At 41.1% G+C, this 245,445-nt stretch overlaps 5 protein-coding genes across 12 annotated transcripts; 3 read left to right on the forward strand and 2 right to left on the reverse strand.

Moving 5' to 3' along the window:
* Window positions 1-21,874: 21,874 nt before the first annotated feature.
* On the forward strand, window positions 21,875-28,606 carry lgi3 (leucine-rich repeat LGI family, member 3). The gene is given in 12 exon segments (XM_055050829.1): window positions 21,875-21,942; window positions 21,944-21,977; window positions 21,979-22,025; window positions 22,027-22,308; window positions 23,204-23,275; window positions 24,051-24,122; window positions 25,456-25,527; window positions 26,196-26,267; window positions 26,469-26,638; window positions 26,756-26,920; window positions 27,013-27,103; window positions 27,454-28,606. Coding segments are annotated over 12 exon segments (1,875 nt in total). The 3' UTR covers window positions 28,184-28,606.
* A 1,305-nt stretch (window positions 28,607-29,911) lies between these two features.
* Window positions 29,912-34,223, forward strand: chmp7 (charged multivesicular body protein 7). 3 transcript variants are annotated; one of them, XM_055050832.1, is made up of 10 exons: window positions 29,912-30,619; window positions 30,695-30,866; window positions 31,242-31,427; window positions 31,891-32,024; window positions 32,161-32,209; window positions 32,286-32,405; window positions 32,496-32,594; window positions 32,690-32,747; window positions 33,438-33,554; window positions 33,742-34,223. In XM_055050832.1, exons 1-10 carry the CDS (start codon window positions 30,357-30,359, stop codon window positions 33,795-33,797), a joined length of 1,254 nt encoding a protein of 417 aa, XP_054906807.1. In that variant the 5' UTR covers window positions 29,912-30,356; the 3' UTR covers window positions 33,798-34,223. The 3 variants fall into 3 exon arrangements, with proteins under 3 accessions (XP_054906807.1, XP_054906805.1, XP_054906806.1); XM_055050830.1 differs by having other exon boundaries at window positions 29,914-30,619; window positions 33,438-33,659; XM_055050831.1 differs by having other exon boundaries at window positions 30,071-30,619; window positions 33,441-33,659.
* Window positions 34,224-35,918: 1,695 nt separating this feature from the next.
* ccdc92 (coiled-coil domain containing 92) lies at window positions 35,919-44,261 on the reverse strand. 3 transcript variants are annotated; one of them, XM_055050834.1, is made up of 5 exons: window positions 44,189-44,261; window positions 43,873-44,012; window positions 40,162-40,333; window positions 39,902-39,943; window positions 35,919-37,719 (listed from the first exon to the last, which is right to left on the reverse strand). In XM_055050834.1, the coding sequence occupies exons 3-5, from the start codon at window positions 40,295-40,297 to the stop codon at window positions 36,896-36,898; spliced, it is 1,002 nt and encodes a 333-aa protein (XP_054906809.1). In that variant the 5' UTR covers window positions 40,298-40,333; window positions 43,873-44,012; window positions 44,189-44,261; the 3' UTR covers window positions 35,919-36,895. The 3 variants fall into 3 exon arrangements, with proteins under 3 accessions (XP_054906809.1, XP_054906810.1, XP_054906811.1); XM_055050835.1 differs by having other exon boundaries at window positions 43,873-44,015; window positions 44,189-44,258; XM_055050836.1 differs by lacking the exon at window positions 43,873-44,012 and having other exon boundaries at window positions 44,189-44,237.
* Window positions 44,262-95,484: 51,223 nt separating this feature from the next.
* rflna (refilin A) lies at window positions 95,485-106,416 on the forward strand. Of its 2 annotated transcripts, XM_055050868.1 has the most exons (4): window positions 95,485-95,741; window positions 95,828-96,179; window positions 103,728-103,837; window positions 103,917-106,416. In XM_055050868.1, the coding sequence occupies exons 2-4, from the start codon at window positions 95,979-95,981 to the stop codon at window positions 104,248-104,250; spliced, it is 645 nt and encodes a 214-aa protein (XP_054906843.1). In that variant the 5' UTR covers window positions 95,485-95,741; window positions 95,828-95,978; the 3' UTR covers window positions 104,251-106,416. The 2 variants fall into 2 exon arrangements, with proteins under 2 accessions (XP_054906843.1, XP_054906844.1); XM_055050869.1 differs by lacking the exons at window positions 95,485-95,741; window positions 95,828-96,179 and adding an exon at window positions 96,191-96,325.
* A 1,275-nt stretch (window positions 106,417-107,691) lies between these two features.
* Window positions 107,692-211,128, reverse strand: ncor2 (nuclear receptor corepressor 2). 3 transcript variants are annotated; one of them, XM_055050864.1, is made up of 46 exons: window positions 211,044-211,128; window positions 183,619-183,742; window positions 182,800-182,915; window positions 175,398-175,575; window positions 172,145-172,327; window positions 166,649-166,762; window positions 162,922-162,978; window positions 162,612-162,664; window positions 156,809-156,875; window positions 155,382-155,554; window positions 155,179-155,272; window positions 152,778-152,956; window positions 152,188-152,242; window positions 152,006-152,101; window positions 149,205-149,398; window positions 146,703-146,863; window positions 145,531-145,593; window positions 137,943-138,085; window positions 137,709-137,847; window positions 135,299-135,725; window positions 131,226-131,343; window positions 130,530-130,782; window positions 127,860-128,024; window positions 127,647-127,783; window positions 126,955-127,051; window positions 126,722-126,829; window positions 125,896-125,987; window positions 122,838-122,988; window positions 122,588-122,731; window positions 122,083-122,172; window positions 121,781-121,998; window positions 119,950-120,295; window positions 118,844-119,044; window positions 118,205-118,462; window positions 117,191-117,343; window positions 116,830-117,085; window positions 115,834-116,004; window positions 115,359-115,729; window positions 114,046-114,161; window positions 113,748-113,962; window positions 113,532-113,666; window positions 112,699-112,841; window positions 112,566-112,619; window positions 112,230-112,421; window positions 111,045-111,224; window positions 107,692-110,286 (listed from the first exon to the last, which is right to left on the reverse strand). In XM_055050864.1, the coding sequence occupies exons 1-46, from the start codon at window positions 211,067-211,069 to the stop codon at window positions 110,096-110,098; spliced, it is 7,197 nt and encodes a 2,398-aa protein (XP_054906839.1). In that variant the 5' UTR covers window positions 211,070-211,128; the 3' UTR covers window positions 107,692-110,095. The 3 variants fall into 3 exon arrangements, with proteins under 3 accessions (XP_054906839.1, XP_054906840.1, XP_054906841.1); XM_055050865.1 differs by having other exon boundaries at window positions 117,173-117,343; window positions 183,619-183,814; XM_055050866.1 differs by having other exon boundaries at window positions 117,173-117,343; window positions 183,619-183,765; window positions 211,044-211,104.
* Between the last annotated feature and the right edge of the window lie 34,317 nt (window positions 211,129-245,445).

The following is a 245,445-nucleotide window of genomic DNA, read 5'->3' on the forward strand; positions in this document are numbered from 1 at the left end:
GGTCATTGCATTCACCCTTCAGTACATTTCGTATTGCTTCAAATACTCTGGTTTTGTTTATTTAATGACTAACACATTGAAGCTTCTTTAATACCAACAAGCTTTAAAGCTTTTGAGATGCGTGAATAAAACTAGAATACTGTGTGCTCAAATCAGGTCACTGCTCTTTAAGGTTTGGCAAAAGTAGTCATCAAATCTGAAAGGCAAACTTGAATGCATTTTGTTAGGATATTAAGCGATAGACCGACGCGCATAGCTGCAAAACAGAAAAGAAAAGTGAACAGAATCGAGTATCTCTCCGGTGCGTCGCGATTAGATTTGCACATCGGGAGTTTTGACTTTTTCCCTTGTTCTTTGCCAGATGACCTGAAAATAAATTCTGAAGACCTTCCATGGATTTTAAATTGGAGTTTGGACTTTGATTAGGCCGTTCTGGCACATGAACACCATTTTCAATCTAAACCATTTTATAGTTCTAGAGATTTAATGGGGTCCATCCTGCTCATCTACATGCTTTGCTTTGCTTCTGTGTTTAGAGAATAGACTGCATTGGATTCTGTTTAGGTGCTGCAAATTTGGAAAAAAAAACCCTGAAACTTTTCACTTTTTTTAGTTGCAATAAAATATGAAAGTAACTTACTTGACATTAAATCTCCCAAAAATACGCCGATATTTGTAGTTGTAACATGATCAAAATTAGAGTGCGATTTCTTTTTTGCACATAAATTAATTTTCATATACAGCCCCAAGACTCGAGAATAGAAATGATCTCATTGTTTATTGGACAAATAACAGGATCTCCTGGAGACGGGCAGCAATAAAGGACGATCTGTGTGCTGTGGTTGAGGTGACGATGGAGAGTCCTGCTCAAGAATAGAAGACCTCGCTTTACAGCCTGCTAATGGCACCGAGGTGCCATTAGGTGAAGGGTGTTATCACTTTTGACAGATGGCACAGGAAGAGTTTGGTTGTCTTGAGTTTTCATTGTCTGCTGCTCTAGCCGGGCCGAGAGTTGGTGGTTCATGGAGTCGGCCTGAGGATCGGCTCGGCGTCTAATTGAGAAGCTCCCAAAGGCGGCATCAGGAGGGGGCAAACATACACTTAGTAAATGTGGAATCCAAATTAATTTGGGAATACTGGCATTTCGGAGAACTCTATATCAGCTTATCTAGAATCATGGTTTTCCTTTCAGACGGTAAAACAAGTTTGTATCGACATCTTTTTTAGGATTGCTCCTCTATTCGCTTCTCCCCCCCCTCAGATGTCTTGTGTTTATGGCTAATCAGTGCAGGAATTCAAAACACACTTAACTCACAGGGACTCCAGTAAACATCCCTGTGGTACGACCATTTGATTGCTGTTCTGTTGTACATATTTGCTGCATTAGAGCCGCTTCTCGGCTTCTGGCCAGTTTCACCCGCAGAAGACAACAGACCTTTTTTGTTTTGCCTTATTAGATATTTAGCAGGAGGCAAGATTTTCACTTCTATCCGTTAGTCTGCATCAAGCAAGAAATGGTTTAATGCTAGGCTAGGCTAAGGGAGCCTGTTGTCTCAAGAAACCTCATTTCTGCTTTCAAATGTAGGTAAACGGTCTTATGCGAGGGCACTCTTACACTTGGACTTTTCATATCTTACTTTGCCACCAAATGAATTTAATTGGTTTATTGACCCACACAAAGTAGTGGATAATATTTGCGTTTAAGAAAAGAGATACATAGATTGTCTTTTTCTTTACAATAAGAATATCAAAAGTGTGACTCGTTTTTTTAATTCAGCTTCCTTTAGTCGATGGCTCAACCTCGGTCACTTGGGAGCAGTCAATTGAACTTCATTTTTTAATTCTTTCCCTGGATTATTGATTGGCTTAGACCTTGGACTTTGACTACACCATGGAACCTTAACCGACGTCTCCATAACTACATTTGGTTGACGATTTATTCTCTTGTAAAATCTCTGAAAATAGAAATATCTTATCTCTCTTTGAACTGAAAGGGATACAAACAGGGATTTCTGTTTGTAAGTGCGTCAACTTAGAGAATCAGGAAAGGATCAAATATTTTCTCCTCGCACTGTATCCATTTTTGTTCCGGTTCACTTCGAACCTGTTGCATAAATGTGCTGTACAGATAATCTTGATAGATTGAAAAAAAATAACATAAAATAAAATTCAAAGGAAAATTAAAAGTTTTCCAAGCAAACTTTAAAGATTCAGTGGATGTGCTTTCTTTTGGGGGAGTGGCCCTAAATTGTACTTGAGTAAGAAGAGTAGCACAGCTTCAACATATTTTTTACTCAAGGAAAAGTAAAAAGTAGCCGTGCAAGAAATTAGTCAAGAGCAAAGTATTTGGTACAAAGTCTACTCAAGTATTGAGAAATGATTTTATGTTTAAAAATTACATCAGATGGACCAAAACATGGCTAAGCTAAGAGGAAATTTAGGTATTGTAAGGACAAAAATGACAATAATTCACATAAGCACCAAAAATAACCAGCAAAATCAGGCAGAAGAAAATCAATTTCCTTCACTATATAACTTATAAAACTGACAAAGATTGCAGGCGTGTGTCTTTAATATTTGGTTACAACATGTTTGTGAAATTGTACTCAAGTAAGAGTAACTATACACTTCATTGTAAAATTACTCAAGTACAACATAATAAAAATACTTCTAAAAGTACATTAAAAAAAATAAAAATTTAAAGCAAATGCAGCTGACTAGATTAGTCACTGCCCAACTCGGACAAAGGTGTTAGTTCATTAGCGGGTGAACAGAGAAACCTGATGAATGTCCACCTCGTGTTCTCTGGCAGGCGACACGCTCTTTATCTCCGTCTCCTCTCTAAGAGGCGACCTGCCGTCAATAATGGATGATGCTCGTAGATGCGATTGCACTGTTTTGTTGTTGTTGTTGTTTCTTCTGCTTTCTCAAAGCTCACAGGAAGTTAAGGACAACAAATGTTGTGCAACGCCACACACTCAACTGAAGCGATCATTTGCCGTATGCAGGAGGAAGACCTTGCAGCTCTTAAATTCATGGACATCATTTTGGCCAGCTTCCATCTTCAAGGTGAAGGAGATGCGTCTCCTGCTCTGGCGGAGATGCAGAGCCAAGCACAGGGGAAAAAAAAGAAGAAAAAAAAAGAGCTCAGGCTGTTTAGACATTAAGTGTGTGGCTAACCGCAGCAGACAGTCTTAGCTCCAGCGCGCCACAGATCGGCAATTTCAGATCAGAGACGGAATTTTAATTTTCTGTTTGCTCTCTCCACCCTAGTTAACTATAGTTGGGAGGAAGCACAGCTGTTCTGGCTCTGAACGTGGCTGATGTGGCTGCAACTTTATCTAATACTCTCAAAGATTTTGAAAGTGTTTATCCCATAAATGCCAAAGTGCTGGTTCCGGTCTTGTGCGAAATTCGGTTCCCCTGTGAAAATCTGTTCCCCCTGCGTCGGGAGCGCGCATTACAGCCAGAGAGGCGAAAGAGGCGGATCTGATCATTTTCACGTCGCTTCTGATCGATTTCTCGGTAAAAAAACAACTAATACAACCATGTCAATGTTGTAACACTCAGTTTAATTTGCAGCTGTTGTTTAAAAAAAATTGTAAAATAAATAAATAAACGAGGTCTTCTGACGCTGTTTTGTGTTATTGTAAACACCAAGAGAATCGCTCTTTTCTCACGTAAGTCTGGCAGAAATAAAAGTCAGTCACCAAACACAGTTTTCCCAACACGTAGTGTGTATGTAAAGGTTTTTGTGAATTTGGAAACAGTTGTTCTTTATTCCCCAAGGTTATGGAGTAAGGAGAGGAAATAATGGATGATTCAGCAGCCTGAAATATTCTGTTCCCCCTCCATAAAATGGGAACAAATTATTTTACCTGCAAATGCTTAACTTTGCCTATTCCTCTCATCATCAACAATAAATACTGTGATTTTGGTATCATTTGCTCTTATTTTGCCAGAGTTATGAGGGGGGAACCATATATTTCTGCTGGCTAAAATATTCTGTTCCCCTCCATAAAATGGGAACAACTGCACTTACCAGCAAGATTTATATTTATGAAGAAATTCACCATAATTAAACAGTTGACCATTCTCATTAAACAAGTGTTTTAAAGTTAGAATATCATTATCCACCCAGTTCTTAAGAAATATAGATTTATGCTTGAAGCAAATATTTTGGTTATTCCAAATAAAACATTTATGAGAAATATGTTTACAATTTGTCACGCTTCCTGCTCCTCCAGAGACATCACACATTCTAGAACAACAAACAGTCTAACTGTTCATAAGGACAATGATTAGTGTTAATGCAAGTTAATTCAAACCTATCACTCATGTTTCAACCGTGCTGCTCAAACTCACTGAAATCGATCCTTGTCCTCCCCCTGACAGGAATGTGGTCCAATATTTGGTGTGTGTGGCCCAATTCCTCCACAACACACCCAAGAATATCCTTAAAAATCATCCACAAGCCACGATTTATCCAAGAATTATGAAACTTGGCACACATTTGAAAGAGGAGTTTGATTTAAGTCAAAATCCTAGTGGCCAAAGCTACTTTAAGCAAACGAGAGGGGAGAAGACTTGGGAATAAGGTCAACTAGAAAAGCCAAGTAAACCAACGGTCATCTTTTGGGACCGAACCGGAGAGAATCCACTGATTGGAGAACATGCAAACCATGAAGGCAGAAAATAAATGTTTTAATCACACTAGACAGAATTTAGAGCCAAATTAACTAACAGTCGTAATGTCAGACTGTGGCAGGAAGCCGGAGCGCCCGGAGAGAAACCTGCAAACAGGAAACCTGTCTAATCTTTTTAGTTCATAAATTTAGATAAGACCCGGTCAGATTTCTCCAGCTCCAAATGGTCACTAATTGTATCTTTTGGAATTTCCTCATAATCCAAATCAGTTAAGTTTGGCTCCTCTCCAAACGCGCCTTGGTCGCCTTGGAGAGGAGGGGCTGGAGAACTTGAGACATCAGTGACTAGCTGATGTCTCCTTACCTTTTCGTATACGTACAAAACTCCCGTTTGATTCATGTCTTCACTGCAGAGGTCATCTGCAGAGAAGACATGATCATTTTCTGCCTTCAGAATTTGATGTTCTCCCATCAAATACGTATAAAACTGGGTCGACAATGGACCCTGACAGATCACAGAGGACAGACAGAACCGCTCCGTCCCGCAGGCAGACTGTGCGGGCACATCCATAGTCTGGTTGGCCGTCACTGGATGGATCCTGGTCCGCCTCTGGAGAAAAAACACCAGAACGTTGTTACCCGCCAACTGGTGCTTCTTCTCAAGGCAGACTTGCAGCCTGAGCAATGGCGCCTGCCTCCCAATGCCAACCAATCGTCAAAAAGAGTAACTAAATCAGTTGGAAAAGTTGCCGCTGGCAGGGCAACCACGGGGCCATCGCTCAGGAGCTCCAGGCAGCTGGTATGACAGACAGAGCAATTGTTGGAGCAGTACAAGTCTCTGTCTGTCTCCCACCAAGTGAGTCCAACCATATTAACAAGGACTCCAGCAAACATTTTACAGCGTAATCCCTACACATGTCCAAAAACAGATTTCTCTCCATCAGCTCTACCAGAGCTGGGGAGAGGTCTGTTGCTGTAAAATGTCTGCCCGGATGGCGGACGGCTGCAAGGATTAGACTTGCGCAGCACGGAATGGATGAAGCCTCCAGAAACACCCGTTCCCGGGCAAGACACCGTCTGGTGACACCCAGGTTCAGGAGGCTCTGGAAAGTGGCATTCATCCAGCTACTGTTCAGTTCATTGGAGAACTGACAGTAGCGTTCCATGCCCGCTTGTCCGGATCCTGCAGCCTCTGTCTTCCCTCCATCTGTCATGTCTAAGCCGACCCTCTCTTCCGAATTAAGATCCTCCTCCGGTAAACAGTTAATTTCGAAAGAAATCGTGACCCTACCATTTAAAGACCTCTTTTTGCCTCTGAGGTACCAAGTTCCCCAGCTGGGGAACTTGGTACCTCAAAGGCACTGGTAATGGTGCCTTTCAGAGACTTCGTTGATGACCTAAGAGCTGGGACCACTGAAGCCAAGGCTTCTGCTGTGAATTCAGCAAAAGCCTTGGCTGCAAGGTCGGCCGCAGATACATCTTCCTCAGCCGGGGCAGATGCTTCTGCGGCTCGTCTCTGGCACGCAAAATACTTTGAGCAAACCTCCCCAGCCGGGTTGGTTTGCTCAAATTTAGTACCGTCAAACTCGGTACTGTCTCCTGTCGTCAGGTCTCCGTCTGCTGTCTCACACTCCTGCCCAGCCGGGTCAGTTTGTCTGGAGACAGTACCGTTGTCTGCGGTACTCTCTGGTAGGGTCACGATCGGGTCTAGTTCTACAGTCCCTAAGATGTCGCTGGTTTGGAACAAACCTCCCCAGCCGGGCTGGTTTGTTTCTCCTGAAAATCCTCAAAGTCCGCGAGTCCTTAGAATCCGGCAAGTCCTGACAACCTCCTTTGTCCTCCTCAGGAAGGCAATAATCTAATAACTTTTTCATGCCGGTGGTAACGGCGTATCCCAAGCCCCAACCCAGTGGGATAAACAAAGGTATGAGTCCGTTCAAACTAGACATCTTCACAAATTCTTCGCAAATCTTCTTCACTGAAAGCTGTCTGAATCCTGACTGAAGCACTGAGATTCCTACTTGAGAATTTCTTGTCATTGATGACATCATCAGTGACCTCACTGGACTTCAAGGGCAAGGTATTGCCTCTGGTCATCGCTATGGAAACGATATCAGTTCTGGAAAACTCAAGCTGAAATAATGACTGAATATTTTAAAAATAAGTAATATTTATTTATTCAACAATAGATTTCTATATGATTTAATTATTGCATTTGTGGTTTCCAAACCTGCTGTGGCATTAACAGCCTTAAGCCATTTATCCACTGATATTTTTAAACGCAATCCTATGGTAAGCTAATTGTAGCTTCGCACTCTGAGCTCAAGTCACATTATAAATATTTACATGCAAAAATTGACATATATTAAATATTTACAATATTTTGCAAGCAATATATCTACACTTTAATTACTCATCTGCTTTTATTTGACACAGTGCAGTGTGAAAGTGAATTAAGATCTCTTCCGAATTAAGATCCTCCTCGGTAAACAGTTAATTTCGAAAGAAATTGTGACCCTACCATTTAAAGACCTCTTTTTTGCCTCTGAGGCAAAAAAGAGGTCATCATCAACAATAAATACTGTGAATTTGGTAGCATTTGCTCCTACTTTGCCAGAGTTATGAGGGGGAACCATATATTTCGGCTGGCTAAAATATTCCGTTCCCCTTCATAAAATGGGAACAAATTATTTTACCTGCAAATGCTTAACTTTGCCTATTCCTCTCATCAACAATAAATACTGTGATTTTGGTAGCATTTGCTCCTACTTTGCCAGAATTATGGGGGGAACCAAATATTTTAGCTGTTTTACCTGACTGAAATTATCCGTTCCCCCTCAAAAACATGGAAACAAATGTATTTATCAACAGTAAACATCAACAGCAAGTTTGAAAACATTTCATCACTATTTGCTCCATCACCATCTCCACCTGCTGCAGCACCTCCCCCTGCTCCAGTCCCTCCACCGACTCCATCCCCACCTCCTGCTCCATCACCGTCTTCCTCTGCTCTGCCATTGACTCCTGTCCAGTCCAGAAAAAAACTCAAGCTGAGAAATGTAAATTTGATTTCCAATTCTTATAAATATATATCAATGCACATGCATTTCAGTTTTTATTATCATACATATATGTCTCACAAAGACTTTATGTCTTTGTACTGATATGCTTTCATCTTATTTTAATAAAAGGAATAATTTCAGTATCATTTTGTTTTAATAATATACTGAAATTATTCCTTTTATTAAAATAAGATGAAAGCATATCAGTACAAAGACATAAAGTCTTTGTGAGACATATATGTATGATAATAAAAACTGAAATGCATGTGCATTGATATATATTTATAAGAATTGGAAATCAAATTTACATTTCTCAGCTTGAGTTTTTTTCTGGACTGGACAGGAGTCAATGGCAGAGCAGAGGAAGACGGTGATGGAGCAGGAGGTGGGGATGGAGTCGGTGGAGGGACTGGAGCAGGGGGAGGTGCTGCAGCAGGTGGAGATGGTGATGGAGCAAATAGTGATGAAATGTTTTCAAACTTGCTGTTTGCCAACAGCCAGTTTGCTGTTGATGATTACTGTTGATAAATACATTTGTTTCCATGTTTTTGAGGGGGAACGGATAATTTCAGTCAGGTAAAACAGCTAAAATATTTGGTTCCCCCCCATAATTCTGGCAAAGTAGGAGCAAATGCTACCAAAATCACAGTATTTATTGTTGATGATGAGAGGAATAGGCAAAGTTAAGCATTTGCAGGTAAAATAATTTGTTCCCATTTTATGAAGGGGGAACGGAATATTTTAGCCAGCTGAAATATATGGTTCCCCCCTCATAACTCTGGCAAAGTAGGAGCAAATGCTACCAAATTCACAGTATTTATTGTTGATGATGACCTCTTTTTTGCCTCAGAGGCAAAAAAGAGGTCTTTAAATGGTAGGGTCACAATTTCTTTCGAAATTAACTGTTTACCGGAGGAGGATCTTAATTCGGAAGAGATCTTAATTCACTTTCACACTGCACTGTGTCAAAATAAAAGCAGATGAGTAATTAAAGTGTAGATATATTGCTTGCAAAATATTGTAAATATTTAATATATGTCAATTTATTGCATGTAAATATTTATAATGTGACTTGAGCTCAGAGTGCGAAGCTACAATTAGCTTACCATAGGATTGCGTTTAAAAATATCAGTGGATAAATGGCTTAAGGCTGTTAATGCCACAGCAGGTTTGGAAAACCACAAATGCAATAATTAAATCATATAGAAATCTATTGTTGAATAAATAAAATATTACTTATTTTTAAAATATTCAGTCATTATTTCAGCTTGAGTTTTCCAGAACTGATATCGTTTCCATAGCGATGACCAGAGGCAATACCTTGCCCTTGAAGTCCAGTGAGGTCACTGATGATGTCATCAATGACAAAGAAATTCTCAAGTAGGAATCTCAGTGCTTCAGTCAGGATTCAGACAGCTTTCAGTGAAGAAGATTTGCGAAGAATTTGTGAAGATGTCTAGTTTGAACGGACTCATACCTTTGTTTATCCCACTGGGTTGGGGCTTGGGATACGCCGTTACCACCGGCATGAAAAAGTTATTAGATTATTGCCTTCCTGAGGAGGACAAAGGAGGTTGTCAGGACTTGCCGGATTCTAAGGACTCGCGGGACTTTGAGGATTTTCAGGAGAAACAAACCAGCCCGGCTGGGGAGGTTTGTTCCAAACCAGCGGACATCTTAGGGACTGTAGAACTAGACCCGATCGTGACCCTACGAGAGTACCGCAGACAACGGTACTGTCTCCAGACAAACTGACCCGGCTGGGCAGGAGTGTGAGACAGCAGACGGAGACCTGACGACAGGAGACAGTACCGAGTTTGACGGTACTAAATTTGAGCAAACCAACCCGGCTGGGGAGGTTTGCTCAAAGTATTTTGCGTGCCAGAGACGAGCCGCAGAAGCATCTGCCCCGGCTGAGGAAGATGTATCTGCGGCCGACCTTGCAGCCAAGGCTTTTGCTGAATTCACAGCAGAAGCCTTGGCTTCAGTGGTCCCAGCTCTTAGGTCATCAACGAAGTCTCTGAAAGGCACCATTACCAGTGCCTTTGAGGTACCAAGTTCCCCAGCTGGGGAACTTGGTACCTCAGAGGCAAAAAAGAGGTCTTTAAATGGTAGGGTCACGATTTCTTTCGAAATTAACTGTTTACCGGAGGAGGATCTTAATTCGGAAGAGAGGGTCGGCTTAGACATGACAGATGGAGGGAAGACAGAGGCTGCAGGATCCGGACAAGCGGGCATGGAACGCTACTGTCAGTTCTCCAATGAACTGAACAGTAGCTGGATGAATGCCACTTTCCAGAGCCTCCTGAACCTGGGTGTCACCAGACGGTGTCTTGCCCGGGAACGGGTGTTTCTGGAGGCTTCATCCATTCCGTGCTGCGCAAGTCTAATCCTTGCAGCCGTCCGCCATCCGGGCAGACATTTTACAGCAACAGACCTCTCCCCAGCTCTGGTAGAGCTGATGGAGAGAAATCTGTTTTTGGACATGTGTAGGGATTACGCTGTAAAATGTTTGCTGGAGTCCTTGTTAATATGGTTGGACTCACTTGGTGGGGAGACAGACAGAGACTTGTACTGCTCCAACAATTGCTCTGTCTGTCATACCAGCTGCCTGGAGCTCCTGAGCGATGGCCCCGTGGTTGCCCTGCCAGCGGCAACTTTTCCAACTGATTTAGTTACTCTTTTTGACGATTGGTTGGCATTGGGAGGCAGGCGCCATTGCTCAGGCTGCAAGTCTGCCTTGGAGAAGAAGCACCAGTTGGCGGGTAACAACGTTCTGGTGTTTTTTCTCCCGAGGCGGACCAGGATCCATCCAGTGACGGCCAACCAGACTATGGATGTGCCCGCACAGTCTGCCTGCGGGACGGAGCGGTTCTGTCTGTCCTCTGTGATCTGTCAGGGTCCATTGTCGACCCAGTTTTATACGTATTTGATGGGAGAACATCAAATTCTGAAGGCAGAAAATGATCATGTCTTCTCTGCAGATGACCTCTGCAGTGAAGACATGAATCAAACGGGAGTTTTGTACGTATACGAAAAGGTAAGGAGACATCAGTTAGTCACTGATGTCTCAAGTTCTCCAGCCCCTCCTCTCCAAGGCGACCAAGGCGCGTTTGGAGAGGAGCCAAACTTAACTGATTTGGATTATGAGGAAATTCCAAAAGATACAATTAGTGACCATTTGGAGGCTGGAGAAATCTGACCGGGTCTTATCTAAATTTATGAACTAAAAAGATTAGACAGGTTTCCTGTTTGCAGGTTTCTCTCCGGGCGCTCCGGCTTCCTGCCACAGTCTGACATTACGACTGTTAGTTAATTTGGCTCTAAATTCTGTCTAGTGTGATTAAAACATTTATTTTCTGCCTTCATGGTTTGCATGTTCTCCAATCAGTGGATTCTCTCCGGTTCGGTCCCAAAAGATGACCGTTGGTTTACTTGGCTTTTCTAGTTGACCTTATTCCCAAGTCTTCTCCCCTCTCGTTTGCTTAAAGTAGCTTTGGCCACTAGGATTTTGACTTAAATCAAACTCCTCTTTCAAATGTGTGCCAAGTTTCATAATTCTTGGATAAATCGTGGCTTGTGGATGATTTTTAAGGATATTCTTGGGTGTGTTGTGGAGGAATTGGGCCACACACCAAATATTGGACCACATTCCTGTCAGGGGGAGGACAAGGATCGATTTCAGTGAGTTTGATGCAGCACGGTTGAAACATGAGTGATAGGTTTGAATTAACTTGCATTAACACTAATCATTGTCCTTATGAACAGTTAGACTGTTTAGTTCTAGAATGTGTGATGTCTCTGGAGGAGCAGGAAGCGTGACAAATTGTAAACATATTTCTCATAAATGTTTTATTTGGAATAACCAAAATATTTGCTTCAAGCATAAATCTATATTTCTTAAGAACTGGGTGGATAATGATATTCTAACTTTAAAACACTTGTTTAATGAGAATGGTCAACTGTTTAATTATGGTGAATTTCTTCATAAATATAAATCTTGCTGGTAAGTGCAGTTGTTCCCATTTTATGGAGGGGGAACAGAATATTTTAGCCAGCAGAAATATATGGTTCCCCCTCATAACTCTGGCAAAATAAGAGCAAATGATACCAAAATCACAGTATTTATTGTTGATGATGAGAGGAATAGGCAAAGTTAAGCATTTGCAGGTAAAATAATTTGTTCCCATTTTATGGAGGGGGAACAGAATATTTCAGGCTGCTGAATCATCCATTATTTCCTCTCCTTACTCCATAACCTTGGGGAATAAAGAACAACTGTTTCCAAATTCACAAAAACCTTTACATACACACTACGTGTTGGGAAAACTGTGTTTGGTGACTGACTTTTATTTCTGTCTGTCTCACTTTCGTGAGAAAAGAGCGATTCTCTTGGTGTTTACAATAACACAAAACAGCGTCAGAAGACCTCGTTTATTTATTTATTTTGCAATTTTTGTAAACAACAGCTGCAAATTAAACTGAGTGTTACAACATTGACATGGTTGTATTAGTTGTTTTTTTTTTACCGAGAAATCAATCAGAAGCGACGTGAAAATGATCAGATCCGCCTCTTTCGCCTCTCTGGCTGTAATGCGCGCTCCCGACGCAGGGGGAACAGATTTTCACAGGGGAACCGAATTTCGCACAAGACCGGCCTTCCTCTCAGCCTCTCGAAGCAGCTTTTGACAGGCCTGCGGAGACGCTTGGCGTCCCCGTGTCAGCTGCGCTCTTTGGCTGTTGATGAGTTTTAGTTTTTTTCTGTTTTTTAGTCCCCACAGAGACCCTCCGGACCCTGTTTGTGGGACGGCTGTCGGTATGACAGGTCCCCGGTGCCCGAGTTGCTCCGTGGGACAGACATGACAGAAGGGGTGAGCCACGGGGCATGCCCTGTCACTCACTGCTGCCTTTGCTTCCCACCACTAAAAACATAAACAAGCACGCTCTTCCAGAAGTAGCTGATTGCCCAAACTGCAGTCTGTTGACGCTACACCCTTAATCTCAGTTAATTGCAGTGTGACATTATGCTTTAATCACGGTATCTGTGAAGACAATTGATGCTAACATTACTACGTAGCATAGAGGTCAAATTAAGCAAGATTTCTTGTTCCTGTTTCAGGGAGCAGTCATAACTATGGCTCATGTGCGCTGCAGCAATAAAAACTGGCAATTTACAACTGGTTTTTGTTGCACTTTTAAGTGTTTTTGTAAATACTGAATGATTTCATTGGCGCTTGGCAGCATGTCGGCCCTCTAGAATTTGTCGGTTTGGACACAAATATGACTTTGCGCTTGAGCACGCACTCAGAGTTATGCACGAAAAGAGGAAATTCAAAAGGGTTGCTAGCCTCCCCAGGAGTGGATGACCAACAAAGATCGCTCCAGGAGAAAAAGTGTGGCCTGTGAGGTCACAAGGCATCCTGAAGCAGCCTCAACGCAAATAAAGGCCTCTCACATCTGGGTTAATGTTTCTGAGTTTGTCGTCAGAGGAAAGGCGAACCAGCCTTGAAAGGACTGCAGGGGAACAACGTCATCAACACTTTACTTAAGAATACAAATTAAAGTCATGGGGAAGAATTATTGAATGGGGACAATACTACACTACACCATACTATACTACTGTAGTACTCTATACTACACTATACTACACAGCTCTATACTACACTAAACTATACCACTGTACTATTCTAAGCCACATTTTACCTTACAGCACTGTACAATACTATACTATGCTATACTACTGTAATATTCTATACTACACTATACCTTACAGCACTATACTATACTACACTAAACTATACCACTGTACTACTCTATACCATGATTACTGCGCTATACTACACTATACTATGCTATGCTATACCACTGTCAATTACAACATTAATCATGTAGTGTTTTTAAAATTATTTTAGCAGGAAAAATTAAAGGTTACCCCTCCCAGACCAAAAAGTAGACATCCACATTTGCACTGAACACCCCCTGGATCTGCATGAAATGGTTCGTTCCTGTTCTTGGCATTGACAGTGTTCAACAGCAAGTAGAAGAAGACGTTAAGAGACTGTGGCAGTGACTGTGCTTCCTAGAAAAATAATAGTCAGGTTTACAGAAGGAGAGAGAGAGAGAGGGAGAGAGAGAGAGAGAGAGAGAGAGAGAGAAAGAGAAATAAAAGACAAGAGTGTCAATTTATAGCTCAGTATTTCACAAGAAAGGTGGATAGACCATTTAGCATAGTTAGCTTAGCAACAGACTGTTTGCCTCCATTTCAATAGCATTTAATGAATGAAGGAAAGAATTTAACAACCTATACTTGTCCCTGTACTTTTTACCACACTTAACAGATGAATCAGTCAGTAACAGCTCTAACCCGATTCTAACAGAACCTCTCCCCCATGGCCCAGTGAAAAAGGTGAGCAACACTGTATTCAATGAAAAGCTGATTAGCATCATTCCAGTGAATCTATGTGGATTTTTTCTGTCTCTCAACTCTTTTTACAGTTACACACCCCCAAAAAAACAATTTCTTTATTACTCACAGAAATTCAAGCAATCTTTATAAAATCTTCCATTAGCACACTTAGCAGTGAGTGGATGAGGTTGATTGACAGCACTGAGACCCTCCTCCTGGATCTGATTGGTTGTTTTTGGTCAGAACAGTGCATTACTTTACTAAGTAATAGCAGCTCAGGGAGGAGGTGGAAGAAATTGATCTTTTCACAGATTATCTGTGTCATAGCAAACTGCCATGACATGGTGAGAGCTTTAACAAATATGGAAAAAGCATATTTTTTCTTAAAGTTATATACTGCAGAAGTCTAAGAAGTCTGGATTGCTTCATGTATATTATGAACGTTGTCTGTGACCGTTTCTGTTGGAGAGAGACATTGCAATAAGGTAAAAAATAAATTATAATTAAGCCATCTATTTGTATACAGTATGTGAACTGTTGCATGTAAAATTCACTGGCAGTGAATATTGTGTTAGTTATCAGGATTGGACCAAAAAAGCAAGTCAGCTGCAAGCCTTTAAAATTGTGACGCTTTTGATGGGTCAGACAGACTCAAGAAATTGGCTCAGAAATTGGCAGCTGCAAACAGGGGGGCCCCAAGATTCCTGGTGGCGCCCCTGTATGGACATATTAAACCTGGGCCAGGAGAGGGGTGGTAAGGGAGATGATGTGTTCACATACATCTCAAAAAGTATGTAATTGCGCCCCTGGCTGTGCTTATTCTATACTATACTGTACTACACTATACTACACCTATACTGTACTATACTTTATTATATTTACCATAAAGTTGAGAAATTGTCGAGCTTTCTCTGTATGTGATGCTTCAGGTGTGCGAGTCTCTGCAATATTTCGCAGAAGTGTCTTGATTTTCCTAAAGATTATTTACAGTGTCTGAAAGGGCGGGCGTGGTTGGCTAAATGAGACGGATGAAGGTGTTTGTTTGCTGGGGAGCCAGCGGAGGGGTGGTGAGGGGTTAGCCGTGGCTGGGCTGTCTGCCTAGCGGGCGTCACACAAAAACTGACGCCCGTGGGCATGGCCCCGCCCCTTTCCCACCAGATCGACTTTCTTCAGCAGAGGAATGAGACCCGGACACCTCCTCCAGGCTGAGACATGTAATCTGGGCCTGTCAGGCCCTTTATCATGGAGGATCAACTGGTGTGCTTGGCCTTTCTCCACAGTCCCTACAGGCAGTAGGATACCTGCGCACGCATTCCTTCGACTCATCCCTGTCCCAGGAGGCGTATCGCTTGTCTTTTTATGGCAGCTCACCTTGTTGGTGGGGGTGTGGGGGCTGGAGGAGTATAGCTGGAGAACAGTTGCTCCTTAGCATTGTGCAGACTGAAAACCATAAGACAGCGACGACGTGACTGTTACCTTAGAGGACTTTCCATCATCGCCTTGGCTTATGAATGTCCGATTCTTTATCAACAGCGACCGCCTCGCGACTTTCTTTCTCAGGTTGTCTTTGCAAAGACAGTGACAGTACGATATGCTGATTGTAAGCAAATGCTCAGTAAGCTGTTCATAGCCTGTGAGAGCCCTGCAGTCCAGCTCAGGGAGCCCTTTCCTGGGTTGGCTGTTTCAGCTTTCAGTCCCGGTGCTGTGAGTGCCCATCCGAGAGAGGGCATGAATCTAAAACAGCAATGTCGTTGTGCTCAGGACTCTAATCATATCATTTGTCCCTGAGCCATATGTCTTTGTACTCTCTGTAATTGAATTGAGCTGTGGGATGGGGTTGGCTGGCATGCCTTCTTCTGACTGAGCTGCACTTAAAGAGCGTGGCAAGGAACTAGAATTTCCTTAAGCATAGAAAACTGAAAGCTACCCTGCTGCCTCACTTTACCTAACAGATTCTACGCACATCCAGATCAAAGTGACTGCTGAGCTTACTTGCCACATGGTCGTACGCTATCGCCAGATGATAGATGTGTTGAGACAAACACTTACCTTTATTGAATTCACCGTCACATGTGAGTGCATTTGATGCTCTTGACTCACCAGGCCTGACGTCAGCGCGTGCTCAGATTTTGCCAACTGATTTATGAAGTTCTTTCTCGATTTGTGCTCCCGCAGATGCGTGAAAATTAAGTTTTGGATTTACAGCCTCAGGATCACCTGAGAATCTGAGCTTTATTTTCTTATTTATTTTACCTCTGTTCAATACTGCAGTGAGGCTGCAGATGTAAGACATTACTGTTTGCAGCTGCGCTGCATCTAGCTGCGCTGCATCTAGAGTGCAGATGTGCCATAACTTGTATGTACATGTCTTTAAAATCAACGGCAAGAATCTCCGGGGAATTTCCCTGAAAGGAGCAGAGGTACAACTTTTCTTTTTTTCCTCCCGATTCTATTTTCCTGGATCCTGTGCTGCCCGAGGGGTAAACCATGAAAACCAAACACAAATGAAAACAGACTGACAAAGAAGACTTTTGAGGCCGCTTGGCTTCTAATCCGAATGGGATGTGGGTTTGAAACTGAAGGGAGTTGCAGTTATATAAAGTTTAAAGGCATCCACACAGAAACGACTCCCAATTTGGGCGGAGTGGTCTACGAGAAGGAAGGAATCTGTAGGATGAATGCCGTCTTTTTCAAACTGCAGAGGATGTGAGCACGACGAGAGGCAGACAGAAAATCCTGTAATATTTGGCGGTTAATTTTGGCCAAGTATTACACAGTCATATGTTCCTGTTGATGAAGAGTTTTACACAGTAACTTGGTTGAACTTTCCACTTTAATTTTTTTCAAGGAATGCTATGGAAAAACATACATTTAATGGAGTAGCATTATGTGTTTTCCAGGAACATGGTGCCATTTTATAGCACAATTAAGGAACTATGTTACTTTCATTTGTTATCAAAATGCTATTTATTTCAAATATGACTTTACAAACATTTACTTTGTAATTTAACACCTTGAAATTGGGTCTCAGGAAGTCATTGGATCGCTCCACTAGTAACCTGTTAACAATACGTTTACCAGCGTTGCACTGAAAAGTAGCTTGTATAATGAGTTCAGCATGTGCTAATTGCTTCTGGCTAGTCTGAAGGAGCTGATTCTTGGAGTCGCAGGGAGGCGAAAGCTTGGAAATACCGAGGCATAATGCACAGCTAAATGGTTGCTTTGGGAGACTTAATCATGTCTCAAACATACATAAAATAATCCACATTCCAGGTATGTTTTTGATGAGGGAATAACATTCTAACATGATGTAGAGCTAAAAAATGTAGATTTTTTAAATATGATACTTTCCTTTTTGGAGGCACAAATCAAGCCTGATTTCTTAAATGTTGATTATTGGAATTCAAAAAGGATCTTCTCAGGACCAAAATCTTCATAAACATTTCTAGATGTTGCTAAAAAAGTTGTACCTAAGCAAAGAAATCAACTAGTTCAAATAAGCCACTCAGCCTGCCAAGAAGATAATTATTCATCAGAAGCTTGCTGATGGGTTTGAAAAGCATACGGTGAAAAGGAAACTTGCTAAGGGGATATTTAACAAAATGTTAATGTGAGTTTATGTTAACATTTATGTCTGTGCTGATTGCAAAAAGTTCAAAGTGGAGTAAATCTGGTGAACAGATGATTAAAGTTGAGTTTTTTATAATCCCCTTTTCCACCAAAGACAAATAACTTTTTAAGTATAACATCAAAAGCCATTGACACAACATTAAAGTGCATAGTGAATATGTAAACACAGGAGAAATCTGTTACTATTTTGTTCTTTTTCCCTGCTCATCTACAATGCTCACCATAAAAGAGTACACCCTCTTTGAAAAGGAAGATTTGGCTCTAAACAAACGCAGGAACAATTTCCCAATTTTACCCAAAACACTTTAATTTTTTTAAACTCCATAACATGGAATCAACTTGGATCACAAGATATTCTGTTTTACTCAAATAAGGTAAAGAACAAATGAATGCACCCCACAACAAAAACGACCAAATTTAGTATTTTAGGACTACTGTGGTTTTTAAGGACACCACCAACTCTTCCAGGCACGGAGTGAACAATTTGTCGACATATTGCAACATCTTTTTATATTCTTTGAGAACAACCTCTTCCAATGTCTGGGCTTTAAAAAAACCTGGATGTTGGATAATAATTTGCTGGAATTCTTGTTATGTGAAATTGTTCAGTCTTATAAGTTGGGCTTTTCTCCATAGATTTCAACTCTGTTGTTGTCATTCCTGCAACATGGGCTTGAATTAATTCGTTAGGAAAATGTTTGCAATTGATGGTCAACATTTGTGGAAGTATTTTACAGTTTAATGCTCTTTAGAAACCATTGATTCTGAAAGTAAAGTAAAGGTTTTCTGCCAAATCTGGTGGCGTGTCACTGCTTCAAAAAAAAAAAAAAAAAAACGCTCCAAGACCTTCTGCAAAGACACAGGGTTTCATATAGACGCCAGCAAAAAGGTCATGAGTTACGGATGGAGCTGCTGCAGAAGCAAAGGTGGACATAAATATGAGTCTAAATACGTTTTTATGTTCCTTGATAACAGCTCCACATAAATAATAATGTGAAGCTGCCATAAAATATTGGCAAAATGTAAAAGTCGGGTCGGAACATTCCTCTAATTCATTCTGACGGGTTAATGTCGGAGAGGACCCAACGACGGGCAGACCGGAGGCAGACCTGATGCAAAAAATTTCAAGCGTCCAAAATCAAGAGACTAAAATCCAAGCAGTGGTAGCGATCCAAGAGAAACGAGAGAGTGGGAACATAGAGGGATGACAACAGGATGAACCAGCAGAAAGAGAGTGAAACAAAGGAGAAAATGTACCAAGGAAAGGGGATCAGCAGGACAAGGGCAGTTTTAAATAGATGACTCGTTACTGAAAAAAAGTGATCCGACGTCAGTAACGCGTTACTGACATCACTGGTCTTCACCAGATTTGCCCACCTTTAAACTGAATAATTTCTTGTTTTTGCAAAAAAGTTCTAACTCGGTAAGTTTGGCTTGAGAGGATTTGTGAGCAGAAATGTCCGACTACAGATCCTCAGTTTGATTTAGGTCTCAACCTTTGAAACCTCTTCCATGTTTTCTCATAGGATTGCATTGTGTTTATCTCTCTGCGACTCTGACCAGTTTCCTTGTGTCTGATGAAGAGAAGTATGATGCTGCCACCACCATGTTTGGATCTGTGCAGCTCCTCCAGAGATACCATCAGCTTCATGGCTGCCTCTCCAATTCACTCTCTGCTTGTCCAGCCTACTATAAGATTTTGAATATTGGAGTTGTTGAGTTGTTTTTCCTAAACCAACTAGTTCTTAATATTATAACTATGCTTTGTTTCATTAATGTGAAGAGTTACCTGGTATGTGTAACATAAAGTCTACTCGTAACCTCTCATCAGAACCCCACTTAATAATTTAAACAGATTCCATATCTAGGAATTGAAAACAACAAAAAATCTGCACACGAAGGAGCTTTCCGAGACAATGAAATCATTCATATCTTAATGCCGCAAACTATTTATTTCACAAAGCAAAGTCGACCCAAAACGGTATTTAACGCTAAAGACTGTCATTTAGGAAACATGCCTGCACAGTCAAGATTTCGTGGTTTTATCTCAGCAGCATTTCAGATTCCTTCTGCCTCACACAGGGCAACACTGTGCTTTCCAGCTGCTGCTTCATGCTCCTCTCTCTGTGCCATGCAATTATACTGGTTCCCACCGGAGGTTTGCTTGGGTGGAGCTTTGCAACGAGTAATCTCAGGCATTAACTGCTTCTCACTGAGCACAAGTCACAGAAATCCAGCAATACAGTGAGCACAATGGAAGCCGGGTACGTGTATGAGCACGCTGCACGGGAGGACAAAGAGAAAATGAACCATTAAAAGACAATGAAAACAGGAAACTGATGCATGAATGAGACACACAGGGATACCACCCACAACACAATAAGCGCATTCTCATTTAAATATGTAAAGGTGTTGATGTGAGAGGAAAAGCTTGTTTGAGGAAGGGCAAAACTGTCCAGCAAGTTGGCTTGAGAGACAGCGAGCACTCTGTTTCTGCTCGTTTTCAGTCAACAAAGCCCAGTTGCTTTGGATCATTTGTTTCAGGACACATGTTGTTCCTATGAGAGCAGCAGAGACAGCACGTTGCAGGGATCCTCTGCTGCTCACAACAGAGTCGTTGTGCAGGAGCACTGGTAATGCCTGGCACCGCTCACTTGCTCCTTGTACAATGGAGCCGATTCCCTGGCTGAGTTTATCTTAGGGGCAACAGCGCCCTCTGGTGTCGGCATTCGGAACGCTTGACGCACCTGTCTTCTGTCGCCCGGACTCTTCAAATGCTGCGTTCCGGTTCTTCTCGGAACTGGGAAATTCGGGCTCCCCGGTCGTGTAAATCAACTGAGGCGCCCTTCAGAGTCGCATTTCTAAGAGCGACTCGAACCCGGACACAAGGTGGGCTTCCGGCTTCAATATGGCCGCTACTCGCGTCAACAATCGTGACACGCGACAGTGGAAACGTTTCTTCTACAAGACAGTCATAAATAAGTGCGTCCAACACCAAATGTTACATGTGGCGCCTGCAACTCTAAAGTGAAAAATAAAATAAAAGTAGTGTTTGCTTGCGGAGAGGGAGCTTAAAGTTATGTTTGTTTTGCGACTGACGTCAGTCCCTGCTCGGTTCCCACTTACCAAGTAACTGGAAGCATACGGACAAAAGTACCAGCTCTAATGACGTCACCAGAGCCGGCCCAAGTCAGAGACGAACTGTGCCTCTTCTTGGGACAACCCGACCAGCGGTGGAGCACAAAACCTGTTTGAGTTCTCCTACAGAGGATGCATTCATCGTCCACTTTATTAGGTACGCCTGACCAGGGGCGAGGAAAAGGGAAGCTGAGGAAATATTACATAACGCAGTGCATGCTTTGGCTAGGAAAGAAAGCTTGACTAGGAAGAAACAGCACCTTAGGGAACACAGCTGCTCTTTTAGGAAGACAGTCGCTTGAGGAAATTTTTTTGTTTTACGGCATTTTAAAAATCTTTCCATGTCTTCTGCTTTCACTAACAGAAGACTGTGTTGAACCAACAAATGCTCGCTCTTGGCCGCATGTTTAGCCCTTCATCATCACAACAGTTTAACATCCTCATCAGTATGGAGTAGCTTAAACCTCACAACTGATGAAGCAGTAAAAACAGAATACAATGCAGCCACAGCAAGGCTCACTAAAATGAAGTGAAACATCAGATGAAGACACTTGCAGGTCTCCTGAAATTTGGATGCTCTGAAGTAAAATATCATCAGGATCTTAAAATAATGACTGGTGTCTTTTTTTTTCTCTGCTTTTATTGTTTGCTTTTTTGCCAGAAAGATGATTTACGGAAAAAAACACACAAAAAAAAATAAATCTTTTTTGGCAAAAATGACTTTGGCCATTATTTTCGGAAGGCAATGATATATATAAAAAAGAGAGTGGTCAGATTTTAATTTGTTTTCAAATTCGACCACAGATTTACACATCCAGCACCGGACATGCCGCGCATTTCATTTCCTCTGCAACCTCAGGTTTCAATCAAGATGTGCAGAGAGGTGCAGAATCTCTGAGGTTTGCACCCTCTTTCTGCATCTGTGAAAGTGAATAATTGATCAGGTTTAGGCAGCCAGGCTCGTCACCCTGTCAGAGTACACTGTGGCAGTGATGCAGAAGCAGAACCAGGGGAAGCTGCAGAGCACCCACACCCACCGAGGAGATACAGAAGTACCCTTCCTCCTCCTCTCCTCCTCCTCCTTCGCTCCCTCTCACACCGTCTCTCTGCGTTCAGTTTTCACAGAGCTGCACGCAGACAGGCACGCGCTGTGTGTGTGTGTCGCCTCTCCACCGACTTCAAGAAGCTCACGCACCCAGCCTCCGTTCCCCAGCGCCGGGATGCTGCCAGAGCTCGGCTCGAGATGGCTGAGGCTGATGTTCGTGTCGGTGGTGTGTCTGTGCCTCTGCCTGCCGGGGGAATCGTACACCAAGAAAGCCCCGAAGGTGCCTCGCTGCCCCGCGACCTGCTCCTGCACCAAAGACAGCGCCTTCTGCGTGGACACCAAGGCCATCCCCAAGAGCTTCCCCCCTGGAATCATCTCTCTGTGAGTCCACAATCCTACCAGAAAAGCATCCCTTTAACGACCAGCTGCGGCAGCATGTAGGCTGGTACAGATGGCTACTCCACTGATGTCACCCACGGTTATGTAATGATGCGTGGACGTCTCGGTTGGGTTTTAATGACATATAATGTGCACATAGATGAGTTTCAAGCTGTAGGGTGCTTGCCAGAAAAAACTGTGACAATAGCAATTGTCATAAAAATAAAACAAAATTGAAAAGAAAGACGATTTTGTTCCTTTAATGTTCCAAATATAGATGAGGGAGAATGATCCAGAGAGGGATACTAACAATAGAGTCCCACGCTCACTGCAGGAGACTTATTTCCTCTGAGAGATCCAGTCTCGGCGCACAGAGATGCTTTCGGCGAATTAAAGTGTAAAGTGATGAAGACACAGAGTTTTGCTGATGTGGGGCATCTTATCCTCAAACACCTGTGGATTGGATGGAATAGCGCAGGCTGAGGATGTCCTGATTTAATAACAGGGGAGAAAGTGGTGATGGGAAAAGTGTGTCCTAGTTTGGAAAAGTTGCTTTGAAATTGACACTGGCAGCTTTTCAAAGGTCAGGCCGCAGGTCAGGGGTGTGTAACCTGCGGCTCCGGAGCCCAGAGTGGCTCTTTGGACCCTCCACAATGGGTCGTAATAACTTTTTCAAGAAAAATTTTACTTGTGAAGCCAGTAACACACATTACATTTTGTTCAGTTATTTAGGGAAGCTGGGGGGCAAAAAAACTCCTGCCTTAGATGGAATGAAAATAGTTGGGCTGCCAGTGAGAGGAAGATGTTTTCCCCTGTTATGAACCTGCTGTCACGTTTTATCACTGCTCACCTAAAACCCACCTGGACGGGATCTGATGACGGTTTCCTGTCTGAACAGGACGATGGTGAACACGGCCTTCACGACGATCCCAGAGGGAGCTTTCTCGCACCTTCACCTGCTGCAGTTCCTGTGAGCCGCCGAACACGACACTGTTACACAAACAGACACCACACACTCAGTTTAGCCAGGCCCGTCGCTCAAAAGCGCCTTCGTGTCACAGGTATGCCCAGAGACAGACGCGATGTTGTTGAGCGGCAACAATGAGGCGACTTGAGCCACTCTACTCCAGATGAATGCTTATTGAAAGCACTGGTGACATAGCAGTAATAAGGGTAAAGTGGCTCAGTATCAGTGTCTTTGCCAATGACTGACTCCCTTCAGTGCAGCTTCGCCACACAAAGGCGTGTTTGTCTCCTCAGATGCAATCAGCAGTGTGTGTTTATATGCGGCGGCGTGCGGATCTCTGTGTTTATGGGAGATCCTGAACGTATCAAAAATGATTCATACTTTTCCCTCTTTGTGTCATTTTGCAAGTCCAAACTTTACTGGTTTTGATTAGGATTTTAAATAACAGACCTGCGTAATTTAAAGTAAAGAAGAAATTCATTTTTTTTCTTTTTAATTCTTTATTTTTTTTTTTTTACAAATGAACTAAAAAATATCATCATTATTATTATTTTTACAAATATTTGTAGTGCAATAGAGATTCAGTCTGGTTTGCAGTCACTCGCCATCTAATTTGAGTCACCTTTATCTGTTTTCCACTTCACATTTATACACTACTTTGTGCTGGTCTGTTACGTAAGATAAAGTGTTTCGTAGTCAAATTGTGGCAAAGTTAAAAAACTCAACAAATACTTTCAAGAAGTGCAGCAAATTTTACTGGCTGTTTCACTTTCAACAGGCTCTTGAACTCCAACACCTTCACCATGATTGCCGACGATGCTTTTGCTGGTCTGTCCCACCTGCAGTACTTGTGAGTGTCACTGAATTCACCCAATGTGAAAGTGTTTTTCATCTTTAGCTAATATGAAGCATTAATAGTGACATTACATTTCCTTTATACCTATAAATGAAAATATCTTTGATATTGACTTTTTGGGCGATTTCCCTGGGTGGCATTAGAAATTGGGGCAGTTTACAAAGGTGTGACTTCACCGTTGGTTGTGGTGGCTTGACATGTTCTTTTTTGAATTGCTTCCAAATATGGAAGCTGGAACTCCATGTTTGCTGCTGAGCACAGGCTGACTTACTTTTTATGGCACCACACTATGCTCCATCCAGCTCCAAAACACTAATTTACTGTATTATAATTACTTGGGTGCTTCCCCAGAGTGCCATTTATGTGCAAACAACCAAGGATATATTCAGCAAATTCTCCTGGTTGACCTCGGCAACTTGCAGTATCTTGATCAAGGGTTATTACTGGGCGAGGTGGTCAAACAAAAAGCCGGGCATTCCTCAGCTAAAATGCAGAGTAATTTCAGTATGCGCCATTCTTGTGTTGTGTTTTCGTTAACAACTCTGCTCTATATTTAGACCATCTCTATACTGTGAACGTTACATAAGGTTGCACAGACCGATCTTGTGTTATCGCCATGGAGTTCTGCAGTGCTGTTATTTTTTGCAGAGTTCATCGCTGTGTCTTTGCCACGGACTGTAAATTTAACATCCACAGTCAGATCTAAGCAGAGAAGCTCTGCAGTGCTGAACAACAGGGCCAGAAGTTGAATTAAAAATAAATCCTCCTCTGACAGCTACCACTTAGCCTCTGCAGTGTGAAAAAGAAAAAAAACAAAAAAAAAAAAAGCTGAATATGCCATCCAGTGAATTGATGTGCTTCACAAAGTCGTTAGTTGATGGCTTGGAGTGGGCAGGCTGCTAGCTGAGTGGGCTTGACTGCAGCCCAGCTTTCAGACCTCATCCTCACTGCGGCCTGCCTGCTATGGATGTTAATAAAGTCATAGAGTCATTTCCAGACACCTCCAAAGAGTTTGGCCCTTAACTCTGCATCGACAAAGCAAAGACAGGACGGGATCAAGTGACGCTGACAATCCATTTGCAGAACTTGAATGACTTTGTGTTTTTTTAGACTCGAAGTGAGATTCTCATCTGTCAAAAGTATTAACATTGGACTCTAAATCGGATTTTCAAGCAGAAGCAATCGTAGCTGACACCCTTAAATTGTTTCTGATAGATTTGTGCTGTACTGAACACAGACATTGACCCCGACAAGAAGGGTGACTTTCTGCAATGCAGACAAGATGACAGGAGGTTATCTTAATGTGATTGATTTGTTCCCATCACAGATTCATTGAGAATAATGACATCCAGGACCTGTCCAAGTATACCTTCAGAGGACTCAAGTCTCTCACTCATCTGTGAGTATTTCAGGGTGTGGAGGCAAATCTTTTACTTTGAAATGTCTGAACCGAAGTTTGCTTTTGAGATGCACTGATGAAATATTTCATCAGTCGTCAATTAGAAAGGAGTTACTTTGAAATAAGCTTTGACTCATCTAATTTAGCATCTTTTGTTAGCATTTAGCAGAAATAGGAAGGTTAGCATGACCAAGAAACATCAGTGCATTTTCCCAACATAAAATGTAGAACCTCCCCTCAATACTAAGATTTTCAAAAGTCTGCCAACGTATCCAAATCCAGACTGAAAAGTTCTGAGATAAAAAGAGGTGATTCATGTAATATTCTCAGCTTTCTTGTTTCCTGAAAGACTTGCTCTGTCTTGCATTCAGAGTAAACCACAGACATTCCTTGACTCTTTGTAGAAAACACTGCACTCTTAAATCTCTGCCTTTCCTTTAACTTCACGTTTCACACCTTGCTCATAGTGAAAATAACCAATTCAGTGCCTTTCTCCTTCAGTAACAGCATGTCATTCGTGCAACATGTTAGCACTTAGCTGAGGATCTTTTCAGATTCCTGTCGCCAGTTGATTGTTTTATATATATATATATTTTGCATCTCTGATGCACATTGATGCATTTTGAACCGGACAGATGATCAGTACAGATCCATCTCTCATTTTGCAGATCCCTCTCAAACAATAACTTGCAGCAGCTGCCCAGAGATCTCTTCAAACACCTCGACATCCTCACGGATTTGTAAGTTTGCAATATTGTCCTGAACTCTTTAAGCAGAACAGTCAGTGGCTCAGTTTCTCTGAAGTTTAACATTTCACAGCTGGAGTGTGTGAGTTACTGTTGAAGGTAAGGATGATCACTGAAAAAGGGTGTTCGGGTGATTTGTGTCTGAGATCTAAAAAGATGTATAGATGTAGATGTTTTTTCATCTTTATGATTCAGAGACCTGCGTGGGAACTCGTTCCGCTGCGACTGTAAGATCAAGTGGCTGGTCGACTGGATGGAGAAGACCAACACTTCAGTCCCGGCCATCTACTGCGCCAGCCCCTTTGAGTTTCAGGGCCGCAGAATCCGAGATCTCACTCCACGAGATTTCAACTGCATCACAGCAGGTTCTTTTCTTTTCTTTGTTTTTTATTTTTTATTTTTAGTCGGTCTGACTGCATCAGTTTGCTGAAGGTCATGCTGTGGTTTCATTGGTGTTCTCTCTCTGATTTCTCATCCAACAGACTTTGCTGTGTATGAAACCTTCCCTTTCCACTCGGTGTCGGTGGAGTCCTATGAGTTCGGTGGAGATCAGTTCGTGGCCTTTGCTCAGCCCGATTCTGGTTTCTGTACCCTGTACATATGGGATCATGTGGAGATGATCTTCAGAAGATTTCACAACATCACTTGTAAGTTTTTGGTTGTGATGATAAAAACCGATACATTGTACTCCGTAAAAAATGAAAACTTTATTCCTTCGGCTTCCCTCTTTCTCCTGAAGCTCGCTCGGCCGTGTACTGCAAACCTGTTGTGATAAACAACACTCTTTACATGGTTGTGGCTCAACTTTTTGGTGGATCTCACATATACAAGTAAGGCCTGCAGTTCAGCTTCATATTTAGCTAGTGAGTGCAACCGAAAGGAACAACTCAGTGGCAAATATGTAATGGTTTTCTTCTTTAAAAAATTTAAAATCACACATACTTTTTTTTAATCTACTTTGCACTAGTTGATTCCATTCAATTCCAATAATACAACTTGAAGTTTGTGGTTGTAACGTGATTAAATTTGTCGAGAAGAATTTGAAAAAAGGTCCTCTTGTAAAAACTGTTAAGTTGATATCTTTGGAAAGACAGTGGAGCAGATATTAATTGTTTTCCCATTAGAGCTAAAAGTGTCTCTGAACTTTGGGAGTCCCCTGACAGCCTTTGTGTGAACGCAGGTGGGAGGAGGGACCGCAGCGCTTTATAAAGATCCAAGACATCGACACCAACCGGGTGAGAAAACCAAACTTTGTGGACACTTTCCTGCTGGACGATGAGTGGTATTTCGTCGTGGCAGACAGCTCCAAGGCAGGCTCCACCAGTATCTATCGCTGGAACAGCAATGGGTTCTACTCCCATCAGTCCCTCCATCCGTGGCACCGGGACACTCACGTGGAGTTCATAGACGTTGGCGGGAAGCCTCACCTCATCCTGTCCAGCGCCTCCCAGCCGCCCGTGGTCTACCAGTGGAACCGGAACCAGAAGCAGTTTGCTTTCCATTCCATAATCACGGAGCTCGCGGACGTACAAATGGTCAAGCACTTCTGGGTGAGGAAGGTCCTCTACCTCTGCCTCACGCGCTTCATCGGTGACTCCAAGATCCTGCGCTGGGAGGGGCAGCGCTTCGTGGAGATCCAGACTCTGCCCTCTCGGGGCTCGATGGCGGTGTATCCCTTCACGGTGGGGGCTCGCCAGTACCTCATCCTGGGCAGTGACTTCTCCTTCTCCAGAGTGTACCTGTGGGACGACCTCACCCAGCGCTTCCAGCCCTTCCAGGAGCTCAACATGAGGGCCCCAAGGGGCTTCAGCCTGGTGTCCGTCGACAACAAGGACATTCTACTGGCCGCTAGCTTCAAAGGCAACACCCTGGCCTACCAGCACCTGGTGGTGGATCTCAGTGCCAAATGAGCAACAGGAGGTGTTCATCCACCTTCAATTTAAAACGTGCCAATAAGACTGCAGAAATGTTAAAGCCATGTAACTGAATATCTGCTGTTTCCTCTGAGGTTTTGAGTAAGTCAACCAATTACATGATTGTTTATGATATTTTGCACTAGTGTTTAAAATCTAACTGCGATATTAGAGTTGTGGAACTGTTGGATCACTGTTCTATTTCAAGAAGCAAAGGCTAGGCCGTTGTTTTTATTTCCTGTGTTGTATTTAACTAACATCTAAATAACATGCATGTATACATTTTCAGAATTGTTTGAAAGATCACACTAGAAGCTGAATAACTGAGAGGAAAACTATGTTTTGTACTATACATGAACCGGAAACCCTTTTGCACGACACTGTGTATAAAACAAGCTAACCTTAAAACACTTTGTTTCATATCCACATATATATATATATATATATATATATATATATATATATATATATATATATATATATATATATATATATATATATATATATATATATATATATATATATATATATATATACATAATCTTGTTTTTGACTAAATGCTTGTTCGAATCAAATCAACATTTTGTCACCATTCATTGTAATGCCGATGCAAATGTCCACAATAAAATGAGATTGGTGTAAGAATTTTAGCAAGGTGTAAAATCTTGTCAGTCATTAAGCATTTTAACAGTTTACACTGCTGCCTTCAATGCTGCTGTCGCAAAATTTCACGTAGAGAGTGAGAGGAGCCCATAATGTAGCAGCTCTGGTTAAGATTTTGTGCAGAGGGTAAGGAGACAGTCTGTACTGTAGCTGGACTTGTTCTGCCGTAATCAAGGACTAGTAGGATACAATAATGGGGACACAAATTAAAAAATAAAAGTTAAATTAATTGAATGTTTCTTGGTATAACAGTACCATAATGTAGAATTCAAAAGATATTTTACGTGTTATGGTAGAAACAATTGTTTCTCCCTTTTCAGTCAGAAGCTTCTTCAAATTCACTGTAATACAGACTGTTACACAAAATGGGATGCATTTTTGAATTTAAATTATTTTTGAACTTATGAATGGTATTCTTTTTGATCAAATATTATAATTTATAATTATATATTATGATTTAAATAAATGAATAATCTTAGGTCTGTTGCTTACAATGCAACTGCATTCTAGAAAATAAAGGTCAATAAATGCTTGACAATCAGAGGCTTCTTTCAGACTGCTCTGATACAGACTGCTACCGGAGATCGATCCTGCCCACAGCCATCAATATGCACAACTCATCAAAGAAAAATGCATCAACGTTCAATTGCCTTCTGGTATTATTTTAGTATTTCTGAATCTAAATGTATTTGATTAACGAATATATTTTTATGGAATAGCAGCAAAAGAAAACAGTGCCATATTGTGGTAGAATGGGGCAAATACAGAGAAATTGTACTAAAGTTATAAGGTCCCAGAGTCAGAACATTAGTACTCAAGTAAAGTATTGAGTAATTGGTCAGAACATGTATTTTGATATTAAAAAAATATGCACAACTCATCAAAGATGTTTCATGCATGAAACATCTTGGGTGCAAACAAGATGTTTCATTTTAACATAAACTGGTGTGTCTCTATGTCTGGTACAGGTCTGGCTAAACCGTCACAAAAAACAATGTTATCATGTAACATAACTGTATTATTATTCTTTTGTTTTGGTTGCTTCCACATTTTTCAGTTTTTATTGACCTCTTGCGTACAAACGTTGCAACTGTGACGTTCCTTAGCAGAAAATGCTGGGTGCGTTTTCTTTATGCTCCAGCGCGTCTCCGGCTGGGCGGGAACCCGTTGTCACGAGCAGAGGGACAGCCGCCGCCTCCCCGTCTAGGTGTGAATAATAAACACACACAATCATTTTTTTTTTGTTATTGTTGATGTATAAAAGCTAGCTCGGTGTTAGCATACAACACCGCGGCGAAGTGAAAGTCTCTAACAGTTGATTTTGAACACCGGAGCTGTAATTTTCTTCGACAAAAAGATGTGTGAAGCTACATGCTATCTGGCAGTAGCTGCTAGCTTTAGCTTTCTCTGTCGCCGGTGGTAAACCGAGCTCTCCTCGCGACCGGGCCACCGCGACGGGCTGCTTGAAGCGGCGAACCAGAACCGTTTCAGTGTGGGCTTCATAAAAATGTCCACCGCTCCGGATATGGGCCTGCCGCCCGAGTGGAGCGACGACGAGCGGATGAACGTCATGTTCTCCGAGTTCAAGGAGAACCGGGACGTGAACGTCACGGACTGGGACAGCAGGATGGACTTCTGGACGGCTCTCATCATGCGGGGCTGCAGGCGGCGCGGCTCCGTGACTGTCAACCTGCAGGACCTCAACAAATCCTTCCAGAGGAAAGAGAAAACACCGCTGGGCCTGTCCACTGTGATCCAGAGCATGGCCAGGTAACCGTGGGCCAGTCTGTGCTCGTCAGTACTCCAGTCAGTCATGTTCACTGTTCTCTCTCTTTCTCGGGTCAGGTGTGGGAAGATCCAAAGAGAGTCCGAGTTCGCCGCCAGCGTGGACTGTGGGTGGGTGTCCTGGAGTGTGGGGATGCTGCTGGTGAAGCCACTCAAGTGGACCTTCTCCACGCTTCTGGGCAGCAACAGAGTTCCTCTGGAGGAGTCTTTCGTTGTCATCGAGCTCGTAAAGGTTTGCCACGCTCCTGTTGTTTCCACAGCTTGGATTTCAGCAACGCTTTGACACGTTGCAACCACAAACTAGAAACAAAAAGAACTCTGAAAAGTGTGGCATGCATGTGTAGTCTGTCCCCATCTCCCATTGGATTTTATTTGGGTCATCAGTAAATGAGCCGGATACAAATGCATGACATTTTTTGTTGTGTGTTGAGCTCTCGCATAAATTGCTAATAAAACCGAGTTGTTTTAGTACTTTTTAAAGAAATACTCTCATGAGGACACTGCATCTCCTGCACAGTCAGATTCGTTGTAAGACGCAGCTGCACCGGACGGTCTCCTATTTCGACGTGAGGCGTGGCGATGCAACTTCGTTCTTCTTCTTTTTCAGGAGAAGGCCGCGGAACTGCTGAAGGTCTACCGAAGCAGTGACTTTTCCAGCTGCTCCATCATCTCTTTTCAAGAGCTGTGCACGCTCTCCTCCAACATCTGCGCTGATGAAAGCACCCTGTGCATGGCTCTGCTGCAGCTGCAGAAGGACAAGCAGGTCATAGTTTCCTTGCACGAGGGAGAGAAGGTAAAACAGAATATAATCACTGTTGGGAGCTGCGCGATGTTGGGAAAACATGATTCAAGAATGTCGCCACAGTGACGCGATTATTATCTTTCCGTTTTAGGTCGATAGCAGAACACAGACGGTCAATATTTCTGGTTTTATTGTTACTCTGCTAAACAAATTAGTTAATAGTTTCTTGCTGATTTAAAATGGAACTATTTACGTCCAGGAACTCTTTACAGCAGATAATTAACAAAAACAAACAGTCTGAATGAGCAGCATTCAATGATGAGCTAACACTTACTACAATCTAGCCAGTTCCTCATCGTATGAGGAACATGTTGCCGCATGCTCTATGCGGGAACAGAACATTGTTTTTCATATGTTGTGCAGCTCTAATCAAAGGCAATTAAAAAGTTTTAAAATACAACACAGGTAGTTTGTACGATTCATGAAGACGTACCTGGTTTCCTCTGTTTTCCAGATTGTGAAGTTTTGCCAGCCGGGACAGGATCGTGTGTCTCCGGCGAGCGACGTAGACATCGGGATCTACCAGCTGCAGCGCAGTGAGAAACTACTGGAAGAGCGTGTGCAGAAACTGAGCCTGGAGGCGGACAGGTCGATGTTAGACATAAACATTCCCGTTAGACATCTAGTTCTTGTATATGAAGTGCGAATTACTTTAGTCCAAGAGAGCCATTAGTAATTTATCTCTACTTTTTTACTAACTTGCACTCTTAAAAATGATTTCTAGATGCAAAGAGGAAGCACGAATTCTGCTGCGAGACGGGAAGAAAACACAGGTCATTATGAACAGAAACTTTAAAATGCGACCTTCGAAATCACAGCCGCCACTTAAGTTGGATTTCTGTCTCCCAGGCGCTGAGGTGTTTGAGAGGCCGGAAGAGAGTGGAGAAGAGAGCAGACGGCTTGTTCGCCAAGCTGGAGAGCATCAGGGGAATCCTGGAACGAATAGCCCAGTCGCAAACCGATAAGATGGTACGAAGGGCCTGAAATCTTAGACGTCCACATGTCTCCTGCAGCTGAATTTTCCTTCACTGGTTAAAGAGTGTGTTCTGATGTGTGCAGGTTATGCAGGCCTACCAGGCCGGAGTGTCTGCTCTGAGGATGTCGCTGAAAGATGTGACTGTGGAGCGCGCCGAGAGCCTGGTGGATCAGATCCAGGACGTACGCAGTCGTCGTTAAGACAGGAATTTGTATATTTAGGTTATTTATTAGATTTTCGTGCACATTTTTTATGGGCTCCTGTTCCATATTAACAGTTATGCGACACGCAAGATGAGGTGAATCAAACCATTTCCAGTGGTGTAACTGCTGCAGGTAAGTCATTCTGTTCCTACTTGGTTTCATTTTCTTTTTTATTATTACTTATTTTTTTTATTTTTAGCATAATCGGATCATGTCACATGTAAATGTAAACAAAGGTTTCTCTCAAAAGTATATTTACTATCTATCGCATGTAAAATTAAGCACCAGTCAACCACCAATAATGATCACTGTTGCAAAACAACAAAGATTATTATTGGTGTTTTTTAAATACACAAACTAGTGTATTAAAAAAGAAAAATAACAGAAAAAGATCTTCTCCTTGTATTGACACAGCACTCTGAGTCAATGTGTCTCATTTTAGCATATTATATATTTAATATTTTCTTAAAAGACACAATTTATGTCTCTTTAGTTTCCTTAGATGTATTGTTCCATTTGTTTAGTTCTGACTTTGTTTTTTACTTCTGATCTTCCCCAAGTATAAATGCCATCGTTTTTTACGTTTTCTTTTTGTTTATGTGCCGGTAACGTACTGTTTTGTATTTTTAAGCATAACTTGCAGAATATACTAGTCCACCAAGTTGTGAAATTCCATAAATTTGAAAAATTTATGAAACAGGTGATTTTATTTTTTATGCAAAAAATAAAAACTTGCATACCTTTTGCAATCATTCCCCCAACACTTCTACACAATAAGTCTAATAATGAGTGCTGAGCTTGATATACTACGCTTCTTGTCAGTAGATGAAGACATGGACGAGTTGGAGGAGGAGCTGAAAGCGTTGCTGGACGAGTCAGAGCCAGATGTGAACACATCAGGTCTACCTGCAGTCCCAACGAACCGCCTGGGTCCCACCGGTGAGCAGATCCTCAGTTCTCTGCCTGATGTACCCCGCGGCCACTTGCATGTTCCCGCTGGGGCGCTAGAGGAAGAACTTAATCGGTTAACCTTATCAGAAACAGGTGCGCACCTTCAGAGTCCTTCAGGTCTTTTCGTCTTTCAGCCGTTCCAGACGACACGTCGGTAAACTGTCTTTGCTTTCAGGATCTCCACAGAAGAAGGCAACATCACCAGGGAGGAGAGCAGAGGCCGCTCAGTGATTTTCGTCGACATCCAAGTCAAAACAAAGCACTTTACTTCCTTTAATAAAGACAAGTACAGAGGAAGCATGCCGATCTGGACTTTCTGGAAAATAGTGCAGATCTACTTTTTAACTTGCTTGCTGTCGTAATTTGAATAATCCTTTGGCTCCAGCGGGAATGCTTTTAAACCGGTTAAGAGAACCGCACCCATGGTTTGTCCTGTGTTTATCGATTATACGTGGATGCTCGTCATAGACTGTTGTGTAAAGTGTGTGAAAGTGGCCTTCTAAGGTGTAAAGACGAAGCTGTGTAACAGAAAGTCATGCCAAATGATTTATCATAACCAAGTTTATTGTTGAGATGTAGATGGAAGGGTGGAAAAGAACGCCTAAAGTGAGTTTAACCAAATATGTTTGTCAAAAAAAATAAAATTTATTTTAATCACGTGTCTTAAGGTTTATTTGTGTTAAATCAATAAAAGATAAAAAGCCCTGTTGGTCTACACTCATCCGAGCAACACTGACCTCTTGGACAACATTGTGAATCCTCTTCTCTTCTGATTGTTTCAAAATGTCCGACAAAATAGTTTTGAGGCGACTCCTCTGCGCCATGGCAACTTCTGTTCTTTAAAAAAATATAAAAAATCCAGTCTTGGGTTATTTCTCCTTTTGATTACTAAGTTTGGTGATCCAATAATCATCTGACTGTAATAGTGTGACAAGATGTCAGTTTATGTTCTTGCTGAAGCACAAATGGTGGCCCAGAGTTCAAAATGACAACTCCTCAGATGAGTCACTATGTATTATAAATATTCAAAAATACTTAATACTTTAGTGACATTTCCCCCTGACCTCATCTCAGGGGCGCCGCTGTTGACAAACAAACCTGGCCCAGTAAAGTGACCTTTCCTCCAGCTTTTGCGACATTCACTCGAACCAAGTAACCAAACCAAAAACGAAAGCACTGCAGTAATATAATGATTTTATATCCTTTAATGGCAAGTGATTTTATTGTGAAAAGCAGGCTATTAAGAGATTTAATTACCATTATTGTGGCGGTGTTATAGGTACAGAGTGCATCAGGGTTGTTGTTTTTCTTTATTTTCCCCTGCTGGGTCATTAACAATAAATAAATAATAATAATAATAATAAAAACTCATTACAAATCGACAGCCTCTTAAAAAGTACAGTTGGTAATATCACAATATCCAGCAGTGTTTGAAAAATGCCCTTGTACGACAAAAAGCATTAATGAATATTGTTCAAACCTAAACGAAAACCTCCATCTTCCCTCAGACACGCTCGATATATATCCATATATATATATATATATATATCTATATATATATATATATATATATATATATATATATATATATATATATATCCATACAGCATTAAAATGTGTCCAGTGCTGCTTCCTTCTACGAAGCAAAGGAAACACATCGCAGCTTCTACCTACAGTCACGAGAGCATACAGATACCAAATAAAGACAGATATGTACGGAGCAGCAGTGTGATTACGTCACCTCTATCCTACGAAGCCGCTGCTGAACGTCTTGCTATATTATTGACTGCTGCTACATCCTTTGTACTCCACATATGTAAAGGTGACTTCCAGCCATGACTACGTTTCACAGCTTGAGCACGACTCGGCCGGTTAAGCAGGCACTGACGCAGATATTTGGCTGAGAATTGGTTGTTTGCACCACATAAAACAGATCCGACAGGTCGAAGCAAAAAGGTCAAGATGTGAATAGGATAAAAAAAACAAAAACAAATTGGGAGGTTAATAAAACTCATTTGGCGTGCTTTACAGTAGTCCATTTCTACCATAGAAGAAGAAAACATAAAGGTTCTCGTGGAGTAGCACAAAATGACGTTTATACTGCTGTGTTGCGTAAAAAGCGGGCTGCACAGTGGTTCAGGCTCTTCGCTGTTCTCGCAGTGTGTGTGTGTGTGTGTGTGTGTGTATACGCTAGGGTCAGATGCATAAATAATGCAAAAAGCAAACACAATGCATGTACCCTTCTCTACACATTGGATCTGCGTGTATGTGAGAACAATGTGCAGTGTGAGAGATAATAAAATAAAGTCACAAAAACAGAATTTGAGGTAAAATGAAACAAGCAGGCTCATCTGGAGGAGTTGGAAGACCTTGGTAAGACTTTAATAGAACCATTATTCGCTGCTTTAGCTTCTTGCAGAGGACGATATGTAGGCTTGTGTGCTTTAAAGCCCCACATGTGCAATACTGTTTCTATTTTTCTTCCACCGAGGTTCGTTGCTTTGAACTTAGAAAGTGGAGTTGCATATGTCACAGGTTTTAAATCAGGATTTGTTGTGTTCATGGGCTCACAGCCGAGACTAAACACACTTCCTCCACACTTTGAGCCTGAAATGGGGTTAAAGTATGGAGGAAGTGTAAAATTTCAAAATGATTTGAATGTTGTGACAGAAGCACATCCTGCAGTGCCTGATAAAGGTGTTCATATGCCTAGAACTTTTTCTCTTTTTTACATTTAACATTAAAATCACATTTTATTTTATTGAATTTTATTCAATAGGTCAACAGAAATTGTGAGGGGAAGGAAAATGATAGTCGGTTTCTAAAAACAACAAAAACGTTGCATGCATATGTATTTGGAGAGCTGTGGTGATAAGAATTTTACTCTGTCAAACGCTGCAAAGACTTAAAAATAAAGCGTAAGGTTGAGCAAAGTATAAGCATGTGCATAGTGCAAAAAAAAAAAACTCATTGGGAGTTTTTTGGGGAATGGTGAGGTTCATGGCATGAACCTCACTATTCAAATTGTTTATAAAACACTTTTAAAAAGCCATGTATCATTTTCCTTCCCTTTTTAAAGTTATGCACTGCTTTAGCAGCAGAAATTCACCTAAAACACACTGAAGTTAGCGTTTATGACGTGATCAAATCCAAAAAAGTTCAAGCAGTATGAATACCTCTGCAAGGCACTCTTTATAAATCTGGCAAACAGAATGCATAAACACATTTTTGCCTTTGTGCTCACGCTCCTTTTAGTCATAAAACCAGAGTTTTATGCATCTGGCCCTAGATGTGCATCTGTGTTAATGCGCAGGTGCAGCATTGCAGTGTTAAACTGTCCTATCGGCTTCCGAGCGCTTCTGCAGAACCTTGTCCTCGTTGACCTGGTCCACTGCCAGCGTCTCCAGCTCGGCCTGCGGCGGGGCGAGGGCCGGGGTGCCATGCGGGATGCGGTGCGCCACGCCCACGTGGGCCCTGTGCTGGCGCTCCCGAGCCGGGCTGTGTCGGGGGCTGTGTCGGGGGCTGGCCGCGGCACCCAGGGGAGGGATGGGGGAGCGGTCGGAGGCGATGGGAGGGATCACTGTGGGGCGCTCACGCACCACCTGCTGGGCGTCGGGAGACTCCCGGCCCGCCTGCAAGAACGGGGTCGGGTCGGGCATGGCGTCGACCGGCTCTCGCAGGACAACCCGCCTGCCGTCCGGGCCCAGGCGGTACACCTCCGTCAGCTCCGGGTGAAGAGGCTGGGAGAGGCTCTTCTTCATCCGGCGACGCGGCGTTTCAGGCTGCCTGTCCTTGGCGGGGGGAGGCGTCGGCTTGTAGGAGCTGATGGGACTGACGTTGGGACTCGCCTCGGAGGAACTTCCGGCCAAAAGCTTCTTCTTCGTGGCGTGAAGCTGCGAGGTGAGGTAAGCGATGGTGCTTGCCCTCTGCTCCAGCTCCCCAGACAACACGGCCAGCTTGTGGCTCTTCATCTTGAGCTCCTCCAGGTACTTCTTCTCCCGCTCTTTGATGGTGTTTTCCAGGACCGAAATCATGGCGTTCTTCTGCTCCAGGTCCCGGAGCAGCTCTGTGTTCTCCTCCTCCTTCTTTTTAAGTTGGGCCTCCAGCTCCTCACACCTCCTTTGCAGCTCCCTGCATCGTTCCTCGCTGCTGTCTGCACACACAGTAATGAGCAACATCACAGCTGTTAAATGTGTGATATAAATAATAAATAATAGAGAAGAAGAAAAAAAGAAACACACACTTTAGACTAAACACTGAGGCATTAAGCTCAGACAGTCTGTCAGCACCGAGAGAGACAGCAGGATCCTTTGGAGAGTCGTTTGCAGTGGTCAGAGAGCTCTGGTCTCACATTACAGCTTTTACTGGCTCTCATCTCCATCACTGCAGCTCCTACCTGACTCTGCAACGCCTCACTGCAGCCGACCGACATGCCGTACCGTCTGGGCAGCAAATTACAGTCAACTTCTAATGCGAATTCAGTCATCATTCGCAAATTTTGTGCCTGGCTTATTCCCAGTCTATTTTGCGTAGACTTGGATTTTATTTTATTTTATTTTTTACAAATTATCATAACGTTTCCACAAAATCTGACCAATCACCTTAAAGTTTTTTTTAAAATTTTATTTAAATTTTTCTGAAAAACATCATCACTGAAACTCGGCTGAATTTTTACAAATCCCTTCGACCCCTTCTGATTTAACCCCTTGATTCACAACTTGTAAGATAAAAGCTGTGACGCAAAAAAAAAAAAAAAAAACTACTTAAAAGTTTTTTTTTGCATAAACCATTTTGTATAAGATGTCTCCCGCTTTTCTTGAATTTGCACATGTAGAAGAAAAGTCCCCTGCACTTTTTCAGTTGTTACCACTGATTAATCGGTTGTTATGACAAAAAAAACAAAACATCACATCTTCCTACTGTTGTTTCACATTCAAAAGTTTAGAAACTTGCACCTCACTTTTCATTCCCTGGTCTCAGTCTAGCATTTAAAAAATTGAATGGCTGGAAACAAGAGTATTATATTCCCTTCACCAGGGGGGGCTGGTGCTCGTCCAGCCCAGTTGGCGCAGCTGCAGCGAGCAGGTTGGATGCTGTGCATTAGCGCTGCAGCAGATAATCTCATTTCCTGCACTCCAATCTAAGAGATGTCCCACACTAACATGACGGTGAGTCAGATTGGAGGCTTTAGCAATGCTGAGCCAACACAGCTCTGTCGAAAAGCCTACATCGTCACACCGTGATCTTCATATTCAAGACACCTTCACCAGCAGAGCGTGAATCAGACGGGGATGTGACTTTATGGTTTAGAGGGAAGCGGCAGCTGGGGGAGCTGTAATCAACAGCAGTGAGTCAGACAGGACGGAGCAGTGCTTCCTGGGTAAGACCAGAGCTGGCAGAGGAAGCTATTTCAGCAGGTGACATTCATTTGTAGCTCTCTGTGGTGCAGAGTTTACTCTGGAGCTGCTGTTGGAAAGTGGAGCACTCCCTTAGATGCCATCATAACATTTTGAAATCACACATGAATTCATCTGACTTTTTTTTTTTTTAACATGAAAGTGACTACTGAATTAATTTGAAATAGAATGTTGTTAATAGCAACATTTTCCTTCAGATTTCACAATCGCCAGTTTTTCGAAAAGCTTTGATTCACTGATTACCATCTTAGCCAGTCACACTTTCTCCTGGACTATAAGCAGCAATAACAACAACATGCAAACTTTTTTTTTCTGGTCTTCCTCATATGTATGATCATTAATGGTTCAGAGCAGTGGCAATTAAAATCTCTTTGACATCTTCATTCAGTCATTAGCACAGATGAGTATAGCTAGCATGACAACACTATTCCTTATAAAATGCTAAATCCTTAGCTAAATTTGACACTTCCAATATGTGGAATGCCTGGTTTTGGATGCTGTGCACTTTTTTGTTATTATTTTCAGACAAGTTGTGAATGTGTGTAACCATGGCAATAGGATATTGTTTTTACAACTGGGAGTAGATTATCAGCATTTTAAATTAGCATCTAAAACAACTACAAGCTCACGCCCTAAAGGAGCTTAAAGACAAAAGAGCAGTGAATCTCAGACACAGATTTAAAGAGGAGAGGCAATAGCAAATGAAGTGGATTAGGATGAAATTGTCACTTGATGGATCCTTATTGACATGATCTAAAATATAATCCATGATTAAGAATGATTTCATTTCAGCTAGTAAAGACATGCATGTTTTTCTTTACAAAATTAACCAGCGTAATTAAAAAAAAAATCCTTCCGGAGTTCTAAATCCACTTTGATTGAGCAATAACTGCATAAAGCAGGACAATAGTGGCTTACCTGATGGATCGGAGCTTCTCACGGTGAGCTCATATGTCAAATCTGTGGAAAAAAAAAGATGAGGTTGAAACATGGAACAAAGTATCTGTCTGACAAATTGCTCCCCACAAACTAAGCTTTGAGGATTGAGAACTTTGTGCTTGGTTTTGGACATTAAAGAATTGTTTGCCGCCATAATAATTCAGCTTTTATGCGTTTGAAATTCTCTGAAATATACTGACTTACCAGAGAACCAAGAAGCTGATTATGCATGCGCTCACCTGTGCATTGCTGCTGTAATCGGCGGATTTCTGCATGTAGCCCCTTTAGTGTGTTAGCATGGTCCTGCTGCAGAAAAAGCAGGTTTTTCTGAGCACTGTGCAGCTGATTCTCCAGAGTTACGTTTGCTGAGGCCATGGCGATATCTGTTTGGATCCCCACCACACCTGGAACCTTAAACCCACAAAGACAGAAAGTGTCAAGCCAGCCACCACACCCAACTTTGTCACAGTTCAGCCTACAAACCACAAGGGCATCAAGAAGCTCCACAGCTTTTTTTTTTTTTCTCTCCAGGAGTTACTTCTCCACATGCTACTACAATAAAAACTACATTTATTTCAGAATGTTTATGTACATCTTTATAAAACTGGAAGAAACTGGAATCTGTGCGCTATACTTAAAGTTTCATCCCAATATTTTGAGGCAATTTTGTAATTATGATAAAATGACAACAAGAACTTTCTAAGAAATGTATCATGATAAACGATACAATAAATGCTCACCCCTAAGAATCTGTCAGATGAGAGCATCTGCTGCACTGAGACTCCATCCGACAGGCTGAATACCATATCGGCATGCAAAGTGTGAATTTATAACAATATGCTCGCCAACAAATTCTGCATTCCAAGCAGTCTTTTGCGACTTATTTGGATGACGGTCTATTTAAGATCCATCGTGCAGCCCTATTTGGGAGAGATTTTTATAGACAAACTGAGATTCATACTCAGCATTAGATGAAATGTACCCTCCAGCGTCCATACCATGACTACCAAAGACACCGAAGCTTCACACACTGATGCATATGATGCTCAAACTGGGCGCGGCAGATCAGCCTGAAGAAAAAAAAAAACAACAACAAAAAACTCCTCTTCCTTCCCTGTCATGCCCCTCCCTTCAGGCCACAAAGAGACATAATCAATCAATCTAACAATCTCCTCCCTCTGAGAGACACCAACATCAGACTAAGAGATAACAGCACATTGATCCCTGTATTGCCCCCCACACCCTATCTCTGCATACAGGAAAGAGCTTCAATTAAATATCCCAGAGCTTCTCACTCTTACATCACCATGTCACCAACATGAATAATTCATCCTAAGACACCTGACTGAGCGGGCTCCCTCATTTCGGCGGATGCCCAAACATTTTCATTTTCATGGGGAAATGTAAGAGGCGGTGCCAACACCAAAAACCCAGACTGTTTAGAACAAACACAGCCAGCGGTGTGTCATAAAGGCTGAGGGGATAATCTATTATTGATGAGTAATGTGAAGTCCTTCCGGTAAACCCGGCGCTTCAAGCATATCTCTCATCCCAGCTCTTTCCTAGAATAGCTCAGAAAGCTTTCCGCTCGCAAAGACATGACCTCAGACAGCTTCACTATCAACGCAGCTCATGCAACACACTGCAGCATGGCGGATAAAAAAGAGGATTAAGATTAACTTCATCCTTTCAATGAAGTTAATCAAACATCATGTTTGGGTCTCTTTTGATTTTTTTTTTTTTTTTTTTTATGCACAAACACACCCATCCGGAGTTTTTTTCAAACTGAGATGAAGAACGATGAATTATACATGAGCTGCAGCAGCAGGAGACATTAGGAAGAAGATACTATCCTAAGCCAACACAAGTCTCCTACTGTAACGTTCTCAAACCAAATGCACTGTCTGTGCATAAATACGAAGCATAACAAAATCTAAGTGCTGAACATTTATCGTTAGTTTGGCTTTTACACAGATATTTGCAACAATATTGAATAAGCACTGACTAAACTTTGAAGCAGTACTAGTAAAGGGTGTTGCTTCTTTAGACTTCACAACGAGGGTAATTGTTGGAGACTTTTTTCATCCAGCTGACCAGCAGAACACAGTAACAAATTCAAGTTTATACCTGCAGCTGGTGCTGACTGTGTTAATCAATATTTTCCCAAAAAGAGATTCTAAATAATAAACTATAGATAAATCGCAGCAGCATGAAACATTAGGAAGTAACTAAGCCAATACAAGTTCTTAGGAGCAACTTCCCGTAATCAAGCTCAATGTTCGAAATACATTCTACCAGATTTCGCTGGGAAATATACTGCCTCTCCTGATCTGTTGTATCTGTAATGAGCTTTGTATTTTTGGAAAACTTACAAAGGTTTCTGTTCAAATCTGGTCCACGGCTTAAGCAAACCATTGCCTTGTTCACACTGCAAGATCTTTAAGCCAATCAGAAAGCAAGGTGATAAAACCATGGCAGGGAACCATCTTTTTGTTTTATTTTCTCTGTTTAAAAATATTTCAGAAACCGTCATGTTGTCATCTTTGTTAGCTCTGAACTCACGTGTGATCTCGAGGAGTTTAGTCAGATTTCACATCTGCATCTGAATGTTCATGAGCGAAATGTGTTCCTGTGTCATTCCTGCCGTGTGTCTGGACGTCACTCACTGTAGGACCAAACCTGCTATAACACATATTTACTTGATAGCCACATGTGGGGTTTCTCGCAGTTTGAACCAGTAAAACGCTCATTACAACTTCCAGTGTTTTGCTTCTTATGCAGTACATGGATCTCAACACATCAAATTTATAGATAAGTTTAAATGAATGTTTGATTCATATGAATTCATTTTAAATGTAAGTAATCATACACACAAATACGTTTGTATTATTAACGTTAACAATCCAATTTTTATTTGGTCAGTGTGTGCATTGGTCAATTTTATACAGAATCAACCTGCAACCTATTTATATCTACATTCAACCAACCCATCCATCCACCCATCTGTCCAACTGTCCTTCTTTCCTGGATTTGGGGTCCAGGAGGAAGGAACCCCAAATCCAAATCCAATTTAGGGCCGGCCCTGCTCATGTTCCAAACACCAGAGCATTACAACAGCAACAAAATAATTGTGCAAGAGGAGAGAGTGTGTCCCCTAACAATTACTGCTTGCATCTCTGTGATGGCACAAGTATCTGGCAGGAGGTCGGCAGGCATCCCTGACACTTTACATTTCAGCACCTGCATTGCGGACAGCACCCTGAATACAATGCCTCTGCTGCTCCAGACAGCAGCAGCCAGGGGATCGTCGCTTCCCTCAAGCAGAGTCGTAAACTTTCAATCAGCAACAGTCAGGCTATGGCATTCTCTCTTGATGTCAAACAATGCATCGGAGCCGTGCTGCTTCATAACAATACAAAGATGTCACCTCCGCATTTGGTGGGGGTCATCAGAAAGGCTGTCCTTGCAGCCGGCGTTGTGCTGGGCTGCGACTCAGGGAGGAGCTGTCCAGTTTAAGGAGCCGCAAGCAGGCTGGTCACCAGCCAGAAGCAACAAACCTTACCCTCGCAAACAATTGCTGCGCTCAAAAACGAAGGTGCCGGTCATGAGCAACGCAGACTGGCTTTCTGGATGTTTCTGAAAATGCGACGCCACCCACTAAATAGGGCACAACGTTTATTGACGCCTCGCGCCATTGCGCGTGCATAAACTGACTGAGACAAAAATATTTCAAATACTCCAAACACTCATGACGGCACAAAACTGGGACTGAAGCGTTAAATGAGCAAAGCAAGCTCACACTGACAGCACTGTCGCAGTTTAATCGTCACGTTTTAATTGCCGCAACAATTCCTCTGCTGGAGCAGGTGAATTAAGCCTTTATTGATGTAGCCTAGCTAGAAAGCTAAAGGACGCCCAACGTTAAACCGCAAACAATGAAGTCGGCTCACCTTTCAGCTGAAAGTACGTGGCCGTCGACAAGCTGCCAAAGCGCGACAAACGGCGGTCGAACAGGCTAACAGTCCACCTCGCAGGTCATGGCGGTGATGCTGCCGGCGGCTCGCCCGTCTTCCTGTCAGATCTCCCTGAGCTACTAGACAAAATAAAGCGATGCACCATGGGAAGCCGGAGGAAACACTGGCAACATGCTCAACATTTACACTCTGTTTACATCTTCCAGTTTGTAATGTTCATTACAAATACATCTACGAATTTTCAAAGGCGTCTATTAGAAAGGAAGGGGATGAAAAAACAACGATTACTAACCTTAAATAATATAAACTGCGCAAGTAGCGGATGCCCTTAGAATGCGACCGTTTTGCGTTGATAAGCGTCATCGCCATGGCAACGGAGTCCTTCCGATGTACTTTACAGCTGTGCTTACGCCCCCTAGCGATACCGTTGAGACGTTGCAATGCGATGATAAGGTTTTTATTGAGATGATGCGTCCTGCCGGCGTCAGGTGGATACAGAATGGCAAACGTAAAAAGATGCGAAAGGATGCAAGGCTGAGAAAGCTCTCAGACAGCTGGTGGACAGCAGAGGGCGCTATTGCTCTTCAGTGGGAGTCTAAGGAAAAGTTTTTTATTTTTAATTTTCTTCACTCCTATTTCTCTCTCTCCACATCCACGCTGCATACTCTTCTGAGAGGAATAAAAAGTAGGTAAAAATTGCACCATGAACAAATTTGAATGTTTAGGAAACAAAACAAAACAACAACAACAACAAAACCCCAAACAAACAAGAAACTGAGATGACGATATTCATTAATAGTCAAAAACTATTCACATATACTTTATGCTTATTTTCAATCTGATTCCACTTGAAGCTGAGACAAACTACAAAAAAAAAAAAAAAAAAAAAAAAAAGAAAAAACCCTTATGAATGACTCTACATCTAGGCCTACTACTGGCTGGACTCCAATGGGTTACACAAGTAAAGTGAGTGGTGGATAGTTTAGTGAGAGTAAAAGAAAGCTCACATGAAAATACAAGGGATTACATTTCGCTGCACTATCCCCAAGAGTCAAAATTAGAGAAATGAATGAATGTGGAAAATGACACAGAGACATACCAAAACTCTGCCTTATCTTTTCAATCATCTCAGCACTTTTCACTCCTAGCTTCACTGAGTTCCTGAGTCTGGGGTATGTAAAGGTGGAAAAACAGAGGCCTTTTCATCGCTGCCCCGGAATATCACTATAAATTATTTCTGGCCATACAAAAATCCACGGGGAAGTGGCTACTGTGTAAAATGATACAAACCAAAAACAAAAAGATTGCATTTCACGTCCAACCTCGGAGTGAACCTCACATCTCCAAATATAAACAATCTAAGTAAAGTGGAATTATTGTCCCCATCCAGAAATGTTATTTTTCTAAACAGTCTTTAATCTCTTTCTGTCTTTGTCCTGTTTGCAGTAGGGATTCAATTCTCCTGATCACTCTACTTTTAGCATTTCTGGCACACTTCCCAGCTTCCAGTGAGTTAGGAAGTAAGAAAATCCCCAACAGAAAGTCTTTTCCTCCAAATGACTTTTTTAATACAGCCAGTTCCCTCAATTTATCACAACATGCAGTGAAATAGCACATCAAGAGAAACTAAACAAATAAAAAATGAGCTCCTGTGAGTCAATGGTTTTATAGCCACTGTTTTCCTGACCTGTGCCGAAACGGGATCAGATCAGGTTAAATGAAGCCGAGGAATCTCCAGATTGCATCCACCAACCAAAACCTCTCTTCCAGCAGTAGCTGACTGTAACATTGACATTACCCATTAATAAGTCTCAATTGAGCCCAGAGCCTGTCCGAGTTTGAATTCGTCTTTCATGCAGAGACCAAAGAAATGCTTTCTCTCGAACAGCGGCATGAACTCAGAAATACGTGTTGCCATGCAGATGGTGGCGAGAGCTTTGGACATGAGCCTAAAATGTCTCTCTGATGGAAAACCAATAAGAGCGAGCAGTCAGGGTTTCTTTTTATTTTGATTTTTTATTTTTTTTGCTTGGCAGCCATCATACTCACTGAGATCAAAAGTGAATTTATGTCATTTTTTAAAATGCGTCTCATCGGTATAGTTACTGGCTTTCAGACAGAACTTTTTACAGAGGCACAAATAAAATGTGGGCACATCACAGCCTGTCCCAAAGGGCACTTTTATTATTATTTTTTTTCCTTTTTAACTCTGTCAATCTGCCAGCACAAACACTTCTCAGGTTGTAACAGTTTTACAGGTTTTATATTGAGATTGGCAAAGCCAGTGCCTCAACAACTCTGAATACCCAATTTAATTTTCCAACACCCTTAATTTTATTAGTGTCTGCCTATAGAAATACAGTCATCAATGTGTCATTGACAGTAACACGGAGTGGCAGGGTTAAGTTTTCTGCTGCTGTGAAATGATTGAGGTTGTATGGTATAAACCTGAATATGTAACGTGGCCTTGCTGTGTATCAGTTGTGGATATTGAGACACGTTTAGAATATTGTCCTGCTGCGAAGGGGAGCTTCACTTTTAGCTTTTTCCATGAAAGTTTCAAAATGCGTTTTAAAGTGCATTTATTCTTTAAATGCTTGCCAGCTTCAGCATGGAAAAGCTCCCAGAGTCTCAGCATTGTAAATCCACCTCCAGGCAAAATAGCATCAGAGACACTCCTATTGCCAAATTCTGGATACACTTCTCACTTGACGCAGCTTAAGAGTCTGCAACAAATTTTCATCAAGCCATTTAATGTACAAAATTATTAAGCAACGGGAGATATCACATAAAATCCAGGCCAATCTTGGAAGAAAACCTGTTGGAGGCTGCGGGAGAGTAAATGTCCATTCAGGGGTAAAATGTAATGGTTTAGATCAAAGCATATTCATTTAGTAAAACGGTCCAGTTAAAAACCCACATCTGGCAAGACTTGAAAGGTGTTCACATCTCGTCTTCATCCATTCCGACCGAGCTTGAGGTGTTTATGCCAAAAAAGGAAGAAAAAGAGAAAAGGAGTTGGGACACGTTTCAGTCTCCACAAAGTCAAATCTTACCATTTAACACTTTTCAGCTTTAACTGCAGCGAAAGGTACTGTAGTTTTATCAAACATGCAGATAAATGCATGCCGCAACATTCAGGTTAAGAAGTTTTGCAAAAAAAAAAAAGAACAAATCTTTTACTTCATGTAATGCAACGAGTTGTGTTGACCAATCATTAAAAAAAAAAATCCCAATAAAATGCACAGAACTACATGACTGTAACAAGATAACATACAGAAACATTTACCCAATCCTTACTGATACTTATTATTATAAATAGCTTTGCAAGATATTGTTTGGTGGCTCATTAAATTTAAAATAACTCATTCTTACTCACAAGCTGCTTCTAGCAGGACTTCAAACCACATAAATCAGGTGAAAAATAAAATGATAAAATTAGTGGAGTGACAAGGTGGTGGGTGGGTGGGGAGGGGACACTTCGATTAAATACATTTCTCTGACACAACTTCATGCCAGCTATATAAACTATAGGAAATTTACAAGCTGAGAAAGCAAAGTGAGGAAATTAGAGCCAGCGTGTTACATGTTGGGATCCTGATGGACAGCCCTGCTGTGGCGTAATTGCAAGCCTGCTGCCAAAATGTCTCTGCCTTTATTCTGCTAATGAGGCCAGACAGCAGGAACACAGGATTTTCTACGCAGCTTTCTTGACAGCCCATGGAGAGCAGTGGATTTATTACAGCTTAAAATTGACACATTAATTACAAAGCGCTAATGAAGCACTAATATCAGACTTTGATGTGGGTATAACCCAAGGTGCCACCTTCTGCCAAGAACTTTTTTTTTTTTTTTTTACCAGCGGGATCAAATGAAATCATGAGGCTTTACAGCACAAAGTCAAAACAGTTTAAGAAAGTTGAAGTCTGTCCCAGGTTTCACTATGGTGGAGACAGGATGCACACTGCAGACAGACCTTCCGAGAGCCAGCCTGGAGTTTTCTGAGCAATTAATGCTTAATGACTCTCTTTGTGTAATTCGGTAAAAACAGAATCTTCTGGTTAGTAAAGCAGGAGCCTTACATATTCGGTATTCGTTGATTCATCTGTTTGTGACACTAAATTGTGTCCATTTAATTTTGATGTTTATGTTTTTCACATTTTTGTTTTGCTTCTGTTCAAAATCAAGGAAATAAGCAGAGACTTTCACAAAAAAGCACACGGTCACAGCATGGCCTTGTGAAAAGGGAGACAAGGACTGCGAGAGAAGCACATAGATAGAGAGTAGGATGCACATAGAGAGGTAAATTTTAAGGCAATTTTCTGGCTGTGCTAAATGCACTTTGATCCAGATGGACTTTTTCTTTTTATCTCAGAAGATTACTTTCAAGATGTGAAAGTAATGTTCTTTTTACAGCCAATTATTTTTGACAATATTAAAAAGAAACAGAGCTTCAAATCAAAATAATAATAATAATAATAAAAGAATCAACTGGAAAAGTTCTCTGGGACTTTCTAGAATTGTACTAAACTGGTTCAGATATTTGACAGACAGAATGAGTTTGTGCTATTAAGTTACCGAATTGGTAGAAAATAAAGGCAAAGATCACATCTGATCTTTGCTGTAGCTCAGATCACTGAATACTACAACATATCATTCTGTATCTGAGCCTTTGACATACAACTTTTTTAAAAACTGGCACTTAACCAGACCTGAAGAATCAAAAGACTCCCATGCATCCCCAAAAAATATTTAGATGTGATTATAGACATTTTAGCAAAGTCTCATGGAAAATATAAAGTACAATAGAGCATAAATTTGCTTTGCTTAAATTCGGACGAGTTCCGAAGTTTTTTTTTGTGAAACTCAAAGAGAAAGAGCAATTAGTGGAGGTATATTTGTGTGTGATTCCTGCCTTCACATCGCACAATTAATGTGTCGTTTCAGAGCGTGAAGCTCTAAGCACGAGGCTCCTGCTGCAGGGGTTAAACACTCGCTGCTGTTTATGCACCCGCCACATGGATTGCAGCGCCTGTGTGATCTCCTGCAGCCTTGGGCCCACTCCAGCCAAGATGGCCTGCTCATCCTTTAGAGGTGGACTCCAAATAAAACAGTGCAGCTCGGCCAAGCAAAACCCACTACAGAGCTATTTTCCACCGTCTGTGTGGCCAGGCAAAACAGGAGGAGACCGTTTTACCCCGCTCCTTCCCCAGATCAAGAAACACTAGATCAGTGAGACTGACGAAAAGGTCCAATCAACACACTGTCAGGGCCTTTCCTAAAGCCTCCCACTTCCTCCGTGGCTGTAGGTGAGGGGTTTTACCCAGCCCTGCTCCTCTCTGAATGGGACCGCCGCTTCACAGGCTCAGTGCCGACAAGGTGTGTCGGAGTGAGCCGCTCCAATTGAAAACATTTGCTTTTCAGCTCATGTATTTTATTTCTTCCCACCGTCTCAGTCGGACACATTTCCTCCATATTGACAACGTCTTGTGCTCCCACATGGTGTCAAGACGTTCTGAGAGATTTGCCAGACGTTCTCCTTCGCTCTGGCGCTGCACTGACCTTTTGCCAACATCGCACAGGATGCCTGCGCTGCTCATCCAGGCTGACTTTTGAAACGAGGACATCTCCCTCCAGGATGGCTGCAGTAGCGGGGTCCTCGGGGCCTCATGGAGGGTCTCGACTTGACTATCTTCTTTCATTGAGGACTGAAGGAGACGGCAGATGACCCTCGCCCAGCTGCTGAGACTGGAAACCCCACACCAGCTGGTTACTGTGAGAGCACAGGAAAGCCGTGGATTAAAACACCGGCAGCGCAGAGTTCTCTGTGACTTTCAGGCCACCTATGCTGAAGGAAAAAACTCCTCTGCAAACAAGTAACATGATGATGAACATTTTTAAATATAAAGAACACGCTGTATTAATCAATACAACCAGAAACAAATGAATCCAGAATTAAACAGTAAATTATTATGTGAAAGAAAAAATATAACATAGTATATCTAAGCTTATGTGGGGAATGACAAGTAGCAAAATTATTCAGATTTACCTCAAAATCAAAATCACACTTTATATGAAGACATTAGAGCAGGTTCAGTTCACTAACAGAATTGCTGCTTGAAAGCTGCAGTTTGTAACTTTTATAAAACAAAATGTTTTTTCATTTACACATTTTTGAAACTATCATGATGTTGTTGCAGTATGAGACAAATGGTTTGCGATCAAAATCAAGCTCCTTTCCCTCCGGTCCTGCAGTCGTATGGACAAATACACTACTCTGTCAGAAACAACTAATCAGAGCCAGGAGGAGGATCTTATCGCTATCAATCAAGCTTGCGTATGTGCTGTTCACTCCCACCCCTTTGCGCTTTGGTACCCCACAGCTGGTCCACTACAAACGAACTTGTCATGAATGCTCAGGCAAGTTAGCATGGCCGCCGATGATAAATCCCAAGTTATTTCTCCGCCGTCAGCACATTGAGCATTTAGCCACATTGAGCTTCATGCCATTTACATGCTCTCAGGAGCACTAAGACCCTCCTCGTGGCTCTGGTTGGTTGTTTTTGACCCGGAATGATGCATTTCTGCAGAAAGCAATAGTAGCCCAGGAAGGATGCTGAGGAGCTTGGTTGTTGTCTCATATTATACTATCAGGGACATGGTGACTTTTTAACAAATATGTAAAAAAACCAACAACATATTTTTGTAAAAGTTGCATGCTACAGCTTTAAATACTATTTCTTGAAGGCAAACTAAACAAAAATAGTTTACTCATCATCTTCTGGACCTAATTTAAAAATCAGTTTTAGACGTGTAAACAGAAAGCTTGAACACCCTGTTTCAGAGCAAAGCATATTTACGTGCCAAAACAGCCCAGTCAAAGTTCAGACTTAGATCTCATTGAAAATCTGAGGCGAGTCTTGAAAATGCTCGCAGTTGCTGAGAATTTAATCTGGATTAACTTGAGCTATTCAGAAAAGAAGAATGGAAAACACCTTCAGCCTGGATGCGTCCGGCTGGTAGAGACACGCCTTTAAAGTCTTTTAGCTGCAGTCGCAAATGATCGGCAATAAATGCAACACATCTCCGGTTGTTTTTAATACCTGCTTTTTAATAGCAATATTCCACAATTGTGGTGTTTATTAATCACATAAAATCCCAATTAAAATGCATACTGTTTAATGAATTGTTGACTTGCTTTGTGCTTGCGCATGTAAGACTCAGACTTTCATTTTTTGCTTGGATTTCAAAACAGCCACACAAACCCAAGACTGAGCAAAGGAGTCTTTTAGAGGATACTCTGCTGTTCAGTGGCAAATGTTATTCAGTTTCATTCTGGAAATTCTTTCCGTGCTGTATTTTCATTCAGGCATGGCGGGTACGGCTCTGCCTTAAAAGCTCATGCAGGCCCAGCTCCACTGCCCCAGTGTGTGCAATGAAAAGAGTCTTTATGTACCACTGACGCTGACTCATTCTTGAGAATGTCAGCAACACCCAAACAAACAAACAATTTTAAATGTGTGTGCACATTGAACGCCACAAAAGATGCCTTTTTTTCATTTCTTGTTTTTTCTTTTTCTTTGGTTTTCCATCTTTCTGTCACTCTGGTGGAGCATGCAGCAAATTCCACGGAGGCAGTAATTTGCTTTGGAGATTCCATTCAATTTTCCTCACTAATAAACACACCTTGAACATAAATCACTTCTCTGCTTTTCTTCCTGAAGGAACGGAGCGCTTAATGAATCAAGGGCCTGGCAACATCTCTTGGGGTTTGATAGCAGTACGGTGAAATGATGCATTGTTCTGACTTGCACCTCGAAATGCCTGACATTCATTTATTAATCCAAATGCATGAACTTTGGGGTATTCAGTGGGGGGGGCATTAAAGCAGGAGTTGGCACACGGTGCAACCGCAGCGGGGTGCATAATTTGGTTGCAAAGCGAGTCCAGCTATGGAGTGAAACAGTACAAATCGCTCCACAAAGTCCAGAACTGTGACTCTCTGTGACCGCACATCTGCTAGCTGAGGTGTTTGATGAGGGAAATTACGCTGACAAACGTGGCATGCATGAAATATACTGCAAACAGTTGATGGAGGGAGAAACTGCAGTAGGGGGGGGCTGTGTAAACTAAACTGGTGTTGGCTCTGCAGTTAGCGAGAGGGTGACAAGCCTTCTGAGAGAATAGTAAGGGGCAAAAATAACAATATATACTGACACAGAGTCCACTGCAAGAACAGAATCTAGAGAAGGAGCAGAAGTCTGAGTCAACGTTTAACAACACCACTCCAAAAACTATTCAGATAAAATCATTCCTCAGAAATTGGCACAACGAAAGGATATCAAAATTTACAACTCTTGAGATGTTTTAATCGTTTAAGATATTTATTTGTTTATTTTCAACTGTGTCTTTTAAAGGGGAAGAATCATGTATTTTCCTGGCTCATAGTGCCACTGGCTCATAGTGCCACTTTAAAGCAGCTGTGTTATTGCCAGTTGTTATAAAAATGCTCTATATATCAAATATGATGTAAAAAATAATTTGACTTCATAATTTAACACCTGGAAATTTGGCATCTGTCTCCTTCAGAAAGTCCGGCTATTTCTGACATTCCACCTCCAGGAAGACGTCACAGCCATGGCATTAACCCTTTAACATTTTTACCTGCATTAGTAGTAGCTCCTGAAGTAATGAGCTCAGCAGTTATGCAGTTCCACCAGGTGTTTGCTAATTGCTGCTGGCTAGTCTGAAGGAGCTGAGTGGGGGAGTCATGGGATATGGTTTCTTGTGAGGTGGAGGCTTGGAATCTGCAGCTCCCAGGAGGAGCTGTCCCTTGAAGGCGGATGGTTACCGTGGACATTAAAAGATTTCTCTAACATGAATAAAAGAATCAAGGCAACACTCCAGGTATGTTTTATAAAATGATGTAATGCTCAAAAGATTCAACTTTGCCCCATTAGAACAAGTTAAGGAGAAATTTTAAAGAGAAATGTTAACATTTTGCGGTAATTTTTGCCCTAAATGTTGGAAGTTTAAAAAACCCCCAACAATTTAAGGCACAGATTTTACACGGGGTTACCCGCACTACATCTTTCAACTGCAATCTCCAGATTTTTCTAGAAACAGGATGTCTAGAAAAATCTGACAGCAGAAATTAGTAGAGAATTAGTAAACATTAATGCTGAAATAAATAACTAGCTATATTGTTTTGTGCAAATCTTTGTTCTCTTGTTCTTGTTATTGTTTATCTTGTCACGTCATCAGATTGTACAAACCACAGGTCAACATCTCATGGTTTTGCGTACATGAATGCAATGACATTGACAAATGAAATTGACAAATTGGTAAAAAAAAAAAAAAAAAAAAAAAAAACAAAAAACAAAAAACAAAAAAAAAAAAAAAAAAAAAATATATATATATATATATATATATATATATATATATATATATATATATATATATATATATATATAAAATTTACCCTTGAGGAGAATTTGAAAGTTGACTGAAAGGTCGCTCCCTCATTTTCCACTCTGCTCTTTGTGTGAGCCTGCCGCAGTTAACATTGAATTAGCTGAGAAAGTTAATCAGACGCAGTAGTGAAAGTAACATTTGTTTCTCATTTCATAATCTATCTCAAACAAGGAGATAGGTTGTTTTTGCACGCTGCGCCAGAAACGTCTGTGAGCATCTGCTTTGTGGATGTTATGGACCGAAGCTGACAGACCGACTCCTTGTCTTTCCACTCTATATGCCAAATTATGCAAACCAAAAGCTTGATTCAGCAAACAGATTTTACAGGGTAGCTCTCTTCAAATAAATCTCCGCACAATGTAATTATATGTATTCTTCCCAGTGTCTATCACCACCTCTTTGGGACTTGGAGTCAAGCATCTTAGCCTAAAAGTAACATAGAGCATAAAGAATATTTGACCTTTCTTTCAAATGCACTTGTTAGATGAGATGCGTTTATTGTCTTGGATTTCTCTCCTTCTCCCTCCCCGTCCAAAACGTTTTTTTGATGCCACCAAAAGAGTTTGTCAATGTTTGTAAAAGCAGTGGAGCGCTCGTACTCAATGAGCAAGATCTCTATTTTCTGCCTCCGGCGGATACATCACGCTCAGTCGATCGTTTCCCGGCTTCTAATACTACCAGTAATCACTAAGGTCTCTGGGAGATTCACTCGTGGCGGTTTAATGTTACGCATGCCTCTCAGAACAGCATGAAGGCTTATAAATGACGTTGCTAATTTAAAACCGCTCCGTGACTAATTGCTTTGAGAAACAGGGGCTTAGTGTAAATTAGCGTTCACCTGCAGGTGGGCTTGAACTTTCAAACAATTCAAGCAATTGAGTTTTCTGTGTTTAGGAAACACAGAAAATTTCTGTTTTCAAACAGAAAATTCAGTCACTCAGACGGGGCAGCAAAGGTGTGAAGTGTGTAATCTCAGAGTCGTGAAAAGCCCACACAGAAGCCCAGGATGCCTCTCAATTCAAACTCGGTACGGTTTCTGAGTGGGAGAAGTAACCGGAGAAAGGCAACCACGGGGCATGATGCCGTCATCGCCATGCTGGTCTTTTGAAAATGTTCGGCGTTGCTTTTGTGCGTGACTTTCCCCAAAGGATTAAGCTTTGGTTTCATCAGACGAAAACACATTCTCCCATTAAGGTTTTCAAAGATTCAAAGATAAATGTTTTGCTTGGAAGAAAAGAGTTTCGTCTCGTAAATCTTACCCGTCCGTGGAGAAGTAAACACGACTGTCAAGTTAAAATGCAACCAGCATTTTACTGACACGGCCAGAAATTCCTGCAGCCTTTTTAGTGTTATTCTCAGCCTCTTGGCAGCAGGCCTGACCAACTTCCATCATCAAAGATGAAGCATTTTCCAGTTCTTTATTGCTCTGCCCTAATCTCTCCACTCATTTTCTGTGACGGTCTTCATTGTGCCATACAGATTACAGTCTCCTTCTGTTTTTTTTTTCTGCGACTGGAACGGTCCAAACCTTTCTCCAGGTCAGCATGTTGATTGTACTTTACGGAAGAAAAATAAGCGTGACGGGACACAACTGGCACTTTGGGTCTAAGTCTGAAAATTTAACAAGTTTCACTTTTCGGTGAACTTCTTTTTGACCAATAAAAAGGAAAAGGTGTCTGTCCTAGAGAGTTTCAAACTAAGCCAACCTCTTCAAATGAGGTATTTATCTTTCACTCTAAAAACTGGTGGGAAAAAAACTGAAAAAAATAAATAAAAAGCCAGACACCCGCCTGTTTGCTCTGCAGCTGTTTAGTCAGGTGAATAAGCTCTAATTAGGTATTTTTCTGCTTAGTCTGTGTGTTATTTGTACTATAATAGAGCTATAAACTGTTTAAAGCTGTAAGAATATCACACTGCCTGTGCTCCCAACAAGAAAAAGATGTGACTTCAAATTGGATGCCAACTAATTTGCAAAGCTGACTGGTGGTCTGACGGATGAAAAGATGCAGAGTCAGAATCTTCACTTGATGCCGAATAATTAAAGCTCCCTAATCAACTGGTTTCCATAAAGACTTTTAATGAACCACTTTACAGTAATTTCGCTTTACAAGTTTGCCTCAATGAGCAGAGATGTCGAGACAGGCCTACCCGTCCGGTCACGGGAAAAAAATCCCACAGAAATAAAGGCACGTTTTATGAGAACAAGCTGAGTCTTAACAGGCAAGCTGTCAGGGACGTTTCCCACCCAACACACGAAGGAAAACGCACAATGAGCATCGCGACAGCTGGTAAAGTTTTTGGAGGCCGGCAGCAATTTATTCATATGTTAAAAGACAGAACATTCGACTGGAGATCAGAGAGGGGAAATGCTCTCAGTGCAGAGGGCAGACGTGGGGGAGAGACAGTCGGGAAGCCACCTATTCATATCCGAGGTCCCGGCGGATCAGAGAAGCAGTGCCAACTTGTAAAAAGAAAAAAAAAAAAAAAAAAAACATTTTACGAGCTGGCGCAAAAGTTGTTAAAAATCCCAACAAATTCATGCCAATCAAGACTGGGATACGGTCTTACCCTCGCTGAGAGTGATTCAGCCGGGGTTTTGTACTGAAAAGCACCATTAGTTCATTGACAAATCCCTTGCTGAGAGAAAAATGAAGCCAGCACAGAGACGGCCTGAGTCACAGCAAGCGGACTGGGTCACAGTCGCTCTCTTGCTCCAGGACTGACGTTCAGAGAGATGCTGCTTTCAGTGATGCTGCTGCGGACCGACCCCAGACACAAACACGACCTTCTCTCTCTCATTTGATCTTCTCCAGGCTCACAGACTTGACAGCAAGGCCCGTGTGTTTCTTGCCAAGCTCTGGAAGCCATCAAGAGCCGTTCTGTTTGGGTTACCTTCTGCTTTTCTTGTGATGCTGTATATAAAACCACGGGAAACGAAAAGTTCTATCTAATTCTGTAACGAAACTGCCCCGGGCCCCACGCATTCTGAACCAGGACAAACTTGTGCACAGACAGAAAACATGTAATCTCATTTGTCTGTCAAGTCCCTTGCAAGAGCCTAAATGGCTCTTGAATTATTTCACCACAAACTTCAACGTTTTTCAATGGGATTTTATGCGACGGACAAATACAAAGGAATTATTAACTGTGAAGTGGAAAAGAAAAATGGTTAAGTTTGTGCTTTTGTAATCAATCCCTTGCACTCTGATTCCCCCACATAAAATCCACTGACCTCATTAAAAATACGTGATTAGATTGAAGTGCCATTAAGGACACAGTTGGACTAACCTAACAGACAAATATCTGCCCTCAAAGACGTCCGACTGGGGTCAAAGTTCAACTTTCTATCAAAACAACAACTCTTAACTTCCAACCAGAGCTTCAAAAGTTGTTTTTTTCCCTTTTCAATAAATGATGGACAAGATTTGTAGATGTTCAAAAGCCACGCAGCTGACGTTGCACTGAAAGTTTTGTTTTTTTCCCCCACTTTGCATTGATAAAACCACCACAACATCAAGTTTTTGATCATAATGACACAGAGGATTTTAAAAAGTACAAAATACTGTACTGTTTGCATTGAAACAATTCTTTTCATCAACTGTGAAGGGAGATAATTTAGCTAATTTAGCACCAGCCTCCGCATTATGCAGAAACACAGCATTCCAGGGCTGAGCTCCAGCCTCACAGGGGTTTTCTGCTGCACCAGTCAGGTCGTAAGTTGCTTTCACCCACTTCACTCTGGAAGAACATACTTCTGAGCAAGTCGATTCTTGTTGGTCGAGCAAAAAAACACTTTCTTTTATTTTCGTAATTATTTTTCCTTTGTGCCCTGCCAAGCAGGCCTAATGAGTCACTCAGGAAACAACACCTGCCATTTGGCCGCAGCTTGCTTCCCTTTCATCTGAACGAGTCCCTAAATGCCTGATTCACACAAATGCCTTAATGAACCTTCAAAAGTAATGGCTGGACCTATGAACAGTTCGACACAAAGAGACCTATAAAATATCTTGCTGCAGCGTTAGCTTTAATGCAGACGAGAGAGAGACCTGGTTCAGACTCAGGCAATGGTGAACATGGACAGCTATGTACAATATAAACAAAAATGTAATAATTATATAGATTTTTTTTTACAGCTTTTATGATATGAATTGTGCCAAATGAAAGTTGCTCAGTTGGTCATATGGGAGCTTTATTCTTAAATAGGTGCTTATTTCTTTTATTTCTTTTTTGTTATGAGTGTGAATATGGATTGGGAAGGTGTTGCCTTTACTGCTCTGCAGTTTTCTCTCTCCCCTGCATGTTTGTCCAGGTGCACACGAGGTGTACGTGTTAAAGCCACTTTTATGACTGAGCGCTCAACCAGTTCTGGTTCTTGGCACACCAACGTTGCCGCCTCTGTGCCGAGCAGAAAAGGTTTGGGACAGAAAACAGAACACAAAAAACAGCAAACTGAGTCAGTGGGAAACTCAAACGATGGTGTTCAGCTCGACCGGCGCTGAAGTGTCACTAAGTAACTGTGCCACAATATGTGATTGTAGCTTGAACTATTTGACAACAAGAATAACTAATACTCACTGTATATGTTGCAACATTAAACAAGCACAGACTTTACTGTATTTTTGTGGGATTTTAAGGGATGTAACAGTTTGAGGTCTGTCAGATGAGATGGAGTGCATTTGTGAACAGCAGGTTTCAAGTCTTGACCCAGGTTAACCTGAATGTTGACTAGGCCATTCTAGTAATGACCACACATTGATGTAAACCATTTCACCCCTAATAGCACGGTGCTTTAACCACCATGTGTTACTGCGGAAACGGTATGTTCAGAGCATAAAAGAAGAATATATATTGGTTTTGCCACACATATCTCTGGATTACGGCCAGAAAGTTCAGCTTTGTTTTCATCAGAGCAGATGGTCATCTTTCACATGGTTCCTGTCTCTATGTGGCTCATGGTGAACTACAAACTGAGCTACATATGGCTTTCTTTTTGGCACCACGCAGGCTATATTTGTAAAGTGCAAGACTAATGTCTCAGCAGCAAATTCTGTCACTTGGGTTGTAGATAAAGTTATGAGCATCCTGTCTGTTTCTCAGACAGACATTTTTCCCCATATAAGGCGAGTAAACAGCCTTTTGTAAAGTGTTCAATCCTTGGGATATTGTTTTATATTTATAACCTAATACTGCTTTGTGTGTTTCTTGGTTGGTTCATTGTTGTTCTCTGCCAAGCACAGTTATACGGTTTGGGTTTGCAGTTGGATCAAAGTACAGACAGAAACTTGGAATTATCACGGAGCACATCTTTAATAGAAATGAGGAACTTGGAGCTGCAGCAAACAGGCCAAACGATGGAGGGAAATCACAGAGTAGATCACAGAATACCATGGAGAATAATCCAAACGGAAGAGTTTACATAGTGTGTGAGAGGTTGAGGTGAAGAAGAGCTAATTATAGGCGAGTAGGAGCAGCTGGGGACGATAACAGACAAAACAAAATTGGGAGATATAAAGCAGGTAAGAGAGCAGGCTGACTAAATAGAACAGAGGAGATTAATAGGCATAAAATATCTGAAACTAAAATAAACTACAACTAAAAGGAACAGCAGTAAGATAAACTTGTATAAGGATAAACCAAGAAGCAAACAAATAGAGGAAAGAACTGATCTAAGAGGATAAATGGAAATCCTGAAACTTTAGCATTATTGCACTCAGTGCTTCATAGAAAAACAAAAATTATTTCTTCCACATTTGAAGGCAGCTGGTTGCACTGTATATTTAATTTTAGAGTGTCTCTGTTAAGCAGGTTGATTGGAAATGCATATCAAACTTTTCGGATTTATCGATAACGCGCATTGATAATTTCTACCTGTAACATGACAAAAAAAAAAAAAAAAAAAAAAGTAAAACTTGAAAAAGTCTGTGTGTTTTGTCAAAACGCAAGAAATGCTGACAGAAACCATCAGGTCGGTAACTGTCTGCGTGAACGGGTCTGGTGAGAAGGTGAACAGAGGTGGCCTCTCAGGAGCGTAATAAAACCTGACCTGTGGGGCCAGCTGGGGAACCTCGGTGCCAATCCAAACATATTCATTGCTAGAAGTGTGTCAGCAGGTTTGTAGTACACCTTCGCTACGCCGCATTCCTGTTGTAAACGAGCTTAAAGCTGAGGATGTCAACTTATCTTAGAAATTTTAAGTATAATATTGTCAGCAGGTAATGATTTTATTTTAGTTGTTTGCATTTCAATAAAGTTGTAGATTGGGGATATTCGAGCATGCCAACCAAAACACCAACCAGCTGAGCTCCTGTTTTAGTAAAGGTCTACTGGAGAAGGTGGAACATGGTCTCAAGAATAAACATAATTAAATCTGAAGCCTCCGGGACTACGAGGACAGGAGGAGAGAAACGAGGAAGAGAAACTTACACTGACTCCTAGAAGTCAGAGCAACATTCAGTAGGTGCACACATCTTTTGCAAGTTTAATTCATTTCATTTCTTTGGTCTGTGGTGACTGGAGTTTAAGCGATGAATCAAAACTGGCCACTAGATGTCTCCTGTCACTGCGGACTTCCAGAGAATTGCAGAGACTTCTGCAAGATTTAAAGTGGCCCATGGTGCAGTTTGACAGACCAATGAGAGATGGAGATGCATGCAAAACTTAGAAAGGCTTGAGAAAAGGCAAAAAAAAAAAAAAAAAGAAAAAAAAGAAATTATTCTAAACTTCTGAAGTAAATTCTTTGTGGGGAAAATAAAACCTATATCAGCAAAACAACCATGGTCTTCAGAAGACTTTCCATATCTCTTTGTGCAGTTGTTTACAAAACTGCTGTGTGGTTTGAGCTGTTGTTATGTGCAGCACCACATTCATCCTTCATCTAATTACATTTTGATAGTCACATAAAATATGAAACATGGCAGAAAAACCAGAGAGCCGACAGCAAATAAAAATGCTTTTTTTTTTTTTTACTATTCTTCTGTGCAGTATTAGGCTGAGAATTTTTTTGTCAGTATATCAGTCAAAGGAGTGTTTTTGTATGACTGCATGAGTTTATATTTTAAAAAATAATTTGTTGCAGGCATATGCTGCCGATACTGAGCAGCAATGTTGGAGAAAAATACAAAAACAGTTTTTGACAAGTTCAAACAAAACTGAACTTGTCTGACAGACAACTGAAGGTTGGATAGCATTTCTATCCAGGTCTCTTATTGACAGTTTTTTAATCAGGATTGTGCTTCATGTGACTATTTAAGTTATGAATTATACGTCTTTTTCGTGTCCTCTTGTCCCGTTCGTTCTTTTAGTGCTGCTCTGCACAGCCACGTATAGTAAAAAACATATTTTTCATTGCAGCCAATCTTTCTGGTCATTCCACTGCCAGGTCTTGAACAAAGTTAAGGAAATACCAAAACCTTCGGCTCTGCCAGTTGGGATTCTGTTTTATGCTTGTCCAGTTGTTCCTGAGTACATTTCTGTGAAAATGTCACTGGCAAATACAAATCCACAGGAGTCAGTTCATATTTCGATGTCTGACCCACTCAGACACAAGCCAGGTGAGGGGACCTTCAGAAATGGGTTCGGGCCGTGATCCGCCTCCCCCCTCCTTTTGGACGGAAAACGTCAGGGCGTGGTGTGAGAACCTGTCACCCTGCCAGCCTGCAGCCGCTTCGCACCGCTCCTGCATCTTAACGGCCTAAATTACAGCTTCATGCCTGCTTTGGCAGATGAGGGCAAGGTGGCCTCAGACACCTGAAGGAGGCTGATTACTCCCGGCTGCAGTTGGAGAAACAATCCTTCCACTTTCAGGGGACTGGCTTGTTCATGAATACCAGCACCACTGTCATCTCTGGAACCAGGCCAAGCATTTAGGGTGTGGACTTCTTTTCATGGCACTAAATGGCTTTATTCTGACAATCTGGCACGTCTAACCTAAACAAAGATTGCAATGAGCTCATAAAATGGATGGTGAAGGTTGGTGGGGGGGTGCTAGGTTTTTAGTTACCTCCCTTTGGGCAACGAGTAAATTCATCAGACTTCTAGATCAGGGTGGCAGTGACATTGGCTGGTGAGTGGAGGTGATTTTTGCATTAGTGGTGCTGTGGGCAAACCGCTTCTTCTCCCACCCCCCTCACAGAAGCCCCACCCTCTGCCGACCCACGCATAACCAAACTCACACACATGCACACACACTCAGTTGACAAAGTGTGTTTTGAAATAAAGATCTATGAGTATCTATGCATCTATGAGTAACTCACCAGGGATGTTAAGAGACTAGACAGGCCGACTCACTCAATCAGTCAATCAATCAACCTGGTCCTTCCTCACCTCTGTCGGCGCCTGTCCAGTCTAAGAATCTTTGAGTTTGAAACAGAGCTGATTAAAAATACTCCAAATTAGTTAAGAAGGGTGATAATTCCCTGTTTAAGTGGATCAGATCCGAACTTCATGATCAGCTAAATGTGCTAAATGCTAAATGTGCACACATGAGATTGACATCCACTCCCTATCGACTGAAAATGCAAATAAACAATAGAAAACTCATGAACAGCACAATTTGAAAATGACGTGTTTTTTTTTTCAGAGCGCTCTTGGTACCCCACCATGCTGTGCTGCCCTTGGTGAAGAGCCAAATGATGCACCAAAAGCCTCCGATTTTGTTAATTCATTTGGTATCTGAGTCAACACATGTGGGTCACAGTCAAAGGGCTGCCTTGAGACACCATGTATTGACAAAACTACCCATTAAGAACCTGTTAAAATATGAAGAAAACGCTGTCTCTTCATTAAATTAGATATTTAACATCCTTTCATATTGAAGTAATATTAGCAGCATATAGAAAAAAAAATCCCTATTTACTTATTCAAGTTTATTTGATCGGGACAGACACACCTCGACATAGATAAACTGAACAGACCAGCAGCTCCATGTTTGGTCACAGTGCTAATAGCAACAGCTAATTGTCCTCAGACGAGCTTTTAATCTGATAAAACAATATTTAAGCACATAGATGTTACCTTGTTATGTGTTCCTCTAGAGTCTAGAGGGCCACATAAAAAGCTATTACGGGCCAGATTTGTCCCTCGAGCCTTGAGTTTGACACATCATTTAATGGGTTGGTGGAATACTGGCAGAAACCTTTAACAAAACCTCTTTCTGAATGGATCAAATAAAAGAAATGCATATTTCTCATGCCTGGTTGTGCTTTACTGGCCTCGTTCAGCATCGGCGAACATTTCCCACAAACGTCCTGGAAAAGACGACACCGCCATCCATAAGAGGACGTGGATGAAAAGAGGGTTTTTATCCACGTTTTTAGGGCCCAGACCAAATGTATGTTTAGGCTAAATCTGGACAGGACACATGTATTGCTCTCCTATCTCATCATCACCCCAGACTTCTGGTTTAGCATTTATATGGGTTCAATCTGGAAGACTGGTAACCAAATTCTTTGCCTAAATTAGGTTCTTCATGTCGCGACAGCTACTCCTTCTGTAGTCCTGCAGCTGATGGCTGTCTGCACTGTCCTCACTGAAACACATGCAAGATGCCCAGGAAAATTGGTGGCAGCTGTTCACCTCACCGATCTGGAGCGGATCTCAAACTGACTGTATTTTTTTTTGTTTTGTTTTGTTTTTTGGTGATTGAGAAGTCGTTGCTTACTGTGTCTTTAAACATGATCTGTCTCTTCGTCACCGCATCAGTTTGGAGAGGAATAGGGACGACTGGTGTGGTTTAAAGATTGCATGCTGGACCACAAGCAGGCCTTTTTCCTGTCTCTTACAGGATGTTGGGCATCCTGTGTGGAAGCAGCTGAGTTGGGTGCTGGGCTTCAAAGGCAGGGGGAAGTGGTGAGGGGATGGACAGAAGGACAGCCGGGAGGGGGCTCACCAGACTCTAGAACGAACGGCCTTCTGACATATCAAACCCTGTAAAACATATAGATGCTAATGAATCATTTTCCACAGATCTCTGCAGACAGAAGTAGAAAAAAAAACATTTGCAATTTCAGAAATTCATTGGACACACACAATGTGCAATTCTTTACTCTTCTGAATGTCGAGTGGGTTCAGTCTCCTCCCTACAGAGCCTTGTTCTGTTCACAAGGGTGGGAGCTGTCTGAGAGACACTTGCAAATCTTGACTTGAGAAGTATGTGCAGTTGGTTGTGGGAGACGTCCCCTGTTCCGCTGGCATCTGAGTCACGGCATAGTGAGCAGCAAATGTGTCGAGGGGCATGCATGCAGCACACAAGCGCTCACGCAACGAGCACCCAGACAAAGACGCCAAACAGACAGAGCCAAATAGACGGAGAGATCAAACAGCTCAAAGTCCATCATGCGTCCGCGTGAAAGTAAAAGAAAAGTTCAGAGAGGAGAAACCTGGTAATTATCACTTCAGAAGAAGAGACATCTTTGCATGTAGTGCAGGAAAGTCTTTTCCTGTCGTCCACATGTGTTTGACATTAGCCACCCTGTTGTCAACATTGGTGGAGACTTTCAGAGACCACTTTGGGGGCCTTGTTGAAAGAAGCCCGAGGCACAAGAAAGTCTATTTATAGACCCTGGATCACAGCAGGCTGCTGCTTATTAGTTGGGTTCATTATGAGAGGGATAACATGAGAGGAGGACACGGTGCTCTAAAGTAAAACCACCCACACTTTCTGTTCACGTGACACGTTCCAGTCAAACATACGCTTATGATCTACTGTTGTTTAAAAGTAACTGCATTGGACAACTTGTTTAGAAATGATTAAAGTTTTTTGCTAAGTTTTCTTTGACACTTGGCGTATTAAATTATGGTCCTAATGGAGACGTTTTAAAATTATCGGTATTGTCTCTGACTAAACTTCTCAATTTCGGTCATTTGCGATTTTGCTGTACACACCGCAAATGTAAACATTGCCTGGCTTTTGTCACCACTATGGCTTGCAAACTTGTATTGTAGTTGGTACAAATTGTTTTGTTCAACTAACAAGTCTTCTTGTGGGAGAAAAGCACAGCAGACGTGGTTTTTAGAATAATTTAGAGTTTTGAATCCTGAAAATATGTCCTGAGGCTGGAGCTGAACAGAAATATTCTATCCTGGAAACGAGAGCAGTTTATGTTCTTTGGATAACATGCAACCATACACTATACCAAGATCTGACGTGATTAAAATGTGTAAATGTTTGCGTGAATCCTTGACTGTTTTAGTATTGTTCAACTCCTTGAGACGTTTCCATAAAAAACATCCCGAATGGCTGAAAAATGATCTTGTGTCCGTATGTTCTTTAAGACTTCATGAGTAACATTGAACCAACAATCGGATTTTTTATTAGTATTTTAGAAGATTGCTGTGAATAAATCAGCATAATCTTTAAAGTCATCAAGCTCCAAAAAGCTCCAAAAGCTTTTAGTAGCAAATTTTTAAAAAATTTATTTATCAACTGGAATTGCAGAGAAATATATTTCAAGCTGAATTATCAACAAGTCATATCAAAACAGTGTACACTAGAAAATGTCTTACACTTCGATTGATTGTTAATGTGGTATTATACTTCGACTCTGAAACTGTAAACACTCCTAAAGTACTTCAGTGTCAGTATTTTGGACAAATTATTGTTCAGAAAATGTTAATGTAAACATAAACTTAAGAAATATAAATCGCTAATTTATCTCCGAGATAACATGAGAAATCTCTCAACATCGTTCTGGTATAAAAAATCCCATCTGTAATAATAATACTTGATAATAGTACTTTACATGTATGTTCAGATAGTTGAGTAAATTAATGACTGGCAGTACAGATACATTATCACAACAAACAGTATTTTCTAAATTATCCTGAACTATATGATCACAGTAATAGCTAAAAGATACCTTTCAAACATTCATTGCTCTAATAAAGCCATGACATGTCATCAGCTTGCAGCTATGTCAGCTATAAGTTGACATTTAAAATAAGCTAAAGAAAAACGTTTTGTGAGGATTAAGATCAATAGTCTGCCATGAATTGGTCTGCACCATGCCAGATTAAACTATGCAGTAATGACATGTAATACCTTCAGATCCAAAATTTACTGATGTGATGTGGTGCAGCTGAAATATTTGTCTGCACTATAATTTGTCTGTGGCTCCAACATGGAGGAATACTCTCTCCAGCAAAAACCAAAGAATAACAAAATGCTCCTGGTGTCAGAATCTCCTCGAAGTCTAGATCCTTCCAGGGTGTCAATATGGCTCGCAAAAATGTGCTGAGCCAATAAAAGTGGAGGGAGGAGGGTGGATGTGTCAATATGTGGTTAAGCATTTTCTGTGTGAACATGTTTCCATCTGTGGGAATCTCTATCTGTGTCACAGTGGGGGTTTAGGATGAGTCAGTGAGACCAGAATGTGAAGAAAGGCTGGAGACAAAACAGGAAGAGTTCAGTCTGAGAAGGCTTTCCCCAGGAAACATTTCAGTCTTATATTTTCATTCAGGGCTGCAGGATTTATCTGCCTACACATGTAGCAAAATGAGATGATTTCAAGCTGTTATATTTGCTGTGTTTTGTACAGGCCACCAATCAGTCTGCCGTAGGGTTAGGGTTGGAGTGCATGTGTAATATTTCCTCTGGATTAAGATAAATGCATTTATTTACAGAGTGTAAATCACTTCTGAGTCCTATTCCTCAGATCTGGGAATGGAGATTAATAACCTCAATTTAGTTTCATGGGTTTTACTCAGAGCAGCAGCTGTTCCTGCCCAAGGTTTTTCCAAAACCAGAGACGGACCAAAACAAATAAGGTACAACAAATGAACAAACCCCCATAAAGTCTGATTAGTGAATATGCCATACCTAGGTACAGCCAAGTTGCTATTACTGAGGAAAGAAGTCTCAAAGTACGTGGAACTAGCTGCTTAAACATTTTCAATGACGTGTCAAAACATGATTGCAATTCATCCGGCCTCTAAGAGAGTGTGAGAGAATCTGACCTTCAGAGGATAACAGGAAGGCTAAAAGTGTTACTGCAGAGCTATTACAAAGATCCTGTATTTAAGAATATTGGCAGAATCTTAAATGGAAAATGGCCTTTTCTTGAAAAACCCTCTATCAAGTCCAGAGGACTCCAAAGTACTTTACACATATATTCACACTCCAGGAGTTTGATAGCTAACTATAATCGCTAACATCAAAGACAGTTTGACATTTTGACTCTGTAATCATTTTTGCCCTTTTTCTTATGTAAGTAAAATCTTATTTGTATTTTATCTGTATTTTACTTTGTGACGTCACTTCTGTTTTACGTTGTGACGTCACTTCTGCTTCTTCTAAAAAATATTTGAATTGCTAGAGCAACATTTTACATGCTGTTCTCATTATGGACCTGCTCTGCCAGAAACAACCAATCAGAGCCAGGAGGAGAGTGTTGGCGCTCTCCCTCTCGCACTCTGCTATGCTACAGTTAGAGCTACACAATGGAGTCTGTCATGACTGCTCAGGCAAGCTGGCATGGGCAGCGATGATGGAGGATAAGCAGTTTTTCTGAAATGGTAAAAAAAAAAAAATCTGCCATTAGCACATTTTGCAGCACATACACAATGTTGATTGACAACTGCTAAGACCCTCCTCCTGGCTCTAATTGGTTGCTTCTGACCAGGAGGTGCATTTCTTCAGTCAGTAATAGTAGTACTGAAAGGAGGAGCTCAACCTTTTCACAGTTTATGTGTCTCATATTATAATGTCACGACATGGTAACAGTTTTAACAAATATGTAAAACAACTTTTTACATATTTGCTTGAAAACAGACATGGATCTCAACCAAAAACTCTACAGCCACAATGACAACAAAAACATAAAATATTGACTCTTTCAGTGAGACAAAAAAACTTGTTTGCGTGTAATTCTAACGCTCACCGATGCGTAGAGCATGTCCATCTCATTAAATGTCAAGGAGCTTTCACTCACGCGGAAATACGAGACAAGGTCAGTTTTTGTCTCAAGAGAAAAATAACAGCAACTGCAATCAGGGATGCTGTCGAAAGACACAAAGACGGATTCACGGGGCGAACGGGAACATGTGCACAACACATGGCGCAGCCTGAACAAAGTGAGAGCCACGGGCTGGAGAGGCCCACTGAGACTTGGCTACAAACAAGCACCACACATCACTTACATACAAGCACACCAGGTTCCTTGTCTTCTCGCCCCAACCCTTCGAAGATTCACGCTATAATCTTTTACAGGTGCTCCTCGATGCACGCCCCTGATCGAGTGCATGTGCCCGATGTGGTGATAAGGTACATCCGGCGCCTGCGTGTGAAAGTGCCTGCAGAACACCCAGAGAGCTCAGAGGACCCATTACAACTAATTGCCTAAGTAAAGCACAAACAACAGGAACTGCACAGCTGTCATTCAAAGACAGCAAACATGGAAACGACTCTTTCTGCGCGGCAGCCTCGCTCCGCTCCCTCTTTGCACCTCATCCTTTGTTCCTCTCTGATCGCTCACATGTTTTAAAGGCTGATTCTGGAGCTCAGGGCTCCTTGTAAGATGACAGAGAGACTGTTGGAGTTGATTTAAGCTGGCTTGAACTCAGACTGCTGAGGCTGCTTTTTTCAGCTGCAGGGTTTCCCCTCCACCCCGTCTCTTGCTGTGGTATTGATGGAATTTTAAAGATGCTTAGAGCCAGAAGGGAAGAGGGAAAGAAAGCAGAGAGGAAAAGGCAGACTGAAGGCCCACACAGGGCCTTTAACATGCTTCAGCTCTCTTCAGGCTCGCAAAGCTGGGACGCATGTGTCCCGCTTATCAGGGACCTGAAGCTGAGCTCCGGTCCGTCCAGGCAAGAAAGAAAATCTGGAAGTTGTAGAACCTTAATCTGGCATTTTTCAGTTTGGGATGCAGTGATTTAGTTAACGCGCGCACACACACACAAATACACAAATCTGTGTTTGTTTTGCTTACTTGCAGGGTTTGCAAAGGCATTTCATAAGGTACCAAAAGGCTTTTTATGTTTTCATTGGCGTTTGAATTTAGGAAATCAGCTTAAACTAGTTTGTATCTGTAAAGTGGAAGTGAAGTGGGACTTGGTTTGGATTTATTTCCCCCCAAAACCGACCAAAAAAACTTAACAAAGTGTGGTATGTAATTATTACACACCTGTCACTGATTATTTCCTGCTCACCCAAATCTTTCCCGGTATCTGAAAATGTTCAGAACACAATGTGGATATTTCAAGGCTTTAAAGGAGCAAAACCACACAGTACAAGTAAAACACAATATTTTTCTGTCGTCTTCTGAGACTGCACCTCCTGAGTCTCCTCTGATCTTTTCCTCCCTACAACAGCTTTCATTGTACAGGAAGTGCAGCTTTCTTCGGATTGGCCTAACATTAAGGTGTTTATTGTCCTAACCTCAAAAGAATCGGCAATGTAGACACTGCAGAGGACAAAGTCCAGGGCGTCGGACGGAGGGGACATGGGAAACAAAACAGAACTGGAGTGGATTGTATATTTGTTTAGTGTGGGATGTAAGGCTGCAGAACGAGACGATCAGGCAGGCTGAAGGGAAGGAGACCTATTCCAGTGGACCGATGGTCCTCCACTCTGGCCTGGGCACCTCATCATGCTTCTCCCATCACTAGACTTCCTTCCCTAATTTAGGAAATATCTGGCCGGGGTTTTTCACAGGCATTCCAATGGCTTTCACACAAAAGACAACATAAAATCTGCTCAGTGCTAAATTCTCCGAATTGCTTGGCCACATGTGTAAAATCAGTTGGCACGCAGAATGAAAAGAGCTTGCACATGGCACCTTCCTTGCCTTTGTACTGGAGCAGTAAAAAGGAAAGTTAACAGCAAATAGTGTGTGTTCCTCTTCGGTAAAATATCTTGCAGGGCCGTTAAAGTTCTCCTCCTCCGCGGCAGCGGGGAGCAGAGGGCTGCAGGAATGTGATCTGTGCACACACAAACACAGAAAGGAAAACTCAGACTCTCACAAAAATATAATAAAATAGCTCAGTATTTTAATTTTAAATTTTGTGCGCAGACAACATATTTGTACATTTATGTGCAGAAAGGAGAATGCACCTGCCAAGACACACTGTGCTGCTTTTGACCACAGTTTAAAACAGCAGTGTACATGCAGACTGTGATTGAGTTTATATTATCTCAGTAAAAGTTGCTCTTTCTTGAGCTTTTTGAGCAATAAATCTAAATTTATGAACCTAAATTCCTAGTGCCTTTTATTTTATACTCAACGCTCTTATTTCTTACACATGGACTTTCAATAATTTTAAGAAACCCACAAAAAGAACCCTGCAAATATAAACTATGAAGTTAACATTTTTGCATGCAATCACAGTTTACATAAACATCTAAATATTAATGCATACCGTTACATTTTGAGTGCATCACATGACTCAGGTTGCGCTGTTTGCACTTGCTTTGTTAAAGCTGCATCAAGTCAGATGTGCTGCATAGAAAGAGCGGACAAGTGGATGATGTTGAATGCAGTGAAGTCGAGGGGAATTGTGGTGTTGGGTGACGAAGACCCTACGGACGTCTCACGTTTCTCAGAGTGCTTTGATGCAGACTGATATTTGGTCTGTAAGGAGTTTGTTCATTTGTCTTTTGTTACTGTTTTAATTGCTGTGTCTCAGAGGCTTTTTGCAGTATGAAACAGGACAGTGTAATGCCCGTCTGCAGGCTTTCCTACAGCAAGAGGAGACAGTCAATTGGCCAAGGAAACAGAGATTTGGAAGCCATAACAATAAACTTGACTGATTGACCCTTTTCACTGACATGCTGAGGCTCATGATAGCACGGTTTCTGTGTGAACCATGCTATCAGAAGCAAAAACTTGTTAGGATCACACTTGTCTCAGACAGAACTAGTGTGTGAGCCATAGTTTTCTAAGGTGTTCCACAAGGATCTGTTCTTGAGTCACTCATATATTATTATATATTAACATTTATTTCCATTTCTATGCTGATGGCACATCATGTGCTCCATTATATCTGCACATAGTCATGCCCTTTTTCAGATCTAACAATCTTTTAACAATGTTTAAAGCCTTGAACGTTGTTAAGATAACCACTGTATTGTTTTCCAACTCAAAATTAAAGTCTTTGCGTCTTCCATCTGTGATGTTTGTCGACGACACAATAAAACAAACCTTTCATTTAACTTTGTATTTTTGTGTGTTGTATTTGTTGCTGCCTTTTGGGTAGGACTCCTTTTAATCTCAATGTGTTTTGATCCTGTTAAATAAAAAGGAACATAGATCATGTAATTAATTTTTACAAAATGGCCAAATGATAACAACGATGCATCATTTACCTAATGGTGTTGAAATCTTGACACTGAAAGAGAAACTCATGGCTTCACTTACTTTCTTAATAATACAGCTGATAATTCACTTAAAGCCTCTCACAGAATATTGAAATTTAATTCGAAGATAATTCACAGAATTTACAGAGTGGATCTTTTGATACAAAGTAAATAAATCAGCGTTGCCACAAAGCAGAACTTTGTGAGTTGAACACCTCTGACGTCAGTGTGCATGCACTACTCAGGATGAAAGTCCATCAGACGTGATGCGCACAGGACAAACATAGATGTTCTGAAATAATAGTCCTTCCATCCTCCACATCAAAGTTGTTTTTCAGAACGCCGGCATCCATGGTAGTTTGGAAAGATGCAGCGTTGCACAATCTCACATCTGTTTTGCATAAAATGATTCATTCTGAAATCAGCTCGACGTAGCCAGAACCGAGCAGGTGAAATGTCGTTACCTGAGAAGATTTTTGTGCACAAAAAAAAAGTAATGAAGGTGTTTTGTGAAGGCCACAGACCGATCCTTACTTGTTTAAACTAGGTTCCCCTTTAATTAAAATAAATGAAATTCAAAACCACTCTGTAAATAAAAGCGCTGTGCCGAGTCGCTGCAGGTGGAATTAATGGTAATTATTTTGAGACCCCATTCAGCCTGAGCCAAGGAATGATCTCTCATTAAGCGCCTGAAGGCCTCACTTAGTGACCGAGTACAGTAATGACTTGGAGCAAAAAAAAAAAAAAACAACCTCAACGGGCCGAGCTCCTGTGTCGCTCTCCTGCTTTTCTCTAAAATTAAAGCCATTTGTCTTGCTGAAGAGAACCAGAGTAAGATTGACAGAGCCGAGCGTTGGAACAACAGCCGTGCCCAGATTTGTTTCGCAGGCCGCGGCCAAAAAGAGAGTTAGACTTTTAATGGGAAAATTCTCCCTGTTAAATTGAAGTGGATTACAAGTGAAGCCAATGGGATAACGACTCTTTAATATATTTATCGTCCATGTCCAGAATAAGATGGAAAAGGGGAACATAAATAAATGGATTTATGAGGTGAATTAAAAAGTCTCAACAGTGCTCTGCTGTGAACATGTGTTTTGGTCAGCGTCGAAGGAAATAGGGCACATAAATTCCTCCGGGCTGCCGTCCAACTCAGATATAAACCGACGATTCATGCGTTTGCCTCCAAAGTTGCTCTAAACACAAGCAGGGCTACAAAACACGGGTGCAATCAAACTTCAGGAAGAGAAAGCTCGCTGTGTGGCACTGACGGAGACTCGCTGCCCGAAGATTAGAGCCGTGGCCGCTGATGAGGAGCGCAGCGAGGGGAGCCATGCATGACGAATCCTGAAAGCAAAGAAGACGGACAACCATTAGGATTTAGCTGCTCTGGAGCAAAACAGTCTGAAAGGAAAGGGTTGGTGGGGGAAAGGGGACTTCACAATCCACTCAGTTCTGTTACATTAATCAGGAAGATCTTGGATTTCAGAACTTGAGCTCAAGCCACGGCCTTTCTGATGAGGTAAGCCAAGGTGAGGCCTTAATTAGACCTGGGACTGACAGTAGAAATGACAGACTCCCCCAGATAAAGGAGCTGACTGTTGTAAACCTTTTACTCCCACTATCTGATCAATCAGTCCATGTTGCTACGTGAGCTTGTGTGAGTTTCCAGCATTTAACCCAGCTGCCCCACAGCTCTCAAGTCTCTGTTGAATTTCGGGCTCCAGATTGGACGCTTTCATGTTGGAGCTTGGAGACCGGAGTGGAAGTATTAAAGCTATTCAAAACATGACCCCAATTTATTACAAGTCATCTGTTTTCTATTAAGAGCGAGGTAATTAATGGCTGTAGCTGGGGGAAATGAGAGGCTGAGCAGATGAGAGGCAGAGAGAAAACGGGAAAGCGAAGAAGCGTTAGTGCGGCTTAGGCAATTAGAGGCTGGAAGGGAAGGAATACCTACTGGGACTTGTTTCACATGGGATTACAAAATCAGATTAGGCAGCCGCCTTCAAAACTCGTTTGCGCTTTCGCGATGTTTCGGATTTTGATCAATTTGCGGCATTTGTTTGGTGACAGGGAGCGCGGGACGAACGCAGGAAGAGAGTGGGAGTTCCCTCTGTGTTTACTTCAACCTGGGAAGAAGAGCATGTGTCTGTGTGCCTCTTATGATGGTCATTTTCCCCAATCCCTGTGAGATGCATGGAAATGATTAAAGGAAAGCAATCAGCAGGAGGAGGTCTCCGCTTTATTCGTCTGACATTTTTCTTGCACCTGGTCTATCGTCGTATATTTTGTACATACATGTTTAAGCTGAAGATGAAGACAAAGAAGGAATACAGTGGCTTTGAAAGTTCCTCTTGAGTTTCTAATTAGAGATGGAAGATGTTTTAGAAAATGTAAGTCTGAAAAGTGTGGCAGGGCCAGAAACGGTTTACAGCAACCACTGCAGCTCTAAATGATTTCATTGAAGCTTTGACTGTATGTTTACGGCTCATCCATCTTCCTTGCTGAAAAAAAGCATTCCCACACATGACACTGCCACCACCATGTTTCACCAGGGACACGGTGTTTTCAGGGTGACAGCCTATTTCTTTTTTAGTTTATTATTTGTTTGTAAAATAGTATTTTGCTTAGTTTCCTTTTTTTCCTGTAAGGTTGTTTACATACTGAAATATAATGAATCTGATGTACGAAGGCTTTCTGCCAGTTTCACATGCAGGCCAATAGCTTCAGTTTTGGTCTCATCTTGTTACGAACTACCATGTTAGTTTAACTGCGACCAAGACGTTTTGTGACTTCTTGGATTTAGAAAGTTGAACATAAATGCCTGCCACACTGTTCAGATTTTTAATGGGGAAACATTTCTAAAAACAATAAATAGTTTTCCTTCTAATTCCCTGCTTTGCATTACGTTGTGTTACTATTTCACATAAAATCCAAGGAGCGAACCTGAAAGTTTGTGCTTCCCACAGAGTTATTGAGACGTTTGCAGATCACAAGAGTTGGATGCCGTTCTGCAGGAAAAAGTGCGACATATCTGGAGATTTTGGTTCGGCGAACCATCCGCCAACTCTCTGGAGGAAGCCTTTGTTTTCTGATGATTTGTTCACCAGCTACAGTTCAGAGGAGCTCACATTCGGTAGGAAGCACCAAAGAAAAGTATCTAATCTTTGTCCACATTTGCCTCAACAGAGCTTTAAAAACCCACAAGATGCACAACTTTACACAGCAGCAGCTTTGTCAGCTTTGAACGTTGCCTGCCAGGTACTGCGGCCAGGCTTTGGTTGTGGCGAACAAGGGGGCAGAGACCCCAGACTGATTTACGGAGCGACCAGCCAAACTTCCGTTTTTACAGCTGGATCGGGCAGTGGTGGAAAACTACAATAAATTTGGATGTTTGGTGAAACTGTTTATTAAAGACGTATGAGGGTGTTCTTGCTAAAATAATACCAAGGTTCTTTTAAGTTTAGATGATTTCTTACGTCCCCCGCCAAATGATTTATTGTTCCTGAAGTCAGACTTAATAAATTTCCACTGACAAACTGAAAGTTAACGCTACTGCCTTGATGGATCATGTGGTAACATATCTGAAAGTCAGTATACTTTATTGAGAGGTGTAATTTCAATTTTTCAATTTGTTGTCAATTTTTTACTTTCTGGACACTATTTGAAATACAGCTATATTTAAAAAAAGTGTCCTCATTTGGAAAACATGCTTAGTAATCTGATAGTCTGGGCATTTTAATGGCAATTCACTATGACTGTAAATATTGTGCACTGCAAAAAGTATTCAAACCCCTCCAATATGACATAAACTATGCAGGAGACTTTGCAACTTGTGAAAGACGGTACTCTGGTACTCTTTTGGCACAGATGCAAAACACTATGTGTGGTAGTGGGAAACCAACAATAAAAATCACCCACAGTGAAACATGATGGTGGGAAAAAAAACACAGGATTTGGGAATGTTTATGGGAAGTTTTGGCCATTCTTCCAGATGCACATTTGTGAGGTCAGACACCGATGTTGGATGAGAAGACCTGGCTGTAATTTATCTGAAAATCTGTTCTGCTTGGATAACAGTCAGCCCAATTGAGTTATTTCTCTGCAAACTCTCTCATTCATGCTTCTTCCACCATTGTGCAGTCATTTTGTGTCAATGTTTGAACGCTGCTCCTCTGCCATGGAAAGCCATTCCACACCGGACAGGAAACAAGAAGCTTTGTTTGAAAGATCTGTATCTGTATCCTTTCAGGAAGAAACATTGAAATATAAAGATTTCTTCCAATTTCTGTCAGGAGCGATTACTCTCACTGAACACAGGACGCCTTATGTCAGGATTGTTGCTTTCAGTGCAACCACAGAAAACTTGAGTGTGACATATCAAATGTTTAAATGCATTTAATATTTCAACACATCCAATATGGAATGTGTGTCTGCGTGAGATGGTTTTTGTTCTCGAGTTTTACGCTGTGTGACGTAAAGTTGAACCTTTGTAAACAGGAGAATTCAGCAGTAACCACGTTCCACCTGAGGAGGGCAGCACTGAGATGTTTTTAGGCAGAACTAAACAAATTTACACTAAAATGCCAAAAATTGCACAGAAATATAAATATATAATCCCGAATAACCTGAAACACCAAATAATGGATTTTGGAGTTAGTTACAGTTTAAATACATAATTTGATGGAAATCAATAAATATGAAGGTCAATTAAAATGGGAAGCAGGAAGTAAAGCTCTGCTTTTCTAAATTCACTGGTGTATTTTTGTGGTATTGATTTATTTATTGGGCCATTCATATACTTCTGTCAGTTTTGGTCCTCCGTTTCCATATGCTTTTATGCTTCAGTGTCGACTTTTTTCATTTAAAACATTTAAAAAGCCGAAGTTGAACACTCATCTCAGTAAATCCCACGTCAGTTGCAATTCTATTTTCTAACATTTTCACATTTTTTGAACTCATCAAAAACACAAAAAAGATGTCTTAATCGATACAAATTGATATTTTGGTATCAATTGTCCTCACTAGAAATGAAAAACAGACATATATAAGTGCTGCTGAAGCTGTTAGGGTTGGGTTAGTTTGTTTATTTTGTCACACACAGATTCAAGGTCACAGTGAGATTAGGTTTCTATAACAGTCGACACTGTTGATAAGAAATCTGGGAAATGCAAACAGAGTTTCGCTCCTACCCTCACCTTTTAGTCACATATACACAGAAACCCTCACACAGCAGCAGCAGCAGCAGCACCAGTACCACCACAACCGCCATTATAGGTTTACACTGTTTCTACAAGTCAGATGAGCTGTGAAACTGTTTGATTTGATTTATCGTCTGTGTAAATGACGGATTCCCATGTTTGCTCAGAGCTCCCTCACAGAGTCTCTTATCACAGAACGGACACATCCGTACCCGTCCAAAACACAAAGTCACGCTCAAAGCAACCCGCCTCGCAGCTCCCCTCACGCTGCGTGTGTAAAGTATTTTTGGTGAGAGCTTTGGGTCTTACAGTCGATGCACATGCAGGATATTTTTTGCACAGGTTCCCTGTCGGGATTTTTGTTTTGAGCCTCTGGCACCAGCGTGTGCCAGTCAGTCTCTGGCTCTCTGCTGTCTGTTGCTTTTGGTTTGGCTGCACCCACTGACAGCCACATGGGTGTGGTAATAAAAGTCCAAAATTCACGGCAGACTGGGAGCTAATTTTAGCCCTCTTGAGTTGGCAACCAGTGGGGAGGCCCAGCAACAAACATATAGAGGGCGATGAATGTTACAAAGCAAGCCAGCAGTTGTCTCATGTGTGATAGACACTGTGTTTACAGTTCCTCGCAAAAGCATTTGTCCGTCTTTACATTTTGATCCGTTTGAACAAAACAAAGTTGCGCTTAATTGTAAAGTGTGAAGAGAAAAAGGAGATACAGTTTTTGCTATTTTTTTCCACAAATCAGAAGCTAAAAAGTGTTTTCAGACCCCTTTAAAGTGACACTCCTAAATAAATAGCACATTCATTTGCTTTTAAATGTCACAGAATTTGTAAGTAAAGTACACCTGCGAGTATAAAGTTAGCTTTTCTTCAGATTTTTAGCAACTCCGATCAACAAACTCTGGAGAAATCAACCAGGAAAACTATGAATCACGGATTCACAGAACTGGCCTTTATGGAAGACAGCAGAAAGTTTTTAGAAGCTACGTTTACCATTCGCCAAGGAGACGGTTCAGAAAACGCGACAAAAAGATGCTCTGAGGCCATGTAGAGTTGAGCTCTACATGCAAAAGATTATGTTGAGTGGAAAGTTAGCATTCCTCATCCTGAGCACACCACATCCAGGAGGAAACATAGTGGTGGTAGCATCATGCTATGGGGCATGCTGTTCCTCAGCAGGAACAGGGAATCTGTTAAAAAAAAAGCTTCCACTTGTAACTGCAGAAATGTTTGACTCACAGAGGCTGAAAACAAAATTCACACTCCACATTTCAGATTTTACTTGTTAAAAATGTTGAAAACTGTGCTATATTTTTCTTTCCACATCATGTCTCAGTGTGAATTGTTCGATCTCAAGAAATCCCAGATTCATCAGGAAGAGACATGTTACAACATACTGCAAAAATATTTCCAGTTTTATTTACATAAAAGTGCAGTTGCGATAAAGTTGCTCCACAAAGTATTAACTCTGTTTTGTGCAGCACTGTGTTATCATCAAAAATGCTGCATCGCGCAGTCTCCTAACTATGATCTAGAATTGGACAGCCCACTGTCTGTTGACCGCCATGTTGATCCCATTTCGTCTCAATGGGAGTTGCTTTAGCGATTTTAGCGGTGACTAAACTTTCACTGTCTTACATTTAGCACCCCTCTTCTGGTATTTTGACACCAGTTAAGACGGATCGCTCTGAATAAACTTTGTCCTCCTCAACATCTTTTGATAATCTGTTGCAGGTTTACAGCTTTCAGCGTTTCTGTCCGTCTTCCATTAACGCGTCAGTCGTTTGATCAAAGAAACTTGCACTGAAAGTGTAGCAATCTCTTCACGGGTCTAAGTGACTGAGTCTCATTTCTGCTGGCTTACAGGCACCAGTCCTACCACCACGTGCAAACTGTTAAAATGTTCTCCCCCCGCAGCAGCCTAGCCCAACCTTGTGCGGTGAAAAAGCTGAGAGCCAATATTTAATAACAAGTTATGTACCGAGATGGAATAAATACAATTTTGGGATTTAGCGCCAGAAACCATCATGGTCCCAAAATGAAGCATTCCTCTCACTGTTTTGGTTTGTGGGCTGTCAGCGGCGGTGGGGATCGGAGCTCTCTGGTGAAGCCCACTGATTCCCATGATGCATAGCAGCGGTGAGGATGTTTACAAAGCTGGTGTTTCTCTTTCATTACCCCTTTTCTTTTCAATATCTCTGTGTCACACTCTTTCACTTTCTTCCTATCCTCTACCACCCCCGCATTCCCTCACACACACACACACACACACACACACACACACACACACACACACACACACACACACACACACACACACACACACACACACACACACACACACACACACACACACACACACACACACACACACTCCATTTCTCTATCGTTGAGCTGACAGAATGCAAAGTCTCTGCCTCCGACTTTGCGGTTCTGCTCTGAAACCCAACACTGGCACCAGGTGTCACTTTCCACATGGCTCCAATGCCCACCAACATCTCTGAGCTGTGTAGTCACGGGGCCGGGGTGAGTGGGGAGGTCAGGGTTTGATGGCAGGGCTGTAGCTGGGGGCCATGAGGCGGACCCCCCATTCGTGATGCTTACATAACTTAAGAGATTGTAAGTACATACAGGACGGGGGGCAGGGAGGGACGTATCTCAGGGCAGGCGATCAAAAGGCGTCTCAGTCTGTTTGATCAGGGGTTGGTCTGTCAGGTGAACCCTACTGTGAACCGACCTGACCTCCTTTGAGCCCTGCTCTCCAACTCCCCGCTGCAAGGATTCGATTTCAGAGAAGCCCCTGGTGTCGATACTTGTTAAACACACAGGGGCCCATTAGAGAAGCAGTGGGGGACCCGGTGGGGGGGATGGCAGCAACGAAGGACTGCATGAGTGAGAAGAGAGGGAGTAAAACGATGTCAATAAGGGGACGAAGAGAGTGCGAAAATGCCATTCAGTCAGGTGCTGCTCCTTGTTGGCGCTCTAGTCCATAAAAAGGGATATTTTGAAAGTTAATATGTTGAAGACTGATCTTGCAACAAGATCCAGATTCATAAAAGGTAATGCACAGTGCCTTCACCTGTCAAAGAGATGCCCTTATGATAGAGCCGAGCTGCAGGTGATTAAATAAGCAAAAAAAGAAATTCATTATAGATTTGATCTTGTTGTTACCATCATAGATACAATTCATGACATGATGTTAAAATTTCTTCAGAAAATACGCAAGAAACTTTGAGTGGCGGTTTTCTGTTGCGATTCTAGCCATTTTACGCTGTAACAAAAAAGTTACTCTACCAGCAGAATTGGCTCAATCGAACATGGAAATGTGAGCTGAACAATCACTGAACAATCGCTGAACAATCACTTGTTCAGCTTGGTTTCACCAAGCTGAACAAGATCACCCAGTGAACAGACTGCAAGGACTGACATTACTCAATAGGGTTGCACAATTGCTAACACAGCCTAGGGGAAGAATACAAAGAACATCAACAGCCTGCTCAGCATTTACTTCTCAAGAATTGTTTTTGTTGGGAACAGTAATGATTAAATGATCCAACGCTACTGCAGCAGTTCATCAAACCTGACAGGTCTTTCTTCTCATGAACACATGAGAATAGAGAGAGTCTTTCTTCAAAAGAAAAGAACAATAATGTATTTCAAAAAGAAAGATAGGGATCTGATGTGTTGTCTGTTGAGCTTCCAGTCTTGCGATTACAGAACAGAACAGCTGTTTCAACCAGTAATGTTTTATCTCACTTTTCTCAGATCACAGGAGATATTTTACTTTTCCTGTGTGTTCAAAAAATTATCAAAATAAATTGAATGACTTAAGAATTTTTTCTGATCTGAGTTTTTTGTCCTTAATATGGATCAGCATGACTTGAGACAAGGCATTTGTGGATGAAAGTCTTGTTCCAATGTTTAATTGTTAATGTCAATGGACAATTGAAACCATGAATCAAAGAGGCATGAAACCTTTTTGTCTCTGTTCGATAATAAATCAGAACCAACATTTATGGTTGGTTCTGATTCTGTGTTAAGATAACCAAACTTATTTAAATTTTCTATTTGGGTCCCAGTGTTGAACAATTTCAACCCGGCGGTTTCATGTTCGCGTAAATCTGAGCCTCAGTCACTGTATTTTGTGAAACACAGACGTCGTTGCATCATCTCTCTCTACACTGTTCTGTGCCAGGTTTGTTTTGCGGTTTTGCGACGTTCTGTATTTTGGCAGAGTTACAGCGCCACCAACTGGTCCAGATTACCTTCCAAAGATCTTTAATGTGGCGCTGCATCCTGTTGCGTTGATGCACATTTTTTTCTAAATCGATTATGTCTCACCTGTTAAGCCACCTGTCCATCATTCCAGTAATCTAGCTCCCCAGCATAAATACCACTTTTCCTCAGTCACTGTCAAAGTAGCTGATAACTTTTGCTCCTCTCATGATTTCTTGTTCTAAAGACTAAAGTTTTTAGCAAGTTTTTGGTTTTCGTCTTTTCAGGGAAAACTGCCTCTTTTTCTTGGATAATCACAGATTAAAGACGACTGTGTGATTCTAACAGCGTGGCACATTCACACGTTGTGTTGAAGTGCTTTTACTGACTGATAGACATTTTTCCCTTTTTAATCTCAAGCAATTGAAAGCCACAGGCTGTTTTTCTACCTCAACGTAACATCCAGTCTTGAATCCGGGGGAATATCATGTCCAATGGTTCATTTGAGGCAACATGGCAAGACAACTGCAGCATGTGACATGTGCTATTAAACCTATGGCTTGGATCCAAATTTTCTGAATAACTATGTTTCAGAAAGGTGATAACAGTTGCGCCCCTCCGGCCCCGGGAGTAACACCCCCACCCCCACACTCAGCAGTGCTAGTTGTGTCGGCAAAGTTCACCTCCCCTCAACTCCAAACACAGCAGCCACATCAAAGCAGCCGGGCCGGGCCACTGCGGCCCCGTGCGCTGGTTTGTTATTCTCCTCCTAAGGTTAATTACAGCTGGGACTCAGGGGCTGCCCGACCATCTGCAGGGAGTTTGAAAGCTGAAGTTTAAAATTCCTGCCAGGCAAAATGAAAAAATAAACAGACCAATCAATCAGCGCGCTGCTAAATTACACATCCCTGTGGTGTGGTTTGCCGAGGCCAAAGGTGAGTTAATGTCTTCCCCAGAAACGAGCCTGACTCCGTCAAGGAGAGCCTCGGACGCACCTCCAGAACCCAACCTGTCCGCGCGTTTCTTCTTTTAACGCCATAAGGTTATGCAAGGCCAATTTCACTGTATGCCTGGAGAAATACCGCAGCATAGATCTTCGTCACCTATTATTTTGACTTTGCAGATCTGATGGATGGTGCAGAGATTTACTTTACAGGGTGGAGAAAAGCAGGAGAAGAAAAGGAGTGAGCCGTTTAGTAAAACGATTTTAAAATGCACTCAATGAGAAGGTGTGATGAAGAAGGAAAAGACAGAGAATGGAGGGGGTACGGAGGAGTGCGCTTTACATCCCAACCTGGCTTTCTATACGCTGAGCTGTGCCATTAGTCTGCAAGTGGCGATGGCGCTAGGCTAAGAATAGACTGCTATTTGTGTTTGTGGAACTGAACTGCAGACTTTATTTATTTATTTATTTTAACCATGGATGGGACTTATGGTGAGAGCATAAGTACATAATATTCGCTGCCACTGCTAGGTTGAGTTATTTCTTCAAACATGTCTTTGTCCGCTCTTCCCCTTAAATGCTACGTTAAACGAAATGCAGCTTTTCGCCGTTCTGGTGCCCCATACATACATTACTTTCACCATCTAAAATCTCCAACGTTTGCCACACTAATATCCTCTCCCGGTTTGGCGCTCAAGTACTGTATAAAACTCAAGCTGTTCTGGAGTTAAAGCAACCACAAGAAATGTGTGTATGTGTGTGTGTGTGAATCACTCTGAAGCTTGTGGGTCTGTGTGCCACTCTTCAGCGTTCCCAAACCACCTCTGTTTATTCTAATAAGGCACAGTGAACCAAAGAGAAGCATTAACAGGGTACAGCGCTGAAGTACCCCTCAGTCTGTATTTATCGTTCCAATATGGAGAACAGGCGTGTCTAATTGCTTGAACAGCTATGTGTGTGTGTGTGTGTGCTTGTGTGTGTGTGTGTTCCTGTCTTGAATACACTGGCTGAATTGAGAAGCGAGTCCCTTGCAGTGCACCAAAACCAGCCTCACATGGTTTTAATGCTTCCTGCTTGTTGTTTTATGTGTCTGCAATAAATGGAGCCACATGCTATCGCTAGACCTGTATGCATGTGAAGAAAGTATTTGTCCCCCTGATCAAGCTGGGCTCATTTGGATTGACTCACGACCAGAAAGACCAGTTAATGAATCACTGGAAACAGAGGCATCATCCCTGCAGCCGTTTGACCTCCTGGGAGCCTCGTTGGACCTAAAGGTCTCTCGGTGGCTTCAGGAGTTTGGGACCAGGATTCACTTCGAGTCTTAACGTCAGAAGTGGAGTGTTTTTTGTTTTTTTTCTGACGCAAAACGGGGTGTGCCTCGGTGACACTGGCTGCTGCAGGTGTCATGGTAGCGTCATGAGTCACAATCTGCGTCCTTTTCCAGGTAGACTCCCTAAACCCCGCGGCTCAGCGAGCTCCCGTCAAGAGGCATCAGGCTCGCCGAGTTGCCAAACTCCCTCTGTTCTTGTGCAGACATGTTTACTTTTGCACACTAAGAGTGCTTTCACACCAGCCCTGATTAGTCCGCTTTAATTGAACACTGGTTTTGTTTGTTTGGGGTGGTGTGAATGCGTGATCAAACTCTCGTACGCCTAAAAATCTAGGTCTCAGTTTGATTAACGTGAACTCTGGTTTGCGGTTTGAATGCATATGCGGATGCAAGCAGACCAGAGACAAAAAGCGGGACTCTGACACAAGGCATTCTGGGTAAATATGACCAAAACAAATGAGTGAGTCTAGCGCTAGCAGGAGAAACAACTCACGGTCTCTTACCAATGACAAAAGAGAAATCGCTACATTTTATTTCAACTCCATTTTGTTCATATTTTGTGAACAAAAATATATTCAGTGTCTTCAGAGGTTTTTATGTTGCTTCTTTCAGCCACACCAGGCGAGGGAGGAAACAGGTTTTCAAAAAGCAACAGCTGAAACTAACAAATCCAGCAACTTTGGTCCCCAATCGAATCGAGTCTACCGGACTACTTGGTGTGAAAACTCTCTAAAGTCCTATCAAATATCTGCACAGACAAACCATCTAACTGTACCGCCAGCAGTAAAGGAAATCACAAATAACTGGAAGAGACGCATTCAGAGAATAGATGTTGTGCCACTGCCTAAAACCGAAGGGATGGATTTAAATTGGTTGACGTGAATCAGATGTGTTTTCAAGATTTAACAGTAAAATATTGAGAACAAGAAGAAGTGGTTTGCTTTCAAGACTTCAAGTTGTTTGAAATCTTCCATTACACTCAACAAGAATGATTGCATAAAGTTTCCTGTTTTAAAAAAAGTCGTAGCTGTCGTGTAAAAGCTGAAAAAGTCACTCACTTGCAGTTTTAGAATGGATGAACTAGTGCAAAGAATAATTTTATCTTATCTTTGAGAGCACAAGACAGCCACTTCATCAGGCCTTTGGTCGACATCTCTTCCACAAGTCGGAGCTTTTCAAAAATAAAAAAATAACTCTTGTTCTAAAAATGATTTGTCCTGACAAGTTTATTACGGTCTGATACTTTTGCTAAATGCTTTTGGAGCCAGTCGTTTCATGCATGTAAGCGCTTCACAGTGTGGTATTCCACTGATTGCACGAGTTGTGCACCAGGAACGATAAGATAAATCTGTGGCAGACAGTCGTTCTGCTCTCTGTGGACCTTCGTCAATCATCGCGTTGCAGGCTCAGTTCAGATGAATCACCACACACGCACACAAACACACACAAAGACACACAAACACACACGCGACATCCGACTCACTCAGCTGCACCCCAAGGAGGAGACTCCAGTGTCTTGGCAACAGAAGAGTGATGGCTTTAAATATATCCATCAGTAGCATCAGTAGTAAATTCTCGTCATGTTTATTGCCTCTGAGTGTCGAAGGAGCAGACGGCTAAGAATGCATCTTTCGAAACTCCTTGACTCATCAGTTTCCCACCATGTTGCTCTCCTGCTCTGCCTCAGTCGTCCAAAAACGAGTAAAAGTTGAAGTAAAATAAAACACAGACCGGTGTCACCTGAAGGCCCCGGAGCCGATCTTCTTGCAGCTGTTTTATGTGACGATGAATTACGGCGCTTTTCATAATTTCAACCCCTTGACATTTATCACATCTGAAACTGATTGTGTTTTATTGGGACTGCGAAGGGGGAAGTAGATGGTGGTCAACACATTTTACAAACAAGAATCTGAAAGGTGTGGCATGTGCTTACCCCCCCCCCATTTACTCCGACACTCTCAAATACGATCCAGGGCAACAGCGTGTTTATAATGTCCCCATAAACAGAGCTGCTATAAAGGCTTCACACTGATGACTTTTGGCATTAATGCAGACCATTGAATGAAGCAGGCCACTTCATTATCCTTATAAAATGTTACGTCTCATAATAAAATATATGTTTCTGTTTGTCTCGAATTTATAAAACAATCAATCTGAAGAATTATTCTTTTATTTGGAATAAAACTTAAGGCTAAATTGTAAAGGGAATAGAATGAATTTTCAGTACTATCTGATTTAATTGTCCATTTCAACTTCAGTACTTGCTCTTGTCTGCCCGGAGAGATTGGAGTCTGCAGAGTCTTAACATCTTGTTGGTTCCTCTTGTTTAGAACCAGAGGATTCTGGTCTCTGCTGCAAGTGCAGAAAGGCAAAACCAACTGAGCTGCTCTGCTTGGTGAGAGTTGCAGTGATGTCACTGTTCAGCATGAGTAGAGGAAGACTCTCGCTGCTTGGCTAGAGAAACCAGTACACAGCGTCTGTGTGCGGCAGCGTCTCTTTATGGGGAATCTGTAATCCAAAGATTCTGTCTGCAGAATTTCAAAGGTAAAGGCTTATTCTTCTTCTACCGTCTGTGAATTTCCTTTGGATCCAGGGCTTCTTTAAAGATGCAGTACCTCACTTCTCCTCCAGGGGACAAAGATGGTCCCTTCTTCGTCCAATGTCATTTTGACGACTTTTGGTCTTGTTGGTCAGAAGATTAATATATATAGATATATATATAGATATATATAAGCATTTGTAGGTATAAGGTCACTTTTCTACCAGACACTGAATGTAAGAAATTATTCATGTCACATGAGTTGTTAATGTGAACTAAAAGCATGTAAGTCTTAACTGAATTATCAGAACTTTGTGTACTAGTTCCTATGAGTCGAAGCTCAGGTGCAACATCTTCCCGTTTTTAATCTTTTTTACAATCGTGAAGTACCTGGACCTAAATGGGACCACCAGTAGAGATAAGTGGTACCATATCCTTTACTTGTCTCCGCAAAAGCATATCCACAAACCTCAAATTACACCCAGGTTACAAATGAAGCGTAAAATGTCGAAAAAGCCGGCCTCGACATTTTATGATGCTAGACCTAGAAATGATGCATGAATGTAAAGAAACCCCAAGATGAGGGGAAAAAATAATAATAATAACAAAAAGTGTTGACCTTTGACCTGCTGGTGTCTGCCTCTCCATTCTGCCTCCAAGTGTCGCCCTGTAAAATGCGCTCAGTGCCTCGTAGATAATTTCTTTACACCCGACAGAAAAATTTCTCTGAGAGAAAGTTCCTGAATAGTCACAGGGAGGCAGAGTTAAGCAACAAAATGTCCGCGTATATCTCTCATCTCAAAGGCCGCGCGCTCTGCCACCATCGCTCTCAATCTGTCAGCGGTCGGCCCGCGGCTCCGGCGGCTTCAGGTTACCCGCTGAAATGCAGGATTTCACCAGCAGCGCAACAGCCGTAAATTGATGCAGATGGGAGGCAGACGAGAGAAACTAAAAATCATAATAAGATGCCCACATGACAAAACAACCCACACTCCCTCTGCAGCTATAAGTCACTTTACTTTTTAATCAGCCATAGAGAGGGGGGCGGAGGAAAAAATGAACGACCTACGCCAAAAGCTGCACATTAAATTCATTAGCTGAGCTCTTTGAGCATTTCAGTGCATTCGGAGTGGTATTTAAAAAGTCATTTCTCATTGAGTCGAGCATAAAACTTGAGGGCTGTCGTTTGAACTCCGCCCCATCCCCATTTTCCCTGCGGTATTTGGGCTTTGTGGAGGATAAAAGCGCCCTGTGAAAACGGATCGAGGAAAATGGACCACTTGGCTCGCAGCTCAGAGCAGCGAATAGCAACGCATCCCTCCGACTGCCTCCTCTCCAACTCAAACAGAGCTCCTGGTCGAGCGGCAGAGCTTCGCTTGCCAGAACATGCAGGGCTCTTTTATAGCTTACATATGCAAAATACTCACCACAAATTCCATGTCTGGATGCTCAAGGACTAACCTGAAAATATTAGTATTTGTTGAGCGAAAAAAGGCCCTTCAAGTGGCCTCTTCTCTCTCTGCCTGCGCCGCTGTACCTGTCCGGCCTCGCTAAGTGGGCTGAAGGAGGCACAATATGTTTGCTCTTCCCGTTGAAGCTTCCCCACATGTCACGCGGGGTCAAAGTGGACCGGTGGGACAATGGTCAGAGACCAACCTCAGCTCCAAGCCCACCCAGCTGAACAAACCTGCCACACAAATCCAAGCTGAAGTTTCAGTTTGGGTTCTGTTCAGCGTCTCCTTTAATCGCAGCTGGAAGGATTCTAGGAAACAAAAGTGCAGCAGCTCGCCTGCACAGAGCTCCACTGGGTAAACAGTATTTTTGGCTTTTCACATGGAGTCCAGCTGAAGGGCGTGCTACTGTGTGTGAAATTTGTTATACTTTAAAGGGATATTTCTAAAGGAAGTTCTTTTAAAACCTCATGAGAGAGAACGGATCTCCTAGCATGTCCTCTCAGTGTAAATTCAGATTCGTAGGTCCTGACAGTTCGATTTAAAGGGGACGGTGACCCCAAACCTGTGTGAAACTATTCTAATATCAAGAACTTATTATTCCTACTTTCTGCTATCACAGGTTTGACTTGGACAAAAATATAAAAAGAAACTAATTATGGTTCACATGGAAAATTAATGTAGGAGATATATACCGTATACATATAAACACCACTTTACTTTCAATTATACAATGGAGTAAATGTAGTATTTAGAGCTTGGCTAAAAAAAAAATTATGAAAATAAAGTCATAAAATTACAAGAACAAAGTCATTGCATTATGATAATAATGTAAGAGAATAGAGTCAAAATAGTACAAGAGTAAAGTAATAAAATTAGGATTTTATTCTCATAATAAGATTTTATGCTCTATGACTTTATTCTCATACTACTACAGTTGTGTTCTAATATTATTTCAACTTTATTAAAGTAATTTTGTGACTTTATTCTCAAAATGAAATGGGTAATTCAGATGGTTTGTTCCATTAAGTTACTAGAAGTATTCATACGCTTCTCTGTAAGATGACTGGGCCACAGTGGAGACATTTACTTTCTACTAATATTAGCATCTTATCCCAGTTTAATTTGCAAATTTCAAACAAAAATTGGGCAGGGTTTAAGACTTCCATCATCCTGAGGGTTTATCCACCTTCCTGTACACTTACTGCTAGACAACATATTGACTTTACTTATAATAACTTACTTATTATAAGGTAATTTTCTACTTATAATAAGTAACAACTTACTTTGGACTATTTGAACTGCCCTGATAAGTGACAGAGCGTCTTTTTCAACATATTTGTCTGGCAAAACAAGTACTTGCTTTGTGCCCAAATCAAATCAGAGTTAGGAACCGGATCATTTCTTCAGTCAGGGTGAGTCAGAGGACTCTATCACAAATGTTGTGGTTACACAGGTTGATCCGCTTTTTTGGAAATACCTTCCTGGGACGTGATGCGTGTGTGGAATAAGTTTCACCAGGTCATTGTCTTCCATCCAGAAAATCCTCAGCTATCAATAATTACCACCACAGACACCTGTTTGTCCTCTGCTGGCAGAATAAAATCAAACTGCGGTAAACAACATAATTCCAGTCAAAGTAGTGTGCAAACGTTAAAGGTGTTAACCATTAGAGCTCAATTGAGCTGTGTGTAATCATTTGGGGACTGCGCAGTTGCCTTGCAGCGAGAAGGTCCATGTCCAGCATGCAAACCCCCCTCTTTTAAAACACATGTGTCTGTGAGATTGAAAGAACTTCTTTTATTTTTCTTTTCTTGCGATCTGACTCATCCGGCACCATCATGAAACTGAACTCATGCTGAAAATCTCTTTGCGATTTCAGTTTCAGCGTCCAGCTCAACGCTGCCCGGTTCCTGCTCGTCTTTCCTCGTCGTTTTTCTTTCATGCAAAGCAGCAAATGAACGCGTTAACTTTTCATACTGGCACACAAACACACTTCCATGACTAAGCTGAAAGCTGCAGAGGCGCCTTCATGTTGTTACGCTGAATGGAAGCTCAACAGAGCAAGTTCACTCAATAGAGCAAGTCAGGGCAAGAGGGGTGTTTTTTTTTTTCTTTTTTTTGGTGTGGCACTGCTAATACACCCATTCCACACATCCCAGTTTGTTTCTTTGCTGCAAGTGTGTCCCTGTGTGTGTACAGGTTGAGACACGGGGATCTAAACACAGCCTGTTTATCCACAGCTGTGTTGAGCAACAGCTCAAAGACGCATGGCTGTGAAGGCCTGAGGCCAGACACCAGCTGCACAAAACAACAGCGTGTGTCACTGCAGACGTGTCTGACTAACAAGCCTCCGTCAACGGGAGCCCGAAAGCTCTCTTAGAGTCTCGAATCATTTTTAGAGTCGGTGTCCTGACTTATTGCAGGCACTCATTCTGAAATGAAGCGCTTTAAATGGGATGGTGGGACGAATGCTCCCCAAACCCCTCGAGGTAAACAAATGTCTGAAATGTGTTTTTGTGAATTTTACTGGGCATGTTTCTTTCTAAAATCCAATGCTGCTCTGCCGCTTGGTGGAACATTAATTAGCTTAACGGGAACCGGAGCCCACTGATTGACAACCAACAAGACCGGCTCCTGAAAGCCGAAGTTTGGTGCTAAATGAAAGCTTCCACTTGTTAAGTAGAAATTAGCTGCATGGCCAACTTTGAAACGAAGACAAAATCCATCTCTTATCTTTAAAATCCAACAGGACTTTCATTCAGAATAAACCCAGTTTGGTGGTGCACTCTCTGTTTGTTGCTTAAAACTGTCCCTGCACTTGACCCTGTTACACAGACTCCATTATTGCTCTGCGTTTTTCATGGGCAAACATTCAAGATTCTAAGAAATTCACCTAGTCAATAAGTAATTGTGTTCCTGTCCAAGGATCTGCTTTGACATGTTGACTTAAAAGATATTAACCTGCAGAAACAAGAAACAGAATTCAAAGAATTTAGTTGTTTCTGTTTTGGTTTGTCAGCTGCTGTTTCACATTTCGTAAAATCGAGCTTCGCATATTATGAGACTCTTTTCCAGTCTGATGACTTTTAACTGAAGCCCACTAATGCTGACAAAATCTTTAAAAAAAATTGTTTGCTGAGTTTAATCGGTAAGCAGGTTGGAATGCTGATTGCGCATGATGGACGTATCTTCGACACAGCGCCTAACGCTGCACTCGGTCGGTGAAGAGAATACAGCAAGGCTTTGTCTTCATGCACAGATCATACTTGCACAGTTAATCCACAACAAGTCGGGGAATTCCTCCTTAAGCAAAAGATCCAATCAGGTAAGTGATGGTTCAATAGATTAGGCAGCAGAGCTGACTCACTCAGGCAGACCTTTCAAAAGATTAAGTCGAAGGAGTAAAATAACTTTTTGACTTTTTGCCTGCGGCTTTTCCACTACATCTCTTGAATAAATATTTGTTTAAGGTAAAGCAAAAAAAAAAAAACGGAGTCAATTATCACTTATTATGATGTCAACCTTTCACAATTTGGCTCCTCGCGCTGGCAAGCATGCATTTGTAAACAAAAGCTTATAATTGAGAGTTTTTTTTTTTTCCCATCATCGTTGAAGGCAAAAGCAGGCATGGGTGGTCCACACCTGTCATTCCATCCCCAAAAGGCAAAAAGGTAAACACAAAGCACTATGGGAAATATAACCTGCGCTGATGGCAGAGCACAAGGCGGTGCTGTCTGCTTGGCAGGAGCACAAATCACTTTGGATGTGGGAGTTTTAAGCGTTTCCCGAGCAAGAGAAAAGCCTCTGCAGGGAACAAATCCCCGTGTCACTCAAGAGGAAATCCCGGTTTGCTCGATATTCTTGTAACCGGGCCCCCGTCACAGCGGTCCAGTCCCCGGGTGATAAATATTGCGTCTCTGTGGTGAGCTGCTATCATGTTGACATTCATCTCAGATTTGTTGGATCAGATTTGATGCCCTTAGCTACCTGCGCCGAGCTAACACTCACAGCCTGAGCAAACACACAGAGAGCAAACAGGCCGGGCTGCTCCCAGGAACAGAGAGCGGGGCTTGTTTACACCGCAGAAGCACAAAGGAGCGCGGTGAAAAGGTAGCGAGAGCCTCCGAAGGATGACGAATGGGACAGGAACATAAACAGCCGGTGTCTCTCTGTCCTCTGCCCCCGCTGTGACCTTTCCTCCACTCTGTGTCTGTCCGTCCGGCTTCTCAGCGTGACCACCGCACACCTCAATCCGTCAATAAATAACACAGAGGATCGACACTCTTGCACAAAGCACAGATTACATCTCCGTCCCCCGTTCCAGTTTTATGGTTTGGATACCAGCGACACTCCCCGCACACTGGCATTTGTTTGACAGGACGGTGACTCATGTGCGCCAGGCGCATATCTCAAAGCGGAGACAGACTATTGACTGTCTCTCCCCGAGTTTCCCCGCAGAGTATGGATCGGCATGCGAAACTGTATCGCTTCGCCAATCGCATGTCTCACTGTCATGCATTGAGCGGAGCAGGTGCTGTGTGTACCCATCGACCGTTTCGCAGAACATTGCATGTGAGCGCAAATGTCAGAGGAAGTGGCACGCAGGTGAATCACTCTGATTACAGCTGAGAGTCAACGAGCTGCTAGCATGCAAAGCCAGCAGCTGTGGAGCCTGAGGGGCCGGCTGCTATTAGGAGGTCTCAGTGTGCGCACCGATACACATGCGAACCGATCCCCTCAGAAAACCGAAAGGATGCGGCTCTGGAAAATGTTTCTCATTGAAAAGAATCCAAATTTCAAAGCTCAGCAAAGCCTGGGGGCTGATGAAGAAAACCCGTTGTTTTTTTCCTGAATGACGACATTTTTCTTCCACGTCACGGCGCGACGTGGTGGGCGTCCACACAGACCACTGGGTCAGTGGTCTGTGAACACCTTGGGAAGATTCTGTGATGTGAATGAACAGTTATCGGTCCAAACAATGGCAAAAAAAAAAAAAAACAACCAAAAAGTTTATAATGGCGTTCCACCAGGTCTGATACTTAGACAAGTACTCTATATATATATATATATATATACACTGGATAAATTTACAGTGCTCTGCTGATTATACTTCATCATAAATCCAAAAAGTCTTTAATATCTAATCAAGTCATCATATATATATATATATATATATATAGACAAACACTGGATAAATTTACAGTGCTCTGCTGATTATACTTCATCATAAATCCAAAAAGTCTTTAATATCTAATCAAGTCATCAAACTTCAAGCCCTCAAATCTTGAATAAAGTTTGTTTTTGGAGTAAGGCACCTTAGGAACACATTTTCAATGACCCAATTACCCTAAATGGGATTTCTAAATGACATATTACCAAAGTTTTTCTTTTTTTTTTTTAGGAAAATTGAACTCCCAACCTCAAGGTCTATTTCAACATCTTACATTTCAACTTATATAACAATGCCAGATCAAGAAAAATCCTGCTCTGACTAGTCTATTCCTATTTATAACTCCTAAAATATGATTGAGTTCATCTGATTGATTTTGAGTTCTAATTAGATTTTGTGAATTTACATTGTGAATCTCACTCCAGCAAAGCCTCAGTATTCATGGATGCTAGTGTCATGTTTTGCGGTTGTGGGATGGTGTGGTAGGCACAGTGGATCCAGGCAGTAGAGAAAATGATGGTTTAATGACAAATAATGCAAAATATCCAGGCAGCACAGGTGAGCAGAAGGCAAGTAGATCAGAACTGGTAGCAGCTGGAAAATACTGATAGAGACAATGACGTTTGACAACTGGATAGACGAGGACCCGACAAGGGACAAGAGACACGGGTGAGATTAAAGACACGGAGGGTGATCAGGGGAACAAGACACAGCTGGGATCAAAACACACAGTAAAAACAGTCCTAGCTAATATCTGCAGTCTTCCTTATCTCTGCTCACAGGGTGTCAACCAATCAGCCAATCAGTGCCACGGAAAATGAGCTGCCAGCCAATAGCATGTCAAGTTGCACTGCACTAAGGCATTTCTGCTTCCTCATCTTTTTAATTTTCTTTAGAATGCTCTAGATACCTTTTACAAAATAAAATCAGTGAATAGTCAAAGTCTCTTAGAGTCTCGTTCCACAGAAAAATCACAGGTAAATTCACACTGAATAAGCAGAGGCCCACTGAATGTCGACCAGAACTGATTATGAAAGGAGCTGCATTAGCATAACTGATTTGGATTGAACTGAACAGAGGCGTTGAAAATGTTTCTGAAGGCCCTGATGACTGGTGACGTTGTGATGGATCCGCCTTTAGATTACAACCGGCATCGACTAAAGCAGAGAAACCTTGACGCCGACTGAGAAAGCAACATGGTGCGGACTGTCTTCTCCATTTGGCGAGCGTCTCCGAACATTAAAACCAGATGTTACCAAAACCCCACAGATGTGAGGAAGATTCGAGGCTGAGATCTGGATGGCATGTTTGAAATTTGCTGCCCACCGGACCATAAGGTCTCTCTTCTACCTGCTATTCAAGCACAATAACGGGAGTGCAGCTTGTTTTTATGAGTACATTGTGTGAAAACAGCATGGAGAACAGACACCTATGTGAGACGGGGAGGATTCATGGCTCACAGAGCGAGTGTGTGTGCGGAAACCACAGCGCCGTTCCTCCGCCAGATCAAAACAACCGTCCTGCCAGGACGGGCCTCTTTCTGGTTTGTTTACATTAAGAACTTTTCCAGACAGCAGGTGCGAAACGCCTACGTGCGCCGAGAGCAACACGCCTCCACAAAGAATGTGGACTGCCTCTCGAAAACGTGGACGTGAAAAACCGAGGGCCGATCCGCTTTTCGGCTGTGGCGAGCAAACAGGCCTGGCACACCTGTGGCCTGCGTCGCAGCAGAACAGGAACAACGAGCCCGGCGCTTTTAATGTCGGTTTGATTTGCACGGCACGTTTTAAAAAGCGAAACGTCCTGGCTCCGCAAGCACGACAGGGTCTGAGGCAGGGCCGCAATGAGACGGGAGAGGATGATGGAGCGCCGCAAAATGATTCATCAGCAGACGACTTGGCTGTCCTCCCCTCGACTCCGTCTCCGTCCCGATCTCTCCTGGGATCTCAAAGCCTCGACTGAAGAAGTCTGATTGCAGAGCTCCTCAATCATCTCCCGCTAAAAGGTGTCCGCTCAAAACTGCAGTGGGCTTGGCAGCCGCGGCGGAAAGGTCACGGGTCGGAGGGACGTTTAACTGGAGGAATGAGGACAAAACAGATATCCAGGCTGTTATCCTGAAAAATGATTGATCGCGGCCTTTCAAAGAGTAATCCAGCTGCCTGATGAATGAAGGCACATGGAGAAAACATTGAGCAGGCCCTGTCGCAGAAAATACTCTTTTTTTTCTTGCTGTGACCCCTAAAGCCGACTCCTTAGTCTAACATTCAATATAAGCAAACGCATCAAAAGTTTTGTTTTTTCAAGTCACCTCGTTACAGTGAGGTCTTGAAGCAAAAGTACATTTCAAAAATACAGTCACTCTTAGTAATGTTTCAGCTTAAGGGGCACACGATGAAAATATCGGTGAACAAAGGCTTCAGTTTGAATATAAAAGCTTTGGTATTGTTCACCAGCACTTCTCCAAGAGACTGATGTTCATTTAACACCGAATCCAAACCCAGCAGAGTCACTGCAGCCTCTTCCTGAGGTTTCCCCATTTGTCATCTGCAGCCGAGCGACTCCCCGCGTCGACACGCGTTCCCCCCACAAAGGGCGCGCTCGTCGTCTGGGTCCGAGTGTGCCGGGGCTAATCTGTACCAGATCTCCGCGCTAATCCTCCAAATGCCTGAGGATCGACATGATGACCTGTTTAAGATGGAGACGATGACACAAACACGCACCTGACTTGCAGGAACGGCAGTAAAACCTCGCTGTGCCGCTTCCTGCTGAGGGTTCCCAGTCGCCGGCGCAGAGGAAACAAAGCAGTTCCCTCCATACACGATTGCAGCTGCGTGTGCTTGTAAAGGATGCCATTAGGCGAACGCACAATACGGACAAACAAAGAGGGCTAAGATTATATAAGGCACTGGAGGAAGCATCACACATGACCTCCCTGAAAGGTTGTGGTGATCACCATGCAGGCCATCAGAAAGCTCAATCAGCTGCTTCTCTGCATTTCTATGCTGCCTTTCATTTTTGTTCTGCTTTAGAGCGACGGCGGCGCAGGGAGAGCACCAGCAGGTACAAGTGGGTTGAGGCCTTTGTCCTGCAGAAACCTTGATAACATCTGTCTGCTCAGCTCTGTTTTCACTGCCCTGCCTGGTGTGTGTGAGTGAGTGAGTGACTTTCTGTGAGTGGTGTGCAGCACAACCTATTTGGTTACTGGTGGACGAAGTGTTCCCACCCATCTCCACCCAGTCCTGAAATACACCAGTCTGCATAGTCAGACACACACACACACACACACACACACACACACACACCGTTTTTCACGCGACGCTATCGGGCTTGTACAAACACAAAGTGCTGACTTGACGGTCGTCCGGCTTTGCAGAAACCCTTGTGAGGCCGGTGTGTTCACCAGAAAACCGCATCCAGGCACGCCGGGGGAAAGTTGAGTGGAAGGAAAAGTCTAGTGGAAGAAGTCATACAGTGAATGTTAATCTTAGATTTTTTATTTTTCAAAGTTTGTTTTTAATTAATAATAATGAAAAAAATCACAGTCTGACAAGATCTACTGACATAGATAGATAGATAGATAGATAGATAGATAGATAGATAGATAGATAGATAGATAGATAGATAGACAGACAGACAGACAGACAGACAGACAGACAGACAGACAGACAGACAGACAGACAGACAGACAGACAGACAGACAGACAGACAGACAGACAGATAGATAGATAGATAGATAGATAGATAGATAGATAGATAGATAGATAGATAGATAGAGATAGATAGATAGATAGATAGATAGATAGATAGATAGATAGATGAGCCATCTGGTTCATTTGTTTACAGCCTCCAAACTGCACAGCGGGAGACGCACTCCCCCCTGTCGGTGGTGCGTGGAACTGATCCAGGTCATGAGGGGCTGGACTGGATCCAGGTACGAGAGAGAGAGAGAGAGAGAGAGAGAGAGAGAGACTGAAGCTGGCAGGATGATCAAGAGGATCTCTCCTCCTGAGCTCACAGTTCGCAGAAACACTGAAGCAGCGCGCAGCGAAGGAGAGCAGCTCATCCAGATCGGTGCCAGACGCACGCTCGGATTATTTTCTTCTTCTTCTAGAGACTTTTTATTCTTTTTTTTTATTGTATGAAGAAAAGCTACATTAAAATCTGGTGCTTTATTGTCCCACGTTCGGAATATCGCTGTGGATCAAACAGGAGCAGCTCTCGACGCGCAGGTAGGCTCTATAGTTGGATGAGAAATAAATGCAACTTTAAGCGGTTGAATCTCCTCTGATGTTTGAGTTTGTCCCTCTTCCTGCAGAAATCTCGATCAGAAGTTAAAGGGGATCGTTTTTTTCCAAGCGGCTGATTTTCACAATAAGAGAAGAAGAAGAAGGAAAAAGCTGCCAGGTCGACTTTGTCTAAGAGCTTTTTTTTTTTTTTTTTTTTCCCCCAATTCTGCCGCCCCAGAAATGGTGGGGCACCTACATTTACAAGCGATGGATGAGAGCCTGAAAGGAAAGAACCGTGACGGGCTGCTCGACAGCCCGGACTCGGGTTTGCCCCCCAGCCCCAGTCCGCCCTTCTGCTCGCTGTCTCCGGCTCCCGTCGAGACGCGCTCCGTCGACAGCAGCCACGGATGTTACAGAAAGGAGAGCAGAGAGGGCAAGCTGGTGAGGAACCACTGTACTGCCTCATCTGTTGTTGTTGTTTGTTTTTGCTTGTTTTTGTTTGAAGAGTCGTCCTAGTGCAGCTTTACTGTGATTGGCTCCGTGAGAATGACGATCATGACAGAGCTGACAGGGGACAAAGTGAAAATGTGAGAGGATTTCAGCTTTGGAGCAGAAACAGACTTGAGATCAGTTCCCTCTTTCACATCTGGAATCTCTCTTTCTCTCTCTCTCTGAATTCCTCACTTGCAAACCTCTGATCTGGCTCTCAGTGCAGATGCCACCGGCCCCTCATTAGGGCCCTCAAGGTGTCCCCTCCAGATGAGGCTTTCATGGCTTTTAAAAAAAAAAATTAATATTATTAGCAGAATGACATAAAGCTCCAGTTAAAACGAAACAGAAAGGTGACTTTAACACCAACCAGTGATGACTCGAGATTCTGGGTTGGGTTTTCCTGATGAATCAAATGTAATCAGTGGGCCCCGCGCCGCTCTCCTGCATCTGTACACAACCCCCCTCAGCAGATTTCTGTTGAAACCTGTTTCCTGCACACTAATTGCTTGTAAAACAGACCCGGACCTCCCCAACCTGTTTGAAGAGAAGCAGCTGTGCGCCTCCTGACCGATCCGTTCGACCATGAATGATTTGATTCTCCTCTTTGACTTCATTAAGCAGAATAATAATAAGGAAAAAACAAAAATAGTTGTAGGAAATTACAGCTTCCAATTTTTCATCATATCCTTCCCGATGCTTGTGGTGCTTTTAACGAGAGACCAGAGAATTTGAGAGAACCCCTCCCCTACCTGTTGCTGACCGCTGCTGCTCAGCTGGCCCAGGAAAATCTGGGCCAGCTGAGGCTGTTTGAAAAACAAAGTTGGTTGCAAAAACAGAAATTAATGACAAGCATGTAAAGGAATCCACTCACCAATATGGCAACACTGTTACACAGTGGCAGCGTCTTAGAGGTGTGCTGCATATTTTGCTATCGAAACTGAGCCAGTTTTGCCGATACGATACACATCCCGATACCGATACTTTCATTTCAGTTTGCTATGTTATCAAACTTCTGACATTGAGGTGTTTTTGTGGTTTTCTCTTGGAATCATTTTGTTCTAGCAAAGGACAGAATTTGAAGGTGTCTATAAAAAATTTGAACAACAGAAACAAAAACAATAGAACAACAGGACAGATTTGTGTTTTCCTCAGTAAGAAAAATGGAAAAATTGATGAATTTTTGAGAGGAAAAAAAAAAAAAAAATATATATATATATATATATATATATATATATATATATATATATATATATATATATATATATATATGACCCATTCATATATTTTGTTTGAGGTGGAGTTGAAAAAACTGAACCTGAATGTGTGAAAGTAAAGTATCGGTTACCATGCTATCATCAATCCGATACCAATATTGACTTGGCATTGATATGATCATTATTATTTTGACAATTTATGTCAAACGTTGCTTTCTTAGTTAAGCCATGATAATCGTTTTGCACTTGTTGCAAAATAAGTTGACTTTCTGTGAAGTGAATAACGGGAATTTGGGTCATAGATTCATACTATGCAGAAATATTATGAAGAAATGATACTTTTGATCAACATATTCATATGAATCTCACGACTGCTCTGTCTGTGTTTAAAGAGCGTTACAAACATGCTCTAATCGTCTGACATCTGATATTATTATGCTCCAGATGCGCCTTATTTAGGAGTAAACTACTTGGATCAGCCAGCAACGCTTCAGACACGCAAAAAGACGCTGCTTTTGGTTTTTACTCCTAATCCTCCGAATGCTGCAGACGCTCTCTGCACCAGCAGACATTCATGTGCACAAATCGACGTTTATTCTTCCAGAGATGCTTGCTGTCTATTATCCACAGAGTCAGTGCATGTTGAAGCACTTATTCAGCTGAGGACAGTCGCCCTTCTCCGCCCCCACCAAGAAGAAACGACAGGATTTGATTAATGGCAACCGCAAGCGTTTTCTCGTCTTCCAAAGTGAGCGAGAATGAATTTTAACGAGGCATCCCGCAGTGACCCATGTGTCACACGCCGCCCCCTCGGGGCGGATCGCGAGGGAAAGTCTAATGCGTGTCAGTCCCCGGCTCCTGAAGCCTCCCGGGACGTGCCTGCGCAGGTCGAGATGACGGCTGAAGTGTGAAGGAGGGAACGGAAAAGCAGAGTCTCTGCAGTGGAGCGTCCGTCAGGACAGGAAACTCTGAATCCTCTCGGATCAGTCCGGCTCTTCCAAACGTCGGCCTCTGCTGGACTCGGCTCCCTTTTTGTGTGTGTGTGCTTTTCACGTTTTACACATTTCCTGGTGTGTTTTTGGGTTGTTTTCACATGCCGCACAAAAACAGTTCCCCTTTCTCCCCCATCAGCTCTATTTCGGGGTGCAGGGTGTTTGTCAGAGCTGTGGTGTAAGCTCGGACAGCTCATACCAGGTTAGTGTCTGTTCACTAACCTGGCTGAGGTTCAAGATGTGTAGATGCCAAACAGTTTCTGTTTTCCAACACAAAGCCGTTCTTAAGACGTATAGACAGTATGATGATCTGGTCATCTTTAAGCCAGGATGACGACACGTTTTACTGCACAGAGTCCAGGTATTTCTAGACTTCTCAGTCAGTGATGTTGATTTTACTTAAAACAAGATGAAATTCACTATGAGTATATGGGAGTTATTTCTATAGTAAGCAGAAAAGAAGGAAGGAGGGAGGGAAGATAGGACACAAAAAAGACAGTAAGAAAGGAAAGGCAGGAAGGAAAGTCACAAGGATGGAATGAAGGAAGAAAACAAAGAACAAGAAGGCTTTAGGAAATAAAAAGGAAAGACAGAAGGAAGATGCATAGGGAAGGAAGGTAGGGTGGAAGGATAGACAGAAGGAAGAAAAGGAAATGAGACAAAGTTTCAGGGAGGAATGAAGAAAGAATGAATGTCTAAGAAAGACTGAGGAAAACTTATAAACCAAAAGAAATAAAGGATGGAAGGGCTCAAGGAAGGAATGATGCAAAGATGGACAAAGACGAGAAGAAGAAAAGCCTGGAAGTAGGAAGGTTGGAGGAAGAACACAGGGAAGGAAAGAAGTAAAGGCACAAAGAAAGAACAAATGACACGAGAAAGAAAGGAGAGAACATTTAGAGAGGAGGATCAGCAACAAACCCTGGAAATACAAACGACTTTCCAAATTCCTGCTTCCCTTTTCCATTCTTCTCTGAAAACTGCAGAAATCAAACTGCAGCCTTTTCCAGACACCGTGGAAGCAGCACTGCTCTGAGTTTTGCTCCGGGCCGAAGGAGAGCCCTGAGTTAGCGTCGAGTTTCATTACTGCTCCTAAATAGTTTCACGCACTTCCATCAAACTGAGAGCAAACACAGGATGTAGAGTCAGAGGCTTTTGCCGCAAAGAACAGCCGGCAGCTGGAAATCTGTGTTTTGCTTGGCACCGCTCTGCCCTCAGCGGCCGGCTCTGCATTGTGCATTGTGGACTGTGGACTGCTCAGCTGCAGACCATTTCTTCTGGGTTTCCAGGAGGGGTTTCTGCTTTGTTGAGGTGACACGCTGCCTGTAGAGGTGACTGCCCTCCTTTCACCAGTGTTTGCAGAGCCAGAACCCTCGGCGGAGGAGGGTTCCTGTCAGAACCTACTGACAGGAAGGCCCTTTCTGCGGGAAAGCCGATCGCACACACATTCGTACAGGGTGTTCGGGTCACGTCAGAAAACGGGCCGGCCGCCTGTTGTCTCGCTCCGTTCAGGCCTCGGCGGCGAGTCCAGCAGCTGCGCCGCAGCTCAGAGAGGGAGCGCCGCCGCCCTTGGCCTGCTCTTGCTCGTCTCTGCTGGTGGCATGCGCAGCCGGGCCGTGGCATGTGACGGCCTCCTCTGCATGTAACCCGAGAGCTGCAGAGAAGCAGATCTCCACCAACCAGAGCGTCTGTACCGAGGCGACAATGTAGGACGATGTTAGGGAAAAGCTTGACTCGTACGTCGGCTCGTCGCAATGCACCGATTAATCGCGCGATAAATGAAAACTAATAATAATTTCCTTTTCTACGTTTTATTGGGGTTTTTTTCTCTTTATTCTCCTTCTACCAAAAAGTGGATGATAAAGTCTTCAGTCTGATGCTTTGGTCTCAACAAGTCCCTTGTTTTTGACAGACAGTTTTGTTTACAGAGACTTTATAGTTGATTTTATTTGTTGTTTCTGTATCTTGTTTATTTATTTTGGATATTGAAAATGTCTTCCAGTTCAAGTCTGGTTTGTTGATCTTTCACAACGTGTTCTTGCATTAAGATACCATTACCAATATATCACTTGAAAATGGTCTCAAAACAACAATATTTATCGCTTATCGCAATAACTTCTGGGACAATTTATTGTCCAGCACAAACTTGTTGTCGTGATTTCAAACTTTTCCATTCCCCTTTAACCTCTTCATGTTCCCCAAATTACAAACGCAGAGATTAAGGTAGTCGGTTGAGATCTACAGTGCTACCCCTAAATAAAGTCCAGTGTAGCCAGTCGCCTTCAGGAGTCTCTTCGCTAGTAAACAGGGAGCTCCTCCTTTGTGTGATTTAATCTCAGCATAAATGGAGCTGATCTCACGGTTCAAACGGCATCACAAAGCAGACAGGTCAGAGAGAAAAGCTAAGGGGAAATTTATGACAGGGTTAGGTTATGAAACAATATACCCAGCTTTGGCGTGGAACGCTGTTCGATCCATCACCTCAAAAACAGCAAGAGAATGGTGCAGCTGCAAAACGTTCACCTGAAGGGACGAGCTGGGCAGGGAGCGCGTTCATCAGCCGAGCAAAAGGTCATCGGTGACTCTGGTGGAGCTGCAGAGATATAAAGCTCAGGTGGGAGAACCTACTGAAAAAGAAAATACATATTTTGTCATTTCCCATGAAGCATTTCTCATAATAATTTTTGCGATTTGCTGTCATCCTGACAAATTTCAGTTGTTGATGGGAAATAAGATAAAAACTAAAACGGACAGTATGATCGGAAACGTTCAGTTTCTTCACTGTTTGTTTCATGGAAGCATCAATAAATATCAGTCAGTTTGGGAACATGATTTAATGCAGTTACTGTGTGCAGTTTAGAGATATAAATCAGACTTTCTTAAGTAGACTGCAGCCTGAAGAAGCAGATCGTAAATGCTCGTATTTTTCGAGGACATTATTTCTGTGTGGTGCTATGAATGCTGTGCCATGCAGTCACAGCCAAACTGTTACTTAAAAAATAAATAATCAATAGGGATTTTATCACAATCTTTGTCGTTATCACAATAGTACCACAAAATGTCACGCTGAGATCCTAAGTCCATGTCTCCCGCCTTCAGTCCAGTCAAAGCCCAGACCTAAATCCAGTTGAGAGTCAGGCTGCAGGACATCAAGTGGCAATGCTCACAATATACTGTGCAACTTTAACTGAGAGTCTGCAAAGACATGCAAATTGATGCACACAGACACTTCCCTCTCAATATTTTTTAAGTCCAATATTTTTGACCTCTGGAGCAAAAGCTAAATTAGTATAAAATACAACAAAGTTTGTGTCTATTGGGATGAAATCTGAGGTTATATACAAACATGTTTGGATCTGATGAAGTCTTGAGGTCGAATTGGTTCTCATCCACAGTTTGGTCAAATCTGCTGCTACCTCTATCTGCCTGGTGGCGATGCCGCTCACATTCGCCTCGTTTCCTGTCTGCCCGTTCGCCCCACATGAAATTCTGGAGAAATCCACACAGTTTACATTGTAATTTTGTGGTTTCTTCAAATGTTCCCCACTGGGTGTCACGAGGAGCAAAGAGGGCGACAGGTTTAGCCGCACGCTGAGCTGCATGCGGACAGTTTGACGTTAAACACAACCCTGCTAACAGAAGCCTTCCCTGCTTTCTTTGCACCGAGTGGATTGGAAATAAATCTTAAAAAGAGCGTCGTTGTCAGGTTGTTGAATCTGAAATGAAAAAAAAAAAAAAACAACAAAACTGGAACTTCCTCATTTTTTTCGGTCTGTGTGTGTTTGTGTGTTTTAGGAAAGAAAGACTCAGTGATCCAGTAAAGACATCTTCAATACTTTACTCCACCTTAAGCTCTGATTGTATTTAACTGTTTACGGCTCACAAGATATGTAAAGGTGGTAATTCTGACCTACTTTTTGGAAGTCATGTCCGATCAGTCTGTCATTAAAATCATTAGAGGCAGCCAGAGCAGCCATTAAAGGAAAGGCCGGGTTAAGAAAACAGAAAAATAATCTCCAAGCGAATGAGCGAAGCGAGACGGAGCAGCGCGCCGCGTCTCCACCGCCGGCGCGGTTGTTGTTTTAAACTTTGGCGTTGACCTTCCCTGCTGATCTTTGCTGTGTCACTTCTCTATCACCTCATTATCCGTTTCCTTCGCTCCGCTGGGCTCCGAGCAGCGCCACAGACACGCTCTCCCACTTTTCTTGCCATTTTTTCCCTCTGATTTTACATCAGGCAAAGGCTGGTTTGAAACTCTCAAAGTGTTACCGTCAGTGAAACCAACCGGGTTTCATGACAGTGAGAAATATCAATGTCAAATACCAATTGCTTGTGTTTCAAACAGAAAAGCAGCAATTATTCCTTCTGCAGTTACAGTCGTGCTTTGTACATCTGTGGACGAATCCATATATTAGCATTCACTGTCATAAGAAACATAACATTTTGTTTTCTCTCTGATATTAAGGTAGATATTGGATTGCTGGATGGATTGGTACTTTTCAAAATAGCATATATATCATGCATGCATGTTGGAGATTAAATTTGAGGTTCAAAATTTGATATTTTAAACATTAAGGTGCAATTAAAGGAAAACTGGGGAAATAATTCAAATCAATGAACGAACACTCTGAATATCATCACTTTACAAATATAATGGCCAAAGTAAATTTTTGACAAAAGACAATTAAGACAAGCAAGTCATGTTTTGAGGGATGTGGGGGGATCACTTATCATCTTGTTTAAGGAAGATGACGATATTCAGTAAATACATCCCATAATTCATAGAACTCATGCTGATTTACAGGAAAGGAATCCTGAAGTCCCCCACCTGTTGCTGGAAGGAAGCAACAGGTGGGGGATGGGCAGCACTTTGAGTAACCCAATAATTGTCCCTGGATTCTCACTGAAAGTCTTTAAGATGTAGAAGCACAACAGAAAATGTAATTTGTTTGGAGACTGCCAACGCTACTGCCTCCTGCTGGAGGAATGAAAAAAGTTTTGTGGCTTTTAAAAGGAAGAAATATTAACTTGAAAACATAAGATAATAAGGGCAAAGTTGCCGGATGAGTGCTATGATAGTTCTCAGCCGGGAGAGTTTGCTGAGTGGGGGTGGGCTCAACGGGGTTGTTAATCTGGGTCGTTTACTCTGTTGAAACCATCAACAAGGCTGCATTTCTCTTTCTTTCTTTTTTTAACAAGAATTTCTTGAAAGGCGACATAAAAAGTAGTTCAACTCGTCTTACATGGAGCTGTGAGAAAGTGAGTCACGTATTTCCCCCCCCTCCTTCCCACAGCTGCCCTACCTGCTGCTGAGCTGTGCAGGAACAGACCCGAAGTCTCGCATGCACCCGGTGTTCTACGGAGAGAGCATCGAGGTCAACACCAAACCGGAGCAGGAAATCAAGTTAGTCGTCATACAGTCGGTTCGCTCTCGCTCGCGTAACCACCGACATGTTCCTAAATGGGCCCCCTCTCCCTTTCAGGTGCACGTCTGCAGTCAAGTACGACTCCGACAAGCACTACCGAGACCGGGTGGTGTGCGCCCCGGTTCCCATGCCCACTTCCTTCAGCGAGACGGTGGTGGCGGTGCAGAACTGCACTTGGAGAAGCTACAAGACGCAGGTGTACCTGGAGCCGCGGCAGAAGCCCGTCAGCTACCAGAGCACCACCATCATCTACCCAAAACACGCCAAGAACACTTACCGCACCACCCTAAATTACAACCCCACGGGCGCCCGGCGCTGGTTCGTGTCCACGGTGCAGCTGGAGTCCAGCGAGGACACGAGCCCCTGCGTCATCTACACGGAGGACCTGTAGGGCTGCATGGCGCCATCAAGGGACTTCATTTGAACTCTTACCTTTTATTTTTTCAGAAAAAAACAAAAAATAGTGTGTTTTTCTCACGATAAGGAATTTGGACAGATCCACACCGAAAGAGAAGCGCCTGGAGTTTTAAACACCCGCTCTTAACCTGGGAGTCAGAGTACTTTTGATCTTCTGCTGTGGCGGTCTTGATTGGGGCCTTCGATGCTCTGCAGCTGCCCTGCAGTGGCTAATGTCTTATTTAGCACGAGAGCTAACAAGCTCAGGGCTTGTGCTCCCCCTTTTGGTGGGCCTGGAGCCTCGGTAATGGTAACCTTCAGATTCCTGGTGTCTGTATATACAGAAAAGGGGAAAAAAATAAAACATACTGACACGTGCTGTGGATTTTACCCAGTCACACCGATGCAAAGTGTTCTGAATATAGCTCTATTGCACTTGTTTTCTACATGTCGCAGTTCCCTCAGAGGACCTGGCGTAGTGGTGGGGAATTTCTGTGCTGCCTCTGAAAAGTGGACCAAAAATAGTTTATTTCCTTTGAGTAACTCCATACGCTGGAGACCAGAAAACTCCAAAAGCGACTCTGAGCAGCATCTCTTCTCATCAGCCGAGGTTTCTGAGGACACGAGCACACGGTGATCTGAAAACCATGCCAGATAATCACCGACTTAGCTTTCCATTTTGAACTCGGTAGACAGGATCCTATCTTGGTGGCGCTGAAGGGCTGCGATAAAAACGCTGGTCACAACTGAGTTCTATTCATTAAAATGTAGAAACTGGAATTACTTGGGACTGTGTGGCTGTAAGACTGCATTGTCTGAACTTAAGGGACAAGTGGAGGGAAGGGCCGTTTAGGGGAAGGTGAGTGAATTTCACACAGGAAATAAAAACTAAAGACAAGGGAGAAAATGTATTTAGTATGAATCCAGAACAGACGGGCACAGAAGCTAGCAGCTTGTTCAAGAAGAGCTGAGACCAAAGGTCGATCCGTGGAAGTGCGACACCAATAAACTTCCTGTGGAAAACAGGTCTGAATGGAACATGACTCATCTTTAGTAATAATAACACTAAATTTACGCCAACTTAAACGACAAAATGTATGATCTTGACTGCTTTATTTTTGTGCCATACAGTTATTCTGACCTGAACATGTTCTCTGCTCAGTACATGTTTCATACAGGAAGATCACTAGTGACGGACCGCCTCCAATGAGCCTCGTTGCGTAAATAACCAGTCAACGCAGGCGGGACAATGTTGCTGTTAGCTTCGGCCTTCAGGACCAACTAGTCTGAGAGTATACTAAATATATATATGGGCCAGTAAACTGAAAAAATTGAAATATTTTACAATTTCAAAGATTTTATATCAATGCTCCTTTTATGCCAGAGAAAGTGCTGTAGCTACCAGAAGGTGCTGCACACTGCCTCACAGCTGCCTGAAAGAAGGTCACTACAGTTTCCCTGACTTGCAAAAAAAAAAAAAAAAGTTTCGCTGCTTGAAAACTTGGGTGTGGAAGCAAAGGAGTGGCCCAGATCAGTCGTGTTTACACAACAACATTTAAAAGCAATCTAAAAAAGATAACGACATCGTTAGCAGATAAATCTGGATGTTATGGGCGTGTTGGTGTCGCATTTTAACTCGAGGCTGCCATCCCGGCCCATGCAGAGTTTAAAGCAACCTATGGGTCAGAGTGGAGGCGGACTGACAGGAGGACAGTGCGGTGAGATGGGTGAACAGTAAGTGTAGACAGAAAGAGGAATATTTGCAAAGAACGAATACATAAGAAAGGGGAAATGGTTCTCGCTGAGGTTTTTGGGGTTTTTTGTACCAAACAAGAAGTTCCTGGGAGGTTTGAGTTGGGCCTTGTGTTGACGGTCTGTGATACGTTTGGTTCTGATGGAAGAAAGCAGATGGATCTCATATTTAATACCTTGGAGGTTTTATGCGTGATTATTGTTTTTTTTTTGTGTGTCTTTAACACTTGACGTAAGATTTGATACTGTAAAATATTGTCCTGTTGTATATGTGGCATCGAGGCACTTCATAATTCTCTTTATATTTTTGTACGTCAATCATTGTTCCAGTTCCAATGAGAGGTATTATTTAAGAAGATGTATAACCTTTAATGAATAATTATAATAATAAAGCAAAACAATTCCCAAACGGTTCCAGCTGTTTATTTGCTTCTAGTTCTTGCTTCTTATTTTCAGCTTTTAAGCAAGACAGTCTAGGAACTGCTGACCCATCAGTTTCAATCAAAATAAATAACTTGTGTCAGTTCAGCAAGTTAATTCACAATAGTAACATTTTATTAATTTTCCACAGTCGTGGGGTTCTCCACACTGCAGAAGTGTGGACCCGGTGTCTGTAAATCGGGGCACCGGTAAATATCAAACTGCAGATAGAACAACAGCATCTCCTGCAGCAGAGCAGAGTTTTGGACCAGCGCCTCTCGTCTCCCTCTCCACAGACACTCACATCATTTTGAACAAGACTGAGGCGCCCCCTGGTGGAGCGGCGAGGAACATCCCAAAGTCGTTTGGGGTTTTTTGGGGTTTCACAAAACAAGAAACTGTTTACATACAGACACATGCACACAAACCTACTTAATAAATTCTGACAGTTTTATTTGCTGTTTTGGTTTAAGTGTAGCATTTGTTCACCTTCTTGATTGCTGATGTACCAGATGCTTTTCTTGCCTTGTAGTCATTTGCAGGCCTTCAAATACGGACGACGACAGCTGGAGGAAAACGGAGGAAGCGTGGAAACCTTAGACTGCCGTCTTAACTGGGAACATAGTGAGCGGCAAACTGGAAATAATGGCGACGTCTTGAAACATCAGCCAGCTTTAGATGGGAGAAAATGGCGGCGACAGTGAAGATAAAGATAACGTCGCTTTAAAAAGACAATAATTTAAATTTGCTGTGCCTGTCACAAAATAACACGGAGTTGAAAAGGTGCGTTTGAGCGAGGAGGTCGGTAAAAATATGTCAGGAGAAATGGGCAACAATTCAAGCCAGCTAATGTAGCCATCTTTGTGGAAACACTCAGACACGTGACCCAAGTTTTTTTAAATATACAACTTTGAAGTAAAAATAAAAACACATATTTTAGCATTTCTAACCAAGCTAAAAGTTTAGTCAGATATATTTATGCTGTATGTTTGTTTTTTCAATTTATAAAATGTTGCAATATTTATAACACGACTGGAATACAGTTGGATCATCAGTTCTACACTTTATAAACAAGAGTTTTATCTACTTCAATAAAAGAGGATCCCGTAGAATAAAGTCGCTTTCCAAATATGATGTCTGAAAGATTTGCCTGCACCGCCCCCTGCTGGCGCGTAGCCGTCATTACTCCAGACCTCAATGAAACCAAGTGGTGAGAAGAAAACAAAGAACCTAAATCCACGTAATGCAGCTCTGACACCATGAATGGCAATAAGCTTTTTATTTAAACATTAAGGCAGTGTCTTTTTTTGTGTGTTTTTCATTTTTACACTGCTATCCACAAAGCTTGCTGGTGGGCATGTAGAATTTAACCATGTGAATATTTCTTTTCATAATACCACCCTCGAAGCAAGCCACATAAATATTTACATCTCTTCAATTCTATATACAATCCTTGATATTATACAGTGGGTTATAATAAAAAAAATGCACAAAATGGTTGAACAATGTACTGTTGTCAATCATTCCCCCGCCCCCTTTCTCCTACGATTGGACAGTCCAGATTTCGTCCTTTTAGGTTTTCAATGATTCATTTAATTTCTGCGAACACAGGTGTGCAATGACAAAAAAAAAAAGAAAAAAAAAAGTACAAATAAACAATATAAATGGTTGCATGTTAAAAAGTCATTTCAGTGTACTTTTAAAAACAACACGTTAGTCATCGCTTTAGGGAACAGCTGGATATGGCTTCGTCTGGTTTTAGCGTCACATTCCAACGTTTCAGCAGTGGCAACGATGAGAACACACACACACACACACGCACACACACACACACACACACACACACACACACACACACACACACAGAGAGACAGAGAGGGAGCGACGACGTGTTTCTGCCTCTACTGGAGTCAGTAGGAGGAGCTAAAGCACGGCTTAGAGGACGGGCGAGGAAGAGGAGGCGGTCCTATAACAGTCGGGTCTGCGCTGAGATGAGTTAAAAAACAAAGAAACAAACAAAAGGAAAAAAAAAATAAAAAGACGCCAGAGAATCTTATTGAACGTCTCGCACAGAAATACTGCCTTTAAAAGGTGAGACTAATTTCAAAGAACCGTCTTCCCCTCCGCTACCTCTGACGCGTACAGAGAAGGGAGGTGCAATGAAGTACACTTAAAGTAGTTTACAGGTTGAAAAGTGAAGAAAAACTTCGGATGGAGGTCCATGTAAGCTGTGCAGGATGACTGAGTGAAACCATTAAAGCTAAGGCAGTGGGGAGTAGAGGAGATGGAGGGGAGAAAAAAAAAAAGCAAACACATTGAAAAGGATAGCGGGACGTTTGATTTAAATCCGTTTGAACCCTTGCGAAGCAGTCGGCGAGGGGGGTAAAAGAAAACTTGTGCGTCACTTAATGAACTTCAGCACTAGAATTTGTAAAATAAATGGCACTTAACACTAAGAATATTTCTTAACTGTACAAAATCTGCCCGGATGTGGAGATGTATCCACGCACCCCCACGAGGCAGTAAAAGCTCCGAGTCGGGACTCCAGCGGGCCGGCGGAGGCCGGCGTGGGGGTGGGAAGTCACAGAAAGATGGCTTTGTTTTTCTTTTCTTTTTTCAAATCACCTCTTTAATGCAAGGGAACTCCAAATTCAGAGCTTTATCTTGTTCTCCACTCTGACGTGATTTGCTTTTTTCTTTTTTATTTGTTTCTTACTGCGAGTGGAACAACAAGAAGCAGCACGACGCCTCCGCAGTGGAATTTCTGCGCCGCCTCGTTAAAAAAGAAAAAACAAAAAATGCCATCGTGATCACTTCGACAACTAAGTGCTTTATATGCAAAGAACTGTTCCGACAAACACAAACATAGTTAATATAAAAAAATAAAAAAAAAAAACAGCAAGAAAGTGTCACTTGCCTCAGTGCCAACCATCTGGCAGATCCTCCTAGTTCCCCAAACGCACAGAGTCATGACATCAGCAATGAACTGATTAGTTTACCCTGTAAACCTCTGATATGATCCCACCCCCCCAATATATCTTTGCAGATAACAGACGACAAATGACACCATCAAAAAACGTTCACCACCAAAAATGTACTAAAAAAGTCGCAGCTCACGAAACACAGGACTGGACTGACAGTTCCAGAGAGAGAAACAAAAAGAACCAAAACCAAGGAAAAACATAAAAAAAAAAGAAAAGAAAAAAGAAACCAAGATGCTGATTCTCCTCCTGTGTCCTTTTTGCTTGTGTTCTTGTAGTGGTAGCGGACCGCCGGCACACGGAGCTCGCCGAGAACAAAACAAGAGCGTCTCCCGCTGCGGGAGTCGGGTCCAACATGGCGTCGTTACAGCCGTCTGCGGAGGCGTGAGCACGGAACGGCGGCACACGCCGAGCGCACGGCTCGATGCGTCTGTGTTGATAAGGCCAGTGAGGAATAGTAGTAAAAAAAAAAAAAGAGAAGAAGTGATTTGTCCTTCAGAGTAGTACTGGAGTGAATGCATAACACGTAAGTGCGAACGGACACACAAGAGCCACAAAGATTCGTCCTCATCGTCCAGGGAGGAGGACTGCTTCACGGTGAACAGCGGTGGTGGAGGGGCGGGGGGACGAGGCGCAGCACCGTCCTCTGAGTGTGTTTCTGTGTGTGTGAAGCAGTGCGTTTTCTGGTCACTCGCTGTCAGACAGGGTTTCATACTGAGAAACAAGCAGAGGCTTGGGCTCCTCCTCCCAGGTGCGGCCCTGGCCGGGTCCGGGCCCCGCGCCGCCCTGCTGGCCAGATGAAGGGGAATGGGCTGAAACTGTCCCGCTGGGGAAACGCATGATGAGCGGGCTGTATGGAAATGGGGTTGGTGTTGAGCCTGAATGAGAGGAGACAAAATCAATTTAAAAAATGGCTTAGCATCATTGTTAAGACATCATTGTGAGTAAACCAGGATTTTAATTGTATTGTAAGACAAATCAAACACCATGCTAATAGCGGTTTTAAGCTGCCATTAGCATGGCTAGCATAATTAAGACTGCCGTCTGTGTGGTTTCCCTACATAATATAATGTAAACCATTCATTTTAACTTGAGATTTTCAAATTAGCTGATAACATTTTCAATTACATTGAGTTTAATGGAAAACAGGCTCAAAATTATAAAACGGAGCAAAGCTTTTGTTCTACGGTCAGCCTTCCTGTTACCTGCTGAAAATCAAACTCTCTCTCTCACAGACATATTTCAAGATATGTAGCAGTTTCTTTTTAAATTGGCTTTTCAAGTAAACTCAGAGAAATATATTAAAAAAAAAAAGCCAAAGTCTTCCTTGGTCAGCAACTTTTCCTGCTTAAAGACCCACTTTTGTCCCCTTTGCTACAAAATAAAACTCACCCAGAGCCACAAAATTGATTTTCTAATTATGTTCCAATTAAAATGTTTTATTAGAAAAGCTAACAAAAGTAAAATTAAGATTTATTTATATTTTCAGGTTTATTACCAATAAAAAAATCTAATTTTGATCAAAACCAAATGATATAATTGTCAGTAAAACCTCTTAGTTTAACAGCTCAATGCATTATCTTAGATTAACCATCAACGTTCCTTGACACCCATCTGGAAGCGGCCTGCATCGTACCTGCAGACAGAGGCCGGTCCTCCCACACCCGGTTGGTGAGGGGGGTCCGCCGGTTGCAGTCTCCCTCTGAGTGGACAGACGACACGGACGAGGGACGCTCGCTGCCGGACAGACCCGGGCCCGGCGACTTGGCCTTGCGCCCGTTTGAACGTCCGCTGCCCTTTGAGGACTTGGAGCCGCCTGCAAACAGAGGAGGAGAAACTGATGCTCTTTGGATGGGTTAGAATGTAAACATGAATACATATGCTACGTTGCATTATTTTTTCTTACAAAGCTGATTACCAATGTGTGTTACAGATACAAAAATAATCGTCAAGGCAAAGTGATAAATTCTAAGAAGCTCTTTGACGTCTTCAAACTAAATTATTCCATGAGGAAAAGAACTTGGCCAGTCTGGGGTAGATGGACAGAATTAGGTCATGTCTGAAAAACCCTTGTGCAAATAGAACATTTAAAGAAAGGTTTGATGTTTTCACCAAAAAGAATGAATAAATGGTTCAGTCAAGAAGTCACACATTTTAAATTATTCAATTTAAAAGTGAAATTTGTTGACTCTACATTTGAATTACACACCGATAAATTTAGGGCATTTACCTCCGTTAAATGATAGTTAAGGCTTACAGCTATTAAAACCCAAATAATCTCACATTCTCAAAAAAGATCAATAAAAAAGGATTTTTAAGGTCAGCCTCATAAAAACCATATCCAGGTGCTCTACATTATAAGCATATATATAAGTGGAGTTAAAAGGGAGTCCGCTTGTCCTTTGAAGGTCATAAAAGGTCTTAATTTCATGCATCTAAAATGATCAAATGTCTTGAATTCATTACAAAAACTTAAGTTGAACTTTAATATGTTCATCACAGGACTTAAACTTTGCCTTGACAGGATGATTCAATCTTGTATATTCTGTGTACTTTTTTTCCAGGCAAGAATTTGAGTCACACTCACAACACTTTCATTGTGACTCAAGATGGTTGCGGCTACTGCTAAATAGCTACTAACATACACTTGCTAGTGAGCAAGCTTGATTTTTTTCCATCTATCATTGGTACATTTTGTCTTAAATTCCACTCATAATGGTCTTACAAATTCGTACATTCGAGTTGGTGAAGCCAGCAGAAGCCCTGGTTTAAAAACAGCGGCCCAACGCGGGAAGCGTCGACTATAAGTGAAGACTGGCACCTTGTGAGAAGGAGTCTTCAGCCCGACCGTCTGCAGACATGGCAGAAGCTGTCGGGTTAGCAGCGCTGGACGGGGAGCGCTCCTCCGATGAGTCATCGTACTTTCCCATCAAGGCCTTTCTGATTATGGCCTCCAGGCCGATGGAGTTGCCAGATGCTTCTGGAGCCGGGTGGCTGCGCACACTCACAGGGCCTGGACGGGAACACAGGCGCGGGTTTTTAAAGTGAAGAAGCAGTTTTTAACTGAAACCAAACCGAGCTCGCCTCATTTCCGTCAGAACACAGCGGAGTCTGAAAACACTTTAATGTGAGTCAGTCGTCCTATTACACAGCGTACCTGCAGTAGTGGAGGCTGGCATATTAAAGATTTCCGTTCCTGGCTGACCGGCATCTGGAATCACAGGGGAATCAGAGGTTAAGATCGGCTGGTTCTGGTTTTTAATGGTTTTCATCCGTACGGCGAGGCTCACTGAATTCAGCGTCGTTCCCGTCGCCCGTCCTCTTCTTGATCATCTCCTGCTTCTTGGACTTCACGATAGCAGACGTGTTCTCTGTCAGCTTGCTAAAGAAAGCTGGAGGCTGGGAGGTATTGGGCGGAGAGCGGGAGCCGAGCCTGGTGGTGGAAAACCAGCAGGAAATTCAGACACACTTAGAATCACTTGGTTTAATTCCCCTATCTGTTTTTTGTGCACAAAAAAACAGCTGATGACATGAAGGCTGACTGGAATCAAAGATTTTTCTGTTTAGTGCAGGCACCACACTGAGTGCTTTTACACAAAATACTACAAATCTACTGTTTTCACATTATGACAGCACGGAATATGCAATGTGCTTCTGACTGAAGAAGACTCAAAATGACACATTTTCAATATCAGTGACATGTTGAAACACGCATTCAGCAAAAAGCAGATCTACAGAAGAAGCCATTTAAGAGGAAATTGAATTTTCTAAGAAAGACAAGACTTTCAGCAGATGAAAACAAAGGAAAACTTGCTATGTTTTTTTCCTGAGTTATCAAAAAAAATTTATAATGGAAGATGTTGCAAATGTGTGTACATAGTAGGGACAAAAAAAGAGACTTTTCAAAATCGTTTGTTTTGAAAAGTCTCACACACTCGCCCTATAAATCTGTCTGTTCGGAAAATAAAACCATTTGAACAGAAAAACCAACAAACCCAATGTCAATAACCTTATATAACATATAAAAAAATAAGACAACTTTCATTTCAATTACGCTGATCAAGAACTGTGTAATTCAACACACCTAAATAAAAATTCAAGCCTTTTCAAGGTTGTGCCTTACCCTTGTTCCCCCTGCTCGTTGGGGTAGGAAGCCCCTCCCTGGACATCGGGCTCAGAGCCGGATGCGGGAGGAGACACCGGCTCAATGCAGTCATTGGAAACGTTGACGGGGGATGACTTCTGCTGCTGCGGAGATCTACAAACAACGTGATTATTACATGTGATGGCGTGATTAGTTTTTTATTCTTATTTTCAAAGTCCGGCCCACGTTTCCTACCTGTCTCGGTTACATTCCCCACTAAAACCCTGTGAGTAGCGGGAGGTCTGAGCGGACTCCTGTGACGTGGGCGGGGCCTGTGAGGCACTGGATGGACGGGTCAGGTCCAGAACCGGAGAGCCGTGGTAGCTCTGCTGCTGCTGCTGCTGCTGCTGCTGCTGCTGCTGCTGCTGCTGCTGCTGCTGGCTGTCCCTGTAGTCTTTAACTATCACCTCCTGGACAGAAACATTAACATGGAAGACATTAACATGATGCTTTTATTTTATCTCCTGGTTACGGCTCTTCGCCGCGGCCTTACGCTGATGTGCTGCGCCAAAGTGACGACTCTCTGGCTGCCTTTGACACATGGGGACGGGGGCTGTTGGCTTGGAGACAGTCTCTCCTCTGATGGGGGTCGATAGAGTCCTTGTGGTGCTGTTGAGGAACAAATCCAGACACGTCAGGAACACACACACACATCTGAGCCTTTCAAAGCTAGCTCAGACTTTCCCTTTAAAGCAATAAGCGAATCGTTTTAATAAAAACATGCACGTTTTGAAAAGTCTTCACAGTTTCAGCGGGTTTCACTAACAGGTGACGAGCCGCAGTTTCCTCTTCTCGGGTTTTTTGCACTGAGAGCTTTGCATAAATAGCAAGTAAGCAGAACTTTTGGCCAGAAGTGACACTACAATTAACTGCTTTTGCATCAGTGACTCATACAAGTAGAGTGTGCACAAAAAAAAAAAAAAAAATTACATCGACAAATATACAAAAGACCACCAACGGGTTGAGCTGATGTGTCTGTGAAGAGGAGGATCCAAAAGTAATTCACTGATGTAATGAAAACAAACTTGAGATTCTGTCAGAATTCATTTATTCCTGGTTGGCCAAGTGGAAATAATGGTTCCAACACAGTTTTTAGAAGACGTGTACCGATCGGAGTTTTCTGGCCGATCACTGATCTGTAAAAATCCTGGCCTGCCGATTCTGAATTTTTTTTTAGTCTGAAAAGTCACTAAATATTGCACAGATGGTGAGCTTCATTGCTCACTATGTTTTTCTTTTTCTGACATTTCAGCTGGATCAACCAAATCCAAGGGATCAACATGACCTGTGCTCTCAGCTGTCTGAGTCTATGAACGCGTCCCAACATCAGTGGGATCATCTGCTTCCCTACAAACTGATGTGAATAAACAGTGACTGCTTAAAACAACTTTTTGAATTTAGCCATGAAGAGTTAAAGCCCCAAGTGGCATCCATTCAGTCCGATTGAAAGAAAACTACCAAGTGTGAAGAGTTTGAGATGTGTGGTCAAAAAAACAGGAAGATGCTGCTAAAAAAAAAGTCTAAAAAGAGGAAAAATCAAACCATTTAGTAAAAAATACTCATGAATTTAGTCGATTTGATTTTAGATCTGTTTCAATTCACCATATGATTTATATTAATTTTATACTGATACAGTTTTGCATACATTTGTAATGAAAACAAAGCTAATGATCAAATCACCACTGCATGAGTGGGACTCCTTCATATCTCCAGCGACACCAAACGTTTCATATCTTCCCATAAAACAAGAAACCTGAAGCCAAACGATCTCGTCAACGAAGCCGGCTGCAGCGGTGGCGTTCTTACCCAGCGCTCGGATGTCTTGTTCCTGAACTGACACCGGTTTGTTTTGAGTCTTTTCTCTACTCGGTGCGCCGCTGTCCTCGCGGCCGGACGGGTTCTCCGACTGGGAGGGCAGCAGACGGCCGGCGGGCGGGGGGTAGGAGCCGGGGTAAATTCCTCCAGAGCTGGGACTGCAAAGCTTGGGGTCAGATTTGCTGGAGGTGCTGTGCTGCTCCTGCAAGTGTTTGGGCAGACCGCCCCTGGATTTGCCTCCATCGCGATTCTGCTCTTTGACTATGTTTGAATCCATGGCAGATTGGTAGGCGTCAGGTGGCACACCTGATTTTTGGAAGGAGCTATGGAAACCGTGGAGGCGGGATGCTGAGGGCATGGGCCTGGTAAGAAAAAGAAAAACAAAACATACCACATATTTTTTTCTTTTTTACATTTTATTGGATGACATGTTTTTATAGTTTTAGGAAGCCCAACTCCGGCTTACCGTAACACCGACGAGTGTTCGCTGACGGAAAGACTTTTGCCTCCGGTGTTGTGCAGCACGCTTGGCCTCTGCTGCACGTTCTCCTGGGTTCGGGGAGACACCGGGGAATGCTGGTGGCTGTAGGGTTGGGACGCAGGTCTGCCGCTGCTGCTGCTGGACAGGCTGTGTTCTGTACCTGAGAAACACACACTCATGTTACTGTACAAACATCTTTTACTTATTCACATTTTGTCATGTTACAACAACTTCAGTGTCTCTTAGTGGGAATTTATCTGACGGATGTAAAAATTGCATAAGTGTGAAGCATGGAAGGAAGCAGGCATTTGTTTTTCTAAATTTTTTTCCCCTTCTTACATCATATTATTTAATTCTGCTACTGATAATGTCTTGTGATGGTTTTTGACATTCTACAGCAAGGACAAGGTAAAATAAAATATAACAAAATTTTGTTTCATAAAGTCATTTTGGTCATTTTAACCTGAAAAGAGAAGTTTAGTCTGATTTAATTTCAGACAGTGAGAAAAAAAATATGTCAATAGGTTTGTGAAAATATCTGGTTTCAGCTGTAAATAACATTTTTGGATCAAATATTAGATTGTAATTTAATTCAAAATTGTGCAGTTTGAATGTCAATCATTTTCAAGGACTTTATGCAGAAGTCAAGCATTTTCCAAACCTTGAAAACACTTTGAATTGAAATTCAAGAGTTTTCAAGGTTTTCAAGCACCAATACAATCCCTGATTCTGTATTCAGCCATATTTCCTCCGATATTCAGAGAAGCAGTTGTGGTGAAGAGACCAACATTTTACTGCCCAACACTCAACATAATCTGCAAAGGAAACCCCAAGCATTTTCCCTTTACTTCACAATTATGTACATCTGAGGTCTGATCCGCCACATAATCCCTCCTTTAAACACATTTTGTGTTTGCAAAGTGAGCGAACACAAACTACATTTTCAAACACAGACTAAGGCAGAAAAACCGAATAATTTAGGTACCTGGTCGCCAGATGGGGGCGTGCTCCACGTTTCCTAAAGAACCTCCCCGGTCTCTGTCTCTTTCCCTGTCCCGATCTCTCTCTCGTTCCCGCTCCCGGTTTTCCCGCTCCCGGTTTTCCCGCTCCCGGTTTTCCCGCTCCCGGTTTTCCCGCTCTCGCTCTCTGTCTCGCTCCCGCTCTCGGTCCCTGTCCCGTTCTCTTTCCCGCTCCGACGACGACGCGCTCTGCATTTTGCTCATGTGTGAGGTGCCGACTGGAATGCCAAAAAGAAAAAAAGAGGGGGGGAAAGTCATCTTAAACAGATAAAAACATGGTATTATTTTGTAAGGGAGATGCTCACAATAATATGGCTGCGTACCGGGAGAGATGGATGAGCTGGTGTAATTCCTGGGAGGGAACGCAGCGTTTGTCCCAGGGATGTAGGTGATGCGATCCATCGGGGAGCCGGCCGTCCCTGCAGACGGAGGGACCAGGACGGGTAAGTGTGGCACCTGAGAAAGATCAATGATCCCTGAGGAGGAGGAAGAGGAGGAGGAGACCCAAATCAAGATGCAGTTTAATTTTTCCAGTAAAGAGGCTCAGCTCTGCTTCTGACTTGAGGTACAACATGCCACTGTAACACAAATAAACTAAAGAAGATCTGTTAGAGGATGAATTATCCATAAGTGATAGCAACAAGAGAGTTATGCAAACTCTCTCCTATGCAAAGATTCTCAGTAATAGTGATGATATGTGAAAACTTTATATCCTTGCTTTGGGCTATCCTTTCATTTTCCCTCTCTGCCTTTTGTGATTTCATGACATCAGAAGTCAATAAATGTTTAAGTGAGCATAATAAACATAAAACAAAGGCAGACAAATTCAAAGGGTAGTTAACCTTGGCATAATATCCGCATTACATCAGCAGCTTTGCTCTCTTTGTAATTATTAACCACTCAAATGGTCATATTTGTTGATCATTTGCCAGTGCAAAGGAATCAGCTATTTAAACAATGAGAAAGTAAAAGAATTTACTTATGCAACCGTGCAGCTGACCAATGGAGGCTACTGTCAGGTTTCATGTAAAACAATCCTGTTTGGGTCTGATTTCTACGATTTGTTCTCTTGTCGGGCAGCAGCTCGTATTCCCCTACAACAACGAAGGGCGCCTCGTCTCTTGGTGAAGCAGGAGGATGAGCGCCAGCTTGTTTGCATACCCGACTATCAGATCAAACCCAGGCTGAACGGATATTGCCGCTGTTCAGTAAAAGGTAACCCTAACCGTTCTGTAAGCATAGGACGCCAGATTTGGGTTTCAATTTGCCAAACAACCTAAAAATAGTGCAAGTGTGAGTCAGAGTGCGGATGGGACTGGAAGCAGCGTTAGCCTTACCGCGTTGGGCACCAGCAGAGTAGGACAGAGGAAGCGCTTGGTCTCGAGGAGCGAGGCCTCTGAGCAGGTCTGAGCGCTGCGCGGCCATGGCGGCGGCCGCGGGCCACTGGTGCATCTGCTGCGAGGTGATGTAGTCATTTATCAGGGTCTGACGGTTCTCCAGGGCCGTCGTATCGGGAAAGCCGCGGATGAGGTAGGGATACGGGTGAGGGTACGCCGGGTTGGGAGCCAAGTGGGAACGAGGCAAGTAATAAGCTCCTGCAAGTAAAGAATAGGAAATGTTGAAAATCATTCATAGTCATTTAAGGACACAGATGAAATAAAACTGATCGTTTTCTCGGGTTGCAATCAAGTGTTTCTGCAGATTTCACCAAGTCAAGTTTAAGGCTTTGTAAGTCTATTATGAATTCAATTGAAGACCAGAATGTGCAAAAGAATATTGCACATTCAAAATTGTACAAAATTCAATCAAATTGGATATTTTATGTTGGAGTAGTGCCAAGGCTTTTTTGCACAGATGGTGCTTAACATCATCAAGACAATATCTCATCATGAAAACAGATTAAAATACCTTCGCAACAACTGAAAACAGATTGAGTGAGTCTTGGAAGAGGGCCAGGTTAACATTTTGTGATTTACCTGGGTCGATGGCGATTCCACGAGGCAGCGCCGCAGGGTCAAAGGACAAGGGGATGCGGTACATGTCTGAAGCTCCCAGGCCGGGCAGCAGCCGTTCGTAGGCCTGCTGATCCACAACGCCAGTGAGCGGCGACTTGGTGGCCCTCATCTCTCTGGGAGTCGGTGTGGCTTTACGCTCCTGGGAAGAATTCTTTCCGGACCCTGAATCAACAGGAAAAAGAAAAAAAAAATAAAGTTTGGAATCTGAATTTTATTAACAATAAAAAGTGACATATTTGACCGCAATGCGGTCTCAATCGCTGCCTGTTACAAATAAAACCTGCGGCAAAAACAAATAAAGTCACTGTTCCGTCTGTGTGTTGGATTTGCAGAGGTCACACACTTTCCTCATGGGAAAATTCAAACATTTTCAACTCAAGTTTCCAGCAGCACATTTTGTTAGAAAAACATAAGACAAATGGACTAAAGAGGACAATTTAAATCACTGTTATATGATGTCAATTATTACTGTTTGTAGTGTCTTGTGATAGTTTTCTAAACTCTACAGACAAGAAAAACTAACAAAATGTTATGTTTTGGAATATATCTCCTATACACCCAACATACTCGAATGCTCCAAGAATAAAATCTCTTCAGTTTCATTAACGTTGTTTAACGTGTACAGTACAGGCCAACCTTTATTTAAAACACAGATAGATAAGTAACTGAGAAATTAGGAATGATAAAAATTCATTGCACAACAACAATCCAAACAAATTGTGTTTGGGCAAATGACGTTCCAGTTCAGATCAAATGTTCGAAAACAACACACAAAGAAAGTTATTACAAAAATGTTCCTGCTACGTTCTTTGGCATTTAGGAAAAAGAAATAATTTAGTTGATTCCAACTAAACTAAAACAAGGAAAGTTTAGTCTTATTTAACTTCAGACAGTGAAAAATATCTGTCCTTTTTATTAGTTGTATGAAAATATCTGGCTTCAACTGTAAAAATCGAAGCTTTTAATCAGACATTAGATTGAACTTTATTCCAAAACTGTGCAGTTTGAATATCAAGCACTTTGAAGACACCAAATGGAAAACCAGTATGAACCCTGGATGTTCCCACCTTCGTGTTGCCTTTGACTGGCTTCCCTGGGCAGTGGGGATCCACGATGTGACGGCCCAGGGTACGGGGTCCGAATAGCACCTTTTTCCTCGTATCCCATGGGGCTGTGGTGGGCTTTGCCTCCCTGCTCAGAACCCAGGGTGAGCGGAGAAGAGCGCGGTATGGGACTGGCCGTGCTGACCACTGCACTGGGCCGACCCTTGGGCCCCTCCTCATACCGACTTCTGTCAGGACGCATCTCCAGGTGGGAGGCTGTGCCGTGGTAGGAGCGCGGCGAGCTGGCGATGATGGAGCGGACATCGTGGCGTTTCCCAGAGCCAGCAGCGTCCGGCTTTCCAGCTGCGCCCTGCAAGAAATGAACCAGCTTAGAAAAACGGGCATCTATACTGGTCTACTGTCATTTAAAAAATAAAAAAACTGAGAAACACATTTCAAACTTCTAGTTAAAGCTCATCTCTAGGCTAGCACCAACTTCAGTTTTGCTGCAATACATTAATTTTTTTATGTTCTGCATAATATTTCGGAGCAAGACAATAGCTGTTAAGATTGTTTAATCATTAATTTTCTCTGAGTTAAAGAAGGACACGCAAATATCAGTTTGACATTCATTCAATAAAACTATATGATTGCACATCACCTCATTTATATGTGCATTTGTTCCCTGGGTTCACATTACAGGTCTCATAAAGTTAGTTTGACCTACATGTGTCAGAAGCATTCCAGCAGCCATTGACTGCAGCAGATACAAGGGCCATTAAATTTCAGCTGAAGGCGTATTTTAACTACGGGTTCCTGAAAGTTGTTCTCCAGAACCTGACTTCCTGGAACCTTTTATCTATGCATACTGTTCTTTTTTTATGTGCATTTCTATTGTAGATTCTAAAACTGGGACTGTTTATGGAGATGAGGCCTTCCCGACGCTGAGCAGCGGTCCGACGGCACGGCAACATCAGAGTTCAGATCGTGATTGAAACTACTAACATTGAACTGATACGGCATTACATCTGAGATTGTTTCACAGTCATGCGTTAAATCCTGCATGTTGCCACATCAAATTGTGTGAAAATGTAGATTTTAAATAAACAATGTTTATTTCATAGGAAGAAACGATGGACTTTACAGATTAAAATATCAAACTCAAGGCTCTGACAGAAGCATAACTCTGCATTCTTGTGGAGGTTCTGAACGGATATAGAAATCTGCACTTCGTTTAAAAACAAAATCGCCACACTTAGCGAAAATACTTAATTAAATGTAAACTCTGTAAAGCCCTAATATTCAGCATGAGCATCTGGGTTTAAATGTGAATAGAGTAGTTATTTATTAATACCTCAGTGTGAAAAATTCACCTTTTACAGCAGCAACGCAAACAAAATATACCCTATTGCAATACAAGTATCTAACAACATAAGCAGCTAAAGTATCTACAGATAAAACCTAGTTAAATGTATTAGAAACCTGAAAATTTGTGATTTCTAAGTACAGAATAGGATTTGCTTGTATGATGTTATAAAATATGACTAACTGAGGAGGAGATTATTGTGATTAAAGGCAGGATATTTTGAGTCAGTGAGAACGGTTCTCTACTCAATTTTTAAACAGTTCAACATGATAGATCATTTTCTTCCTTAGTGAGAGTTAGCCATCATTTGGTCGTAACCCAGTGGGTGTGGGTAGATTTGTCAGCACTCAGAAATTGTGCGATCATAGCCTAAAGAACCCAAAGGATGTTTGGTTGGGCTGGTTCAGCTGATGAATCAGCCCCCAAAAAGAGCAACTAGCACACTCCTAACTAACAGTGGAATGATGCGTTTCACCATCAAGCGCATACCTGTGATATGATGCCCTCCTTGGATGATTGTCTTCCCTCGTCTCTTGGAATGAGGTGGATGGAGCGTCCAGGCTCCTTCACCGTGGGCACGATGCCCTCTCTGCCCTTCATTGGGTCAGAAAGGGACCCGGCGCCACGGGGCGGGGACGCCTCTCGCCTCATCTGCTTGGCTTCCCTCCTCATGTAGGCATCTTGAGGGTCGAGATGGCGGGGTATACCTGCAATCAGAAGGTTATGTTCAACCCATTTCTCCTATGAAAACAACAGGCGGTATGCTTGAAATGCATTTTAAAGCATCCTACCTTGAGAGATGGAGCCTCGGATATGAGTATCCTTGTAAGACGGGTGGTGAGGGCTTTCTCTGTCGTAAGGCATGGCACGGCCGATGAGACCTGAGGTGAAGGTGGAACAAAGCACAGCAGCAAAGGACTCAGACGCTTTTTTTCACTGTACTGTTAAAAGACTTTTTAATAAGACTCGAGAGAAAGAACCATTGTTTGGAGAGGATTTTTCCAGCTGTCTGGATCGCAGAGAGCATTGCTGCGGACAAAAACCTTTTTGAAACAAAAAGGTTTTGTTTGTGTGAGACACTTTTAGAAGTGATGAGGTGGATATATTTATTTATATAGGCTAAGAGTGTATGAGTCTCAAATGTGTTTATCAACAGAATGAATGTTTTAAGTAGAAATATTTCAGTAATGTTGGATATTTTTCTTTTTTTGTATGAACACAATGATATCTCATTGCTGAATGCTACCTCAGTCAGAATAAATGTCAAATGAGAAGTTAAGCTCACTCCTGTCTTACCCTCACAATTGGTAGCAGACAGAGCGTCTCTCATTGGCAGCCCTCTGCCTCCTTCCATGACATCATAAGGTCGCTTCAGACCCAGGATTTCTCCAGACAGACCTGATCCTCGACCGTCTTCTTTGGGAGTTTGAGACTGCTGCCCTGTGATGTTCATTCACACGGATCCAGTGTTTTACATAAGCATTTCAACACCTAGTGTACCACCTGGCAGGTCAGCAATCTTGTTACTAAAAGCTCGTGTACTCACGGTCATATGAGAGGATCTGCCCGCTGACGCCCTCGTACAGGATCTGTCCTTTAGATGGCGCCTCGTCCCGCTCCCTGTCAGCTCGGCTGGAACTGTCCTCCGAGATCAGACGTGATATGGTTTCTCTATACAGCACATCTGCTGGTGTCCCCTGGGATAAAGACACAAAAAGAAAATGAGGCATAAAATGAGGCACAAATTTGATATCTCTGCAAAAAGCAGCAGCCGCAGTCTACTTATGACTTTGATTGGGGTTAGTTATTATGCTGGTGCAGAAGGAACCACCGAACAATAAGCAACCATGAATAGTTAGGTTTATTACTCTCAAACTTGTTTCTTTGCATGGTACGATCATTAATGACAAAGTCTGATTAAAAATAAATAAATAAATAAAAATATTTCAATTATTTATTTAGTGACGTTTTAGACACACACACAAAAAAATCATTATCGGTCAAAATTGGTAGGTCAAGCTTTTTAAAGATTGGTAATCTTTAAAAACTGCAATTGGTGCAACCCTAATAAAAACCGTGTGGTTATATTTACATTTGGCGATGCAGGAATAAAGGACTCCTAAAATAATCTCAGGTTTCTTTTCATTACATTAGTAAATTCTTTTGGATCCTCCTATTGACCACTACACAAGCTGAATCCATTTGCGGGCCAAGATTTTTGGAAAACTTATGGATAAGGATTTACATACTCTAAGGAAATCCTGCATCACAGTGTTTAAGCTGCACTAATTCCAAAAACAGCTTATAAAAGATACTAAAGAATATTTAAAATATCAGCTCTGCATTGATTTTGTCAGTTATAAGGTGACGACTCTTCATTTATCTTGAGGGAAAAATCAGAGATCAGAAAACGATTAATCTCTGGAAGCATCACTGGAGATGATTATGGGCTTTAAAAGCCAGAGGATTTAGACGAACGCCATCCTGATGCGAAAGGCAGGCGCTGAAGGAAAATAGCTGTGTTTGCAAAACGCAGGCAGGATACAGGAAGGAACTCACCATCAGAGTCATTGACTTAAAGAAGCCAAACAATCTGATACAGAAGCCTGGCACTCCACTGAGGTTTGCTCTGGACAACATAGAGCTGTCTTCAGAAACATTGCTAAACATAGTAGTCTATATTGCACACATCTATGAAAAATGAATCATGTTTAATCAATTTTAGACCTCTACAGCTCTGCTGCTATAACAATCAGTATAGGAGGTTCATTTCTGCCTGCAGCAAATATCTTGCACATCGTTTTAACCAGACAATGTTAAAACATTTTTATGTTTAATGAAAACATAAAAATGAACACGAATTTCAGAGTTTCTAAACGAAGGAAAGGTGAAGCGGCTTGAAAGCAGAACATAACATTCGTGGTCAAACTAAACCTTGAATAACAACACTTGTGCTCGGCATGAGTCATATTTCTCCACGCACTGATTGGTCAAGAGATGATTGCATGAGTGGATGGTGAAAAGGAGAGACAGCAGTTACTGGGAGAGGCCTTGTAATCTGCTGGCTGCAGCTTTTCCAAGAAGTGTTTACCAAAAGAGGGGAGAGAGGGGATGGATGTATGTTTACAAAGTAGTAATGACCAAAGCAGTCCTCACCTGCTCTCCAAGAAAACCTCAAACACATGCACATCCACCTATCAATCCGTCAAGAGTTGAGCTTGACATGAGGACGAATTTTCATTTAAGCTGTTTTTCATTTTATTTTTTGTTCGCCCCTAACGCTCGCGGATGACGGCCTCCTCTGCGCTTGTTTGCTCTCCAGTGCCAGTTGGACGCAACACTGGAGTGGACCTATCAGTGACCAGGTTTAGCCAGCATCTAAAGTACACAGATAAATAAAAGAGGGAACAGATGCGGCACAGCGTGTACCCGTTGCCACGGCTACGGATCCATTCAGAGCTGCGGTTATGTCACAGTGCGGCGGAAATCCAGCAGCAGCCACCGCACATGGGCTGCCGTTTGACCTCTCACCAACTCTCGTCTGTTTCTCTTGCATCACAGGAGCAAACGTTGAAAGCGCGCAGAATCCGCTTCATGTTTGACAGCAGCTTGTGTGTTCAGAGGGCAAAAGCTGCATTAAATTTTGTGTGTGTGTGTTTTTTTAAGAAGTAAACGATCAGAGGATGTGGGTGGAGTACAAGCTTGTCTGTGGCGTGAACCTTAACACGGTTTTACAGTGTTGGTTTCAATTGGCGTCGACTGTAGGTCTCGGGTAAATCACATTAACCTCAGCAAAGCTCCCTGAACTGCAGAGTCAAAGAACAAACAGGATAAAGTGTAGCACGCAACAGGTGCTCTCGTTTTTAAACACTATTTCACATTATGTTGGGAGGTTTTCAAAAAGAGGAAGAGGACAGTCGGCCACAGGACAAAAAAGAAAGTCAAAACTTGTTCTGTCAGCACAATATTTATAATGCGCAACCGTGAGGCTGGTTGCTTTAGAAATGGTGTCAGTAATCTTTAGACCTTTTTACTCTCATGCCAGCCAAATAAAACGTCTTAAGAGCTGCAAATGTCACATGACCTTTTGAAGGAAGAAAAAAAAAAAGGGACAACTTGTGACATATTTTAGAACTTAAAATAAAGATAATCACAGTCTAGCAAAAAAGGATGTTTTTTTGTTTTTTTTGTGGGACAGAAAGAAAAAGTTCATACCTTCCAACATAAAGACAAGAAAATCTGCTCTAAAAACACATTACCAGTGCTTTTTTTTGTCATTCTTTGTAAAAATTCAAATGAAATGTCAGAAATAAAATTAAGAACTACTAAAAACCTTCATTTGTTGTTACACCTAGCTTTAAAAATATCAACTGGTTCTTTTTAATTTTTTTGCCAAACTTTGTAAGAGCCACTAAAGAAGGTCCAAAGTGTCACTTGTGGCTCTGGAGGTTGCAGACTCCTGATTTAGACCGTTTCTGTGAGGCCTAAAACACTGTGGTGTCCTTACAATAAACTACGACTACTGCAGGATTATATATGCCACAGTTAATCCTCTCTTTCATATGAATAGTTTTAAATAGTCTATCTTGCTGGTCTGAGCTCACCTGTGTGATGGAGCCCCCTCGGTAAGAAACCGCAGACTCCGGGTGTATCCTGGTCCCAGGAAGACCTTTAGTGATGCTGCCTCCTTGGACACCTGGACAAGAGAAGAATTATATAACACCTGAAGGCATTGTTTTTACTCTCTTGAAAAATAATATATAAAAATTGAAAAAGGTTAATGAAATGTTTACTGTGAAAGTACAGAACCTCCTCAGATAGGACCTTATATACCAAGGCATTTATACAGGCAAACCTTCAATTGTTTTTAAATGCTGTATACATCAATTTGACAACTTGAAATTGGCCTCTGTCTCTTTAAGAAGTTCCTGTTCTCTACATCGTGCCGTTTACAACCTTTCTCAAGAATGTTGCACTGAGAAGGAACTCAGCAGATGTGCGTTTATTCCAGGTGTTTGTTGCTTGCTGCAGCCGCTAGTCTGGAGGAATCGAGTAGGGAAGGCGGGGGAGGGGTGTCTGTGAGGCGGAAGCTTTGCTGGTGACTGCAAAGCTTCACCAGCAGTCACCAGCTAAACTAGCTAACCACTTAGTTTAGTTGGTTAGCTAATCTAAGTGCACCACCACCACATGTCCATCTGTTCTAATATCGGCTCAGTTTCACTTATTGGATCGATTCTGATACGCTATAAGATGAGAAACATTGGCCGATTCTAATGCTAATGTAGATGTATTGTGCATTTCTCGTAAAAACGTGTATTTTTCTACAATTTCCAGATGTTATTCCTACAAAACCACATGTATAAAAGCACAGCTCCAGGACCAATCAGTTGTATACAAACGCATAATAAAGGGAGGAAGCATTGCACCCACCACGAGCAGAGGAGTTATCATGAGGCGGCCCTGGGTTTGATAAGTTATCAGGCTGGGAGGAGCTGTGAGGAGACAACTGCTCCTGCTTCACCACTGGGAAAGGACCTGCTGCGTAATGATGAGAAAATTCACATCACTATGTCAAAACATAGAAAAGTATGTAAAACTATTTAAAAAAGAAAAAAAAAAAAAAAAAAAAGAACACAATTGAATTCGGTTCTGGTTTTACTCACCAACTTTCTTCTCCATCCAAGACAATCCCATTGGTGCGGGAGGCATTTTTGAGTGATCCAGCCCGTGGGCCGCTCCATGCAACTGCACCGGCGTACCCTGAACACACACGCACGCATACACACATTAGGTCATCGGTGTAAATATACCTATTACTTACCATGTCAGGGTAACAAATTTAATTGGACGATAAATTGTACCAAAAGTTATTGCGGTAAACGATAATATTGTTTTGGGACCGTTTTTAAGTGATATAATGGGAATGGCACAATAAAACAAGTAAGCATTCTCAAAAATCAATAACCTTTCAATTTTAAGGAGCATTTAACAGTGGAGCTGGAAGACATTTTTAATACCCAAAATAAAAAAAACAAAACAGAAACAACAAATAAAATGAATTGTAAAATCTTTGTAACAAAAACTGTCCTCCAAAAAAATAAAAAATCTGGTTGAGACCAAAGCCTTTTGTTTTTGGTAGAAGGTCAGAGACAAGAAAAACAAAAAAATCACGCAAACGGAAATTATTGAGCTTGTTTTATTTTATTGCGACAGGCCTGTCAGTTACGTCATCACTGCTCTTGCTTTTAAAAAATGTTTTAAAAACATAATTGCTTCAAACATCAAAACTGAGCATACACTGTATTTGTTTCTGCCAATCGACTATAAAACTGCTTAGTTCATCGTGGTAACATACCTGCGTGATGGAGCCTCCAGGCTTGTTGGAGGAAATGAGCGGTGGCGGGTCGGGCATGGAGAGGGGTCTCACTGCCGCTAACCGCACGCTATCCTGTGGCAGACCAGCGAGCGATGGGAGGCCTACCTGTGGGAACGCTGGAAAACAAAAAGATAAGAATTATCCTCTACTGGTGAAGTAGAGCAGCAGACGCAGACGGAGAAGATTCCTCACAGTTGAAGTGGAGCAGGTGTTGGTCGTGACTGATCTTGGCCATGTCCCGCGGGGCCATGGGATACGGCAAGAGAACCTGGCGACCCAGGTTTGAGGTTCTGAGGTCGTCCGGACCCATCGCCTGCTTCTTGGCGTCACCGTGTGGAGAGAAGGCTCTGGACTTTTCTAAAACATCATCACATGGAGGGAGTCAGCACCATAATAAAACAGGAAGCTGGACTACATGTAGTCTAAGAGGCGCTCCTCTGTGCTGCTAAACAGTCACTCTGCATGTGTGAACTGCTGCTGCTGCGCTGAGGATAGCTTCTTCTGTTTATATAATGAACTGAAATCTTTGCCACTGATAAAACAGCCCTCGATGCCACTTCATTCCCACAGTGTCTCACCTCTCAATAAGCAGACGTGCATGCAGAAAAAAATAAATAAAACGCTACAACCAAAACCTAGAGTCTAAAGAGTTTTAGAAAAACACATCCAAGTGACATGACAGGCGCAGTGGCTGAATCTGATCGGCTAAAAAGCCTTTGAAGGGAAAATGCAGCGCTGCGACTTCTTAGCATTTTTCTGTTGCATGCAAATGCATCTGCACAAACTGCAGTTCGCCACATAATGTTAAGGCATGAGATTCATGTGACATGAGTTAAAATCAGACAACTTCACAGAATTGTGTCATTAAAACTTCAAAACAAAATGTACAACATGATCTAATTGATTTTATTTACAGCTGAAGAGCCACGGAGCTTGCAGTCATATGGTCTTAAAAATGTTGCAGAGATTGGGTGTGTTCTAGTTGCAAATTTTAAAAAGATTTGAAATGTATGCAGGCTTAAAGCTACATATTTCTCTTCACTTTATAAGTTAAAAACCCACATAAATGCTGCTTGAAATATATTTACTGAATTAAAAAGAAACCTGAAGTGTTAAGAAATCCACTAAAACTTTATTTGCTTTTTTCCTGTGCAGAATTCGTCTCTTCAGACAGTAGACTATCAGGTTGGAAAATGGCAGAGCTGTGTTCCCCTATAATTCAATAAGCTGGAGAAATCCCAGTAACTCAAACATTTCTCTGGGATTTTATAAAAATGACTTGAAACTGCGAGAGAAGGACGATAGGCATGAATGGCTGAACTTTGCAAACCTTGGTACAGATTACTGTCCATGTCTATTTAAATGTGAATAAAGCTTCACTATCTAACTCTGTGTGTGAAATTAGAAGCTTTGTTGCCATTTTCTGTCCTGAGATCGCAAAAAAAAAAAAGAAAACACGCAATAACTTTGAGTCAACATTTGAACGGTTGGGTAGAAAATGCCTTCAGTAAGGAATCTTCTACAGAATCCTTACTGTAAGATTGCTGAATGAAACTATATTTCCTTCTGGGTCAGTAGCAGCAGCAGGTCATTCATCAGACCCCCTGTCCAGGAGTGTCCCAGAAACAGTTAAAGACCCTAAACAGACTCAAGGTCAGAGCCTCTAGAACAGACCTACTTAATAAAAGTAGATCAAATGCTACTATATCTGCATGTTGAGCAGGATTTTAATGTACCCAGTTTTTTTCTTTCATTCAGCATATTTATAAATGTGTACCTCTATAAATAAATTTATGAATACCTGAGTGTAGCAGGTCATGCAGACTAGGCTTTGAGCTTTTAGCTGCAAGGAGGAACACAAAGGTCTTAAAAAGTTACAAATATCAATAATGTGGAAATTGTCTGTCATACTTTTTCAACTTGATAAGGCTCCTACACTTTCCCAACAACACAAAAAAGCTAATGAACATTAAAAGAACAAATGCTTATGGCCAGGACTTTAACACATTAATTTTGATAGATTATATATATTGTAAAGCATTAGAAAGTTTTATACAAACAATCAGGGCTTCCAAAAACGCATGAAAGCTGTATGGGTATTAGCATTTGGCACCAGTCTGAACAGGCTAGAATAAAAACAAATGTATTTGTTGTCGAGCTCGTGTGTCTATTTAGTCAATAATTTAGCAACAAATGGGGAATTCTGAATTGAAAATGTTGCTTATTTTGTTGATATATAGAAAATGAAATTAATTAATCACATACGATGCAATTAACCCAGGTTAAACATTTTAATAACGTCTCGTCACTCCAAATGCTATTTACAAACTCCCATGGTCAGGGTATGGAAACCCAGAGAGTCCAAACAGTCACCTTCATCGAGGTAAGAGCTAGCAGGTTGAGAACAGCAGGCTAGCTATGGGAGTAGATAGCCCTACTAACTGGTCAGCTAAAATCAGCTTGGTCTCTTTAGTCCAAGAATGGGAAAAAGAAATGTAACTCCGCTGTTAACAAATAAAAAAAACTTTTATTTCTTTATTATGTCAACATTAAGAGAAGGATAAATAAATATGAATAACATTGTTATAAGCTCATTATTTTTTTGGCAACCTCGGGATTAAATCTTGCTTTTCTGGTTGAAATAAGAGTAATTAAATTGTGTTACGTATTTTGGTTTTCTTGACTTTTATGATCTTATGGTGTTGTTTTCGTTCAAAGTTGCCATGCTATAAAAATCTCATACCAGTCCGTGACTAATACACAGACAAATCAGGGAAAAATCCTAACAAATATGTTTGTGCTCTTGTGCAAGTGAGTCCACATTTCACTCGGAGCGAAAACAAACCGTTCCGAGGTGCGTACCGTCTTTTTCGCTGGTTGAGGGACTCCGAGGGCGAACTCGGGGGCTGCTGGTGAGAAGACCCTCTCGCTCTCTGTCTGCCTGAGAGGCGTAAGGCTGCGGTTTGCCTGCTTGGCCAGAAGGCTGCTGCTGTTTGACTTCCTGAGAGGACTCTCCATGAGCCATGGTGATCTGCTCCTGGTACAGAGCCAAGGCGTGGGGGGGCTGCACTGCTTTCCCACTCCGTGGAGTGCCCTGCACAGAGGCCTCTGGCATCTTCACACGAGAGAACACAGAAATAAGATGGTTACATACGAGCGCCAGCTCCTCCCAGGCACTGACATATGGTTGGGCTGCTTACAGTATCTGATCAACGTGATAGCAAAAACTCATCTCTTATTTCTTGGCGAGCTAAAGTTTCACTAATCCCTGGCATCTCGTTTCTGCCCCACAAAGCAATCTATCCCATCATCGTCCATCTGGCTGCCTTATCTTAAACAAATATGACTTCACCATTTCACCTGCTGTACCGCTTAATTCTGCAAGTTGAGAAATGGGGACAGCGCCGATACAGCTGCAGAGATAAACGAAGCTGCTTTTGGGTAAAGGACACAACCTGCGTCTAAGCCCGAAAGACGTAAAGACCGAATTTTCTACAATCATTAACCTATTAGTGGAAGAAAAAAAATACAAACACAAGACCCTGCAGAAGAACTCACAATAGGTGGTATAGCTGCAGCCCTCTGTTTGAGCTGCTTCAGGTCCATGGGCTTCTGCAGAGACGATATGACCCCGTCGTGGGAGAAGTTCAGCAGGCTGGGGCGTGGAGACGTCATCCTAAAACACACAGACAGAAAGTATTAAGAGGCCGACTGGGGAGACAGCATTTCCTGTTTACTGGGCTTGCAAACAGATGACGAGCGCCAATATTTAAAACATCCACAAAGTGCCTGGTTCTGTTCGTTTTAAATATCTGCAACTGAATTAAGACTCTAGAGTTTGACCAATTTAAGAGCTTCTGAAGCTCAAAAACCAATAAAGTTTAAAGACAGGCTGAACTAGGCAGGTATTAAAGGGATTTAACACAGAGGTCAAAACTTGTTTCTTGGAAGACTGTTAACAAGTTAGATAACCTGCAGGATATGTTAATGCTTGTCTCTGCGAAACTACTCTCATTTATACAAGCTGAGAACACAACAGTGTAGGAACAGTGGATTATTAGACCCGGCACAATAACGTGTTGGCAACTGAGGAACGCACAGACAAAAAAAGGAAATACCAATTAATTAGCCAGCGATAGAAATGGGACAATCTTCCTTTCATTAGCACTCAGCAAGCAAAATGCTTAAAAAACAAACATTTAAATCTGAATGTTCATTAAATACATGAAAACATCAACTGACATGTTTTTGAATGTGCTTGTTTTTAGTTGAGGAAATAAATAAATAAAAATAAAGGTTAGAGATGTATAACCCTGTATGTTCACAGTGGGCAAATCCCAATCTTTTCACAGAAAAAAATTTAATAAAATTATATTTGCGCTACTTCAATGCGTAGAACCAAATCAAATATGTGTCCAGTGGTTTTAAAAGCATCTGCAGTCTGACTTTTTTCGTCAAAGACCCAACATGCATTATTATTCTACACCAGAAGAAGTCAGATGAGGTAAAGCTGAACGTAAACGATGGCTGAAGTGAGCATTGTCAACTTAGCTTTCTTTTCTCTTAGCTTCCTAGCGTCTTGTTTTGATGCTAAAAAAAGAGTAAAATAGATCCATAGACGGTGCCATCCATTATCACTTTCATAAACAGTGCACTGCTGTGTGACGTATATGTTCCTCTTCAGTGCATGCGTGTTGCTAAGAGGAAGAGTTCACACAGAAGTCTGATTTCGCTCGCATTCAAATCAAAAATAAAATTAGAATTGCGCATCAAAACCAGCCACATGTCAGTCACTGGTTGAGATTTCGCTGCGATTAACTGTATGCGCTCTCTCGTCCTGAAAACCGACTCAGATCTCATCTGCTTCTCTGTGTTTCGAAAGGAGAGGCTATTGCCCTTAACTTTTTATTTTTCTCTAACATAGAAAGAACTGCTGGATTGGTGTTTCCGTTTCTTCTTTTTGTGTGTAGTGTTTGCTCCATCTTCTCAAACTCAAGTCAATTCTTCTTCCTGGTAAACAGGAGCTTTTCTTTCCGATGTCGCTACATGCAAGTTCATTTTGAGGGATTGCAACAAAGATAACGACTCATTGCAGTCGAATGTCCGCTGTCGCTAGATGCTCATCTGGAAGGAGTGAGTGATGCAAGTCAGTGACTCGGTGCAATCAGCCGGGTTTTAGAAACGTTTTCTTAAATCTGAAGAAATCAATTGGAATGTGTTTACTTGATTCTGAAACAGTATGATTCAGTTTAATTGACTTTTTATTGTAAAGACGACATATGTTGTGAATTGGTGCAACATGTTGGTCAGATTTGCCTGATTACTTGTAGCTTAAACATACAAGCAAAGGTCGATATGGGAGTTTGCTATTCACCATGGCCTCCTTTGGGAGATATTTTAGTGCCGAGGGAGAAAATACAAGGGCACTATTTGTTATTTATTTTTGAACCAACATAAATGGTGGTGAAAATTGTTGGATTGTTGCAGTAATGAGGATTTAGGAGAAAACTCCAGGCAACAACACTTGGTCTGTTTACTCTTGGTAAACATTAGAAAGGGTAAATCGATTAAAGAAAGCTGCCGGGTTTTATGAGTTCTTAACCATTATGCTTCATGAAAACGTACAATTTAGAAATGTTGGAAAAGTTTGACCTGAACTAGAAAATATTTACAATCTTGGATATTTTTCAGAAAGCGGTCACATGCAACAATGCAAGTGATGCTGCTCAACTTAATTGATAAAAAGTATTAGAAACAGTAAAAAAAAAGTCAATCCGATTTTGACACATTATTTTTGCATTGAGCCGTTAAATTTACACTTATTATTAACATGGCCTCTGCCTATAAATGATGAATGACCATTCACAACAGACACTGATAAATTTGCAGAGCTGGCGATCATTTTCTACTGTCTGCAACAACCTATCAAGTATTTTACCATAATTTTCCTCAACAAAACCACAAAGTCAACAGCAGAAACTCATCTTAAAATCACTGTTACAATCTGAAACCCCAAGCCTCCAAAAGGCACAAGTTGTAGCAGAATAAAAGACAGTGACTGTGCAGTTTACGCATATTACCTCTAACAACACAATGGCTTAAAGCTACTTCAAGGGTATTTTCAAACCATATTGTCCGATAAACTTAGTTCGATTGGGGACAAAAATTGCAACATTTGTTACTCTTTCAGCTGGTGTGGTTTGCACTTTGTCAAACAAACCAAATCTTTAGAAAAAATTGTTACCCTTTTGCCTGTAGAGGCGCTACACCGAGAACAACTGCCTCTGCACAGGACACTGAGAGCAACTTCCTTCTTCAATGTGAACAAAATTGAAGTAGTGGTTGTAGGACTTTGCTCATCTTTGGTAAAAGACCACGAGTCGTTTGTTTTGGATGTATTTATCCAGAATGCCCTGCGCTGCAGTTCGCTTCCTGCTTTTACAGGCAAATGAAGTAGAGTTTGACTAAAGCGGACTAAACAGGGCCAATGTGAATGCTCTCTTCATGTTCAAGTGAAAGATCTTAACTTTCACTTGACCAGCAGACATCTGAATTCAGAAAATTGGGATTGGACAAAGACCCAATGAGCAACGAATCATCTTAAAACTTGAGATGAGCAAAATCAGGATGAAACCTCAAAGAAAACTGCACTCTATACTCTGCCAGAAAAACACGGATCCTTGAATCTGTGGGGAAATAAATGGATTATTTCTGCTGTTTCTCAACCAAAAGGCAGGGCTTATTCCATTTCACCAAAGCCAGAAGAGAAATTCTGACTTCCAAGCGATTTTTCTGAGTGTGCAAATGAATACAGAGATTATTGGGAAGCCAGCTCAGATATGGTGCACATCAATAAATTGATCACAGTGGCTTTTTGCATTGTAAGCATTTTTTTTTTATATAGTAAAGCTCTACTGAGCCTTTCTAAAGCAGCAATATCATAGATTTTATCGCACCAGCAGTAAGCAACATATGGTAAAGATCTAAAGTGTATGACACATCCACAAACATCTGAACACAACAAACTGATTTAATGACACTTTTAAGCACACAGCACAAGATTACTAAGGCAAACACACACACACATACGCACACACACACACGCACACATGCGCACAAACACATTCCCTCCCTCCTATTGTTTGCTTTGGCAGAGAGGGCAACATTTCCCTCAGCTCTGCCAGTACACGCAGTCTGCTGTCATGGAAAAAAAAAATTTGAACAAACACTGCGCTGACAGGACTAATCATTCCTCCCACGAACTTTGACACCCATTTGTTCTGGCCTCATTCACAGACTCACACACATCATATATTCACGGTATATATATTTTTTCATTCATTCAAAGTGGAAATAAAATCCGCGGTTGATAGGAAGGAGCAACCTGTGGCAGACACACAAGTGGCTGGACAAATATGGTTCCCCTGCCGTACAGTGTAGCTAGGCAACTAATACCACTTCAAAACCCTCGCTGCTTTGTTTTCTAGTGTTTGCCGTGGTAGTCCGGAGAAGTAGGACACCCAGAAAGATGCTTCAAAATCAGCCGCCCTTTAATTACAATAATAAACGAGGAAAGAATTTAAAAGGTTGTATAATCAAGCTTTCTAAATCCAATCCTGAGGGAGTCTCACCTTTTTTTATCTGTATTATCCGTCTCCTCCACCTCATCAGCGCTACAAGTGGCACTAGAGTCACTGTCCCCATGCAGACCTGCTTTGGTCAGGTGCTCCTTCTTGGAGCTCTTGGAGGCTTTGACTTCCTCCTTCTCGATTCTTGGAGGTTTTTTATCCGTGGCATCGTTGGGTGGTACGGGCTGTGGCTGTTCCTTGTTGGGATCCCCTGTTTCGGTCTTTATCTCCTGCTTGATGGTTGACTCTGCCTCCTCCTTGACAGGAGGCTTCTCGTCGCCTGCCTGGCCCACGCCTGCCTGGTCATCCTTCCTGTCCTCGGTGTTGGAGTTGCCCTTCAGCCTGCTGGTCCCTTCCTCTTTAGCCTTGCTGTCCTCCGAGGAGTGCGGCGAGGGCAGGCTCTCTGTGTCCGAGCTGTTGTTTGCTCCACCTGGGAGAGAGTGGACAAAAAGATGAACAGATTAGGATTTATACTGTAAATCATTTTATGTCCCTCTAACCCTTTTCTCTTCCATCTTCCCCCATCTCCATCTGCTAGACCAGATTCTTCACGATGCCAGTCTTCTGACTAATCAGGTTTCAGGGTACAATAAGGGGGGAACATGAAACCAATTGTGGCGACGGATGCAATCTCCTGAGGATTCACCACTTTGCTGTGGAAATACAGCATATCCAGCATGTTTCTATAAACAACTGGATTTGCTTTCTACTGTTGTAGCTGCTGAAACTGATTAAACTCACAATGGTGCTCAGTAAAGCCCTCTATAAAGCCCTTAGATATCGTATTTAAATATATATATATATATATATATATATAATTATTTTCTTACAGTATGTATGAATAAAGTGAATGGGAGAAAAAAAGAGCAACTGTGAGGAGAGGAAACAGAACTGCTAACTCTTCACCTCCTTCAAAATAAAATGATTAACATCCAAATACTTGAAGAAACCATAACAGTCAATAACTAAAACTTCAACACAGCTGTTGAACTATACTCAACTAAAATTTTGCAACACGGGCCACTAAATTAGAGCCTTAGAATTTATCCCCAATAACTAACTTAGGGGAAACTAAGTGCACTAAATGTTTTCAAAATGAGCTAAAAGCACTAATTAAGTATTGCCTCATTATCAGAAGAGTGCCCACAAAGGCCAAAATCATTCATGTCAACGACACCATTTATTCTGAAATACCCCTGACAATTGTCACTGGCTTTTGTAAAATACAAAATAAATCTCTTGCGCAAAATGTAAGGGCAAAAATTTATGCCTAAGCTGAATTCTGCCTATTACTTTTTGTGCTGCAAGGATATCTGTTGGGACTGAGAGTCTTTAATTTATGGTAACACTTTAGGTTTTGTTAAAATAGCAACACAAAAAATTTAATTCTTGAAAAATAATAATTTACATCAAAAACAAACCATATGTCATTCTCCTTCTCTAACAAGCTAACAACAGCAGCATTGTTAGCTTAAACTTCCCCTATGAGACCAACGAAAAGGGAAAAAAAAAGGTTGAAGGATGCCACATGCTAGCTAACACTACGACACAGATGTTGATAGCAACATAAAAAGGTCAGCGAAGCTCCTGTATCTGCAACACTGAAGTAGTAAATCTTCTGGAGAACATAGGCAAATGCTAACTATTTAAACATTAGCTTCACGGACACAGACAACCCAGTGATTGTGTTCAGTCAAGATGCGTCTCCCAGTGTCAAAGTTCTGAACCACGCCACTCTCCGTTCTACTGCAGCAACAAAACAAACCAGTGTGCCCCCATCCATTACTCCTCCATTTAGTTGTAGAGGCAAATGTGGCTAATAATAACACAGGATATGTTTGAGCTAGACTGAAGCTGGCAATTAGAGCAGAAAAAAGTAGAAACCCATAGCAATCAAACCTGCTGAAGCACTTAATCACTGAAGAAAATATTGTGAAAAATTACCAGAAAGACAAGGATTGTGCAGCGCCTACTGTTGAACAGATTCGCAAAGACCAATCCTTGCTGACACTATAAACAAAAATATGATTTGCATGCACCAGATCCATGTTTGTTTTGAGCACAATTTGTTTTAGCACCGAGTGATCCTTTTTGTCACTCAGTGGTGAAATTTATTCACATCAACTGCAAATTGACAGGCAAATGGAAGCACAGAGTAGAACACTACTAAGACAACATAAAAGTATGACTGAATCAAAGGCACATTGTATATGAACTATTATTCTGTTATCTCGTCTACCACTTTGCAAAACTCAGAGAAATTTCTGTTTGTTTAAACGAGGACTGAATTGTTCCGATTGTTGAAACTTAAAATACTGACATATTGTGGTTAATCACATTACCAAGTATGAAACTTCAGTATAGTGACAACTATGCTTATTCATGCTCCCAAACAAAAGAAGGAATGATGTACCTTCTCCATCTTCAGGTGGTTCCTCTTCGTTGCAGCTGGCTCCTGAACCCTCGATCTCCTCCTCCTCTGCAGCATACGTAGCACTCGCCTCTTCGTTCTGCGAGGCTTTCCCCCTCCGACGGGCCTTTCGCTCCTTCTCCTGGGTTGAAACAAGAACACGCTTCAAATGCAACCCCAGAGACACAGTCAAAGTACAAACATCAGCACTATGTGAAGCAGGTATGGCTTCCTTACCGATTTCATTTTATGCTGCTGCAGAATCTCATCCAGTTTCTGCCTCTTCTTGTAATTGAAGTAGAAGTTTTTGCACTGCGACACGGTTTTCGATCCCACCATCTTGGAAATGGCGGACCAATTCCTACCATACTGGAGAAGGCCTGGAACCAACAAGTGGACAGATGACAAGATTAGAGAAGGGACTTTGTAGTTAGCATTACCAGTTAAAAATCTGCAACAGTAGAGAAGAGAAAAGAGATTCTCTCTATGAGAAACCATCCCTGTCAGAAGAACAAATGCATCACACATTGGGCTAGTTTTGGATTATCTATCATCAGTAATAAGTCCAGATGGCTTAAACTTTCCAAACATAGTAGTTTGCATCCACAAAGACTAAACGATTAGGGTGTTATGTGGTAGGTGGACCCACTGGGGTCACTTTGTGTCATATTTCTAACTGACTTTGATGTGACCCAATTCCAAGAAACCCAAGTCCTTTACCCAGTCAAGCACATGATTGTGTCTTACACAAGAGTCAACAGGCACCCGCTGGGCCTGAGCTGTGATGGATCGACCTGTCAGGAAACACACAAGCTCCCTTACACGCACACGTAAACAATCAGAAAGTATGCATGCTAAAAAGGAGCTACAGCAAGCGGTCGCAGCGTGCAAGTCCCAATGAGAAAGACCATGTAGCATTTGCTCCACTGGCCCTCCCTTTTAGAGTCTGCAGTTAGCCAAAGGCAGCTCATTAACTGTGTGTGTTGTAAGAGGCTTAGTTTACACCACCCACTTGCTTCCTGTGCCAGCCTGACAGGTCTTGGCAACAGGACAGGATTCTTGAAAGGTTGTTGGGGGCGGTGTGAGGGAGGAGGTGGCGGCGGTGGGGGGGTGTTATTAACAGGCATGCAGCCAGCACATCTTGGGATAACCTTGGACATGGGTTCAGAGGTCTCTGCATCTCATCGCTTAATGGAGCCGGTAAGGCCAGAGGAAGCTGAGGAGAGGGGAGAGGGAAGGACAGCTGTGTACAGCACTGTCACTTCACTTCGTCAATCTGTCACAGATGCTGAAGCTCCCTTAAACTAATCAGCACAGAGATTATTACTAACAGCTGGCTTAAGAGTCGGACTATTGTTTGCTTAGAATTTCCGCAAAGAAGCTTGTTGGTAAATTTTTGTTCCAAAGCGTTTGAGATGCACTGAGAAATCGGCTGCCGATCGGTATTGCAATTCACCGGCCAGCCGAAAACTCGGTAACATTTAAACTCAGGCTATTTCGCGTCGACAACCGAGGATTAAAAGTGGCTTTCTATATTCTGAAAGTTGATGCTTATGCCATTTTAATAAATAATTTCCAACAGCAGGAAGTCATGTAAACTTATTTTGGAATCCCAATCGGAGTCAAATCTGATGAGTGAACTGGTTCAAACATGGTTCAGAGTCAAAGAAAATAGGAACAGAGTAAAACAAACTGAATCAGGGATGCACAGATATGACAATTTAGACCCATTTTGATATCCGATATTAATACTGCTGTTATGGCTACTAACCAATTTTGACCAATATTATATATATTCCCCTACACCTTCAACACTGTGAAAACGTTTTCTGCTTCATTTAAAATCTCCCACAATCCTGCACTGTGTCACTATCAGGAGTGAACAAATCGACCAATAGCAATGTTGACGCTGATATATCGCACAACCATAAATTGAACCGTGAGAATTTTAAATATTTACCACCATTTATTTCAAGAGTTGAAAATACTTTCCTACAAAAGTAAAATAATCGTCTAAGTGATAATAATTTGAGTACGAATGAGGTTACTGCTATTAGGAAATTATATTATGTAGGTACAAAATGGGCACGCAAATTAGCAAAGGGGTGAAATAACCTGAAGTCTAACCAGGCTCTTACAGGTTGCATTGACAGTAACCCTCTTCAGTGACGACACCTGTTATTAAGTGAGGAAGAATCGGAGCAGGATATTTTTAGTGCCAAGTTTACAAATTCAGTAAGAGGAAGCACAGGTATGTAGAAAACAAATCTGTATTTTATACATTTAAAAGATAACAGGAAGTCTTTCTATTGCACAACAGCTATTTTCAATACCTTTGCAAACATTGAAACTTTATCACGAAGCCCCTCTAGATTAAAAAAAGTTGGCCATCATTTGGATGTCTCAGAGTTAAAATAAGGATGTATATGATCAACTCCAGCTTTGATTCAAGTGTGCTCAAACACACTTGAATCAATAGTTTTTCAGTATCTCACCAAGACCTACAGAGGCCATTCAGGTGTGTTGGATCAGGGATGCATCTAAAAGTTTGAGGTTTTAATTAAGAACAACCCTGTTTGCTCCCAATGCAAATAATTACATAAATAAAAAAATTACTTGTGTCAGGGAGCCTAGAACACAATACTTTGAATGATGCTCATGTATCATATTACAATATATTTTTTAAGCACAAAAGCTAGGGATCGGAAAACGGCTGCTGGATTTTTATCGGTGCATCTCCACACAAAACTGAATTTTTTTTTCTATTCTGTCTGCAGGGGCATTAGATATCATCTGAGCACAGATCTGAACACTAAAAGCAAAAATAACAAGTATTTACTGTCAATTTTCCTATTAAGGTTAATTAAAAAACAAAAAAAAAAACTCAACAAGCACATGCAATGTTCCAATTTGAAGTAGAAAAGCCTTTCCGCCAAAGACGAGAAATCAAACCAGTTGCTCTAACTCTCTCCATGAGGACTGAGACATGTGACAAACACACATTAACCTTTTACAGAAGTCCCACAAGCAGATAGCAGGGGGATTCCTCTGCCCTAAAAGTACCTTGTTACCCAACATGTTCGAAGGCACCATTAGCCACCAAATATGCATATTTAAACAAGTGAGACAAACTCTTTGCAGCAGCACGAATAAAGCTAAAACACTAAGCTAAGTTCATTTACTGAAAGCAAAAGGTCACTTTGTCTCGACACCCTAGCAGCACATTGTTGATTTAATCATAAGCCAGCACACAATACAAATCAGCTCTGGTTGACTCAGAAACTTGGCTGCCGCAGGAGCACACATGGCACAAACATCCAATGAGTGGCAGCCATGCTGAAACAGGTGGTGTCTTCACACCCAATCACAACACTCGACTTCCAGTAGCTCCTCCCTGAGAAAGTCCAATCAACACCTGGTGCAGCCAGAAAGTTGTTGTTCCTGTCTGTCACATGCCCTGTCCCTTGCCTCAGTCGTGGATTTTGCGGCCCGGCGGCGGAGCAGCTCTGTCGGACGCTCTGGTCTCTCTAGAGCTCCGGCTGGGAGGCTCTTCTGGGGCTGGGCCTTCCGATCCAGAGCAGAGGAGATGAAAACAGCTCGGTCGCTGCGCTCTTCCTGCCAGCTGGCTGGAAACTTGAGCCGGTGTCAAGTTGACATGCTCCGAAATGGCACATGCTCCTCTCTCTCTGTCTCTCTCACTCTCCTTTTTCCTCCCGCTAATGTCGTCCCAGCGCTCCGGTGAGTGCTGCTGTGCTGTGCTGCGTCTCTTCCCCCAATGGCGGTCGTCTGAGAAGACTTCCACAGGAAAGTGGGACTGTGGGGCGGCGCTCTATGCTCAGCCTTTCTCTCCCTCATCTGATCTCTCCTATCTTTTTTTTTTTCTCTCCCTCCCTCCCTCTTTCCGTCAGTCTGTCCCGCCCCCTGCCTTGCTCTGCCAGCAGGCGCGACGGCACGCACGCACACACTGGAACAGACAAACGCATGAGTGAGTACAAACTCGCTAGAACTCCCCCGCCACCGCCACCCCCACCCTCCCTCCGTCTCTCTTGTTAATACTCTTGCACACAGACACAAACACACATTGAGGCAGTCCAAGAGTAAACAGAGAGCAGCGAGGGAGAGGAAAGAGATAGAGGGAGCCCAGCCACAGAGCCAGAGAGACAATGGAGAAAGGGATAGGATACAGAAGTGGAGAGTAAGAGGGGCACACAGGCAGGAGAGAGAGAGAGAAAGAGAGAGCAAGAGAGAGAGAGGGGAGTTGATGTTGATACCATGAGAAAGCATAAAGGCTTTCACATTTTTCCTGACTGACCTGCTTTTCATCTTGAATGTGACCTCTTCAGTTTATAACAACACAGAGTGAGGGGCAGAGGGAGGAAAGGAGACTGAGGGGAGGAGGAGAGAGGGAAAAGAGGTGTTTGCCAAATCTTCCACAGCTCTTGCCAATCTGGGCCGCTGCCATCTTCTGACCCAGAGACAGGAGCGAGAGACGAGAGCGACGGCGGCGCAATAAAGAGAGGAGAGATAGCATGGCCTTCCCTGTCTGCTGCTCCTTTAAATGGGTTTCTCCTGCAGCAGATTAGTGCACCTACATAAACCCCCGACCAGGAAGGCTGCACATGAGGCCGAGAGAATGCAGACGCAACAGTTGCCAAGGGTTTATAGTGATCAGAGATCGGAATAGGCCAGTTTTCCCCTTGATCGGCAGGTCAATTACTGAAAAAATCTGAACTCCCATCATCTACATTACATAATAACAACTAATTACATGTATTTCGACGTGCTTTCTTGAGTTTAACAAAAATGACTGAGGATCAGAGAGACATATTTTAATTAAGGGTGTCGTGATGCAACTCTTTCACTTCGGATAAAGATATTTCAGTTTTGAATAATGGCCAATACTGATAATTGCAAGATTAGATATCAACAGGAATCACACATACTTTTGTAATTTATAATCCCAATGTGTGATGCAATGGGAAATGTTAGAAAAGGCTTGATCAAGTGATATAAGTGTAACAGAGCACAACAGTCAATGATAGAAATGATAATAATCACTGATTCATTCATTATTAACCCGTTGGTCTGCATGCTTGTATCCAAGGTTTTAGATGCAGGCCACTATATTACACAACTCGTTTTTGGTTGATAACCGATTTTGATATCAATATCGGATCGGGACACCTCTAGTTTTAATAGTTCTATCATAGAACAACCTGCACATTTTGGACTCTTTCCTATAAAAAATAAAAGCCAAAATCTGAATAAACAGCCCTTCACAAAAATCTGAAACTGGTATTGGCCAGAAAAAATCTGATGAGTGCAAACCTTCCAAGTAGTGTGGCAGAGTTGTTGCTTAAGGCTAAACTGGCTGGCAACAACACGCCGGCGTGCTGATGTTCTGCCAAGAACAGTAATGTCATTATTCAGATCTGGTTAGCTCAAGGGGATAAATACAATAGCATCAGGACACCTAAGCCTCTTTAAAACATATACATATGAAGCACATGACTTGGAAGACATCCCGAGCGAACAGAATTCAACACTGTGCAGAAACGGGCCGAGGAAGGTAGCAACGTTCAGCGTCTCGGAGCGATGCAATCCCCGGGGGCAGGTTAGAGGATGGTTGGCAGAACTGATGAAAAACATTAAGAGCAGCTCCTCCTCTCCGGCTCTACTGAACTGTAGCTGGAGTCCTGTGTTTGTGGTTACATAAGCCCTTCATAGAAGCTCTGCTTCGACTGAGCTGCCAGGCTAATCCTCTGGGATGGAGTGCCCCACTAATCCCACGGCAGGAGAATGGAACTGAAGACATTAACCAGGATTACTACACAGGACCGTGTTCAAGCAAGGCCAGCGGCAGTTATCACTAAATAACCTCGTAACTCACAGAAAGAAAAAAACACACAGACTTAGTAGAAGACGCTACCCAAAGATGAGCAGATTTAAAGTCAGTTTTGGTTGATTTAAAATGGAGGACAAGGACAAGTGATAAAAAGCAGAAAGGGGTCACATCAGACAATCGCGGAGTATTTCAGACTTTTTAATGCTACTTTGAATGAAATGCATCACTTATAAACTATACATATAAAACCTGATTGGAGGATCCTGCTGTATTACAACCAACCATCACAAAAGCCTCTGTAGCGCCAAACGTAAAACTTTTAATTTTTTATTTTTTTGCATTGTATTGTTTGGCAACAGATGTAAGCCATTGGTGAAAATCAATGTTGTCCAGCCAACTGGTGATAAATTTGCACGTACCCATGACAGACACAGGAAAGCTAGCCAGCTAGCAAGGGTACATTAGCGGCTGATTACCAGTAGCCTCAACCAACTTGAACCACAGAATGCAATGAAGATGTCTGCATAAGACTCAAACTTGTGCAGCCTGGTAAAACTTAAGATTATCATCTCAAAGGACAACTTACAATTTATAAAACAAATTTAAAACAATTTAAGGCCTTTACTTTACACGCATGAATTTAAAGATGCACGGACACCCTGAGTCTAACCAACTGCATACGAATGGCACCAAAATAGCTGCTCACTCAGAAAATGTTGACAGATGTCAAAATTTAGAACATTAAAAGTCTGACATAAAAAAAACAAGAGATAACCAACCCATTGTAAACTTTCAAATGGCAAAAAAAGAGACGTTTCCTGGCTAAGTGCTAACAGGCAGAGCTAATCCCAATTCTTCAATGCATACAAATTTTGATTTTTCCCTGAAAACAAAACTATGTTGGCCAGATTCTGCATCAATAACATATTTCAAGAAAAAACCTTGTAAGAAGCCATTCAAAATTAAATTGTATCATCTGCAGCAGTGGCTCCTAATGTTGACTCTCAGAATCCACTTTCCTTTATGATTTAAATGTGTAGCAAATGTGATACTTGGTACCACGTTACCAAGTACCATGTCTTTTGGATGCTAAAGACAACAAAAAATGTCAACTTAGTAATAATTATGTCTTTGTTAAAAAAATAAAAATCAAGAACATTATAAATAAAAAATGATTGGTGACTTGTATGTTGTTCAAATCTTCATATAATTCTTGAAGAAAAAGTGGACTCAGCTTTTACTTTTTGTAACAATGTCCAGATATCCGAGATGAAATAGAAATATTCTAACAGGTGAATCTCTAGATTAAACAGAATATTTATTCTGCATTTTATGGTGAAAACTTACAAATGCAAAAAGTTAAAATTACATTTTTAAATTCAACATGATAACTAGACATATTTGAGAGACATCACCACTGAAGATCAAAGAATCCGACATAGAAAAGCTGTATGCAGAAGAGCTCACTCAATCTGAGAAGCTCAATCAATCAGTAACTGAGGCTCAACCAATATACAAATCAAATACTCTCAGACACACTCACACACAGAGCTATTGCTGAGCAAAAACGGGCAGGATGGCAGTGACCTCTGCAAATCAGCCATAGGCTTTTGGGTAATCTTCAGTCAGGGACAATAAACAGCCCGAGTTAATGACTGCTGCTTTCGCAGGGCTTGCTGATAAGGGACAAACTTTACAGCCTCCCTGATAAAAGCCGAGCTGCCTTGACCCACAGAGAAAAGGAAACGGCTCCAAAGAGCAACAAACGCCTTTTCAGGCAGACTGAGAAGCACACGCACAGACACAACCTCACAGCACGTGGCAGCTGCCGCCTCTCTAACAGGAAGTCACACCCGTGTCGGTCGGCGATGCTTTCAAATGTCGCTCGGGCGGCTAATGTTCATTGATCAGTTCATGACAGCATTACAACACACAGCGAGGCTGACGGAGCGAGAAGACGAAAAGTTTAATCTGCATTACCTTTTTTGGCTGTTTCCATCTCTTCTTCAGTCCAGCGAGAGCTCTCATTCATTTCCAGATTGGCTGTCAAAAAAAAATATAGAGAAGCAGCGAGTTAGAGAAGGCGGGAGGAGGCGGGGTAGCGGGCAGTTGTCATAAAGTCAGTTAGGGAGTGACTGACATTAGGAAAGGAAGAAGAGAAATGAATTGAAGAAGGGGGAGAAAAAAACAATGAGAGGGTGGAGGGGGGGAGGGAAGCTAGCAGTGAAGCACTGCAGCTTTGGTTGCTAAGGACTATTTGTTTTAGATGGAGGAAGCAGGAAATCCAAGGAGAGAAGTCAGTTAATGATTATAGACATAACAATTGGCTGCTTTCCCTGCATAGGCTGTGAGCCAGGCTGTCAGGAGGGCTGGAGCCTGCACTTATACGTCCTCTGTATGGACTTGTGAAGGGCACAATGGGCCGTTTGGCAACGCTAACCAGCAGAAGACCAAACAGTGGCAAGGGTGGGGCTGCTTCCTGCCAGCTGCCCCCCCTCCTCCACCCTTTGTCACCTGGGGAATCCCTGTGACCGAACCTGTGCCGCGGGAACGACTGCGGCATGCACACACAACTGCTGAAACATCACAAATCCTGTAGTAGCCCGGAGCTGAAGTGTTACATGACTGAATTACTATCTGAGGGGGTGGGGTGAAGGAAATCTAAGCAGGAAAACACTGCGGAGCACGACTATTTGTCAATAGTTCTGTTTTTGAGGCAGGAAAATTTCAGTCAGATTTCATTTGAGTTATGCCAATTATGCATGTCCCTTTTGCTGAAGCTTTTGCAAAAGGAAACAATGAGAACGGAGGAACAACAGTACACTCTGGTGGTTCACAACATGAGGCTACAAGTAGATCAAAGGTCACCCTGTCTAATATCATTGATGTTAGAACTTCTGCGTAATTTTATTTAATCATTAAAAAATACTAACTTTTATTTTTTGCCATTCATCCTCAATGATTAGCCTCTAGCTAAAGACTTCACAAGTTGTTCTGTGATGAAAGATTATCATTGATTTGTCCTACACTTTCAGGATTTCATGTTTTTCTGCAGCAACTTTTCAAATGGCAATCTCCCAAACATTTATGATTTTTAGTAAAGATTAAATAAAGAAAGAAAAGAAAATGAGAGTAGGCCCATTTGTGCTAACCGAGCTCGTTGCTGAGCGGCGGAGTGATGGTCTCCTCTCCTTCGCTGTTCATGGAGCGGGTATCGCGGCCTTTGCGGCGGCCCTGACTGTTCGCTGTTCGTCTTCCCTTGAAAGCCACAGTGGGCTCCTTGTCTTCGGCATCTTCTCCAGAAGTGTCATCCCTGCATTTTAGAGATGACGACAGAGTCAGAAATGCTACAAATTAATAAATTAATAAAAGCAGGGCGTGGTTGGGATCCTTGTCCTGTCAGAACACCTCGTCACCATCAGTGATCAGAAGGTCAGGCTTTTGAAACATCTATGTTCGACCAGAAAACTGCAATTAGTGCAAAATTGTTTTAAAATGGACACAATTTGAGGCTTCAACAGTACAACCGTGCCAGACGCATCAACATTGTTTGAGGGGATAAAAAAGGCCAGGCTAAGACTTTCACCTTACGTATGGACAATCCCTAAAAGGAATGCAAATAATAATAATAATAAAAAAAAAAGAAAGAAAATGAAATCACACAATTCAGTTTTTTTTAAGTTATCTAACTGAAGTTAAAATACATATATTTCTGGGCAACTTGAAAAGACAGTGGAATCTTGCTTAGCAAGAGACGTTGGAGAGCAAATTGTGATTATGTGCGATATGCCTACACTGCTCTTTCATTCTTTTTCACTCTCAGGATAATTTATCGCGTGTCACCACAGTGGCATGCAGGAGATGGCAACAAAGCTTCAACCTCCTGCTCCTCCATTCATCTTCCTCCTACTTCATTAATCTTGCCAAAGGGAGCTAGTAGCGCTCTAAATATAGGCGAGCCAGCTGTGCCAGGGGTGACACGCAGGCAGCAGGGTGTGCAAAGAGCCACAGAGTCCCCAGGCCTTTCCTCAGAACAGGAAAGCAATGGCCACTGGTTCATCAACATCACCATCATCATCATCTTCTTTTTCATGCTTATAAATATGGGGCTGGCATTGCTTGAAACAACTGCAGGATACAACCTCAGCTGACAGCATAATAAACAACCTAACTGCAGACACAGAGATTTTAGTTCTCAGGCAACAGAAAGCCGTGATTTTCCATCTGTTGTTTTTCATCCTCTGCAGGAACCCAGCCAGAAAACATTCGCTCGTTGATCACTGCATCCACCTGTCCACCCACCCAGTGCCACACACACACACAGGCACACAACCACAAGCGCGCACACAGACACACACAGTGTGTCAAAGAGACACCTGGTTTCATTACTGAAATTATTTTCCACAATAAAACAAAAATAAAACAACAATAAAAAAAGAGAAATAAGCCTCAAACTTGTGGGAGAAAGAAGATCTGGCTTCACAAAAAGAATCGGGGAAAGAAGCAGAAAGACAAGAGCTGCCGTAAGAGAATAACCTGGCTGTAGGTTTTGAAAGAAATAGATTTTAAAATCCACTCTGGCTTTCCAAAATGCATACTTTCAGGCCTTCACCACATCTAAAAAATATGTGGCATGTAATTATATCATTTGGGCGTGTGGGTCAAGCTAAATAAAACTGACTCAAAAAATAAAATTGTAACAACTGACACAATACTGAGATACACCTAACAGTACTACTGATAGTGAGTTGTGTAGAGCTGCCACTAACTATTTAGCAATCGATTACTCTAATGATTAATCGGCTTTAAAAAAAAAATTCTACAGATTTTTTTCATTTAACCTTTAGAACAATTTTTTAATACAATATTAGAAATACATTTTGAAAGATGCAAATGAATAATCCAACTTCTTTCTAAAGAAAATAAGCATCTAACTGCCTACAATCCCATAATATAGCTTTCCTTTGGTGAACTTTAAGCGTGTGATGCTAAAATTGTGAAATTTTAGAAGATCTTGGTAGAAAATATTTACAGAGTAAAAGTTTTCTTTTTCATCTTAAACGCACATATTTTTGCAGTTTTGGCAAAATTACTTCCCTGAATATGTTGCTTTTTCAGCAAATGGCCTTTTCGTATACTCCAGTTAACGATTAATCAATTACAAAATAAGCTGAAGATTATGTGAATAATCGATTAATTGTTTCAGCACTAGAGTTGTATATGTTAATACTGTTCAGTACTACAATTCATTCTGCCCACTTCAACAATATAAACTATTAAAAACTACGCATCAAGCGACAGATGGTCTGTTGGTAAAAACAACTGTGACTTTAGAAAAATCACTTAAATGTCACCAGGAAACATTTTACGCTGACAGTAAAAAAAAACAAAACAATAAAAAACAAAATCAGATCGCCTCGGAGAGCAACTACCGAATACTTACTGCTATCCAAGCACGTAGTGGTAGATTTTTGAATCATTGTATAGCTCTGACTCGAACTATATCAAATCAGAGATACAGTTTCACATTCACTTTGACTTTTTGACAAAGTGCATGTCAGGAAATGAACAAATTTCATAACTTTAACAAGATTTTGGGGTGCTGAACAGCCTTCATTTCAGCCAAGATTCAGCACAATTCAAAAGCAGCTCACTTCATTCCATCCTCCTTGTCTTCAGCTTCATTTTTCTCTTCGTCTCTCTCCCCCTCCTTCTCTTTTTCCTCCTTCTCCTTGTCGTCCTGGCTGTTCCGGTTCACTTGTTGCTGCTGTTGCTGCTGCTGCTGTTGCTGTTGTTGCTGTTGTTGCTGCTGCTGCTGCTGTTGTTGCTGCTGCTGCTGCTGACCGTGCTGCAATTAAAGAACAAACATCGGAGCGCTCCGGTAAATTTCACATCTCCAAAACATTTCACGGCTGAGCAATAGTGGATTTTGGCTGTAAATTCTGTAAAAAGCTTCGGGTTATAAATATCCAACGTGCCGGTTGGCTGAAGGGGAAAAAAAATAAATAATGCGTCTCGTTTAACATCTTGGACCACCTTCAGCTCAACAGCACGAATCATTTACAGTAAACTTGCTTCATAAGTGAAGAGAAAAACATTTGTTTTGATGGATAAACAATTAGACACTCAGATCACAACACCGCGTCGAAACAATTATACCCTCAAGTCTTTTAAATAAAGATTGCATCCGTTTCAACCGCTGCTTTGGCCCTGATGAGCCCATCACTCTGAAACAGAATTAATCCAGACTAATCAGGCTGCATGACCTTTTCTAGATTGCTGCTTAGACTCATACTTGCGCTCTCTAATAAACTGAAGCCTTCATTTTTTTGATTAGCCTCGCTGGTAAGAGGGTTTTCCTAAGGCTACAGAGAGATTTATCACCTTGAATTAGATTCCTATTAGCTAAACGTATGCTCATGATTAATCATTGCAAGATCTCTGCTTGATTTAAATATTTAATATCTAAAGTGGCATTTTTTCCACATTTTCCAAAATCTATTTGCAAGCAAACTTCAAGTAATATCATAAGTTAAGGTGCAACATCGCCATTCTCTGGAGCTCTTACCCACAAATATTTTTCAAAAGTTCGAAATGCTTAATACTTCACCTCCACACGTCACAAGCTCCGGTCGACACTTAAGACGAAACGACTTCCCCAAATGTAAGTTTTTGAATAACTTTGGAACAAGAAAAACAGCCTTTTCTCTCTCTCGCTCATCTGCAGTCTTGGTTTCGATTCGATTCAGCTACAGAACACCCACTAACCTTCAAGTCAAATCTACAAATTGTCATAAGATGTAAAACAAAACAGGATATGAGAGTTCCGAAATTATAGCAGAGCGTTTCTGCTGTATAACTGCACCCAGAACCACTTCCTCACCAGCTTCCTGCCTGTCTGGGCTTTAGGGGTTAGAGTTCAGACAACTACAGCCACACACTCAGACCAGAGAACCTTCTATGCTGCATTATCTTATTATATTCACAATTGGTCTCTGCTAATAGCTATCTTTGCATTAGCTGCTTCATCCAGGGAAAAACAAGCTGCTACCATCTACCGGCATCAATACATACACTGACTCATAGATGTTTTATGGTAAGTGAACAAACAGTAAGTGGAACAAAAGATGCGTTGAAAGTCTCTCTCTTTTTGTATGTCATCACTAAAACCCCATGAAATAATCTCCCCAGATTACGTCTCTCTCTATGGGCGGTCTAGTGACTGCCCATAAAGAGGGACGGAGCACTTTGACACGGTCTCTCTCCAGCTCTTACAATGTACAGCAATGCACTTTCATTTCCTCCTCTGAGCACCCCTTTTCCGTCACTGTGAGCTCATTAGATGCAACACAAAACACGTGGAGCAAACGTCAAAGTGCAGATTCATCAGGAAGGCCAGGAGACGTCACGATACACACAGAACAAAAAAGTCGAGAGCAAATTAAAGTGCCGTTCCTGTATCCATTCCCACTGCGTCTGATGAATAGCTTCAGATGATGAACAGGCACAAAATGTGGATGGTTTAAGAAAAAATAAAAATGTATAGAAATTTAATTAGCAAAACTAAATGAGCTTTAACAGACTTAGGGGCTTTTGAATATCACGAAAAGCCCCTGACATCAGTCAGACCAAACTTACCTTGTTTTAAGTCCAACAGAATAAGCAATGCTAATGTCACCCTAATTACAGGAGTAATGTGTCGAAAATGTATTTATTAATGTATTCAAAATCAAAAGTTTACGGAAATGTTCTTACTGGTATGCTTTTTCAAATTCTCTGGAGGACTGATAAGAGTTTGTGAAGGCCACAACAAAACATTGACTTTGTTGACCTCAAGACACTTTGTAACCACTATGGCTACACACTGAGGTCAATCTCCTGTTTTTGGTGGCTCTAGCAGACCTTCCACTTTACAGTTTTGCCCAACATCGCATTGGTCTGTCACAGAGAGAGTCCAATAAAGTAATTGTGGCATGACAATATGTGGAAAAGCTCCAAGCTCATAGTTCATATTTCAAAATCCTGTAGCTCAAAATATTACAACACACAAAAAAGGTGTGTGTGTTCACAAATGTTTAAGAAGGTTGATAATGATTCGTCTAATATATGTTTAGGCCTGAAATCCGAAACTGATCGATCATCTTCAAAAAAAAAAAAACGATGACAGAGCGACATTTTCCATTCTGTTCCTTTGCATATGAGCACAGTCCAGTTTTTTGTTGATAAAATAAAATGATCAAAAGATATGTTGCTAATCTTTGCCAAGTTTGTTTAAGAACAGGAAATAACATGACTTTCAGAGTCATAAGTTACATAGTAAATAAGCTTCACATGTATCAGCGAATGACCAGCAACAGCAGTATATGCATTCATTTTCAGCCTCAGGAAACATGTACACAATACTAACATAATGCTTCCCGGTTGAATAACAGCTGATTTTAAGAAGTGACAGTACCAGAGATCTCCCTCGGCGTCGGTTCCTCCGCACTATATTCTTGTAGTTTTCATTCTTTTTGGTCAGGTAGTAAAAGAGCACACACTCTGCCACCGTCTGAAATGCAAATGTAAAGGTTTTCACTTCCTCTGAACACAAAATCACTCCAAAAATAGCATAAAAAAAAAAAAAGCATTTCATACCTTTCTCTCAAGAAAAGAAGCGATCAGGCCAAAGTTTTTAGGATGCTGGATGAACCTTTAAGAGGAGAACAAAGCTGATCAGATTTAAATCGTCTGAGCTTCCAGAGTAAGACTACAAAAATCACAACATAAAAAAAAAAAACATGACCTGTAAAAGAGAAACATAAAGTTTCATTTAAATCATCTTAGATGTGGAAAGAAACATCCCAGATGACAATTACTGGTGAAGGCAGCAAGTGTTTGTTTTTGGTGAATGTGACCCAAAGAGGAAACTAGAGCTCTTTGTATGTGGGTAACTTAAAAGTCACCAGTTTTACTGTGTGGTCTTGATTTGATTTGGTAGCTCCAAGCCTCCTCTCAGTTCTCACGAAAGGGGAAGATTCACTTCCTTAGCAAAAACAAAACAAAAAAATCCCTCACTGACCTATTATCGGTTACGCAAATTTTATAGGGAGTAAGTCACGTTAAAACTTGTGGCGTAAGAACTATGGCGCTTAAGTCGACTCATGTGGCATTTGACCAGAGAGAAAAGATTTTACCGGGAACAATTACAATAATTGGAGGGGGGAAGGAGAAAAAAAATGTCTCACTTCTCTCGGAAAGTGTCCCTCTCCTGCTCGCTCCACATGTTCATGACCTGCCGGTCCTTGTAAACCTTCATGGGGTCGTCCATCAACCCGTTCATGTTGATGAACTTGATGCGTTGCTGCTCGGCGTCGAACAGCATAGGGGGGATGACGGCCAGCTGCCGCATTTGCTTCTCCGTGTTCTGCATGTGCCACATAGACGGGAAAAAAGAAGCAAAGAGAGAGAGAAAAAAAAAATCCAGGAGTAAAACAGACTGCTGCTAAAAGAGAAAGCACTTCTGGCTTTGTAAAGACATGGCCCCTTTCAAAACTAATGAATTAGTAGGAGATAAGCCATAGATTTATTTTCTGTTTATAATTTAGTCATCAGTACAACCCTATAGGAGTAGAGATGCTTTTTATTTTCTTTAAAATAGCTCCCTTAGATGTATTATTCTTCAAACCTGAGCTTAATAAATGCAGAAAATAAAAATGTTCACATATTTATTTGCACAGTTGTTTTCTAGTGTCAAGTAAAAAAACAGAAAATGTTTTTTTTGATATTTTCAGTTAAACACCGTTATATATTGTAGAATTAAACAAAATAAATAAATAAAAACAACCACTAAGTTCCCATTATCACCAGTCAGCTTTGCTGCTGACTAAGCAGGTTGCGAAATGCACTGTGATCAATATCAGGGCTTGAAAAGAACAATGAGATGATGCTAGACTACAGTATAAGCAATTTCAAAGATTTAAGCAATAAAAAATCTTTAATGCGAGTCTGGATCTTAGATGGTAAATGAGAGTGAAGATATGGTGGTGCTAAAATGGGAAGACATTCAGCTTTAAAAATAAATGTTAGAAAACAAATGTAAATCTACTTGGGACCTCAAGAAATTTTGATTTATTGACATTAATGTTGCATTGTGGTTGCAAAAACTCTTTCCTTTTGAAAAATCCACAGTTTCTCGAGTCAGATTTTCTCAAATTATATTTTGGAAGCAAGAGCAGCTTGTTGTAAATAAAGTTCTTTTGATTAATTGCAATTCTTTAGAAATCTTAGAGGGAACGAATGGGTAGGGTGACGGCAATGAGGCCTTCCAACCTTGGAGCTCAAAAACAAAGATAAAGCGATCAAAAACCCAAGTGGGAACAAAGAAAAAAGCTGATCAGTAATAAGAATATAAGGAAGATTTAATTGCTGCAATGCCAACAAAGTTTTTTTCTAATGACTGATTATTGAATCTTAAACAAGCCATTATTAGTACATTGTAAATAAAGCCGGGCCTTTTTGTCACAAAATTGAGAGCAAGTCTATGTTTCTTACATTTAATTTATTAATATTTACCTGAAAGATGGCTGACTTCATCTGTGTATTTGAATGTAAGCATTGTGAAACGATGAGTCAGCGTGAGTGAGTTTAAACTGAGATGAGTTAAAATGTCGGAAAATGTTTGGCAGTCTGCCATCAGAAATCTCCATCATTGCTTCCTGCTGCATTAGTAAGAACTATCTGTTTACAAAACTGTTTCCTAAGGTAGAGTTCTGCCCTGCTAAATTAATCTTCCTGCATTAAAAATTAGAAATATTCTTGTGAAAACTCATCCTTTATCAATTATTTTCACATAATTGCACTTGTAGAAAATTATTTTTGCAAAATTGTGGTTCCAATTAGACTCTCAGCAGTAAACTGGTTCAAACTATTATCATAATTAAACAAATAGTGTTTTGGGGTTGGGCAATTTGGCTTAAAAATAAAATTAAAATTAAATTTTAGATTTCATCAAAAAAATATTTGCTTCATTTGTAAGAAATTACAAATGACAGAAAATATTTTCAATCTTCCAGACAAACAGAAGTTGTCAAACAGGCTCGTTCGACAAGATGGCGGGCCTTGGATCCTGACGGCATGAACTATGGAATCCCAAATATCCAGATTTTCCAAAGATTTAATTTTCAAAAACAAAAAATTGGATTATCAATAAAGTCAATTTCTTGCGCGGTTCCTCTATCAGTTTAACAAACTTGAGGTTTAGATCATATTTCAAGGAGAACTCTACCAACAACAAGAACTTTGAAGCACAACATGGAGACTGATCAATCAAAAATCAATCAATGTTTAGACATTGGTTATATATTTAGAGCCAATGTATAAACATTTAAAGCTACACAATCTGTGGTCTCCATGGATTGTTAAAAAAGAAAAGAAAATTAATAACACGATGTCCGAAAACTTCAAAAATAAAGTTAAAAGTTTGTAACTGAGGGTAAAGAATCCAAAACTTCGACTGCCTACGGATTAAGCAAAGTGAGCGTTCTGAACAAATCTTACCTTTCTCTTGCAGACTCGCATTTCAACCCAACAGTTGCCAAAGGGCAATTTCAGGTGGGGGTGAAACCAATTTTAACAGAAAGAGCTTACCTCATGCTCTGATATTCCATCAATGATTTCGGAGACTTCATGTTCACTGCGGGCTGCGGATGAGGCGAGGCCACCTCCTCGCTGCCCAACGCGGCTGCAGACACACAAATACAGAAATCCTGTTGGTGATTCTTCAAACCGGCGGCCATAACGGGCCACGGGAGGCGATCGCGCTCTGCTACGTGTCTTTAGTGAAAACCCACCTCTGCATTCGTTCCTGCATCTCTCTCTGCTTGCGGATCTCTGGGAACTGCTTTTCGTAGTACTCCCGCACCTTGCTCTCCTTGGCCCTGCGCCGCGGGTTATTTTCAATGCGCTCCACTTTCTTCTCCCAGGCCTCCATCAGCTGGTCATACCGCTGGCAGAACTTCTGCTCCTGCGAGATGGGGTCGAGAAAATAACTCACAGGAAGCAAAACGATGAATCAAATTCACTTAACTACTTGTGATTAATTAATTTCATTTAATTGTAATTAATTGTTTATTGAAATAATCATCAACTAATTTGGTAAATGATTCATCGTTGGTCGAAGTATCCAGATTTGAAAGAAAAAAGGCCATTTTGTTAAAGAACATACTGGAGCAGTAATTGAGCTAAAACGATACAAAAACTCTTTGGGAATACGGTCTATTAAAAAATTCTTAAGTGGCATAGTTTCAGCTAAAGCCAATTCAAATTCTGTTAAAAAAAACACTCCCAAGGACCTTTTACTATTCAATTTTAAGTAAAAAAAAAAAAAAAATACAAAACAAAACACAAAAAAAACAGCTTTATAAACAGTACTTCTTTAGCTGTAGACACATCCTTTGTGACAAATGATCAATAGTACTAATAGAATGCTATTTTATTTAATTTTTTAAGTAATTTAGTTATTTGCATCATTTAATGTGTTAAAAACGTGTAAAAAAAAAAAAAGGCTTAAGAGGTTAAATGAAAAATCTGTAGACTATGCCAAAGTTTTTTTCCGATTAATCGTCAGAGTAAGAAATAGAATATACGATCACTGAAATAATCATCAGTTTGCAGCCCTAAAATGTTTTATGTAGAGTCTGGATTTGGAGAAGAGGTCTGGCAGACAGACGGTGCAGTTTTTCTGCCTCCATCACAGACAACCTATTAACCCTGGTGGAGACATGACCCTCAGAGGGCCCATAAACTACATGGCGATATCTCTGCACATACAGTTGCCTCCCCCACAACATGAGGAGAGGAGACACTAACCCATGGCTCAGACTTTCATTCTGTCTTGCATCAAATACGTTTAGGAAAAGCAAAGGAAAAACATCAATCTTGTGGACATTTGACAACTGATTCACCAAAAATCCTTAATTTTTATAGCCAGGCATTGTGGATTTCATTTACAGACACCGTCAATCAAAAAACAACGTTTCAAAAAGTTCACTGCAGTGTTTAGCTGAAAATTAATACAAAAGACAAAGGGAAATCTTTTTCCATTTGTTTTTTGTTTTCCCAGGGACCTGAATAGAGCGTTTTAGCTTTTTTTTTTCCCCCCACTCTTCGGCAGGTCTAAAATGGCCACTCACTTCGAGGAGCAGCTGGCCCAGTTTCACACCAGTCATCTATCATTGGCTGAGTCCCAGCTGAGTCACAAACGGAGATTTCTACTTACCCACTGCTTACGAGCGTGATTTCTCCTTTTGAAATACAAAATGAGCTTCTTCCTCATGGCGTGGTTTCTGCATGGATGAAAGAGGAAAGTTAGGAATAAACCACATGATACTGAAAGAGAAAGAGTCTATATGTCAACAGTTGGACTTTACATTCGTCACATCTTTTCATGTATTTGGTTTCCTCAAATATACAGTGTCTTCATGTCTATTGAACGTTTTTCCAATTGATTTTATTATAAGATTTCATGTAACAAACCAACACAATTAGGTGTGTTGGCAGATGATAGATGATTTTCAAGGTTTTGCTAATAAAATCTGAATGGTGTGGAAATTAGCAAGCTTCAATTTATCATATTAATGGATTTATTGCGACAAGCTTAACTGCAATATCCCCAAATAAAACACAAACACAGGCAGTATGCTTTGTTTTAGTAAAAAATATCAACAATTTTTGCCCCACTTCTCAATTACGCAGAACTTTAACTTTATCTAGTTCATACAAAACCCCAATGAATAAAAAACATATTTCATTGATGTTTCCAGATATAGTGTGAAACATTTCGACTGCTAGGAGGCAGTGTACTTGCACTTTTCAACCTCAATTCTTTGCAGCATGAATGGTAAATAAAAAAAAACAATCTTACATTACATTTTGACATAAACAGAAACAACGCCGGTCCTTGAGTGCAGCCGCTCGATAAACTCAATCTCGCTTCTGGGTGGAAGGGACAGCGAGAGGAGCCAAACTTATAAAACTTGTCTGTGTTTGGAACGATCAGACTAGTAGCTTCAAATAAAGGTCAAGGCCAGTAATCTCCTTAGGCAGCTGCTTGGTTTGTCTCTTTCTTCACTGCAAGACAAGAGTTTTATTCCTGACACTTAATCTGTCACTTGTGAGGTCATGCTCTCCACTGATTAATGTAATCTTAGTCTATGTTAGACACTTCGGCTGAGCTGCTGGTTCCCGCTGGACCAAGGCAAGGACACACGACTAGCAACAACAACAAAAAAGAAGAAGAAAAAAAAAGGGGTGTCATCCATTGGTGCATGAGGTAATCTCAAGGGGAGCAAACAGGCAAAGACTTGCCTTGTCTTAAAAAAAAAAAAAAAGTTGATTTACAGAAATAATTACATATGCTGAGCCATGACTTTGCAGCTCGAAAAATAACTGTGAATCCAGCTGCATAGAGGTGATATACCCATGTTGTGCATAACAAGTGAGAACCTATCTGGTGAAGCGCACACACACACACACACTCAAAAAAAAAAAAATCCCACCCTGATAAAGTAGATCTTCTCAAAAGACAGAGATGGCATTGTCCTCTGCACACCAGATGGCAAAAGACGAGATTAGTAGCCCCGTAACCCTGCAAAAAGGTTCTCTTTGTCCCCCTTTAAGCTCAGGCGCTTTCTAAGATATCGGAGAATGCTGTAATTTGGCATAATACTTTAAAAAACACGAAAGCTGAAAGATTCATTATATGCAGACTTACAATAGATGTTTTGCAGTTGTTTTTGCTCAGGCTTGCTAGCTGAGCAAAAAAAAAAAATTTCAAAGAAAAAAAGGAGAAAAAAAAGGCCTGAACTTCAAAGTTTTGTCCTCAGTGTGTGTAGTTACGCAGGGATGTCGGCCTACTTTTCATCAGCTGACTGTGTGTGTGTGTGTGTGTGTGTGTGTGTGTGCGCGCGCGCATACGCATGCGCGCGGGATGCGAACCAGGAGGAGGGGATTGTGCTCGCAGAGATCCACAGAGATATCGGTAGCCATCGCTGCCGGCGGGGATCAATGCCAAACTTATCAAACCGGTTAACAAAACAAAGAAGCTAATTGTGCTCGGTCAAACTGACACACCGGGATTTAATAACGCGCGCACAAAGACGGAGTGAAAGCGGTTTTCAGTTAATTGCTTTGAGGCAATAATACTGATCAAACGGCGCGGGGATCAAAAGGAGTGAAGACGGCAGTGAGCGGTTAATAGTTCAGGATTGTCTTGTGGTATGCCGCTGTGCCCGAACTACACAGTCAGTGTTGGAAGAAAAACCCCATGACAACCTTCAGATGTGTCTCCATGAGTTAAAATCTTCTTACAAAAAAACTTTACATGGATGAAACTTTTAGTCACCAACACTGCTGAGAAAATGAAAATTAAATACGACATTGTCCATCAAATTATTATTTTTTAAATAATTTGTGATTCTGTAACACACAAAAAAAGAACATCCATGTCTGCGGTCTCATGTAAGAATAGAGATTAGGAGAACTCCAAGGTTTCGTTCACAGCAAGTATTGATGCTCAATTACGATTTTTGGCTGAAATCCTTTTTTGTTGTCATCGATTCTACTAATTAAACTCCACCGCAATAGACTTCACACAGCAGCATACTGTTTACAGAAGTAGAAAGGGAGGGATCCATTTATGGAACGATCTCAAAGTTTATTCAGCAATGGGAGCCGACAGCATCGTCACAAGATCATAAGGCCAGGGAAGCTAATAAAAAGAAAGCAAAACTAATAGCAATGTCTTTTGTGGAGCAATAACTGCAACTTCTGTAGAAAAGTGCGCTTGGGTGTGTCGTCAGAGCCAAGAGTTGTGATGTGATGTGCTTCACTGGCAGACTTCCTTCGTAAGTTCAGAATTTTTCATTGTCTCACAATAATGACAAACATTATTATTACATGATATTTTGGACTGCAGGTCAGATCTGCATCTGAATTCGAAGAACCACAGATTAGATTTTTTATGGGTGAATAGGGTCGTTCAGTGTCATGAAAAATTTTGATTTGGGCAAAAGAAAATAATTATTTTGGCTCACATTTACCTACTGTGAGAACGCAGGTTAGGTCACTTCAGAATAAGATAGGCTTGTCATGATAACACATTTTGCTGAACAAACCATCTCAGAAGTTATTGCAATAAATGATGACATTGTTGTTTGAGATCATTTCCAAGGAATAAAACGTAATAGCATAATAATGCAAGAGCACATTTTTAAAGACCAGTAAATTTTACACTCTTCTGAACATTTAACACTGGAACTGGAAGACCTTTTAAACATCCGATATAAACAAAACAACAGAAGCAACAAATAAAGTGAATGACAGTCTGTCAATAATAATGCCCTCCAAAAAAAAAAAAAGAATTAGATCAAAGCATCAGAATGAAGTTTTGTCATTCAGTTTTTTGTAGAAAAAGAGAGGGCAAAATGATAAATCATCCAAATAGAAACGATTGAGCTTGTTTTTATTTATCATGCGATTAATTGATTTACTACTTAAGACGACTTTAAACAGTCGAGTAGTTAGAAATCTGACAGAGCAATCAATGACTAAATGACTAAAACAATCATTAGCTACAGCCCAAGTCAAACCTATATGGAATCCTGACTGATGCTTGATAATAGTAATCATGGCCACGAACACACAGGAACTGCTCGAGTTATTCTGACATGCTGTAGTTGATTATCTGGACATCAGAATATGAGGCTTGTCCCTAATTTTGATATTTCTTAAACAGTTCGGCTGTTTCCTCCCTCAGTCACATGTCGTCATGTTAAACAGTCTCATGTGGTCCGTTGTCTGCTGCTCCTCATCTCTTTTCCAGAGATCACCTCCATGTCGTTTTCTGAAATCTATCCTAATATCAGAGAGTGAGTGGTAAACACATGCAAATGCTGGCCATGGTATGACAAATTTATTTGTTTTGCTTAAATTAAATAAGTGTTGGTCTGGCCCATAACCGTAAATAAATGACAAAAAAATGTGCCTCTTTATTAACACTGCAGCTGTAAGAGGTAATCATAATCACAAGCCAACAAAATAAGCATTGTGGTCAAAACAGGGAAAGTTTCTGCAGCCTTAAGTTACATTTTAAAGGTCATCAAAACATGAGAGAGAGCCCTTCTTCGCATCACATGATCATTCTTTAAACCCTGGCTAAAGAGTGGGTACACGAGTACATTGGTTTCAATAAATCCTTCCTCATACCAAATCAACATGTAATTGTATAAAACTCTAAATATGAACATCCAACATGTCAGTAGAACTCGTAAAAGGCACCAGGAGACAAGAGTTCAATAGCCCACCCAGTTTTTATCATAAAGCCCAGTAATATAGCCCTACAGACCTAATTACATCACAGCTGTGCTGTCTGAGTGAGCAAGTTGTTGCACACTTGACACTAATGGACGGAGTGGGACACACAAGAATGATTGGACATTACACATGCAGCTGAAATATGATTATTCCCACAAGTTTCACAGTACAACATGGGCAAGTCCAACACGACGGGCTCCAAATGTAAGAGACAGAGTAACTAAGCAACAAAGACTCATTTTGTCAGCAACGCCGAGTGAGCGTCTTCATGGAAAAGCTTCTCTCTGTCCTTGAAGTGAACAATGTCTTACCCAGGGACACAGTGACCCAGGGCGACAAGATGCACAGCAGGCATCAAGGCAACTGGCAACCAAACAGGCACCGAGAGTTGTTAAAAACAACAAAAACAAACTTTAAAAAACACTATTGTTAACTTATTGCAGATATTAAATTATTAGGGATGCATGACACCCCAATAATAAAATCACCAGCATCAACCATAGTTAGTAATTTTTTGACATATCGATATTAATGTGATTTCTAAAACTGGGCTAATATTAATAACAGATATCTACTTCCATCTTCTTGCCATTTGTGAATGTGTTTTGGGAGGGGCTGGGTTTGGTCATGTGGGATTTGTTTGAGCATATGAAAGTGATAGTGATGCAGCACAAGATTGTGGGGTTTTTAAGCAGAAGCAGAGAATCAATGTCAGCAGCGTGGTTGTTCTTCTTCAAACCAAGTCACAGGGCAACAAAATATTTATAATATTCATAAACATTGGCCAAAACAGCAACATTAATTATCACATATCAATCCAAATTTTTATATCTGGGTTGACATCAACTATAAATCCAGGAATCTTTATGCATTTCAAGCATTACAACAGATCCTTCCTCCCTGCATTTCTGCTCCCAACAACATGTGTTTACCTCCCTGCAGTCATTTGCAGTTTTTGTCATTTAAAATAAAATTTCTGCAGATATTTGCACATTTTTGTTTGTAGTATTTTCACTTCTCCCAATAGTTTTTTAAGCACAAACACCGATGCACATTTTGTAATGTCTTTTTAAAATTACCCTACTCGGCTGCACAGTCTACAGTTTTCATAACTACACTTGTAAATTTCCAACAAGTTGTTACTGTATAGTAAGTTGATCTTAATTCAGTTGTTTTATATACACACATACGTTTTTCTAACAATGTTGCTGAATTTAGCAAAAATTTTGCAAAATACCACATTGTTTTGCTTGTTTGTAAAATGTAACAATGACAAACTGTTAGTAGCTAGTTAGTCAAGCTATCTGCTGAGGTAGCGAATCTGAAGTCAGCTGCTTAACAAACAAGCTGCCAGCAGCTTCTAAACTTTCATTTTCAAACAGCACTACCTGCAGAGGAGGGATAGGTGGCGTTCTACTGCCTACATTTGATCAACAACAAGTGAAGGAAAGTGGGAGTGCTACCTTACGAAAGGGAAAACACCGACCACAGCACTTCCCCTGCTATCTCTTCTAAAAGAAACCTTCAAAATATACGAAGAGTATGCTAAAATTGTCAGTGCTCTCGAAACCATTCCTTGCCATAGTTGCACTATGACACAGCTAGTCAGATGTTGCCAATGTATAGTTTACTGTTGAGGATGAAATTCTTTTTAAATGAGCCAAAAATGAGATAAATACTGTAAATATGACATGTGGAATAAGACTTACATCTTGATGTTTTCATGGTATTGTTTGGTATCAGATGGCTGATTGTACAAAGGCTGCAACAACAGGACAAAAAAACAAAACAATTAAGGGTGTTACAAAACGGCAAAAAGGCCTAAATTAGTTTTCTCAGTCATTAAAAAATTTCTTAAATATGTCATCAGTTAGAGCACTAATGCAAAACTTTGGAACGAATGAAAAGAGGTCACAGAATGAACGCCCCCTGAGGCAGAGCTGAGCTCTGCAGCAGCCGGTCTGTGTTTAAAAATTTCAGGAGAAGAAAAGTCTACGCAAAGTAAAAGTCGCTACTCACCAGTTCCACTCTGGGTCCCAGCCCCTCCAGTATCCTATGAGCCTCTTCTGCCTTTTTCTGATGAGAAAAGACAAACAGAAGGAGCACATTAGCCAGCTGCCATCACCACGGCAACACGGGGAACACTCTCACTAGATCGCCAAAGCAAAAAAAAAAAAAAAAAAAAAAAACGCAGCTTGCTACAAGGGTGGACAGGGCTGGATGCATGGATAGATGGAGAGCTGGACCTGCTGCCTATTATTAGAGCTTTTAACTCAAGCTGGGCCACAGCTCCTTGCCTCAGCTCTCTCTCTCTCTCTATTGCTCTCTCTCTATCTTCTCCAGCAAGAAAAAAAGAGAAAGATTACTCACCTCCCCTGAGCAGAGAAAGGTTAGAGAGAAAGAGCAGGGAGGCATGAAAGCAAGTGGGAGAGAAAGAGGGGGGATAAGAGTGGAGCTACAGGAGTGGAGGGGCCACTTTAGAGCCGGAGAACAGAGATGTTTGACCATTAAGGAAAAAGTCAATCTAAGACGGGTCTTCTCTGCTCGTCCTTACATAAATATTTAGCTCCACCAGACAAATCTGTATACATATTCCCAAACTCCAAAGCAATATTCTCGCTGTACTCTTCTCCTTCATTTGCCATGTACAGATGCCCCTGGTGCATGTAGTGACATTTTACAGCTGATGACAGTGACAGAGCAGGCCAGGTCAGTGGCAGCTTTTATTTCTTTATATGAGATTAGAATATTTTAAATATCCTCAGTGACTGAAAATACGTTGAACTCTAAAAGTTAGACCACCGTCATGTTCAGAGAACATATTGTAACATTGCTTTCATGCAGCAGGGACAAAAACCTTCATGGTTTTAAATGAATATGATGTAAAATTTTGTATGAAAATGCTAATCTTGACGCTAAAACTTTCGGCGACAACACATTTCTGCATTACCGCCATTGATTGATGTTTAGAATCGGCAACAGAAATTGGTGCACATTTATTGTATCGTTTATGATTTATTGTGAAAAACCTCTTTAACTTCAATATTTGTTTGTCGTGCTATAAACGCTTTGCTATGCAGTCACAGGCATACAGTTATCTAAAAAAGAAGCTATATTTTTTTTAAATCATAATTTTTATCGTTATTACAATAGTATTGCCAAATATCACAATACAATTCTATGTCCATACTGTAACTGTGCTAATAAAAAGGAAAACACCCTGTGTGCATCTTAGCTTTTTCATTTTAAAGATAGTAATTTAGCAGCATCTTATCTTAATTAAAGACTTCACAACAAATTTGACACTGGAATGTTTTTTTAAGTTTCTTGAATTGTGATCAAGGGTCACAGAAAATCATTCCAAGAGCCACAAATGGTCCACGAGCCACAGTGAGCATCCCGGGCCTACGTCCTCAGCAACATGTTTTTAATAGACATGCTTCACTGCAGGGAAATGGTGATAAAAATCATGACTATATCAACTTCACATGATGAGTGAACACAAGCTTACAACTGGGTCAAAAACGAGGCGAAGCTTTTAGAATAATAGCCTTGTGCATCCACCGAACAAGGAAAGAAAAGAACCACAGCCTTACACAATGCACATGTTGTACATGTCAATTAAATGCAAATGTTGCTTCCTCATCATCAGTGAGTAGGTGTAACAGGCTGCAGAGTACTGCCTCAGAGAGCAGCTCACAGCAGCAGCACTTAATGAGCAGCAATTATTAAAAGGAGACTTTCATCCTCCGAGAGTGGAGGGAGGGGGGTGTGGGATTTCTCTTCATTTCTGAACTGTGATACTTTCAGCTAATTTGAAAACAAAGCTGTGAAATACTGAAGTAGCTTCAGAAGAAGAAGAAAAAAAAAGAACAAAACAAGAAAAAACAAACAATATCTATGAAACTAAAGTGGAGAGGGGAAATGTGAGGCAAAACATTGTGGTTTTCCATAAGAGTGTAATTAATTAAAGTGCTGGTGCTTCATTAACATCATTCATGTTTGTAAGCAGACAGAAGTGAAGAGGCTGAATTTAGCATTTCAATCATGCCCCCGGTGGTGGCACACAGATTCACGACAGCGGCGCTCGCATTATCGCTGCTCGTAAAGCTCGGAGCCAACGGAACATTTTCTGCAGGTCACATAATCCGACTCCAGCAAACGTGAAACCAGATTTCTGGGATTGATTCTGCGGCTTCCCTGAGTGATTATAATCCCAAACCCCACCAAAAGGAATCCTGGGAACAAAAACAAGGAAAAGGGATAAATGCAGGTGGGAAGGGGTGGGGAGGCCAAAAAACTGCAAACCTAATTTTACATGGAAAAGACAAATGCAACGCAGTCACAGGAGGTCCAAGTCTGTGATGACTGTGTTCCAAATGCAGGAAAGATGAACATGAACTGAGCCGTCTCTGGGGGGTCTGATGATGGGGCTGAAAGAGCCTGTGACTGTGAGCCCCGGAGGGACAGATGACAGTGTGGAGACGGGGAGAGCTGAGGCTGAAGTAATTCCAGCCACGTGTGTAAACACCATGTGCAACCATTTCTATTTACAACACAATATGCCCCCCGGACTCCTGCTACCTTGAAGACAACTCAAATTCAGCATATAGGATCGCGACAATTAAAAAGCGGCGCGAGTGGAGTTGTAAATACCAGAAATGCAGAAGCGATGAGTAAAGCAGGAGCGTGTGACTTAGAATAGAAGCAGCTCGAGCCTGGTTTGACTGCCACAATGAGGCTGGATGGCAGCAGGCCAGAGTGCATCATGTAAGTCAGAGGGAAGTGTTACAGAGTTTAGACTGCACGCTTGAGTCACTTTATAACTTGCGCCATCTGCCGTGTTCTTCTGTTCCAAGGGACACGCAGTAATGCAAAGGATGTTTTATTACACACAGAGAATGCCAGCGTTTGGGCTGAACTATAATTGTCCATTTTGAGTGAATTTTCTGCACATCTGGGCTGCTGCCCAGCCTAAATGTGCAAAATTACCCAGCTTAAAATATATGTTGGATTTAAAAAAATAAAATAAAATCACAAGTGGCTCTTTAGAGTTTGAGTTTTGAACTTGCAGTTCCTACAAAAATGAAACCTCAGCTTTTAACCACAAGGGGGACTGAGAGCACTGAGAATCACTGCAATGGTCCGTTGGTTCATCTTCTGCACACACCTCAACTTCCTGCGGCGAACATTTCCTGCAGCTTTCACAAAGCACCTCCATAAAGAGGCTGATTAATCCGAAATATTTTAGAGCAAAGGTCAAGGGTTGTGCAATGCAAACGTGAGTCACCTCTGATGTGTGTGCGCCTCTCGGAGTCAACACATCTGATTCATCATGTTTGCCATGTTGACCTTTAGTAGCATATTCTTTCAGGCAACATTCCTACCTTTCATGGCAGTAAAAAGTAAGAGTGGTTAGGTATGACATGAATACATTTCGACAAGCTTTGAGTTTTGTTTTGCTTTTCTTTTTTTTAAGATTTATCTCATAGAAAAAGAAAAAAAAAGGTGTGACAGACTGCTGCTTCTCTGGGGAGGCAGCATGTATAGACAGCATTTACTGTGTGAACTGTCACGCGGCAGCCGTGAACAACAATAACATGGCCCTACCTCTCCGCCGTTTCAACATAATGAATACACTGCGAATGTGATCGAGTGTGGCCATATTGAAATACCAAGGAATATGGGTCAAAGGGGTAAGGCAGCAGATTAAGTACGCCTGTTTGAGTGTTTATCTTCCACTTACTCGGTTCTCATCGTAGATGATCTGCACCAGGCTGCGGTGCTTGGCCTCACTGGGTGGTGGCGAGATGGGCCTCTCGGGTTCGTGGGGCTTAGCGGCTTCCTCCTCCAGCTGTTGCTGCAGCACACACACAAAAAAATAAAAAAATCTGGTAAATTTTCCATTATATGTAACGGGGTAAATATTGACAGCCGATTGTTTTTTGTTTACAGATATTCCTGTCACAATGACAATCGTCGCTGGATGACAAATTGTCCCGGAAATCAATGCAAGAAACGATTGTATTGCCATCTTGAGACAATTTTCAACTAAGATAATAATACTTTCTTTTAATTTCTTTAATTGTCCACGTGGAGATTTTTAATCTCATTTTAATTTATCATGTGATCAATTGATTTATTGCTTATTGGGACATACATGAAAGTGACGCTTATAGAGCTTATGATGCTTTTATAGGTTATGGCTACATATGTAGAGCCAAAAATACTCTTTCAAATAACTAAAGCAACTGCACAACATTGCAGCTTTGGAGATAAATCTTTCATAGTATGGTTCAACTTGATGGCAGACATGCTTCACCAGTGTCGCTATTTGCGTGGCGCTGCACTCTGCCACTTAAGATTATGTGCGATCAAGGAAGGGGGGAAAAAAAACTGAAGGACGAGACCAGACATGCCGCATTTATGGAGCTACATCAAACAATGAGTTAATATACTCTGCAGCAGAACTTAATTTGATCAGCACAACAAGACTGCACAAACAGAAAGCAGACGTATTGCTGAGTCAAATGGCTTTTCGAGCAAATAAAATTGATGTTTACAGTGGGAGCGTAGAACAAGTGGCACTGCATGTGCATAAACAAAAAGGTACAGAGGGAGAAAAATATCAAACGGGGAGTTATGTTAATGGAAAAAGCAGATGAAACAACAAGGTGGCTCTGAATGTGCATTTTGGCTTTGGATTAAAAAAACACAATACAGAGAAATGAAACAAAATACTGAATTGATCTTTGTCACATTCACATCAAAATATGAAGGTCTGGTTATGGGTCCAAAAAAAGACCATAGTAATTAAAATAACAATTAACTGAATGAAAATGATTAAATACTAATAAAATATTCAATAGTTACAGCCCTGTGTGTATTAAAGAACATATTCATACATGCATAGTGTCAGTTATCAGTTGCTGCGAGCCACAAACATAATGACTTTAAAACGCCGAGGGTTGAAAGACATTTACATCATCTAAACGAGACCATAAAGTCGTCTCCTTATGCAAGCATTGTTATGTTTACCCAGAGCGTCCTTACAGCTACTAACTCAAAAGACTTGCATCAAATTATTTCCATTACCTCCAACTGATAAGGTCTGGCAGTTGTATTGGTGTAAGCGAATGACGTACTGCAACCAGGAAGGTTTCAATACTGATTTGAGAAAATTGGGTCAGGTGGTTATTTTTGACTGGGCAACCGATGTGGCATTACAGTGGATTTTTACCCTGGTGAGGTTAAGAACTGCAAATCCAGTTTAACTTGAAGTTAAAATTCTCTAAAAACAAAAAAAAAAGGCAGCAAGTTCTTTCACTTACTGGCTAAATCATGAGTTTAGCCAGTAAGTTACTGAACTACAGGTGCACCAATTGCAGTTTTCTGACTGCAATATTAAGTGCAATATCAAAACTGCAAAGGATTGCATAGATGTAATATTAGCGAAACATTACAGCTAGCATGCATTCAAACTCTGGAAAAATAGAAAAGTAAGCAAGCGGTGGGGAGGATCTCGGTTAACTACCTTTGAAAAATGTCAGAATAATATCGCAATGTCGTGCTTTCCCTCATACTGTGCGGCCGCACTCATAAAAAATCCAGTCCTATTAATTCACAGATTTCTGAAAACACCAATCAAAACATTAGAAATGATATCTACACAAGAATAGTTTGACAAAATTCATTTAAAATTTAATACCAGCGAATCAGGTTTGTACTGTACTCTGTGAGTAATCATTAAAATAAAGACTGTATTAATATTTTAACTTTTATGTACCCACCACCCTACCCAAAAAAACTATTTTTCCCACTACAACATGGAAACCTTCAACTACATACAGGAACATTTAATCGAACATACTGTAATAGTGTAAAATAAAAAAAAGATTTGCTTAAATAAACACTGAATGAAAAGTGACAATTCAGAAATACTCACAGAAAATATTTGGAAAAATTTACTGTAAGCTGTGGGTTGGGGTAAAATAGCTGCAGTATATGTAATCAACTGTGACCAGTTATGTGGAGGCTGAGTTTGGGTGTCAAATGCCTCGTTTCCACTGAGCGGTACGGCACGGGATGCCATTAAATCTGTTTCCATTGTAAAAACGGCGCACACCGTTTCTGGGTTCCCTTCGGTTATAGGAAAGGTGTGGTTAGGGCAAAGCTACTGGCCTCACACAACACAGTTTATTGATTCGTGGACATAAAAACGAGACGTACTAGAGAGTCACAGTTGCTGTCGCGCTAGTATGACGCCATGTTAGCCGTTTAGGTTTAACCACGTCTGAAAGTGAGAGTTCAATTGGTGGCGGAATACGCTGTATCGAACCGACCCGACCAGTGGAAACAAGGCAAAAGGGTGCTGTAAAAACAGCTAATCTACACTAGCTTTCAGAGGCGGGTGGTCCACACCTCAAGATGGTCCACACATAAGCACAGTAGGTTGGCTGTTAAGCATCTGGTCAGGCTAATTAAAGCATTCCCGCGAAGACACCCCTCATTCCCTTTCCAAACCCACCTCAGAGTAAAATAAAATAAACCAACCATCATGAGTTTGGCTGTAACCTAACCTCTGTCTCCTGCGCGTTCACTTAATCTGCCTGAGCTCTTCAAAAAATAGTTTATCATGCCACTTAATTAGTGCAGATGTTTTAATGCTCAGCCTGAGCTGGACTGTAATAATATCCGGAAAAACTTTCTCTATTACGGGAACCTGAGAAGGGATGCAGATTTGTTCTGAGAGCAGCTTTTAGAGATTCAAAGCTTTCAGAATCAGACATTTCTTCTATTCACCAAAGAGAAACAGATTCCTCGTTTCATCTTTTTGGTTAAAGTGTAAATATTCTTAAACGACCTGATAATTTTCCTGTTGGTATGTTTCTAAAATCCATTCTTGACTGAAGGACTCAACATTCACTTTGAAATGAGCAGTTCTATAAGAGAAATGTGGTGCCATCCCAGACAGAGACATGGCTTCCAACAGAGTCCCAGACAGAATGTCTGAGGTCAAGTTTGGCCCTCTATAGTGGGGGCCCTGCAGCTTTCAAGTGTCTGCAGAGTTCCTCCTGACTTAGTCCAAGTTCTGCCTGGCTCCTGCTCTCCTCCACCAAGCTTTGATGAACCTCTCCACAGGCCTTACTTGCTTTTCTATCTCAGGTGTTCCTCTCTGTGCTCAGAATAATTAACTGTGAAACCAGACTTCAAAACGGGTCGGTCGGCATACAGCGTATGTGCTGTTTAACTTGGCAACGTTGTGAAAATGTAGGTGTTGTCCTTGAATGTGAGCTAAACTCACCAACCACAGCAGATAGATTTTTCTTGTGAAATCTTTGGAACGCAACACTCGGAATAGGTGTAATCACTTCTATATCTGTCGTTCCTCAAGGGTGCCAAAGCTGCATTTGAAGGATTAACTGGATCTTTTTTCCTAGTGAGTGTATTAAGCAGTTTTTCCCCATACATAATTTTGTTTTATCATTATTTTTACAATTTACAAATAAAGAAAAATGTGAAAAAAATTTTAAATATTGACCTGTATTGTTTTTATTTATTTTGCGCCTTTTATTGTTATGAATTTATTGTTACATATTTGTTTGTATTGCTACATTATATTTTAATTTCTTTTATTTTAAAGATTTATTGTTATTTTTATAGATATTTTTATTTAATTTCTACGCATTTACTTTCAGATTTTTTAAATTAAAATTTTATGTTTACTTGTATTTTTTCATATTTGATTTTATGTTTATGTAATTTTATTTTACAGACTTATTTTTATATTTACCTGTCTGAATTCATACACAGTTATTTTTATTCTATTTTTACATATGTATTTGTCTATTTAATTTTTCCATATTTGTTTTATTTTTATTCATCTAGTTATTTGTATTTTGACATATTTGTATTGCTGCATTTATTTAATTTTTATGCATTTATTTTTATTTCTTTATTTTTTAGAAAGAAGTAGTCTGATGTAACAGCATGTTTGATAGATCTGCATGTTGCATGGATGAAAAGCAGCTTATTCATACAGCTTCTTTATAAAAACCCTATGCAGCTCGCTGGGAGTCAGCGTGGCAAGTCTGGCGGGAACATCAGCGGTTTCACAGTAACAAAATGTTCACCATGCTTCGGCTCCCTGAAGGAAGCTGTTATTTATAGCTTCATATATATTTAACTGATTTTTCTCTGTAACAAAAAGAAAAAAAGCAAAAGGAAGAGAGGGAAGAAAAGCAGATGTCGAAAATTGTTCAGCATAAACATTGTACAGCGAGCAACAAACCACAGAAGCTTGAGTGAAGAAATTCACTCTGCAGTTCTTTCCAAAAGTATTTACACCCTTTAAACTTTTCCATATTTTGTTATGAAGTCCAATCTAGATCCTACAATCACTCAAACTGAGTGAGACAAGATGAAGCGCACATGTTGAACAACATATGAAGGCCTGACTTGGACTGAGCCACTCTCTTTTGATCTAAGCCATAACATTGTGCTGGAGTTAGGTGTCCTTCTTGCCCTGGTTTCAAGTCTTTTGCAGCCTTTAACTAGATTGCTTCCTTGATTTTCCACCTATCTTCCCATCAAGTCTGACCAAATGTCCCTACTGCGGGAGGAAAAAACAGCATTTCCACAGTGTGTCCCTGCCAGTTCTAATAGGTTGTTCAGCTTGTTGAGTTTTCCATCATAAATAGTGCTTAGGATAAACTGCAGCCTAATTTAGGTTGATCGAAAAAATAAAATCATAATGGATCCAAATGGTGGTTGATGACTGAAAGGGCAATCACACTGGAAAAAGAATTCACTCCTAAAAAAGTCAATACAAAGAGTTTACAAGACATGGGAAATAAGTTACTTCTATTCCTCTCCAAACCCAGCTCAGAAACAAATGGTATAAACATCTACTCCATTCACAGGCTGTACACCAAATTAGAAATAATACCACTTTTTAAAATACGGCTACATCTTATGATTTAGGAACTCCTACCAAGGCCATAATTATAAAAAAATGAATAACTGTTTAATAAAAATAGATCAGGAAGACTACAGATATTGTCAGTATTTCAACAAATTTTCTGCTTTCAAAAGAAACAATCACTAAAATAAATCTTATTGCTGAGTATTAAAACTCATCTAAAGGATGAAGATATCATCAACACTATGGCTCCCACAGAGATGAAATTGAGTTGGGTGAGAACTGATCTCCAACTACCGCCACATCGCAAAGAGCACGGACCTGCTTTTTGCGAAGCTTGCAGATCTGCTGCTCCACCATGGTGATCTCCCTGTCCACACGTTCCATGTTCTGAATCAACTCCTCCTTGGAGAATCGAGCCGGTACCAGATCCAAGTCGGTGTCCATGTGGACTGGGCTCACCGGCGAGATGGGCTCCAGCTTCCCAATGGCACTTCCACGCTCCTGTGAATCCCAACGTAGCAAAGATAAATATTTCATCGGGCTCAAGAAAGATTTTCACAAATAGAGAAACAGTCTCAAAAACAGGAAGATACGTTTATGTGTAGTCAGTGTTGAATAATAGAGTCTGGGTTTGGAATAGAAGTTCACACATTTGTTTTTAAATCAATAAAGCAAGGCTTTCTAATCTACTATTAGAAAGCCTTAGATTAGATTAGCCTTTCCAATCTAATAATGATTAATTGGATAAACTGTGATGAATCGATAACTGAAACAATCATCAACTAATTTAGTGATTAATTAATCATTAACTGGTGAAAACAAACTCAGACAAAGACCATTTACTGGAAGAACATACGCAAAACAGTAATTACATTACAAAAATGTTTACATTTTGCATTCAAGAAACATGTTTCAATCTATCCAAAACTCCTACAGTGGCACTTTTAGCTTCACCTGGTTCAGATTCTGGAAAAAAAATAAATGAATCATCTTTTGCTTTCCATTTATTGAGCACTTGATGCAAAAAGTAATCAAAACATCAACCCTACACTGTATAGAGGCTTAGTTAAGCAGAAATGTTACAAGTATTTGTTTAGCTACAGATGCATCCTTTGTTACACCTGAGCAAGCGAAACTAAAGGAATGCTGTGTTATTGCATTTTAGGAATGCTCATGTAGCTAAATTAAAATATCTGCAGAATGTGCCATTTTTATCAGAATAATCAACAGAATAATCGATTACTAAAACAAATGGTTAGTTGCAGCCCTACTCTCAAATTGTGTTACAAAGATTTCATTAAGATGCGTGTTTGTGTGACAAAGCATTAATTCATAAAAGCTGACAACAATATTAGCTAGTGAATGGAGAAAATGCAAGACAACGTAATGGCCACGCTTGTCCAGGGGGGGAAGAATTCATTCGTTCCCGATGAACGACTGACTGTGTTCGTGTTTGTTCTGATGTTATAAATATATGAGGCCATGATGGAGCCAGTCCTCCACACGAGTGTGCGTGTAGGAGTGAGAGCCATCCAGCTTGGGTTTTGTTCTGCGTTATTTTTAAACATCTGAAATTAAGGTTATGTAAGTGGGCTAATCTGGACTAGGCAGGCAGCATTACAGCCTTGTAGACCTGCTGTGATTGAAAATGTCAGAGACAGAGGATGTTGAGTGGCTGTCCTAGATTAAGAAGCCCCCAGTTGCCAAAGCCAGTGAGTCAGAAACAAACACATACAAAAAAAGAATTAAAAAAAGTCAAACTAGGAAAAAGCACTCGAGGGATGTTTTGACTTTGTCTAATCTGACTTTGTCTAATCTGAATCAAGGCACCGTTCTCGTAACCCGTGTTAAAACTCAGCATCCCGGAAAACGTCTAAGGTCATATTAGAAATCCTAAAACGTTTCACTTCTGCTTATAATTCCAGCCTTGACTAGTTTTCTGAAAACTCAACTAACTGTAATTAAGGAGGTTAAAGTGTATTTAAAGATAATCAATGAAAGATATCCACTTTTTGTTGACTGGTATGTTCAACCAAAGAGGGAGCAACATGTTCACCTGTGTATCTGAGCCATGTCTGAATTCAAAGTGCAACAACCTAATGTGAAGCAGTCGGCTGGGAGTCTAGTCAACATCTCTACCTCATCCTCACATTCTTTCTCAGTTGAGATTATTTGAAAAGTAAAAAAAAAAAACAAGTTTCAAACTGAAGTTGAAATAACAGCAGACTGTCTCTGTCTGTAGATTCTGGCGTACAGCAGCGAGCCGTTGCTTCTAGCCGCCTGTTTCCCATTCTATATGAGTCATGCTCCAGGCATCAGCTTTGTCAGATACTACTGGCTCACTCCCTCTTTTCCTGTCAGTATCCAAGTCCTCCCTTTCCCCTTCCCCCATCATTTATGCCTCTCTACGCTTGCCCTTTGCCGTTTCTTTACGTTGTTTCAGGCATTCTATCAAGCTATTGCATTGCGCTCTTGTTCCAAGCAGTGATTGCATCTGACTCCACTTATGTAACAGGTTTACAGCTCTTGCTGCTTTAAGGGAAAGCACAAGGATTCCTGAATACTCTCCCCTCCCCCTCCTACTCCTCCTTTGTTATTACTGTATCTATTTACCATTCTCTGGCGGTCTGCCTCTCCTGGCAGTTTGAGGCACTCTGTCATGTTAGGGACGCCTCACAATCAGCAGCTCCACACGGCAAGCAAGTCGTTCTGATCTGCTGCTCACAGCTGCATCCCCTTCAGTCTTTTGAAATCTAGGTCAGCTCTATTATTTATTAATTGCCGTTTCACAACTCCCTTGGTTTTTCCTGCTGCTGCTCCAAAGATCCATCTCTGATTTGGAGCAGAATCCTCTTCTGCATCCCCTGCTGCGACAAGTCTAATGAAATCCTTTAGGTTTCTTAAAGAGTCTAGTCGGATTATCCAAATAACTTAAATCTTAAACAGATACGGTATTATATTTCAGGGGGGAAAAAGAGGCAGAGTCTAAACTTTGTATCACTTCTAAGATTCGTCTTGTAGGGTGTTTTCTGCTCTGATAGCCTGGTAGACGCAGTTCGATTGGTGGCCAAAATTGCAATCTTTATTAATGGTGCAGTTCATTGTCACATAGCACATAGTGTCAAATGATCCAAACCCCTTTGAGAAACCTGTTCCTATCCTCGCCTATGGTGGTGCTGCACCAAGAACCACTTCAGGAAGTGCCACAAAAACCTCAGAAGACACAAGCATAACTTCCTTCTGCACAAAATGTAATAGCATCAGATTTTAATGGGTGTATGATTCCTCTTGTGTTCTGGTAAAAGACCATGAGCCATTTGTCTGGCTTACGCAAAAACTCTTGTGATTGTTTTGTTTGATTAGATATTCACACCTGCCAGAACGAACCAGACTTTCTAGGCAAGTGAACTAGAGTTCGGCTAAGGCAAACTAAACAGGGCTGTTGTGAATGAATCCTTAAATTCCAAATCCGCCAAATTAATAGAACATGGTTAATGTCAGTCCTTACGGGTGAATTCGATATGGTACACTAAATTGATACTGCCTACCATACGTTGTACTCGCTACTCACCTTCGTCATGTCCTCAGCCCCTCCGAGAGGTAACGGTTGCCGATGGGACAAAGTCCTCATCAGAGAGTCCGATCCCATCTCCAAACGAGGACGTTTGATCTCTGCATAGTCCACCTCTGAATGGCTGGGGGCCTCTGGCAGGTAGATGTGCTCGTAACGAATGTGCTGCTCTTGTCCTCTGAAAGGAAGATAAGACAGTTGTAGCAAAAAGGTTTTTATGCTTGGTTATTGCTGATTACTCATTAACGGCTAATAGGCGCCGGACACAAGCTGTGCAGAACTTTATCGTTGCTATAGAGATGCGGTTATAATTGTGGATGAGTATTCTTATGAAAACAGTCAAAAGTGTTTTGCAGCTTAAAATACAATAAAAAAAACACCACATAAGTGAGCTGGATGGCATTTCATAATAGACTTATTTCGAAAAAAATAAAAATAAAATCACAGCCCACTGCACCGAACTGAAACGCCATTTGTGAAAAAAGGGAGCATATGATGTTTACAAACAGTGTTTGTTTCTGTTAGTGTTCATCCAGACTAGTTTCTGAGGAGTTATTTTATTGTGTTCTGAAGCAGAAAGATCACAAATCTTTCTGCTTGTCTTTGGGCAACTTTTCTTGTCATGAAATGACAAAAGAGGCATGGCAGGGATCACTGCTCAACTTAGCATGTTGAGCAGGGATGTAGCAAAGTGCATTCAATTATATTTTTAAATGACTGGTATTAGAGTTAGAACACCCCTGGTTTAAAACCAAGCATATACTTAGTGTCTATTTGAATGATTTAACAGACCAGGACTCTGCATCAGCAAATGTTGTGTCTTAGACAAAAACTCTTGTGATGTAGTCATGACTCCCAGTGAGACAGCGACTTCAGTAAAATTAGTCACGCCATACATTCAAATCAACAGGAACCAGGTGAAAAATAAACAAAAAACAAATTAAAATGTGCAATAAAAAGGAGTACTATGCAGATGTTAAAATTCACTTGAATTCACGTCTATTCAACGTGATGAACAGACGTTGATACTTTCATTAAGTCTGTTGTTAAACGACGTTTTGTTCTTTCGAATGGAATGTTGTTTTTTTCCCCCACGACCCCACGAGACAAAAGCTATAAGGTCAAAGCCCTTGCTCTCAGTGTCAAATTGGAGGCGGCTTGTAAAAAGAAGAGAATGAACACAACCTTAATTGCTGGTCAAGGCACAAGGTGGTCTGGTCTGTGGTTTTGTTCTGTGTGTGGAACCCATTTCTGTGGAGTTCAGTTATTGAAGGGAAGGTATAATCAATAACACCTAAAAACTGGGAAAAATTTGCAACGAACGTGCAACCAAAGGGACTATGAAAGTGTTTACTGTGTGTATTAATGCAAGGCACACTTTTATTAAAGCATCAGTGCATCACTTTAGTAAAAAACAAAATATGTTTTTTTTTGTTTTTGTTTTTTGGGAAAGTAGGAAAGAAAAAAAATTGAGCTCCCCTAATTTCTCCCAGTGCAAACTAGAAACAACCAATCAGAGCCAGGAGGAGGATCTTAGCGTTGTCAATCATGGCCATGTGCATGCTGCTCGCCCCCTCCCCCTGTCTCCTCTTTGCTATCTGCTAGCACACCCCGTCATGAATGCAAAAGCTAGTTAGCATGGCCACCAGTGGGGTTCTCCTGTAACAGTAAGTTGCTTCTCTGTCATTAGCACCTTTAGCAGCGCGTACATAGGATTGATTGACAGTGCTAAAGTCCTCCTCCTGGCTCTGATTGGTTGTTTTGGGTCAGGACTGGTCCATTTCCTCAGACAACACAAGCTCATGGTGAACATTTTTATGCATATCTAAAAAGCATATTTTTTCTAATAAAAGCTGCTTACTGGCAGTTTAAACCTAAAGATAAAATTTTAAGATCTGGCCCATGTCCGTTACCAACATGGTAACCCATAATAATGGGACACATGGTAATTGCCATGTGACAGTAATTTCTCACTAATTTGCTGGAACACTTCTGCATCCCCAGATGAGGTTTGGCACTTACATAATCACATCACCCAACTCCAGCTTCCCCGATCTCTCCCCCTCTACCTCCTGTGAGCATGCAGGATAATCTTCCCCCCGGGGAGGATTTGTCTGGAGGACGAGACAAAGATGTGTGTGGAAGCTGGGGGCAAAGCTTGAGGAGGGGGTGGCTCATCACAACTTCCCTCAACAGCTCCATTACTTTCCTACTGGTTCGGGCCCCGCTACGGCAAGAGTAGAGACGGTGTCTGTCGACAGCAGCCTGTTGTTGTGAGAGCCTTATAGTGTTTGTGTGGAGGCTGATCCCTTCACTGCTCCCCAGGGGAGCAGCTCTGCAGCTGTGTGTAAACCCAGGGATGGTTAACAGAGCGAGAGATGCCTGGCTGAGGTAGCCACAGCTGGAATGAATGAAACCTTACAAAGTACAGGAAAGTACCACATGGCCCAACGGCCCACTACCAGAGGACAATAATGGTTCCAGGTCCTGTGTGGTAATAAAAACTAAATAAAGGAATAAATTATATATGTTTTTGTGGAAATCAATATGATTTTGGGATGCTTTGTGGCTTACAGGCAAAGATGGCGAAAGGAAATGGAGCCTCGATGGATCATTAGGATTGGACCGGTTGCCAATCTCGAGGTATCCTGAGGTTTCAGCGAGTTACTGCTTCAAAAAGCTCTCAGGTTTTCCATCATGCTGCTTCGACAACTTAAAGTCTACTTATTGATGCGACCAAGGCATTTACTACAGTAATATAGAGAACAGAGTTACAACATGTACCTTCCTCAACTGCTGCTGGCCAGCTGGCTACAAAAAAAAAAAAAAAGGTTTCTACACATTTCCCACACTTATAAAGAAATTAAATCAGGCTGTTTGGAAATACTTCTAGTTGCAAAAAACAGATGCGGCCGACAGCCGTATTATAGAAGCTCAAAGAGCCACTCCCATTGCTCTTACAAAGAAAGCCACATCTGCTGAGTAATGCACATCTGCTCAGCAACTGACTGAAGATTATTAGTCAATGAACCATGCTAATATCAGTTTCTAAAACTAGCAGTGTTGGTCTTTAAACCAGTAAAAAAAGACATAATATTCTGTCCAATAAATGCGTAAGCAGGTGTTTTAACCATGTTTGATTTTTTTTTACATATTAACATATTTAAAATGAATAGTCAATATACTGTATCGATTTAAGTGTTTTAAGTTACAACTATAACTGTACAACTACGATTACCATCAATGCTGCATGATATGTCTTATATATATATATATATATATATATATATATATATATATATATATATATATATATATATATATGCAGAATATGGACTGGAAACCCCGAGATCAAAGTGGGAAACACCCCCAAAGGTGGTGGAGAACACCAGAGCTAAGATCCTGTGGGACTTCCAGATCCAGACAGACAAAATGGTAATGGCGAACCAACCAGACATTGTCGTAGTGGATAAACATCAGAGGAAAGCCGTTGTGGTAGATGTAGCAATACCAAGTGATTGCAACATCAGGAAAAAGGAGCACGAGAAACTGGAGAAATACCAGGGCCTCAGGGAAGAACTGGAGAGGGCCTGGAAGGTGAAGACCACAGTGGTGCCTGTGGTCATCGGGGCCCTCGGGGCAGTAACCCCCAAACTGGAGCAGTGGCTACAACAGATCCCAGGAACAATATCAGACATCTCAGTCCAGAAATGTGCAGTCCTTGGCACAGCCAAGATACTGCGCAGAACCCTCAAGCTCCCAGGCCTCTGGTAGAGGACCCGAGCTCAGAGGATAAGAACCACCCGCGGTGGGTGAGAAGGAATTTTATATATATATATATATATATATATATATATATATATATATATATATATATATATATATATATATATATATATATATATATATATATATACACACATCCAGATATTAATATCATTAGTCATTTCAATTAGAAATGACTGGAGTACAATAATTGTAGGCTAATGTATTTCAAGTGTTATGCTAAAGTAACTTTTAGCCAATGGTCACAGAGTGATTGAAGCGCAGAAGAAGAAAATAAGCATAAATATTCTCCCAGATATCATTGTGGCAATATCTATAAAAATTGCCATGACAAATTTTCAAATATCATGCAGAGTGACTTATCGCACCATAAAAATACCATTTGGGCAAATGCTTAGAGTAAAATATTTTACATATTTTCCACACAGCTATAGAAACCTTGTTTCATTAATGTCAATTTACACAAGAAGGAAAACTGTGGTTTTTAAATCTAAAAAACAGTGTTGTAGGAAAGGACGACATAGGGACTGATGATGGAGGACCAAAGAGCAGAAAGAAAGGGAGGAAGTTTAAACTTGGAAAACAAGTTTAAACCATGTTTTCCATTGATCATAATGGCAAAGGATCATATTCTCAACTCACAACAACTCTCAGGCTGGCTTTGTAGTCACCCGGCAATTTAAAGAAGTGTAGCAAAAGCAAATGAGGGGGATTAGCAGAGCTTTCTGTGGAATGTCTTGTTTGCTGCTTGGAAATTGTGCTGTCATACAGCAATAATCTTTTAAGCCACATTGCACAGGTCTATTGTGTACATATGTAAGCCTTGAAAAAGTCAAGTGTACCACTGAGAGTCTGAACCTGGAATCATACGACAATTTTAGAGATTTTAATCGGGGTAACTGAGCATTTAAATGCAATGAGAAATAAAAAGGTTCAGCGAAACAACAACCTAAATTATTTACAAAAAATGTTACAAGATGCAGGATTCATTAAAAAGTGGCATCTCTTTGGTTTAAGAAGGACATTTTTTCACAATAGTCTGAGTTACTGCAAGAGAACCAGCAAAAAAAAAAAAAAAAGCTCTCCCTCTCTTCAGGAGCCAGGGATGATATTCACTGGATATGAAGAGGTTGTGATGAATGTTGCCTGGAGTGAGGATAAAGATGAAACATATCAAGGAGCACTACAGAGATTATTCTGTTGTGGGTTTCTGGCCTATAATTAGCTTACATTTCAAACTTTAGCAAAATAGCACATTGCTGCTTTGCATTCTGCACACGACGAGCAGGGAGGAGGTGAAAATCCTTGCAGAGAAAACCAGACCAAGATCTTTGAAAGTTCTATGTGAACAACAATCAGAGTAGTTTCAAGTAAAGAGAGAGAGAGGGAGAGTTACTGAGATGTATAAAAAAAGACAAGCACACATCTAAGCAAAGCAAAGTCTAAAGGATTGCCAAGGCCAGAATTACAGCAGAATTCAGAGTCTGAATGAAAACACAGAATGTGGCCTTCAGTTTGGATACTAAGCCTTCTGAAGGAATGGTGAAAGCATTAGACATTCTTCTGAAAGACTGCCCACCCCCTGATGCCTGCCAGCATATAACTGGGGCTCTTTTTCACAGTTTCTACAAAGAAATGTGGGCTAGAGATATGCACTATATATATATATATATATATATATATATATATATATATATATATATATATATATATATATATATATATATATATATATAGATGATGGTTTTTTTTTCACCTACAAAAGAAGCTAAATTCCCTGCTTCACTGAAGAAGTTACAGGAAGGCATCTGTAGTGCAGAAACATGGACCGAGTCATTTCTGGGAGGCTGCCAAAGCACAAGTGACTGAATGAAGTGCATCAGTGAATCAGAAGCTCTTGGGTAGCATTTGAAGTATGTTGTGTTTTTTTTTTTTTTTTTTTCTGAGGGGGCCAAGACCCAGCGCTAACATGCTGACGGGCTAGGCTAATAGCCATTAAGCACCACTGGTGTACAGATTTGTGTATTACAATTCAGACTACAGTCCTGTCTGATGCTTAAAGACATCAACACAACAGTCCTATGTTGCTACGGAGTCACTCTACCATCTGCTGCTACAACTGCCACCGGTCCTGGAGGACTCGGTCTTGAAAAGCAGCCATTGCTCCAACACCTGGATGTGAAAACAATACTCGGAGCTCATCGCTTGCTGAACACCTTGTGTCTCTTGATGCATGCAGGAAAATATTGAGAGGGAAAGAAAAGCTGATCCGAGGAGACATTTTCTTGTGACGTGTTCTCTGCGAGTCATGCAAAATTCACATCCTGCACATGAATCATTCATAGGTGCTCATCAAGTCTCGCCCTCGAAAACCCATCTCTATTTAAACAGCACAGAACATTGCCAGGTACAAGCCCCGGGTATACAGAGACAAAGTACTATTCATTTGCGATTTACAGTTAGTTTACTGAAAATGGAAAATCTCTTCAGGCCCCCACTGCCCTGTAGAAGCGTTTGACACAACATTATGAAAGGAGGATAGCTCGCGGCTACCAATTACATAAGGATTACTCCGGGGACGGCGGGGGCTTAACGGGCAGCGGTTTCGGTAGAACAATGCTGCAGAAAAATGCAGATGGGATGAGGCTCTCTGTTCAGCAGGCAAACCTAAACATAAACTGATTTGCTAGAAATAAATCAAAGAAAACCGCAAAACTGTAGCACCAACAAGTTGATTTCTGATGAGCTACATCGACATTGTGTAATAAATCACTCATTTCTCTTCAGAACAATTATTGATGGATGTAAAAAACTCGGTGGGAACAGAAATAAACACTATAAACAGCCTGAATTAATGGATATTTGAAACAGTGAAGATGCAGTTAGTTTCATAAATTACATATCAAATATGGATCAATCAGTAAAGTACTTTTAGAGGCTCACCCTCCCGATGGAGAGCGCCAATGACAGCCTTCTGGACATGTGTCCAGTTTTCCCCAGATTATTTAGAGGCGCAGGAAAACTTTGCAGGCGTTCTCAATTAACTAGTTGATGACACAAGTTTCCAATTAAACTTTTTATTTTTTTTTTTACAATATTCTTATTTTCAGAAGGTTTCTATTTCTCTTAGCCATAATCATCAAAATTTCAAGAATTAAATTACATGAAATATTTCACCCAAAACGTGATGAATCTGAATAATTCATCACGTTGTTCATTATTTCACTTTCTGAAATAATCAACAATAAATGCATTATGACATTAAATCTTTTTGACACATATCTGTAATCACAGCCATTGTACTTTACTACTTGTTGGTACAAAACTGCAAAGTTCTTACTGAAACTTCAACCGATGAACACAAACAATTGTGACATGGGAGCCATCATGCATGTTTTCTAAAGTAAAACGGTCCACTGAAATTACATCTGAACGTCTTTTGGGGAACATCTCTTCTATCTTTGTGCATTTCTAACAAATGAATATGCATTGATCTAAGCAATGCATAGAATCTTTTAGCCTGACCACCTCGGGGTTTAACTCTAGTCTGGAGTGGTTGTAAAATACAAGTAGTGTTAATACATTTCAATGAACTTAATGAGCAAACCGCTTCTACCTTTCATTCCCAGGCTGGAACTCTGAAAGTAAGGAAGGCCGACGGCGATGTGGCTGAGAAAGGTGAGAGCTGTAGTCTCTGGCATGATGGGAGTGGTAGTCAACCAGTCCCACTTCCTGGAACACATGAAGAATTAATGCAATTTATAACTTTATTGAAATCATATTTACATATATCTATTTCTGAAAGCTCTTTACAGACACATTTTTCACACAAGGTTTATCCATTTCCAATTCTATTTTATTCACTGGTTTCTTGGATGTAGCATGCAGCTACTGTAAACCTGTGCCTTTGCCTTTCGGGAGCTGCAGGACACAGCCCATCAACCCGCATCTGGTTGTGAATGTGATGACAAGTGGGAGCGGTGGGATTAGCAACAGGTGTATCTGTGGGAATCCTGGGGGATAAAGATTTGAATTCTCCAGTCATGCAACAACAAAGCGAGTTTCAGCAACACTGGAGCTCATTCACAGCTCAACAAGAGGCGCGATCTTTTGAAGCTGGTCCGCACATAATCCTGATAATTAGGACATGTTTGTGAAAACATAGAGAAAGGCCTTTACGTGACTCCACAGCATGAACTTTAAACCCAAAACATTTAATGAGGGGAAACCGTTTCGGTGTGCCGCCTTCTAAACTTAGCAATGTTTTTGTTGGACGGAGGCCCTGTCCGATTTAGTGAACCACTGTGTTCTCTAGGTTTTCAATGGAAAATCTAGGGAGAGAGAGGGAGACAGAGACAGACCACCCCACATCCCCCGCACCCAAACTTCTCTATAAATGTTCCCAACTGCTGGAGGTGGGTGAAAAGCCCCTTACCGTGTGTGGCCGCTGCAGCTGCAGGGATAGCGTGGCAGGGTTGTGCAGGTGCCGTGAGTCCACAGTTCTCCGGCCTGGTGGCACAGACTGGGGATGCGAGGACATGCTGGCACCGCCGCTTCCTCTACAAGCAGGGAGAGGGTGTGGCTGTCAAGAAAGTGCCATGCATTATGGGCCGTATCTTTTAGCCTGCAACCTGTGGTAAGGGAGGAAAACAAAAACAAACAAAAAAAAATTGAGAAACCAAAAGAAGTCTCAGATAAAGCATTGTGGAAAATAACATGAAAGAATTAAAGCTATTCAACCTTTTATTGAAATTGAGCAAGATCTTAGTGCGACCTGGGAAGTACCAGCTGACCACCTCGAGGTTTAAGTGTGCGTGACCATCTACACCGAATATCAGAGAATCATCAGCTTCCTACCACAGCTGTTTCCCCCTTGCAACGCTTCGAAGATGGAGGACTAAGTTCCTGCACCTGTTATGCTCAACCCCTCCGATGAATGGCCCACTGTCCTGAAACTGCAGACTTGCATGCAAAGATTACTTGGGTCATGCAGACACCGTGCAAAAATAGACATCAATAGGAGAAAAAAAAAAAAAAAAAAAAAAAACTAAAAAACTCCTGGCCAGAGAAGAGACGTGCACCAAATAACGAAACTACTGCACATAATCTAAACCACTAACCAAGCTGAATGCACACATCAGGCAGTGTGCAAGATACACATCCAGGCTCTGACCTTTAACACATTTAGAACTACATGTTTAAGAAAATGTGCACTAGTGAGAAGGATGTCAGTGGCAAAATTTACTTTGTCAAGCACACAATGTGGGTGATTGCACCTCACAAAGTTTGCAGCTACGTGATTGCACCGAGATGCAGAAAAAGGTCCTTATTTCTTTGCAGTCTTAAAAGAGAGAGAGCTACAGTGCAACAAAAATGTAGATTATGTAAAAACATCAAGGCTATCTTTTGGAAAAAATTTGGAACTTTGGGGAAAAAAATAAATAAGTAAATAAAAAATGAAAAAATTTCTAAACGTGTAAACTCTTATTGACTGCAGCAGGGTTTTCCCCCAGAAAACTTGCTACGCCTACACTGGCGGTCTGCTGCGTTTTTGTATTTAAAGATGTTAAAAAAACAGGAAAGGTAAAAATATTACTGGGTAATTACATGTAAAACATCACCAATGAAATGCTATTTAAAATAACAACTAGTCTTAAGAGCAACTAATAAAAAAAATATAATTAAAATGAATATCAATTATTTGCACTTCTGTTTAATCCAAATTTAAGTATTTAAATTGGTTAACATTTAAATTTAAGATTTTAAGGAGCTGGCAAATTTCCTTTATAAAAGTTCAAAGGTATCTAAAAATGCATGTATTCCATGAACTAATACACAAAAAGTTTATTCCCACTCTACAGTTTCAAATTACCATCTATATTCTGTAATACAAGGAATTTCAAGCCATTATTCAGCTAACTGCACAATGGATTTCAATATACAATTGCATCTGTACCCAATTTCAGAGCAAGAGACTGGTCTCCTTTCTACCATGTAGTCCAACCGTACTTCCTGAACATCTCTGATACACCCTGCTACTGAACAGTTCACGCTTTAAGAAATCTTCATGCTTTGCTTTTGCATCTTACCTGAATAGAAACAACATGTGCTCAATAATACGCATCAGATATCCTGACTACTGTTATTAAAAACTTCAATAAACTGAAGATCATTTAAACTCTAGGCAACCTTGAAAACAAATGTTCATTGGGTTCAATTTCACTAACAGGACAATCTTCGGAGTCGTCCAGCTTGTGGCCAAGACACTCTCAAGCAGACATACATGCATGTAATAGTACTACCAGGCTGACTAAGGCTTGTGATGTGTCCCTGCTGCTCTTGCCAACAAAGAAATAAGGACTCCTGCCATTTCTTTCAGCCTCTGACAAGCGACGCCTCGCTCCCTCTTCAGATTTCGTTGCCATGCGAGGCGCACAACAGGAGGCAGAGTGACAGAAATATGGACCAAAAGACTAACTCCCTGAAGTCTTGACAGCACAATCAAGTGTTCTGAGTGGACTGCAATTTTGCCCAGTGACAGAAAACTCCCCAATTCACCCTTCACTGCCTTGCTAGATGACAATTTGTAACCCAGGACACTATAAAACCGACATTAATTTACACAGACTAAAAGCCAAAAAGTATTCTCATGCCTGTATTTTTCAAATCATGAAACTAAAGGCGTCGCTGCCACTCTATGCTCCACATGGCCTCTACAACCACGTTTAACATTGCACAGAGAAAACAAGAAGGTACTGACTTTTCTGGTTGCTGCAGAAGCTTCCTACAAAACAATCGACACCCAGACAGAGGTTAATCGATTTCAGCTTTTTCACAACAGCACACAAACAACTACTGGCCTACTTGACAATTTCCCCCCTAGCCACGAGAAATCCAATCTTTCTGCAACTAGTTAATGCACCACAGCTAAACAGCAGTGTAATGAGGTAACACCAAAACTCCTCAGTGTGGAAGTTGCTGCTGAGAATAGAGGATTCAGTGCAACTCATCGTCAGTTCAGTAAAAAAGCAAATCAAATTTATTTTAAGAGAAACTGTATTTCTGAAGCGATGTTGGAACTTTATTTGTGATTCAGGATGCAGGAGAGTGAGATAACAGGAAGGCCAAACAGAGTGCAGCAAATCCAGACCTTGTGGTATTCTTCTACTTCAGGATAAGATGACGACTTGCATGTCAGACAAAACCTGTTTAATCTGACAGCTATGTGAAAGGCAGATGCTGAGAAACACTGAGTCACTATGAAACAGTTTCACCTTCTAAACAATGTTGCTGTTTGCAGACGTTCTACTTTCTAGGCAGGCACACAAGGGAGATCGCTGTTGGGCTCGAAAGAGCGCCAGCATAGACCCTATGACAACAGACAAATGTAGCATAATGGAGGCCTGTCACAATAACTTTTGATGGACGATAAATAATTATTGTGAGAAACGGTAATATTATTAAAACTCTTTTCAAGTTATATGTTGATAATGGCATAAAAATGCAAGTTGACCCTCAAAAACAAATCAATTGTAAAGAACAAGCCAAACTGAAACTGGAAGATATCTTCAATAGCCTAAATAAAATAACAAAAAACAATAAATAAAACAAAAATAAAGTATTTACAGCCACAACCATCAGCAAAATTGATTATGTCTCTCAACTAAATTGCCTTTCAAAAGCTCATTTTAATTGATCATGAAATCAATTAATTGTTTAATACGACAAGCTTAGAATAATGTGACCTACAAATATGTGACAATACTCCCATTTTAGGGCACAGGTTTTACGTTTTGCAGCAGACAAATTCTAGCAAATTATTCTTTGCTAGAATAATTTTCATATTTGAATTTTCAAGGACCTCAGAAGATTTTTTTCCCCCCATGATTCTGCATGAGATATCCTTCATGTTGATTAGGATGGGTGGGAAACCTCAAACCCAAACAGTACTGTGTGCTTTGGCTGCTGATTTTCTGCCCCTGCTGATGTGATAAGGACTTTGTGGGGATCATGGACTTGGATAAGAACCATTTGATCATTGGTTTCTGAAACTGAGAGGGAAAACCCTCCATTTGGGTTTGTCCAGTTTTCTTCATTCCTGCCATTCTGAAGAAAAGGGTCGTTTTCCATTCCACTTCGAACAAGATGACACCAAACATTCCCTCCAAACACTCCCTCCCTGTTGCTGATGGACCGTGTCACAGCGCCAGCACTTGCGCTATCCGGTATCAACGCTGGGTTAATACTGCCAGCGGGTGACGCCTGGACACCGCTGGCAGTCAAATGACTGAAAATTCAAATATCCAGGCGTTTCAATTACTGAACACAGAGAGATTCAAGGACTTCCTGCTTTCTACTATTCCCCATGCTTTGAGAGCTAAATACAGTAGATAATCAGAAAAAACGAGAACTTTTCCACGGGAGGTTGAGATAATAAAAAATTGAAAACTCTTATAGCTCTTGGAGACTGAACTGGTTGATTAAGTCGCCGACGGTTCGTTCAATTTTCTTGCCAAAATTTTTCTAAACAATGGAAGCAAATGATCCATTTTTGTGGTTTATTATTCTTGGTCTGGGGGAGCTATTTGTGGAACTCATCAGTAAATACGCGTTAATATGAATTAGTTTTATGTTAATAAATCGATTCAGGCAGCAAATTTGAGTGGTTGTCCTTACAGGTTGAGCAATGTGTTTTTATCTCTGATAAAGATTGAAGTGTTGTGAAATAGATCAACTCACTGCTTTACATGTAGAATAATTTGTCAGGAAAGGAAAACAATTTAAGTCCGATGACGATGAGATTGTTTATATACAAGTGAACTGTATTGTAGTGCAGTATTATTTAAAATAGCACAGTGACCTAAAGGTTGCCAATGCACTATGGATTAACATCCATCGGTCGGTACATTCCTGTCAGTTAGTATCAATAATCATAATCCTTTGAAACTGGTGTTTGCTTGTGAAAATTGAAGAAAAAACAAAGACAGGAAGATTTTTACTACATATGTAAACTGTACTAATGAAAAAGTATATATTGTATTAGTGTATTGCTTAATTCAAAGATCTATGCAACAGTACCAGAAATTTTAGAAACAAATCTCCAGAACAATGCTGATCTTTTCTTATTTACTAATGCAAGGTCAGCAACTTCCACAGTAAGTTAAAGTTCCTCACAGTGATTTCTTTTAAAATTTCCCAACCGAGACACATTGAATAATACCCTCTACAAAATGTTTTTATGGTGTAAGATCGGATAAGACGCAAAGGTTAGGGTGCAAATGTGCAAGTTGCCACTGTCTCGGTCCAGCTTACGGTTTGTTTGGTTTTTTTTGCTTTGTTTTGTTTTTATGAAGCACAAAAAGGGTCTCTATATGCCCTTCCTTCCTGCTCAACTGTCACAGACACAAAGTGTCACTTGATTGCCGTTACGCAAAGAGCTCCATTACGAAAGGCTGAACATGGTTCTGGCTTTAACACACAGAGGAGCTCTGTAAACATGGGCTCGTAGAGGCCGCGAGACGGGAGAAACACCACTCAAAGTCTCAAACAGACTAAAGAAAGAGAACATCCTTTGTGCTTAGTCTAAGCTCAGCTTCAAATATTTTGGGAAACGCTTGCACTTCTTTAAAGCCTCTCAGAGTTGAGAAAGTAAAACAAAAAAGCAGATTACGCTGAAGCAAAAAGCATCATTTCTAGAGGAAAAAAACAAAATGAAGAAAAGGTGGAGCGTAAAAGAAAGAAAGAAAAGGAAAATCTTTGTCGAAAGCTGCGCTTTGATGACAATCCAGTCCAGAGAAGTTCCCTAAAGGAAGAAACCAAGCCCTAATGCAGTCACAAGATCTACACAAGACCGAAGGATGGAAAACTGAGAGCAGCGACACAATGAGAGAAATTTGACATCCACTTTGAGGTAGAATGGGACCTTCCAGACAAGAGGCTAAACACATGCACTGGCACTGCTACAAACACCCACAGGCAAGTCGATGGCTCCCAGCCAGCACGCCGAATGAACCCAGTCACCTCACTCCGCTGCTCTGCTCTCTTCTCTTCCACATAGCGGAGGGCCTCAGCGGTGCGAGCCAATATTTCATCCGCTTACCCCCTCCCGCCCCCTCTCTGCACCCCGCCACCCTCCCGCTCCATTTTAGGAATGGCTGTGGAAATACTAGCACGGAGCGCACAGACAGCTTCCAGCCTGCCAAGAAGAGCAGCAGGCAGACTTCAAACAACAGTTTAATTCCACTGACATAAACACTAAATCAAATCTCTGTCGAGCGACCTGGTAGCTTCGCGGCCCAGCTCTAAAAGCTACACCTCTGAAAATGTTTGGTTTAAAAAAAACAAAAACAAAGTCCAACATCTAGAAATATGATCCTGTTAAACATAACCTACAAAATGGGTATCAATGCTTTGGGGTTTTCAGTTTGCCTGCTATGATAGATCCAGTGCAACTTGAATGGTCAGTAAAGTGTCAGTCACGAAGGACTGCTTTAAAGCAAATAAGTTAGTCTGGTGATTATGTGATTTTTCTTGTTACCACTAAAGTGATGGATGGTATATGAGACATTTATGTGGTGGTCATGAACACTGGCATAAAGAGTTGGAACTGCAAGACAGGGCCCGGCAGTATTTGGGAGCATTAGTCATACCTCTATGTGGGTGAAGTAATAGTATTATTTCAGAAAAACCTGAGGACTTTAATCTGCACTTGCATAACTGGCCTCAATCCGTGGACTGCAGAAGACTGTCGGCTGCCTCCTTTGGATTTTGTCAAGTCATTCTTTTTACACCGTTTTTTTTTTTTTTTTATCTATGTTGTTCCATTTTTGTCAAACATTTTCCATATATTGTTCTTGCCTTTTACAGTCCTGTAAATGAGATGCCAGAAAAGGTTTTCTCTTCCTGTCTGAGTGATGCGTCACTCCACTTTTCCCACCTTTCCCTCGCTTACAAGAAAAATAACTTTGGTTTGGAAACATTTCCTACGACAACAAAAAAATAATTGCTTTGCTTGTATGGAATGTAAAGCAACAGTACTGCCCCTCCCCCACTTGTTTCAGCACACTGGAGAAAAACGCATCCAGGGGTTTAGAAATACTTCTGCTGCCACAAATAGTTTTAAAGGGGGAATATTAAGCAGAGTGAAAACTCTTCAGAGCAACTAATGAAGTGTTTTTGTCTAATTGCACAAATTAAAATCCAACTCCTTGTATTCCTACTTGTCATTTCACCTCACTTGGATCGTAAATGTTGCTGTCACCATCACCAAGTGTATTAAACATTTGTTCATCCAAGTTGCTGACTACAGATGAAAAGTCACTGACAGATGCAGGTGTGCTAACGGAGGCTAATGCAACGGTTGTAGGTCTGAGGCTATCGGCTCTTCAATCTTTAGCCTGAAGACAAATCATGTGCTCAACCAAGTTCTTTCTCAAGCTAGATGTCCTTCCTCCGCCGGCATCAAACTTCGCGTCGCAAATATTGCAACGGGCATAATCTGCATTGCATTTTGAAAAGTGGAGCCATAACTTTGAGCGTTTTCTATTGGCCATGCTTACTTTATTTGCTCATTACGCTCTTGTGCGTGTTGCGCTGCATTCAGGAAAATCCCCTGCTCTTCATCGATTTCTTAATGATGTACTTGTATTGGTACCAACTGATTTCGGAGCCCATCCCTAGCTACCAGAGCAGACAGCCTGTCTAATTAGTCAAATAATATCATTTTGTTATAATCATATTACTCTATATAAAATTTTATAAAATATTTATAATCTTAACCTGAGCTTGGCACCTCTTGCTAAATTTAGAGAGTTGTATGCATATTTTTTCATATAACTTGAGTATAAAAAAAACTAACATTACTGTAATAAAAATGCCATTCTACTTTAGCTGCAGCATACACAATTGCTTTTCTGTCCCAAAAGCCATTACAACATGCTTAACATTTTTATTCTTTTGCATAAATGCTTTCCCCCCAAAACTGTTTTAACTTTCTCAAGATTATTATACGCCAAGTCTTGCGGTTGTTCATGCTCTCAATCGTGTGCGTAAAGCCAAACTGTTTTACACACACAATGATCTGTCAGATTTTTCTTACAGCAAAAAATTTTTCCCACATGACTTTCTCACTCATTGAAAATGGATATTACAACCCTGGCAGAAATAGATGAAGCCAAAACTTTGACAATGCGCAGTCATTTTTTTTTCTTTCCTTTTTCTTTTTACTTTGTTGCAAAAAGAGAGGGAAAAAAGAAACAGATGCGTCAATGAATCACCATGCATGGAATCAGCCTGTAATTTGCATTTCTAAAACAAATGCCTGTAGAAGTCTAATTATGAAGATGAATGAAAACATCAAGGTCTCAGGATCTGAACGCAATATGGAGAACAAAAGAAATGAAAGACATTGGGCAGAAACAGGGAAAGAAATTACTTTGAAAAAAAATAGGGTGGAGGCAAGATTTACAGATTAACATTTACAAAAAGTCAAACATCTAACATTATCAAAAACCTAAACATAAAAAGTGCTAAGAGACTTATAGATGGTAGATGCTTAGAAGAAAGGAATTTTCAAAAATCAATCTTGAATATGAATTGAATATGAAAAAGAAAGAAAACAAAGACATAAATGTCCACAGTTATTGATCATCTGAAACTAAAACCTCAAATCAGCACAGAAAGCTGAAAAAGTATACATCTGTCATTCTTTTAGATCAAAGTTTGATGATAAAGTCTCAGTGATTATGAAATTTTCCAGAGAATAGTACAACTTTTGATAATTAAAAAAATATTTACTACTTCCAGGCAAATGTATGACTCACTTCAACTCACTGCAGACAGACACCAAACATCTCTTTAAAAATAAAAACATGAAAATGTTACAGTTATCTAAAACTTATGATTTCTACCAGTAAGCCGACCACAGTGGCTGTGTTTAATCATACCTCTGATTCTGTTCATTTCTGTTGATGCCCTCATGTTGCTCAAAGTAACAATCCGGACACTAAAGTTTTGGCAGTTTCCAGTAATCTTTAGAGAGAATTTTCTAGATACCACGATAACAAAATGTTTTTGATAAATTCCCCTTACGACATCTGGCCAACAGCTGGAGCTAACTTCAACTGAAACTTCTAAGATACAGATTAAAAGGATAGTTTAATATCTTCTAACCTGATCTATCAGTTGCTGCCCCGGGATGCTAGGAGCTGATTGGTGAATATTGTGTTGCTCATAATCCGAAAACAATTTCTTCAACAGGATTTCTTTTTTTATATTATTAAATCTTCACATTACATCCATCCACATGTCCAGGTTAATCCAGTTTGAACAGAATAGGAACCTAGATGTATAATCCATAACGACTGTTGCGTTATATATGAAACAGACTCCCAGAAACCTGGAAATCCCTCCCTATTTTCAAACCGTCGAAGTCAGGATCTAGGTTTTTCTTTACTTCTCAGTCAAACTGTCACATTGTTCTCGGTTACAAGTTGTACCCCCGAAGATTAGATTTAATATCCCTCCTAAGGATGAACATTTGATGTGAAAAGGGAAAGAATTATGAAGTGATTGAAGAGAAATGGGCTAGAAGATTCAGGGGATAAAAACAAAAAAAAAAAAAAAGATTTGAGGAAAAACATTTGAAGTTTATGAAGCGGTGCCCTAGAGAGCAGAGCTCATGAGCGGAGGGGGCTTCCAGGAATCAGCCGAGGAATGTGGCACCCTGTCAGGTCTCGTAAGGATTTATCTCCCTGGAGCCTCATTACAGAAGGGCCCTGGCAAAGGAGGCGCACGCTTGCTTATCCTTTTCTTTTACTCAGCCCAGAGCTCAGAAGTTAAACGCTCAGAGACATTAAACATGCATAACCACTTGTTAACGGACTCGATTTTTAATACTTTCAGAAAAACAAGTATTCTTTTTTCCTTTAACCGGAAAAAAGAGTCCCGTTTTCCATGACATTGAAAAATAAACACTTGTCTGCTCTCACCCAAAGATCATATCGGGATAAAAGAAGGACTTTATTTTTATTTATTTTTTTTTGCACAATGGGAAAAACTTATTTGGTTGATAAAACTAGCCATTAGTGACAACGGACATACAATCCAGTCTAATTTTACACAATTAGAATTGTTGGGGGGGCATAATGACACAAGAAGACACTAAATTAAAAAAATTTAATCACAGGAACAAAATCAGAATTGAGCAACATGTCAGGAAAATTAATAATCCACATTTATTTGTTTTAAAAACAGCAAATCTAGTAAAGAGTCTGTCATCTTTGTGTAGAACAACTCACTCCAGGTTGACAGGTTCTCATTTTGAGGGTTTTAAGCTAGTCTGATTCTAAGTGTTTCAATCTTTTCCTTCTATTGACACAAACCCCCCCCAAAAAAATCTCTAAAAAGTTTTAGAAGTTTACTGAAACAGTCTTTTAGTTCCGAATTGACAGAGCAAATGCCAACTTCAGCTTGTTCTCTGTCTCTTACAGTCTCCGTGTCTAATTACTAAATGTCAAGAGAAACCATAAAGTGTTGGGGACTTTTTCACCAGCAGATAGTTTCGGCCTGTCTGATGAGCTGCAAGTTTCCACAAACAACAGTGTGGCGAATCAAAAGGTACTCCCTTTCTTTTTACAAATTAGACAATTAAGCATAGTCAATTTACTGGAACCAAATTGACTAAAATGTGGGGGAAAAAAACATGTCCTTTATACTCGTACTGTTTTTCAATGCTTTTGATAAGATAGAGGGAGTTGAGTCCCCAGAGTTTTTTCTGGCTTTATAGAGCAAAGTTCACAACCCCTGTCCCAAACTCCTAACGTCTATTGCTGCACACCACCAGTCAGCTGGCTGAAAGAAAACTCCTACATTTCCTTTGTTCAGAAAAAAGGGAAAAAACATCTGGTTGGACATATAGCTATTCATGAAACACACAAATAGTCATGGCTTAAGAGTACCTGCCATCATTCTTGTTGAGACATTGTTTTAAAAGCTTATGTTACTCAATAGAGACCAGAATAAAGTATGCTATGGGTGAAAGCTAGTTTCAAAATGAGTGGGCGATTAGTCTACCTTGTACAGGACAATAAAATAACTTCAATAACTCATCAAGAAACAGAAAATATTGATAATATAACAGGCGGAACAAAAAAATTCAAAAAGGCAGGGCACAAAGAATGTTTTTTTAAATTGTATGAAATTTTTCCTACTTGTATTTAAATACCTTTACACTGATAAATTGTACTATAATTAGGGTATATATGTCAATATATAAATAGGGAGCATCAATTGTGTCAAAAGTGACAATAAACCATCAAGTTATGTAAATCATCAGGGTATTGAACATCTAGCTAACCTCAGGGGGAGGGTAGGGGAAAAAAAATCAATCATTGAGCCTGCTCTTTATTTTACATTTTATGCCAAATGCACAGTTTCCAAACACAGAAAAAGACTATCACAGTTGAAAGTTTATACCATCATATTTGGCCTCATAAAAACAAAGCATGGTGTCAGGAGACAAAGAGTTCAGTATCAGGTCAGTGGCTTTGAACATGATCAAACTGTAACAAATATCATTATACATGTCACCCAACCCCAGCTATGTTATTCCTCAAGAAGCGGCTGCTATCATATGGCACTGTTGACCCAGTTTCAAATTTAAGATTTACGTGACATGACATCATTTCGAGATAAATCATGGTGTGATGTACTCATATTCAACATTTACAAAGCAGAAGCTAAACTACATGGAACGCAATAAAAAAAGAGGAAGTTTAAGTATAACACCAGACGAAATTGGGAAAGTAGCAGAGTTAATTTACAAGCAGAAGGAAATAACATCCGCTGCTTTCTGGTAAAACCTACAAATACTAACGGCACAGATTGTCTGTTTCCTATATATGCTGGTTACCAAAGGGTAGGGTGTGTATTCAGGTTCCAAGAAGGATGCAAAAACCTACTTAAAATCAAATCCAATCAAATCATGATTTAAAGTAAAGTAGGCTTCTACCCCCACCCAAATGAAGTGCAAAATTAGGTGACAGAGAGACTATAAAAACACAGCAGGTGACATAATAATTGGTTGTGTCAGTCTGATATGTAGCGCAGTTGCAAGCATGCAGGTGGTTGGCGCATTACCATTAGGACCAAACATTTGACAGAACATCCTCAAACCTGCAGGCTGATCTAGCTTTTACCTCTGCTCAACTTTCACAAAGGAAACCTGTGGTCACAACAAACAAATTGACAACTCAAGACCTGTTGTGGGAAGAGTGAGCAGCCACAGTTAACTCCGAGACGGACAGAACCCGTCTGTTAGACAGAGGCACGGTCGACGCTTTAAAAACCGCAACCCGTCTCACCATTTGTAGTTCAATCTGTTCCAACGCGACTTTCTCTGCACAAACATCACGGCATTGGCAGTGAGGACGCCGAGCATTTCTAGACATGATTCTGAAACCGATACTTCAACGACGGGTAGTGGTTTGACAGTTAGGTTTGGAAAGACTGGTGTCAACTTCAAAAATGGGGCACTTTGATTGTGCAATATATGTACGTGTAAGCCTGTCGCAATAAGAAATAAAAATCAATCACATGATGAATAGTAATAGAAACATCCATTTTCATGATTGGTTGTTTTATTCTCCTCTTTTCCTCTTCCTACTGAAGGCTGGATGTCAAAAGGTTTCAGTCAGAAGTCTTCGTCTAAAGCCCCTTTTCTGAAGGGAAATTTTGTTCACAAGAACTTAAGTACCCATTTTATTTCTTATTTCATTATTTTTGTTAGAAATTAAAATGTATTGATCTGAGAGAGGGTCATTATGCCGTTACCATTATGGACTCAAAAACAACAATCCTATTGTTTATTGCAATAATTCCTGGGACATTTTATCGTACGGTATAATTTGTGGTGACAAATGTGTGGTAAAATATGGTTTAATAAGACAAGTTTCTTTGTCTAATGAGATTCCGTGATGAAATATAGGTAAAAGGTAACTGTAGGTAGGTCACATCATTTGTTTTAAATGGATTAGATGAGTAGCACATTAAATATTACACAATAGTCCTAGGATATTGCTTTAAATGTCCAACTATGAGAAAAGGAAGGAATTAAAGTTTATTAAATTTGTGTTATAGGGTAGCATAGCAGTTACAATTTTCTATAAAAAAAAAAATAGAAATACAATAAGTTAGATAGATCCTACCTATTAAAAAATGCAATCATGAAAGAACCCTTCAGACATGTGACCATATGCTTTCATCAAGTTGACACAACAGATTTATGGCGGTGTGTTGAGGGTGCAGCGGTTTGTAAATGAAAACTCCATTTGCACGCCTCAGAGCTTTTCACCAAATGAAAAGCAAGAAAAGGGAAACGCAAAAGAGGATTTGGTTTTATGGAGCAAAAACATTTAGGTTTTTAGTGGATGGGGGTTTAAACTGCACCTGTATTTTTCTGTTTCGTGTGTGTGTTTTTAGATGTGTTGGATTAGTGGGCAATATAGCATTAAGTTTAGAGCTGCACAACATTAGAAAAGGATAAATACTTGACTAAATGTTATTGTCTTCCTGCGTCGGATTAATTGCAGATATAGACACTGCATAGTGAGCAGTCCATCCTGCTTCTGGGAAAATAATCTAATTCATTGCTTTCATTTCAACAGCAGTGTTTTATACAATCAGCTGCACCCAGCTGCATCTGCTGATTTGGCAAAGAAACAAAGTAATTGTTGTTTCTGAATGGCTTTATTAAAACATAACAAAAAGTATTACCGCCTCAATTACGGCACTTCTATAAACAGCCAACATTTATTGCAGTCCACACAGTTCTTGGCTATATTGATTTTGAGTCTGGAGAAAGTTAAAGGAAGGCACTTTTTAAACAACTTACCAGAATTATACCAACGTTTTTAAAAAGCTGTGGTCTCAAAATTGCTAAATAAATTACCATCCAATAAAATGTCTTTCATGAGATTTGAAGGCAAGGTGAGTTTATTTTTATAGCATCATTCATACACTGGGCAGTCCAAGTGTGTTACACTAAATCAAATGAGAGGCATAAAAATAAGACGAAATAAAAAACACTTAGGAAAAACATTGCATAAAAGGAAAAACATTAAAATGTCTAAGTGTTGAATCTCACGCTTCAATCACTCAGTGATTGTGCAAATAGTTCATTAGCAAGACTATCAAAAGCCACAGTAAACAATGTTTACAGTCCTTATTTAAAAAGGAACCAACAGTTCCTTCATAATTAATTCAATTGTAAAATACTTTATTTAATCCCAAATGGGGGCCTAAATGTCATCATGAAAGTATCTTCAAAGAATCATTGTGGATGGTGATGCTGAGGGCAGGAAGAAAATACAGAAGATATTCCACTATGACATGCCCTGGATGACACTATACACACAATACAAAAAGTCCCCTTTCAAAAACAAGAAAACGTAGTACAAAAATAGGGCATAATCTTCTTAAAATAAGGAAAGTTATCTGTGAACAGAACAAGAAATTGTATCCTGTCAAGATTTTCCAAAACAAGAATATCCAACTCAGATTAATCTACAAATATCTTAAAATTAGTGCATTTTAACTTGAAACAAACCAATTTTACTTGTACAGTTGAATTAAAATAGTTTAGCTATAGTATACAAGATTACTGTCTTAATGCACTTCTGGGGTTAAAATTAATAGAGTACTTTGTGTTCTTTTTATAAAGCCAAAATATGGACTACAGCCATTATTTTTTAGATCTAGCAAACAAATTAAGTGTCTTTGCACAAAGTATTGCATCGACATTGCCGACACCAGCTTAAATTTTACTTGATATTGGATCGTAAAGAAAATCTGTTGTATCGAACAACAGATTTCACTACTACTTCACTGTCATTTTTGATGCTTTCCCATTTGGACTGTATGGTGTCATAAAAAGGGATGACAAATATGGTAAACAAAATATTGTTCAAACTATTAGTAACTTGTAGAGTGAGAATTTGAGATATAAACCAAAAATTCAAATATTAACCATGACATTGAGCTAATCAATGTAGCTGATTCCAACGTCATTGTGTGAAATACCAGCCATTTCAACTCGCACATTAATAGAAATGTCATGACATATTAGCATCAGGTCCCACATTTTGCATCTTTTGATTTAGCCATCTGAGCATGGAAGATTAAATTAAGGAAGGTCAATAGCAGATAAAAACATGCCAGGAATTACCTGGACAAAAAAAAAATCAAAGAATTGCTCAAAATATATGGCTGAGTGGACGAGAAATGCAGTATGCAGTATACTCACAAATATGGGCAGCAAAGACAAACAGCTTAAAGCATTTCGAAATTGATTTTTGAGCATTTTGATTCGATTCAGAGTTCCCAGAAATAAGAATTGTGATTCTCTATAGAATCGATATTTTTTTTCTACACCTCTGCTGTCCATTTGTTATTACTGCTTCACTTTAAATCTCCGTCTCTAGTGTGTTATAGTGTTTTCTGGGCTTATTTTTTCTGATTAACAAAACCAAAACTACAAGATAAACACATTTTTGCATCACAGTGAAGATGGGGGAAAAAAAACATCTTGAAGTTTCTTTAAAAAAAAAAAAAAAAGCTGTCAACAATGTTGGCTAATTAAAATATCCAGAAAAAGAATTGTGATGTAAAGCGATTCTAAGAAACACCGCTCCCAATTGAAAACACCCCAGCAGAGTTTCTGTTTACGATATCAACTATCTCACCACTCATTGCGTCTCACACTGGGTGTCTGGGTGTTCCCAGTGCATTGAAGAGCTACCAGCTGGAAGTCACCGAAGCATGTCTGTGACCACCACAGCACCCATCGCCCTCCGTGCAAAGAGAATGTATGTTGTGCGAATTCCTCCCAGGAAAGTAAAATCTTGTGGGATCAAGATTTTGTGGACACCACAAGGAAAACATTTTTTAATGTTTTCCTTTTTAAACACTGCATAAATCTCAATCCAGCTTGCTTCAGTACAAACCCAAAGTGCAAAGAATTTCTTTTGCTTTTGGGACTAATGAACAGGGACACTGGCAGTCTGGCTGTACAGTACCTACTGACACAGTCGTCAAGCTGTATCTGTGATGTACACCAGACCCCAAACTGTTTCCTGCAAGCCCTACATTCCCTTCCCACCTCAACAACACTGAGTGATGGCACGTAAAGTAAAAAAAATTACATCTGTTATTGCAAACAAAGACAATGTTCATATAAGTGTTATTCCTACTACTACAAGGGGAAAAAAAACATTTTTACAGTCACGTTAACTACTAAGCAGGCGTTTGACACAAACTTAAGTCAGGACACAGAACAAACAATCCCATAATTCGGTTGTAATTTTCAAGTGATTATTGTGGAGAATACTCTGCCATTTTGGCTCCTTAGAGAGCAACAAAAGCACAAGAATCTAATATCAGTCTGATTAATTCATTAAGCCATTTGCTCCTGTAGCCAGCCTGCAGTTGGCTGCTTAACAGACATGCAGTTTCCAGCTTGCCAGCAACAGTTTTAAAATAGTGTTGCCTTTAGAATAAATACAACTTCTTTAGTTTGCAAATCAAAACTTCCACAAAACTGATTCTTCTACTCGTGTAGGGGAGAAAAAGCCATATAAAGCAATAGGTGGAGGAGGGGGCAATGCTGCCGTACCTTCTCTGGCATCTCAAAAATATAACAGACACGATAACAAGCAATTTACAGTTACACTTACTCAGGATAGATGCAAAAGAAGCTAGCTAGCGAGCAAGAACGCATTGAAGATGTGCAACTCAAAGTTTCGTCTGACAGAAAAGTCCAGTGAGAGAAAAAATAAAGAGCATATACGAGATTAGTTCTGTCAAAACAAAATTTAAGACGTGTTAAAGCCCAAACTAGTTTTTTTTTTATTCATTTATTTATTAGCTTAAGGCATTTTAAGGACTTAACTTTAGATGCATGAAATTGAGACTATTTCTCATTTCAAATAATTGTCAGCTGATAAGATTGTTTACTGTGAACCTGTTCCATGACTGCTGTCGCCAAAACTAGATCTGGCTGCCTGTCCATAAAGCGTGTTTCGCAGTGAGTCGATGCCCTCGACATGAAGCGGCGATGTCCTCATTCCATCCTGGGCATGGGCTCCACAGTTGGTAAATATTACCAGTGGGCCACAATGTCAAAACTAAGGTGTTCAGTGCATAGGTTTTTTTTTTTCCTTCTTTAAAGAATAAACACACACACAAAATAATCACATTGTGTAACCTCTAAATAATTGCAATGAATACATTGAATTTCCAAGACCAGTTTTTACTTCAAACGTTAAGGGTGGCCGTGTGACCAGGAATAATTCTGAACACATTTAATGTCGAGTTCAAAGTATTTTCATTTTTTAAGCATTTCACTATGGAGGTGTGCAGACAGATTCTTAACACATTGACGGAAAACTTATCTGTCCTCTCAGTCCGAACATTAAATCAAAGCATAGTCACTTACTGGATAATTGACTTTTCCCCTTGCCGAGTGAGCAAGGGGAAACGCGACTTATTTGATTTGTAAGCCACTTAAAGTGCTTACTTCTCACAAAGAGCCCGGAATAATAAATGGAGCAACTTTCCTAATGTCGCACTTTTATTCCTAAATCGAAATGTACGTTTTATGCAGATTTTCTAGCATAATCCCTGCAATAAACATCGAGCAGCGTATGTGTGCTGAAACAAACTGTGCAATAGCCACTGAAAGCAGAGCTCTATAGATAGGTGTTTCCCAACCCTGGTCCTCAAGGCACACTGTCCTACATGTTTTAGAGGTTTCCCCGCTTTAATGTGCCTGATTCAACTGATTGCAGTTCAACAAACGCCTGTTAATTAGTCATTAATTGAAATCAACTGGACTGAAGAAAGGCAATACCTAAAACATCCAGGGCAGTTTGCCTTGAGGACCAGGGTTGGGAAACACTGCTATAGATCACCCAACAACATACTCATCATACTACCTTCCACACACAAATCCTCAAACTGACGCCTAGTTATGCAAAACATGCAGACAAGTTGCAACATTAATCAAGCTCAGAGTCTTTCAGTGATATCCTTGTGTAGACAAAAAAATATGCTCCATCCATACACCATTAAATAGACACACACACCCTTTTACTCTCATTGTTCATGTTACCATTAGAAACCAAATAAGGGTTTTGAGTACCAAGCCCATCTTTAAAAGCATTTATACCCAATTTATAGGGTGGGGTTAGTAATTCCAATTTTTGTGCCAAATAAATCACAAAGAATCTGAAATTTGGCTTGGAATGCAGTTTACAGACCAGGTTAGGAATTTATTTCCTTAGCAGTAAAGCTTGGAAAAGGCCAGTGAATGACTGTATATTAGATGTCGATGTTGTTAACCCACAACATGTGGTTTATTGTTTTAGAGTGATGCGTTTCATGCATGCACCACGACACAAAGTTCAAACTAAATCATTTTCAACAGCCAGATGACGGATGACAGAAGGCTTATAGAAACAGAGGCTCAATAATGGTTGGAGGACCAAAAAAAAAAGAGAGAGAGAGACAAAGGAAATGGAAGAATAATTAGCTTATCACGTCCAAACCTCCAGACTTTTGCACACCTTCAGAAAGTCTTCAGAAAGATGGTCAGAATTTGCATTACATGCATGAGAACAGAAAAAAGATACAGGAAACAAGGTTGTATTTAAAAGGTGCTTTCTATTCTACTGAAAGGGAAATGAGTTGAACTGATCAAGTTATTGTGGTAAACCATTGAGCTAACATTAGCTTAAGGAAACACATCCATCAATCCCTCTAGAAAAAAAAAAAAAGGCGAGAAATACCACTGAGTGGTCACACAACCTCCATCTTTAAGAGAGAGCAGACCAATACAAATATTCCTAAATTAAATTCATGCTGACAACAGTACCATTTTTACAGCCCATTTGTTTAGTTGCAAGTGATGGAAGCAACAGATTGAATTATTGGGTCAAGGGGAAAAGTTACAGCCTCCTGTAATGATAAGAAACTTGCATGGCAACATCCAGTGAACAACAATGAAAGAAAAAGCTGAACTGACTGGTTATTAAGGCGATTTTGTAGTTGACAGAAATGACAAAACAAATAAAAAAAAACACAATGCTAGCTTCCAATATGCTAATAACAAACTCTGAAGTTGCTCCTCAGACCTGAGAGCTATTTGGTCCTCAGCTAATTTTAGGAACTTTTGTCATTTGCATTTATCGATAATATAAGGAATATAATATAAGAAAGTAGCATTATCATTAGAAAGCTTTTGATTGTCCTATATGTATATATGAAAATCATATACGTCTGTATTATTTTGAAGCTTCTACAGCCAGATTCCAATGCAGATCTCAGCTGTATTTTGCAAGATCTCTTATTGTTTATACAGAGTTGGTGTAAAAAAAAAACTCCAAACCAGGTTTGATAATCTCTGTAAAGAACAAAAACCCTTTAAATTGTCAATTTGCTGTTAGAATAAAAGCTTCGTGACCTTCAAGATGGGTTTTAAAGACCCTCAGGATAAAATTATCTCTATTCACTTTAATCTATCAAAGGAGCTTATAAAACTCAGCCCAGACTCACTAAAAGCTGTAAAATGGTTTCACAAGATGTCGTACCACAAGATCTTGTTACAGACCGAGTATCGGCACAGAGGGTGATATCATTACCGTCACAAATGGCAGTGAAGAGTTTCATTCTGGCTGTATTTTTTGTTCTTTCAGAAACTTTTTAATAGTTTGAAACTCATAATAGAAGAGGCAAAAGAACAGGATAAAATCTTAGCTTCACACCATGAGCTGCAAAACAGAAATTAGATTGAAAAAAAAAAAGTTGTAGCATGGAAAATGGGAGTGTGCTCCAAAGCTGATGGAGCAGTCGTCACAACCTCAGCAGGTGTGTAATTCAGCAACTCTTGTGGTATTGAGAAACCAACTTTATTGCAGCCCCATGAGTTTTGACTTGTGAGATCCTCAATACTTCCAAGTGTTGCTGGAGTCTTAACCAACTCAGATTTCTGACGCTTTCCATTCACCTTAGAATCAGGTGAAATTGATTTAGAAACACGTGGCATAGGAGTTGCCAACACAAGTCACAAAGCAATACATAAAGATGGCATAATTATGATAGAAACCCAACCAAACTCTCCAAAGATATTTCTGGAAATTACCACTAACGCTTCGATGTACGCCTCCTGTTATCTGCGGACCATCTTGTCGATGTAGTCCCGACATTCAGCTCACCATTCTTAGCACCAAGAAATAAAACTGAAGAGTGTACTAGTCTACTGTGGTGACCTACTTCCTCTGCACTGCTACTTAATTATTCAAGGGCTTTGAAATGTTCTTCTGTATGGAAGCATGCAACCCGAGTGCCTCTGTTTGTCGCCCATGAAAGCGGCAGCACAGATCTTTCCATTTATGCATGAGAGGATGCCAGGGAGCGTGTACATTGTGACTGTGTGCGTAATCAAGCTTTATTGCCCGGATACCTACAAGTATTGCTGCTGGTTCGATTTGATTCAGAGGGTTCAAAGATGAATTCTGATTGAATTATTGACAAAATGGCTCAAAGAGGCAGACGTTATGAAATTTGTCTGCCTCAGGTTTGATGCCAACAGGATGCAGAAAACTAAACCGAAACGTCACTGATTAAGTCTGCATGTCAATACATGTTACGCCTCCCAACAAAAGCACACAAGTCTGTGATTAAACCTTGACATATTTAATTGCCATCCATGTTTTTCTGCAAGCTCAGCAGCCCTGAGGTGCATGCCCTTGGCTGCCACTACTAGTACAGTTTAATATGAAAAGAAATTCACACGTTCTTAATAAAAACCTTAAATAAGAAACAGGAATGCACTGATCACAAACAAGAGTAATGTCCTATAGCATGCTGTCATTTGCATTGCGTAACAGAGTTGAGTAAATCACTTACCACAGAGCCATTTCTAATCTCCGCTAAGCTGGTATTTGGCGCTCATTTACACAGTTCAAATATGGGTGACTGGTTTTAATAGCAACTTCTCTTTAACGCAAAAGAACTCAAAGACAGAACACCCTTATGTGTAAAATAAGACTTGCTTCAAATGACACAAATAAGGACACACAACATTATTTGAACAGGAGAAATTTAAAATTTGTCTCAGAGCAGCAAAGTTTCTAATCTGGCTTTATGAAGCAAAATTTTACAGTCAGCCGGAGGGAATTATCTAATGGTTTTATAACTTTAAAAAGGTGAAACCAAGAACCTGATTGAACTGAACTTCAAGTATGCACTTCTGCAATCTGTATCCCACATTGAGGCAGCACTTTCTCTAGTGCAACTTCTGATGGCTCCCTTTCTGGTCCAGCAGGTCTATGAGTACCTTACCAGCACAGAAATCTTGACAGAGGACAACCACAATTTAAAAAACAAACAAAAAAATACAAACCAGAAGTAATTCCACATTTCTGAATTTGCCTTGCTGTATGAGTACAAGCTTTCCTAATGCTGCAATATGAAACCTTTATAAAAATTGTTTTTTACACAGGTAAAAAAAACAATTTTACTAATTTTTAAATTTTCCACAGGTTGTCTCATGTTATATTGCAATGACGTGGTGACAGCTTCAAATAATATGTTTTAAAAAAAACTGTGTTGTTTATGAGAGTTACATACTGCAACTTTAAACAAGCTGGCCAGAAGAGCAGCAAAGAAAACATTTTATCTAAACTCCCTATTAAAATGAGAGAAAACCTCTGCCGTTTTAAAATCGTACTTTGTTTATTTTACAACTTTGCTACCAGCAAATAATTATTTAGAAAAAAATAATGAGTAGGGGGGAGAATTTGACTATGGTACAGCTTCATGTTCTTTGAAATTTTGTCTGAGTTACTACAAGTGTGTTGAATTGTGTTTTCTGGAGGAACGGATAAATTCTTGGCTGTTTTTGAGATCAACACCGTGACAGATGTAAAAACAGTCTGACCTCCAGACCCCGTTAACTCGACATGCCCCGCCCCTTTGACGGCTCCATCCTAACTATATGAACAGTCTTGAGCCTGTAGGCTGGCCGACCCACAATGGGAGCGACATGGATTATGCATTAACCAGTATGAAAAATGACCAGTTAGGTGGCCAGAACCACAGCATTTCCATTTTGCCACCACACAAAACCACACACCTGCTCATCTACAGCCCACTTGTTACCACCAGAGCTAATCTAGCGTCGTGTGCATTTCAATAGCCCTTTGACTGTGAGTAATATGAGATGCAGCAACAGCCCTGTTTGATCGTAATGTGCCATCACATTGAGTCACACACACACAACATTCCTCAGAAACAAAACCTCCCAGGTGCATCCCACTAATGAGTAAGATCCACGCTCAGTTCATAACTGAAGTGTGGATTTCACACACATACGGTGACAGGAGGTCAGCCTGCTTTGTGACAGTGAGAAAGACACTTCATCTACAGATGCATCGGGATTATGACGGATAGCGTGTAACTGAAGCAAACTAACTCCAAACATAAGAAGATTAACGCCTCTAATTAAAAGCAAGATCGAGATTGGAAAAACAGTTGTAAAACTGAACTAAAGAAAGGAAATCAATCAATCAAATTTTATTTGTATAGCACATTTCAGCAGCAAGGCATTTCAAAGTGCTTTACATCATAAACACAAAGTCATGCATCATGGAATAAACAACACATTGTTACATATTACATTTCAAATACAATTCTAAACAGGTGTGTTTTTAGTTGAGATTTAAAGGAAGTCACAAAACTGAACTAAAGAAAGAAAATGGCTCCAAAGCCGTTTTAATTCGAAAATAGAGTGACTGAACAGTTCAGTTAATGATGACCTCATTTTTTAAATGAGAAAACAGGGAAGTCTGACAGAAAGCATGAAGCACAATAATTCTTATCCCTCTTCATCTGAAACACTCACACATGGTTTATATTAGCTTATATACACCAGGTGAACCTGAACCTTTCTAAAAACCAGATAGAAACTAATTATCCTTCACCTTGGATATAGTCTCAATAACTATTAAGAACTTAACAGCTTCAAATGTAGGATAAAAGGGCTTGAGAAACCATGAGAAAATAAAGAATATTTCCTGGACACACAAGTCCTCAAGTCACAACATTTTCACAGAGTTTTTGTCCCCTTTGGATTTCAACAGCCGTGGGTCAACTCACCCATGTGGGAAAAGGATCGACTGTGAATTAAAAAATAAAGATTTGGTTTAATATTTAAACAAAATCTAGCTATTTGGTATAAATATGAGGACCAGAAACCATCCTCATAAGCAATTATATTGCATCATTTTGTCCCACAGTTGTCTTTTAATGAATAGCACAGTTAAATAACCATAAAATACACATTTCATGCACAAGTCAATTCAACTGCATTCAACTACTATTGACTGCTTTCATTCACCACCTGAGCAAGCTGGCTCCTCCTGATTACACAAAATATCCTAGTTATTGCACTTCTACGTGACATATTCACACACCAAACTATGAGTATTTAGAGAGATGGAGAATTATTGTCAATTGCCAAAATGCATTTTAGTTTTTACAAATAGCTCATTTCTAATTATTTTGAGGAAACGCAGTGGGTGACTTGCCAAAGACATCATACTGTGAAAAATTGTTGCCGACTTAAGTCAAGCAAGCATGTGACCTAAAAGGTGAAGACAGCAAATACATGACAGACACGAGCGTGATCTCATTTTGTGGTTCCTCCTTTCCCATCACAGCAGCTGGGCTGTCGTCATCTTCATTGCAGCGGCGCAGATGGAACGACCCAGAAAAGCCACCATGGTTAAATGAGGTGAGGAGACTTCTTGATAACTCTATATGCCTCAAAATAACTGCTTATCATGTCCTTTTTGCACACAAAACTTCTGTTCTCCGGCAACATCAATAGTGTGGGAAAAGCATCGACTGTAAAATCAAAAAGAACGATTTACTAAACAAAATCTAACAATTTGGTATAAATATTAGGGAAATAAACGGGCTCTGCCATTTTTCAAACAGTGCACCTGGTTCATGTTTTGGGCCCTTTTATGCAGGAGCCAAAAACATGTGTGGCTATAATGACTTCGTTTGTAGGTTTTTTCGTCGAATGTATGTTTAAAAATAAAATCTAAACGATAGATTTTGTTGCTCCTTTGTGTGAGGATTTGTTGCTCGGAAAGGGAAACAAAATCCGCTTTGAGTCACATTTTGGCTCAGAAAACAATTCATGTGTGTCACTGTTTGTGTGTTTCTGATTACGGTGGGGTAAAAAAAAAACAAAAAAAAAACAGTTATATATAAATTATTGGCCAATAATTGCAGAACCAAAATAATTCAGTTGTTAGGCAACAACAGGAAGTGCTACGGTTGAGCAGTTTTGCTGTCAGTGTTTAAAGCATTACTCGATGCAACGACATTTACCCCACAACTAGACACCAGCTGTTTATTGGTATCAGTGGACCCCTTTAAAAATCTGTAAGAACAAACTGTTCTTACAGTGTAAACTCTTTTTAATGATGGTCCAGAGAAAGTGTTGGAGTGAAAAGACTTCTCTTTAGCTGTATGGAGCACAGAGGAAAGCAGCAACGCTACTCCCCCACTTGCACATTTTAAGCTGCAAATACATTGAAACTGAAAGAGCACCACGCATTGCTCTTATTAAGATGACACTTGGCCACGAGTGGCTTCCACCGTCAGCAGACAGCCCAACTAATTAATCGGCTAATGACAGCTTGGTAAACTCCTAGTTTTAATTGACGTGAAACAGAAACGTTTGCACATTTCCTTGAAACTTAATGCTGGATTATATTTTCTGGCTTCTTATTCTATGTCTTCCCCAAGTCAAAATATTAAAATAAATGTCATAGCATACTAATAATTGGCATGTTAAATTGTGTTATCCATTTTCGTTGGTCACTACTATGAGGCATCAGCAGATTTACTCCGGTCATCAAACAGAAGAGTCTCTTTCTCCCTATTGCTTCCCAAAACACAACTCGGTTAATCCCCACTGGCTCTATTTGTCTCATTAGTTGCTAAGAAATGGATTTTTTGTGTGGAGTGTTTATTTTCCCTTTAACAAACAGCAACAACTGGTCTAACTGTTCAGCCATTTTTGTTTTTGTTTGGTGATTAGGGACTTGAATTATGAATGGATGCTATAAATGTCACTGAGAGAAAAAGCGCACTGATCAAAACCGGGCATCCCAAGCTGCCGTGAATAAGCGTTACGACAATAAAGTTTTGAAGACTCGCCGTCTAGTGTCTCCAAACTTGGGATTTAGTCAAAGTTCTGATTTTTAAAAATGACAGACATGCTGTTCAGCAGGTCTCACAAGCTGCTGCCATGCTCACTGTAGCACTGTCACACAACACACTGTGTGCATTGACAGGCCTGCAAAAAGGACGTGCTACAATGTATTACAAGTAGTCACAGCCAATGGAATAATAAACTGTAGAAATCAGTCAACATGAACATTTTCAGTAGACAAGTGAATTTGGTACGTCAGGAAGGTTCAGCTGCAGTCACTGGTGAACTCCATAGGAGCTGTACTTTTGAAACAATAACAGCAGATAAAGTGTTTTATTTGTGACAAATTGCACTAATTGGAACAGGGTTTTTTTTTTTAATTCAACGTTTTAAACTGAGTCGATGTTCATTTCTCAATGAACATCCTTTAAACACAGAAAAACTCTTAATGCATGAATTTGAACAAAATTCCTAAATTACGTTAAAAGCACAACATAGTTGTGCTTTTTTCCCCTTTGTCGCCGCAGTCATGAGTTAAATTTTCATGTTTTTGTCTTCTATGTTCTACTTCCAACTTGCTGAATAGCCTTTTATATCAATAAGGATTTCTTTTGATTGATTTATGTCATGTTCGCAAAGTAAATTCATACTTTGACTCACGTTTCTCTTTATACACCTTTTAATTTTGTGACATGTAAAAAACACCTAGATTTGTCAGTTCAAATGAAATTCCCGGAAATACACTTATTTTTGATTTTTGGATTCAACAACAAAAAAATTAAGACAAAAATATCAAGGTGAAAAGAATGATGATTTATGACAGCTCTATAATTAGGTGTTTTGCTAGGAGCAAATCTGCAGCTGCTGTTTACACTCAGCTGCAGTGATTACGCTACTGATTGCTCCATGCCCTCAAAAAGATTTTGATTTGCGACCGCAGGTTGCATTCTCAAGAGTTTCCAGTGGCAAAGTAAAGTATGACCAGAATACCATTGATTATCTTCTGCTTTTTCTCCTTCCCTCCACCCCCTAATTCCTGTTAGCAACACAGCCAGGTATTACTGTTGAAGTTTTACTCTGATAACGCCATGATAGTTTTTCCAGGAGATCTGCTAAATTATTTAAACTCAAGAAAATGCAAGCTGGTGGGAAATCTATTGATTTAATGTGTGAGAACAAGCATAGAGAATTGGAAATAGGATTCAATCTATATTTTAGAGTATATTTGTAATGTTTATGTTGGAATGGGGGAGGGGGGCTTCTGGGGGATCAAAATATTATTTACAACTGCGGAAACTGAAAGAAAATCTTTTGATTTAAAAAGGGCCATTAAACCGACATCACAAGTCACAAAAAGAGGCAGAACATTCATGACAAAATGTGCCTTGATCACACTTTTAACATTTATGCTGTAAATCAGACTGCCTGTGAATTTCAGTTCTTTAAAACGCCGTGGCCATCATCACTGGCGCAAACACAATCCTGGAGTCAGTCTCCTGCTTTTTGTCCCCAAGTGAAATCGTTTGTTTTGACATGAAGGTCTTCTGAAAGCTGTTGAAGCATGCCCACTAAGACGTATTACGTAACCCGTGTCCAGCCAGCGCAATAATGAACGTTGCTTGAATGAGACCCAGAATGTTGACATCAGTGGTCATGCAGCTAAATCAGAACATGTTCTTTTTCTTCACCCCCCCACATTTTACTCCCAAGCAATACAGAATAGCGTCTCTCAGTGTGACTCCTGCTGCGGTTCGACGTTAGCTTCGAGCGTCAGCATTAAGACGGTTTAAAAAACCACAACACATTTCCGACAGCCACCCAGTTGAGGCATCAAATCTGAGATAACCACTCATCCACGCTAACTGATATTTACGTCGCTTATATTCACAATTTACTTCAGTCATAAATCCAAACTTATCGCCTATTAAGTCATTTAAAAAACAAACAAACATTTACCGCCTTCGACCACACACCAGAAATAAAGTTCACTGGGTGAACTCGTGTGGATTCTTTGTTTACAAACTCTCACTGAACGTTATTTTTGTACAGCCTCGATAGCAAGCTAAGCTATTTAACCAAACACAAATACAAACCGGGACACGTTGGGAAGTTGACAGCACTTCTTGTTTTTTACGGTGAATATTAGAATTGTTGTTTGCGGGGTTGTGTTTTTAAAGAAACGCACGCAGCTGTGTAATTATTTCTTTTCGAGAACAGAGGCGCTAGCTCCTCGGCTGCTCTGACAGCTAGCCTGCCCGGCTAGCACTTTAGCTATTTGCTAGCTTAGCCTAGCCATGTAGCACGTGTTTGTGATTTATAAAATAATTAACGAGCTGACGGTGGTCAGCTAAACGGGAAGACTGTTGTTGTCCGAGGACCTCGCTGATTGAGCACTTTGCGGACGCTTTGATTCCGCTCGGTTTAACGCAAGGCGCGGTTATAGCGCAACGCAGAGACTCAGAAAAAGGTCAATAATGCTATGCATGTTTGTTCTCCAAAGAATAGCCGGACCCCGTCATCCAACAACAGAGCAGACCCCCAAACCAATGGACAGCCAGCAATGGAAGCTAACTAACCTTAGCGGCGGGGCAGGAGACACCATTCGGTGGTAACGACGTTCAGAAGGTAACGTCCCAGTCCTCGTCAATCGGCTTAAAGTGGCTTAAAAGGCTCGGCGAAGTTTTTAGTTTGTTTTCGTTTTCATTTGCTGCGTTAGCGGATTTCTGCGGTGTCGAGCCAGTTCCTGCACAAGTAATGCTACTCCCTGAACCGCTGCTGCTCAGACCATTGCGGGGCTGAACCGCCTCTCTGGTTCTCAATAGGTCCTTCGCTCCTCCTCCTCCTCCTCCTCACTGGAGGACCCACTCCGACAACAAATTCACCCATCAATCTGCGTGCAGTTAAATCTTTTTTTTTTTTTTTTTTTAAATAAGAAAAATTCTAAATGCTTATTTCTCTGAACAACTCATTGTTTTGTGCATCTTAATTTTTTGGGGGGAACGGGGGTACTCTTTCAATAAATAATAAATGCTGTATTAATGTTTTAATTCAGGTGTGTGTGACATGTGCAGATGAGTAGATCCACAGTTGCATAACAATTGAACCAGAAGTTATTTGTGAGATGCTCACATTTTGGTATCCTGCAAGCAACACTGTCAAAGAAAACTTTATTTACTTAAAACAGAAGAGCAAAAATGATTCCTATCTGATTCACAGACGCCGTATGGATATTATCATTTGTTGTGTGGAATACAATGCAAAACTATAGCACACATACAAGCACATATTTTGCATCGTTTTTTTTTTTTTTTTTGAGAGCCCTGTTTCACCCAACTGACAGGCAGTGCACAGCAACAGCAGTGTTATCTGCACTACACTACAACGCTGCTGCTTTCGCTAGCATGTCATCTAACAGAGTTTAAGAATTTAACATTATTTTAGCTATAAAGGACCTTTGACATACATAATATTTACTTTTACTACAAACTGTATGGTTCATCTTTACAACTTAACACCTTATTAAGAGGTGTTGTCATCTCTTAATAAGGTTTTAGCAGTTCTAACTTTAAGATTGTGGTTCCTTAAAAAAAAAAAAGGTCAGAGTCTGACAGAATATAGAAATTCTACGCTGTGCAGATGACCTGAAGTGTTTTATCTTAGAATGCACAAATGGCTGGTTGTATTGACCATTTGTCCAAAACTAAAATAAAAAAAAAAAAAACTAAACTCAAGTGTCAAGTGATCAAAGCAAAGTGAAATAAACTCAAATAGTCAATATAGTGCACCGTGGGTTCTGGCTTATGCAGTCCAAAAATGGGGTCAAAACAGTTGAAACGCAGCTCTTTTGTTTGCTTTATTCCATTTTTAGCTAAAAACAAGTTACAGGCTCTAATTCCTGCACCTGATCTCACTGATGACTGACGAGAAACTGATAAAAAACCATATGACCACCCATGTGCCTAAAGACTTACCTACCTCCTACATATTTAACACACCCACTTCCCAAACTGAAATTAAGTAACTAATTAAGTGAATTACTAACAAAAAAAACCTACTTAAAAAGAACAAATTAAAAAAAACATTCTAATTATAAATCAACTGGAAAATAAGCAAATAAAAATAAACTAAATAATCTAAATTCTAAAATTTTACTGAAAAATTGAGAAATAGCTCCTACAGCTGGTAAAGGGATTACAAAGATCACTAAGGGTTAGGGAGCATCTTCTACAGTATTGTGACCACTGCAGTGGACGTTATTGGGAATTTGATTTCTCAGTGACGAATGCCATCTCAGCATGAGGTGAAATCATTCTAGAAAGGTGGGGAAGGGATGTATGGTGGCGCAGTCAGTAGCACTTTCTTGAAGCAAGAAAGTGATGGATTTGGATCCTGTTACGGGTCTTTCTGCATCGACTTCTCCCAGTGCGAGCATGGGTTCTCCCCAGTTACTCTATCTTCCTCTCATTGCCCAACAGCGTGAATGTAACACTGATTGCTCCATGTAAATTTCGAGCACGAACACGATTGTTTCACACAAACTAAGATCTCCCCTTTTTCAAACTTATGTGAATCGATTAAGGTAGTTCTGACAATTTTTCCCACCTTTTGTAGGCGATAGCCAGACTCCTCAGCCACCGCAAGACTCACTCGTGGAGGTAGTTGTCAAGCCCCTGCTGTTGAACTGCACCTCCTCTCATTAGGACTGAACAATCTGGCAAATAAATTCCTGGACGCCAAATTAAACAAAATTTATTTTGTGAGATTGCCCCCACTATGACGCAAGAGCAAACCCCCGCCTCTGCTCCAACGTGAACTCTGGGTCAACTCAAGCACAGACTCGCCGGGAACTCTACATCTGTGCGCCTCGACTCCCATGGAGAAGTACAAGCTGTGAATACACCAGCTTCACATTGAAGGATAGTCCTTCGGTGATCCCCAGCATCTCCTGCTGCGTACATGTTTGATGACTGTGCCGAAGCCAGTGGCCTGCAAATGATCTGAAACCTTTCAATCGGCTTCACGCAGATACGATGGCTGCTAAAACCACCACCCACGCTGCAGCATTCGCCGTCACAGTCAATCTTTTTGCGTAACGAAAAGAAACGGACGTCTGTAGCAAAATGGTTAAACAAAGAAATGCACAGTTCTGTAGCATTCTGGCATGTTTGGACAGACTGCAGCAATCAGCTTCAATTCATTTTGTGCTTTAAAATGTTTGATTTCCATTGGTATTTGGCACAGAAGTAACTGGAACTCTTCAGACACGCCATATCTTGAACTAAATCTGAGAAGAAGCGTTTCCTATTATGTCAGATGGAATTGTTTTCCTTCCCTGTCTTTTCTTTTCTTTTTTTTCTTTTTTTGTAGCTCTGTGGGTTTGGGAGCGCTTCCCCCTCAAACCATCTGTAAAACCACCATCTCCTGACTCAACTATCAGAACAGGAAAGATAACTGTTTGTTTCAGCTGTGTTATCTGGACTTAGGCGGGTGCCTGAATAATACATCCGCCTATCTCTGCCTCGGTTTGCGGCTCAATGATAAAACACAAACGCTTCTCATTCGCCGGGTTTGACATTCACAGCTGTGGTCATCTGCAGCCAGACGAACAGAAGAATCACCTCAAGATCTGATAAATATTTGGACACATTTTCACGATTGCTAAAAATGCATTTTGCAACCCACTTCAGTGAAGGCAAAGGGTTGGGGGGACAGGGGGAGTTGACCTTAAAATATCTCTTTCCACTAGTTACAGGAATAACTGGAGTGGGTTGTTTTAACAGATCCAGGAGCCACATGAAAGGCAGCGCTGAGAGTGACTGCATCAATTAACGGACTTTGAAGATTTCAAAGGGCGTCAGCTGGAGGATGTGCTGCAGACAGAGGCTGTAGTTGTGAATTAAAAGATGAGCAAAATGTCCTGAAGGAAAACTAATTATGGTGGAGCAAAACAAGCATAATAAAAGATACTATAGATTGGTGGTTCTAAGAGCTGCTCTTCAACACTGCTGGCGCGCTGGAAGCAATTTTTACGGTGCTCTCAGCTATTCTTGCTTACCTTTGTAAAAATGTATGAAAAGCCTGATGATATGTTCATCTTTTGTTGCTGTTGCATAAGCCCTCACTGAAACTGTTTATGCATTTCTGCCTACATGTAATGGCAAAGTCCTTCTGCCGTCTTTGGCTAAACATTTTTGGATCAATATTGATCTGAAATATCCCCCCAAAAAATGATTAATTTTTGAGCCTTAAAAAAAACTCAAACATGTCAGAGACTTCCTGAAAATGCTGTGATGCAAATACCAGTGGAACTAGGAGAATTGTTTTATTATAGCTGGCAGCTAAACTAGCTGCTAAATAGGTTAGGCAGTTAGCAGCCTGCATGCATTATTGGAAGAGCAGCAGGGTTGAGTCAAATGGCCCTGGGAAAATAATCTTTTGCTTCAAAGATGGTGTCAGAAAATGAACCTGCTTGCTTTTCTCTCACAGTTTGCAACACCAATGTCCTCCTCGTTATCAAGCCGTCGGCCCAGGTTGATATTTCACAGATTCGCAGCCCACAGGACTTTACCTGACCGCCTCTCGACTCGCCGCAACAAAGCGGGCAGAAACGGCGCAGCGCCTGTTTCGCAGAAGAGCGCAGAGACTGCCTGCATTGTTGGAATTCCGGCTCCACTTCCTGAGTCTCGCCGCACCTGGTCAACTGCCAGCACGCGGTTTTCTCTCTCTCCTCCCTCCCTTCTCTCCTGCAGAGATCGCGTGTTGGCTGAAATGTCGCCGCTGGGACACGGACTGCTCCAGCTTCACATTCTTCAGCTATTAAATACGTCGCGTCTCAGAGCTTGCCATAAATATATTTTTTAATTTTTTCTTTTCTGTCACAGAGAGTTAATGACATTTAGTTTAAAACTGAAAAAAAAAATGTGGAGTCTGTTCTGGTGTGCTTATCCTTTAGTGATATATTTAGATAATGATGTGCATGTCACATCATTAACGACAATTAACAACTGTCGTTAATTGTTGCTTCAATTTTTTTTTTGTCTTTTGTTGTCCATGGCTGCCGGGAGCCATGACAGACATATTCACACTTGTTCAATATCCAAGCGCAGCCCTGTAATGGACCTGGCACCGGCGCTGCCGCTCTGCAGCTCAGTCCGCCATCTGTTCGCCTGCATGGATCCACGCAGCGTTCAGTAAAGTGGACATTGTATGGATGCGTTCCAACACGAATGTCACGCAATCAGTGCTCACCAGGAAATGAGCCAACAAAAATACAAGAATCAGTTCCATCTGTTTTTAATGGGAACAGGGGCGCTGTGTAAGTTTTGACAACTCCAAGGGCCCCTGACCGACAGGGGGCCCTCCGCAATTTATTTATTTATTTGTTTATTTAGGCCCGAGCAGCTAAGCGCTGCGAAGGCCTATTGTTTCTGTACTGTTTCTTATTATTATTATTATTATTATTATTATTCTTCCACCCAAATGAATTGGCTTTTTGAGGGCTTTATCATATTCAAAAACTCACCAAACTTGGCGGACGCGTAAAGGGAGTTTCAAAATTTTGTATTTTAAGGTCATTGCAAAAATCCCATAAGAAATGGCTCAATAGCGCCACCTACAAATTTTCAAAGGACCCTTTGCTATTCACTTACTTCATTGTAGAGACATGAAATTTGGTACACTTGTAGAGCTCCCCAAGATGCTCAAAATTTACAATTAATGTCATAGTGCAAGTATCACAGGAAGTCGGCCATTTTGGATTGAAGGTCCAATTTTGAGGCCATTTTTGCCGTTTACAGCCTCCGTATTTGATCGAACTCCTCCTAGGGATTTCGATTGATCGGCTTCAAACTCGGTCAGTCTGTTCATAAGGCATGTCCCATCTAAAGTTATCAAAACGGTGAGTTTTTGAGAATGCTGAAGGGGGGTTAACAGGGGTCAAAGTTCACCTACTCCCCATAAAAAAATAAACTGCTATATCTCCTACACAGAAACTCACAGAGGCACCAAAGTTTCTGTGATTGATCATCATCGGGTGTCCTACAATACCCTATGGTCGAATGATGACATCACTTTGGCCACTTCCCCTGAAAACAGGAAGTGTAATGTTTTACTGTGAACTTTCACTATCTGACCCCTTTGACCTCATCAACATGAAACTGTGCCCAGACACAGAAGACATGTTGGTGTATTGAGGATTCTAATCCCTACCAGCTACGATGGAGCAGGTGGGCGTGGCGGCGTGGCGAAGTGACCTGTAACGCCATCGCCATACGTTTTGCTCTCAATTCCACAGTTTCGGTCCCAGCTGCTCCAAACTCACAAGGATGGATCTTCATCCACTCCCCGACAGGAATCCATCACAATATTTGGTGGGCGTGGCCTAATTTCTCTATAGCGCCCCCTAGAAAATTTTAAATGATCAGCCCCAAGCCATGCTTTAACCTACAATTACGAAACTTTGTACACATTTGTATCATGTCAGGACTTAAAAGAAAGTCTCTTGGAGCCATGGTCTAAACCCCACAGGAAGTCGGCCATTTTGGATTGAAGTTCAAATTTTGACCCCATTTTTGCCGTTTACAGCCTTCCTATTTGATCGAACTCCTCCTAGAGATTTCGATTGATCGGCTTCAAACTCGGTCAGTCTGCTCATGAGGCATGTCCCATCTAAAGTTATCAAAACGGTGAGTTTTTGAGAATGTTGAAGGGGGGTTAGCAGGGGTCAAAGTTCACCTACTCGCCGTAAAAAAATAAACTGCTATATCTCCTACACAGAAACTCACAGAGGCACCAAAGTTTCTGTGATTGATCATCATCGGGTGTCCTACAATACCCTATGGTCGAATGATGACATCACTTAGGCCACGCCCCCTGAGAAAAGGAAGTGTCATGTTTTACTGTGAAGGGTCGCTATCTGACCCCTTTGACCTCATCAACATGAAACTGTGCCCAGACACAGAAGACATGTTGGTGTGTTGAGGATTCCAACCCCGACCAGCTTCGATGGAGCAGCTGGGCGTGGCGGCGTGGCGAAGTCACCTGTAACGCCATCGCCATACGTTTGGCTCTCAATTCCACATTTTTGGGCGCAGCTGCTCCAAACTCACAAGGATGGATCTTCATCCACTCCCCGACAGGAATCCATCACAATATTTGTAGGGTGTGGCCTAATTTCTCTATAGCGCCCCCTAGAAAATTTTAAATGATCAGCCCCAAGCCATGCTTTAACCTACAATTACGAAACTTTGTACACGTGTGTACCATGTCAGGACTTACAAAAAAGTCTCTTGGAGCCATGGTCTAAACCCCAGAGGAAGTCGGCCATTTTTGATTGAAGTTCTGATTTTCATCCCATTTTTGCCGTTTATAAACCATTTCAGTAATTCGCCACTTGGGGTCAGTATTGCTCCACAAATGAAACAGCAGATAAACAGGATGAAGAACAATATCAGTATTTCGCCAGGAGGTGTCAGTGTTCCTCCACCGATGACAAACAGATCCACGGGCGGATGGGCGTGAAAACTTTGTGAGAGCGTTGCCATGAAATTTCTAAAAGGATAGAAATGTCTCAGATAATTTTTGTTGAATTAAATCATGCAGTAAATGTAGCGTTTTCTTACTTCTTACAAACCATTTCAGTAATTCGCCACTCTAAGTATTACTCCAACAATGAAATAGAGTGCTTTAGAAACACAGCTGAAGATGATGAAAAATGACGAACTGTAGTACTTCGCCATGTGCATATGATCGGCTGTAAATGACACGTGGATCATCCGACTGACGCCAAATTGGATACGTATGACCTTTGTTGACCTCTAAAGAGAACAACAGCATTGAAATATATTTTGACTCCACTGCGCGTCCTACATTAATCCGCCAGCTATATTTCCTCGCTAAACCAATGAATCTGCACCACATTTTTTGCATCGTCAAGGAGCGCCTCCGAACGCATCAGTGCGTACCGCCTGGTGGACGGGCGCGGAAACTGCGCAACAACTTCTGTGTTAGCACGTGGCCAGCGTTGATGGAAACTGAGCAACAGCTTCCGCGGTGCGGGCGGAGGAGCTGAAAACTGCGTGAGAGCTTCTGTGGTGGCTGACGTGAGGCGACGGTTGCTAGTACCCCGCGGTGGCAATAGGCCGGAGCGGCGCTTGGCTGCGAGGGCCGTTCGAGGCTGCTTGCAGCTTTAATTATTTATTTATTTTCTTTTCATAGAAATACTAAAAACAAACGGGGCCCTGTCAATTACAAAACGAACCAGATCGTCTTTTATAAAATAGTTTTTAGCAGTAAAAATTGAATTGATTGTTTTCACAGATTATCTGTCTCGTAACAAATTGTCACGACATGGCGCCAGCCTGAACGAATGTGGAGAAAACTTTTTTTTATTAAAGTTCTATACTGCAGCTTCAATCAAATGCAACTGCATAGCATTTTTGAGAAGTCTGGATTGCTTCATGTATATTTTGCATGTTGCTTATGACTGTTGCTGGTGGGAAGAGACATCTCGGAAATCTCAACTAATAGAAAAAATTTAAGCAACCCACATGCAAACTGTATGTGGACTGTTGGATGTAAAATTCATGAGCAGTAAATATTGTGCTAGTATCAGTATTGAACCAAAGAAAGCAAGGCCATTGCAAGCCTTTAAAATTGTGGCACTTTTGATAGGTCAGGTAGACTCAGGAAATTGTAACAGCAGCTGCATGGGGATTGGGGGACCAATTAAATTTTTTGGCTTGCAGGGCCCAAGATTACTGGCGGCACCCCTGAATGGGAAACACCTTTAAGCAGACAATGGCTCTCCACATTTAATATCTGTGTTGTAGATGCACATTTTGGAGGAGTGAACAGTTTTGGGTTTTCTATGAATGTCAACAATTGCGTTTCTCCACCTTCTTCTTCTTGCAAAAAGAGTGTGCTCGTACATTTTAAAGTTTCGGATTGGATTCAGGCCAGAACTTTCACTAGAACATTTTAAAATATTAATGTTCTTTGATCTGAGCCATTCGATTGGAGCTCCAAGGCCTGCTGGAGTATGCAGCTCTGTCTAGTCTCACTTCTTTTGAACCTTCAACATATTTTATTCAAGAATTATGCTTTAGCTCCATTTATCTTCATCTCATCTCTGACCTGCTTTTTCCTGGCTCTGTTGCACAAAAGCACCACCACAGAATGATACTGCCACTACTAAAACATGATCAGACAGCACAAATAGTGAGAACAATGTTTTAGCTCAGACTAAAACAGGACAAGATGTTGCAAACCTTCCCAGAAAGTCTAGGCAAAATGAACCTTAACAGATGAGATATGAAAATTATAAAAGAGCTACAAAACTGGTAAATATTGAAAAGAATTTGCATATTGATGATTGAGAAACCATCTCCAAAAGCAGAGAAGCTGAGTATTGATGCTTTGCTGATGATACAAGTTCAAGCAACTGCAAATAAAGAATTCCTCCCAGTTTTCTCGAGGACAGATCCAGTTTTGGCCGCGACTTTCTAGCTGAGTGGCTAAGCTGTGAGCCCAGAGGTGAATTGTTGCTGATCAACCAGCTCAAACACGGCTCAGCAGGAAACGCTGAGCTGGATGGACCGGCATCAAATGTTAAAAGCCAGCCAGCGCTGACTCCCCTGGCCGCTTCAGAGCACAGAGCTATCTCTGCAGCTCTTTGTCCACCTTAAGATAACAGGCACAGCCTCACATCCTGACCCTGACCAGGTTGAGTCCTCTAGAACTTGACAAGGTCCAGTCCCAGGGAAGTTACGTTGACAGTACACCTAATAATTTCCAGGGGAAAAGAATGGAGTGGAGTGGGGGGGACTGATTGAGGTGTATATGGGTTGTCATGACATTTTAGAACAAGGAGAAAGGGGGGAAAAAAGCAGCATTTCCAGAGGGAGGACAAAAAGACGGGGGTTCGGAAGGGCAGAAAACCCCCATAAATAAAGCTAATGAAATGGCAGTTGAGTCTGAAGAGAGGTGGAATGGCTGGTTGGTTCTTACCCACAGTCTGATTTATCCTCAGTGTCCATGTGAGCACACTGGGGGGAACCCATTACCTCACCCCATCAATAACATCCCACGGACAGGGAAAAAGGTCTGCTTTCCACACCAACACCCACCCCAGGGACCTGATCGGTGGCTCTCCTGGCTGGGGGGGAGGGGTGTAATGTAGTCACACATATAGAGAAAAAATATCTCAGTTTGGAAGGGCGAGAGAGGAGGGGTCCTCCGAGGCAAGCAGCGTAGAGACACAGAGGTGGCTCAACATATTGCACAGAACTGACTCAGCACTTCACCGCCACTCATGATCACATGCGCGCGTTTCATGGGCCGAGGAAAACCGACGCATTCCGTCTTTCCCACGTGGACATGCTGTCTTTGTTCTCACGGCGTGGGCGGATAAATCCACACTCTGTGAGTCAGATGACACAGGCAGCCATCATCTGAGGGAATGACAGCACACTTGTAAATGGTGGGCCAAGGTTCGCCTCATTCATAAGCAGCGCCATGGTTAAATTGGAACGGTGCAGGTGTGTGCCTGCTCAGGACATTAATGTGCTATGAGCAGTGGAGGAATTTTTATAGAATCCCATTTAAAAGATGGGGGGAGAAACTAGACTTTTTCTTTTTATAGCTACACAGAGTAAGAATAAGAAGATAGTAAAGCTTTAGAAGTATTTTACCAGAAATTGGGTGAAATGTCAATTGAGCTCACAGTCTAGCGAGAGCAAACAGTGCAGCGATAAGAATAGAGCTCAGTAGTACCGAAGTAATCTCTGCAACTCATCTCTTCCCCCGCCCTCCGCCCCTTGCGTGGGTGTATTTGAGAGTGATCTTTCATGTGCTTTTTTGTTTTTTTCGCAGTGATATCACAAGACTCTGGCAGAGTGTTTGCAGGGTTCCCGAAGGAGAGGCTTTTCAGCACCACGGCTTCACAAGAGGAAGTCCCACACTCAAGCTAAAATTCACATCAATCACTCCCCACCTTTCAATCAGCCTTTTATCCCCCTGCTGCTCTTTCGCTCAGCGATATGCAAATGTTTGAGCTTGATCACAGATTTGAGGATGTCACTTCCTGAATTAAGCCAAGATTTCAGATGAGCTCCTGGAAAAAAAATAGCCAGACTTTCAAGGCTTTACAGTGCTTAACCTGAGAGAACATTGTGTTGCGTTTATAGAAAATAAAAGGTAGACTGTTGAGTCTCTCTTTGAAGAAGTGCTTATCAAAGCATTTCTTCGAACACAGGTGAAAAGCGAAAGTCGTCACACCCCTTCAACTTCCCCATGTTGTTGCTGCAGTACATCCACAGACATTCACACTTTGTTCATACATTGGAACAGGGGTCTGCATCATTATTATTTATTAGAACATTTACAGGTACATGAGTGACAGGCAGCCAATAATTAACAGAATTATAAATAATATTGGATCTTATGAGCTTTAGTTTTTCTTATTGTGGATTCATTTGGGAAAACAAAATGTAAATCTGTAAAATGTTATGCATTCCCCAAAAGCTGTCATCATGTGACAGCATGTCAGACCCACAGGAAGCCTTTGGCTGAGGAAAATGCAAAGTCAGGCAACACAATTACTCTTATGGCTTATGACTGAAAGGGTGCAACTATTTTGTTCGCAGATAATTGTCCAAATGGGAAAAATAACGCACACAAATCATAGTACTTTTATTTGATGTATGACTGCAATTGACCAACTGCTTGAAATAGAGTTTAATTAATTACTCATGATCTAGTCCAGAGTTTAAAAACACTAAAAATTGTTTACCTTTAACTTTTAACCAAGTATTATGATGCATGTGACAGACAGATAGAAAATGAACAGATTTGCTTCTTAGAAAGTCAAGTTCTGCAGAAATCTGAGAATTACTCATATATTCATACCAGGTGTTGAATCAGGGAAACATCTAAAGCATCCACATGTGGAGGACTCAAGTTGGATAATTATTTAGATGAATAAAAAACAATATCCAATGTCCCAAAGCCTGTTCAGTAGCCAACATCCTGTTACTGTTTTATTTTCCCCGTCACCTTTTCACAGTAAAGGTAATTAGCAGATCTGTAAAATACACATTACTATGTGGCAAGGTTATATGCCCTCCAGCTTTTGTGAACAACAAAAACCTGATAGCCAGTGTTGTATTTGTACAATATGACACTGGCTATTGTTACATAGCGCAAGTTAGGGTTTAAATTACGGCATATGACTGAATAGGAGCTTTGTTTCTCATGATCTAAGGTTTCGGGTTTTGCTCTTTCTTTCTTCTCCTCTGGAGCTTTGAACCGGTTCATTTCCATCAAACTAGCCTGTTGCGAGTTGAGAGTTGGTACATTCCAGTCTAACTTGCCATCCTCCTCACAAAGGAAAGCATACCCCATCTAAGGCTTTGTTTCATTTTTGAGAGGGAATACAGATCAGACCTAAAGGTATTGTTGGAACCTTTGAAGAAATACTTAACTCTACGGATGGAGTTAAGGGAGGCAGGGTCTCAGAATTTGGGAAAAGGGAAAATCTGTCATCATGGCAGAAGTTGCAGAGTTAGGTAAAAGACTCAACACCTGAAATGTGTAAGATTATTGGTATATTATGGCGATTGTTGGGTTTCTAAGATAATTTTAAGGGCTATACTTTCCTTTTACTTCAAAGTGAAGAGCTGTTCTCTCAGCACAAAGTTTACCGATATGTAAACTGCCGTCACAGTGTAAAAAATCTCATGGTCCTTTGTCCTTTTCAGATGTACTTGATGGCATTTGCAGGGAATACATTTCAACATGGACTGGTTCAGTTCACATAGTGGGATGGAGCAGGAGATATAGAGATGAATTAGGGCATTATCTCTCATAACTCCCATCAGTGCTCTGTTTTCTTTTGAAGCAATGAAAGAGCTGTGCTAAAATACAAATCTAAGCTATGGTCATGAAGTCTGACTTTGAGGGACTATTTATCCCTTTTAGGCCAGAAGCGATATGTTATCCCTCCAGAACCCACAAAAATGACCAAATATCCCTTCTGGCCTGTGAGAACCTTAATGTCTCCCAGAATGAGCTGGAGGATGTCACTGGGAAATGAATTATGGGGTTCTCTCCTGGATGTGTCATCTCTGTGACCTGATCTCGGATAAGCAGACGACAATGAAAGGATGGATAAATCGTCCCACGTGTTTGCTTTTCTTAAGTTATTTAAGCCAATGGAGACAGTCAAGCATCTTTTCAGGCCAGAGAGGATTGTACTTTGGACTGAGCAGTGCCTCAGTTGTCAGCAATGCTGCCTTACAGGAAGAAGGTGATGGGTTCCAAAGTTTGCATGTTCTCCCTGTTCACAGTTGTCTGCCCCACCACCCTTCAGTCTAAAAACACGACTGTGAGATTCATCCCTCTCTTGCCCTTTGGTGTGTGTTTGTGCATGGTTGTGTGTCTCTGTGTTACCCTGTCATGGTCCAGTGATCTGTCAGTGGTATTCTGCCTCTCATTCAATGACAGCTGGAGAACAGCCGCCCCTTGATCCTGCAAGGATAAGCAGTCATAGATGAAGAGTGGGATGCATTACTTGTGTTTTGAACTATATTTTCACAAATGAGCTACAACAATTTAAAAATATTTATAGTACAGTTCTCATTGTGACCATGAAAGCAGTCTCCTGGATTCGCCTTTCAGTTGCTGTCCTTTCCAGTAAGGAAAAGAGCAAAGTCTGTGCTGCTGGTTGCTGCATGTCTCCTTGAGGAAGAGAGAGACATGCTATTCAGCAGGTTTAGACTGGCTGTGCTGACACCAAGGTCAAAATGTGCAAACCTCTGTTTGAGAAAGAGAGAAAATAGCCCATCAAACAAGCAGCGAAGCAAGTGCTTGCATCCTGGAAACCGTTGATGCAGGAATACAGGGTCCTCTGAGAATAAATGCTGCTCTGTAAGCACCTTCAGCCTTCCCAGAGCATGTTCTTTTTTGTTTCCCTGACCTCAACTTCTGCTCAGCAGCACAGAGCGAAATAAAAACCCCTCAATATGTGCCTTAGAAATGTCTTTTTTTTATTATTACTCCTTTGAGCCAAGATGAACCTATACAGATTAGATGATCCACCTTGCATATCAAAGATTTACTCTAGGAAAAACCCAGTGCCAGAGCTGTCAGACGGCATTCACGAGAGTGCAATCAAACCCTTATTTTGACAGTATGTAAATTCTTCTAAACCCATGTGGTCTCTAAGTACCACCTCGCAAATCAGAGGGTCGAAGTCCGTTGCGGTTAACTGTAAGAACTACAGAAAAGAAAGGAGGTGGAAAAACTCGTAATATGGGAGTAATAGATGAAGAATTTAGCATTCCACTACCAGAGCTGGTGAGTCACATCCGATCTGAGAGAGTCATGTCAGAAGTGGGAGAGGGGGAGGCGTGTGTGGGCTGCAGAAATATGATATAGAAGCGCAGATCCAGCCTGTGAGCGCTCTCTCTGGAACATGCAGAAATGAATCCGTCCACCTTGGAGCGTCCTCAAGGATTTTCACACGAAGACCGTAATATGCTGGGAAGACACTTGCAAAGGGCCTAGTGTGACTGTGACTGACTGCATTCCTTGGTACACCAGGGCGCTTGTGTGAGATCCACACTGAATGTTAATGCACAGTTTGACTTGGACTTTAGGGCTCACACATCAGCATGGGACTCCCAACAACCATTATCAAGCATGATCATTACAACTGCAGGTCTGCTTTCAGCACAGTCCTCATGCACTTTTTCAAAATTTTCTTTTATCACCCTCTGCCTCATCCCTGAACTCTCCCCATTTTGATCCTCGGAGTGATCGGTGCCCAGTCAGGTGGCAAAAATGTGCTCATTCTACTGTGTTTCCTTCCAGAGGTCAGGGGTTCTGGGTGATTAACACACAGGATGTGACCTTTAATCCAATGGCAGCTCCTTTCATCATTAATCTCCCTCAGCCAGCATTCGGCTCTGATAATGGCATGTTAATTAATGACGCTCTTTTGAGGTGGCATGAGCCAGTGTTGGAAGTCTCTGGAGAGAGAGCCAGTTGTTGTCTCGTATGTTTTCTCAAGACATTTCTCAAAAGAACAGCAGACACAGACACAACATCATTTGTTCATAATGATGAAGAAATGACTGTTTGACAAAATGCACCTTTGGCTTCTTTGGTGGCACATGACAAAAATTGCTGCAAGCCTTGTTCGACGTTCTGTGCCGGTGATAAGGACGGCGACGCATGTGATCTAACGCGTATACAGTGAAGGCCTGTTCTTGTGAGCAAAATGTCAGCTGTTCTATCTCATCTCTCTGCGTATCACTCGCTGCGGCTCATGCATGTTTAATTGCACATTTACATTCGCTTGCACTCCGTTCCCACATAGATTTCCGAAGGAGGAGATCAGTGCTCAGCTGCGGTTTTTGTGTACACTGGATGAGTCAGAGTAATATAGAAGGGAAGCAAAGGCCAGGCTTGTCTTTGTCTGGAAACTGTGACAGGATTTATGGATCTATTGCCTCAGAGAGGAGGCTCCATCTTGGTGTGTGTGTGTGTGTGTGTGTGTGTGTGTGTGTGTGTGTGTGTGTGTGTGTGTGTGTGTGTGTGTGTGTGTGTGTGCGGTGAGAGGGAAGGCAAGGTGATGTCTGCAGAGTCCTTTGTCTCATTTTCTTGTAAAGTTCAGGCACTAAATGGTAATCAACATTGCTATATCTAGCCCTAAAACATTATTATTATTATTTAGATTTAACATATCGAACCATTTCTTCCCACTGAGACCTATTCAGACAGACATGGAGAGATTTGTCTCCAACAAAAATAAAAGCTCCTTTAGTGTTTCGTCACCAAAAACAAAACGACGAAAAGCTCAAGTCTTTTATAAATGTGGTTCTTTTTCCTCATATGGATGGCAACTCTGTGAATTTTGCGCAGATTTTCTTAGAAAAAATATCAAAAACCTGTGTCTACTTGCCTTAATAACCTGGCCATTCATCAGAAAAATAAAAGGATTGGAGGATGAGTAAGTACAAGCGCACTTTCAAGAATTCCCAACAGGTGAGTGTGCATACTTCTACAAGTTGTTTCTTATTCTTTTCAGACTGTCATCACTTCACTGAGATTCTGATGGCATAATAACTTTGAGCAAAAACACAAAGATACTACAGTATCACAATATCGACTCAATTGATTTAACTTGGTGTTGCTCCTTCGGTTTCCACACAAACACTCCTCTTTCCTTCTTCAGCAGACATTTTCCAGACAAATTTGGCTTTTCTCATGAGCAAGTGGGAATAGTTGGAGCCATTTCTCATCCAGACAAAAATCCAATTATAAAGAATCAAATTTTTCGACGTAATTGTGTCAGTGAACACATGGCAGCTTGTGATTTGTATCCTGTCCTCTAGCGAAGACAAACGATTGTTCTGACGCTCATTTCTTCATCCCTGGTGTTGGATCCACTCTTCTTTCAAGATTTTCATCTCAGCGGTTTTGGAGAACGTTGTCTTGTGTTTCTCCTCTAACCTTGGCCTGTCTGCTTGGATTATGGCCTGAAGAACTGATGTCATCCAATGTGGTTTCCGAATGTTGTGTGGGTTTATGGATGAGGAGCAAAGAAACTCTAAGAGGCTGCTTAGGACTAGTTGGAAAAGAAATTATCAAAAACTGTTTTGCCAGATTTCGCTCCAAGCCCCAGTGAAGGTGATTGGGTAAGCCTAAAGTTGCATGACATGTTCAAAAAAAGAGTAGAAAAAGTTGAGAAATTTGTTAAAAATGTTCCATAAAAGGAGGTGACCAATCTGCAGGATTTACTTTTACTTGCAGTTTGGATAATTTGCTTCATAGTTGGTAGCACCGTCGCCTTGCAGTAAGAAGGTCCTGGAATAGAACCCTGGTCTGGAGACATTCTGCATCAGGTTTGCATGTTATCTTTGTGCATTTGCGGGTTCTCTCTGGCTTCCTCCCACATTCCAGAAACATGACTCTTAGGTTAATTAGGTTAATTGAGTTAATTCTCTGTAAATTTGAGTGTAATTGTTGTTTGTCCTGTGTTGCCCTGTGATGTTACTGGCAGTCTGTCCAGGTTTTACCCTACCTCTCACCAAAAGACAACTGGAGCTAGGCACATGTGGCACTGCAGGTATTGGCAGATAAATGGATGATGATGACTGGGCAATGGATCGACTGATGGATGACATGTTTGTATAGACTATGGAGAGAAGTGGTGGTATGGATTCATCTCACCAAATGCTCACAAGAGGCATGGTGCCATTTGATACACAGTTGAACCTTTAGAAAGTGCCACTTGTCTTGTATTCTCTGCCCCTTCATAGCTGACTGGGGTATGAATCATTTAGTGCAAAAGAAAGGAGAGCAAACTGAAAGAAATGATTGTGTTATTGTGACAATGAGACATGAGTATTGCATGGGTTTGGTCACAAATGACCCAACTAATGGATAATGGGTCTTAAAAGACAATCGTAATAAAGTGTATTGCTGTGCGGAGGTTTTCATACCTTTTTGAAGTCAGGCCTTAAATCGTTTATAGAAGAGACATTCAGACATGAAACCTTATTTGGGTGCTAGAAAGGCCCAAGGAACGTCCAGACCTAAATCCATTAGAGAACGTGACAAAAGGTGGAAACTGATGTTCAGAGACACTCGGCATCCAATTTGACTATTATACAGAGAAGATATAATTACAATAAAAGGTCATCACTGAAGGTGGCTGAAAACAAATGCATGATCGACAATTTTTGGATTTTTATTTTCATTTTCATTCCACCTCACAATTGCGCAATACATTAGACTTGACCATCGTAGTGTTGCGAAATATGAAAAGCTTTGAGGAGCATGAGCACTTCACCAAAATAAATAATAAATTGTGCTCGTAATGTCACTCAAACAAGACAAACTTATTTTCAGTCTGTTAATGCTACTGATCATTATCAACCACAGTGTAATCCTTTTTAATGCATGAGGTAAATTAATGCCTTTGTGCAGCACCATATGTGGTTGTGAGATGCTATTTCAATTTTCACATTTCTGTGTAACCATCCTGCAAATAGCTAAAGGTAATGCTAAATGTTCTTCCCTCACATCTACAAAGAGCTTCAGCTGGTTTTGTCATAGCCTAGCGTCCCTAAAGTCTTCTGTCACTTTGTGCAACCACATGTTCCTCTGGATCTCTTCTAAGCCTAAAAGTGCAACAAGGGCATTGGTCAGAGTCACAGTCATGGCAGTGATAGGTATACATGCCTGACCTACAGTTTAATGCTGCTAAACATTAGCTAAGTGGGCGTCTTAAGTGAGTTAACATTGACATGTCCGTACAGCATTTCAATGTTCGTGCAAGTGAACGATCGACTTTTCAACACTTGGCTGGACTCATTCAAGATGTTCGCTCACCAGATGCCACCTATTATTTCATTTGTTTGTGGTGAGTTATTAAAGATAAGCTTAAAAATGGTTTTGTCTTCGAAAAATAATGCAGTCCTATTATTAGGGCCAGTACGGCACTATTAGTGTGACTGAAACATCTTCAAGGAACTAGAGTAAAAATCTGGTTGACTTGTACATTTAGGATTGACTAAGAATCTCCACCAACATCAGCAACACCATTAGAAATAATGCAATGTAAAAAAAAAAAAAAAAAAAAAAATCTATTACATCTCTTGAAATGTGTGTGAAGCCATTTTATAGCACTCTCCGGTGTATTTTAGAGTAGCGCTGGTGTACAATTGCAGGTCGATCTGAGGCAAGCTGTTAGACGAAGAAGCAAATAAAATAAGCCAAAAACTGGGCTGGAAATAATATGGCAAAACAAATGAGAAAAACTTGTAGCTGGTAGAGAGAAAAGATAAGAAATGGGAAAATAACACTAACACTAAAATTACTACTACTTCTGCTACTGTTCCTGCAAAATAATTCAGAAAGAAAATAAGAATTTGTATATTTTATCTTGTGAGAACACCAACTTTTCATGCTGAATCCACCTATCATCATCATCATCATCATCATCATCATCATCATCATCATCATCATTATTATTATTATTATTATTATTATTATTATTATTATTATTATTATTATCATATCTATGAAATGGGTTACCTCTATATATTGGATTTGAATAAAAAACATTAACTTTCAATCCTTTACCATTCACTTAGCAATTATGTGCTACTGGTCTATTACATGAACTCTAAATAAAGATATTTCATTTGTAATAGAGCAAAAAGTGAAAGTTTCAATAGATACTATTTTTTTTAAGGCATCGTTTCCGCTGTTTCAGTGCCAAAGCCTTACCAATGGTTCTCTTCTCTTGTACAGATATGCTGCAATGATGAGTTAATTGTCCTTTCTCAATGTGTTTCTGTGCTCATCTGTATGCAACGCAGAGCTACTGTCTATTGATGTCCCACTCAAGAGAACGTGAGAGAACCGTAACACAATTATAACAGTTTTTCTCTCTATTTGCTTTTCATAAGCCCTTGTGAATTTTGGGAGCAGAAAAACAAAACAAAAACAAACCCAGATGTCATAGTGTGCCATTCAAAAATACACAGCACAAGAATTCAATAGGGAAATCAAAGTTACTGTAATATTTCCGTCTAGACAAAAGAGACAAACTTATTGACCCCATCAATCTATGAAATCAATGACAGCCTTGCCACAGGCTAGAAGTAGCACTCAAAGCATTGTGCGTTTCTAACCGTCAAAATTTAACGGTCTTCTGTGGAACATCATGGGTTTTTTTGTTTTTGTTTTTTTTTTTTTTATACACAAACCAAAATATTTGGCAGCTTTAATAAAACTTGAGCTCATAGAAGTTGATGGGATTCTGCAAACCAGTCTATAAAGGTCATATAAAGTCACATAATCACAGTGCAGGGGCAGATGATTGCACTCAATTTACCTCTGACGCCTGGGCTGAATACTAGAGCGGAATATTTGTCTTAAACACTGATAGTTGACTGATGTTCTTTGGCAGTATGAATTACAAAAACGTGTCTGCCCCTGACAGACTTCTTCTGCTTTTGGTATTTTGTTATCCTGAACAGTTTTGCATCATCATCATCATCAAAAAAAAAAATCAATATCAGACAAAGACAATTTGAGTGAAAACAAAACACTGTTTTCTAATTAAAATTGCATTTATTAATGAAATAAGCAATACAAGTGAAGGACGCCCTATGTTAAAAGGTGCTGACTTACCTAATGTGACATGCTTGGCAGCCATCTAAACTTTGGAGAAAGCTTCATGCACTCCTTTTCGCAGAATTGTTTTAATTCTGCCACTTAACAGGCTGTTTTAAGTCCAGACTTTGACTGGGCCATTTCAAAACCTTCATTTCATTGTTTTATTTTTCAAAAACTTATCAGAGGTCCACTTCCTGGTGTGTTTTAGATCTCTATCCTGCTACAAAATAGTAAATATACTAAGAATAGTTGAGCCTTGGATCAGTTCATGGTTCCAGTAGTCATAGTGTATCATCCGGATCCTGAAGACCAGACCATCATACCATCACCAACATGTAAGACTGTGACCAGGATGTTTATTCTCTGAAAGTGTGTGTTATTTATGCCAGATGCTACACTTTCCAGAAGGCTCCTCTTTTGTTTCCGTCATGTCTCATCCGGACGTTATTTGAGAGAGGTGAGACTGTCCTTGCAGCAGTTTTCTGTCAGCAAGGGTTTTTGCTTCACAACCCTCTGATTTCCCCTGCAGTCTCGGTTTGTTGAATCACAAATAATGACCCCAATTGAAGCAAGTGAGGCCTGCAGAGCTCTTAATGATGTTCTGAGTTTTTCTGAATGAGTCACCGAGTAAATTTTCTGGGAAGGTTCACCACTGCTTCATGCTCTCTCTATTTGTGGATAATGGCTCTCACTTGGACTCACTGAAGTCCCAAAGTCTTAGAACTGGGCATGAATCATTTTCCGGAGCGATAGATGTCAGGGACCTTGTTTCTAATCAGTTTATAGCTTATGGTTAGTCACATTTAATTCCTGATTTGAAAGGGGAGGACAATTACTTTTTGAAATAGGAGCAGACTGCTTTCAATTACTTGTGTTCTTCACGATGTGCAGACTGCTTTTTGTATTCATGCCCTCTGAAGGTTCATATGGGAAAAATAAAAATAAACTCCATCTAGTTTATAAACAAAGGACTGGTTCACCATTCCAATACCTCCCTGAAATCCAGAAGGTGTTATGTGGGAATATTCACAAATGATGCAAATATTTTAATATTTGCATCATAAATAATGGCATCATGTTTAAGATCCAGATGTTATGGAAAGTCTGCAACCAAACAAAAGGCTCTTGTGCTTCCGACATAGCCATGTTGATATTCCAAAGCCTGCAGACTGGGTGAGTCTAAAAATTTAGATTTAATTTATTCCTTAATCCATGCTCCTCTCTACACCAAGTCCTAAAAAGCTCGGACTGGATAGTGTGCCAGATGAGAAGACTAGACATACTGGATCGAAATATTCTCACTCCAACAATCTAAATCAGTAAATAAATAAAGGTTTAAAGGTAACTGTGAAGCTGAGTAATTTCTTGAGCGGGACTCAAAAGAGTTGCAACAGTCTCGCGGGAAGTGAAACAAAGGCATGAATTGCTTTTGCTGTTTGTATTGAGAATCAAACGTCACGTCAAGATTTGCAAAAGCTTTTCTTATTGTCTAAATTTCCAAGTGAACAGCATTATTGGCAGGCTTCTAAAGTACTGCCATACTGCTTATTGTGATTTAATAACAATAAACAGAGGGCCAAGCACTAAGCATTGGTGTAGAACTGTATGATCATCAGCTTTCAGTAATATGCAGTCCTCTCTATTATCAGCATTGCACAAAAAAAAAAGTTTCATAAGCAAAAGATGACGTAACACTTATACGGTGGGCCAAAGACTGAAACTGTGTTCCTTTGGTCTTGAGAGTGGTGGACTCTGTGGTTTCTTTAGAAAATTTGATTAAAGATGTACCTTTATAATCAGATTTTGACAAATTTCTCTGGTTTTAATGCATTCTCAAGTCTTGGATTGTTGTGTAAGTGTCGTATTAAAGTATTGTACTTTGTGTTTTTACAATCTATAAGGTTTATGGCCATAATTTTACATGAATTATGGCAATAAGTTATACTCCTTTTTTTTTTGTAACTATAAACCTTGTGGTTCGGTTTTAAGCTGGCAGCCTTCAGCCTAATAGAGGAAGAGAGAGAAAAGCTACAATCTCCTCTTTTGAAATTTTTATAATCAACTCAGATTTGCTGCTCCTCTTTGACATTTCCATTTCTTTTTCTTTTGCATCTGAACATAAGCCATAAGAGAGATTTATCTTTGTTCTGTCTGGATGTAATTTTGTACATTATACATTTTTGTGGGGGCGGGGGTGCAATGCCTGGAATGTTACAGCCATGACAGGAAACATGTGTGTGAGGATGAGGCGGTCGGTTCGTGCAAGATACTGGAATTTGCTGCCGCATGCTTGTGCGTGCATGGCAGCAAATTCCTTATACTGCAAATTTTAGCAGCGTGGATCATTTTTGCACAGTGATCCAAAGAGCGGATTGTTTAAAAATAAAACGCACAGGTCATAAAAGTCATCTGCCTCTGCTTTATTCCCTCCTCTAAGTAAATATCACAGGGAAACCAACCAGGGCCGGGTGAGGCAGAAGGGATCACTTCTGCATTGCACCTATTTCAGCACAGAACCACCACATGAGCTAAATGCAAACACTTCAACCACAAATACTTGTGAAATCTAAATATGAGCCTGAGTGACACAGAGGTCATTAACCTGAGAAAACGTTCTGCTGGTCTAACTGCCTCAGCCTGAACGGTCTGGTGAGGTGCAGAGTGTAACCTTGTTTCGAAACACTGAAAGGCATGCACACGCATTCGAGTAGCTCCAGGCAAGGTAGGGTGTGTGTTTGGTTTTTTCTTTTGTACTGGAGCGGGCTAGGAACCAGCAGTTGTCTTAAAAACTGTTTTTACACATGGAAGAGGTCTAGTCCAAACAAACTGTAGGATGAACCACACCACACTCTATTTTACAGCTTCATTTTAGTTTCAGGCTAAATACACACTAAACATTAATTAATGGCATTTTTAGGGGCAGTATTATGTGTTTTTCAATCAGTTGTCTCACATATATATATATATATATATATATATATATATATATATATATATATATATATATATATATATATATATATATATATATATAAGTCATATTTGATATATCAAATATGACTTGAAAGAAGTTTTACTTAGTGATTTAACACCTTTAGATGTTGAATAGGGTCCTAGTCACCCTAATTTCTAGGACAGAGGACCTAGAAATCTAACACTTTAAAAACTCCTGGTCTTTCTCAATCTCCGCCTTCAAGAATTCAGCAAAATTTTATGTGTGATAGACCAACGCAAAGTTTTGCTTATCTAGAGACAAAAGATTTTCTTACTTCTGTGTCGCTAAACAGCTCAAGCTCCCACAGACTGGACAGAGGCCATCTGTGAACTGGTCAACCTTTTCTCTCGTCTCAACTCTTTTGCAGACGAGCAAGTTTTCTTCCAGAGTGTCGGCGTAGCTTAGTGCTGCCTCCAAATGGTTTTATAGTGGAAATTATGTTGTGGAAAGTCCGAGAAGAGCAGAGTTTTAACTGCTACTGCTTTTGATAGTCGTGTTCTTCATTAGTGGTTTTTACAATTTATGCACTGATGCTTTCAAAACCAAACCGTTGCATTTCTCTACTATCTTGCCCCTCTTGAAAAAGAGATAGTAGATCTAAACAAGGTTTTTATCTGGTTAAATAAATATTATTAATATTATTATGTTCACCTTCCATGACATCTGCAACACTTAACAGTTTGAATGTAGGTCAAAGCATTGACTAGAGCGGCTTCTTCCACATGTTTGTCATTTTCCCTACACGGCTTGCAGTGAATTGTGGCTGAGTTTCAACAATGTGTTTCTCTAAGCCCCTCTTCCGTGAAGGCCAGATTTGCGGAGTGCACAACTGCTAGTTGTCATCCTCTCAACAGATTCTCCCACCTATGCGTTACATAGCATGTTTTCCAGTTACCACGGGCCTCTTGCCTGCATCCAGTGCTCACCGTCTCTTTCCTCGATCTTTCAATTTTGGTGACTGGGTTGACTGGCCGCACTAAGGTTTTATTCGGAGAAAGGGAGGAGCGTTCAGATTCGCACCACACGTTTCGCATGTCTATTTGTACAAAGGAAAACCATTCATCTACTTTCTTCCCCTTTGCAATCATTTGCTGTGTTGAATAAAACCCCAATAAAATGCAGCAAAGTTTGTTGTCCGACGGGTACGGATAGTCTTGAAAAGCACTTCACGTTCAAATCATTACAAATCGCTCTGCCACAGTGGGTCTTTTTGCTGGATTGCCCTGTTACTGTACGTGATACTGCAGATAATCCATAATGTTCCCTGCCCTCTGTGGCCATTGGGTGGCAGAGGCTGTGAGCGAGAGCTGGCTGCCGAGAGCGCCTGTGAGCGTGTCGATAATGAGCCCCAGCCTCTCTAACAGAATCATTTACTGCCCGCCGGGCTTGAAGACGAAAGTGGAGAGTGCATGCCTGCCTCTAACCTACTTAAGCCGCTCACTGCACAAAATGGAAGTGTTGATCTGCAACATGAGAGGCCCTGGTGAATTCCTGCCTGTAAGCAGACTGACCAGAATAAATGTATGAGATTAATGCCAGAGGAAGTAATGATGGCGCTACAGTGTGTGCCTTGCGTCACTATTTGCTTATGTCAGCATGCGAGGCCCAGAGACATAATATTTAAGAGAACGGTTCCAGCTGTCAGCGACGCGTTCTCAGTGTGTTTAGTCTTGGACCACGGGATGATCCAGTCTGTTGCATTTAATGCTCTAAAGGCGGCGTTGTGGATAAAGTGGAAACATGACAAAGAACAGTAAAAAAACAAATGCTTCACTGGCTTGGGTGTACACTGCTGCTGCCGCTGTAGTGTTAGCTGAGGAAGCTATAGCATAATTTCAGTGTCTTGAGTTGGCTCCTTAATTCTATGTGTCTCAGAGGGGAACCACCCCCCAAACCTCTGACACACATTTTTAAAGAACTTTGTTGAGCAAGTGAGGGAGGATGGAAGAGGGGCGGCGGGGTGCATGGGCTTGTACTCCCAACTCTGAGTCTGGACAAGACACATAAATCACAGGAACTTGTACACAGACACACATATGTGCGCAAGTGCTGCTATGCCAGTACTTGAGCCCAAGTGTCTGTGTAAGCCTTCCCTGGTTGGAAAACAAATGATAAAGAGAGTTATAGGGTGGATGAAAACGAATAGGAATAGACACAGTTATTAAAGGAGTGCTGTATTTAAACGTAAGCTGATGCTGGTGTTGTGGATGGCTTTCTTATTTGCTTGTGAAACACTGTCAATCTTCTGTAATGATCATTTGTTTTATAAAGGCATTCCGTAGCACAGCTGCCTTGCGTTACACTGGTGTAGAAAGAAAAGGTTCCATAGTGTTATATTGAATATCATTTGACGAAGGTGGGATGTCAACATGTTGATAAATAAGTTAATAAGCTCTCAGAGTGCACATATGCACCGTATGCTGAGTGACCCATCCATAACGCCACTCATTTTCTGACAATGCTACAAAGAACGTCTGCACCAATGAAAATTCACTCTCCTTTGGATGCTGAATGCTTGAAGTGGCTCCAAATAATAGAGATGAAATGCATCCTGAGAAATCAAGCTCAATGGGATAAATTCCAGACGGAGGACTGCAAGGTGATGAGAATCCAGTGGATTTCTATAGGAATGTAAATCTCTCTTCAGTCTTTACAATTCAAAGCATGAGCCTTGTCTTCAATCTACTTTGCCCACGTCTTCTTTGGTGAATCGTTTTCGACTTGCAGATTGTTTCTGCCACACAAGTTATTGCAGAAATAGATTGAGCTTTATCAAAAAGTCCAAAAGTGGTCTGCAAAAGGAGGAGGGTGGCCACACTGCCAAGGGGACCAGAACCAGAAAACTGGCAAAACAATATGAGGAACCATATGGCTATAATCAAACAGCGGTTGCTCATGTCCTACTGCAGAACAAAAGTGGGAATTCTACACACTTCATCTCGAAACAGGCGCAAAACACAAAACAGATCCGCAGCAAAAGAGACGAACAAATGCCTATTATGCCGCCAAATCGCACTTCACTCTCTCACACTTAGACCCATGTCATGTTGTTGGAATGACCAAACTATGTGACAAGTTTGGTTAAAAAAAATAAAAAATAGTATGTCAACATTCAAAATTCAGAAGCTGTCTGTGTAATACTGAGTAGATTTAAAAGCAGCTTCATTAAGAATAACTACATAAGCACTCATTGTTCTCATAATTTCTATCAAATTAGTGGTGAATTTTGGCAATATGTCATTTACGAGGTGGTCAAATGTTCTGACCGCAGTCTGGGTTAAACCTCTGAACATTTGATATGCTTTTCTCTTTTGGCCTTTTGGTAGCAGATTTTTCACGTCCCATTGCCTAATTTTAGCCACTTCTGGAGTCAGACAAATTGACTCTTGTAAGACTTGATCAACTTTATGACCGGCTGTCCTGGGAGGGCCCGTGGCTGTACACAACTCCAAATCATCAGCTCTCCACCTCGGTGCCTGATAGTGATCCATTAATGCTCTTGTTTGTTCAGATGAAGCCTCTGAGAATTTAACCATGTTGCCAAGTTGTTGTTTTTTATCGCTTCTTTACCCCCTCCACATCAATCCTCTTCCTCTAGTCAACTATCTCAAATGAGCACCTACTTTTTGAGGTTCAGAAATACTCTGGTTTGTTTTCTTTGCCACTTTTAGCACTGCATTGACCTCAGGCTGAACTACCTGGGATCTCCTCTCATGGGAATAATGGAAGTTGGAGTGATGGATTCTATATAGTTAATGGAAAGTCTTTTCCAGATTGATGAGATGCAACAATTACAGATGTTGTTTTCTCTCTGCCTCACATTCACAAGTACCGACATGCCGCAAGCCAGCAACAATCTAGTTTTTTTTTTTTTGTTCTTTTAGAGGTACAGAAGCTTCCCAATGCTCATTTAATGAAGCACTGGAAGGCGTCAGGCTGCTACACACCTTATTAATTCCCTTTAAAACATTTACGCTCTTGCTCATTTGAAGCTGTATTAATTTAATTTCAGGCCATTTTTCTTTTTGCATGTCTTCATACACAAAAACTCACACATAATGGTGCATGTATTTGACATCATGGCCGACATTCATGACGATTATCTTATGGCAAAACTTAACCACGGCAAACTAGCAGCCTAGCTTTCATTTTATATATATATTTGTTTCTGGACATCGAGTCGGGAACAAAAGGCTTTCTACACAGAGTATTTCAGCAGAGGAAGAGGGAAGGAGGCGGATGAGGTGAAGAGATATCCATGAGGGCAAATCTGGACAAGATCAATGGGAGTGACAGGGAGTGCAGGAGGCAGCAGGAGATTCAAAGTAGGCCAATAAATAACATCCAAGTGAGGCAGCAACTGCCTCCCCCTCATCTACGGCCACCCCATTCCACGTCAAACCCCCTCGGCCCTCACTGACGGGGTCCCCTTGATTGCTGGGCTATGAGCCGGGAGGGAGGGGGGTTTGATGGCCCCCAGCTGCACAATACACTTCTCATACATGGCCCTCGCTCACCCTTTCCTTCCATTTGTTGAACATCCATCTTTCAGCATGTGCGTGAGTTTGCTTAGGGGGTGGGGGCTCGGCGGATGAAGGGTTGGGGGACGGGGAGGACGGGGGGGGGGATCCTATGTTTTTTACATCAGCTACCCTTCCAGCACAGACCCATCCCCCAGAAGACCACACTATCTGCTGTCTTGCTCACGTTTGCAGACCACCAGGCTCTGCGTCGTGGTTTCATTAAGTCCACTGCTGGGTGGTTTGCACACCGGCCACCTTGGGTGTTTACGCTACAGAAACAATAAGACTAAGAAAATAAGAAAAATAATTATCAAGTAATAGAGGAATAAAATCAATTTGTGTGTAACTTGATTTCAGTATAATCCAGATTAACTCCCTAATCTTCAGATTAGGGAGATTTGGCCTTAAGGTTTGGAGAATTTTAATTAAAATTAAATTTTAGGTTCTCAATAGGCTTGAGGTCAGAGGAGGAGGGTGACCACACCATGAGTTTCTCCCCTTTTATGTCTATTGCAGCCAATGACACAGTGGTATTCCCCGCAGCATTCATTGTCATCCATGAAGATGATTTTGCTACTGAAGGTTTGGCTCTTCTTTTTGAATCATGAAAGAAAGTGATAGTCAAAGAGTCCGTATACTTTGCTGAGGTCATTTTCACACCTTCAGGGACTCTGAAGGGCCGACCAATGATTCTCTCCCCATGATTTCAGCCCAAAGCATGACTCCACCACCTCCTTGCTGACGTCACAGCCGTGTTGGGATGTGGTGGCCGTTCACACCAATCCATCCAGGGTTGCACAGCAGTCATCTGTGAACATATGTTTGAAAATGAATCTTCATGTATGGCTGGACCCACTGCGACTGTTTCTGCTTGTGAGCTCTGGTTAGGAGCCCAATAGGAGGTTCAAGCACCACAAGCCTCTGGAGGATCCAGAGGCTCCAGCAGCTTCAAATAACTGTTTTCTGCTTTGTAAGGGCATTTTAACAGCTGCTCTCATAATCTGATGACTTAATCTCACAGAAACCTTCCTCATTGTGCCTTTATCTGTACAAACCCATCTTTGTTCTGAATCAGCTACAAGTCTCTTCACAGTACGATAACGCTTCAGTTTTTGTTAAATATTTGATGATTTTCCTCAGCAGAGAGATCATTCCTCTTCCCCATATTGCTTGAAACCTGTGGCCTGCTCAAAAATGTGGAACATCTGAAGTAGATTTCCTTTAATTGAGCTCACCATACAGACTAATCAACCAGCTCTCTGAAATTAATTATAGAGATTCAAAGAGACCTGACACACAATACCATCTATAAATTTAATAGCACAACAAAAAAAAATTATATTTATGACACTTAAATCCAAATTGCATTGTAATTTGGAACACTGTGTACTCTGGGGAAGATGGAATAATGGATTCCAGATTCTTTAAAAATGTCTTTTCCCAGATTAACACATTAACACATGCATGCTGGATGCTGGAAACCAACAACCTGCCAAAACTTTCATACAGACATAGAGGTGCACACTCTTACTAATGATCAATTATGAACATCAGCATAGTGGACTTAACCAACATCTTAAATCTAGTCCACAATATTGCAGTTATTGTTTTGCTTTATGTTTGGTTCCCATGATATTATCAACCAAATTCTCCTACCTTCTGTTTTTCCCTTTCTTATTATTTACACTCATATGTGAACTGCTGTTTCTGTCTTGGAGCTGTTTTTGTGTGAGTCAATGATTGAAGGGAAAAAAAAGAAAAGAAAAACCCTCTTATCACTGGTCATCAAAACTCCCACACACGTCTGTAGTCACCAGCCCTCCAGCATCTCCAAAGTTACGCTTCGAAAAGTGGAAGGCAAATTTTCTCCCGGGGCGATTTGCATTTATTCATCTCCTACAACAAATGTACTGTACCCACTCCACGGACGTTTTGACTATGTGTGGGTTTGAACAGCGTGTTTATTTCTCAGGCTCTGCTCAAGCTCTAAGTCTCTATGTCGTTTGACTGGCTTGTTGTGCGTCCAGTGAACATCTCTTGAAATCTATCACACTCCGCATACATGAATATCAAAGACCGCCGCGAGTGACGAAGTTCCAAAGCGAAGTTGCGTTTTAAATGCCCATTTTAAAAAAGTTACCAAAGTCCCCTTGACATGTTTGATTTTCATTGACGAAAATACTCCACACAGAGTCTCATAGTTGACTTTCTCACCCTGAATTTACATATATTTCCATAGAAATTGGTTTTGGAGGGTTACACGAGATAAATCATTCCCCACCAATACTTTGATCTGTACAGGCTTTTGGTTTCCCATGGCTTAAATTGTCATGTAACTTGGATAAAGATTGCATTTCATATTTCTAAAATCATGTTGGCCATGAACTCTAAGGAACGGCGCATTAAAAACACAATTTCACCAACTTACCATTTCCTACTTCCTCATATGGAAAAGGGTCAGTAAGGTCTGATCCAGTTGTCAGACATTTCAATATAGCTGTCAGTGAAATGTGATGAGCCTCATTTTAGGCTCTTATTTAAAAAGAAAAAAAAAATTGACACACTTTCATGATCCAGTGTCTTGACAACATAACACAAGAATTTGGACTAAAGATCAGACCCTGTCTGCACATGTGTTGCATACTTACTCACGCCTGAGAGGGAAGTTTGCGCAAAAAAATAAATAAATAAAAAAATACATCATCCTCAGGTCTGCCTCAGACAGTTGGCACTAATCCCCCTCCCAGTCACAATGGTAATTGTTAGACTGAGTCATGCGGTGAGTTGGTTTGGGTTGGGAAAATGCCACACCAGAGACAGAAGCTGAAATGAGACAACATCCAGCCTGCAGGTAAAACATGACGCATAAAATTCTCCAGCTGTAAATTAGGTCCTTAAACCCTGGAGCTCCATTCGTTGAGGTGGAGCCAATAACTTCTGTTCTTCAAGAACATGGTTGCAGAGCCATGTTTATTATAATCACTTTTTCCACGAGATTATTTTTTGGAGTCACAAAACTGGAAAAACTCTTACAGAGAAAGAGAAAAAAACAAAAATTCCTACGCTAATGAAACGGCCTTTTTATAAATTCCCCAGGGAACCTGACCTTGATTTCTTAAAAACATTCTTTTAGTCATCAGGGGAGTCAACCTCCAGACGCTGAGAGGAGCTAGCGCAGAGCAGTTTTTTGGTTTTTTATGTGTCCCTGATCCAACACACCTAAATCAAATAACTGAACTACTTTCTCATGCACTCAAGTGCTGCAGTCATGCTAATGACCTAATGATGTGATTCAGGTGAAATGACAGACACACCCAAAAGTTGCAGGACACTGGTGTTTGAGTGACCTTTAGGAATTAGTTCAGTTTGTTCAATTTTAAAGGGTGTGGGTTCAATTCCCACTTTTCCCTGTCACATGTGCCTGGAGGCAGCTGCTCAACCCCACGTTGCCCACCAGTCTGTGTTAGTGTGTGAGTGTGTGCACATCTGAGAGTGTGACTGTCTCAAAGTGGTTCTAGTGTACCACATACACTAGCACATAAAGTCAGTACATTTTCCATTTCCAACCGTTTAAATGCAACAATTGAGATCTGGTCCATACATTTTCTATACCAAACTGTCCTTGCATAGGTGCAAGAAGAATAAGTACATTTTTCAAAAACTAATTAAGTCGTTTGATATCTATTTGTCAAACATATAATGAAATAAAATAGCATTTCTCTTGTCCACCGGATCCTCATTCGTGCTCTCCTTTCCTTCCTCATCTGCACTCTTGAGGGAACAGCCAATCAGCACCAAGGAAACCGAATCGTATGTGAAATAGCAATGTGTTCAGATATTTCAGCTTCCAAAAGATACCAAGCTGTGGTATCCTTTGAACATTTTTGAAAAATTTTAGAAAAAAAATGTCAAAAGGAAATATTTTATATAGGAAAAGTTTCCAAGAACAACTTAGATTTACGTTCCACACATAAATCCATGAATAGGTGACTGTGGGAACACTGAACCGTGAAGAGATGGAAGTCCATTGCACTTTCATTACTGCACAGGATTTTATATCAGGCATTTCTCACATCGTCAGGTCATTTTGCAGCAGAAACACAGCTTTTTCGATCAGAAGGACTCCCAAAACAGCTACTTGAATAACACATGTTGCTAAGGAAATAGTCGAAAACCAAAGCACAGCAGCCTCTTTGTTCAAGCTGGACGTGTTCTGGTGGGTGTAAATAATCTGTCTTCCCAACCAATGGAGAAACACTAGCAGAAGAAAGCAGTGTTGTGTTTCTTTCTTGAATGGGCCACTCTAAACACGCTACTGCGGTTCAACTGGCATCCTTTCCAATCAACTCATATCCTCCACATTTTTGAAAAGCCTGCAATGCTACTGTGTTCTCATTTGGCCTGCAGTCAACCACCCCGCTCCTTCTCTTTCACAAGTCATTTTCTACCATTGCGTCATCAACGGTGATGCTTATTTACATAAGAAAAACCTCTGCAGTAGTCTATTGAAACATATTTTTAGGGCATATGTGGACAAAGCCATTCTAATCTAAGGCTTGACTCATAAAAATATATCATTGTACAAAGGCTGATGACATTTATGTCTGTTCTTTGCTCTTGATTGGCCTCATTTTTGGAAGGCCAATGACTCTTTATCAGCAAAAGAGCAATTCTAAAGCGTTTACATTCTGCATTACAGAGGAACATGGCACATTTGTTGAGATGTCGGAAATTGTTGGTTGAATTCAGCACATTGCATAACTGTGACTGCGGCATAAACAGACAGAGTGCAGCACAGGTGACAATTTCACGTTTTATCACGTTACTACAAACTTCATTGTCCACTTTTACGGGACAGACATGCGGCGATTGTGAGGTAGAAAAGAAATGAAACGTGACCTTTAGAAAGTTTCTCCCAAACGTTTCTAAAAAGGTTTGCTGTAGAGTTGCATTGAACCCCCTTCATTCTGATACCCCCAAATGAAAGCAAGTGCAACCAACACCCTTTGAGAAGTCGCCCCAGTTCACAGAGTTCCTAGGTAAAGTCTCACAGAAAGACCTGAGGCTGCAGCTGGCGGGCAGTTAAATTGTGTTCAACTATTTCCCAAGAATACAAAAGAAAAAAACACTGACAGGAAGAGTAGGGCCACACCTAAAGCAAGGTTATCGCCAAGACTTAGAGAAAGAGAGGAGGAAGAAAAAGATTTCCTATTTAGTCACATCACAAGGGAGCTTGCAAGGAGGAATTTAGCTGCTGAGCGTAGGGAGCTGACAGAAGTCGACAGAGAAGAAGAAGCAGATGCAAGAGAGGGAGTGGAAGCAGAGAGAGGAGGCAGACTCCTACTGTAGATCTCCACGGTATGTTCTCAAAGTGCCGAGTGACACTTCCCATCACCGTGTCAAGGGAACTGGAGCGTGCCAGCTCCGGCTCTCTCTCTCACCCGCTCTTGCATGCAGAGCAATTACCACATCTCTCCTCCCTCCCCACCTTCTTCCTTACAGTTCAGTGAAATCAGCCAGCAGACCTGTGACTCATCATTCGGAGTAATAGGCCTGTCCCACGTCGGCCTCGGGCGCCCTGCAGCTCGTAGGAGGCTTGAGGAGCACAAAGAGATCACTGAACACAGCGAAGGGGTCTCGCTATATGAGGCTGGCCATCATACATGACGCCTCCGTGCGTGACAATAATAATAACAATGAAAAGAGGCCACTTTACGGCGGCTTTGAGTGAAAGTTGTCGCTGCTCGCTGGAGGGCAGCATGTGGCAGCGAAATGTACAGCCGGCTCCTGATGGCGATCCAGCCTTCAAGAGGAAAAACAAACCAAAAGCGAGGCGTTCAGAAAAGGACCAACGTGTGACGAGCTGCTCTGTCAGTGTGAGCCACGTAAACCATTGTTCCAAGCAGCCTTGTGATGTGCACTAAAAAGGGGGTCGCAGTTGGTTGCTCTGGCAACCTTTCCATGAAGCCAGGCCTCCCTTTATTTTTTTATTTTTTCCCCCTCTCTCTATTTTTCTTTTTTGGGTATTTTACAGTAGTGAAGATCACCAAGCATCATCTGAGGAGGATCAGTAAGCGGGGGGGGGGGGGGGGGGGAGACCCTGAGACGGAGGGTGACCCGCTGAGTGCGGCCATTCCACTAGTCCCCCCCCCGACCCCCCTTCCCGCGCCCCCCCGACCCCCTGCTGTTGTTGTGTCACCACACGCAATGGCGTGGGAACGAGTTTATCATTGGGGGGGCCACACATCAGAAGCCTGATAGATCCGAAAATAGCTTGAGCAGAAATGGAAAAAAATAATGATGTCATCAATAAAGCGTTACTCTAATCTAACACATTAGATTTATAACAACTAATCTAAAAGTAATCAACTTACTTTTTCAAAGTATCAATGCCATCCCTGGTAATAAATGAACTACAGTGTCTGTCATACTTTTTTTTTTTTTATCTTAAGGTGGCACAAAAAAAATAAATCTTTTTCCACTTCCTCTTGAACATAATGGCTGGTCATTCCAAGACTATAGACTCACTTTCTCGCTTCCGTCACGGCGAGCAAGCTAAATACTCTGCTAGCACAAGCAAGTTTGCTACCAGATTTTCATATATTTTATTGGTCAGAAAACTTTTGATTATTGGTCGAAAATGCATCGATACAAGTTGACTGGGGTCCGCCGTCACTGTGACAAGGAGGGGTCGAGCCAATGACTGGAACATTGTCAACATATTTTGAACATTAAAAAATAAAAGTTAAAAACTGGACTAGAAATATCCTCCAGCAATGCCAATTCTGAGCTGCACCATTACCTGCTAAGTCCAGCAGTTTACAGCAGCATAATGTTGTGATGCAGGTCACATTTATCTGACTGACAGATGGATGCAGCCGGGCTGCTGACAGCGTGACTACACTTAAATGTTGTTGCTTCCTGTTGTTATTGCAAACACCAGGTCGGCCCTCGGCGTCTCAGAGGTCCGGTTCTGATCCTGACTGTCTTTCCCCATCTTGAGGGACAAATGATGAAGATCATCCTTCCTATTTAATTCCAGTAAAGATGCTTTTTTTATCAGTAGGCAAATGAGTTTTTAGTCAAATCTTGTTCCATTGAATTTAATTAAAAAAAACCCAAAACAACAGGTCAAAATTGGGATGAATTAAACATGAATGCAATTTTTAATCGTCCATGAAGAGAAACACCACACGTAACAGTTGCATCATCCGTGTTGCCAGAGACAATTGTTGTTGAAACGGCTCGTCTTCGTGACTCTTGGCAAAT

This window comes from Poeciliopsis prolifica, unplaced genomic scaffold (assembly GCF_027474105.1).
Source record: "Poeciliopsis prolifica strain line A6 unplaced genomic scaffold, Auburn_PproV2 SCAFFOLD031, whole genome shotgun sequence".
NCBI classification, from domain to species: domain Eukaryota; kingdom Metazoa; phylum Chordata; class Actinopteri; order Cyprinodontiformes; family Poeciliidae; genus Poeciliopsis; species Poeciliopsis prolifica.

Excerpts from the sequence above, each read along its gene's own strand:
- rflna (XM_055050868.1), top strand. The coding sequence starts at position 95,979 with ATGGTGGGGCACCTACATTTACAAGCGATGGATGAGAGCCTGAAAGGA. Across the intron at positions 96,180-103,727 it reads AGAGCAGAGAGGGCAAGCTG|CTGCCCTACCTGCTGCTGAG; the intron begins GTGAGGAACCAC and ends TCCTTCCCACAG. Across the intron at positions 103,838-103,916 it reads AAACCGGAGCAGGAAATCAA|GTGCACGTCTGCAGTCAAGT; the intron begins GTTAGTCGTCAT and ends TCTCCCTTTCAG.
- chmp7 (XM_055050830.1), top strand. The coding sequence starts at position 30,357 with ATGTCCACCGCTCCGGATATGGGCCTGCCGCCCGAGTGGAGCGACGAC. Across the intron at positions 30,620-30,694 it reads GTGATCCAGAGCATGGCCAG|GTGTGGGAAGATCCAAAGAG; the intron begins GTAACCGTGGGC and ends TTCTCGGGTCAG. Across the intron at positions 30,867-31,241 it reads TTGTCATCGAGCTCGTAAAG|GAGAAGGCCGCGGAACTGCT; the intron begins GTTTGCCACGCT and ends CTTCTTTTTCAG.
- ncor2 (XM_055050864.1), bottom strand. The coding sequence starts at position 211,069 with ATGGTGTCTCCTGCCCCGCCGCTAAG. Across the intron at positions 116,005-116,829 it reads CCCATCTGGCGACCAGGTAC|AGAACACAGCCTGTCCAGCA; the intron begins CTAAATTATTCG and ends TTTCTCAGGTAC. Across the intron at positions 112,842-113,531 it reads AACGAGCAGGGGGAACAAGG|GCTCGGCTCCCGCTCTCCGC; the intron begins GTAAGGCACAAC and ends TTCCACCACCAG.
- ccdc92 (XM_055050834.1), bottom strand. The coding sequence starts at position 40,297 with ATGGCCTCAGCAAACGTAACTCTGGAGAATCAGCTGCACAGTGCTCAG. Across the intron at positions 39,944-40,161 it reads ATTACAGCAGCAATGCACAG|ATTTGACATATGAGCTCACC; the intron begins GTGAGCGCATGC and ends TTTTTTCCACAG. Across the intron at positions 37,720-39,901 it reads GAGAAGCTCCGATCCATCAG|ACAGCAGCGAGGAACGATGC; the intron begins GTAAGCCACTAT and ends CTGTGTGTGCAG.